Below are 284,770 nucleotides of genomic sequence, written 5' to 3'. Positions count from 1 at the left end.
AATCTGAGAAGGGAAAGGATGGGAAAGGACAGCAGAAAAACCAAGGGCCGGGCAGGCTGGCTGCTGTGGTTGACCTTGGGCAAGGGTGCAACAGAGCATAACCTTAGTGAGTCTGCAGCAGAATATAAATGGAATCCCTAGTTCCGGCCCCAGATCTGTGGGTCGCCAGCTATGACCTTGGACGGTCCACTTACCGTTCTAGGGCTCAGATTCCTCATCGACAAAAGAAAGGAGTTGGCCTGGGTGATCTCTTGTAGTTTTAATATGTTACCATTTTTTTTGGTTTTGTTTGTTTGTTTGTTTTATGCAGTACGCGGGCCTCTCACTGCTGTGGCCTCTCCCGTTGCAAAGCACAGGATCCGGACGCGCAGGCCCAGCGGCCATGGCTCACGGGCCCAGCCACTCTGTGGCATGTGGGATCTTCCCGGACCGGGGCACGAACCCGCGTCCCCTGCATCGGCAGGCGGACTCTCAACCACTGCGCCACCAGGGAAGCCCCATGTTACCATTTTTTAATCCAATTCTTGACTGGCAAGTTTGACAAAAATAGAAAAATATATCCCCTGCATCCCCAGGACCCCTCAAGCCCCCCTTTCTGTAACCCAAGAACACCCCAGATGAGCAGTGTTCCTCTGGTGCTTAGCACATAACATCATGGGTGTTGGACTGCATTCCTCCCACCTACGCTGACCCAGAGAGAAGCCCCCTGAAACAATCTTTGTGGATTTAGGCAGTGGTCTTCCTCTCCCTCTGATGGACCATTACCATATGTGATAGCATCAGCCACAGTATGGTGCTGGCCAGCGGTCTCTCCTGGACACCACAACAGCAAATCAAAGTAGCACGCCATAGTCCAGGGGCCACTGGACAAAAGCGTTATTTAGTCACCACGTTTCAGGTAATAGTCAGTGAAAGGTGAACTAAGAGGCACGAGGCTTCAGCAGAAAAAAAAAAAAAAAAAGAAAGCACTTCGGGAATAAGAAGAAAGAGATGCTGGAGTTGAAATGAATTGTGTCTTATGTGACCTTAAATATCACTTTTCCTTGTCTCGCCTGGAGCAAAAGGGATGCGATATCCACCTCCGGACAGATGACTGTAGTGAGCAACAGACAAAGCATTTGAGGCTGCCAGACCTGGCTTGAAAGCCCAGCTCTGTCCCTTACCAGCTCTGGGGCCCTGAGCAAGCCTCTTCATCCCTCCAAGACTCAGCCTCCTTATTGTAAAAACAGTGGAAACAGTATCTGCCTTACAGGGTTATTATGGAAGTTTAAAAAGATCATGTACAATTATGACCTATGATTGCTAAAACCACCGGAGTGAAAGAACTGAGGCGGGGGCGGGGGCGGTGGGGCGGTGGGGAGACATGCCACAACCTTCCAGAAGCACCCTGCAGCTTACGTGCTAATTACAAAGGAAAATAGCATCTCCAGTCTCCAGGCAAACGCCGCCCCAGCTGGCCGAGTGATCGTAGCATCACCAATGACAGGACAAACTGACATTGTACAACCCCTGATGGGACGAACTGAGAAGCACACAGCATCATTTGTGCAATTATTCTTGCCAACAATATTTACCCCGAATCTTTCCCTGAGGAAATATCAAACAAATCTAAAATTGAGGGACATTTTGCAAAATAACTAGCTTGGCCTCCTGACAATGAAAGAAGAAAAGGGGCTGAGAAACTGTTCTACATTAAAGGAAACTAACAAAGTATGAAAAATAAATGCAATGGGCCATCCTTGGTTAAATGCTGGAAGGAAAGAAGGAAGAAAAGAAGGAAGGGAGGGAGGGAGGGAGGGAGGGAGGGTTGTTATTAGGAAAATTGGGAACATTTGAATAATGACTACATAATAGATAATGGAATTGTTTTAGTGTTAAATTTCCTTGGTGTGAAGGTTATATTTTTATTTATTTATTTTTGGCTGTGTTGGGTCTTTGTTGCTGCGCGTGGGCTTTTTCTAGTTGCAGTGAGATGGGGCTACTCTTTGTTGCGGTGCGTGGGCTTCTCATTACGGTGGCTTCTCTTTGTTGTGGAGCACGGGCTCTAGGAGCGCAGGCCTCAGTAGTTGTGGCTCACGGGCTCAATAGTTGTGGCTCATGGGCTCAATAGTTGTGGCTCATGGGCTTAGTTGCTCCACGGCATGTGGGATCTTCCTGGACCAGGGCTCGAACCTGTGTCTCCTGCACTGGCAGGTGGATTCTTAACCACTGTGCCACCAGGGAAGTCCCATGAAGGTTATATTTTAGTTATGTAGAAGAATGCCCTTGTTCTGAGGAAATATATGCTGGTATATTTAGGATGGAAGAGTCATGATGTCTGCATGTAACTCTGAAATGGTTCAAATATATATATATAGAGAGAGAGAGAAATAAAGCAAAAATGTGAAACAAAGTATAAGAAACTAGGTGTAAGAAATAAAGCAATTAGTGAAACTCAGTGTTTCATTATATATTCTTACTACGTTGTGTAGATTTGAAATTTTTTCAAAATAAAGATTTTGGAGAAAGAATAACACATATATAGTCCTCGGCACTTAATAAGAGGTCCATAAATAGTAAATCTGATATGCTGGTGATGATTATATCTTGATTTGATGGAAACTATTAAAATCTAACAATGCCTATTTTATGCCCACATCTCAGTTCCTGACTTGCCCCGTGAGATGGCTTAGCCCCTAGGCCATTGGGAGCTTCAGTTTTTCCATCCATAAAGCAGGAGAGACATCAGATCCATATGTGGAATACCAACAAGAAATGGGATGCTGAGAGAGAGGATGGTAAAGATCAGACATATAATGAAGCAATCAAATTCCTCTCAGGGGCTGGGATAAATCCGTCCACATTACTGCAGTCATGAGGATGACACTCTCTGATTGTTCATATGAACTCTGTCCTGGTTTATTTTTCTCTTCACACTCTGATGAAATTATTGTCTCTTTGTGCTTTTTGAATGTCCTAGGAAACTTAAAAGGGGAAAAGGAATGCCTGTTTTAGAAGGTTGAGGAGGCGGCAGGCCCTGTCGGGTGGATAATGCAATTCTGCAAACGCTGATTGAGTACCTTCCTCTGTGTCAGGCACTAGGTGCAGAGAGCAAGAAGACCCTTTCTTGTCCCTGCTTGAAGGGTTCATACCCTATCAAAGGAAAACACACGTAATCAAGAAACCAGACAAGCCACATGAACTCTTTATTAAACGTTATGACATGTAAAATATAGTAGGGCTATTATAAGTAGGCATTTAATAAATCATTGGTGAACAAAAGAATAGCTGAGCGGATGGATGGATGGGTGGGTGTGTGGGTGGATGGATGGGTGGATGGATAAATGGATGGATGGATGGATGGATGGATGGATAAATGGATGGATGGATGGATGGGCAAGCAGAAAAAGGAATGGAGAAGTGAGTCATGAATAACTCTCAACATAGGCAAAGTAGAAATGCCCCCAGGAAGTGCTCCCTTAAGGAAGTGTCTACACCAAAGCTGCCAGTGGCTGGTTTTGGTTCCTGGAAGCCTGGCACAAACAAAATAGCTTTCCAACGCCTGGAATCGTTGAGAAAATATAAACGCGTAAAGAAAGCCAAAGCTTAGATATGCAGCAATTGAAAACAATACCTGAGGAAGACAGCTTATACTCACTGCCATATTTTAATTTTGTCCTAATCTTATCTTTTCTTAAGAACTGTAAACCCTAGATTACAATTAAGGCATACCGTAATAGTTAAACTGTTGTTTTAATGACGAGTTTTCCTTTTAGAAAAAGCAAAATAAGGCTTCCCTGGTGGTGCAGTGGCTAAGAATCCGCCTGCCAATGCAGGGGACACGGGTTCAAGCCCTGGTCCGGGAAGATCCCACATGCCACAGAGCAACTAAGCCCATGCGCCACAAGTACTGAGCCTACGCTTTAGAACCCGCGAGCCGCAACTACTGCGCCCACATGCTGCAACTACTGAAGCCCACGTGCCTAGAGCCCGTGCTCCACAAGAGAAGCCACCGCAATTAGAAGCCCGCGCACCACAACGAAGAGTAGCCTCCGCTCACCGCAACTAGAGAAAGCCCGCAGCACAGCCAAAAATAAAATAAATAAATAAATTTTTTAAAAAAAAGAAAAAACAAAATAATATGGCAGAATCGTGCTCTTCATCTCTTACCCCTTCTCCATCACACAAAACTAGAGTAAATTTATTCATCTTCCCTCTACATTCCCTCCAGCTGGTAGGGACACACTGCAATTGTGGGCACAATCTAAGAAGAATTGCCAGGCTTCTGGAGAATGTCATGCTAATCCACCCAGAATAAATGACAGCAAAAGACAACAAAAGGCTTATTTTACTGGGAAGTTGTACAGTGGACCAGCGAATCATGGTGATTCTGGAATCAGACCTCGGGCAACTTCTTTAATCTTTCTAAGCCTCAATTTCCTAATCTCTAAAATGGGGACAGTAAGAGTATCTATCTCATAAAGTTGTTTAGAGATTAAAATGAAAAATGATATAAACCAATCAGTACACTGTGTCTCATAGGAAGCCCCCAGTGAATATTAGGTATCACCAAGAGATGAAATAAAAGAAAAACCAATAATTGGGAAATACAGAGTATTCATCTGAACCGGTCCTGGCTTGGTCATTCACTGGATGACCTTGAGCAAATCAACACCACTCTGGGTCTCAGTGTCTTCACCTATAAAATAATTTTCATGAGCTCCAAGGTCCCTTCCATTCTAAGATTTGTTACTGTTAGAACAAGAGCGCAGAGAGAAAAAGAAGTGAGCGTGGTTCTCTCTCCCATTGCAGTCTGTCTCCACGTGGCCAAATTGGTGGGAAGGCTTGGAGGTACCTGATGGCAGAAAAGGTAAGTCCCACGAGATTTGGAGACCCTGAGAGAAATCATGGGGCCTCTCTGGATCCACCTGGATCCAACTATGTTTCTGGTTCCACTTAAAGATACTTCTTCCCCTCCAATGGCTGACACAGTTGGCTACCTATTCAACAGCCATCTTCTCCTTCTTCCTTGATCTCTGACAAAGTGAAAATAGGCCTTGGAGTGAAGCATGATGGGTTTAAACCAACAGCTCTCAGGGGGAAGTGGTGATGGCCGCATAACACTGTGAGCGTATTTATACCACAGAACTGTACACTTAAAAATGGTTAAGATGGTAAATTTTATGTTGTGTGTATTTTAACACAGCTTTAAAATGGGGGGAAGGCATAAGTTTGGAAAGAAGAAAATAAAACTTGCCCTATTACATATGACATGATTTTCTATGTAGAGAATTCCAATAAAATCTACAAAAAACTCCTAGAACTAGTATGTTGGGCAATGTTGCAAGATACACAATAAACACACAAAAATCAATTATGTCAATACTAGCAACCAAAATTAAAAATACATTACCGGGCTTCCCTGGTGGCGCAGTGGTTGAGAGTCCGCCTGCCGATGCAGGGGACACGGGTTCGTGCCCCGGTCCGGGAGAATCCCACATGCCGCGGAGCAGCTGGGCCCATGAGCCATGGCCGCTGAGCCTGCGCGTCCGGAGCCTGTGCTCCGCAACGGCAGAGGCCACAGCAGTGAAAGGCCCGCGTACTGCAAAAAAACAAACAAACATTACCATTTATAATCACTCAAGAAGAGGGAAACACAACATGTACAGGTCTTGTATGCTGAAAGCTACAAAACACTGTTGAAAGAAATCAAAGATCTAAATAAAGGAAGAGACATACTGTGTGCATAGTCTGGAAGACTCAACATAGGAAAGATGTCAATTTTCCCTCTGACTTATATATAGGGTTAACACAGGTCTTACCAAAATTCCAACAAATGTTTATAGCTATAGACAAGATAATTTTTTAATTTATATGGAAAGGAAAGGACATAGAATAGTTAAAACAACGTGTGACATGGAAGGATAAAGTGGGAAGAATCAGTCCACTCAATTTCAACACATTGTATCGTAATACATCCCTTTGGTAAACAACACTGGATGGTCTTGGTGGAGGGAGAGACACAGGGAACACCGGAACAGAATAGAGAATCCAGAAACATGGAACAGAATAGAGGACCCAGAAACAAACGTGTGCAAATATGCCCAAGTGATTTTTGACAGATGTACAAAAGCAGTTCAATGAAGGAAAGATAGACATTTTAAGAAACGGTGCTGGGGCAATAGGATGTTTACAGGAAAAGAAAAAAAAAAGGTCCTTGTCCTAAGTCCTACACACAGCGTACAAAAATTAACTCGAAATGTTATTACATACTTCAATGTAAAACTATAAACCTTTTAGAAAATAGCACAGAGAAAATCTTTGGGATCTAGAATTAGGCAAAGAGTTCTTAGACTTGACACCAAAAGCACAATCCATGAAAGAAAACTTGATAAACTAGACTTCATCAAAATTTAACACTTTTGCTCTGTAGAAGACCCTGTTAAGAGGATGGAAAAACAACCCACAAACAGGGAGAAAATATTTGCAAACCACATATCTGACAAAGGACTAGTATCTAAAATACATAAGAACTCTTAAAACTCAACATCAAAAAACAATCCTATTAGAAAACCGGCAAAAGATACAGAGAAACATTTCAACAGAGACGCTCTACAGATGGCAAATAAGGAAATGAAAAGACACTGAACGTCACTGGCGATTAGGGAAATGCAAATTTACATCACATTATGATGTCATACGCACTGACCAGAATGACCACAATAAGAAATAGTGGCAACATTAAACACGGCTGAGGATGTAGAGAAACGATGACTCACACGTGGCTGGTGGCCATATCAAACGGTACAGCCACTCAGGAAAACAGTCTGACAGTTTTTCAAAAGAACTGAATATGCAATTATCACCTGACCCAGGAACTGCTCTCTTGGTATTTATCCCAGAGAAATGAAAACTTGTAATCACACGAGAAACCTATACACAACTCTTCCTAGCAGCTTTCGCCCCAATAGCCCCAAACTGGAAGCAACACAGGTGCCGTCCAGTGAATGAATGCTGACAAATTCATGCCAGGAATACTACTCAGCGATAAAGAACTACTGATACTTGCAACAATTTGGATGAATCTCCAGAGAATTATGCTGAGTGAAACAAACAAACAAAAAGCCTAGAAGTCTACACACCGTGTGAGTCCATTTACATAGCTTTCTTGAAATGACAAAATTGCAGAAATGAAGAATGAATTAGCGGTTGCCGAGGGGAAAGGCGGGGGTGTAGTGGACGGAGGGATGTAGGCATGGCCATAAAAGGGTAACAGCAGAGATCCCTTGTGATGAGATGCTCCACATCTTGAATGTATCACTGTCCGTATCCTCCATGTCCTGCTTGTGATACTGCCTATAGCTTTGCAAGATGTTACCACGGGGGAAACTGGGTAAAGGGGGTGTGGAATCTCTCTGTGTTTTTTTGTTTTTTTGTTTTGTTTTGTTTTTTTGTTTTTTACATCTTTATTGGAGTATAATTGCTTTACAATGATGTGTTAGTTTCTGCTTTATAACAAAGTGAATCAGTTATACATATACATATGTTCCCATATCTCTTCCCTCTTGCGTCTCCCTCCCTCCCACCCTCCCTTCTCTGCGTTTTTCTTACAACTGCATGCGAATCGACAATGAGCTCAAAATAAAAAGTTTAATTTTTAAAAATTGCGCCAGGGTGCGATCGACAGATCTGTCGAGCCAGGAAGCCCAGAGCCATGTGGTGGGTGTTGGAAACAGAGACTAGAGCAGGCCCCGCAGATGCATAAGAGGGAAAAAGCCAACAGCCCCATGGGGGATCAAGACAAACACACACTGATATTCCACTTGCAGGAACAAGAAAGGAAAAGAACTGCCGTACGGGTGGACTCACAGAAGAAACCGCTTTCAGCCTGAATCCCTCTGAAGCCAGAGGAACGTCCAAACAGCAAGTCCCCACCCTTGGCCGAGACACGTGTGCCCCTCTGACACAGACTTGGAGATCTGCTCCATTCACACCGAGTCAGCACTCTGGGACATGTGTTTGCAATCGGAGGCTTCCTGTGAGGTTCGCAGGCCCTGCATCACATGTCTTCCGGGATCTCCGTGGTTTGGCCAGCCCAGCCTGCAGTTGGACTGAATTTCTGGCTGAGCATAAACAGGGGTCTAAAGGTCAGTTCTCCAGCCAGCAGGCTGAGCTGTGGGCCTTGGGGTGCAGAGGGGAGATGCTCTCAACGGATTTCCTCGGAGGAAGATCATTTATCTGTGTTCCCCTCATGTCAGAGAAGGAAAGCTCCACAGTACTGTCCCACTGCTCCCCTCCTGCCTCTGCTGGGGAGCCAGAGGGTGTGGCACAGAGCCTCCTGCCCCGTTCCCACCCCACCCCCCACGTCTTCCTCTCCAGCCTGGTGGGAAACGCTGGCAGGCAGACCACACACCGATGCCTCGCCCCTCCCCACGGCTGCCACCCCCGCTCACCCTGGCTTCTGCACAGGTCATTTTTGCACAAGTCACACCCAGAGGAGCAATTCTTTTCCTAATGTGCTTCTTAGGCATTTCAAGGGATTCCATGAGCCATCCTCTCAAAAATCATGTTCTAAGGTATTAGGGTGATCGATATCCCATTTAATCTGCCCTTACTGCTCTCGGCCTATTTTACAGATGGGATAATGGAGACCTGGAGAAGCTCATTCTTTCTTACTTAACCCTAACATCCTTTCAACAATTTCTCCTCCCCCTGTCTGCATCAGGAAACAAAAATCAGAGCTAGGTGAGAACACTTCCAGGAATTCCCTGGTGGTCCAGTGCTTAGGACTCCAAGCTTTCACCGCTGAGGGCCCGGCGTTCAATCCCTGGTCGGGAGCTCAAATTCCACAAGCCGTGTGGCGTGGCCCAAAATAAATAAATAAATAGGTGAGAACACTTCCTTAAGCTGTAAGCACACGCTCCGCCTCCGTCCGGCTTTGGGGCAGAATCCTGAGCCCCCTTCCCCCATCCAAGGTCTCCAAGAGGCTGTCCCCAAAGGCAAAGGAAAGTGGCCGACGAATTTGCCAGCAGCTCTTCTGCAATCATCCTTTGTCATGTGTGGCCTCTGGAAACAAATCGTCAGCCAGCCAGGGAGAGCATGAGTGTCCTCCATGCGCACATGGAAATTTCTCAAGGCCTATGCTTTTGTTCAATAGGGGGTGAGGTGGGCACAGAGGAGAAAAGTGAGAAAAAGGACAAGGAAAGCTGCCCAAATGACTAAGAAACTTGGTGCCAGGACAGTTTTCAGACTCTGAGGTCCTGGCTCTCAGTTCCCAGGATCAAACATGGTGTCCTGGTGGGTTACAGGTCAGGGTCCCCCGAAGCAGGGGGCCAGGGGCCAGGGTGTAGCTGCAGAGCTGCTGATCCGCCCTGCGGCTAAGCCACGAAGTCCACGTACACAGCAGGAAAAGCAGTGAAGCAGGTCAGGTACGGGGCAGAGTGCGGTCAACTGGGAGGCCCCCGAGTGGGCTTCCAGTGTGTGCATTACATGCTCTGCAATTCTTTGTCCTCCTTCCTAAGATAGAGATATTAACACCCATCTCAGGAGGTGAATGTGAGGAGTGAACTTTAGGAATGTGTTTTGCCATAAATAACAGCCCAACAACCACGCCTAAAAGAATTAGGAGTTTGTTGTTCTCACATAAATCTAGAGGTAGATATTCCAGGGCTCAGACACCTGTTCAATTCTCATCGATTCTAAGACCCCCTTTTCTTTTTTTATTTTTTTCACTTTTTAACGTCTTGGGAATCTGGATGCGCTTTACAAACAAGTTGGGTTTTCATTAGCACCACTTATCTTTCCTAATGGCACTTAAATAAAGCTGTGTCTTACAATATTGATTGTATTTCAGTGAAAGACAATGTGTTCTCAGGAGCGAAACTCTTACCCTGGGGCATTCATCCTCTTGCCTTGCCTCATGGTTGCGAGATGGCTGCCACACCTTCGACCAACACATCCAGGTTACAGACAGGAGGAAAAGAGATGTGGGAAGAAAATTAAAGGTTTTCTCTTCTGGAAACTTTGTGTTTTTAGTTAGGAAGCGATGCTTTCTCCAGCAAATGTCCACTTTTATATGGTTGGCCAGAACTATGTCGCTCAGAAGGTGAGTTTTAGGTTCCCAGGCTCTATAAAAGGAGCAGGCACGGGAGGAAGAAGGTGGTTGGTCGCTGAGTGGGTCAACCTATGATGTCTACCCCAGGAGGTAAAACAACAAGCCCAGTCTCTAGCATGTAGTAGAAGCTCCCCAAACAGCAGCTCTTTACCTCCACACACAAACAAAAATGCAAAAGTTCTGTGTTGGGGATGAGGGAGGCCAGCCCACCAAACAACCTCACTTCTTGGAACACAACCAACACTCTCTAGGAATGCAAATGAGCTTTGCTCAGGAAAGAGTGATACACAAGCGGTTCTGCAGAACCATCTCTGCAGGCTTACACACCGCTAGTTTCTGGTGCAAAATAAATAAACAAGCTGTTTTGCTTTTCTCACGGATGATTTTTTGGGGTTTCCTTCACTGAGTGAAGCCCTTTTCCCGCCCTCCTTCTTGGGTAGTCTGAGCCCGGCAGCCCCTCCCAGCTTCAGCGGGAACAAGCTGGGCTGGCCTGTATCCCAAGCATCTGGGCCATCCCGTGCACGGGATCAGCCTTCTCAGATAACCGGAAAAGAGCCGATCTCCCTTCAGTTTCTCACAGAGCAACTAACGTAATCCTCTCGCAAATCTGCCAGCAGGGTATAAGCATTCCTAGTTGCCAAAACTACAGCTCAGATAAGTTAAGAAAATGTTTGGAGTCATCAGCTGGGAAGCAAGGAGCTGAGACGCAAACCTGGTCTGTCTGGCGCCCCTCCCCTCCCCCTCCCTCCTCGGTGCTGCCTGCTGTTTACCTCTCAGTTTTAGGCCAGAAAATTCAACATCAGGAGCCCGTGGAAAGGGGAGGTGTTGCAGCTGCAGGGACCCCCAGGACCCCGAGACCTCCGCTCCTCTGCCTGTGCTGGGCGGGTAGCAGGCTGGAGTCACAGAGACGGCCGGAGGTCAGCTGATGCAGTTCCGTCCCGAGGCCCTGAGGACTTCAGAAGAAACTGGGCGGTACTCAGGCCACAGCCTCTGGCCACTTGCCTCTTCCAGCACGGTCTTCTAGCTCTCAGACGGCCTCTCCCCCTCAGGCACAGGCCGGGCTGAGAAGCTGCCCCCAGCAAGTCTCCCAGGTGGACTTCCATTCGTTCATTTCACAGATATTTCTAGAGCGAGGACCACGGGCCTGGCAGTGTTCTGACGGCTGGAAATGCAACAAACAAGAGTTAATGACCCCATTCTCGCAGAGCTTCTGTTCTCTTGGGGCAGACAGAGATGTTATGCAGAGTGGCCAGGGCTGCACTTTAGAACTGGGGTCCGGGAAGAGATCTCCTAGGGGGTGACACTCAAGCCGAGACCGGAATGGTGAGCAGGAAGCAGCGCGCGAAGATCTGGAGGAAGAACGGCCCCGGCAGAAGACACAACGGGCGCAAGGCCTTGAGTGGGGAGAGGGTTTGGCTGTGCCAGGGAAGAAAGGAGGTCGCTGGGGCCTGATTCAGAGAGAGAGGAAAGCGACCAGGTGGGACAGGAGGCCAAGGGCAGGTCCCGTAGGGCCCCGCGGCCAGGGAGGGGAACTTTGCTTTTGTTCTCAATACAATGAGAGGTCACTGGAGGGTTCGCATGTGAGTGCCAGAGTGGAGTGCCGTGCTCTCACTTCAGCTTTGAAAAGATCATCCTGGATGCCAGGGAAAGAGCAGAGAAGGGGCGAGAATAAAAAGAGGCAGCTGAGTCGTCAAGCAGTGACAGCAGTCCTCAGGGCATATCCTCATTAAGCCGTGAACCTGGGGTTTTCACAAGGTACCCCAACTCCAGGGGTGCCCGTCACCTAATCGAAATATGGACAGCATCCTGGTTGCTTTAGTCCCTTAAGATTCTGAAAGACTCTTATGACCCTGACATAGTCATGTCAAAGGGACAAAATAAAAACCCCTTTAGCACCATTTTTCTACAGGAAAGTAAGACAAGCCACAAATCACTATATCTAGGACTGGATCATTAATTATGCAATGAAGTAAATAGGAGGAACCGTAAAATCTAAACTAATCTTATGCCTTTAATTAACTCATATCCATTGGAAAATATATTAATCCCTTGGTTATCCGCCCCAGCACTTAGGAGAAGAATCATGGATGATCCAACAAATTACTTCCGCAACTGTAATTGGTTTAAACATGCACCCGATGATAAGTACTCACAGAGACACGCTGTAGCTGCTCCACGGGCAATGGCACTTCGGTTCCCATCATTGTCCAAACTGAATCATGAATGTTCAAAAAAAAACGGGTGGGAATGTAAATTGATGCAGCCACTATGGAGAACAGTATGGAGGTTCCTTAAAAAACTACAAATAGAACTACCATACGACCCAGCAATCCCAGTACCGGGCATATACCCTGAGGAAACCAGAATTCAAAAAGAGTCACGTACCACAGTGTTCACTGCAGCTCTATTTACAATAGCCCGGAGATGGAAATAACCTAAGTGTCCATCATCGGATGAATGGATAAAGAAGATGTGGCACATATATACAATGGAATATTACTCAGCCATAAAAAGAAACGAAATTGAGCTATTTGTAATGAGGTGGATGGACCTAGAGTCTGTCATACAGAGTGAAGTAAGTCAGAAAGAGAAAGACAAATACTGTATGCTAACACATATATATGGAATTTACGAAAAAAAATGTTATGAAGAACCTAGGGGTAAGACAGGAATAAAGACACAGACCTACTAGAGAATGGACTTGAGGATATGGGGAGGGGGAAGGGTAAGCTGTGACAAAGCGAGAGAGAGGCATGGACATATATACACTACCAAACGTAAGGTAGATGGCTAGTGGGAAGCAGCCGCATAGCACAGGGAGATCAACTCGGTGCTTTGAGAATGCCTGGAAGGGTGGGAAAGGGAGGGTGGGAGGGAGGGAGGGAGACGCAAGAGGGAAGAGATATGGGAACATATGTATATGTATAACTGATTCACTTTGTTGTAAAGCAGAAACTAACACACCATTATAAAGCAATTATACTCCAATAAAGATGTTAAAAAAAAAAACAAAACACAAACGTTTGTTCATTCTCTCATCAAATATATGTTGAGAGCCTGCTGTACGTACTCCAGGCACTGCTGGGCCCTGGAGCAAACAAACAACCGGTATGTCCCCGGCCTTTGTGGACAGACATTAAACAAAAAAAATACACAAATAAATAGTTAACATTTGTAACAAGGCCTATAAGGGAAAAGAACAGAGAAGATAATGGGGGAGTGTGCCTCCTTTAGACTGTAAGGGTCAGGGAATGCATCCCTGCTGGACCTTTAAGATGGCCAAGGGCCACCAGGGCCGTTACACCCTTCCATTGCTCCCCGACCTCATTCCTCATTCTCCCCTCTCTCTCCCTTGCTCCCTCTCTCTCTTCAAACAAATATCTGCCCAGGAATTCACTCTCTTACCCCGTTATTCCTCCCCGCCAACCCCACGCCCCCCAAGCTCCGTGACCGCCGTGCAAGCAGATAACCCTTGGAGCCAGCACTTCACATCAAGGTGTTCTCGGAGGGACAGCAGTGAGCGGTGGCTTGAAGCAAGATCTTAGTTCCCTGCCCAGGAACTGAACCTGGGCAGCCTGGATGAAAACCAGGAATCCTAACTGCTAGTCTACCAGGGGCTAGAGGCTAGAAGCAAAGTTCCCCTGGCTCTTGCCCCATTGAAAACTGCATTTCTCAAGGAGGCAAAAGCTGTAAAACCAGGTACAAAGTTTATTATTAGAGACACAGCACAACAAGTGGGAGAACTCACAGGGAAACGGTTTATTTAAGACAGAAGCAAGGCAGCGATACACACCGGGAGAAAAAGGGCGTGGGCATCCCCCCCTAGCAAGGAGGAGCGCAGTAAAGAGGTGGTTAAATCATTTATACAGGGCAGTTCTTCCAGGTCTTTGTTTACCTTTGGTCAATTATCTCATTTCTTTCCCACATCTGACCTGTCCTAGGGCCCTCCCCTATATGCATGCACAACTTTTTGCCACGATGGATTCCAGCCCACAAGCCTGTAGGAGGTTTGACAACACTTATTATGGGGTGGCGCCCCTCCCTTTTTGACCCCTGAGTAGCCTTCCTGTGTACGTGCAGTTGGGGAGGTCTCCTTTAACTCAGGAGTGGTTATCTTATCTCTTTATTCCAGCAGAGCTCAGCTCCTGCCATTAACTTTGTCCTTGGACTGTCTGGGTGAGAACAAAGCTTCAGTTTACCCCTCTCAACAAACTCCAGCTGCTCTGCCCAGGGGCTCATCTAGCTCCTACCTCAAAGGAAGCCCGGAACTCCTCGGTCTGGTTCTCGCAGGGTCTCACTCTGTTCATGACCTCTGGGTGTTGCGGCCTCTTTCCAGAAGTCTCAGGACCCCCATCTGTCAAGCAGAAGGAAACACACAGCCCCCAGAGTCCCTGGCTGAGCCCCCAGGATTGACTCCGCTGCCCAGAAGGCCTTGGAGGCCCACTGTAGGCTGGCAGACAGATTCCCACACCAGCCTGGGATCTGAGCAGCAGACAGCATCACAGAAAAGCCCTAACTCCTGCCAGGTCCTCCAGAGGCCCCCAGCCTCAGGCAGGGCCAGACCCCATGCACAGGCTCCCCCACTCTCCCTCCCTGCCCTGGGAAGGAGACATCTTTGCAAAGCCTGCCCGCTAGCCCCATGGTGCTCCCTGCAAGGCTTCAGAAACAAACACTTAAGACGAGGTGAGGAAAGTGGAGAACTTCCACGAGTGAAGAAAGGGCGCAGATTTTCTTTCTAGACGCTGTGTCTGACGTGAAGCCGGATGTCAGGAAGTCGCTCACCACACCTGGCTGCTCATTGGCCGACCTCCCCGTCATCTCCAGCCTCTTCATTAGCACAAACCCAGCATCCGGGTGAGGTCTCCAGACCCGGGCCAGCTCCTGGCACGGCTAGAAGGGGAGGAGGTCACCTCCTTGCCGTGCCCTGTTCTCGGTCTCTGGGCAGGCTCTGCCACCTCTTAGAGCAGAATTAGGGCATGGCCACGGACGGTGGCCCACGGAGGGGCGGTGGGGCAGGGGAAGTCTCTGGACCTGGACAGCGGGAAAGAGTAGGAGACCCACACGTGACCTCCAGGAGGGAGGGCTTTCTGACCTGGGTTCCCGCTGCTGTTCTACCAAGAACGGACTGTGTGACATCTCATCCCCTCCAGGTCTCAGGCCCCTGATGGTGAGTGGGGTTGAACTAGATGACCTCGAAGCCATCTTCCAGCTCTAGGATTTGTAAATTCTTGATGAGTGCTAATTCCTAAACGCGTGCTCATCACATATGTGCTACGTAGGAAACAGGGCTGGGAGGGAGACTGGGGTATTCCTGTTTGATGGGGGGATGGGGCACTTGGTGAGTGATAACGGAGAGCTGGACACACCCCCGGCGGGGGGCGGGGGCTTCTGTGGACTTCGGCACAGCCGTGAAGGCTCCAGGGCTATGCGTGCAGCTTGGGGCTGCGGCGGGGACAGCTGGAACTCACCGCATCACATGAGTGAATCCAGCATACTTAAGAGCCACTGCCCACAGCAGCCCGGATTTGGGAAATGGACGCTAACCACGTTTTAGACGAGGCCCAAATCATGATGCATGCTATCAGCAGAGCCTCTTGATTGTTTCATAATTTATCCCGCAGGTATTAAGGTCTGTTACTGTCCGGCACTGTGCTAAGAGCTAGAGAAATAAAGATGAATGGAACCCAGTCCTCTCCCTGGGGCGTCCTAAGCTAGAGCACCCATTAGTCCAAATGGTACCTTTTACACAAATTAGGAAAAGGGACCCCCCTGCACCCAACCAGGCCGATGCAGCCCGTTGGCACACAGTCTGACTAGTGGGCCGAGTAGAGCCGGCCGCTGGTCTCTGTTGGTGTTTATTGGAACATAAGAAAAGGTAACATGTGAAATACACAAGAGTTCACATTCAGAGCAGCAAACTGGTATTAAAGGCGACCAAGTGACAAATAGAGTGGGAGCTATTATAGTCCCTGAGGGACCCAGTTATACCATGGCAGTGACCACATTGTAATTATTCTCGACTTGTTTAATGTGTTTTTAGTATTTTAATGCCTTGCAGTGTGTCACACACACACAAAGGTTGGAAGCCACCAGTCTAGTGGAAAAGAGGTGTAAAGAAAAGAATGCCAGCTTCCTGGCTCAGTTCTTACTGGAGACCTCAGATCAAGAGGACGCGACACGCAGTTCTACCCAGAGAGGCCAAGGAGGGCTTCGTAAAGGAGGTGAGCACACAGACAACCTTGAAGACCGAGAAGGAGCTTCCCAAGCAGACCGGGTGGGGAGCGCCTTGCGCAAAGGTGTGAAGAAAGAACAAGTTTGGGGAACGACCTGCCTGCACGCTGTGACACGGCTGGAGGGGTAAGTATGAGTAAGCGGGGCGCAAGAGGTGGGGAGAAGCAGCTCACAAAAGAACACTAACGGTGTTAGTTCTCCTTCCCCAGTTGAGCCTCCCCACCCCGCAGGAAAGGTAAGATTAGTGTGAAGATACAGGTGATGGCGCTTTCTGTGGGGTCCAGGCGACGCCACAGTCCTGCATCTTTAACTCGAGTGGAAAATGCATAACACCCGCTGAGGAATTTGCAGAAATATCAAGGGCCAGACCCTGCCAAATAGAAGCCTATCTTCAGAATCGGTGACACAGAATGAAAATGCAGGGAGTGGGGAGCTTTTGTTCGAAACATTAAGAATTTCAAGACGGCATCAGCAGAGCAGTAAATGAGGGGTGAGCCCTTTCTAAGCGGGGGGCCGTATGTGACTACCCAGGGTGCGCACCCAGAAAGCCAGACCTGTAGCCGAGGGAGGCCAGGAGGCCTTATTAGAGCACTTTCATCTTTAGTGGAATTGGATTTATTTCTCTGGGTAAGAGAGGAAGATGAGGTGGGGTGGGGTGGAGGGGGAGAGAGAGTGTGGAGAGAGACTGGGAGGCCAAATCAAGGCACTGAAAATCCTTTTTTGACTTGGAGGCAACCTAAATGTCCATCAGCAGATGAATGGCTAAAGAAGATGTGGTACGTATATACAATGGAATATTACTCAGCCATAAAAAAGAATGAAATAATGCCTTTTGCAGCAACATGGATGGACCTAGAGATTATCATACTAAGTGAAGTAAGTCAGAAAGAGAAAGACAAATACCATGTGATATCACGTATATGTGGAATATAAAATATGACACAAATGAACTTATCTACGAAACAGAAACAGACTCACATAGAGAACAGACTTGGGATTGCCAAGGGGGATAGGGGTGGGGGAGGGATGGACTGGGAGTTTGGGATTAGCAGATGCAAACTATCAATATTATTTAGAGAATGGATAAACAGTAAGGTCCTACTGGAGAGCACAGGGAACTATATATTCAGTATCCTGTGATAAACCAGAATGGAAAAGAATATGAAAAAGAACGCACATATATGTATAACTGAATCACTTTGCTGTACTGCAGAAATTAACACAGCATGGTAAATCAAACTATACTTCAATAAAATAAATTTTTTTTAAATAATCCTTTTTTTAGCTGAACTTTCAAACTTTTGTCCTCAAAGTATCCCTAGAAGCAAGACGGAGCTGGGGTAGAATAACCCTCACAACCACCAAGTCTGTTCAAGGGTTCCTGTGTCAGTGAAAAATGCGTGCCTATATTGCATTCTTCTTAATGATATATCAGTGTTTATTTTACTATGAAAAATCTTATTAGTAAGATAACTGGTTATGAGCCCAATACACCCCAAAAATGACATCTGGCGATGGAATCAAGATGTCAGATAGACTAGTTACCAGCTTCTACATCACTTACTCAAAGTCTCATGACATAACAGAAATGATATTTTAAAAAAGAAATAGACCTATAATGTGGCTGGGAATCAAGGAAGGCTGCTAACTGTAGACTAGAAATATTGAGGATGTTAAAAAAAAATGATAGAGTTGGACTGATCAAGAAATAAGAAGAAAAGCAAACCGAAAAAACACCAGAGCAGGATAACCTACTCAAGGTGAGAATAGTTCCGAAGCTCAGAGGAATCAAATCCAGCAGGGGGAGGAGCCTGGGACCCTCCATCAGGCCTGTCCCCTCCCAGTCCTGGCCACACAGGGAGCATATGCGATACTCCCCCAGGGTAAAGCTGTTGGGCACTGCTCTCTAAAGGGGAGTTCTGACTCAATGAATCCTGTGAGCAGGGCCAACAGGCAGAGTAGGACCTCAGGTAACCTGGGCTCCCGAGAGGGAGAGAGATTCCCTCTCATCAGGGCTGCTCCCCACAGAGCCCCGCTGCATAGCCCCTCCCCGCAGTCACTGGGGAGGGCAGAGAATTTGGAATCCCAGAACTGGGACTTCTGTGGGGTTGTAAAAAAGCACCGTGATTAGATATCACTTCCTGCGTAAGAGCTAGTTTTTAGACCTTGCTGTGATCTTCCCGTGGCTAGGTTAACTGATCAATTTAGAAACGTTGCATGAATATTTGAAAAGAATGTAGAATCTTATGTATATACAAAAGCCAGACCTGTAGCCGAGGGAGGCCAGGAGGCCTTATTAGAGCACTTTCATCTTTATTGGAATTGGATTTATTTCTCTGGGTAAGAGAGGAAGATGAGTTGGGGGGGAGAGATGGGGAGAGAGAATGTGGACAGAGACTGGGAGGCCAAATCAAGGCACTCAAAATCCTTTTTTGACTTGGAAGCAACCTAAATGTCCATTGGCAGGTGAATGGCTAAAGAAGATGTGGTACGTATATACAATGGAATACTACTCAGCCATAAAGAAAAGAATGAAATTTTGCCATTGGCAGCATCGTGGATGGACTTGCAGGGCATTATGCTAAGAGAAATAAGTCAGACAGAGAAAGACAAATACTGTATGAGATCACTTATATGTGGAATCTAAAAAATACAACAAACTAGTGAACACAGCACAAAAAAAAGGCAGACTCACAGATGTAGAGAACAAACTAGTGGTTACCAGTGGGGAGAGGGAAGGGGGGAGGGGCAAGATAGGAGTAGGGGATTAAGAGGTACAAACTATTAGGCACAGAATAAGCTACAGGGAGATATTGCACAGCACTGGGAACATAGCCAATATTTTATAGTAACTATAAATGGAGTATAACCTTTAAAAATTGTGGATCACGATATCATACACCTATAACTTATATAATATTATACGTCAACTGTACTTCCATTTTAAAAATTTTCAATTAAAAAAAGAATGTAAAATTTCTAAGTCAAAATATCACCTTTATCTGTTTATTAGTAATCTATTAATTACTTATTAATTATATTATTCAAATCCCCTTCAGTGCTGTCCAATAGAAATGCAATGTGAGTCACACATGTTATTTCAATGTTTCCAGCATTCATGTTAAAATAAATAAAGAGAACTGGTGAGATTAATTTTAATAGATTTTATTTAACCCGATATATCTAAAATATGATCTTTTCAACATGTAATCAATATTTGAAAATATTCCCAAGACATCTTACCAGATTTTTTGTACCAAGCCTTAGAAATCCGACATGTGCTTTATACTTACAGCACATCTCAGTTTAAGGGCTCAACAGCTCAGTGGTTATTGACTACACTATGTGGCTAGGGGCAACTGAATTGGACAATGCAAGTAATTAAATCCTTGGTTATTTTTTGTCTACTTGAGCTGTCATTTTTGCTTTATACATTTTGAAACCATGCACAAAGATTTATGAGTGGACAAGAACAAAACAAAACAAAAACCCTCTTCTCGGACCATTAATTCTTTTGGCTTTGAATTCCATTCTATCTGGTGTTGATACTGGCACACCTGTTTCCTGGGGCTAGTGTTTCCTTGGTTAATAATCTTTCCCATTCCTTCACTTTGCAACTTTCTGTGCCTTATATTTTTGTATCCCTTTTAAACAACATATAACTGAACTTTGTTTTGTTACCCAGTATGAGAGTTGTGACATTTTAATGGAGACTTTGACCAAATCACATAAATTTTGAGCACTGATATGTGTGGACTTATTTTGTCCATATACTTGTACTTTCTATTTACTGTGCTTTCTTGTTTCTTTTCTTTTTTGCATTTCTTACTTTTATTGGATTAATCAGGTTTTAGGTGTTATGTTTCCTTTTTTTTTCTTTTAACAGTTTACAGTTTATGTATCCTATTTCTATTCTTTTTTTTTAACCTCTAATTTTTCTTCAGTAGAAGAAAGCGGACCGTTTTATTTCCAATGCTGTGTGATTGTCAGCTAACTACTTTATCTCGCCCTTTTTTGTTGTTGTTATCTTTAATTTTAACTAATGTCAAGTTACATAGATATTTTCTCCTTGTGAAAAACAAAAACGTTATAGATTTGGTCAAATTCCTCATTGATTACATCCCCAATCCCAGTCCCCTCTCAAGAAGTAATGACTAGGACTTCCCTGGTGGCACAGTGGTTAAGAATCCGCCTGATGATGCAGGGGACACGGGTCTGAGCCCTGGTCCGAGAAGATCCCACATGCCGTAGAGCAACTCAGCCCGTGCACCACAACTACTGAGCCTGTGCTCTAGAGCCCGCGAGCCACAACTACTGAGCCTGTGAGCCACAACTACTGAGCCCGCGTGCCTAGAGCCCGTGCTCCGCAACAAGAGAAACCACCACAAGGAGAAGCCCGCACACCACAATGAAGAGTAGCCCCCGTTCACCGCAACTAGAGAAAGCCTGCATGCAGCAATGAAGACCCAATGCGGCCATAAATAAATTAATTTAATTAAAAAAAAGAAGTAATTACTATACTTATACTAAGTTTAAAAGATATCCTTCCAACTTTTTCCATGCATTATATTATATATACATATATATATCCATAAAAATTGCGTTTTCTGCGATTCCATTTCTAGAAATTTATCATGAAGAAATAACTGAATAAGTAGGCCAAACTATATGTGAAAAAATGCTTCATAAGCACACTGTGAATTTTTTAAATTAAAAACATTCTAAATATTCACCCATAGAAGATTGGTGAATAATATAACATATATAGATGTTATAATTTTGAAAATATTAAAAACCTTTTCCCAAAAGGTAAATCTTTTTTTTTTTTTTTCCGTTACGTGGGCCTCTCACCGTTGTGGCCTCTCCCGTTGCGGAGCACAGGCTCCGGATGCGCAGGCTCAGCGGCCATGGCTCACGGGCCCAGCCGCTCCGCGGCACGTGGGATCTTCCCGGACCGGGGCACGAACCCGTGTCCCCTGCATCGGCAGGCGGACTCCCAACCACTGCGCCACCAGGGAAGCCCCAAAAAGGTAAATCTTAAATAACATAAATGCTCCAGGAATATCTGCCATGTTTATCCAAAGGCTTCCCCTCCTCCCTGGCATATGACCTTTGAGCCTGGGAGAGCCTATGCCCCAGTTATAAAAGCAAGCTCCGAGCACTTCCAAAGTAACAGGAGAGAGGATTAGCATCGCGTGCCATGCATACGAAAAAATTCCAGTTGTAAAGAGTCAGTGTCATTCTGCACGTCGCTGGTACATTTGCTCAGCTGTCTGTCCTTATGTTTTCTGAACCCTAGGTGTGTTTTTCTATGTTTTGCCTTAATATTCTTCTGGGAAAGAAGCAGGTTGTAAAGCCCTTCGTGAAGAATGCCAAGAGCATGGCAAGCAGTCTAAGCAGTGCTTCTGACACTGTTAATGAACATCAGTAATTATTTCAAGCACTAATTAGCACAACTAATGTTCGTGGTGCCATTGGAAGTGTGCCTCGCAACAGCTGAAAAACTCCTACTCCTGCTGGGACGTCTCTGTCGTGGGAATAATCCCTGAGATTGTGAGGTTTGGTGCCACAGTCATTTCGTTACCACCTCCTAAGAAGCACCAGGAATTGGTGCAAAAAGGAGTAGCTTGGTCATCAAGCTCCCAGTGAAACGCAGGCTGAAGTCAAGCTGATCCAAACTGATCAATATTTAACATCGTGTCCTTCGCCAGGCCTCCTGGAAGAGGGAAAGATGCTGACCAGAGGCTCCTTTTCTCTATTTGTCATATGAAGAAACCGAGACCAGCCCCCATGCTCAGAGGGTAGCAATAGTCTTAAGATGAGTTTCTCCTCATTTTAAAGATGGGGAGACCGGCTGAGTCACACAAGCCATAGGATGCACACGTGGAGGGCAGTGCCTTTTACCTGGGTGGGTCCACCTGCAGGAATGTGGCTGTTCTTCCTGAGAAGGGAACTCAACAGAGTCTATACAAAGAGGTCTCATCGGGGCCGCATCAGGATGACGGCTTAACAAGCAGGAATGTCAGGAAGCAGGAGCAGAGGTTGTCAAGGGAAGCTTCATGTCCTTGCAACCCTCCTGGGTACTAACTGCAAACTGTTTTGGAAGACAGGCTTGTACTTAGAGGATGGAGAAATCCAAGTTTTACATTTCCTGACCTGTGATGGCTCACGGTCCAACCTGACCGCTAAGCTGATGCGCTGAACGTCCTGGGGATGGGGATGCCGACTGTGTGTGTGTGTGTGGAGTGTGTGTGTAACCATCCACCCAAAACAAAGGTGTTTTCTGTGACTCCATCTCTAGGAGTGGACATAGATACCGTCGCCAGGAATTCAGGATTATCAGGTCCCGTGCTGGCATGAAGGGCGCCCCACAACATCTACCCTGTGCCTCCAAACAATGGGTGATGGTCAGTTGAGATCTAAGGGAAGAAGTCTAAATGTTATTATTATTTTTTACATTTCTAAAGGAGTCTCTGTGAGTCCCATCCCTCCAGCATCCATGATGCATCTTTCTCTGATGTAAGCCAGCAAATGGTGCTAGAATACAGACTGGAGGCAGGGGCTGCCTGTCCCCAGCCAGGGGCAGCAGATGTGCCACAGGCCTGATGAGAAGCACAGGTCTCCTAGTCCGGGACTAAAACTCCTCCTTCACTGTAGCTTCCTGTTGGGGATTTCACCGGCCCCTCCGTTTTTTGTTTGTTTTTTCCCCAAATGAAGGAGGACTCTTCCCATTTTGCAGACGAGGAACTGAGGCCGAGACCCAGAAGCCAAGCCCAGGCGTTTGTGACTCGGTCAGTGCTCAGAGCTGGGGCGGGGGTGGGGAAACTATGATAGTGTGGATCCTGACAATGAGATCTGTCCTCTGAATTATCAGCTCAGCCTTTGGAGGAGCCAGTGTGACCAGGAAACCATGGCCTTCCTCACGAGAACACGGGAGGAGGATGGGAATGGAATATGTCCAACTCACAGCTCACTTCCCTCGCCTCACCCAGGGGATCCAAGCCAACCCCCAGTTCCTTTCCCACAGATGCCGGATCCTCACCAGCCAACGTCTCCAAGTGTGAAATAAAATGGAACAGATCAGGATCTTGTTAGTGGAGCAGCTCTTGGGATGGAGAGGGGGCAGAAAGTCCATTCTTTCACAGAAGGTGCGGACGACACAAAGACCAAACTCTGGAAGTCTGGGGTTTCACATCCGTGAGGTCTGACATGGGAACACTGGCCATGCATTGCTATTGAACCTTTGCAACGTGTAAGTGCAACAGAAGGACCAAATTTTTTATTTCAACAAGTTAATTAACCTAAACTTAAATTTTAAAACTGATCACTCAGTGTGGTTACTGGAAAACATAAGTATGTATAGAGCAACTTAGGTTTATAAATCTACTTCTTCAATCATAAATGTTATGAAATCCAGGCACTTCCAACGTAGAGGCAGCATCTGAATTCAGATATGCTGTGCGTGTAAAATACGCACCAGAGTCTGAAGACTTAGTTTGAAGAAAATGTAAAACATCTCTTTAATAACTTTTTATATTGATTCATGTTGAAACAATCACATTTTTAGATATATTGTGTTAAATAAGATGTATCATTAGAAGTCATTTCACCTGTTTCTTTTTATACATTTTTTTAACGGGGCTACTGGGAAATTTTAAATTGCATATCACATTTCCATGGGTTCGCTACTCTCGATGTTAATGTCACCAGGGATAGTGCTGGAGAGCGGACATCCTGGCTCAGAGGTTCATTTGTCACTGGCCCTCTCCTATTGCTAAAGGTCCCTCCGGAGTATTTTGCCCTCTCCCTCCTAACTACGGTTTCAACAACACTGACTTTCGTGAACATGCACTTCCCCTCATCCTCACCCCACCGACGGCCTCTTCTCCCACTCAGGCCTCCTCCACCCTTCTCTCCTCTACCCCTTAGAAAACCATCTTCTACAACCCGTTTCTCAGGCTTTTCCTTTAACACCACCTTCTCCGGCACATCTGTGACTTGAAACTGCTTCATCAGAGGTTGAGGTCCTCCCCAGAGGTCCAGGTCCTCCCCAGAGGTCTCACGGAGGGGCCTTCACATTCTGTGCTGCTCTGGCCTCTCTCCCACCACAGGCTCGGCCTTCACCCTGAATGCGGTGCTGGGGGTTCATGGCCTCTTCTCTACCCCCAACCCACCTTTCCTTTGTTCAGCCCCCTTTCTCACTGACCCTCTGTCTCAGTTTGGATTTCTGGGAAACAGACCACGCACGGAGACGGAGAGCCGGGCGTCAATGGGAGGGACTCTTAGGGACAATGCCTGTAAGAAAGCAAGAGATGAGGGCTTCCCTGGTGGTGCAGTGGTTAAGAATCCGCCTGCCAATGCAGGAGACACGGGTTCAAGCCCTGGTCCGGGAAGATCCCACATGCCACAGAGCAACTAAGCCCGTGCACCACAACTACTGAGCCTGCACTCTACAGGCCACGAGCCACAACTACTGAAGCCTGCACGCCTAGAGCCTGTGCTCTGCAACAAGAGAAGCTACCGCAATGAGAAGCCTGTGCACCGCAACAAAGAGTAGCCCCCGCTCGCCGCAAATAGAGAAAGCCCGCACGCAGCAAAGAAGACCCAACGCAGCCAAAAATAAATAAAATAAATACATTTTTAAAATTCTATTAAAAAAAAAACAACAGAGATGGGACTTCCCTGGTGGTCCAGTGGTAAAGAGTCCACCACTGGACTTACAGTGTGGGGGACGCAGGTTCAATCCCTGGTCTGGGAACTAAGATCCCACATGCCGCGGGGCAGCTGGGCCCTCGCGCCACAACTGCTGAGCTCGCATGCCTCAACTAGAGCCCACGCGCCACAGCTACAGAGACCATGCGCCCTGGAGCCTGCGCGCCACAACTACAGAGAGAAAACCCACATATCACAACTAGAGAGAGGCCCGCATGTCACAAAGAAAGACCCCGCATGCCGCAACTAAGACCCAATACAGCCAAAACTAAATAGAATAAATAAATAAATAATCTTTAAAAAAAAAAGTGAGAGAAATGGGACGGCAGAGACTGAAATTGAGCTGGACGCAGTTTCCCCAGAAGCTGATCCCTCAGGAAACTCCGGAGCTGGGATGGCCCTTCAGAGGCCTCTGGAGCAGAAGTAAATCACCCAATCGGATCCGGATGCCCCCAAGGAGGGGGGACCCGGCTCATCCTGCCCCCACTGAAGGGACCCTCTCAGAAGCCCCTGAGGAGCGCCTCATCGCCGAGTCTAGCCCCGTTTCCTTGGGCGCCCTCCTCTTCAGCACCCCTGGAGCTGGGCCCCTGCAGGACCTGCCCTCTCCTCCGTGATGTGGCACCAGGCACTGCACAGACCCCCGCCAACCGGGGCAGTTTCTTTCACCCACCCTTCCCCTGCTTAGACCGGGTTCTGCCCTCAGTCCGGCCTGCCCTGCCTGGTCTACACTCGTCCTTCATCTCAGCTTCTCCGTGCTCCTGTTGTCTCCCTCTCCCCCAGCGGCCCGAAGGCCTCCTTCCTGAGCCCCTCACCCCAAGCAGCTCTGTAGACCCGCCTCTGCTGCCTCTTCCCCAGTCACCCCCCATTTCAGTGCTTCCTCCCCAGGGACTATAGCCGTCACCTCCCTCAGAGGCCCCCATCCCACGTCCCCTCTGTCCCCCTTTCACAGCCCGAGGTGCGGGGAGGATGGCTGTCAGCCCTGGACCAACAGCCTGGTAAATGGGTAACGGCGCTCTCTGTGCTCAAATTTGAAAAGACCACGGTTGGGTAAGCTCAAGCCTCTGCTGCTTTGGCAAGTAACAGGAACCGTGAGGCCCCACCGGTTGGATCCAGTTCAGGCAGCTTTGCTCCTGCTCTGGGCCAGGGCGGGACAGATGGGCTGTGTCGACTCTTGCTTTTTTCTCCAGTCCGGGAGGGGACCTTGACTCCCAGAGCCCAGAAAATGGAAAGCTGACGGCCCACAGGACTCTCAGAAGGACAGGGCTGGGATGGGGTCTTCCTTGTGTACGTGGGTCTGGGGGGAAGCAGGGAGGAAGGGGAGGCTCTTTGTGATCACACGGGCCGGTCTTTAGAGTCCCCGCACACCCCCACGGCCAGCTTCCCCCACTACCCTGAGGGGTTTCACGCCCCACTAGGGGCCCACTTTGGGGGACAGGGAGACCTCCGGGAGGCCCGGGTAGGGTGTCTGCAAGCCGCCCGACTTCCATCCATCCACCCATCCATCCATCCATCCATCCCCCACCCCCCTCGCAGGGACCCTGGGGCCACTGCACAGCTGCCCTGACTCGGACTGGATTCGCTTCGTGCGCTCCGAACGGGAGAAAGGCCAACCCCTAACAAAGACGGGCGGCCGGCGGGGCGGTGGGAGAAGGAGCCCGGGTATTGGAGGGGCCGGGGGTGGGCGCTCAGGAGGCGGGGCGCGGCCGCAGGAAGTGCAGAGCGAGCGCGGGGCTGAGCACGGCTGCGGTCCTCACCCGCTGGCCCTGCAGCCCCGCCCCGGCGCCGGCGGCCTTCGCTGCGGAGCCCGCGACCGGTGAGTGCGGGCGGGGGCCCGGCGGCCGCTCGGGACTCCCGCGGGAGGGGCTGGGAGTTGCGTGGCCGAGCGCGGCCCGGCGGGCCCGGGCAGCCGACTCCCGGGAGGATGGGGGCAGGATGGGGCGAGCACGCACCGCTGGCTGCCGTGTTCCCATCCGCCCTCCGGAGACTGCCGTCTGCACTTAGTGTCTCGGGAGGGAGCTCGGGACCTCAGTGCGCGTCTGTCCCTCCTCCAAACGTCATTCTCTTTGTCCACCCGGACTTCTGGTGGCTCTTATGCACGGGCCCGAGGTGACAGGCCCAGAGCCATCCTAACTAGAATGGGTACAGCCCTTGGTTCCGTACCCCCGGCAAGGCCTTGCCCGGTGTTGGCAGCTGGCGTGTCTCCTGTGCGAGCACAGGATCGTTCTCGGTGGGTCCGTCTGCCTGCCAGGGTGGTCCACAAGTTTCACGGGCCCATCTGTGCATTTGGGGGAACCCGGCTCTGCAGGCCCTGTCACCTGTGTGTCCTCCCTGTGCCTGCAGCTGGCTGGCTTGGTATGGAAGGACAGAAGGTGTGGAAGGTTCTAGGTGTATTGTTTTCACCAGCTGTACGTTCACACACATGACTTGGCTGGAAATATGAAAGGGGCATCTCGAGCAGGGTTTCAGTTGCCAAGGGTGCGGGGGTGAGTTCTGGCCGTCTCAGCACATGGGCACCCACTGTGGGGCAGGGTGGCGTGGAGAGAAAAGGGAGCTCCTGGAAAAACCCCAAGTGCACCCTAGGGCCTAGGGTAGGTGGACGTGTGGGGAGAGACCTGGGTGGTATTCGGCCGGAGCGGGTGGTCTGTGGTTAGCTGTGGGCAGCTGGATTAGAGGTGGAGTTGGAGACCTGGGTTTGAACCAGAACTTGGTGGAGGGTCACCACGGCAGTAGCGTGTTCCCTGCGCCTGTCCCCCTGGGACTCAGTTGCTTCGTGTGCAAAATGGGACTAATGACTGCTGTCCTGCCCACCTCGGGAGGTGTCTGGAGGCTCAAGTTAGCTAAGCAAAGTGCTTTGACAGCGGGGAGGCTCCAGGGACAAAGGGTGAAGGCCAGGCCCACGGGCGCGCCGATCGGGCTTTGGGGAATGCCTCGGGGGCCAGGTTTGTGGGCTGCAGCAGGAGCTGTCTTCACGCCGCTCCCTAGAATATTACAGAGATAGGAGTGTCTGCCCGGTGCCAGGCCTCAATCTCTTGGAGTGTGAGGTATTCGCAGGCCTGCCTGGTGCTGTCCCTTTGGTGTGGATGCTTCCACAGCACAAGAGGACAGCCGGCTTGGCAGGTCTTCAAATCATAGCCCTGGAGCAGCTTAGCTGTGCAGAGACCCTCCTCCAGGTGGGCTGGGACCTTCACACCCACCGGCTGGCTTTTCTCTGCTTATCACCACCACCAGAAGCAGTCAGGCCACAGTTCAGGCCAGGGAGATGGCAGAGGAGGGAGCTCTCTGTCCCTGATCACCAGCCTCAGGGTTCCATCTTCTGGTCACAGGGCATCCTCTAGAACCAGCGCTGTACCTGCCGAGGAGGGCAGGGAGGGTGTCAGGAGTCCTCACAGCCCCAGACACTGGGATGTGGTTGTGGTTTGTCACCCCTGGGTGTCACCTGTCACCAAGGCTTCTTGGCCCGTAGTAACTGCTTAGTAAAGAAGCCCTGGAAACCCGGGTTCAGTGCAGCTCGGCTTCCTACCCGCTGTGTGACCTGGGGAAAGTCCCCTCACCTCTCTGGGTCTGTTTCCTCGTTGGTCAGAATCAGCATCTTTCCAGATTGTAGTTCTGGTCTCAGCTCACATTTCACGTCCTCAGAGAGGAGGTGACCCTCTATCCAAAGTGGCCACCTCCCGGCCTCAGTCACATTGCCCTGATCTGTCTCCTTCCTAGCAGTCTCCGCACCATCTGAACCGCTCTCAGCTGCGTCCAGCCACACTGAGAGCTTTGCCGAGGAGGGACCTCCTGTTACCTGCTGGCTCACCGCACCTGGAACCTAGCAGGTGCTCCGGAGAAGCTGTGTCAGCGGGTGAGTAACTCAATAAGGGAGATGGATGCGCGTCTTTCACATTGTGCTCCTGGGAGCTTGTGAGGGGGGAGCGGGCCCATAGGCAGGGCCCTGGGCTCTGCACACCCCAGCTCGGGACTGATGTGAGTTAGAGGCTGGCTTCCATATAGGACTTCCCTTGAAGAAAGGGCCCTCCCATTAAAATAAAACTAGAAAACCATTGCATCCGAAGACGATGGGGCCTTTTCAACTCCAAGTTGAAATAACAGTACTGGGACGGGGAGTAACGCATCCCCAGCCATCTGGGGATGACCAGAGGCTGTGGTTCAGACACGCAGAGCTGTCATCCCATCAACCGTCACTGCTTGGCCGTGGAATTCATGATATGGTTGCTTTTTTGCAACTGGTTTAATTTCCTGAGCTTTGGGTCAAGATTAACGTGAAGAGGATTCTGCATCAAGGGGTGTGCGGGGTTCTGGACCAGAAGGAAGCCGTGGACATCACAGAGTGCATAGGAGACACGCTGATACTGGAGAGCTGCCTGTGCGGGGTTCCCGTCTGCCATCATCCTCCCTTGGGTGTGTCCCAGGCAGACTGCCCAGATGCACGTGTCTCTCCCCAGTAGTTTGCTCAGCCTGGTTTTTCTCAAGTAGTTGGTAGTGGAGGACGCCCTTCTCTCTGAGTGACTCCTGAGCCTGGAGAGCCAGGTGGATGGCATGCCATGCCCTATATTGAAGCAGCCACGGAAAACATCCCTCCTTTGTCGCTTCTTGTCAATTCATTTGTGAATGGCGGGGTGACTCCCCTGCCCGGCGCTGTGCCCAGGTTTGGGGCACAGAATACAGTTCATCACCACCTTTGCTAAACCCCAAGGGCTGGGCGTCAGTAGTTCACCCAAGGACGGGAAAGGGGGTTGAGTTGTTTGTGGGGTTGTTTTAGGTGGCTGGTTGAGGAGAGAGACAGGGGAGAAGTGGACAGAAGGGACTGAGTGCAGGACACAGCCCTCTGCTAATTCCTCTGACGGTTGACCTTGCTTCTTGTACGCATCCCTGCTGGGCTGACGCTTGTGCGTTCCTGGGTCCAGAAGCTTTAACCTTCCAAGAGGGCACAGGCAGAGGGCAGAGCCAATAGAGGTGGTGGAGGGGGAAGAGGGGTTCGGGGTCGGGGGGTCAATATTCTCACGTTCCCTGTGTGCCACAGGCCTGAGAATTATAAAGACCCAGCCCTGACCTCCGAGCATCCAGCTGTGAAGGAGATGAAACTTACTCCCCGGAGGAGAGGCGAGAACAGCTGAGTGCAGACTGCAGCGGGGGGTGGGGGTGGGGGTATCACCCAGGCCACAGCTGGAGCTCAGAGAAGGGTCGGGAAAGTGCCAGGGGGCAGAGAGCCCGGGGCGGTCAGCTGTCCAGCCTGGAATCTGGACTCTGCCTTCTCCTGAGCGCCTTCCGTGATCTTTCCTGCTCTGTAAGCGGAGGAGACGGTCTCTAGGTCATAGCCTGGCTTCAGGTCCCCGAGGCTTCCCCCCACAGGCCAGCCCCTTCCCTTACCTCCTCTGGGTGCCCTTCCAACTGGGCCATTCCCCTCCCCACCTGGCTGTGAGAGGAGCTGGCTGTATTCCAGAACTTCTCCCATCCGTGCTCACTGCCCCCCTCCTCGGGGGCTATGCACATGGCCCTTCTTAAAAGCTTAAGGATCTTTGCTGTCAAATACCAAGAATTCAAGACTTGAGGATGTTACAGAGGTTGAGGAAACATTACGGGAAGTTGCTCGGCTGGGTCCCCGATCTGCTGAGATCACGAGTAGGGTACTCAGACCCTCTCCAGTGGTAATGTGTGTTGGCGGAGGGAGGTAACCCAAAGTGGTTCTCACCTTGTCCTGACCTATGGATTCTTCCTCTTGTTTTTAAACACGGACCCCATGTTTTGAAAGTTTTTTATCAGCCAAATTTCAACGTAAATGAAAATTTGTTTCTCCATCTGAAAAAATTATTCAGAGCCACAAAACTGAAAGGGATTCACTCTCCAGTGCCCACCTTTCTGGTTTGTATCATTTACATTTTTTCAGAATCAGCTTATGTTATTTACTAACAGATTCTAGTGTGTTTAAAAGGCTCAGAAGAGAAAAAAGACAAAGGACAGGAGTGAGCTGTTTGTGTCAGTTTGCCTGAGGTCTGGAACTGATTGCAAAATTTTAATAAAAAAGCATTACCTATCCTGGTTGACCGTGTAGAGTGGTAGCTGAACTCTGAAGCATTTTTGACAGGTAAAAGCCCAAGTTTCATGAAATATCGTAAAGAGATTTCCCTCTCAGAAGCCCCTTTACTAGACACGTACGAGGGTTCTGACGTTTGGAAAACAATGTCCCATACCCGGGTTTCAGAATGATATACCTCACCCCTACTGGAGGGTGGAAATTGACTTTCTTTTCCTGGCAACCAGCACGAAGCTGGGCGAGCAGTAGGGGTTCAGTAAATGTCCACTGGGCGGATATTTCAGAAGCACTCCTCAGCCATGCCTAAGTCTGTGCCTGAAAGAGAAATCCCTACGCCTGCGCCCTTAACTCAAAAAGCAGGGAAAAGGGCCTATAGGTCCTAAAATACAAAGCTTTTTCCTTTCTTCCATGGCCTCTTTATTGACTTGTCATGATGTGTTTTTTTTAACTTGCTTTTTAATGACATTGTAAGTAAAGAAAAATTAAAATTTTGAATGACTTGCATGAATTTTACATTCGCCTTTATATTGTGCAACGCCTGTTTTAAATGTAAATAGATGCGCATTTCACTCATGCGTTGAATCACCAAAAGGACACGATTCCTATTTCACAGCTCGTATGTGCACGTGTATTTTGTTCCTACCAGGACAGTAGACATGGGGCACGAAACTAACTCAGGTGTTTTTGTTTCACTTCTTGATACACACACATTCCATCAATACACACCACCTTTGGCCTAGTGGTAAAGGAGGAACAGAAGGGAAAAGGAAAAGTCTGTCCTTCTTTTCCTCCTGTGTCATCATTTTCAGTGTAAGTGGGTGAGTAATGCAGGAGGTAGCAGAAATCGGGAAAGACAGGCTATCCCAGGATGGCCCTTGGTTGTTGGCGTTTCTCAGAATGCACAGCTTTCTGTCGGCTTTGATTCAAGCTCTGGTTCCAGCAGGGAGCCTGGCCTCCCGGGCTGCTCTGTCGTGGATGTGACTCCTTACCTGTACTCTCTCTGAGGTTTTCTGAACCCCGCGCATCAAGGATGCCCTGGGATTCTGTGCTCCTGGGGCATCAGGAACACCAGGTCAAATGCGGCATCAAGGAACAGTGGGTCCATATACTGTGTGTATCTCCCCAGCTCACATTCATGCCCACCGTCCCATGAGACTTCACTTACAAAACACAAGTTCAAAGATAAATTATTAAGAATTCTGAGATGGGGCTTCCCTGGTGGCGCAGTGGTTGGGAGTCCGCCTGCCGATGCAGGGGACGCGGGTTCGTGCCCCGGTCCGGGAGGATCCCACGTGCCGCGGAGCAGCTTGGCCCGTGAGCCATGGCCGCTGGGCCTGCGCGTCTGGAGCCTGTGCTCCGCAATGGGAGAGGCCCGCGTACCGCAAAAATAAAAAAAAAAAAGAATTCTGAGATGAAACAGCCGAGCATTAAACCAGGCACGGGGCCCTGTGAGGCTAGACTTGTTTTTGGCCCAGGAAGCCAGCGAGGACCCTCATGTGGGTCACAGTTGTGGACGGTGGCCCCGTTAGGGCAGAACTAATCCTTTAAACAAGTGGGCTGGTTAAGTGCTCTCGGATCCCTGTTAGTGATTTATATCTTTGGAAAATGCTGGGGGCTGCCGTTTCCTTTCCAGGCCTCCACCCTCCTGCTTCAAATCATTTACATTTTTTAAAAGTCAGCTTAGGTCATTCACTAACAGGTTCTAGGGGTTTTTAAAGGTTCAGAAGAAAAGAACAAAGGAAAGGAGTAGAGGTGGGTGTTGTCCATTTCGTCTGAGGTCTGGAACAGATTGGAAAGCACAAAGCCTCTAGGAGTTCTGAGGCCCGTTTAGAGACGCTCACCAGCTGCTCCGGGTACGATTATTTTTATGCCCAAACTGAGCAGATAGGTTGGGACAGAGGAGGGAGTGGCCTAGTGACCAGGGACCCAGGACGCTCAGGGTTGGAGAGGAGGGGGAGGGGGAGAAGGGGCCACGTGCAGGTGCCACGTGACTCCACAGTTTGGAGTGGGTTTTGCACACACAGAGGCTTAGGGAAGCCAGGAATTTTATTCCAGAAGAAAGAAACTCCTCTGTCTGTGGGCAGAGAGGGTGAGACAGGAAGTTAGAACTGGGAGCCCTGGGAGAGAATGAAATACTCAGAAAGCAGTTTGCACTTTCTGAGAGCTCTGAGCACGTCGCTGAGAGCTTTTAAGTTGCTGGAAACCGAAAGTTCCAAGCAAGTTCTAGGAAGCAGGTACTGGTACCGTGAGCTGGAGGAGGGTGGAAGGAAGCCCACCCGCACCCCTTTTATTAACATCTTTTTTGGAGTATCATTGCTTTACAGTGGTGTGTTAGTTTCTGCTGTATAACAAAGTGAATCAGCTGTACATACACATATATCCCCATATCCCCTCCCTTTTGCGTCTCCCTGCCTCCCACCCTCCCTATCCCACCCCTCTAGGGGGTCACAAAGCACCGAGCTGATCTCCCTGTGCTGTGCGGCTGCTTCCCACTAGCTGTCTGTTTTACATTTGGTAGTGTGTATATGTCCATGCCACTCTCGCACTTCGTCCCAGCTTCCCCTTCCCCCTCCCCATGTCCTCAAGTCCATTCTCTACGTCTGCATCTTTATTCCTGTCCTGCCTCTACCACCCTCCCTCCCTTTTTAACGTAGAAAGGAAAACTGGGTTAGAAAGAAACAGTGATGATAACAAGTAAAAGATTAGCGGGAGAAACCATGTTTACATCATACCTTTAGTTCCTTTGAATCGGTCTGCCTTCTGCCTTGGTTTTAATTTACTGTATGATTAATGCTGATTGTGAGTTGCTGTTTCCGTCATTAGGTTTAATAATTGCATAACGCGCTGTCCTCCGGGGCTCTGCAAACTGTTTTTGGATGACCTGCAAGCTGAGGATGACTTTTACCTTTTTTTTTTTTTTTTTTTTTGCGGTATGCAGGCCTCTCACTGTCGTGGCCTCTCCCGTTGCGGAGCACAGGCTCCGGACGCGCAGGTTCAGCGGCCATGGCCCACGGGCGCAGCCGCTCCACGGCATGTGGGATCCTCCCGGACCGGGGCACGAACCCGAGTCCCCTGCATCGGCAGGCGGACTCCCAACCACTGCGCCACCAGGGAAGCCCTGATTTTTACCTTTTTAAAGGGCTGAAACAACCAACAAAGAAGAACATACAGCAGAGGCCAGAGGCCCGCAAAGCCTGAAATATTTGAACTGGTCCCGTGCAAAAAACGGTTTGCTGGGCCATAGCCATCAGCCCCAGGCTGTGATCATGGACAGCTCAGCGCACCCAGGGCTCTGGATGTGGGCACCGTGGCTGGAGGGAAACTTAGCCTCTGAACCAGGGTCTCTGGGCTGCACCCCTCTGAGATCCCCACCGAGTTCACCTGGGGTGAAGCCTCGGAATGGGGTTTTTTTACATTCCTTGGCGGGAGGGGTGGGGAGGGTGTCCTAGTGCAGCTAAGGTTGAACATCACTGCCCTAAGGCAGTAATTCTCAAAGCGAGGTCTTCGACCTGCAGTGTCTGCAGTGTCAACATCCCCCAGCTGGTTAGAAATGCAAAATTCTGGACCTCACCTGACCTGCCCACTCAGGAACCCTTGGGGGGAGGTGGGGAGCAAACTGCGTTTTAACCAGCCCCCCAGGGGATTCTGATGCACCTCAAGTTTGAGACCACTGCCCTTCGGCTTGGCCTTTCAAACCTAAACCTTCCTGTTTGCAGGTGAACGTCAGGGATGGTTAGGTGGAGAAGGCAAGACAGGAGGAAGCCAGCAGGAGGGGATAGCGAGGCCTCGAAGGTTATTTCAAGGCTGGACATAACTGTGGTTGTTATTTTATACACAACCAAGGCCCTGGGAGGTGAAATGGTTGCAGGAAGCAGAGCTTGGGACTAGAATAACACTACCACCTACAACAGTCATGTTATCCTTAACAAATACCATAAATAGCAATTTTAGCTTTGGGCTCTATTTTCCGTTACTACATATATGATTGTCTTTTAGTACATTAACTTACAGAAGGTACCCATTTGGTAAATGCAGGGATTTAAGCACACTTCTGAACTATCTTGAAATCATTTAAATAAACATTATACACGCCTGGGAAGTCGGAAGGCTGTATTGCTGACCATCACCTCATAACTGAGGGTGAATTCTGTTCTCCCAACCACTCCCTCAAGGGAAGGCAGATCCCCCCAGGATACTTCGCCCCAACTGCTGGCCCTCCAACAATGTAGCCCATGGGGCATTTATAAAAATGTCACAGGGATTAGAACCTACTGATGTCCTGCTATGTGCCAGGCACTGTGTGAGGTTTTAACATACATTATCTCCTACAATCATCGCAGTGCTCTTATCCCCATTTTATAGTTGTGAATGTTGAGGCACAGAGAGGTTAAAGACTTTCCCCAAATCCCGCAGCTAACAAACCCGGGGATGTCTGGCCTCAAGATCGGTGGAAGCGGAGGGGAAGCTTGCCCACAATCAGGCATGATGTGGCATTTCAGTAAATCTAAGCTGGTGAGCCTGTGAACATGTAAAGCAGTTATTCCCAGTTCTCCCAAGCCTTGCCCAGTGTCCTGGGTGTCCTTGGAAGGGTGTGAGTCCACCCAAAGGCTGAATTGCCGATGTGCCATCTTAGAAAGAATTCAAGGACCAGAGGCACACGAGCATCCAGAGATAAAGATTCCATCTGGGTTGTCAAAAATGCAGTTGCTCCCCACAGAGCTGGCTGGGTTCTTAAATTCCTCCTTCCTCGTTTGGAAAATTAGCAGCTAAATTGATAGACAGATTTTACATATTACATACTATCATCGCTATCAGTAGTAACAAGGCATCCTTTTAGAGTTTTCGCGTCTCCAGGGCACTATACGCTCCTTAGCTCCTGCTGTCCTGGTGTTGGTGGCCTTGGTTATGACCAGAGGCAGCAAGAGCTCAGAGATCATGACCGTGGGGCAGCGCTGTGAGTCTGCAGCTCCCCACAACCCTCAAACTAGGACTGAGGACCAGAGATACGGGTTTGAGTCCCAGCTCTTACCTGGTGAGAGTGGAGAAACGGCCTCCACCCTCTGGGCCTCCCTGGCCAACACGTGAGGGTGAACTGGTGTCTAAGAAGTCTCTTCTCCACCTTCTAGACCTGGGACATGCAGGCAGCTTTCCAAACCTTGGGAACAATGGGTAGTGATGCTTCTGGTGATGATGTAATTGGTACCCGATTAGGGAGCCGATGTGGGCAATAGCTAGGATGTTCTGATGCCAAGTCCGTTTCTATAACATCCTCCCTCTGGAACTCATGGAACTACAGTTCTTTTTTTGAAAGAATTAGGGTAACAGTGCGGGGGTTCCTGGTTAGTTGCCATGTGAGTACATTATTTCCTTGCCCAGAAAGGTCAAGTATCTCTAAAAAGACAAGTTTCTGTATGCTTGGCTCTCCTGCAGGGGGAAGATTCTAATACTTTCCAAGGTGGGGGGAGGTTTCTAAGTCCGTAAAAAATATGTTTTCACAGACCTGGGATGAAGAAACATGGCTTATTTATCAGGGAGCTTAGCAGCTTCCAAACTGTCTTTGATAAATTACATCATCTCCTGGACTTAAGACCTAGCAGATTTACATCCAAGACCCAAAGTGAAAATTGGAGTTTAGTATTGGATGCATGAACGCCCTCTCCCGCAGCCTTGCACACACACGCACATAGATACACCATCCGTGTGTCTGGCAGAAAGCAAGTTGAAGCGGGGTCTGGATACCCTGGGACACCTGGCTTCCTCCCCAGCTTGGCCTCTGCTGCATCCTTGCGGCCAACGGGGTCTCTGAGCCTGTGTCTAAGACACAGCCCGTCCCGTAGGAGTTCATAGTTCAGGTCTTATCTGTACCTACCCAAAGAAGGAACCTTAACCTTTTTGTGGAGCAAAGTCATAAACCCCTTTGGGGATGTGCTAAAACCTATGGGACCCCAGCACGTAAATAGTAACATTTTTCCATACAGTTTCAGGGGCCTCCACGTTATAGCTCCTTGGAAGGAATGGTCTTTCAGGCTTACTTCTCAGCCACAGTGTCCTGCTCCAGAGACAAGACAGGCACTGTTTTGAAAGCAAATGAGAAATTGTACCAATCATCTCTGGGAACAGAGATGAGTTTTTGTGTCATTTGGGCTTTTTTTTTTTTTTTTTAATTTCCCGATTCCTGGAAAGGAGTGTCTGTGCCTTTCTGACTCCCAGGAGCAGGTTGTGAATGTCCGTAAGCCAAAGTCACGTGCACCGTGATAATAGGCTTCTACAGGGTCCCCCTGCCCGCCAGAGCATCCCCCCTGCAGCCTGGCTAGTCCCTTAGAGCCACAAAGCCTTCAGACCGCCATCGATCGTCCCCTCGATGGAGGCACTGCTGCTGCTGGTGTGATGGGGGGGAGGGGCAAGCTGCGCTTCACCCACACTTCCTGGCCTTCACGGTCACTCTCTCGGAGGTCCGCACCCTCTTACCCCTGGAGGGCGGAGGGGGAGACTGGCCCAGGTACTTGGGTGACCTACCCAAGGTCACACAGCTGGTACGGGTGACGTTAATTTTCCCTCCGTGTATGTGAAAGCCCAAACCAAACATCAGAGAACCATGCTGGGGGCGGGGGTAGCACTGTCATCAGGGCATCCATGTCAGGGGACTTGGGTCCCCGAGTCAAGCCTGGTGGCAAGTCCTTGTTGAGTCTGAGGGCTGGGACCATTGTTAATGGGCCCCGATTGTTTCCTGCAGCATCTGGACCGGTGGTCCCCAACCTTTTTGGCACCAGGGACTGGTTTCATGGAAGGCAGTTTTTCCATGGCCGGGTGGGGGTCGGGGGGCTGGTGGATGGTTCAGGCGGTGATGCGAGCGGTGGGGAGTAGCAGGTGGACGGTTCAGGCGGTGATGCGAGCGGTGGGGAGTGGCAGGTAGACGGTTCAGGCGGTGATGCGAGCGGTGGGGAGCGGCAGGTGGACAGTTCAGGTGGTGATGCGAGCGGTGGGGAGCAGCAGGTGACGCTTCGCTCGCCCGCCCGCCCGCCGCTCACCTCCCGCTGTGCGGCCCGGTTCCTAACAGGCCACAGCCCCGGGGGGGGTTGAGGACCCCTGCTCTAGACTGCGAGGAGCGTGTCTTACCCCCTTCCCTGCTCAATACCCACAACGGAGGAAGTGCACCCTGGTCTCTAAGAACAGCATCACCCCCAGTTCCTCTAGCTCCATTGTGAGCCCCGAATCCAAGCTTGGGAGGCCGACAGGCCCAGACTGTCCCCCGCTTCTGCCAGGCTCACTGGAGGGCTGTGGGTGGGTTCCCTCCACTCTCAGGGTCATGTTCACCCAGCCCTTCCAACCTTCTATGATTTCTACAAGGCACTAGCACCTGGGTGTCGGCTGGACCACCAATGGGTGGATGGCGGAGTGATGGGAAGACCTGCTTCCGATGCTTCCAGCCTAACCCTGTGCCAGAGGGGCTGGAGCAGAACCGCCTGGCTGGCATCTCTGGCCACCGCCTCCTCTGGGCCTGTGTGTGGTTGGCAGCCTTTTTGCCCAGCCCTGGTCACATGGCCTCAGCCCCCAAGGTCCCGGTGCAGCTTCCAAAGACCCAGCCCAGGCTCAGGCTCCCTGGCTGAGTCCAGGGCCTGGACAGTGTGAGTCAGATGCACTGGGAGCCACCTTGGGGGGAGAGAAGGGGCCAGTCCTCCTGACCCGGGGTCCCCAGGCCCAAGCCGAGGGCACAGAGCAGAGCAGAGCAGAAGCCTCCTGGCGGAGATGCTCTCACCATCAGCTGGGAGCTGGGCACGAATCAGCGAAGCCTGATGCCACGGCCAAAACTGGAGAGCAGCCCACATAGTGAACCGACCCAGCAGGCCCCAAACTAGGACGTGCTCCTGGGGGGCCCGGCACTAGGAGCCTGGGCAGGACAACCTGCCACGCTGTCTGGGAGACGGGGGAGCAGCACAGGGAGTGGATGAGGGGGTGGATTTGTATTTCAGACTGGCTGGCGTGCCCTCCAGTCTGAAACTAGGGACGCTAAAAGCACTGGCCTCTTTGTCCTGCTGAGAGCTGCTCACCCACTGGCCTTATTATATATCTGTGCAAGTGACCTAAGATGGTGACAGTGGTAAAGTTTATGTTATGTGTATTTTGCCACAATAAAAAAAGAAAGAGAAAAAGTAGGGTGGGGTTGAGGCCAACAGGGTCCATCACAAGCCGAACCATCTATCAAGTGAAAGACTTCTCAGATGATCTCGGAGGTCACTTTCAGTTCTAAAAGTATCTTCTGGGTCTATGATATAGATTCCTGGGATTTAGACCTCCCCCGCCAGCTCTCCCCTGGCTCATCTGACCATGGACAGTGCAGGGTGGCTATGGAGTTAAAGAATAAAGAAGCTCACGCCTGCATGGTCTCAGAGAGCACTAGAGCGGGTTTCTTTGTGGTTCGGGCTTTGGGGGAGTGGGGAGGGGAGACAGTGATCAAGTGAGCTTGAATGGGGAAGGGGCTTAACACACCCCTTCTGCCAGAGAAGCTGCAGTTTATCTGTTTTATATGTTGAGGTTCTACCAGAAAATTTACTTAAAAGAATGTCCTGTTAGAACACCAGCGTCCTCATTGTGTAGATAAAGACACTGAGGCACACAGAGGGGCAGTGACCTGCCCAAAGTGCTGGTGCATAGCAAGGGACACCCTGAATTAGATCCCCTGGGCCCTGCCCTCCCCCATCTGCCGATGCCTCTGTAAACACCACACCGCGTCCATTAGCAGACATTCCTAGCATCTCTCTCTGCGAATCACGGGAAGGGAGGACAGCCCTCGGCGCCTGTCCCTCGCCTGGGGTCCAGGACACACGTTTTCCCCAACCCAATCCCCCTCGTGCTGAGCACCAGCCTTCCCTGGGGGTCATGGCCAAGCAGCCCCCCGCCCCTGCACAGGGCCTCACGCGTGTGTCTCCACGTGGGTGTTGAAAAGAGCAGCTCTTTCTCGGTGGAAAGCTTAATCCATTCATTCAAAAAGATCAGGGAAATTATAATATAGATCCATCTCTGAGTGTGGGAAAAATTATAGACTGTGTTCTTCACTATAATTAAGCTGGTTTTAGTGGGAGCAGTAAGTACCTCTGACAGCAGTGCATTGTTCTTTTTAAAGGTACTTTTGAGACCCAGTGTATCAGAATTAAAACCCTGCGGCCTCCGTTCAGAGCGGCGGTGATTTTCCTTGGTGGGTTTAGGGTCTCACCTCTCAGCCTCAGCCTCCGCTGCCCCCCAGCCTGGTCCACCTGTGCGGGCCGTGGTGGCTGCAGAAGGACTGGGTGAGGACGTGAGGCTTCAGACCTTGGTGGTGAAGAGAAGGGGATCTGGCGATAATTTGATTCAGGGGAACATGGGAGACCTGGGAGGGAGTATGCATAGCGATGTGGTCTAGTTTGGGAATCGTACACCTGAGATTGCATCCTGGCTCTGTGTGTGTCCGATCAAGGAAGAATTTGCGGCCCCTAGAGGTGGACTTGGAACAGAATTTTTTTCTTCTTTTTCAATGGGATGTCATACAGAGAAGAGTGTGACCCCTAGGATACAATTCAGTTAGAGGCAAGGCTGAATGGGCATATCAGACACCTCACAGGACAGTGGCTTAAAGAACAAAATGTGTTTTTCTCTCTTGGAACGGTCCAGGGTAGGCAGGCTGTCCTGCTCCACGAGGTCCTGCAGGGATCTTCTGTTTCAACCATCCCCAAGTGCAGTGTGTGGTCCCCAGACCAGCAGAATCAGCATCCCCTGGAGGCTTGTTGGAAAAGCAAATGACCAGGGTGGGGCCCCGGGGGTGGGCCCAGAAACCTGTGTTTGTAAAAGCCTTCCAGGGGATTCTAATAGACTCTACAGTTAAAGAACCATTGCTCTGAGGGGCTGTCCTTGTCTGCGTAGTTGAAACTGGGTTTCAGGCACATCTGTGGCCCAGTTCTTGGGAGGGGGGAAGATGGTGGAGATGTGCAGGGGCAGTATTTTAAGGCTCAGGCTTGGACGTAGCATTTCTACTCACGTTCCTTTGCCAAAAACTACCACACAGCCAGATACAGCCACTTAGACGGTTGGGAAATGTAGCCACTGGCTCAGTGATCACGAAACCAGCTCCAACTCCATGATAATGGAAGGAGGGGAGGACAGCTTTTGGTCGGACACGAGCCGTCTTGACTACCTGGTGAATCAAACTAAAGTAAGTTTCAATGCACCTCTCCTCCTCTAGAAAAACTAGGAAACTGTGACTACAGGTCACAGTTTAGTGTGTATGTTTAAAAGGATCCATGGGGTGGGGAGTTGTCAGGTGTACCAGCCCCCAAATGTCTTCCCACCATCACTGCCCACCCTCACGGGGCTTGGGCAGCCCAACCCTGAGACACCCACCCCACCTGCCCACCCACTCTATATTGTGCTTCCCAGTCCCTGCTTGGCAACTTACAGTAAAAGTCAGGGTTTCACCCAGCTGGTCCCTTGAGAAGGAGGGCACCCAGGCTTGGCAGGGAAGGATGGGTGGTAAGGAGCCTGGTTTACTGGAAGGGAGAGAGAGAAGGCAGGTAAGCAGCTTGTTAAGTGAGCAGCCGTGCACGCCTGCTCGGGCCCAGGGCAGCCGCTCATGGGGACTCTGATGTGTGCGGCTCCCCTGGAAGTTGGGTGAAGCTCTGTCTACGTCTCACCCCCACGTCCCACCCTCTGCTGAGTCCCAGCAGCCCGGGCTCTGGGGACTTCCTGCTGCCACGGTTCCTTGCCTTACAGATCCTGAGCTCGCCCTGAATGGGCCACCTCTGAACCTCCATCCTTGCTATGCAAGGCTTCTCGGGAGGTGTGTCCATGCTCCGAGGACCAAACTTGGACAGGAAAGTCAACTCTGGATGGAGGCGACTTCTCTTCTCCCCTCTAAGCCTATGGAAAGCTCAGACCTGAGGGGCCCTGACCTTGACATCCCTGACACCACGACCTGATTTTTCGGTGTGCCAGGGGAGCCTCAGCCTCCTTGTTTATAAAATAGAGGTGATAGCACTGGCTTTGCTGAGCCGTTGAGACAGTTTAAGACCTGGCGCCAGTGAGGGGCCCACCGCTATTCACTGGCCGAAGTTACAGGGGGCTGGGCTTTGGGGACTGCCGGCCAGAATCTGGGTGAGGCGCCGGGGCTGGAGCTGGCTTCTCTGTGCTGTCAAACGTCTTGTCTCCATGAGTGGAAAGCATACGTTTCTGGTGCAGAGCAGAACGACCTGCCTCCCTCAGGTCTGGGATTTGTTTATTTAATGAGCTACTTTCAGACCCAGCGCGTGCACACGCCACCGCGATGCTGAGCCTTCTGTAGGAGGAGGGGGAGGAAGCCAGTGTGTTTTTCGGCCCTGAGATCCCACTGGGGCGGCCCTTAGGGGCTGTGGGCTTTCCCAGCCTCAGCTGGAGCCAGCACAGGGCGCATGGGGGTCGGAGAAGGGGCTGATGCTCGTTCATTTTCAAAGCCTGTGGTTTCTTCTGAGGTCGGGCTTCTCTAGGGAGCACCTGTATGTCCAGGTGTTTCCCCCCAGTGGAACTGTCCTGGTCCCATTTGTGCCTCATTTGTATTATTTTCAGAAGGGTTTTTCTACTTTGATGTACCATGGACATAGGTCTGTGTTTCTCACCTGGGGCTGGCCTTGAAAGATGAGGGGAAAAAGAGGGTGGCATGGAGAGGACAGAGAAGGTCTGTGGGTGGCTTGGGCAGGACGTCCCAGGAGGCCTGTTGGGAGGTGCTGAGCCTGTGCTGAACCATCCACGCGAAACGTCCTCCACACTCGCATGCATCGGGCCGTAGAAAGGATGGTGTAAGTTTTGCTTCTCTCCTTTTCATCACCTCTGACCCAGGTGTCCTGGGGAACTTGTGAGAAATATTTCTATAACTCTTAGAGCGTGCAGGGGCTTTTTTACATGGCTCTTTGGTGCATATGTTCATCCATTCATTCATTCCTTCCCTATCCCATGACACCCTCAGGTCAGGTGCCGAGGGGGCATGCTTAGGATACAGGCTGACTCAGGTCTTAGCAAATGCTGTGGTTAAGGGAAACACCTTATGCTTCTCAGTAGGGTTGGTGACCCTGAGTGTCGGAGCATGTGGGCTGGAGAAACCTATAGTGTGTGGAGGGGATCGGGGCAGAAAGAGTCAGGGACTCGAGAAATACTGAATACTGTTGACACCCAATTTAAGATAGTGGTGAAGAGCCAGGACTGAATGAACATCCAAACCGGGATTTTTTTTTTTTTTGAGGTACGCGGGCCCCTCACTGCTGTGGCCTCTCCCGTTGCGGAGCACAGGCTCCGGACGCGCAGGCTCAGCGGCCATGGCTCACGGACCCAGCCGCTCTGCGTCATGTGGGATCTTCCCAGACCGGGGCACGAACCTGTGTCCCCTGCATTGGCAGGCGGACTCTCAACCACTGCGCCACCAGGGAAGCCCCGGGATATTTTTTTAAGTGAAAAGGCCCCTGCAAATAATCATGCCAAGACAATAGGTGTGAACCGGGGCTGTCCAGAGAAACTGGCATTGGGTGGGCAAAGTGGAGCATATGGTCCCCCTGAGAAGAGCCCACTTTGAAGCCAGTCTGCATGACTCTGAATCCCACCCCCTCCTTACTGAAAGCCTGGCCCAGGCAGGCTCTATAACCTTTGTCTCCCTTTCCTCATCTGTCACGTGGGGTGATGCTCGTGGCTGCTCATGGGGTTACGAGGAGAATTAAAAGAGGGGACCCTTCCAAAGGGCTTAGGACCATACCTGACATGTGGTACATGATCAATAAGTATTGGCCCTTGTTATTTGTAGGCACACGATCATACACATGGAGCCTCAGGTGATGCAGAAATTACGTGACAGCAGTAAGTCCTGCAATGGAGTTGCAACTTTACCCATCTCAGTAAGGGAGATAGAGTCATTGCAGTTTTATAGATAAGAAAAACTGAGGCCCAAAGTCACAGAGCAACTTAGGAAACAGAAATGGGACAAGAACCCAAGAACTGGATGCCAAGCCCAGTCCTCCTTAAATCCTGCATAGGGGCAGAGGGGTTATGAGAAGGGAGGGAATGGGTAGGGGCGACATCCTTCACTCTCTGGGCTTAATGACCTCATTAGCCCTGCTTTGATGGCAGAGGGCTAGCCATGCTATCCCATGGAGCCCCACCCACAGGCCCCCTAGGCAGCAGCCCTCCCCTGGAGCCCCTTCTCCCACCCCACAGAGGATGTTTCTTTCACAGCATCTTGCCGTGTTGAGAACTGAGATGAGGTGCTTAATGTTCACCAAAACCCTTTCCTTTTTCCCCCTTCCTTTTTTTCCCAGTAGGAATATATGTTTTAACGACATAATTAACAAAACTGGAGAGTATACACTCTTTTCAACACACATGGAACATTCACTGAAAGAAACGATTTTCTGGGCCATAAAGCAAGTCTCAACAAATTTCAAAGGACTGAAGTTATACAGAGCATATTCTCCAGCCACAGTAGAATAAGCCAGAAATCAACAAGAAAAACACAGCTAAAACATTCTCCAGATGTTTGAAACATCAAGCAACATACATATAATCTTGGATCAAAAAAGAAACTGCAGTGAGGATTAGAAAATACTTTGAAATGAATAGTGAAAATATGACAAATTAAAATGTGCAGAAAGCAGCCAAAGCAGTACTCAGGGGGAAATACATAGCCTTAAAATGCATGTATTCACTTTGAAAAAGATCATCAAGCTATACACTTAAGACCTCTGTGCTTTACTATATACTTATTAAGCTTCAATATTAAAAATTTAGAAAAATAGGAAATCATCCGATTTAACAAATTCACACTAAAATACAACAAATGAATGATAACATTCATCTATTTCTACCTTTTAAGAAAAAGGTATAGAAAAAATGATTTTTGCCGCACTTTCAAGTGAAATGCCAGTACAAACTGGAAAATTTCCGATGACCAATGTAGGAGAGTTTAGAAGACTTTCAAGTGAAACTTAGACCAACCCATCTAGCAGAAGGTTATACAAAAATTGCATTTTAGAGACACATTTGGGTGAAACAGAACTTAGAAAGGGAGGTGTTGATGAATGATAAAAAGAAAGAGAAGACTAGGAAAAATAATGTCCAAATATATGTTTTACAGTTTTATACTTAAACATGGTAAATAGACACCTACATGGTGTCAACTGCACTGTCTCTAGGGTAGCCCTTGGTAAAGGTCCCCTGCAGCTCTCAGTTGCCTTCTGATGTATAATCTCAAATTGATTTCCCTGTGATTCTATAGAGGGTATAATTCTTTACCATTCTTACCTTGCCTTCTTCCACAACTGGTTAGTTGATAGGTTCTCATGATTTTGAGGCTAATCTCAAGATTAGCCTTAGTTAAATATTATTAATATTTGTATCCACCCTTCTTTTAAAATGACTATCCTGTCTGAACCAATCTACTTTTTTAAAGTAAGGTCTTGATCTCCTGCAGTTGAATTTTTCCTGGTCACCTGGGGACCAGGTCTCCTGTCATGGCCATCTAAGTGGAGTCCACGAGTAGGCAAGTGGGCTTAGATACAGAGGCTTTGAGACTGTATCCCCAACGATCGGATACATGGCCTCTGGCTGATGTATTCTATAGAGTTACCCACACCTTGTTCTTCATTCAAGGACCTCTTGGGGGTTGGTTGTAATAATGCCTTTACCCTGGCACGGCACTGAGGCTGTAAAAACCAGCAGTACACACGGTTCTTGCAAATTCTTCAGCCCATTTGATCCTCACAACCAACCTGCAAGGGAGGCAAAGTTGGACCAGCATCAGCTCCATTTCACAGAGGAGGAAGCTGAGGCCCAGAGATCCTGTGACTTGCCCAGGGTCACGCTGCTGTAGGTGACAGCTGGTATTCACACCAGGATCTTCTGACCCACTGACTGGAACTGTTTTTGTTTGTTCACTCATTCTTTTCATAAGCACTGGGGAAGCCCTCATTTCATGGGTCAGACTGAGATTTTTATAAAAGGACCCAGGAAAAACAGCAGAGGGTGATACTCGCCTACAGGCAGAACTTCCAAAGACTCTGTGTATGTATAAATGTAGAGAGTCAGAAGGCAGCGAAACCACCTGCCTCAGGTTCTGAACACAGCCCTGACTAATTCACTGAATGCACGTTGGCACCTGCAAATGAAGCAAAAAATAGTCCCGTACTTAGGAAAACATGAGTCTCTGGGGATAAAGACTAAGAGTTCTTGGTGCTGAGGGATTTTTTAATTTTTTTTTTTTTTTTTGCGGTATGCGGGCCTCTCACTGCTGTGGCCTCTCCCGTTGCGGAGCACAGGCTCCGGACGGGCAGGCTCAGCGGCCATGGCTCACGGGCCCAGCCGCTCCGCGGCATGTGGGATCTTCCCGGACCGGGGCACGAACCCGCATTCCCTGCATCGGCAGGCGGACTCTCAACCACTGCGCCACCAGGGAAGCCCCTCAAAATCCTATTGGTGGCCATGGAGACAGAAGGCCAGCTCCCTGTCCTGCCACTAGTCTGCAGTGTGACTTTGGCCCCAGTGTGTCACCCCTACCCCACCCCCAGAGCCCCGCTTGCTCAGGGCCGAGCCAGGGATGCTTCCCCATCAGCTGTCCCATTCAGAGGCCCGAGGAAGCCTCACTTCTCTGACCCCTGCAGAGGGACTCTCCACCCACCAGGAATAGAGTCTCAGGCACTTGGAAATTAAACAGAGGGGCAGGAGGGTAAAGAAGGGGCACACATGCGGGGATTGCAACCAGGGTTCACTTGAAGCCTAAATTCAGTTACAGCTTAAACCATTTGGACTGTTTTTTCCTGTCCACCTCTTTGACCATCACACAGGCCTGGCTTCTTGTTGACCAAGAACCCAGAGGAGGAAAGTGACACTTATTTAACTGAGGGGGAGGGTGGAGCTAGTTTTCCCACAGCAAATATACTGGCTTTGTTTTTATTTTAGAAACACCAAGCTCCCCCCTCCACCCCTGAGTATGGGGCAGTCCGCCCTCAGGGAATGAAGAGGCAGGGCACCCGCAGCCTGAGCTTGTGCTAACCGGAGCAGGCAGAGAATAAGAGGTTGGTGAGAGCCCAGGAGTAGAGAGCGTTTGGGGAGGGGGGAGGGAAAAGTCACACCAAGTGCGGCCAACAGGACTGACCCCTGGCCCCTGACCAGACTTTCTAGGCTTTTCTGCAGCCGCAGTGTCCAGCCTCTGCTCATGCTGTCCCCCTCTGGCTGAGCAGCCTCCCCATGCAGAAACCCTGCCTGTCCTCAAGGACCAGGTTTAATGCCCCCCACTCCGCCCCCATCGCAATCTGGCAGGATCCATGTGCCACTTCCTCTGGGCCACTGGCAGGGTCTGGAGGTTATATGTGTGCCTGCGCCCCAGCCCCATGGCTGCTGTCAGCTCCTTAAGGGCGAACTCCAGGGGTTCTAAGTACAGCTCCTGGCACACGGTGGGGACTCGATGCGTGTCTGTTGAATGAGCAAAGGATGCAGCTGGCCCAGGGGCCGACAGAGCCTCGTATCTATACGGTCAGGTCCCAGGCACCCGCCTGCCCTCTGCTGCCCTCCCCCAGCGCCCAGCGTGGTCCACTCTGCTCTGGTCTCTCCCTCTGGCTGAGCCCTGCCCTGCCCACCAGGACTTTGGCACATCCGGCCAGCCGACGGGGTTCTGCCTACGTGTCCCTCATCTTCTCTGCACTTAGAGACTCATCCTCTCTGGGGGAGAGTGGGGTGGCAAGAAGCCGTAGAAGAGACGATGCCCCCCAGGTCTCAGGGCCCATAATTTTACATATCCGGCCTGACGCGGTCCCCAGATCCGTCCTTCACCATCAAGGCATTTGAGGCAGGCTTTCTGAGATGTCCTACAGCACAGGCCCCCAGGCCTGCTGGCTCTCCCTGAATCCCAGCTTTGTTCTGCAGTCAGAGCTTTGGCCTGGAGACCCGGCGCCCTGAGGCTGCATCACCAGGCTGTCCGGGAGATCTTTGTCCTAAATGTGGACTTTGTGTGAGAGGGTGCACCCACCCTGGGGCTCCGCCCCACCCGCTCAGTTACGTCTGTTCAGATGCAAAGGGTAATTACAGGGTATTACACGGCGCAGACCATGGACTTGGAGAACTGGAAGGGGCTTTGGAGATCACCGACTCGGAGTGTGGTCCCCAGACCAGTGGCAGCATCTGGGAGTCGGGTGACCACCCCCCTACTTCACTCCGGGTGGTCCAGGTTCAGCCCTGAAAGTCCAGCGTTCCGAGCAATCCCTCAGTCCTGGGCAAATCACATAGCTGGTCGTCCTGCCCGGGAGTCTGTTCTCCAGGGTCCCACCCCAGTCCTGATGAATCGGACACCCTGGGCTGAGCTGTCCCTGTCGACCAGCCCTCCAGATTCTGATGCTCCTGAGAACGGCTGCCCCGCCCCACAGATGGGAAAACAGACACCCAGGGGAGGGGAGCTGCTTGCCTGAGCCTGGGAGACAGTGAAGGGACAGAGCCAGGAAGTGTCCAAAGTCAATCAGCCTGTTCGCAGCACAAAAAGGTACTAATAAGGACCTAGATAAACTGCTGTGGTCAGTGGGCAAGGTTCCAGATTCAGGGGCGGGCCCAGGAAGGGGCGGGCGGGGGCGGGGGGCAGCAGGCCAGTTACAAGGCCAAAGAAGAGACGTCCTTGGCTGAAATGGGGCTCATGACACTCCTCAGAGCTCAGGGAAAATGGTCCTGGAGGGTGATCCGAAGCCCTGGTTCCTCCAGTCCCTTGGTGGGGGAGATGGAGGGGGGGAGAGGTAAGGCCAGTCAGGCAGCTTGGGTTCACTTTCCCCTCTCCAGGGGCTGCCGTGGCCATTCCCTCCCTCCTACCCTCACCCCCCGTCCCCCCACCCCTGCTCATAATCACAGGGAAGGGCTGAGGAAAACTGGGGTGAAAGAAGGGCCAGGGGAGGAGAATACATGAGGACGGCTGCCTGCCAGGCCCCATCTGGAACCACTTGGGAGAAACGGGCTTTTCTGCTCCCCCCACCTTCAGCCGGTCCACCCATCCCCAGTCACTAGGCAGGAGGGTTTAGTGGTGGCTGGGAATCTTTCCCAGTGAAATGAGCATGCAAATCTCCCTTCTTTACAATGCAAAGACACTTCTCAACCTCAACTAGGCCTTCTAGCTGCTTCCCTCGCCTTCTCATTTGAAAATATCTACCTTGGGTCTCCAGTCCCCCCCCCCCCCCGCCCCCACTCCTGGATTCCTGACCCGAGTCACCCTCCGCTGATGCTGCTCTGGGAAAGGTGAGCCCTGCCACGTTCTGTGATTGGCTCTCTCAGCAGCACGTGGTGCTGTGGCCGACCCCACACTCGCCTGTTCTCCTCCGGCCCGCTCCCACGCGCATCCGTCTCCCCAAGGCTGATGAGGTCTTTCCTGCTTCTCCTCCTAGATGTACACATGGCCTGCCTGTGCATGTCTGTCCCCTGCTCTCCATCCCGCTGCCCCGGGCCTGGTTCAGACCCCCCGTCCCCTTCTTGGACATCAGCACCAACTGTACCAACTGCTTAACTGGTCCCCAAGCACCCAGTTGGCCCCAGCCCTGTTCTGCCCCTGCCAGGGAACTCTTTCTGAAATGCAGGTCTCATCAAGGGACTGCCTTGCTGCGTGCTTTCCTGTGGTTCTCGTCACTTTAGGACATGAGTCCAACTTCTGGGGCTTAGCTGCTCAAGATCTGACCCCTACCTACCTGTACACTTCTCACCCCTCCATTTTAAAACCTGCATCAGTTGGCCCCAAAGTGGAGACAGACTATCTACTTAGAATTCCTCTTCCTAATTATTTTCATCTTAAAAAAAAAAGCAAAATTAAGCTTTTTGATTAATTTGATGATGTTTACCATATAGATCTATAATAGTACATGAATAAAATTTATAAATAAATATACATATTTATGGGGTGTGCTCAAAACATTTTAGTGATGGAGTGTAAAGTTAAAAGAGCTTGTGGCCACTGCCCAACATCACCACCCGTCTTACTGCCCCATCCTCAGTGCCCCTGCTCGCGTGCTCTGGCAGACCTTTGTACCCACCACTCCATCTACCACATGAGGGTGAAGTTAGCTATGGGTAATAGAATATTCAACCATGTACCTTAAAGAAGCTACACGTTTTTTTGTTCTCTCATATAAACTAAGCAGCCCATGGATGGTGCGGCAGCTCCAAAATCATCTGAGATCCAGGCTCTTTGAACTTATTGCTCTACACTTTTCAAATCATGCTTTCCAGCTCATGCCTCAAAATGGCTGCTGGAGCTCCAGCCATTACATCAGCATTCCAACCGACTAGAAGAAGGAAGGGGTGAAGAGGGACTTGCCTCTCCTCACTTTAAGGATATTTCTGATTATTAGAGACAGAGAATGACATTTACTAATGATAAAGAGATGGACCCACCAGGATGATATCACAACTCCAAATCTATATGTACTACATAAAATAGCTGCAAGATATATGCAGCAAAAATGAACAGAGTTACCCAACAGTAGAGCACAGGGAACTATACTCCGTATCTTGTAATAGCCTGTAATGGAAAAGAATCTGAAAAAGAATATATATATAACGGAATCACTTTGCTGTACACCTGAAACTAACACAACATTGTAAATCAACTGTATTTCAATAAAAAAATTTTTAAAAGAAAAAAATGAACAGTTCAAGGATGGACATACAAATTCATGGTCCTAGTGGGAGTCTGATATACTTTTTTCAAGAGACAGTAGAACAAGCAGACATGAAATCAGCGAGGATGTAGCTGTGAAAAGTGCAGTTACCAAATTTAACCTAATTGACGCCCATAGAACTCTGCTCCCTACAGTGACAGGATTCACCTTCTCAAACGCACACGAAACATACACCCAAAAATGATACCTTAAGTTGCATACACTGCTTCTGCTTCCGTGCCTTTTGCGAGCAGTTAATCCTGACTGTACCCAGTAGGAAGAGAGGCTGGGAAGTGTCGTCTGCTCCAGGGGGCCAAGTACCCAACTAAAATGGGGGATTCTTGTCCTAATCTAGAGGGGAGAACAGGTATTAAGGAAATCAGCAACCTCGGTCCTCCTTGCTCCCTCCCCCGGCCAGCTCTGGTCCTGAGAGCACTGCATGGTGGGTAAGAGCTTGGGCTGAGTCAGAAGCTCCTTGTTCTGTTCAGGCTTTGCCACGTACTTGCTCTGTGACTTGGACACCTTATTTAACCTGTCGGAGCTTCAGTTTCCTTATCTTGCAAAAGGAATGGGAATAACCCTACTTCATAGGGCTGTTGGGAAGCTGGAACAAGATCGCCCGCCCGTGTAAAGCACTTAATCCTGGGCTTGGCACGTAATAAGTGCTCAGTAAGTTAGCTGCACAGAGAAATTAAGTAACTTGCCCAAGGTCACACAGCCGGGAAATGACAAGGCTGGGTTTCACATCCAGGCATCTGGCTCCAAGCTGGTTCTGACACTTCTTTGGGGGCCTCTGCCAGCCCTAGCATAGGGCCCCATGTATGGTAGGGTCCTGTGTAAGGAGCACAGAACAGGGGGTTAGGCAACCATTAGCCATGTGACTTGAGAGAGGTCATTTGAAAATGAGTCTTAACTCAGACATGTATTAATTTCCTCATTCCTTCTGCAGAAGGTTGGATTAAGTGAGTCCAGAGGTTTTTGCTGACCCTGACATTCCACAGCACCGTGGGCTTCTGTCTTCTCTACCCCTCAGGGCCGAAACTTTACCATTAGAAATATGTTTCTTTTGTTAAATCCTGTCATCTGCCTGAACTCTTTTAAAAATACAGTTTCCTTCAGAGGGTCCTGACCCCTTGGTCTGCAGGTCTAGAGAAGGTTCTGGTGCATGAGTCCAGTGGGCCCCGGCTGGGAGGGGAGGGCCAGGCAAAGGGAGAAGAGAATGCAGACAGGAGGGGCTGGGCCCCAAACAGACGGTCAGTTTACCAATGGCCCTGGTGGCCCAGAGGGTCCCTCGTCAGGACCTCGTGCACAGTGACCTGCACAATGACCGTGTAATAGCTCCCGGTCCAGTCGCCTGGCTGACCCCATCTAGCACCACTTTTTACACTTTTTTATAGGGCTTCCTTTTTTCTCCTTCTGTATTTTTTCCACCACCCTACCTCTCAGACTAAATCGGAGAAAAATGGGTTTTGTCTTTTTTTACCAAGAAGACAAAGTCTTAAATTACCTTCTTCAAGGTCTGCAAATAGAAATCCCAAATAAGACAGCCACCTCTTCTTTTCTGTCTTCCTCTCGCCCTGTCTCAGGAGCCCATGAGCTTGAAATAAAACTCAGCACGGTGGCTCCAGGGGAAGTAATCTGGGCCCGGCCGGCACCAGCCGCGGAGAGGCGGGGCAGGGCAGTGGCGGGGGGGGCCCGAGCAGACACTGGTGGGAATGGAGGAGAGGGAGATGGAGGTGGGCAGAACCAAGGCCTGCTTGCTCTGGGTCTGGAATAAAAGAGGTCCCCCTAAAGGGGACGGTTCCTCAAGGAGCAGCTACGCTCTGAGTGTCAGAGCGTGTGTGTGTGGGAGCCCAGGGAATGAGAGAAGCCCGAGGAGAGATCTCGGAGGCTGCTTTGGGATTTAGATGCAAACAGGATCACCGGGCACATGAACCCCCATCTTCTCATCCCACTGACGCCACGGTTCCCAGAGAGCCCACCAGCGGGCATCGGGACAAGGGGAAGGAGCATGGTTCTGGGGCAAAGGCTAGGAATTTTAGGGCTGGCGCTCTGGGTTCTAACCCCTGCCACATGTAATATTAATAGCCAACAGTATAGAGCACTTACTCCGTGCCAGGGACTGTGGTCAACACCTCACGTAGATCATCCCATTTCATCTGCAAGACAACCCTGCCACGTGGGCATCATTATTCTCTCCAGTACAGAGGAGGGCACGAGGACGAGAGGTTACGTAACTACCCACATTCTCACATACCTTGTGACAGATCAGGGTTTAAACCCAGGGAGCCAGACTCCAGATCTTGTCATCCTACTGCCAAACCACTCGGTCTACCGACCTGCTTCCTCCTTTGGAAAGTCGAGGTGCTGGGGTGGCCTGGGGATCATCGAGGTCCTTTCCAGCACAGATGCTCTGGTTTGGGGCTCGTGCCTCACCTGCGCATGCAGAGGTCCTGTTCAAATGATACAGGATTCCACCGCAAGGCAGGCACGCCGAGTGTGTGTGTGTGTGTGTGTGTGTGTGTGTGTGTGCAGGACAGGTGAACTTGTGTCCTGCCACCCTGCTAAGACGGGGGGGGTAATAAGAACACAGTAGCAGAGTGCAGAGTCTGTAGGAAGACTTGCAGGTTAGTCCTGCATCAGAAGGGCCAAACCAAGATCCACAGCGCTAGAAAATTCTGCGTGGTTCACCTGCATTTTGTGTCCAATGACCTTGGCGTTTCTCTGCTCTTTGCTTGGGGCTGCACACCCCCAGTCTGAGAGTCCCCGGCCAGACAGGCTAGGATGCCCTTTGAAGGGAACCTCGCCTGGCTCTGGGCGGGCGAGGCCGCCTCTGTGGACCCCTGGTCACACGTGTGTCTTCTTTGCAGGCCCAGCAACCATGGCCCATTACAAGGTCGATCAGGACGACTGGCTGACCGTCTACTTGAAGTATTTACTCGCTGTCTTTAACTTCTTTTTCTGGGTAAGTGAACCCGGCACGTGCCACCCGCTTCTCCAGCACCGCGTGAGTCAAGCCGTCTTTGCTTTTTGTGAGTCATCGCTCTGGAGCTGATTTTTTCCAAATCAAAGACCACCCATGGGCTAATTCTGCTTACTTGAAAGCAAACGTGTACATCTGCTACTGAGGGGGAACCTAAGACTCGGCTTGCAGGTTGGCGTGGAGTCCGTACCGCACGGCAACCGGGCATCGCAATGAGCTTGCGTCCCGGCCTCAGTCCGCAAGGTCTGGCTCTCCCTCCCCTGCTAACTTGCGGCTCCAGTGCCTGGTGGGAAATATGACGGCCTCAAATAACTGCTTGTTTTCCTCCGAAGCCCATTTGCCTTTCATGATTCACATTCTCCAGGCCCAAGGCAGAGAAACATAAGTCCTGGGGGGCCCAGGGCTGCGTCTGTGCATCGGGAATGGTCTCTGTAGCGACTCCCCGCCGGGGAAACCACCCAGGCTAGGTTATCCAGGAAGAAAGGAGTCTGTCCACTTGAGGCAATTATCTGGATAATTGGTAGCAGAATACCACCAGGTCCCAAAAGAGCCAGACACTGGAATGTGTCTGGAGAGGCAGAAGGGGGCTAACGGTGCAGGCGTTGCCGTCAGCAGACAGGCTCTGCCGTAGGCAACTCACCTACGCTGGCTGAGCCTGTGTCTCCAGTTAAACGAAAGCTATTTGGCAATGACCAACCCGCTGTTTTGCCTAATATAACTTCCTTGTTCCCAACCCTTCTGCCTAGAAGTCTTTCGTTCTGTATGTGGTTCTCAGAGCTCCTTTGCATCCGCTAGATGGGATGCTGCCTGATTCAAATCGAGTTTTGTTCAAATCAACTTAACATTTTTAATGTGCCTCAGTTTATCTTTTATTTTTTTAATTAATTAATTTATTTATTTATGGCTGCGTTGGGTCTTCGTTGGTGCGTGCGGGCTTTCTCTAGTCGCGGCGAGCGTGGGTTACTCTTCATTGCGGTGCGTGGGCTTCTCATCGCGGTGGCTTCTCTTGCTGCGGAGCACGGGCTCTAGGTGCGTGGGCTTCAGTAGCTGTGGTTTGCGGGCTCAGTAGTCGTGGCTAGCGGGCTCTAGAGCTCAGGCTCAGTAGTTGTGGCGCACAGGTTTAGTTGCTCTGCGGCATGTGGGATCTTCCCGGACTGGGGCTCGAACCCATGTCCCCTGCATTGGCAGGTGGATTCTTAACCACTGCGACACCAGGGAAGTCCCTCAGCTTATCTGTTAGTAGTGTATTTCACAGACGCCCTGAAATGGTGTATGTGAAGCGCTTAATTCCGTCTCTGCACACAGAAGGCATTCAATAAATGCAGTCTTTTGGGTATATTAGCTGTAGAAGGCCCGAAAAAGCCAGCAGGTCAACCTGCTCGTAAGGCAGGGCTGAGTCTCCTTGTTGCCATGGCAAAGGATGCGCTCTCAGAAGCCTCTCAGAAAGGCGGAGGCAAAGCTGGGCTGTGTTTGCCTTTTCAGAGTCTTCCACTAAGATTAATGAAATTGCTTAATACTGGGAAGGATCATGGTATAGTAGTTAAGGATTGGTACCTACAGGAAGGCAAGGGTTTAGAAGCGTCTTGGAGAGGGGACACACAATGCCATCTATTCAGAAGTTAAACAATCTGCCGTTTGCTTAAATGCTTTTTGCAAAGTTCCCGAAACGAACAATGAACTTGTTTTATTTGCAACTTTTCTCTTCCTGGGCGAGCGTTTCCTGGAATAGGGAAGTTGTGTGGATGAAGACAGTGGAATAATAAAGCCACAGTGATATGATCAGGTCATTGTGTGGGCGTAGATAGTTTCGATTCTCAGAGAGAAATCCGGTGGGGTGTTTAAGATTCTCGCTGAGTGAGGATTTTTTAAAAAAATACAGTAAGTCCCTTACATACGAACGAGTTCCGTTCCGAGAGCGCATTCATAAGTCCAGTTTGTTCGTAAGTCCAACAGAGTTAGCCTAGGTGCCCAACACAGTCGGCTCTATAGTACTGTATTGTGGTAGGTTTATAACACTTTTCACACAAGTAATACATAAAAAACAAACACAGAAAATAAAGAAAACATTTTTAATCTTGCAGTACAGTACCTTGAAAAGTACAGTAGCACCAGTACAAGAGCTGGCACACAGGGGCTGCCATCGAGTGAACAGGCAGGAAGAGTTACTGACTAGAGGAGGGAGAGGAGGTGGGAGATGGTAGAGCTGAAGGGTCGTCAGCAACAGGAGACGGAGGAAGCTGCAGTGTCACTCACGCCTGACGTTGATGGCGCAGGTTCTGGTTCCTTTGCTGGAACCAGATGCACGTTTGCATCTTTGAAAGCTTGCACCTGGAAGGTTTGTATGTCGGGGACTTACTGTAATAAGTGTGCTTTTCCAGCTCATAAAGTCTTATGTATCCACTAATAATCGATAAAATACTAAAAACTATAAGTAAGGAAAAAAATGGCCCATATCTCAGGGCATTAGGCTCCTAGGGGGCTGTAACAAAGGAGCATCAATTGAGTTGTTTAAGACAACAGAAATTGATCGTCTCACAGCTCTGGAGGCCAAAGTCAAGTCCGAAACGAGTGTCAGTAGGGCCGTGCTCCCTCTGAGACTCTAGGTAGGACCTTCCTTGCCTCTTGCAAGCGCCTGGTGGGGGCAGGCCTCGTGGAGTCCTTGGCTTTCGACTGCATCTTTCCAGGCCCTGCCTCAGTCATCACGTGCTGTCCTTCCTGTGTGTCTCTGTCCTTACACAGCATTTTCTTCTTGTAAGGACCCACTCATACAGGATTAGGGCCCATCCTAATGACTGTACCCTAATTAATTACATCTGCAAAGATCCTATTTCCAAATAAGGTCACATTCACAGGTACTGGGGTTAGGACTTTAACAAATCTTCCTGGGGACACAGTTCAACCCATAATACTGTCTACCCAGAAATGACCACTGTGGACATCCCTTCTAGACTGTCCCCTGATCAGGACAACAGATGGTGGTGACCTGCATCGAGGGGGTGACAGCGAGCATCAGGTACTTGGGGAGAGCCAAGGGTTTTAGGAAGCAAAATTGACAAGATTTGGTCATTAATCGGATGCTGTCGAGAGGACAGAGGTGTCTAGGATACGTAAGTCCATCCCCGCAGCGGGAGCCCAGGAAGGCAAGCAGCGTGGGGTCAGATGGCGAGGTCAGACGTTGGCGTGGTGCGTTTGAGTTGCCAGGAGACCGTCTGAGCAGAGATGCCCAGTGAGAGAAGTCAGGTCAGGGGTCTGGGTCTCAGATGGGCATCGTCTCCACCCCCATGGTGGTTGCAGCCACCGGACTGGGTGAGAATCCCAGGGAGAGCATGGGGGCTGAGAATTCAGGCAAGAGAGAGATGCGGGAGTCCCAGATATCAGGGGTGCGTCCAGGGTCCGCAGTGTCCCCGTTTGCCCTGTCTAAACCAGGAGAGACCGGGGTTACGATGCCTAGCATCTGAGAGGTACTGCTGGATAATGACCTTCCGTGGATTATCCCCTGTGATCCGCAGGTCAACCCTGGTGGCTGTATCACTCTTACCCTCATGTTACAGACAGGGAGCAGGTACACCCAGTTCAGAATCCTGCCCAAGGTCTTGTCGTGGTGGTAAGGAAAGCTGGTGCTAACATCCAGGTACTCTGGTCAGTGGTAATGGAAAATCTATTCCATGGAATTTATTAAGCATGTGCTAAGTGCCAAGCCCTGTTGTGGATGCTTGGAATCCGTCCGTGGACAAAGCTCCCAGCATCCACGGAGCTTCTGTTGTAGGCCTTCCCTGGGCTGTGCGTCCACGCGCATCCTCCCAGCGCCCCGAGGCTGTGAGCGGCTCTGCGAGAGCCCTGTGTTACCAAGGTGGAAGCAGTCTGCCCGAAGCCCCAGAGCTGGGGGCCCCTCTCTCTGACCCCTAAGCCGGTGTGCCTGGCCGTCAGCTCTGACGTTACCTGCTGCCTCCAGCTCTGAGTCCTGCGTTTTCCCAGTGTCCCGGGTGCCGGGAAAACTTGGGCTCAAGTTCAGGCTCAAATTGGGACCCCATTGTCTATTTGCCGTGGAAGATTAGGTGCTGCGGACTGAACTGTGACCCATAGGGATTGAAGCCCTAACCCTCAATGTGACTGTATTTGGAGACAGGGCATTTAGAAGGTAATTAAGGTTAAATGAAGTCACAAGGGTGAGGTCCTAATCCGATGGGATTGGCCTTACAACTAGAGGAAGAGAGCTGTCTCTCTAAGCCTGCCCAGAGGAAAGGCCATGAGGACACAGTGAGGAGACAGCCGTCGTCTGTAAGCAAAGAAGGTCCTCACCAAAACTGAATCAGCCAGCACCTTATTTGGAGGACTTATAGCCTCCAGAACCGTGAGAAATAGAAATAAATTTCTGTTGTTTAAGCTCTGCTATGGCGTTTTATTAGGGCAACCTTGAGCAGACTAAAACATTAGGCAGATCACTTAATCTCACTGAGCTTCACGTTTTTCATACGTTAAACGGGAATATCAGTACCTGTAAGAATTAAAGATGAATATTTAGGAAAACATTTCGCACAGTGTCTGGCACACACCTACCTGGTGCTTAGCTGTTACGCATAGCTATGCTATTATGATTAGGCTAAGGGGCACACCTCATCTCTAACCGCTTCCTACGTCCATAGCTCTGGCTTGGCGGCTTTGGGGATCATGTGACCCATATAAGAAATTCATGGAAGCATAAGAATTGCTCACGTGAAGCATCGTTCACGAGGCTAAGCTTACCCTTACCGTGTGCAGCGCACTCAGATGCTTTCTCCTCTATAGCGTGGTGGTTTTGTTTTGTTTTGTTTTTTAGCACAGGTTACCACACACCGAGTTTAGCTCACAGCCCTAAATGGTTACATCCCAAAGTTTGAAACACCCGGAGCAGTGAGATGGGGGGAAACAGCACCCCCTCCACCCACAGGTGGGCAGGATTCAGGTGCCGGTCATGCAGTGCAAGGTCTTGGTGAGACTTTAAACCAAGTCTCCACCAGCTGCCACCATAGCACTGTGTGAGGGTTATAAACCACCTTACACTCCAAAATGATTCTACGAGCACTCTGTCATTATCTTCACTCCCATTCTGTAGATGATAGAACTTCAGCTGAGATGACTGGCAGAGTTCTAGGTCAAGTCTGGGTTTTCTGACTCTGCGTCTGCTGCCCTTCCCATCTCCATAGACCACTGACTCGTAACCACAGCCTTAGACCCACCACTCTGATGCCTACTTGGACTCCAAAATGTCTCCAGGAGTCAGGGTTGAACCTGGATTAGGACGTTTTGTTGGTGTGGACAGGTCAGACACACAGCGCATGCAGATTGTAAGCAGAACTGAAGCACAGCATCGCAATACACGTCCGCATCCTGTATCTAAGCTCTGCCCCACCTCTGGACCCTTACCCCCTGCTCAACCCACGCCTGCCCCCCATCCTTCACCATCGCCCTGCCCCTGACTCCCACTCCACCCCCACCATGCAGTTCGACTAATGCAGAGTTGAACATGACCATCTCACTGGGCAGGGGCGGCTCCCTTGGATACAGCTCTGGGTCAGGAACCAAAAATGCCAAAGCTTTCATGACCCTAAAATAGAAAGTGTGACCCAAGCTTCCTATGCAGCCGCCTAGGATATGCTTTACCTCCCCCTCCCATTTCCTACACGGGTCCCTACAGCTCCCATCACCCCTGCAATGTTGTTCTCTAATGTATTATTTTAATTAGCTCCTTGGCAGTGTTAATAATCAAAACTTTTCCAACCTCCCAGGAGCTACGCAGGCTGTGGGAGAGCCAGGGAAGCAGCGGCTCCCTTGCCTGGGGTTGCCTTGCCTCCGGAAGCTCTGTCCTGCCCGGGGCGCTGGCTGCAGTGTCAGCACCTCCCTCAGGGGCCAGTGGGGCTCAGACTCCAGGGGATCCCTGGGGTCCCTTAGGGGGACACGGACCAAGACAGGAGGCAGCGGTGATGGAGGACGCGCCCGACCAGGGCAGTGAAGTGGCTCGAGAGCATCCCTCCAGGGTCCCCGGGGAGGGCCTGGTAGGGAATAGCCTCTGCTCACCCCCCTGCCGAGGGGAGAAGCCTTCACTCTGTTCATCGTCATCCCACTGACGGTGGCCTCTGCCCACCTCCTGGGACAGATCATCTGAGGAAGGACAGCTGAGGGGCCCCGCGGCTGGCGTTTCTGCTGCGTCCCTTCCTAAGGTGCTGTGAAGTCGCAGGACCCCGTGGTGTCCGGGCATCCTGCCTCTCTGTGCTTCAGCTTCTGCTGGGGGACAGGCCCCTACTCGGGGGGAATGCACATCTGGTCTGCCCAGGGCCACGGTGGGGAGACCGGTCCAGGAGGAAGCCTGTGGTGACCACTCTGAGCCGTCGCCGCTGCAGCCCGGACACCCCTCAGCTTGCTTGGGAGTGTCCACAGCCCAGTGGGTGAAGAGGGCATGAAGTGGACGTCAGGTTTCTTGAGTTCTAGGCTCCCGGCCGGTCACGGGTCCTTGGAAAAGTCACTGTTCTCTGGGCCTCAGTTTCTTCATCCGGAATATAAAAGGGTTAGACCTGACTCTTTCCTCTGCCCCCTTCCTCTGTCCCTCCTGCTTCCGTGGGGAGTTCCGGGGCATCTGTCATACGTGGAGGGCTCTGCACAGATGCTAAGATGAGTGAGGTTCAACCAAGAATCTAGAGGGGGAGGCAGACGAAGTACCGAATGCAGCAAACACGCCGTGACGCCTGTAACTGCAGAAACCCGTGCGGGCAGGGACAAGTAGGGCGGACAGGCTGATTTGCTGCGAGGGGAGCGGGGACAGCGCCAGGCAGCATCGCTCCGGGTTCTGAGCTGCGTGTGGAAGAGAACAGGTGATGTGAGTCCCCCCCCAGCCCCGACCCTCAGTAAGTCCCGTGAGATGTGCCCGTGTGGTGAGGAGACTGGCCCTTGCTGTCCCTGCAAGACAGTGAGAAGTCCAGAGTGGCGACCACGGGGGTCCTGATCTGGGCCGTGGTGGTGCCGTTGATGAGACTTGGGGGGCGGGGGGCGCGGAGGACAGGGGTGGCTCTAACTGGGTGAACACTCATCCAGCCCCCGGTCCTTCCCAGTCTAGGTGGTGCTTGGCACCTGGAGGCCCCCAGCAAACACTTAGGGGAGTGGACTGCACCACCACCTGTGCGACCTCCGCCCCCTCCCCGTGCCACGGGTGCCCCGGCACTGCGGGCAGAGAGCACTCCTGCCCCGGGGTCCTCCCGTGTTGGGAGCCCCAGCATCCCGGGCCTGCTGCACCGGCCGGTCCCCTCCCCGACCCCAGCCCAGAAGCCATTCAGCAGCTGACGAGGAGAGGAAAACCCTGCGATGACTTTTGCACCCCGCCTGCTTTCCCCTGGGTCTGACAGGCAACTTTTTGGCCATGTTTCTTCTCTATAAATGGGCCGTTCCTAAAATTACACGGCCTGGGTGACCTGCCCGCCCCTCCCGGCCTGCCCGTGTCCTGGTTGGTAAGAAGGCCAGCTTCACCCTCTGCAGGGCTTTCTGCCTGATTGGCTACAGGCTATGGTTTTGAAAAATGTACTTAATATTCCAAAGAAATCCAACCCAGTTTCTGTAAGGAGCCAGATACTGTTGAATCAGCTCTATGCAAATAGCCGGTGCTCAGCAGGGTCATTTGGCTCCGGCCCCAGTCGGTCTTCCGCAGGGCCTCTTCCACCGCTCTTTCTGCTGACCCGGCATCTCTGAACTGCTTGACGAAAGCCACGAGCATCTTGCTGGAGGTGTATTGGCAGATGGTCGTGGGGACGTGTCACCCATGCGGAAGACCTCCGAGCTTGTCATCCGGCCATTTTACAGATGAAGAAACTGAGGCTTCCAGAGGCGAAATGTCTGCACAGTCACACACTTAGTCAGGGCCACGGCCAGGGCTGGGACCCAAGCCCACTGACCCCTTCCCTCCCAAGATGCCCTCTGGTGATCCGTGCCGACGTTGGGCAGCTTTGACTTCTCCTGTCCACAGGAAAGATCGTTTTCTAAAGAGCCAACCAGGTCCCAAGCAGGACACCCCCTGAAGGACTTGAAACTCTCTTGCCCCGGATGGCAAATCCCACTGGGTGTCCCCAGCAGACGCTATGTGACACCCCAGGGGAGGTCTGGGGGCCCCACTGACTCGGACTCGCCTCCTGATTTCTTCTGCACATCAGGACCAGTGTGAATTTGTTGCTTTCCAGACCTTAATCAGGACGGTGTGTCTGCCCAGACCCTCCCCTGTGGGCGAGGGCCCTGCTGCCACCCTGGCTGAGCTGCAGCCCTGCCTGCTTTGCAGATCCCAGCCGTTTCTGTGACCGGGACACGCTCCTCTCTTAGGGGGTCAGTGTGCTTATCCGTGGCTGCATTGCTCACAGCACCCCTCCCTTCCCTGGGAGCACATAGTTTCTTCCTTTCTTGCGTAATTTAACTTTCCTCCATTTGGACTGAAAATACTGCCCCTCGTCACCCCCCTTGTCCCCCAAAGCTCCTGTCAAAGCAAACACCCTGGGCTTCCCTGGTGGCGCAGTGGTTGAGAGTCCGCCTTCCGATGCAGGGGACGCAGGTTCGTGCCTCGGTCCGGGAGGATCCCACGTGCCGCGGAGCGGCTGGGCCCGTGAGCCATGGCCGCTGAGCCTGCGCGTCCGGAGACTGTGCTCCGCAATGGGAGAGGCCACAACAGTGAGAGGCCTGCGTACCGCAAAAAAAAAAAAAAGCAGACAGGGAAGTGGCGGGAGGGGCAGTCCTGAGCTGGGCCAAGGGTCTCCAGGCCACGGCCACAGGGGAGGATGTTCTTGGGACCCTGCTGGGGGAGGGGACAGGACTGACCCCTGTTGACTAGGAAACTACACGGTGGTTCTCAACTGGAACCACCTGGGAACTTAGTAAAGGATCCAGGCCTGATCCCACCCCCAGAAATCCAGTCACCTTGGTGATGTGCGGAGGTCTCTGGGTGGTGGTGCGGCCCGGCAGAGAAGCACTGCCTTAGAGGGTGCAAGGTGGGGGGGCCCCAGAGACGTCTACACCGGGGTCATTGTGAGATGCAAGATGAGGCCTCAGCCCCCGAAGCTGAGCGCATTATTTTACGTGGATGACGTTTCTCTGGGCAAAGCATCCCAAGCTTTTTATCAGATTCTCAGTGGGTTCCATGTCCCCCAGCAGATTAGGTGTCCCCAGTGCTGTCCACACGTACCCCTTTGGGTGGTTCCAGATCCGATGCTAAGCCTGTGGAGTTGACAAGCCTAATGGATGACGTGCCTATTTCTATAAAGACACTACACGCGTCAAAAGTTAGATCCACTCAGTGTGGTCACGTTGACTATTTCATGCTGCTCAGAATCTCTTCTTGGTACTACCACGTGCCTTTGATTAATAAAAAATGAGAAATGAACTATTACTTAATGCACTGTGTTTGATAGGCAGAAACCCTTCAAAACGTAAGACCCATGGGAAAAAGTAATCAAAGGGGCCCTTGGTGGGTATAGGTTGGGAACCACTGGCCTAACACGTCCACCTTGTTTGAGAGATGAAGAAACTGAGGCCCAGAGAGGTTAAGGGACCATCTTTAGGTCACACAGCCAGTTATGCGCAGTTGAGACCCTCTCTCAAGCCTCCCGGGCATGCTGTAGGGGCAGAAAGATTATGTGCAGAATATTTTGCTGGAAACCCTCACTTGACACAATCCTGTTGACCCAGACGGAGGAAATTCCTCACTGGTCCTGGAGGTTATGTGGCCAGAGGTAGCCCACGCTCCTGAGAATTAGAAAGCCTGTTGTAGTCCAGGATTTCATCCAGCCTAAGATACCATCACTTGTAAGATACACCATTGTTTTCTGTACCGCAAGGCAAGAGTGTGGCCAAGCGTGGTTGTAAGATGCCATCAACCATAAGATGTGTCTGTTTGGAGATGTTGAAACGGGAGAAAAAGTATGTGCCGTGGAATCAAAGGAGGTGGATCCCATTTGGAGCCGTGCGACGTCCTTCCACCTGGTTCCCTTACCCGCTAGAGGTGCTAAGGGGGATGAAACGCCCCTTAAAAGAAAACAGATGTATCTAAAAAGCAGGAGTGAGTAGGGGAGCTGGCCCAGCCCAGCGTGTGCGATCCCAGGACAGAGTCCCACACTGGCCCTCAGCAGACCTGGGTTTGCATCTCAATCTCGAAACTCTGGGTGGGTTTCTGGGGGGGCGGGGGGGGCGTGTGCAGGAGGGTGTCCTCTCGAGCACGTTCTATTCTCTCCAGCCTCCATTTCTTCATATGCAAAAGAGAAAACGCCTGCTCCCACCTGCCAGCCCTAAGCCTCCTGAACTACTGTGAAGCTCGAAGAGGCGCCTGGTGCAGCCTCGTTGCTAAGGAGCTTCCGTCTGCCCCGCTGAGGTCTGCGAACGGCAGGCGGGTTATACAGAGTCATCGGGGCAGTGGGACCAAGCCCACTGGGGCTGCCCACCTTCAGCCACACTCAGGACCCCCTGAGGGAGCAGCAGCCCCCATCTGAGAAGAACTCATCCTCAGATGAGGCAGGGAAGCTGGGGGCCAGACGGACATCTGCCTTCCCAGGAGCAGGTGGCAGATCTGGTCACAGGTGCCGGGGTCCTGCCCCCCAGCAAACCCTGGGCCGACACCCCTGCTGTTCACCATCTGGCACCTCGGGGTCACACACACACATACTTTGCCCAGGATCACAGCCACAGAAAGGGTCATTTAGCCTCACTGCAGAAGGAACAGGGCAGCTGTATTTCCCAGGGTCCCTTCCTGGGATCAGGGCCGAAAGGGATCAGACGGTCAGCAAAGAGGACACCTCCCCCCCGCTCAGTGTCCTGCCGTCCCAGAGCGACTCCAGCCTGTGGAGCGTGTGTCCCTTCCTTTGGGGGGGCAGCTCGGCTGAGCTGCAGACCCGGGCTCTGAGCTGGGGCTGGCCCTGCCCTGTGTCGCCCCACAGAGGCAGCCCTCGGGCAGCTCCCCTTCCTCTGTTGGCCTCGTCCTCTGTCTGTAGAGCAGAGATGAGAAGCCCAGTCGCGCTTCCCCCACAGGCGATGAGAAGGGGGCTTGTGAAAGTGGCCCGCCAGGGATGCAAGCCAGGGAGGAGCGCTCGGGGTTGGGGGCGGGGACGGCGGGAGGGGGTCCCCACAACTGGAGTGTCCCTGCCTCATGACGGGGACGCATGGGCATCGTGGTGGGAAGCATGGGACCGGGAGTCAGACCTGGACCCAAACTCTGTCCCTGCCTCTCCACTCGACCATGGGTAAGCCTCTGTTTCCCCATCTACAAAATGGGCAGCCAGACACTTCCCACAGGCTTCTCAAAGGACCAAATGAGATGATGCACGAGAAGGGCCTCGTAGGCGGTGGGTGCTCAGACCCGGTGTCCCGCAGATGGGGGGTGCCGCGGTCATGGCCGTGGGCGTCTGGACCCTGGTGGAGAAGAGCGGCTACCTCGGCGTCCTGGCCTCCAGCACCTTTGCCGCGTCCGCCTACATCCTCATCTTCGCGGGCACGCTCGTCATGGTGACCGGCTTCCTGGGCTTCAGTGCCGTCATCCGCGAGGACAGGAGCTGCCTCTCCGCGGTGAGTGTCTGCCCGGCCCTGCCCAGCGCCGTGGGCAGAGGGAGGGCCACCTGCCCCGGGCTTCTGAGAGCCTGGCCCCCTGACCAGGCTCCGCTCTGAGAGCCCCACCCAGTGACACTGGCCTTGGTCTTGGAGGCCTCGGGAAGGCTGCCATGGTCTCCAGGTGCTTGGGACCTAAGCCAGGAGGGCACCTTGGAGGTAGCGGCAGCACTGCTCCTCCCCTTTTTTCTCCTCCCCCCTCCCCCCCCTCCTCTTCCTCTGTCCAGATTTTATCATGGTGATTTTCAAAAACAGGCAAAAATGAAAAGAATGTTACAATGAAGCTCCAGGTCACCACGCACACTCACTACCACCATGTCAGAGCCAGTCCTGTCCGTCTGCGCCCTCCCCCGCTCCCCGCCCCACCCAAGACCCCAGATATCATGTCGCCTGTAAAAATTTCGGGGTGTACCTCAGAGACGTAAGGATCCTTTTTTTAGAAGAGGTAATGACAAGACCATTATCACACCTAAAAACAATTAACAGTCATTCCTTGATATCATGAAATAACCAGGCAATTCCAAATTTCCCCAATTGACCCATAAGCTGTTCTTTTTTTTTTTTTTTTTTTTTTTTGCAGTTTATTTGAATCAGAATCTAAATTTGTAAGGTCTGTGTATTAGAGTTGGTTGATTTGTCTCCCAAGTCACTTCTAGTCTCTAAGCTCCCCATCAATCTCTCTCTGTTTTTTTTTCTTGCAATTTACCTGTTGAAGGAACCAGGTCATTTGTGCTTTACTCTCTCCCAGTCTGGGCTTTCTGATGCCTTGCTGGTGATGTTCTCGTAATTGGGTGTAGAAGCTCGATCAGACTCAGGTGTGATTGTTTGGGCAGGTGTTTCATGGGTGAGGTGGGCAGCACAGGCTCCGTGTCGGATGCCCCCCTGGAAAGCTGAGAGGACACCTGCACCCCACCTCTGGCTCCAAGTGTCAGGAAAGGAAGGGCTGCACTCGAGGGGGCAGAAGCTGGAGTCCCACTCAGGACTCCCAGACCCTCCCTCCCTCCTGGGCACCTGTTGCCAGGGCAGGCTCCCTGGGGCCCGGGTGGCATCTCCCCCTTCATCTCCCCAGCGACAAGCCCAGTGCGGGCAGGGTAGGCTACAAAACATCTGGACTCAGAAAGGAAGGGCCGGGGCTGGAGTCAATCAGCCTGAGCCTGAAAAGGCTGCAGGAAGAAGCCTTGAGGGCTATGCCCTCCCTGCCCCGCTTCCCGTGCCCGTCACTGACGTGGCAGCCTCAGCCCCCCGCGTCTGACCAGAGAGAGGAGGGTCCGGAGGGGCCGAGCCCCGCCGCCTCTTGCGCCAGCCGTGACCTAGCTTTTCGCTCTGGAGGCAGCAGCACCTGCGCCCAGGCTCAGCGGGACAGCCCTCCCCTGCCTAGCAAAAGTCCTTAGCTCTGCTGAGGGTCGCCCAGAGCAGGGTGCGGGCCGCGTGGATGGTGGGGGGGTGAAGGCCCACGGGGACCAGCCACCAGAGCGTGGCTTTGACTTGAGCTGTCCTTCCAGCCGTGGGACAGGGGTGCCCTGAGCCAGCCTGTCCCTGCCAACCGTCCCCAACTCCTGAGTCCTGGTGAGCCTGCTGACACCCTTGATCGGACCCGTGTGAGCTGGATGAGGACACGAGACATGACTGAGGGACCGGGCCTGTGGTGTAGCTGGTGGTGAGGGGCAGAGAGGTCCAGCCCTCTGGGACTGAGGCTTACAGGGACCGGGGCTCCTGGGCCCAGAGAGAGCCCGTCCCCTGCATCATCCGTGACCCCCTTTGCCCTGCTCAGCCCTGGTCTTGCGGGAAGCAGGGCCTTCGCCTTGGCCTCTGGTCTCGGGCTGAGCCCTCTGGCCTGGGAGGCAAGCTGCCGGCCCTCCTTCCCACCCAGAGCCCTCCCTCTTGGTTCTAAAGGAGTCCTGTGGCCCGTGGTCCCCTGCAGCCTGGGAAACAGCCCCCTGCTTTCCACCGGGGTGCAATTATAACACAATGGGCTTGGATCACGGAGCGCCCCCTTCCTCTAAAAGCAGCCCTGCAGAGTCACAAGCGTCGTAACCTCTGTGTGCCAGGCCGTTCTAAATGCTCAGGCGTGTTAGTTCCTTTGATCCTCATGCCAGCCCCACGTTTTGGAGGCGAGGAAGGTGGGGTTAGAGAGGTTAAGCCATCAGGTCTGGGTCACACTGCTGGCGGGTGGCCGTCCCCGGGCCCCTGCTCCCACCCGCCGCTCAGCACAGCCTCTAGAAGGTGCCATTCACCCCCAGGTGAGAAAGCTGGCCTGGGAGACATGGGGCCAGCGAGGGCCGGGGCTGCCTTGTGATGCTACTCTGTTAGAATCACCTCCGCGTCACCTGGGGAGCCCAAGCGTGATGGAGGGAAGCCGAGCGGGACAGCGAGTGCAGAGACACCGTCTCCCGAGTCTGTGGACACCTGCGCAGAGCAGCTGCCCTCAGAAGTCTGGGGGTGCAAGAGTGACTCCTGCGGGGCCCAGCTAGGCCCCAGGGCAGGAGACGGGGTGGGGTGGAACCCTAGAAGCCCTTGCCCTCATTATAGTGCAGAAATAACTGTGCACGGTCAGAACTCATCCAGGCTAGAAGGGAACCCAAGGGCCATCGAGTCCAACACTCCATCCAAGGGGCTGCAGGACCCCGGGGAGAGTGGGGGTCACCCAGATGTTAATGGGGGCACTCAGCGTCAGTGGCCTTTTTGGAGGCTGTCAAACCATAAGCTCTTTTCCCCTTGGCGTCTCGGAGACCAGAGGAGAGCCGAGGGGTCTGTAATTGGCCGCTGTCTGCCTGCCCAGCCTCCCCTTCCTACACGATCCATCCGCGAGACATGTCGCGCCATCCAGGCCAAGCCATTATGAAAACACGTCTCCAGCCTCCGCAGTCGCAGCCTGACCGTCACTTGGCCTGGGGACCAGCCCTGTGCCCGGGGCCGGGCAGAGACCGTGCGAAGACTTAGGAAGCCCAGGGGCTCGGTCTGGCCTGTGGGCCGGGAGCACACCTCTTGCTCCAGGCTTCTGAACTTCAGAGGGTCAACAAACAGGTGGGCCTGCTTGTCTCCCTGGGCCTGGAGGCAGGGCTGGGGGGCGCAGGGGCTGCTGGACAGGCAGGTGTGAGATGCCGTCCTTCTTCCCAGCCCCACTTGACCCTCCTGCCCGCGTTCACTTCTATACCGCCCAGAACTGGTGAGTTCTCTGCCCCGACATCACTAACCAGACACATCAGAGAGGCGCCAACTTGAAAGTGAGGTCAGGAAAAAGTGCGTGTGTGGACACACACACACAGCCACCCACCGCCAGCAGCGTGGGGATGAGAGCTGACAGACAGCAAACCTCGAAGCCTCGCATCTTCTTCCTTTGCTTTTCCCCGCCCGACCCCTGAAAGAACCAAAGACAGACCAAGTCCAAGGACAGAGCACAGGTGAGGGGGCGGGTCCTGAGGAACCCACACCCTGGCCCATTGGCCTCTGAATTACTGAGCATTTGAATGTTTAAGCCAGGAAGACGGCTGGAAGACTTCTCTTGGGTTAACACAAAGTAGGAATTTTAAAACCCATGCTCCCATTTAGAGGCAAAAGGGATACTTAAGTCAGTCTAAAAGTGTTCTGTGGTTCCTGGAGCTTCTTCCTTCCTGGTCTCGTTTCTTTCTTCCCCCTTCGTGTCTAACTTCCTTTTGAAATCTTTAATCAGCTAAATGGACAAATGCAGTGAGGGTAGCTCTATACAAAGCTCTCCCTAAAGAGGAAAGGGGACGATGAAAGACCAGGCATCTGAATGATGGGCGTCCACCTTGGATTAGGAGGAGGGAGGGGCTTGACATCAAAAGTTCCCTGCGAGCTGCCTGGTGAGGGCGGTCCAGCTCCCTCGGGCCCCGGGGCCGGTGTCCGTCCTGGCCCGAGCCCCTCCCCCAGCACATCTGCAGCCCCTCAGACTCACTTTCTCAAGAAGCAAATGTTCATCGGAGACAGGAATAGCACATCTTCACCGGTGCTGAAATGATGACCAGCGCGGAGCCAGAAATCTGCAAGGGGGAAAGGGAACAGGGTTTAAATTATTCACACCAGATCTTCTTTTTTAGCCGAGGCTGCATGAGAGAGCCAGATAATTCAGGCCATCTCAGCCCAAGGCCGATGACCAGCACAGATGTCACCCTGATCCAAAGAAAGGGATATTTGTAGCGTTTGGAATATGGGCTCTGAACACTTCTGTATCTTCAGCCAAATGAAGATTGGGATAGATGGTTCAGGCTCCACTGGTCTTTGTCAGGGTTCTTTTCTATTTAGGGGATGGACTCAAAAGGAGGGAGTTGTAGAAACAGTTTCTGAAAATGAGGGGCCCCCAAGTTGCAACACTTCCATCAGATACGTCCAGACTTGGATAACCAAAGGAGGAAGGACTGCGGCTGAAAAGCAGTTCGTAGTGCATCCTGCCTGGCCTGCTCCGGGACCTCTGGGAAGTCACCCGGCCACCGTGGCATCCCCATCCCCATTCAGGGGTGAGGAGTGAGGAGGGGAACGAGGCAGTATTTTAGCTCTTAGGAAACGAGTCACCACATTATATAAAGATCGTAAAGTGTGGCTATAATTATCACTTGCATCACCATCACCAGCTCCTTTGAGAAGAAGCCTAAATAAACGGAGTTATTCTTAGGCCCGTGACTCCCAGGGTCCTCACAACTTGCTGGGACACTGTGTAGAGGCAGGGGATGCAGGTGGCGTGGAGGGTGCCCAGGTCCCCTCGCCCAGGCCTTGGACCGTGTCCTCCCCGGGCTGGTTCCTCACCCACATGTTACTTTGCCAGGGCCCTACCAGCCACCCAGCCGGCTGGTCACATCCTCGTCTGTTGGTGGTACTCTGGCCTTTGAGTCACTGCCCACGTGCGTCAAAGGAATGGGTCCTGCAGCCAAGGCCTGGGGAACCCCAGCTCCGCCCCATTGGAAGGAGAGGGCCTCTCCTCATCCGCTTGGCGTGGGCAGGAGGACCCTCACCAGGGTCCTGGGGAAGCAGGTACAGATAACCTCAAGAGCCGTCCTGGAGATGCTGCACGAGAGCCCCCGCGGTCACGCAGCCCGCTCTCCCAGCAGGCGCCTGGCGCACCTAGGCGGGAGAGGCCCTGGGCTGCACGCGGCTGCCTCATGGATGTGGCCCCTTCCTCTCAAGGCCCCGCAGATCCTTCCCCTCAGCCTCCTTCTCGCTGGCCTTACTTGGTTCAGGGGCTGCGCAGAAAGGGCTGCCAGGTGGCTGATGAGTGAAGCCCCCACCCTCTCCTCAGCCGCAGAGAAACAGACTTGCCTGAGGTCACGTGGCCCTCACCCCGGCTTGGTCCAGGCCCTTCCGCTGTCCCAGGCGGCATGGTCCCCTTTTCCTGGACACCTCCATCACAGGGAGTGGGCACGCACCTTCTCGTGACTCGGGGCCCATCGTTGGCATCCCAGGTGAAAAGGGAAGCAGGGAGGTGAGAATTGGGACAAGTTACCCAGCTGCCTGCCACCTGGTCCACTGGGAAGTGGAGGGCAGGCTGCAGGGCGCTGCGGGGTGCAGGGGTCGGCTGTGCACCAAGGAAGTGCTTCGGCTGGGTTGGAGATGAGTCTAACTCAGCTATGTGTGAGTGGGTGATCACCCCGCAGTGGGGGCCGAGCAGGTCTCGGAGCAGACTGACCTCGGAGAGGCAGCGTGTGTGTGGGTGCCTGTGTCTGTACGGTGCGTTGTAGGAGGGCAGGGATGGTTGGTAAACAGCATCTATTTGCGTCCCAAACCCCGGAGTTGATTGAGGGAGTATCCTCTACCTTTCCATCATTCGGCTTCCTGCTTCCTTTCCTCAGCAGAGTCTGGGTTTAACCACGTCCCCGTCACCTAGCTGGGCACAGTCAGGGCCCTGGTCACTGAGCCCTTCAGCGGAGGAGACCCTCAGAGCAGGAGATCTGGACAGATAGTCCTTCAACAAATATTTAGAGGCCCCGGTGTATGCAGACGTTTTTCCTTCCCAGTATCATTTCACTCCTTTTTACGTTAACGTTAAAACAGACCCTATGCCACAGGCACGCGCCCAGCAAGGAAGGCCTGGCGAGGGTTGGCAGCTGGGGAGAGCTGACCTGGAGAGGAGAGGCTCCCCTCCCGGCCCCCGTGTAGGCAGCTGGCAAGGTGGTTGAGAGCAGTATCGCCGCTCTACTCTGACGGGACCCCTGGAAGGACGTGGCTGGTGGGGGCAGGTGGGCACCTCCCCCGCTTTGCTTTGGCCCTGCAGAGCCGGCCTCAGCTCCTGTCCGCCAGCATGAGCCACGGGTGCAGGCAGGGGGCGGGACCCACCTTCCTTCCTATCAGTGAGGTCAGTGCGCGGGCTGATCCGAACCTCTCGGCGGTGGTAGCAGCGCATCACAGACTTGGGGCTGCAGGCCCCCTCCGCCACTGGGACCAGGACGGGAGTGGTGGCTGGACAGCTGTCTGGACATGCTGCTCTCATGTCGGGTCCCGGCACTGGCCTTGGGACACGGGGTGCCCTCTTCCATCTCACCGTACTTCACACGGAGGCTTTAGGGGTGCTTAGAATCAATGGAGCATAAGAGCAGGAAACAGAGCGATGTCATCTTTATTCTTAGTGAAGCTGATGGGAGTGTGTGGCTTTACACCTGTGTCCAGAAGCCTTAGCAACTCCAGCTCTGGGGAGACATGCGTACACGCCTACGAAGGGTATCACTCAACCCACCGTGTGGCGGCGAGCAGAGAATGTGGCATCCGGAGGACAGACTGGCCCCAGGGGGAGGGAGGGAGGCCCGCTAGCCAAGCAGATTGAAGTAGCCGTGAGTAAGGATGGGGGGAGAATCCGGGTGTCCTTCCAGATGTCCCTGCAGGGAGGCGGGAGGCCAGGACAGAGGAGGCTTGGTCCTGACTGCACAGACCGATGCAGCTGCGGCACCAAGACATTCTTCCCATCTTAGCCCCACATTTTATGCAGACGGCCCAGAGAGGGTGAGGGACTCCCCCAGGGTCACACAGCATCTTGTCCCAGAGGCCAGACTCCCAGGCCAGGGCGCCTTGTCTGACATCACTCTCTTCTCTGACCCGCACCCTTCAGGGCTCAAGACCCACCTTTTCCTGGGCTGCAGCAGATGTAACTGATCCCTGCCTGCTTGTAGGAGCAAATCTTCTACAAGGGGCGGTTTTTACAGCCAGCTACCTTCCGCCACCTCCTCCTCTCCAGTTTTGTGCAGCTCACGCTCCAAGTTACACTGATGGGCCTGCCTAATTCATCCGCCTCAACAAGCATTTCCAGCACATTCCAGACTTCCTGCCCTTCTGGGCACAAGGCAGGGCGGGCAGGGTGGGCAGGGGAGAGGACGCGAAAGGGACTAAAACCCCGTCTTGGCTTGGAGGCTAGTGGGGAATACGAGACACCTGTATGAAAGGACAGAGGACCGTGTGGGTGGTTGACATTCCCGTTTGGCTTGATCAGAGCCCCCGGCCTCTCTGAGCCCGCAGACTTTTCCTAACCTCCAGGCTCGGCAGAAACTCTACTCAGCCTCCCTTTCCCCCAGTAGCCAACTCTGTCCTAGAACGACCACTGCTGGGGACCCCGGCACCCATCCCACCCTTGGGTCCCTGCCACCTGCTTCGTGCTACCCCAGCCCTTTGCACAATCTCATCTGTGCCGGCGTGAGCACAGCTGCCCGCAGGCTATATGACATCTCTCCAGGGCCCGTGAGAAGTCAGCCCCAAGGAACACCCAGGCCTTTCAGGGGACTCGCAGGAGGCAGCAGTGGGTGACTTCCCCCCTCCCGAGCCCAAATCCATCAGGCGGTGGCATCCCCCAAGTCCCTAGGCCCCTTACGTCCAGGGGAGCCTGCTCCTCTGCCCCCAGCCAGGCGCTGCCATCCGCTGCGGGACCCTGCTCTCTCCGCCCACACAGCTGAACTCTTAGCAGTCCTAGCCTGAAATCCAGTGGATGCCTGGCTTTGGTTTGTGGTTCTGGAAATGTGTTCTCCTCCTGTGACCCCCACAGTATGACCTTGGGACCCCCAACATTTTGGCTCGGGCATTGGACGGCCTCAGCTGCATCCTCTAGATGTGTCCCTCGAAAGCCTCCTGCCTCCACACGGCCAATCTGCTCCCTCCTCTGCCCTCTCTCAACTGCCCCTCCCTCTGTGGACCGGCTCTCCTCTCCCCAGCCCGGTCGTCTTCTCCGCTCCCAGCCCCTTGGGCCAGCACACAATACTGTATTAGCATCAGACACGGGCCAGAGCACACCCTGGCATCCTTTAGAGCAGCCCAGAGCTGAAGTCGCCGTGGCTGGACGGCCTGGGCCGGGAGCCCTGGGCTGGGCCAGGAGGATAGAGGTCACCTTCATCCTTCCAGCAGTGACATCTTGTTACTGGAATGGCTCAAGGCTCCAAGGCTCTTTTCTGCACGAACGGGCGGGCAGCTGCGCCCTGAGCCCTGACAGCCTCCAGCCGGCGGTTAATTACCAGAAAATCACGCGCCCTGAGGTCACTGCCGTTTAAGCATCTGGCTCCGCCTTTTCCGGTCCGGCCTCTGGCTGCTCCGAGCTCCGGGACCCTCCCGCGGCTGTGATCAGCTCACACAGACAAGCCGGGGGCTGCAGGCTGGTCTTCTCCCCGTGACTCAGTCTCGGCTGCAGCCTGACTCTCCTGTCTCACTACCTCCCTGAGGGTAGGCCGGCTCCCGCCCCCCCCCCCAGCCCCGCCTGCTGGACACAGCCTGGTTTCCATCGCTAATCATGCAGAATGCAGAGCGGACAGAGGAGAAGAGCTTCGGCCAAGCTCCCTTCTTTGTGATAGAATCAATCCCGTGGAGAAATTCCGGAAGTCCAGTGGTATAAAGTTCTTAAAAGTTACCTCAAGGATGGCACCAGCTGGGCCAAGCTGTCTGGTCTTGTGGGCCCCAGAAACCATGTCTCGGCTTGGCCCCGTGCAGAGTAAATCCATCTGAAGACTCACCTTCTAATTAATCACCGTAATGTCACAATGAGGAATATTTCTGCATGCGTCCTGCAGAGCCTCTTATTAAAGAAAGTATCGGTTTGGTTCAGAGAGTCCTGTGCTGTTTCAGCTTCGTTTGGGATCTGTAGCTTTAGAAAATATCCAACTTTGCTTCCAGTTCAAACTGTTCCATTAGAGAATTAAAGGGGGGAAAAAAAACTTTGATAGGTGGTACAGGGGTGGGAGTGAATGTTTGGGTCCCGTTCTGTGCTTACCAGGCTGGTCCCTTCTGTGTCTGGGGTCCAGTCTGGTGTATTTCGAAGTGACGTGTCCTTGTGGAGGGCTCCGGGGGCAGAGGCTACAAGAGGTTTCTTTGGAATTCTCACTACTGGTTTCTATCCGACCCGGATTCCGGTGGTCGATTCTGGAAGGACTGGGGGTGGGGCTGTGAGGCCGGCTGCTCGCAAAGCTCAGAGGGGGCTTGAGGGTCAGGGGGGTGTTGGCGTGGGGTGGGCTCCTTTCGCCCCGCGGTACACAGGGGCAGGGCAGAGCAGGTGGTCACACGGGGATCAAAGCCTATACACTCCCAGGAGCGGGACAGGCGTGAGGCCCGTGAGTCAGACGGGAGTCAGAAAGAAGGGTGAGGGCCACAGGGTCGCAGTCAGGACCTCTTGGCTCCAGGAGGGCTTTGTGGAGGCCTTGACCAAGCTCACACTTGACGGCTGTCAGCTGCACAGCACAGACGTGCTCAGAGCAGTGAACACCGGGAGGGCCCGCAGAGACCAAGGTGCAGCCCTGTGTGCCCTCTCGGGGTGTAGCCCAGCTGTGTGGCCCCCAGACCCTCAGACGGTCAGGCCGGGCTGAGTAAAGCGATGGGGACAGACGTGGGCGTTAGAGCTGCGGCTGTGACCCCAGCACAGGCGTGAAGGCACAGGGCCCTTTGCTGGGGGCCGGGGAACCTGCCTGGCTGGTGCTGAGGGCTGGAGGCTGCACGGGGGCCAGAGAGAGACCCTCTTGGGCCTGGGTTTCCCCTCTGTCTCTTGTCCCCACCTGACACCCGGCATCCACCTAACCCTGCCCCCCAGCCATGCTGTGAGCTCAGCCAGCCCACCCATCAGCCATCAGGGTGATCCAGCGTGTGGGCACACAGCTCTGCAGCCAGAATCCCTGGGTTCAGTTCCAGACTCAACCATGTGCCGGCCACGTGGCCTCAGCCAGGCTGTAGCCTCTCCACACACGTGTGTGATGCTGGCGCCTGCAGAGCACTGTGACGAGGAGGGCCATGCAGGGAGCACCCAGGTGGATAAGGCACTGATTCTGCCCAGGAGGGCTGATTTGGGGCTTTCGGGAGTATTTCGGTGGAAGGGATGCTGTCCACTGCTCCCACTTGTAGAAGACCTGCCTTTCCTCTGTTCCTGAGAAGGCAGCACCCCCTGAGTTGGGTTATCACCTGCTAAGCCACAGGCCAGGAATTCTGGTGATCTCTTGGGAATGGTGGGCTCAGGGTCCAGTACGTCCAGACTTATACTGAAACATGATTTCTCCAAATTACTCACAGGGGATCTGAGAACTTTTTATTGACTTTTGTTCAATAATTCCAAACCCACACCAGACCGAGTTTAAAGGGGGTGGACTGTAGCTCCAGAACCTCTTCAGCCTTCCCAGAATCAACCGTTATCTACAGACTTCAACAGCCCACCTCTGCCCAGGGACCTGCCCAGGGACCCCAGGGCACAACCAGGCTAGCAGCTTTCTCTCTGCACCCCGGGTGCTAGCGTGCCCACAGCTGAAGCCTCGTAGGCCTCCCTGATCCTTCCTTGAGTCGGGGTGAGCAACTTCCTGCCCCAAAGTTGCCCTCCAAGGCAGGTACAGGGTAAAACCCCTCACCTGCTTCTGTCCGTGTTGTTTCAGGCTTCTCAGGAACCACAGAACCTTCCTGAGATCTTTTCTATTATGTCTCCAATAGTGCATATGGGCACATATGCAAATCAAGCCCCAGCATCCGCCTTAGAGCCTGAAGGTAAATGTGTCAGAGTTTCTCGGCGGCCTTGGCACTGGCCTTGACAGTTAGGCCAGATCGTCTTTGCCGCGGGGCCTGCCCTGTGACGGTGGGAGGCTTGGCCGTGTCCCCCCGGCCTGCACCCACTAGGTGCCGGTAGCACTCCTTCCCCGACTTACGACAACAAAAAATGGCTCCAGACATTGCCAGGCGTGCCCTGGGGTCAAAATCGTGCCAGGCGGAGAACCACTGGTATAAATTAAATGGAAGTAACAATTCCGCGCCACCCCCGGATCAGCAAAGGATTAAGCTGCTGCCCCCAGGCGTGGGCTGCGAGCTCCGGCCAGTCCCCCGTCTCACAGGCGCGCTTAGTAAGAAGCGCACTTGCAGACCTTAATCCAGGGCTGCTGTCCGAGCATCTAGACCCAGCGGGGCACCAGGCCCTGCGGAAGAGCCGGAGGATCCTGAGACAGGGTGCCTGTTCCCCAGAAGCGCATGGTCATCCTGGAGAGAGAGCACAGTAGCACCAGAAGCAGGCTCCTGGGAGCAGTGGGTGGAGTTACGTCCCTCACCCCGCGGAGGCCACGCCCACGCCCGGGGCTGCGGATGAGGGACGGAAGGCAGGCAGGGTGGGCCCCGGGTCTAGCCCAGGGGAGAAGGAGAAGAGCTGGAGTTCTTGTCGGGACACGAGGCGGATGAAGCGCTGCAGGCATGTGGCTGGGACCTGAGGGCGGGCTCGTGGAGGCCGTGGCTGAGCTGCGTGTGGAACTCCAGGCAGGGGGACAGGGCAGAGGCGCGGAGGTGGGGGGCTGGGCCTGCATTCAGACAGCCCCCTGCACCGTGGCGGGAGATGATTTGGCTGGACCCGGGGCGTCAGGGGAGGCTTGGTGGAGGGCAAGGCGGAGGGCAGAGGCGAGGCGTGTCAGAGCTCAGGGCGCCACATGGCAGAGCCCTCCAGCCCGGCCCCGGTGCCCAGGCTCCAGCCGGCCAGCTCCAGAAGCCATGCCTCCAGGATCCCGGTGCGGCAGGATCCCAGGGAGTGGGGACTGTCACCCCGAGCTATGATTCAGGGCCTCCCACGCGCAGGTGAGTCACACACCTGCAGCCCTCCTGCCGCTGGAGCTACTGCCTGGAACCAGTGCCTGTGCCCACCGATCACCCAGCCGTCCTGTCCCTGGCACCCGCCCTCCGTCCTGCGGAGCCCAGCTTAGCCCTGACCCCCCTCACAGAGGCATCTTTACTGCCGGCCGGAGCTCCTGGGTGGGAGGGGGCGTCACAGCCTCTCGAGACCGCCCTTCCCCTCCTGACGCCTCCGGCAGGTCGGGTAATCTGTTTGATGCCTGCTGACGCGTCAGAACAGTTTTGAGGGGCTGGCAGGTATTCATTTAGCCTGCCATCATGTCAGGATGTGGCTGGGTCGCCCTCCGTTCCCATCCACCCTCTTCCCCAGCCTGGCTTCGACAGCACCTGTGGCAGCAACGTCCCTGGAGCAGCGCGACACTGCCACGTCTCCAGGACCACCCTCCCACGTGACCCGCAACTAGAGGGGTGATGGAGAGGAGCCTCGGCCCCCGCTGCCCTCCCCCGGCGCGGCCGGCGTGGGCGTGCGGCGCGCACCCAGGAAGCCAGGGGAGCAACTGGCGGTCACTGCACGTAGGGAGGAGAGCGGCCTCGGTGCCGGGCGGGCAGGGCAAGTGGAGGGGCCGCCGTGTCAGAGGAGCTGCAGACCGGGCATGTGCCCCTGGTTGGGGGCGGACAGAGCTCGGGCACGCAGGCTCTCCTGGTGCAGCGCTGAGCCTGGGCTTGGAGGGAAGGGGACCACGGACCCCCACTGTGCTCTTGCCTCAGGCCCAGGTGATTAGGGCCAGCGGTCTCCACTCCTGCAGAGACTGGGAATACTTCCCCACATCCCCACTTCCCCACCACTGGCAGCTCTGATGCTGGGAGGGATGGGGCCCAGTAAGATGGGGGCGGGCACGGGATTCACTTAACTTGAAAGGAAGCCTGGCTCTTGGGTGGAAAGTTCCTTCTCTGTGCCAGCTCCCCCGTGGGCTGGGAGGTGTCCAGGCCAAGCCTGCAGACCCATGGACAGGCATCCCTCGGAACTGGCCCCACAATCCCCGCCCTGCCACTGTCTCCTTCCATCTGTATCCCCTCCTGCCCTCCTTCCTTTCCCTACCTGATAGGCCCTGAAGTTTCAGAGCTCGCCCCCAGGCTGAGCCTTCCCTGGAACCCAGTGATCCAGTGACCAGGGGCTGCGGCCCTGGCGTGCCCAGCCAGGTGGGCGGCCCTGGGGGGAAGGAGCACCAGTCAGTGCTCAGGGGGAGGGGCCGAGCGGCCCCAGAGGGCCTGCTTGCAGCCAACAGTACCTCCCTCCCCTTCCTCCCCTTCTTCCTCTCCCCCGCCCTCATCTCCATCCTCCCTCAGCTCCCTCTCCCTGTCCCCTCCCAGCCACGTGGGCCTGGCATGCACTTCCGACGCCTTGGCTCCTGTAAGAGCACCCCAGGACCAAGCAATGACACCAGGCGGGAGTGGGAGAGGGATGCAGGCCCATCCTCCTGCCGGTCACAGCCGGGTGCACAGCCTGGAAGCCAGCCAGCAGGGCTGTGACACATGTGCGGAGCGGTGGTGAGGGGAATTTAGAGCCCCTGCAGGGCTTTGAAGGGCTGTGCCTTTCCCAGGATCTGTGCTTTGCTGTTCCCCAGCCTTGGCTGCAGCTGCCCAGCCAGCATCAACACAGGCTAAGCCTCACCGGCTCTCCCCACTCCCTGAACTGCAGCACCCCCACCCCCGGAGCTCTCTGCACCCTCCAGGCTTCCCACGCTCTCCCCTCCACCTGGCATGTGCTTCCCACTTCCTTCACCTGGCATCTCATCCTTAGAGATGTCACTCAGATGCCACCTCCTCCAGGAAACCCTCTCTGACTGCCCTCCCCAACCTGGGGCCTCCTATAGTTTCTAGGGTCTGCCCCATAATAGCATTTATAACACAACGTTGTAGGCACTTATTTATCTGTCCCTTCCACCAATAACTGAGGCCAATAATTGCCTTACTTAACTATACCTGGCATACAGCAGGTGTTTAATAAACATTGGGTGGGTGGACGGATTAATGAACTGACAGCAGACCGGTGCATGAAGGGTGGAGGGGGGAACTCCAGGCCAGCAGCCGGGAGAGGCGGGTGTCCGGACCCCCGTCCAGGGCTGCTGGGAAGAGGAGAAAGAAGCTGTGAGTGATGGGAGCCCCCCTCAGCTTTGGGGAAGCATTTGTCAGAGGTCCTGAAGGGCCGGCTGCCTGTCCAGGCTTGACCCGGCCGTGCCCACCTTCTCTCCTCGCTCCTAGTATTTCTGCCTGTTGCTGGTGATCTTCCTTGTTGAGCTGGTGGCGGGGGTCCTGGCCCACGTGTACTACCAGAGGGTGAGTGAAGCGTCCTCCTCGTACTTTCCCCGTCGGCTCCCCCAGGAGGGACAGCACGGGGAGGGGTGCATGGGACTGGGGAGGCAGCGACATGCAGGTGGTCCTGGGCCTCGCCCGCCTGCCTTGGCCAAGGATGCCACGGTCAGGTCCCCTCCCACTGGGTGCTCAGTGACTCAAGGGTAATATTCGGCTGGTAGAGACAGATGACTGCACTGTCCTTTCACGCCAGCGCCCATACGACTGATGGATGTCCTCAAGATAACGATTGTAAATATTTTTAATATCACCTCAAAATGAAAATCAACAGATACAGCCCTCCATATTCAGGGGTTCCGGGTGCACAGATTCAACCAATCATAGATCAAACATATTTGGAAAAAAATTCCAGAAAGTTCTAAAAGGAAAAACTTGAATCTGCCAGTGCGCAACTTTTTGGGGGGGGGGGGCGGGGGTGGTGGGAGGGGGGCTGTGCTGCGTGGCTTGCGGGATCTTAGTTCCCCGCCCGACCAGGCATTGAACCCTGGCCCACGGCAGTGAAAGCACCGTGCACAACTATTGACGTAACGTTTACGCTGTATTTACAACTATTTACGCAGCGTTTACGTTGCATTAGGTGTTGTCAGTAATCTAGAGGTGACGTAAAGCATACGGAAGGATGCGCATGGGTTATATGCAAATACTGCGCCATCTTATTATATACAAGGGACTTGAGCATCCGCAGAAGATCAGTGCTAGTCCTGGAACCACCCCCCAGGTACCGAGGGACGACTGTATTTAAAGGCACCCAGTGCCTAGCCTCACCCGTGCCCCCACCAGCCTTGAGCTCTGGGGCCCCACCTGTCTCCCAGCTCAGCCCATCACGCTCCACCTAACGCAGGTCCCCAGCCTTCGCAGCACCATCTCTAGGGACCCTGCCTCCCACCCGGGATCCCAGTTCACTGTGTGGGAGACCTCGGCCATAGCAACATTCAAGTTCAAGGAGCTCTAGAGTAGTGGGGGCGGGTCCGTGGGTGGTTCTGCTGACGTACCTTTCCTCTCCACCCTCCTCAGCTGAGCGAGGAGCTGAGGCAGCACTTGACCCGGACCCTGGCCCAGAACTACAGGCAGCCCGGCGCTGCGGAGATCACAGCCTCCGTAGACCGTCTACAGCAGGACGTAAGCACCTGCCCTGCGGGCCTGAAGGCCACGCAGACATGGGTTCCCATCCTGACTCTGTCCCTTCCCGTCTGTGTGACCCTGGGTGGGTCACTCAGCTTCTCTGAGCCTCATAGGGCGTGGGAGCATTAACTACGCCCATAGGTAGAAGTCCCTCCCACCACGAAAGTACTTCCTGAATCCTGGTTCCTTCTTTCCTCCTCTTCTGCCCTCCCCTCTGGGTGCCTGGTGGGCAGGAAGCTGGCGGTACCAGGATTCGGCTGAGGCCCCAGAAGAGTGAACTGTGACAGGCAGAGGTATCTCAGCAGAGCCGCTGTAAGAATTTCCCAGTTGCAAGCCATCGGGCAGAACTAGGGGCACAGAAAAGCGGTCTCTCCTTTCCAAGAAGGGGCTCAACAGATCCCCGCAGTGAGGCCCACAGTCCTGCCAGAGGTTGGGGGGGGGCAAGTGGACCTCAGACCGATACGGCAGCCACTGGCCACACGTGGCTCCTTACACCTAAACGTAAACCTCAGGCCCTCGGTCACACTCACCACATCTCACTGCCCGGTGGCCACACGTGTCTAGTGGCCACCAAGGTGGACAGCACAGGTACAGGGCATTTCCACGTTCCAGAAAACTCTGTTGGATGGTGCAGCTTGGAATCTTGGGGGTTTCGTGTTGGAGAATTTGAGACAATGCTCCCCATCTGCCCTGGTGCCCCTGCTCCCTGCCACCCATGCCACCCTCACCCTGTGGGCTCTGTGCCATCCTGCGTCTGCAGTCCCACCCTGGGCCTGGGGCCGTGGCCTTTTTGCCGGGACCCCAGGCAAGTAGAGGGGGAAGAGGCTGGGGGACCCTGAGCTCTGGCTGTGTCTTAGTTCAGTAGGGGGAGGCACCTGCCCCGTTTCCCCAAGACTGGCCCAGCTCCCAGGGGCTCTCTTGTCCTCCAATGTAGTGGCGAAGGGCAGCCCTGTCCCCAAGGTGCACACACACCCGGCTGGGCAGCCCCGTCCAGCTCCGTCTGCACTTGGCAGGCCTCCCACATAGGAAGTGTGCTGGGTCGCTGCCCTGGGGCCTCTCTCAGGAAGCCCGACACTCCACAGGCCACCGCGGTCCAGGTGAGGCTGGGGGACCCTGACATGGAGAGCGGGGCCGGGGAGGCCAGCTGGGCTTGCCGGGGGGAGAGGACAGGAGGGCACAGTCTAAGCAGAGGGAGCCAGCTCTGCAGTGCTGCCCCACGGGCACCAGAGCACATGGACTCGGGTTCCCACACATGCCAGGAACACTTAGAACACCCTCACAGGGACCTGAGGGACACTGGGCCCGGCCTGCATCTTGGGCTTAAGGACACTGAACCCTGAGAGGCAGCGTCTGGGCTCCGGGCCGCACCACAGGCCTGTGTTCACGCACGTACGGTGACCACAGGGGGCCCCTCGCTAACTGCCTCCTCTGTACTGGGCTCGTGGCCAAGTGCTTTACGTGACCCGCTGCTTTCAGGCCTCACAGCAGCCCTCGTGGAGGTACCTGGCCATCCCCATGTTACCGGGGGCAAAACTGAAGCCAGGGGGGCTAAGCGACCTGTGCAGGCGGCACACGAGGACAGTCCCGCGGGATTCCCAGCACACGCCATGCTGTTCCCTGCTGTCCGTGCTGTTCCCTTCCGCCTGGTCCTCGGGCTCCACTGCTGCCCTACGGGGCCTCCTTGGCCCTTTGCCCACATGAGCACCTCTGTCCCTCCGACTAAGCGATAGTCAGTGACAAGCTTGGGAAAGCCAGGAGCTTCTTACTCCAGTTCAGGCCCAGGGCCTAGCTTCACTCTTGGCACACAGCAGGTGCCTAGTAAATGCTTGTTAACTGGGCTAAATGTACCTCCACCCCACACACCAGAGAGCCTCACAGCAGCCGTGTTCTGTGGCCCCTACAGGGACTTGGGTCTCAGTCCCCTAACTCGGGGTGCAGGAAATAAACCGTGTCCAGCTGTCCGGCTCCCCTGAGGCCCGGGCTGGTGCTCCCCACGCCCCAGAGCTGTGTTGAAGACCCTGGTCTTGTTCAGCACTCACGCCGGCCCCTCTGCTCGGCAATGAGCTGGCTGTGTGTGGCCTCTGGGACACCTCTGTGTCCTGCAGGTCTAGGGGATCTGAGGCTTCGAGGCCTGGATGGGGGGCATCTGAGCCTCTGGGAAGGCTGCGACCCTGTGCCGGTGGGGGGGTGTCCTACCTCCCTGGATGACCAGGAAAGCACCCCCTGGTGGTTTGGTGCTGCCCTGGGCCTGCATGCAGTGGTACACAGCCCCACTCCCTGGGGGACCTGCTGGCATCCATCCCCCCACATCTTCTCCCAGACGTTCCCCGCCCCAGGGACACCCAGCGCAATCTCCTTAAAGGACGTGGGTGAACAATAAAGGTGGTGATCGGTGTTCCTGCCACCGGCTCTCCACCCGCCCGAAGAGAAGGGCCCCGCAGAGCCAGCCTCCCGCTCAAAAGAGGGGAAGGGAAGAAATCTCGGAAGCAAAGAGGGATTGGATTAAGATCTGAAGACTGTCCTGCGGCCCCGTAAGCGAGGGGCTGGAGGGCCCCCGCCCCCCCCCCCCCCGGCGGGTCCTCACCTCCAGCCCCGTCTCTCGCTCCAGTTCAGGTGCTGCGGAAGCAACAGCTCGGCCGACTGGCAACACAGCACGTACATCCTGTCTCCAGAGGCCGAGGGCCGCCGGGTGCCCGACAGCTGCTGCAAGACCGTGGTGGCGCGCTGTGGCCGGCGGGCACACCCCTCCAACATCTACAAGGTGGAGGTAAGTGCCCGTCCTGCCGGGGCAGGCAGGCGGCCCGGAAAGGCTCGAGATGGGCCGGGTGGAGATCATACTCACTGGCCACGACACGGTGGTGGGCCTTCCAAGGTCTCCACGAAGCCTGGGGGTGGCAGCCACTCCTGGGAGATTCGGGGACATCGTGGCACGCCCCTGGGCCACCTGAGAAGCCCACGGGCACTTGAAAGGCTGGACCCGGCCCTTTAAGTGTCTGGCCTTCCTGAGCTGGGTGGGCGTAGCCCCCCAGCCAGCCCTCCCTCCCCATCCTCACACACTTCTGGGCCAAGGGGTGTGTGACCTGCCTTACTACCTTCCAGGGAGGCTGCATCACCAAGCTGGAGCAGTTCCTGGCCGACCACCTGCTGCTCATGGGGGCGGTGGGCATCGGGGTGGCCTGCCTGCAGGTGAGCTGGAGCAGGGATTCGGGTGCGGGGGGCAGTGTCTGGAACTCTAAGCCCTCTCTCGCTAGCTGAGGTTGCAGATCCTGTCCCTCTGCCCACCCTTGCCCTGCCTGCCCCCTCCTCCCCCATCCCCTCCTCTTCCCTCTGCAGCCAAGAAAACATGAAGGAAAATACCTGGGCCTTGGGGCCACCTTGAACTTGTCAGGCACAGAGACCTGGGAGGAGTGGTGTGGGCTCAGGTATGTGCATGCACTCTGTGTGTGCACGCGGGGGTGTGTGTGCACAGCCTGCTGTGGTCTGAGTGGGTCCATGGGTGTGTCTGCATGCACCTGGGTGTACGTGGTCGGGGCCGGATGCACATATGTGTTTAGGCGGGCTGTGCATATGTGTATATTCTCATGCATGGACACGCGCTCATTCCTTTGTGTGTGCGCGTGTGTGTGATGCACGTGTGCGTGCCCCTGGAGGTATGTACACCCAGCTCTGTGCTCTGAGGATGAGCGATGCCTTTTGCTCCGTTTCACCACTCCACACCCGTCCCCCGGCCACCACCCAGGAGTCTAGTTGCGGGCACAGCCTCCGTTCCTCATTTGCAAAAAGGAGCTGATGGGTGACTAGAGGGGATGGGCATCGTGCACATACATCACTCAGCTCATCGCTGAGCAGACAGCAGACACTCAGAAAATGGTACCCACCACCGTTTCATCGTTTCTACGTGGGCACAGCGTCTCTCAAAAGAGCCGAGTTGTCTCCTGCCCCCCTCACCCGCACTCAGGTGCAGGCACAGCGAGCCGGGGGCGGCAGGTGGGGGGCACTCACACGGCCCTTTCGCACCGCCCAGGCAGGCCTTCCGCTCGGTGCGCTGACCCCCGGGGGGCCGCAAGCCGGAGCCGGGGGAGGGATGCTCTGCACTGCGGCTCCTACTCTGCCGAGCTTCCCGGACACCTGTTGCCGACTTCAGGTGTTGGGGGCGTGCTCTGCGGACGCTGACCGGACCAGGGCCGCACTCTCCGTCCGTTTCCTCCTGACCTCTGTTCTCAAAAGTGTGAAGCTGAAGATGAAGCAGTGAGGCCAAGGGCAGGGAGCGGGCTGACCGCTGAGCCTGAGGTCAGGGTGGGACATGTCCAGCTGTAGGAGTAACGCTGAGGAGGCCGGGTCACCAGGTCGAGGGCAGGTGCCCGCAGTCCCCCGTTGATCCCCACCAAGGGCGGTTCATCCTCCACAGCGCCCTGCGGGACTGTGCTCATGCCCGGGAGAGAGTGTCACCGGGCCACCGCTGGGTCCCCATCCCTGGCCCATTTCCTCCGTCCGTTCCGCTGCGGCGGCCGAGCCTCGGGGCTCCAGCGCCCCCTGCCGGCTGGCTCTGGAGCTACCATCCAGCCTCGAGGAGGGGCTCAAACCAGGCCAGCCCCCCGGGCTGCCATCCTCCACCAGGCACCTAGCACCTTCCCCACACCCGCCCAGCCTGGCGCTTCGGAGACCCCCCCCCAGGCCCTGGAGATACAAGGCCAAGATGTCATGCCCCCCTGTCCTCAGGAACAGGGGGAAGTCTTGCCTGGAGTCAGAGGGCCCCCGTGGTAGACGGAGCCCCCGCTTCTGTGTGACCTGGGGGAGCCACCCTCCCTCCTGAGCCTCAGTTTCTTTACCTGTGAAATGGAGGCGTCTGATGTCTGCAAGCCTGTTTTAAGCAGCAGCGACCTCTCATCCCGGAAGTCTTGCACAGGAGCCGTTATTCAACATGAAGCCAGAGCTGATCCGACGGAGGAGTCGGGAGATGAGCCTGGCGTGAGAGCCCTCAGGAAGCATTTGGCCCCCCACGATCTTCCGACTTTCTGGGAAGGCTGCCGCCTCAGTGAGACGGAGGTGCTGCCGCTTCTTGGGACGTTAGGTAGATGTCTCACGAATACTCTGAAGACCAAGCAGGAAGCAACGACAAACGACGAACGTAGCAAACCTGATTCCAGCCAGACGTCGCGTGTGCCTCCAGGGCGCATGGACCAGGCAGGCACTGGTCTGCCTGCAGAGATGCTGGCAGGCTGGATGGCCAGGATGCGAGAGAGGGACGGGCCTCCTGGAGCCTCTGAGGGCTGCACGTTGAGGTCACCTGGCAAGCTTTAAAACGCCCCGGGCCTGGGCTGCACCCCCAGAACAATTAAATAACGCCATCTGGGGCTGGCAGCCGGGCAGCTGTGTGCTTGCAAAGCTCCCTGGTGGGTCCAGCTTGCAGCCAGGAGGAGAAACGTGAGAAGGAGCCCTGGGGGCCTGGAAGTCAGCAGTGGGAGGTATCAGGAGCTGGGGGACAGGACTGCACCCTCTCGGTCCTTAACCCCCAAGACAGTCCTGAGGGCGGGGCAGGGGCCGGAGGACAGACAGAAACAGGAAGGGGAATTTACAGGGAGCCCGACTGGAGAACTTTCAAAGAACTGGAGCCAGCCAGCAGCGTCCCTGAAGAGTGCAAAGCGCTCCTGGCTGTAGGTTGGGACAGCGGTTGGGGGCTGGTGGGGACACTGAAGGACAGAGGTCCCGCACCTGCCAGGCTGTGCACCTGTCGCTTTCAGCAAGAGCTGGCAGGACCCCTCCACCCTCCCGTCTTGTGTGACTCCATACACTGGATTTCCAGACCCGCAAGGTGCCCCAAATCGTACGCTTGTAGTCCGGGAAAAACTCGAAGATTCTCTAGGCGGGTGTGTCAACCCTGGACACGCAGTAGAATCAGGTTTAAAAACTACCACTGCTCAGGCCCCATCCCCACACATCCTGACTGTTGGTCTGGGGTGAGACCTGCGCACTGGTGTTTTTTAAATCCCTCCAGGTGATTCACGTGTGTGCTCGGGGCTGAGAACACGGCCCCACCTATTCACGTACATCTGGGGCACCAGGCCAGGACCCAGCTGCACCCTCACGTCCCCTTCTGTGGGTGCGCTTTGGAGGCTGTCCACGCTGAGGTCACTTTGGAAGCTAATTGTCAGCGTATTCTGGCCAGGAAGCTTCTATCTAAAAAGGACATAGTGGCTCAGCCCCTTTTCCGACCATCCTCTTCACACACAGAATCCGGGAGCCTCCCTCTCAGGGGCAGGATGGGCAGAGGAGGGGGAGGGCGAGCACTCTTTGTCAGCTTTGTAACGGGAACTGCTGTGTGCCAGGCGCCCTGCCCAGTGCCAGGCCACACCAGCCAGCAGCACGTGGTCCCCTCTCCTAGGGGCTCTCACTCAAGGGGAGGAGACACACAGAACACAGGAGCCACGCACAGTCACAGTGTGAGCCCTGGGGTTTGGGGAGCACATAGGAGGCCTGAACCATCATGGGCAGTCAGGGAAGGCTTCCTGGAGGAAGTGATATATAATTAAGCCTTGAAGGAGTTTGACAGAAGCAGAAGGGGGAAGCATGCCAGGGTGAGGGGACTACATGTGCAAAGCCCTGGCTGGCTGGGGGGTGGGGGAGGTTTGTCCTGAGGGCCCTGGGGAGCCTCTCAAAGGCTCAGGGTGCAGAAGGGGCTGGGTGCCGTGGTGTTGGTCTTATACTGAGTTTCAAAGAATCTCACTGGGAAGGCTCTGGACCTGTGAACGGTCTGGATGTTTTCCTATTGATAGAGGGGAACTTGGGGCTCAGAGGTTATGACTGAACCCAAGGTCACAGAGCCCCAGATAGAAGCTAACCCACTCCCACCCTGACATTCCCACAACGTAGGATGGAAACCTGAGCCCAGAAACCTACAGGACAGCGAGATTGGGGTCTGTAGGTCATTTAAAGGGGAACTGAAAGATCTTATTGGAAAGGCTTCTTGGACCTCCCTGGCCCATTCTTGATGCTTGTAATGACAGCCGGCTGCCGTCCCAAAAACCTCACAAGAGGCTAAAAGCATGCCGGCCTCCGTGTTAAAAAGCCTGCACGCGGCAAACACTGCCTCCAGGCAGGCTGCCAGGAGAGGGCACCTCTCACCCGTGCCCGGCTGAGCCCAGCAGCCTGTCCAGCCCACCCTCTGCCATCTCCTGCTCCTGCAGCCCCCTTGGCCTGTGTGTTCCCTGCTCACAGCCGTCTGTGCTGAGTCCCCCATGTCCTCTGTCAGGAACGGGACACTGGGGGGTCCCTCAGGGACTGGATAGTTTGGGCCCGTTCCCCATCTGCACGCATCAGGGTGGTGTGTGTGCGCGTCCGTGCGTGCGTGCGTGTGTGAATGTGTGTGCACATCCTCGGCCCCTCTGCATGCATCAAAGTGGTGTGTGTGCACGTGTGTGTTTGTATACACGTGTGTGTACATGTGCCCACGTGTCGATGAGCACATCGTCTGCCCCTCTGCATGCATCAGGCTGGGGTGTGTGTGTGTGTGTGTGTGTTTGGACACGCGCTGACGTCCACCTCGCCGTGCCTTCCCCGGGGGCACCCTGGGGACACATGTCATGTACGGAGTGCGCGTGCTGGACGCTCAGCCCTCCGGGCCCTCCCCGGCGTGAGAGGTGTGCCGTAGGGGACGCAGCCACGCGTCTGTGCTGGTCCAGCTGCCCCCATCTGTCCTCCCCCTGACAAGATGATCCCCCAGGACAAGTCATCAAACCATGAGGTGGGACAGGGCAGAGGGCCTGCACGCCACCTGGCTGGAATGACTGTGACCGCCACCCACTTAAAGCCAGCGGGAGATGAGATAACCTCTTAAGCCACCTTTGAGCCCATGGCTCTGAATCCCAGAGGTGGATTAGCGCTGCTCTTAGCACCAAGTCTGAAAGCTGAAAGCTGTGTTCCCAGGGGGTGAAACTCCCGCGGGGGGACGGAGGGGAGGGAGGAAGGGGGCACAGAAGGGCTCGACCTCTGCTCCCTCCTTGAGTCTCTCAAAGAGAAACTAGGGTCTGCCAGCCCCACGTCGTCCTCATGAGCCTGTCCTCCTCCACGTGCAGCCGGAGGTACCCTGGAAAGATGAGGTCAGCAGCAGCCGCGGGGAAAGGTGGGGTACTGCTTCCTCTATTTGGGAAACCCACCTGGACCCCTGTCCCTGTCCAGTGGACCCCTGTCCACATGGGCTGCCCTCCCAGTGTCCCCTCCTGCGGACCAGGAGCCGGAAGCCAGCGGCGCCATCTTCATCAGGGCCACCGTCCCAGCCCTGGGCCTCCTTGGTCTGACACGGCCTCACCTCCGCGTTCTCAGTGCATCCTCGCGCGTGAGGGAGGAGAGGAAGAGGAAGAAGCAAACAAAGAACAGGTTGGGGAGCAAAGGTCCTCATCTTCTGCGTTTAGAGATGGGCAAGTGAGACGTGGGAGGCGACTGCCCAGCACTGCCCGGCTCCGGGCAGCTCGGAGATGGGACAGAGGGGCTGGCAGGCAGGCTCCCCGGGCCTGGGGCTGGTGCCGTGTCCCGAGCTGATTTACAAGATGAGCTGGTGACGGTCCTGGGTGCTCCACTGAGGGCTTCAGTTTAGCCTCCTGCACGTCAGCCAGAGAATCGACTCCGGGGCCTTGTTTTTCTCTGGTAACTGAGAGCATCAAGATGTAGACAGACTTTCCTCAGGAAAGACGGCTTCAGCCAGCAACGAGGGAGTGGCGGTGTCACCGTTCGGAATCTAATAAAACCAGGCCATCTCCAGAGAAGATCTGGGACCACAGAGCCGCCGTGTGGACGGGAAGCTGGTTCGACGTGCAGGCCCTCACCCAGGCCACAGAATTGCAGTCTGCAGCTAACAAGGTCCCCGGGGATCCGTGACCATTCAAGTGTGAGAAATACCGCTCTTGGGTGTGGTTCTCAAAGTGGTCCCCACCTCCACCCCCAGCATCACGTGGGAGCTTGTTAGAAATGCAGAGTCCCAGGCCCCTGATCAGGTCCCCAGGGGGCACTTGGGGTGGGAAGCCCAGCTCCAGGGCACCCTTGGCCGGCACACTGGCGGGCTCTGATTGCTCTGTCCCTCTGCTCTTTCCACCCGGCAGATCTGCGGAATGATTCTCACCTGCTGTTTGCACCGGAGGGTCCAGCTGCATTTATACTAACGGCCAACCTTGTCCCCGTCCCACTGCCCCTCGCAAGTTCAGGGGCCCAAATCCCATCGGCCAGGCCTGCGACGTCGGCATCAGCTGGCCTGGAAGCTCCCGGAAACAACCCCCACTCTGTGCCCAGCCCCTTGGGACCCACAAGTGCCTGAGACCATGGCTCCTGCAGCCCCCAGCCCGGGCCGGGGACCCTCAGCCCCCTCCCTGCACTTCTGTGGGCTCACCACCGGAACCCCCAGGCCGGGGACGGAGGCTGCTGGGAGACCACAGCCAGAGCCTCTCCAGGCATGGGCTCCTGAGAGCCGCAGGGGGCTGGGCTCAGGCTGTGCCCCCTCCCTGCTCCTGAACCCTGAACCAGGGCTAGAAAGCTTGGCCCCTCTGCGATGCTTACGTTGGGCCCCGTGACCCTCCCACCTGTGCTCAGCATCCTTCCTCGTGCCTCTGCTGGGTGCGCTTTTCTCCCCCCGGCCCGGGAAATGCATCGGGTGGGCAGGTAGGGTTGGCTCTGCCCCCAGAAGACCCAGCCTTCTGCCCACCACCACACCTTCTCACCTGGAAAGGAGTGTCGGGTGGCCCGGTTCCTTCCTGCAGGGCCGGGGTTGGGCGGCGCAGGCAGGGTGGAGCCGCCAGGGCCGGGAGCAGGGTCCTGCCTTGGGCCCCTCCCCTGGAGAGGTCCCCCTGGGGGGACCTTGGCCCCAAGCCCCGTCTCTAGCCATATGCCCCTCAGGAACGGTTTCCACCAGACTCTTTAAAACCATCTTCAGCTCTTAATGATGGGAGTAAAATCCTTCCTGATTAAACCAAATCACAGACCCTGCAAAGTTGGAGCCGCTGAGAAGGTGCAGCTCTGAGCAGAGGGGATGCTCTGCCCGGAACTTACTTTTCCTGGGCCCACACTCCCAGACCACCGGGCCGTCACCACATGGCCTGCAGGAGTCCCACTGCTTCCCAGAGAGAATATAGCCCTTTCCTTAGCTTGTCATACTGGGGGTGGATCAGGGAATTTTCAGGAAGAACTTTCCCAGATATGGAGGGAGAACTGAAAGAAAATCCTAGGAAGTGCAGAGCACAGGTGCTGGTAGTTTTCCAAAGAACACGCATCAACTCATGAGACCCCCATAGCCCATCCCCCTCCACGTGGCCGTTACGAGTGGGCAGAGATCCCCACGCCGGCCCTCGTGTCCAGGGTCCTGGATTCCCCTCCTACTTCCCACCGCCGTGATGCTGAGGCCAAGGCCAGGAAAGGTCACATGTCGCCTCCCCAGTCTCTTGCGGGCCCAGCTCAGTCCCTGGTGAAGGGTGTTTTCTTTCCCATTCGGGGGTCACTGCTGTCCCCAACACAGCCCCAACTGTACCAAAACTTCACACTCCCCGCACAGGGGTTACCCACACGAGCAGAGGCCACAGCAGCCTCCCCGGGGCGGATCGCCTCTCCTGCCCTGGGATTCTCCAGGCGCTGTTAGAGGGCCCTGGGGTCACCGATGCCAGTTCATTAAAAGGGAGGCCAGCTTTCCAGCAATCCCAGATTGCACCAAAGCCAAAAACCATGGTGCTGCGATTATCTTTGCTGCCCTCCAACTTCCTGGGATTCGTGCATATAATCAAAAAATAACCATAAGTCCCAAGTTCTCTGCAGGGCTAGAGGCCAGGCTGACGTCACACTCTCCCGCCGGTACCGGGACCCCGGGCCACCTTACTCCAGAGTGGCAGCGTTTCTCCACGGGGACCAGTTCATTTGTCCCCGTCCCCAGATGCGGGGGGGGGGGCACTTTTCACCCCAAAGCAAAGCGACTTCCATCGTAATTCAGAGAAGCTGGGGGCCCCAGGTTGCCCAGTGTGAAGCCAGAAGGAAGTAAATGCTTCGTCTTTTGTGACAGGACACGCTCATTCTACTTCATTCACTCTTCTGTCTAGAAAACTTGCTTGAGGTGGGCGGGGCTGGGGTCCGTGGGAGCACCTGGGCCAGCTGGGCTTGGGTGGCCCCAAGACGGGGGTACGGGGTGGTGCGGGGGTCTGCAGGCTGGGCGCGAGCCCCTCGCCTGGTGTGAACCCGACAGTCCCGTTCACTGTGTGAGCCCTCCATCCACCAGGGATGTCCCCGGGGGGAGCCCACCTTGCAGGGGAGTCCACAGCCCTGCCCTCCTCCTGTATTACGCCCGCATCTTGGTCGAGATTATTCTCTGAACAACCACGGGGCCGCCCTCCGATGGCCTGGGTATCAGGCAGGGGCTGGACCCGGTCTAGGCACGTCTGAGCACATCTGTCTTGTTGGGCCGGCATGTCTGCTCACCTGCACCATCACCGTGAGCGTGAGTATGCACGTGTGTCCGCACAAACGCTCAAGTGTGCCCGGGGGGCCGGCACACCTGCAGGTCCCTCCCCGCTGCACACAAGCAGCGCTAGGGGTGGTGGGCACTGCTGTCTACACAGGCTGGCAGTCAGCGGGGCCCTGGTCAGGTGGGTGGGCAGCACAAAACCTTTGCGAAGCTGTCCACCTCGGTGCCCGCCGGCGGGCCCGTCGCCTGCCGCTCCGTGCCAGCTCCGAGGGCCAGGCTGTCAGGCTGCGGTGGGTGGGCTGCCGCGAGCTGGGCCCTGCTTCCCTCTGTCCCCCAGCTGAGAATGGACAGGCTGTCAGTGGGGACACAGGAAGCCCCGCTCCCGCTCTCCCCCTGCATCCATCACTGGCTGAAGATGACGCAGTGGCTGAAGATGGTGACGCAGTGACTGACGGCCGGCAGGGGGGCCTGGGGGAGCCTCTGGGTCAGGCCAGGGGGCGAAGAGGGCGGTCAGTAAAGCACGAACCCAGCCCTGTTCGTCAGCAAGGTCCAGACTCTGTCCTTGCACTTTGTCGTCAGCCAGGCCAGCCGGAGCCAAGAGGGCTAATGGTCCCATTGGCGCCGTTTCACGAGGTGGGAACGGTTTCCACCAGACACTTCAAAAGCTGTAAGTGTCCCTGAAAGTCCTTATCTGGTGTTTAGGGAACCCCAGGTTGGGGACCACAGATCAAATTTCACATGCTTTCCCTGAGTTGCCAACCAGTAAGTAAGAAGGCTGAGTCCTTTGGAACTGGGTCTGTTGACCCAGAGAAGATATCTATTGAGACTATGTTGGCCCTGCAGGAATTCAGTGCTGGGAGAGGGAGGCAAAAGACCAGGAGCTTCCTGAGGCCATAGACCAGTGAGATGGCCTCACCTGTACACACGCTGGATCAGCCTTGCTGCAGACGTTGGGCGAGGCTGGTTCCCTGAGCTCTGCAGCCACCCGAAGAAAAATCTCTGGGTGGTAGCAGGCTCTACCCACCAGACCCACAGAGCACACTGGGGCCTGGCTACACCAGTCCCCACTCTGCTCAGCATCAAGGGGCACTGAGGGCAGCTGGGCAGTGCTCAGGGGTGCCCCAGCTGCCGTCCAAGCGCCTCGAGAGGGAGAGCCCAGCAGCAGCTTCAACCGGAGAGCCTGGCCCGGGCACGCCCTGTGGAAGGTTGTTATCCTTTTTGTTAGTTTAAGGAGACACACTAGTCTGTCTCCATGGCTGCGTTACGCTCAGCGAAAACAGGATGGCTAAATCAATAGGCTCCACTCTTTGCCGAACACTTTAAGAAGGAACCATTGCAATGCCGATACGTTTGTGTCCAAAATGACATTGACTTAATCTGACATGTGTGGATTTGCTGAATGCTGCTACTGGACCAGCGGAGCATAACAAGCCCCCCGGGGCAGGGGGGGAAGCTTGCCCACTGAGCCCGCACATCTCCCGAGCTCTATCCTCCCTCCACACTCCATCCAGCTCCGCCCCCCAGATCACGCTCTTGCAACTCCAGTTTTCAGCCAGGGGGATGCTCTTCCTTGGGGTCCCACCTCTTGTTTGGGGACTCCTGAGGCCCCAGATTTGACCAGTTTCTTGCCAAGCACCTACTCTGGTTCAGAACAAGCTGGATGTCTTCTCTTTTTTTTAATTTATTTTTTAAAATTTATTTATTTTTGGCTGTGTTGTGTCTTTGTTGCTGCGCGCGGGTTTTCTCTAGTTCCGGCGAGCGGGGGCTACTCTTTGTTGCAGTGCGTGGGCTTCTCGTTGCGGTGGCTTCTCTTGTTGTGGAGCACGAACTCTAGGCGCACGGGCTTCAGTAGTTGCAGCACGTGGGCTCAGTAGTTGTGGCTTGTGGGCTCAGTAGTTGTGGCTCGCGGGCTCTAGGGTGCAGACTCAGTAGCTGTGGCCCACGGGCTTAGTTGCTCCGCGGCATGTGGGTTCTTCCCGGACCAGGGCTCAAACCCGTGTCCCCTGTATTGGCAGGCGGATTCCTAACCACTGTGCCACCAGGGAAGCCCTGGATGTTCCCCCATCCCGCTGGTAACTCCCTTCGTTCTCACGCTGTAGCCAGAGGCATGGCACCCAAGGGCAGAGCTGAGCCGGTCCCACGGGCTTCAAGCCTCTCAGCGGGCGCCCACTGCTCTTAGCTTAAAGTTCAAACTCACCCACCGGCTCACAGGCTGTGACCCCTGCCCAGCCAGGGCAGCTGCCTCTCACAGCACACCTGGAAGGAACCCAGCGCTCACAGTGCGGCCGGGATGCTCCAGGAGCAGACAGCACAGGGGCCAGATGGCATCGCCGTGGGGCACCCACGGGCTGGGGCAGGAGGAGTAAGAGCAGGATGGGCAGGGGCAGCGGCGCCACCCGCGCTCCTGTGACTTGGTTGGTCCTCAGCAGATGACAGAGGGTCACCTGCCCTCGGCCCCAAGGTCCCCCGGTAACTGTCCTTGGGGAGGCTCCCAGGGACCCCACTCCACTGGACCTTCAAGAGGGTCGCCTCAGACTCCTCAGTCCTCAGCGAACCCCCGGGGGCTTCGGGGCACAGCAGCCGTGGGAAGGGGTGCCAAGGTGGGTGCTCAGCACAATTCGTGCCAGCCTGGCCTCCCCCTGAGGAGGGGGGCAGATCTCGTGTGGAGGGGCTCAGGGAGACCCCGTGCTGTACCTACCCTTCCTTCCCGCCCAGCCCGTCCACCCCCCCCTCTCCTGTTCCTTGTCACTGTGACGATGACAGCAGAGGAAAACCCACGAGCCAGAACCCCAGCTGAGGGAGCTGGGAGCCTCCCGCTGCAGCTGGCCGGCAGATCAGGGCTCTCGTGGCTCCAATGCCACCCTCCATCCCCGCCGACCATCTCTTGCTGATGGGTGCTTCCTGCCCTCTCAAGGCCGTCCCAGGGCCACCCTCAGCGGGTGCGGCCCAGACTAAGTCACACGGTGAGGTCCCCTCAGTCCTGGGAGAGACGCCAGGCCCACACGAACCCCAGGAACCTCGCAGGGACCGGGGAGAGGCTGTACCTAAAGCTGACAGCCCCGCCCCACTGGGGGCCTCTGATAACTTGTTCCTGGCCCCGCCCTCACACACTTACAGGACCCCAGAACTGGCCATCTGTGGCGGGTAGCAGACACTGAGGTGGGAGCTGGCCTCTCGTGCGGCCAGGCTGCCGGGACAGGCCCCTGACCCCTGAGGCCCCTCCCCACCCAGCAGATCTGTAGCCTGGGCCCGAGGAGGTGGGGAGAGGTCCTTGCTGTGGGCTGTGCGTGGACAAGGCAGGCTGGTCCCTCACAGCAACACCTCGTGAAAAAGCCACAGTCGTGGCTCAGTGGACACAAACACCACAAAGAGACAGCCTGCGTGTGCTTTTGACACGTTATCAGTTTTTATTTAAAAACATGCTAAAAACATGGCGTTCCGTAAGCCAGGACCAGGAGGAAGGAAGCGCACAGATACGGCATCGCAAGCAGAAAAGTGCATTGAAACCAGCACGCGCACCCCCCCGCTCGGCCATGCTGCCCCAGCGGGCAGCGTGTGGGCACAAGCCCCAGGCCTGGCCCTCGAGGGGCCCGGTCAGCGTGGCGAGGCAAGGACACGGCCTGGACTTGGCCTCGTGGCGGGGGAGCGGGGGGATGGGAGAACAGGAACGCAAGAGGCCGGCCCTGAAGGGCCGAGGGGCGGGAGAACCTCAGGCACCCGGATCCCGCTCCATCCTGGCTGGGTCGCGGCTGTTAGCACCTCCACCAGCGGTGGGCAGGGGCCGGAGAGGTGGGGACATCCTTTCCATCCACCTGGACCACTCTTTGGCCACCAAAGCAAGGACAGACGGCCATCTGGTCCAAGTCAAACCAGAACACCTGCATGAGGGCCTGGGGTGGGTCAGCAACCTTTCCAGGGTGAGAGGCCACGACGCAGGCCCACGCTGGAGGGGAGAGAGGAGAGGGCCTCCAGCGGGGGAACAGGCGTCAGCACCTGCTGGGGTCCCCAAGGGCCGTGCTCAGCCCTGCTGGCTCACCTCCCTTGCGAGACGGCTGCAGAGAGAGGCCGAGTGGAGACAGGCACTCCCCTGACGTCTGCAGGACCTTGGCCTTGGGAGTCAACTCCGTAAACCGCCTGCATCAGACCCCACTGAGCTAACTGTGACCTTGGCAGGGGAGTCGCCAAGGAGGGGTTTCCCTCAGGTAGTGCTGCCCTGGAGAGCAGGGTCGGGAGAAACCGAGCAGGTGCTGGGCCCCATCACTGACATCACACGGCGCGGTGGGGACCGCTCTGCACGATGGGCGAGGGCCTGGAAGGAGCCCCCCCGCCCCCGTGCGCGGACTCGGCCGAATGACGGAACAGCCAAGCACAGGGTCAGGCGAGAAGGCAGTTTGGGGAACTGTGGGCAAGGCTCTGTGGACAGACGGACGGGGCAGGGGCTGGCGGGAGGAGGGGGCCGGAGGACGCCCCTTGAAGCCCCAGAAACATAAGATGCCAGCGAGGCCATACACCACCAAGGTGCTAGGCTTTTGCTGATTTCAACAAAAATTTTATATTGCACTGATAGGCGTGAACAACCCCCCCCCAAGGTAAACCCATCATGCAGCAGTGCCACCGTGCCACTCGAATGCTTGTTTGTGGAGGGTCCCTCGTGGCGGAATGGTGGTGCGTCCTCTCTGGGCTCTGCAGACCTGGGCTCCCGGGAAGGCAGGGCCAGAGGGCGGGGAAGGCCCGTCCCCTGTGGCCTCCACCCACGGCCCTGCCCACAGGCTTTCCCGTGAGCACCCCACTCCCGTCTCAGGAGGTGGCCTCTGCTCTGCCCAACTCGCTGAGAGCACCCTACCCTCTGCTGTCCCGCACCCAGAAGCTCGACGCCTGAGCACACCAAAAGCTCTGTACTGGTCCCAACCGTCTTGTACTTAAGGGAGAAGGGGGCTGCTGGCTGGGTGGCCAGGTCTCAGCTCTCGGAACAGACAGGAGGAGGCTGGGGAGGAGACAGGGCCCCCCGGGAGGTCAGGGCACCCGTCCAAACAGTGCAGAGCAAAGGCAGCGCCCAGGTGAGGCCCACCTGGGGAAGTACAAGCTGGTGGGGAAACCTTTCCAACCTCAGCCACGTGGACTCTTGACTTATTTTTTTAACTGCACAACTTGCTTAGACCAGCGTGAACCCTAGTCGGGGCACCCCGCTGCAGTCGGATGCCCCTCAGCTGTCCATCTCCAGGCCCTGACTCAGGCTGCTTTGTCCTGGGGCTACCGTAACAGGATCCCGTCTGGCCTCTCTTGGGTCTCGGTACTCTTCCTTGGGGTCGCAGAGGACGTGAGCATCAGTCACCTCAGCATCAATGAACCCCAGGGAAGGAGATGAGGGTCCTGGGACCCGGGTGGACATCTCTCCCTCCCTCCCAGCAGGGAGTCAGCAGCCGGGTGACTCTGGCTGGACCGATCACGGCTCCGCCCTCCCCTCTGGTGGTCGTGGGTCCTCTGCCGCTGTCTGAGCAGCTCCACGGAAGGACCGCTTCCCCTTCCAGAAGCAATGTGAGAGAGTAAGCAGCGTCTGAACTAGAGAGGTATTTGTCCAAGAGTTTCTAGCAGGAATGTCTGTGAAATAACGTGTTTGCAGAACCTGTCGCGGGAATGCCCGCAGGGGTGGAAGGGGAGCCTCCCGGGCCCACAGAGGGCAGGAGGGAGGAAGGAGGGAAAAGGAGCTGCTCATCAGTGACGCATAAGGACCCACGACCGCTCGACCTCGTTCCCAAGCAAAGCACCCGCAGACCCCAGAGGACCCCCGGCCCAGGCCTCTCACGCGGCCTGGGCCTCGGCAAACGCTGCACCCTGCAGGCCTCACCCCCACACGGCCTCCTGTGCCTCCGTCTCCCCTGCCCCTCCCAGGCCCCCTGCTCCCCCACCCTCAGTGCATACTGGCGAGAGCCTCCTGAGTGTGCACAGCGGTCTGTCCTGACAGAAACCGGGCGGACACGCCCTGTCCCTGCCTGTCCCCACCCTCAGAAAGAAAATCAAACCGTTACAGAAATCAACGCAGTAAAAAGTTATAAATCAGAAAGCTAACCCTAAACTTATCCAAGAGATAGTATTCCTGAATAATCGTAATCAGAGTAAAATAAAATAGAAAAGTTACACTATAAGGTATAAAAAGCCTGGGCGAGATGTTTCCAGGGGCCCGGCCGGGAGACGGTCAGCCCCGCCCGCGTCTGCGCACCCGCTCTCCGGGTGGCCAGGGGCACCGGGGCCTCCGCTGCGCAGTCTCTCCACTGGGAGGGAGCCCTGCGCCTCCCGCCCCACGCCACGCAGGGACAAAGTGTCAGCGGAGGAAGGACAGGGCAGAAGCGCACTGGTGCCGGGGGGCTCCCAGAGCACACCCCCCGCCCACCCTGTCTTCTTTGGCAAATACACAGGAATCCGGGCACCCCGGCACCCTGAGGTCTCTGCACCTCGTCCTCCCTGGCCTCCGCCCGCCGAGAAGGCTGCAGCGGGCAGCGGGGAAGGCGGGCCGGGGCGGCGGGCGCAGGGGTCAGCAGTCTGGAGGGTGCGGGCAGGCGACACAAGCTGAAGGCCTCTTCCCTGGCGCAGTGTCCACGGGGCCGGGGCGTTCGGCCGGCCTGCTCAGGCATCGTATTTTTTCCCAGTCCGGTGGATGTGCTGGAAGAGGGTCATGGAGAAGGCCATGCCCAGAATCTGAAAGACACGGGGAAGGCCTCAGATGGGGGCCACGGGCACCCAGAGCGCATGAGGCAGCCCCCTGCAGGATGCAGGTGCTGGCGGAGTGAGGACGATGCAGAAAAGGGGGGGCCGCACGTGGGGACCTCAGCCGCTCGGACTGTCTGTGCGGGACGTCACCGAGCTTCGAGGCCCAGAAACCTGCTGTTTCAGAGCGCTGCGGTGAGGGCAGGACCTGACCCTAAGTGGCAGCCGACGGGGAGCTGGGGGCATGGGGGTAGCGGCAGGACGTTGACAGCCCCCCGCCTCACTTCCGCGGGGTCCTGGGGTACACGGCGTGGCGTCTGACCGCTGCTCCGCTGGGAGGACGTTACCACTCATCTGGGTCTCCTCAGCCCCCCGATCCCGAGCGGAGCAGAACGTGCAGGAAGCCAGCCTGCGGCCTCCCGGGCACCGGCACTCGCTGCGAATCGCGCGGCCAAGGACACCGTACTTCCCGCGGCACTCACACTCAAGGTCTGCCCGTGACCTTGGAGACCGAGGGGCCCAGCCTGGCCCCGGCGTCCTGGTCCAGGCCGGGCTGCAGGCAGCCCCGAGCCGAGCCCCACTCTCGGCACCGGAGAGACCCTTGCTCCTGTGAGCCCGTCTTCCGTCAGAGCCCTGAGCAGGGACAGTGGCTTGTCTGCTAAGCTTGGAGGCTCGCAGATGACCAGACATGGTCCGGCCCGCGGGGTTTAGGGAAGAAAGGGGACCTCGTGCAGGAGCTCATCTCCCCGTGGACGGACCAGTCAGGGTCAGGTGGTCACCAAGGGTAGGAGTTACACACAAGTGGGCAAGGGGGAGCCCATAATGCTCCCCCAGAAAGGCCAGGGGCTCCTGCTTTCACCACGTCAGCCTTCTCTTCAAGGAGGGAGCCGGGGGCCCCTGCGAGTCCCCCTCCGTCACCCACGCTGGGCCTTGCACAGCACGGCCGCCCGCAAAACGCTGGCTGAGGGCAGCGAGCCCTTCCCGAGCACCTCCCCCGTGCGACGTGTCGGGTATTAAACTCACATACGCTAAGAAGCGGCCCATGATCACGCCCACTACACGGATGTGTAAACGAAGGCACAGCGGCTAAGCCACTTGCCAGGTCGCACGTATCCCACGGGACGGGGCAGACCCCGCGGAGGCCGCCTGTAGGCCTTGCTCACAGCTGATGCCTGAGGACTCACCGCCGTTCAGTTCAGTCACAGGGTAAACGTCCCCGTGCTGTGGGGACAGGCATGTCACAGGCAAACCCATGGGGGCTTCCTGCGGTGCCAGCACAGGCCCAAGGCTCAGAGGGATGTGACGATGACACGGCAGCGCCCTGCAGGCTCGCACAAGCCCCGGGGGCGCAGCCCGGGCGGGGAGGGGCAGAGCCCCCGTCGGTCCTCTCTCCCTCGGGCTTTGGGGCTGGGCTGCGCGAGGCTGGACGGCCCCCTTACCTGCACGATCAGGATGCACATCCCCACCGTGCCGAGCACGTGTTTATTGTCATCAAACCACATCTTCACCTTCTCGTAGCAGCCCTGGGGAGCGAGGACCACACAGCTTCAGGCGCTGGCGTGACCCTCTCTGCGCCTCTGCCCCTGCCCCCGGCCCCGGTCCTCTTGCCTTCGAGCATCTCCCCCAGGGGTTCCGCCTACAAGGCCCCGCCGCACAGGCCCAGACCCCATTCCCCCCCGCCCTCCGACGCCCCCAGATGTGGGCCCAGATCCCCCGCTGCCCACCTGCCTTCTGGCTTCAGGCCTGTGCATCCCCGCCCGTCCCACATTAAGCCACCTCCTTGGTGGCCCGGGCCACCGTCCCCAGGCTGTCCACCGCACGGACCCCTGGGGTGGGGTGGGGGTGCAGCCTTACCGTCCTCCACACGGGGGCGCTGCTGTTGCGCCCACAGCCCTGGGAGTTCTCCATGCAGCAGCGGTCGGGAACCGTGTTCTCCCCCAGCACCGGGTACCAGTCTGTGTAGTCGGTGACACCACAGCACCGCATCTGCAGGGGGAGGGGCCCAGGGTCAGACGGGCCACACCCGGCGTCCCCGTTGGGCTTCCCCTGTCACCCGGCCCCTAGGGGAGCTGGTGCATGGAGTTCAGCCTTCTCGTCCCTTCTTTGGGCCTCAGCCGGCCCAGGGGAGGAAGTGATCGCTCCTTCCTGGAGGCTGGATGGGGAGAAGGCAATGTCGCCTGCCCTCTGAGCTGGGCGCTGGGCGCTGGGCAGGCCGCTCAGCCCTCCGCTCGCCCACCAGCCCCCTGGCTCTTGGCTCTGTGGATCGCCCCAAGCTGGCTGTAGCACCCTGCCCCCTCGCGCTGTGCTAACTCGTTTCCTCTTAGAACAGAACCTCTTGAGTCATGACAAGGGAGGCAACCCTGCTGCTAAAATAAGTTGTCGTTTGTGCCAAAGCTTCAGAAAGGAAGGGCTTGGACGAGGTGCCCTCTCGATCATCCGTCCTTCCCAGCTCCCTGGGCCCCGCAGCTGCAGGCCACGTCCAGGCCCTGCTTGCCGTCCTCCCCGACCCCCTCACCCCTCTGCCGCTGCCACACGGTGTCTGACCCAGAAGGCCAGGGTGCCCAACCGGGTCTCAGAGTCTGAGGCCAGGCCCCGCCCCCCCGCCCAGCACGACCCCGCACCTCGGCCTGAATGATGTTCCAGGCGTTCTTAAGCCCCACGTTGTTCTCCGAGTTGTACAGCAGCAGGCCTTCCTTCAGGTCCTTCCTGGCATTCTCGTTCACCTGGCAGGTGAGGGCAGACTCAGGTCGGGCGAGAGCAGGAGGCCGCCCCGCTCCCCAGCTCTCCCAGGTCGGCCAGGACAGCTGGCCACAGCTCTCCCGGGCGGGGGAGGCCCGCCAGGGGCCAGGCGGTGACCCTGGAGAGCCAAGCTCTTCGGGCCAGAGCTGTGACACAGAGGCGGGGACAGCCCAAGCCCCTCAGCTGCCCTGGTCCCAGGACCAGCCCCGCACAGGTCACCCTGCCTCCAGGCCACGACACCCCGCAACGCTGCCCCTGTCGGGACACACCCTGGGAACCGCAGGGTGCGGATCAGCCATCCCAAGCATGGGCCCACCTCTGCTTTGTCTGTGAAGTTGGAAAATAACCTCTACCTCTGGGATTGTGAGAGCTAAAGGAAAGGACTCCTATAAAGAGCTGAGAACAAGGCTGGCCCGCAGGGATCTCACAGTATTATTCGTGCCTCCTTTTCAGAGATGCAAAGGAACTACTGTTACAAATCCTAAGAGTGCCTCTCCCTCTCAGCGTGGCCTGGGCGCCTCCTTCAGGACCCAAGGAGAAGATGGTAACACGGTTCTGGGTACAACGCACCCAAAGGGCCCACCGAGCCCGAAGCCCACGCTTGGCCAATCGTTCCTGGTGGTCCCAGAAGAAGTTCCCCAACTTTGCAGGGAACCGTCCAGCCTGGCGGGGTCGTCAGGGGTCCCCGCTCCACCCTCCTGAACCCCCGGGGCAGCCTGGGAGCAGCTGTCTGTCCCCAAAGGTCTCTGGATGTGGAATCACAGCTGCCTCCACTGTGAGCCCTACGCACTGTCACCTGGAAGGTTCCCCTGTGTTACCAATAGGTTACCCTCCTATCACCCAGCCCAGGCACCTAGTGAGCTCTGCATCCCTTCCCCACAGCTGTGTTTGAATACTCCCAGTGAAGGGGAGCTCTCTGTGCCAGAGGCCGTCCGTGGCATCCCGTGGTCATTAGTGGACTCCACTTCCTAAGACTACACTAGGTAATGAGCCCCCCACCAAAACCTCTCCTCCGGGCACTTCTTAGCTCTCCTCTCCTCACAAGTATGAACTGTCACTGCTTTTCCTCCGGCTTCCCAGACCCAACCCCAGGAGCAAGGAAGTTCCATACGCCCCCTCCCCTCCTGGAAGGCTTACCTTGTCCGTGTAGACAAAGAAGAGGATAATTAAGATCAGCTCCGCCAGTAGCGTGATCAACAAGACGATGAAAAACTGCAAAGAGAAGGTGCAGGCGTGGGCACGTGGCAGCGGTCCCGGCCGGGGCCGGGGTGCAAACGCGGTGGCCGGGGACAGGTAACACCTAGACAGCACTTCCCAGGTACGGGAGAGGCCACGGCTCCTGAGGACTCCCCGATGGGGAGGGCAGGGAGAGGAGGCAGACGCCAGTCAAGGAGTGGGAGGGGCACCTAGGGCAGGGGCAGCCAATCATGAGGAAGAGGGGTGGGGTCAGGCAAAGACCATTCTAGGAGCTACTTCTCCGGGCTCAGGCTGGGCACCCAGGGGGCTCAGGGGCTCAAATGCAGGGCGATCCAGAGTTCAGAGGGCTGGGGGGTCTGGGGTCCAACTTACACTCAGAAGGAGGCACCTGTTCTCCTTGATGGCGCCCAGGCAGCCGAGGAAGCCCGTCACCATGACGATGGTGCCTATGGCAATGACGAGGTTGGCTGCAGACAGCGATGGGAAGCTGGGGGAGAAGGTGGCGAAATTGCCTTGGGACACGGAGAGCCAAACGCCCACTCCAAGCAGTCCACAGCCACAGAGCTGGAGAGAGAGGGAGGCCTGTTAGCCCGGCACTGCCCTGGTATCCGTCTCCACAAGACTCAAAGGACTGCGCGTCCCTCCACGGCCCCCACTTGCCCCGGCCCCAACCGTGAGACACGGACAGGGCGCAGCGGGTGGTGTGACCTGCGCAAAGCCCCCAGCCTCTCTGCGTCAAACGGGATGGCACCAGCTTCTCGAAGCTCAGAGGGTCACGTCAATGAGGACAAATTAAACAAGGCGCAGGGAAAGCACATAACAAGTACGGAAGGTCCTAGCTGCACGTGCGTGGCCATGGGGGTCCCACTCAGCAGAGGAGGGCCTGGCGCTCCGGAAGGAGCCGGGGAGGGGCTACATGGTCATGGAAGCAAGTGAGGGGTTTCGGAGGGAACCGCCGAGCCAGTTTCTCAGAGCCAGACCCTGCGGTGACTGGGTCCCGCTGCCCTGACCGGAAGGGCCACCTGTCCACGGTCCTCAGGAGCTGGAAGAACACATTTCACGCATATGGAAACAGGAAGGGGCTCCCTGGCCTGGCTGAGGGGCTGGCCGACGTGCAGGGCACGGGTCCGCCATGACCTCACCATCCATCCCAGGGAGCAGCAGCTGCCCCGGCTGGAACCCACTCCGCTCCACGGCACCCCTGGGGCTGCGATGCCTGCAGCTGCAGTTTCCCATTCCCCGGGCTGCAGGTCTCCACAGCAGCCTTGTTTTACACTCCGTAAGCTGACACCCCCCCGCTCCCTCCAGGGGCTCAAGGATGTCTGCGGGGTCTCGGGAGCTAGTCAGTCGGTCGACAGGTATTTACCGAGAACCTACAGCACAGAGGAGCCACAGCCACGTTAGGGACCTGCCTTCCCAGGGCCTCGGCTCGGACCAGACGGGAGCCAGGGGAGGGCAGCATCCACCCCAGGCCGTATGCACGGGGGCCAAGTAAGTGGCACAGAGTTCAGGGGGCAGGGGGAGGGGGCAGCCCCTCAGGCACGTGCACGGGGCAGGTGGGGAATGAGACACTACCACTCCCCTTCTGGACCGTTGTGAGTCTTGGAAAGAAAGAAGGTCCGTGAAGAAGGTGACCAGGGCCAGGCGTCGGCCTCTGGGAGACAGGTCCCGAGCCGGGCGCCGTGCTGCGGCCCCCAGGATACAAGCCCGTCTCTGCTCTTGAGCTGCCCCCACTCTGGGGAGCGGACACGTGGCAGCGAGGGCCAGGCGGCCACACGCAGGCGGACAGCGGGAAGGCCAGGCACCGGCAGAGGCTGCCCAGGAGACGACTTCCTCTCTCATCTGCTCCACGAACCGGAATGGAGCTCCTACTCGTTAAAGCCGGGCCCTGCTCTAAGCACGGGGCAACGGTGGCAACGGCGCCGGCAGAGACCCGTCCTGGGGAAGAGGGGACACACAAGCAAGCACACGACAGGCTTCCAGGTGCCGTGAAGAAAAACAGTCAGGATGAGAGGGAGTGCGGGGGCAGGGGGCAGGGAAGGCCCCTCGGGAAGGTGGCACTTGAGGAGGAACCCACAAGAGGGGTAAATAAGCACACAAATAAGCGGGGGAAGAATGTTCTAGAGGAAACAGCAGTGCAAAGCCCTGGGTGGGGGGAGCCTGGCCAGCCGGGGACCAGAGGTGACAGAGTGACAGTGGTGGGGGACCGGCGGGTGGGACCTCGCAGGCATCGGGAACGAAAATGGTGGTGTTCTTGATGGGATGGGAAGCCCGGGAGCAGGACAGGGATGTGATCTGTGGTTTCAGTAGGTCACTCTGGCTGCTGTGTGGAGAATAGGGCATCGGAGGGCAAAGTGCGATGGGCGAGCCATCAGGACGCCACTGCCGTGACCGGGGGACCGGGCGGGGCTGGAGGGACCTCCAGCGGGAGGCTGTGCAGGAGTGCCGAGAGACGGTCCAATTCGAGATGTATTTGGAAGGGCTTGCTCGGCTTCGACGCATGAGTAGGATCTTGATAAATGAGGAGACGGAAAGGCAGTCCAGACGGCGCATGCCGAAAGAAGCGGGGCTGTTCCCGCGCGTCACTAAACTGGAGACAGCTCCCAGGGCTGCAGAGATGGAGCCGGCCGAGCGGAGCAGCTGCTGGGGGCCCCACGCCGTGGACAGCCGCCCTCGCCCCGTGCCCTGCGGCAGCCCTGCTGGAACGGGGCCGAGTCCGCGGTGTGGGCACACCAGGCCCAGAGCGGCCCCCCACCCAACGGGGCATCCACCCAGCTCAGCCAGGGACTGGGTGCCACCCACACCCGCAACCACCAGGTGGCGCCCCAAGCCGGGTCAGAGCTCTGGGTTTGCAGGGAGGCTCAGAGACTTATCCAACCTGTCACTGACTCTGCTCAATCCGGTCATTTTCTGTGCCGCCGGCTCAATTTTTCTTTCATTAATCACACCATGGAAATTCATGCTCTCCATGCTGAAGATTTATGGCTCTAAAAGCCAGACCCTGGAATGAAAAAGAGGAGACCCCGGGCTTCCCTGGTGGCACAGTGGGTAAGAGCCCGCCTGCCGATGCAGGGGACATGGGTTCGTGCCCCGGTCCGGGAAGATCCCACATGCCGCGGAGCGGCTGGGCCCGTGAGCCATGGCCGCTGATACTGCGCGTCCAGAGCCTGTGCTCCGCAACGGGAGAGGCCACAACAGTGAGAGGCCTGCGTACCGCAAAAAAAAAAGAAAAAGAGGAGACCCCGCTGCTGCCAGGTCACTTGCTACAGGCTAGGTCGCTCGCTACAGGTAGGGAGCCTGGCCTTGGGACCCTGGAGCCGCAGGACGCCCTCCCACCCTGCGCTGGAGACACCGGGCCCCTCGGGACCATCCCCGGGCCCGGGAAAGTCCTCAGGGTACTCGCACCACTTTATATAAGGGACCTCAGCATCCACGGATACCAAGGGACGACTGTCCGGCTCCCTCCCAGCAGCTGGTTCCCACCGGGAGTGGGCCCGGGAGGGTCCCCTTGTGCCTCCCCTCCCCGTGTGCCTCGTGGACAGGGGCCCCCACGTGGGAAATCCCAACAGCTCAGAACCTCCAGGAGCCAGTCACCTCGGTGACTTCAGGCTCCCCAACCTCTGACCTGCTGTGCCAGCTCCCCACAGCCCGCCGGGGAGGATGAGCTGCTCCCCACACCTCTGCTTCCCTCTCACTTCCTGTCTGAGGTCACCCTGCCCCGGGTAAGTCTCAGGTAAGGCCTGCCGCGGACAGCAGGGCAGCCTCCACCAGCAGCCTGGACCCAAGTCCCGCACCTTCCTCTCAGAGCCACACACGCGTCCCCGTCCCCAAAAGGCCACTGCTGAATGAATGAGGCCCTGCAGGCAACGAGAGGCCGTGCTCACCCCACATCCTCGGCCTCCTGCTGAGATGCAGGGACCCTCTGCTCCCGTCTCTGACCCCAAACCAGCAGAGCCCCCAGACCCTAAGTTCACAGACTAGGACATCACACTGCCAGGCCCAGCCCGGGACCTGGCTTCCCGGCATTTGACGCAGAGCCCCGGCGCCACCCCCGCTGAGCCCCCGACGGGTGAGAGGCGCCAGGCCGCTGCCTCAGCCCCAAGCCCAGGTCCCGGCCACGCGCCCCTGCCTTCCTCTGGCCTCCGTTTTTCAGCCCAGCCTGCAAAGACCTGCCTGGATCCTTTCCCTAAAATGCCTCCTTCATTACGCTGCTCCCGTGTGACCCTAAGGTTCTTTCCCTCTCTGCGGCCCAAAGCCCTTTAAGATGTGGCATCTGGACTAGAGAATTTCCCAGCTCAGCCAAGCCTGAGACATGCTGTTCTCACCCCAGTCCGGTGGTCCCACCAGAGCAACTTTACTCCCAGGGGACATCCGGCAATGTCAAGTCTTTTCTGTTGTCACAACTTGGGGCGAGGGTGCTACTGGCACCTGAGTGGGCAGAGGCCAGGGACGCTGCTAACTGTCCTACAGGGCACAGGGCAGCCCTCACGCAACAAAGAGACATCTGGCCCCAAATGCCAATAGAGATTGAGAACCGCTGCCCTAGCCCCCTGCCCAAGCCAGGTGTCCACCCCCCAGCTACCAACTCACAGAGAAGACAGACACCCGAGGAAGAACTGGTGTGTCCCTCCAGGGTGGGGTGCGTCCTAGCTCTGAGAGGGACACGCACGGGAGGAGGACAGCGCTGGTGAGGGCCGGAGAGGGCAGGTAGGAGGCTGATGTCTCGTGGGGGGGCAATGGCAGCAGACAGGGTTTGCTGGGCGGGAGGGCAAGAGGACAGGAAGTCACCTCTGAAGCCACAGAAGGGGCAGGGAGGGCGAGGGAGGGATGGGAGGGACAGGGGGAAACCACCCCACACGGGGGGGTGGGGGGGTGCCCGGCACAGGAAGGAGGCGGGGCCTGCAGGGGCACAGCCAGAGCTCAGCGCTGGAGAGCTCAGCTGGTGGCATTCGGGAAAACTGGCTTCCCAAAGCAGAGGGTTGTCTCAGACACAACCAGCTAGATTCAAGCCCCCCGGCAGGAAGAAACCCGGGGGCGAGGCGGGGTGACTCAAGCACCAGGACCCAGCCAACCGACCGACCCAAAGGCACCAGCCACCCTGCTGCAGTCCGGGCCTGGCTGGCACTCCTCTCTAAGCAGAGGCAGGCCCAGGGGCCACCCTGACCACCGAGCCTCCCTGCCCCTTGCCCCTCCCCCAACCAAGGGCACTTCCAAGTATTTTCCACTCGGGCTCCAAATGAACCCCCATCCAAAGGTGAGCAAACCCTTGGCATTTGTCCGTTCCCTGCTCTCTACAGGGACCAGGACCTGGTCTGTATTGTCCGTTACTAAATCCCCAGGGCCTGGAACAGCGCCTCCCCTTGGCAATGCCCATGGGTCTCCCTCCTCCAGGCTCTCTCTTCAGAAGGGAGAAGGTGCAGGACCCTTCAGGGTCTCAGCATCTTCCTCGTCACCCTGGGCCCATCCAACAGACGCACAGCATGCAGACTGAGGCCCGCAGGCTATGGCCTCGTTTATCAAGTCTGCTGTAATTAGCCAACACCCCCATGGCATTTCCCCATCTTCAGCTGCAAGCACACTGATCTGTGGTTTTAATACATGTTCCTGCCGTGTGTCCTTATGTATTTTTCACACAGCACCCCAGTTCTCCGGGAGGGAAACCATAACCTCCCCTGAACAAACCTCCCCCCCGAGCTTCCTCCCTCACTTGCTTAGAGCCAAAGGGCAGCCACTGCCTGTGTCCCCCACAGCTGCCACCATCTCCCCAACGTGTAGGGAGGCCCTCCCTGGGGTGACCTCCTGTTCCAGGGCTGGACATCCCTACCTGGCCCTCTGTGTAGACGCGCTGCCCATCTCCACAGAAACACCAATGCTCCCAGGCCAGGTTCATGTCTCAGCCCCTTCTCTACCACCGTGGGGCCCAGAACATGCCTGGATACTGCAGAAATATTTGTTCCATGGATGGATGGATGGAGGGATGGGTGGAGGGAAGGATGGAGGGAGGGAGGGAGGGAGGGAGGGATGGAGAGATGGAGGGAGGGAGGGAGGGATGGAGAGATGGAGGGAGGGAGGGATGCATGGATGGATGGAGGGATGGAGAGATGGAGGGAGGGATGCATGGATGGATGGAGGGATGGAGAGATGGAGGGAGGGATGGATGGAGGGAGGGATGGAGAGATGGAGGGAGGGAGGGAGAGATGGAGGGAGGGATGGATGGAGGGAGGGATGGAGGGAGGGATGGATGGAGAGATGGAGGGAGGGATGGAGGGATGGATGGAGGGAGGTATGGATGGAGGGAGGGAGGGAGGTAGGGAGGGAGGGGTGGGAGGGGTTGGGAACAGGACCATAGCCAGACACACAAACCCACCTGAAAAAGAAGGCCCCCTTTGCACCCTCTTCACCACCCCCGTGCCAAGTTCCCCCGCAACTACCCTGTAGCCCCTGTTCGCCTATTTAAGTCGCCTTCTCTACCTGCCCCATGCCCTCAGAGCTCAGCACACCCTCCGGCTACTTTCATCCCCGAGGCCTCTGTGTCTCTGCAGCGCCCCTGCCCCCCACGCTCTCTTTGCTTTGCAGGAGCCCCTCAAATCCTTGGCCTCAGCATGCCCCCGTGTTCTCTATGAGTCAGGGCCAAGTGCAACGTTTAACAGCATTTAATAAATTAGTGGATGTGGAGAATAAAACAGCAAACAGAAACGACTATAATTTCACAGCCAGTGCGTTGGCTGGTAACGATCCTGCCTGGCCCTGGGAGAAGCCGGCTGCTAGGAACTTCATCACGCGGAGAAGGGGGAAAGGTGTCAGCGCGAGGACTGAGGGGGCGGCTACCTCATGTTTCAGCCACCCTTGCCTCTTGGCGGGGAGGTGGGCTGCAGCTCATTCAATGTCACGGCCATAAAGGGAGATGGGGGCCTCCGGACAGTGCTTCCAATTCCACACAGAAGGGACAACGTCACAGGGACACCTTTGCCAAAGCCACCCAGAGACAGAAGGACCAGGGCACGGAGAGGGGTGGGCGCCCGTGAGAGGGCTCCTCTGTGCCTGGCCCCAGGGGTCCAGCCTCCGCTTGAGCACCCCAGGGTCCCGGTGCTCACCAGCCAATAACACACTCTGTTTCTTTTTTGCACAGCTCTAATTGGTCAAGAATTCTTCCTTATTAACTCAGGAATCCGCTTCCCCAGGGCTAACGTGCGTCAGTCCTAGTTTTGCCCGCGAAGCCCACCGAGATCCAGTGTGGCAGGACCTGAGGTTCTTGAAGGCCTGTATCTAACAAAATCCTTTCCCAACCTTCTCCTGGCCCATAAAAGGGCTTTTAGGGCTCTCACCTCTGAGTCACCCTCCACTACCAAAAGTTAGGTTCCAGCTCCAGAGGGACCAGCGCAGAGTACAAGACACCACTCTCCCCTCCCGCACTCTGAGCTCTATACCTCTAGTAATCCAGCCTGTGCCACCCCTGGCTTGGCTGGGAGCCACAGCACAGGTGTGGTTCACACTGAGCTTGCGCATGACTCAAAGCCAAACAGCATGGTTCCTCGGCCATTCTATTTTTAACCCCACACTTTCTCTCTCAAAGCCTCCAATTTCTTCACAAATTCACAGCCTCCAATATCACCAGCTTGCAGAGGTGATAGGGAGATCACACCCATATTTCCGAGCCGAATTTTCCTCCGAATAAACACGACATAAAGCATTCGCATATCTAAAACCCAGTTACATTTTGATTATTGCACAATGTGGTTATTTGTCTGTCTAAGATGGTTCTAGGGGAGAGCGTTTAAATGCGGCCAAACTTCGGGGATGCTGTATTTGGGAGCTGTTGAGTCTCTGACGTCAACAAAGCTCTTAAGTTACATGCTTCCCGAGCCCACTTCTCTCCAGCGAGCTTTGCAGGGACATCGGGAACATGGGAACCGCGCCCCCAATTCACTGGCATACCCTATCAGTTGAGAGGGACTCCTGCTACAATACCTCTTGCTATCTAAGACTCTTAAAAGTGCTGGGGATGAAAGAGCTGAGACGGGGGGAGACCCCTCTTGAGACCCTGAGGCCAGCCCTTCCTCCCTCCAGTCAGTTAGGGTCCTGGGTAGGGGTAAATGCAGGTACCGCAGCCTTGGCCCCAAGCTGGCTGCACAAAGGGCCTGGCATCCTCTGACCCCACTGGAGGCAAGGGAGGAGACTGGCTTTGCTGAAGCACTGCCCACCTGTTTGGGCTTCCTGGCCTGGCCTCAGTATGGAGGGCACCTGCCCTGCCTAGGGGGCTCACACCAGCCAAGGCATCTGTGGGACTGCAGGGTGGCAAGCCCTGTGTCTGTCCCTGGGCCTCAAAGGCCAGGGCAGGGGTGCCAACAGCAGGCCCAGTCTACAAGACAGCTGATGCCCAGGGAGCAAAGGGCAAGGACTAGAGCTGGGGAAGGGGGTCTACCTTGGGCTCTCCCAACACGGCCCCTTTAAAACTCTGGACTTCCACACCGTTCCTGTCTGGGAGAAAGGCTTGCAGGGCAACAGGGCTCACCTCCCCTACCTGCACCTGCACCCCAGTTCCCAGGCCATCTGGGCTCCTCAAATCGGACAGCGGGGCCCAAATCGACCTTCTCGGGTGCCAGCCACGGCACCTCAGTCTCGGACTGACCACAGGCCTGCTCACTCGGTGGGGAGATGGAAAGAAAAGGAGGTGGAAAGCAGCTCAGAGCCCCCAAGGGGGCCCAAGGAACAGGCCCAGATGGACCACAGACTGATGTGTGGTCAGGACGCCAAGGAGCAGCGGGTGCTACAAAGCCCCTGCCAGCCTTGTAAAGGGGGCGTGACCACTCACCAGTCTGTCCACACTGACCCAGGCTAAGTGGCGGCCCTTCCAGGGCGGGCCCACCAGGCTGGCAGAGCTGCACGTGCTTCCTGTTCAAGCTGGGGTGGGGTGGGGTGGCTGCAGGGGAGAAGGGACACGAGGGGAGCATTGTAACCCAGGGTTCCCAAGCTCGCTCCACGAGGATGGAGCCCCTGGATGGCGGGGTTCTGCTCCCCTCGGGAGAGCACACAGCTGTTTTCCACCCCTGCTCTATAAAGGAGAGGAGATGAGCTAAAACAGCAGGGGGCAGGCTCGGGAAGAGCTTCTCAGATGGAGGAGACGGTTGTCCTGGCTCCACTGGACGCTTCTGTTCCCTGAGCCAGTGGGAGGACTGCCCTTCGCTGGGAGAGTCGGGGAAGGTGACCCCAAACTCCAGAACTTGTCAGCACTCAACAGGACACAGCTTGGAGCCTCGGGCCACCCAAGACCAGCAACTCTTGGGCAGGTGCTAGTGCAAGAATGGGTGCCCTGTGCTGGGGCAGGGGTATGCACGGAGCCCTCATCACCTGCACCCCAAGCGCCACGGCTCTGGAGCCGGGAAGGAGCCGCGGGGAGACAGCCTGGACCACAGCAAGAGGCACTGTCGGAACTCCCAAGGTCATGGTAAGCTGGGAGGGAAAAGCGCCAAGGACTCAGAATACTTGTCAGAGGAGTCTGGAGAAAGGATTTTCCCACCACAGGCACATGTTTTCCCTTCCTGCATTTGTTTTATTTTGTGCATCTGGGGAGAAAGGCACTCTTGACGGCATCGAAGCACAGAATAATACATGAAGCTGGGGCTGCCTTGGGAGTCAGGGATGGGTTTCAGAAACCTATCTTCAAGGTTCATGTTGAAACTGGGGCCACCTGGGCTTCCCTGAGAAAGCAGAACCGTCCACAGCCCGCATCTCTGGACATGGAGCCCCAGGGGACAGTAATGGTCCAGCCGCCTTTCTGGGACGTCTCTCCGCTGAAAGACTGAGGGAGAAAAAAACACCTCCCCAGGACTCGGGGACACAGAGGATGGATAGGTTTATGCCTGCCGAGCCCTTTGTGTTCCTCGGAATATAAATATGGTACAAGGTACTGTGCTATTATTCAGACTCCTTGGAAAATGCAGGGGATACCTTGAATTCACATCACATCTTTCTGGCAAAGAGCTCAAATGATCTGGGAGACTATAACTCACCCTGCAGAATGGGGAGGGCATGGGGATCATTCTCCCTGTTTGAGGAAAGGTGCCCCCAGCCCCCCTAGAGAGGAAGAAGAGTCACGCCATGAAAATACGTCCACTTCTGGGTGCCTCTCATTCGTCAGGGCTGCCTCCATTCAGCCTGTCACAGAACGGAGGCCCTTTAATAATGTAAAGGGCACAGTCTTCCCTGGCTTGAGCTCAGCAAATAACACTCCCTGATTACGTGTGTAGATATCGGGAAGGATCGTGGTGGACAACCAGCTCCAGCTCTGGCCCCAGGACAGCCGCCCACGCACACTTCGGCTATAAGCCTCGGACGTGGCCAACATGATTGGTCCTCTCTCCAGGGATGCTCTGCCCAGAGCCGGATTATTCATACTGCCAGCCGGGAGCCGTGTCCACCCACATCGGGATTTGACATTTCTGACACGTTCTGTGGGGGACACAGGCTGGTTAAGTTCAGGTTCCTCTACCAGAGATGGTCTCTGCACCAACTTTACGTGTCAGCCTGAGGCCCCTTCCTCGCCCCGGCCCTGGGCCGACTCTGTCATCTGGCAGAATGGGAGACCCTGGCCCACCTTCTACTCCTTGATGTGCCCACTGCCATTCAGGTCACTCGCTGAAAGCAGCCGGGCCACGGCCTGGCAGGCGAGCGCGCCCAAGGTCACGGAGCTCATTCAGGGAGGAGCTTCATGCCTTGCCCTCACCCACCCGGCGCCTTCCCTGTCTTCACTACCCCCCCGAAGCTGTGTTGCCAGGGACCCCAACCATGTGCCCGTGGTTCTGAGTGCTTTGCCCCATCTGCCTCACTTAATCCTCCCAACCCAATGGTGGGGACAGGGGGAGGTCATTCGTCCTCCCGTTCTACACCTGGAAGGGTGAGGGCACAGAGAGGTTAGGTGGTGAAGGAACCCAGGTAATCTGCCTCTGGAAACCATGTTCTGACCCACCAGACCCCACTGCTTAGACCTAGGGCGTCCCAAATACATCAGAAAGGAGTCCCTGGACATGTCCATGCTTGGAGAGGGGAAGGCCAGCCGCTGCGTACAGCGTGCCTGGGACCCACCTGTAGACTAAGAGGGTGGGGAAAAATGCAGGGATGGTGACAGTGATGGTGGTGACGATGACAATGATGATGCTAAGAACACTGATGAGGAAGCTAGCGTCTACTGACCGCTAATCCACGCCAGGAACTGTATCAACCCCTTTCCACAAAAACCAGACAAGGTATCTACAAACAGTAAAAGCCGGAGAGGGTGTGGAGAAAAGGGAACCCTCCTACACTGTTGGTGGGAATGTAAATCAGTGCAGCCACTATGGAGAACAGTATGGAGGTTCCTTAAAAAACTAAAAATAGAATTACCATATGACCCAGCAATCCACTCCTGGGCATATACCCGGAGAAAACCATAATTCCAAAAGACACATGCACCCCAATGTTCACTGCAGCTCTATTTACAAGAGCCAGGACACGGAAGCAAGCTAAACGCCCATCAACAGATGAATGGATAAAGAAGATGTGGTACGTATATACAATGGAATATTACTCAGACATAAAAAGGAATGAAATAGTGCCATTTGCAGAGATGTGGATAGACCCAGAGACTGTCATACAGAGTGAAGTAAGTCAGAAAGAGAAAAACAAATATCGTATAATATCGCTTATATGTGGAATCTAGAAAAATGGTACAGATGAACTTATTTGCAAAGCAGAAATAGAGACACAGATGTAGAGAACAAACTTATGGATACTAAGGTGGGATAAACTGGGAGATTGGGATTGATATATACACACTATTGATACTATGTATAAAATAGACAACTAATGAGAACCTACTGCAGAGCACAGGGAACTCCACTCAGTGCTCTGTGTGACCTAAATGGGAAGGAAATCTAAAAAAGAGGGGATCTACATATATATACTCGTATAACTGATTTCACTTTGCTGTACAGTAGAAACTAACACAACATTGTAAAGCAACTATACTACAATAAAAAAAATTTTAATAATTAAAAAAAAACAGACAAGGTAGTTCCTACTGTTTCCCCCAACTTTGCAAATGAGAAAACCAAGGATCAGAGGTTAAGTATCTCATCTGAGCTGGATTTTAATCCAGTCTGATGCGACTCCAATCCTTTGACTGAAGCCTCTCTATGCCTCAGACAAACAAACAAACAAACAAAAACCCCAAACTTCATTTTATTAACATTCTCCACCGTAGCCCAGTCTGAGTCAAGGGAGGCGGGGAGAAGTGCAGGGGTCCGGGACACAAGGGTGGCGAGCCACAGCAGGCGCATCTGGAAGGAGCGGCAGGTGGTCTGTCCTGCGTGCCGGCTGGGCGGGTAGAGGTGAGGACCAATTGTTAGGGGTGCCCCCCGCAGGGAGGGGTGCACGGAGTGCACATGTGTTGGGGGCAGACGTCCAGCCAACCTGCACTGCCCACTTTGCTGATTTCACCAGAGCTGCGAAAATTGTTGGCCATACCTCTGCATGAAGAAGCAAGAAGGAACAAAATAAAATACTTTGGGGCTCGGTGGACCTTCTTACTGTGCCTCTATTTCCACAACCAGAGGAGCTGGTGGAAACGATTCCCCGCCCTCCCACCCCCGTGCTGCGTTTTTCTGGAGGGGGCTTTCACACGCGCCACCCCACACGCTCCCCACAGACCCCTGGACTCACCACCCCACGTTACAGATGAGGCCGCTGCAGCTCGCGGGGGCCCAGGCCCCATCTTTCGAAGGCCCATCCCCGCCCGGCGTGGTCAGCAGCCTCATGGGGACATCCACTTCTGACCCACCAGGAAACGGAGCTTCAGAGGAACGCTCAGAAGTGACTCGGAGAACTTCCTGTCTTTAGAAAGGAGCGACAGGGAGGCCCGACCCCCACTCCTGACGCCCCTCAGCCCAGTCCCTCCGCAGGGGCCTCAGTACCTGCCCTGAGCCGGGCACCCTGCTGACCACGGCCACCCAGGAGCAGGACACCCAGCTGGACCAGCAAGACCAGCCAGACAGGCAGCCACGATGCGGAAGAGCACAGGGCCAGTGGGAGGTCTGGGTCGGGGCTACAGACGGCTTTGGCCTTGGTTCAAGCTCACGGAGCCCTCATGTGCCAGCGGGGGGGGGGCGGGAATCTCAGAAAACGACTTTCCGGGGCCTGTTTTAACGGGGAGCTCATGGTTCCTGCCACACAGAGTTGTAGTTGGAACTGAATGAGACGCACGAAAATAAACTTCCCCGCGTGGCGCCTTTACAAAGCTATAAACAGGGTCATTATTAGCACTTATGGCCTGCGGTCCTCATTCATCCTGACTGCTAAGACCCGGCAGAGCGGCTGTTAGCCAGGGTTCCCGCCGAGGCGGCAGCCCCGCGCCCCCAGCTCCCAGCCCCCAGCCCCGCGGGGCCCCCCCACCCATCCAGGCCGCCGCACAGTCAGGCCAGATGCGCGTCCCTCACTCTGTCGCCCCACCCTCCCTTCCCCAGCCACCCATCTCCCGGAGGCAGCTCGCTTTCCCGATTGGTGAGCGTGCTTTCTTTTGGCAGGGAGCTGCTGCCGTCTGTGCTCTGGACCGTAAAACAAGTTTTCATCAATAAATTAAGATAAGCGGAAAGCCAGCTCGAGAGGAGGTGGGCGGAGGCAGGCAGGCAGGCGGCGGCGGGCGGGAAGTGGCTCTGTGACCCAGAAGGGGTCGGAGTGAATCCAAAGCAGGACTGGGCTCTCTGCCTCCTGTCCTTGGATCCCAAGGGCCCCCTTCCACCGGGCTCCTGGCGACGGGAGGCTCGGGAAGTCCCCCGCCTCCCTCCAGCCCCTTCCATCCTCCGGCAGGTGAGCAAGCGGCAGTGACAGGTAGAGTCAGGTTCTCAGCAATGCTCTGAGCCAAAATAATGATCGCGATCGCTGCGTCAGACGAGCTAAATCTAATCAGACACGTGCCGCCCAATCACTGACACTCAGACCGAGCCCTGAAAATAAAACGTGTTTGGCCAGAGCCTCCCCACTCCTCAGCGGGAGCCCTCGGGTCCCTCACTGCACCTTCCACACCACCGTCTCCATGCCTGTCTCACAGCACCCCACCCACCCAAGAAACCTTCCTCTTCCCCCTTTGCACCATTCTCAGTCCCACCCAGGGCCCTCGGGTCCCCGCTGACACCCACCTCCTCCTCCAGGCTGGCCAGCCCCGCCCTGACCCCCACCTAACACTCTGCAGTGGCTCTGACCGTCTGACCACTCACCAGCCTTGGACCCTTCTCCCACCCGCCAGCGCTGCCCTGGCCGGTGATGCTCCAGCGCAATGGCCGCCCGGGGCGGGGCGGGGTGCCTCCCCTCATACCTCTCTGTGTGCATCCCTGGCATCAAGCTGAGCGTTGGGCCAGGTATGGCAGGAGCAAGCACAGGGAGGGAGGAGTGCGGGGACGTGGAAGCAAGGCGAGTGCCCAGCTCCGCAACAGAGCGCCTCCCTAGCCCTGGCGCCATGACACCGAAACAGGCCAGAGCATATGGCAGGAGAAGGGCCATCTGTCCATCCAGCACCACACGCGGGGAGGCGCGCCATCACGTATGTTCAGGACCTAACGGACAGGTGAGCCCTCGGGCAGAGCGGCAGGGTGAACCCCAAACGGCACAGCGAACTGGCCACGCGCCACCAGCGGCTGCAACCACCGGCAAGCCCCTCCCTCCTCTGAGCCTCGGCCCCCACCTTCCAGAGAAAAGGCCGAACCTCACAATATCCCAACGCCTCCAGCCCTGAGGTCCTGGGCTCTCACCTCTGCTCTCCCCTCAGCCTGGCTGAGCAACAAGGAAGATGGCTACATCCACTGTTCAGGTGAGGAGGTGACGTCTCTGAGGTTGAATGATCTGCCCCGGAGCTGGGAGGCTGGAACGCACCCCCTGCCTCCCCAGGGTGAGCCCCTGTCCCTCGGGGAAGACAGCAGGAAGGAAAAGTGTCAGCACTGCACCGGACCTGAGAAGTGCTGTGTGACTTACCGCCCCCGTGACCCAAATCCCCCAGGTAAGGAGACGGATGCTTGGAGTTGAGACTTGCTCAGGGCCCCAAGGTCAAGGGCCCAGGCTGACGCCAAGACAGGAACTGACCACTTCAACATACACACACAGCAGGAGGGGCTGGCAGGGCTTCAGGCCATAACGACGTGAAATCAAGACGGCTAATTATACCCCACCCTGGATGTACACTAGAATCGATCACTTCTGAGTCCAGGCACTTCCCAAAAGCGGAAGTAGAGGAGTGTGAGTTCTTTGACCAAGTCCAGGCAGCGGGGAGGCCTCCCTCCAAGCAGATCCCAAATGGCTCTCCCTCTCTCCTCCCAGCCCCCTCTTCTGCAGCGCGCGCACGCATACACACACACACACAGGCGCGCGCGCATGCATACACACACACACAGGCGCGCGCGCACGCAAGAGCGGGCGCACAAACGCTCCCCGCATCAAGACCTGGAGGGGAAAGGATGCCGCTTCATAAACGGCAAACAGAAAAATAACTTAGATGTTGACATGTGAGATGGTAGGAGCCGAGCACAAAGTTCAATGAACGGAACAGAAACATATTGACAACAGCAAAAGGAAACAATTACCACGCATTTTCATACGAGATCCCATCCCCAGGAATAAATGTGCTCTGGCTTTTGCTTATTCGACAGAAAAAAACGAGCAGTAGCCGGAGAGGGATGAGGACCCAGCATAATGCAGACGCTTGCATTTTGTGGCTCCACGTTTCCCCGAAGCTCTCAAAAGAGTGTTTTTTGAGATGCAGGCTGACCCGGGAGTCAGAAGAAATAATATTGTAAGTGGAGAGACTTTAGGGTGCTGACTCCAGGGCACCCACTAAACAGACACCGTCAAATCACCACGGAGAGGGGCCGCTCCCGTCCACTTGGCAGGTTTGCATCTCGGGAAGTAGACGTTACCAAAAAGAAAAAAAAAAAAAAAGATTTTCCTTGGAGATGGAAGCTTCCAGGTTCATGGCACCAGCCGCTCAGGGGAGCCAGAGCCTGGCTTCATCTCAGGAAAACTCTGACTTCTTTTGCACAAGAAAACCTAAGGCAGTCCTACAGAAAGCGGGTCACCAAGGCCCAGAAAGGCGGGGACGAGTGCTGGGGAAGGGGCACGACAGGCCTGCAGAACTATGTGTCGTCCGCCTGTGGGCCTGATGCTATGGACACTGGACACACAGGACTTGGGGGAGGACCCTGCCGCCTGCATCAGGATGGGGGTCACACTGACCGTGCAGGTACCACACTGCCTCTCGGGTCGCAAAGGGCCCGGGGCCCTTTGCTTGCCCTGACCGTCAGTATTTCATCTCCGTGGTGTCGTATGCTCTCTGAATGACGTCTTCTGAATCAGGGTGTCTGTCCCAGTCTCTGGAAAACATGCCCCTCCACCCGTGTCCCCATCTCTTCCTCCACCCAGGAATCAAAACTTGGATCTGGGGCCAGCAGTTAAGAGCACAGGCTCTGGAGTGAACGCCTGGGTTCTGAATCCCAGCTCTGCCGCTTCCCCAATGTAGCCTCATGCCAGTTGACCACTGTGACTCTGATTCCTCATCTGTAAAATGGGGATAATAATGCTAACTCCCCCAAAATACATGTAGTACCTACAAGGTTTGTTGTGGAGATTAAAAAGGAGAAAACTGGGCTTCCCTGGTGGCGCAGTGGTTGAGAGTCCGCCTGCCGATGCAGGGGACACGGGTTCGTGTCCCGGTCCGGGAAGATCCCACATGCCGCGGAGCAGCTGGGCCCGTGAGCCATGGCTGCTGAGCCTGCGCGTCCGGAGCCTGTGCTCTGCAACGGGAGAGGCCACAACAGTGAGAGGCCCGTGTACCCACCCCCAAAAAAGGAGAAAACTTCTAAAGCCCTGAGAACAAGAACACGGCGTAATATCATAAACGATGGGCACCACCGCTGTTACCCTTCTGCACCTCGCCCATTCCAAATCCTCCAGCCACACCCCTGCAATTCTCCTGCATCCACCTGGTCCTCTCCACGCCCACGGCCCAGGTCCTGGTCTCATCCCTTCGGCCAGAGCACTGAGAAGCAGCCCTGTTGGTCACCCCACCTCCCCCCGCCGTCACCACCGCCATCTGAACACTCCACCTGGGGTACATCACGCCTCATCTTCCAGGCCCCGGAGGGCTCCTGCAGCCTGCAGGATGCGGCTGAAGCTTCTCAGCACGGCGTCCATTTGAGACCTCCTGCAGGCTCATCTTTTCATTATTAGCCTGCCAGTATCCCCACAGTCCAGGGCACTGGTCCCTCTGTGATGCACCCCAAGCCTTTGCCTGCGTGCCTCCCTGCCGGCTCTTCCCCACCAGCCGTGCCCCTCCTGCGCCCCAACCAGTCAGCAGTGCCATCCTTCCCGTGAAGGGCCCATGAGCTCCACCCTCCCCATGCCCCCTCTGTGCGCTAGAAGCACCTCCCACTTCCCTCCCAGCACCCAACACCCTTCGCCCTACAAGGTTCATTCCTTGTTGGTTTTGCCTAAGTCGACTCTCATTTGGCATCTCCTACAGTGCCTCGCATATAGTAGGCTCCCAAGAGGTATTTTTCAAGTTTTCACAAAAGCAAGCTCCCTGCAGCATGGGACTGAGACGGTACAACTGTGCAGCCCCCAGCTGGTCCCCTGGGGGAAAGGGTACCTGCCCTTACACTGTCAAAGACCACGAGGGTCAAGCCTTTCCATGAATACCAAGTATACGCAAACCCCTCGGTGGCACAGAAATGCTGTTGTATCTGATGCAGCCGCATCCCCATCCCCGCTTCCTCTGTGTGACTCAGTCATGCCGTCAACTTGCTTCGTTTCCAAAGGCCATTATTAAGCACACACTACGTCAGGAACCACGCCCCGCAGAGCTGGGCCCCCCACAGGCTCTCAGAGTGTCCTGAGGGACTGCTCCACCTGACTACTGCCAGGCAGAAGTGAGCGGCCCCTCCCTGGGCTCAGACTTGCGCACCCACTTGCCGACCGTGACCTCCCCTCGGACACCTTACAGGCAACTCAAGCTTAACAGGGTCACACGGGAAGCTTGATGCGCAAGCCACGGGGAACCCGTCACCAGCAACTCCTGCCGGTTCTACCTCCGATTTTTGACCCCAGCCCACCCATCTCTCCCCGACTCCACTGCTACCCCAGCCTCCTCCTTGAACTTCTGTGATCATTTTCTGTTTTCCCAGCTGCCACCCCTGCCCCTCCACTCCTCACTCTCCATAGAGCAGCACATTTCCAGAGCTTCCCCTCATATGTAGAACAAATCCCAAATCCCCCCGCGCGTTCTCCGGGACCCTGCACGATCCAGCCTCTGCCTTGCCCACCTCCTCCGTGCCCTGGTCCCGTTCACCGGCCTCTGCTAGCTCCCAGGCACACCATGTTATTCCGCACTCGGGTGTCCCTTGTCCAGAATGTTCTTCCTTAGAGACTCGTGGTTTCATTCTTCTCCTTTAAGCTTCCTTTGCTCCCCATCTTGTATGAAAACCTATTATGACTTTAAGTGTTTATTTACTCTTGTCCATCTTCCCTGCTAGAATGTGAGCTCCATGAGGTCAGAGATCCCTGACTTGTCCCTTGTGTGTCCCTCGGGTGCCAGGTTCATGGTAAAGGCTCAATGAATCTCTGTGGAGGGAGGAACAGAGAGAGGGGGGAGACCAGGACTTGGGAACCTCCTGTCCTGGGGAACGTACGCCTTCAGCATACGTGGAGTAAACTTCTCGGGCGTCACCGAGAGCCTGGGAGTGGCAGAAGGGTGGTTGAGCTCAGCACAGAGAAAATGCTGCAGGATGTGAAAAGCTCTGGTGAAAAAGAACAAGAAGGAGCACAGGCTATGAAGTTCATGGACTCGAGGGAGTTCAATTCCCTGCCCCTGCTGTGCAACGTTAGAAAAGCAACTTGACCTCTCTGGGCCTTAATTCCTCATTTACAAGACGGAGACAACACCACCAAACTCACAAGGTTGCATAAGCACGGTGCCTGGTACAGAGTGATGCTCACAGAAAAAAGTCTTTTTTTCCAAGGATGCTGGGGGCTCAGGCCACACACTCTTTCTAATTAAATGAGGTCGTCCTCCTGCTTCCCGGATGCCGGGCTGCCTGGTGTCACCACCACTCATGTATCAGCCACCACATCTCAGGGTCTCACCTAAGGGACGAGGGGCAGTGAGGGGGGACAGGGTGAAGCTGGGCATATACACCATGCTGTCTGCCAAGATCACGGACACGCGGGCACGTGCATTCAATTCCAGTGAATCTCTGTTGGGCGTCAGCAAGGAACGTCTCCTCCCAACCAAGCCATCATTTTTGACCGTGGCTTTGGGACAAGACCCTGGGAGCAGGTACAGTGGTGGGGTTGGGCGGGGGGCGGGGACATGGCATGGTGCTGTTCAATACCACTTGGTTCTAGGGTCACCCCCAGCTCCTTGCAGCCTTGATGGGAGGGGGAGACGAGAAAAAGAACCAGCTCACCTGACGTCTTGGTATCAAATGCCAAAGGGCAGCTCCAAACCCAGGGAAGGGGGGGAAGGCTCCCTCTGCCCTTAGCCGCTCCGTGAAGGAGACAAGCCACACGGCCCAGGCCAGAGATGCTCACAGTGGAGTCCCTCCTTCAGAAGTCAAGGGCCTGTGCTCTCCTCCCCCATCCCAGCGGACAGGACACCAGGGAGATTTCGAGCCCCAGAATATACCCATGGATGGGAGGACACGTCCCAGGCCCATAGCACTCAGACCCAAAACGAATCTTGCCAAGGCTCTCCTTTGCTGAACCCCCAAAGCCCGTGGGCTGGACCACCAGGGTGCAGATTCAGCCCGGGACAGAGCAAGCCTGCCTGCAGGGGGCTCAACCCTCAGCTAGCCAGCAGCACACCAGCACCCCTCTCCTCCCTGCCCTGCGAGGAGCCCACGCCCCCCGGCCTGGCGGTCAAGTTCCTCAGGAGCCGGCCGCGGCTCCCCGCCCAGCGTGCCTGCTGGGAACCATCTGACTCTGGCAAAACGGAGAGGCCAGCTTCGTCATCATCCAAATAGCCCCTGTTCGTGAAAGGAGGGCCCTCCTTCTCCTAGCTCACCCCGAAGGGCAGCTAAGGGCTCCTCCCACAGGGCATGGTTCTCTGGCAAAGAGCATGAAGAATCCGAGGGATGAAGGCCTGTCCTCTCCACGTCTGTGCCCCTGCGGCATCAGCGCTCTGCGCGAAGTTCCCGACTCGGCACACGAAGCGGCCAGTTAGAAGATGTCGCCCCAGGTGGAAGGGACATGTGGGGGACGACAGAGGTGGGAGGTTCCAGAATCCCCACTGAGATGCTGGCGAGAGGGGGGCTGGGGCCACAGCAGAGGGGCCCGGAGAGCTTGTTGGGGATAATCTGTTCCCGTGGCGCCTCTGCAGGCTTCGGCTGGGTGAGCTGAGATGGAACAAGCAGCGAGCGCCGTTGTTCTCGGACGCCTTGGCTATGACGGGAGTGAGCGCAGAGCGACAGTGGCCATAAAGCAGAGGACGGCCCATGGGGGGTGCGGCACTCCACGGGGACCAGTTTCACGGTCCTGGAAAGAGGAGGTTCCGAGAAGCTCAGAAGCACGGCCCATCCACAGCAGCAGGAGATGGAGTGGGACCCCCAGCCCCAGGAGGAAGGGGTCAGGCTGGAGGAGAAATCCAGGCTGGAAGCGGCACTTGCAGGGGAAGCAGTGCACGCCTCCCACGAGGCTGGCGGCCGAGAACTGCCCACCCGCCGCCCCCCACAGACCCCGGAGGGGCAGGCAGGCTACAAACCTACCCTCCCTCTGCAAAAGGGTGAGGGTTAACGCCTGCAGCAGACGGGGAGGGAGCAGGAAAACCCCAAAGCCTAGAACTGTAGTGGGAGAGCTTCCTGCTCCAATGCGAGGCATTGGAAAGTGGGTCCTAACACATCAGGCCGTGGGGGGAGGTGACAGGACCAGGAGGGGGAACCCCTGACCTTCAGTGGTGCTACCCACTCACCCCGATACTCAGCAAGGCAGGTCCCTGGGCCTGAGCTACTTCCCAGGGGGAAGTGCACCGTCTCTGTGCCACAGGGCTGCCCCAGGACATCCTCCCATGGGACGGCCTCGTCAGAAAGACAGTCACACAGCAGAGTCCGCTTTGCACTTTAGGCACCGGCCCTCCCCTGGATGGACCCTCTTGAAGTCCAGCTCCACGACGGCTCGGGCTCTGCTTTGGACAATGTGGAGTCGTCACAACTTTGGGGGTCTTCTGCAGTCCCCCCAAAAGAGTTAACCTGGCCTCAAACCTGGCGCGTTAACCTGGCGCCGCTGTGGAGCTTATCTGACCTCCTGAAGGGATTAGCACCCAGCTCAAGAAATGCCAATCAGCCAACAGGGCCAAATTTGACCTCAGCCATCCTCCCACCCTCGCCAGGGCACTCTCAAAATCGGCGATTACGCTAGAGGCAGCTCTCACCACAGCCTGTCATCTGCTATTTATAACCCGCTCACCTTCTGGGAGGAACCAGACACCTCCCGTCACAGCGAGGCATCGAGGGACTCGGCCGCCGCCGGGCCGATGCTGCCCGGGACCCTGCAGGAGGCACTCCTCCCAGGTTCCGAGCGGCCCTGCTCTGTCTTCTCTGCTGCACGGACCGAGTGCACCTCTGCCACTTCCTTGTGCAGACTCCAGGCTGAGCACCAGATGCGGCTCTCCCCAGCTCACCGCCCAGGCCCCTCCAGCTGCTGGCTCCCCCAGGGGCCCCTCCCTCTTCCTCATCCCTTCATCATTCTGTGGTCCATCCAGACGGTGGAACAGTATTCTGTGCTGAACAGAAATGAGCCATCACGCCATGAAAAGACATGGACGCACATTACTAAGTGAAAGAAACCCACCTGAAAAGGCAACACACTGTAGGATTCCAACGATATAACATATACCAAAAAAGGCAAAACGATGGAGACAGAACACTAATCACTGGTAGAGCCCGGAGGATCTTTAGGGCAGTGAAAATACCCTGTATGATACTATACTGGTGGGAACAGATCCTTATACATTTGCCAAATCCATAGGATGTACACCACCAAGAGTGAAGCCTCACGTAAACTACAGACTTTGGGTGACCATGACTTGTCGATGTAGGTTCATCCTTGGTAACCAGTGTTGCATCTGGTGGGGATGTTGATAATGGGGGAGGCTGTCCATGTGTGGGGCGTATGGGACATCTCCTGTACCTTCCTCTCAATTTTGTTGTAAACCTAAAAGTGCTCTTAAGGAAAAAAAAAAAAAAAACTCTTTTAAAGAAAAAAAATGGTAGGTGACAGCAAACAGCCCTACAAGGATGTAACTAGCAAAAGAAAGGCTCTTCCACTCAAGGACGCTAACAAAAGCAGGTGCCTGTCCCTCAGAGACACGAAGGGGGTCCAGCTTTGTTCCCATAAAGGAGAGGCCTGAACCACAGGCTCATCTCCGGACCTGAGAGATGCCAACCCTTCCCAGCACTGCCATACGGTCGAGAGTCCGTTTACTTGTTTGCACAAGGACTTCATCTAAAAGATGCTGCTTCATTCTAAGGGTCACACAAAGAGAAAGGCTCTCTGGCTTCTGGGCTACAGGTGAGATGTCCCAAGAAGTCCTTTCTGAAAGCCAGGCATTCTTCTACCGCTGAAGGTGGTAGGAATCCTGCTGGCAGCTCCACGCCACTAAAACAGGCCCCCCTGCCATCCTCCCTATACGGGTCACAGTGGCCACATCCCTTTGGGGTGGCACAGGGACAATCTCTCAAGTACGGTGGCAAAGGGCTGAGTGGGGAGAAAGTGCTAGAGAAAAGTTTAATAATAGCTGGGTTGGGCACGGCCCGTTTCCTTTTTCAGCTCCCTGGCGGACTGCTCCCATTACGCGATGTGGCTGTGGGCAGAGCCCGTCAGCTGCTGCTGAGACTCAAACCCAGGTCAGCCCAGGGGCCACGTCTCCTCAGGCCACCCCGGTGAAGGGTCCACATGCCGCAGTCAGATGAGGGCCACACACACACTTGCAGGGCTCACCTAGCGCAGCTTCGCTATATAAAGCCTGGAGCTGGCGGGACAGACAGGGCCAGGCCGCGAGCCTCAAGGTTGACCATCCTGCACCCACCAGCCCTGCAGCCCAGCCATGCGCCCTGCTCCCCATTGCCCCTCTTGACCACAGACTGCTATTCTGGGCTCTGGGGGGCAAAGGGGAGCTGGTGACCGCAGCAGGAAGCCCACATGGCGGGCAGGCTGGCGTCAGAGCAGCTCTCCCGGCAATGGGGCATCTGCTGCCCTCTGTCCAGCCTCTCCCGTCCCCTGGAAACCAACAAATAAATACACCCGACAGTCAACACACGTGTGCACGGAGCATCCACCCTGCGCGGCAGCTACAGACCACAGAGGGAAGTGTCCACGGGAAAATGTGTGCTACGTGCTTGTCGCCATTGATGAGCTATTAATGGAAACCGATTCGGAATCAATATTAAAAGGACAGGATTAGGGGACGGCATGCCTGAAAACATAGCGCTTAGCAACATGTGGTCCATCTGTGACTCATCTTCCATATCCGTGAAATGGGTTTACGAATAGTACCTCCTTCGGAGCTGTCATGAAGCTAAAATAAGTTCAAGTACAAAAAGCACCTGAAACAGTGCCTGGTACTGAGTAAGTGTTCTACAGGCGCTGGACAGTGCCACCACCATCATCAGGATGGACAAGACAGACCCAAGTCCTTCACCTTAGTCCTCTTTATGGAGAAATGCCCTGAGCACTGGTCTGGGGCCTGGAACTCGGGCCCAGGCTGGGTTAGGAGGCGCCTGCGAACCTGACCCAGGGGCAGCCCAAGCCAAGCACCAATGTCCAATTCTCCATGGGCCTGCAGACGGTTCTCCCCGCAGCCTCTAAAACGGGAACCACCACTCCTGCATTTAGGCCTCCAATCTGGGGAGGTGGGGAAGCGAGGGGTGAGGGCAAGGAAGACGGCCCTCAAGCCCGGAAAAGGTCTGGAGAAGAAGCTTGAGACCCTGAAGGCAGCCAGCCCCTGGCCCAACAGAGGAGGGGCCCCCGCCCAGCCGGTGTTTCCAAGTTCACCGTCACTGCCACCACGCAGGGAGTGGGGCCTGTGCACTAGGCTCTGGGCCGGGCGTTCCAGACCCACTGTTCCATGTAACCTCACACCAGTCCAAGAAGGTGGGCACTGTTGTCTGAGACTAAGCAGCAGGGCCAGGCTGAGTGCCCAGCTCTGTCTGCCTCCACGGCCCTTACCCCACTCCCCTGCTGGGTGTCAGAATCACCGGGAAGGACTTTGGCATTGCAGCTGCCCAGGCCCCCACACCAGACCTGCTGAGCATCAGAATCTCCGGAGCTGTAACCAGCCAGCTTCCCAGCCAGGAGTGGGCTCCGATGGGCGGAGGCCCAGGGGACAGAAATATCCCCAGGGAGGGGCTTCCCTGGTGGCACAGTGGTTAAGAATCCGCCTGCCAATGCAGGGGACATGGGTTCGAGCCCTGGTCCGGGAAGATCCCACATGCTGCAGAGCAACAATGCCCGTGGGCCACAACTACTGAGCCTGCACTCTAGAGCCCGTGAGCCACAACTACTGAGCCCACGCGCCACAACTACTGAAGCCCGCGTGCCTAGAGCCTGTGCTCCGCAACTAGAGAAGCCACCGCAATGAGAAGCCTGCGCACCGCAACGAAGAGTAGCCCCCACTCACTGCAACTAGAGAAAGCCTGTGCGCAGCAACGAAGACCCAACACAGCCAAAAATAAATAAATAAATGAATTTATTTTGTAAAAAAAAGAAAGAAATATCCCCAGGGACATGCTGTCCCTTGAGGCCAGACATGCTGTGACCCCTCCCCACATCCCCTGGAGAATGAACACCCTGTCACCACCACCCTGGCATCCCACCCCCTAAGGCAGGGCTCCTGGGGGCAGTAACCAGACTCCATCCGATCCCTGCCTGGCACGCTGTGGACCCTGATGGGGAGGGACTAGTTTTCCACCGAAGCTGGTCCTGGGCCGATCGGCATCACGGCAGGTACCTTCTGTCTGTGATGGGGCTCTGGGAAGCTCACAGCAGCGGCCACTGCAGTGGCCGAGCCATTCAGCACTGACTTGCAGCACGCACCTGCCCTACAGACCATCATCTTGGTGCATGTCCACTACACCTATGAGGTGGACATCATCATCACCCCTTTACCGATGAGAAACCGAGGCTCAGAGAGGTTGAGGAACTTGCCCTGTGAGAGGCTCGGCAAGCCAGACCCAGAATCCAGGATGTGAAGCACAGGCCACGTTGGGTCCTTCACGAGGTGCTGGTTATTATTTCATTCACTGGGCCGCCAGCAGCCTTCTAAGGAGCTGAACAGCCTTTGCTGCCTGTTTCCATCATCTCTTTATTTGGTTTTCTTGGAAACGTGTGTCTACTTAGAGAGGCTTTGCGTGGTGGGGAGACTGACTTTGGCAAATGAAGCGGGAGGACAGGGGTCGGCAGGTCCCAGAGGAGCTCATAACAATTCTCTGAGGTCACGGGAACGCTTTGAGAGGCAGGGCAGAGCCACGTGGGTCCCCATTTTCCAGGTGGCAAGGAAAACAGGGTGGCCAAGCCGCCTGCTCAAACACGGCGCCAGCACCACCGAGGGAGGGAGGACGGAAAAAGCAGACTCCCGCTGCCGGCCCGGGGCTCACCCACCGTGTAATCGTGCAAACCCTCTTCTAGATGGCCCTGAAACAGCCCCGCCTCCCACCCCCGTGTCCTCCCCCCAGGACACGTGTCCATGGGCCCAAGGAGGGAAAAGCAACCAGCCCCCAGCAGCCCCGCGAGGGAAGGGAAGGGTCCCAGGCTCAGCGCAAGAGGCACTTCTCACTGCTCCCTCCAGTTTAAAATAGGCCTTGAGGACGCCTGCCAAGACCCAGTGCGCTCCTGGCAAACAGGAGGGTTATATTTCTGGCTGTGCACCATGAAACACCAGGGAAGGCTTCCCAAACCAACAGCTGACTCGGGCTGTGATGACAAGACGATCCTGAGAGTTGGCTGGGGCCCAGCCAGCAGAGGCTCCCCGAGTGTGTCCAGCGGGGGGGTCATCCCCACCCGAGCTCTGGGAGCAGGGCGGCGGCTATATAAGGGAGCCCAGGGGGCGGGGAGTCCTCTGGCCCCGGCAGCAGCTCACACTCACGCGGGCCTGTGCACACCTGCCGCGGATAAACATTCCTGCGTGCCATTCCCTGGCCTGGAATGGGCTTCCCCATCCCGCTGCCATCACCATCCCCTCTCACCTGCTCCCGGAAGCCTAGCCAGAGGCTCTGCCTCCCTCCACGCTGCCCATGAGGAACGGGTGGGAACTAGAGGGGGCGGGGGGCAGGGGAGGGGGGAGCGGGGAGGGGAGGGGGGGAGCGGGGAGGTGCGCAGCTGCAGGTTTGAAGTACGGGCAGCCCTGCCGTGGCTCACGGTGTCTGGACTTATCCCACGAGGCTCTGGAGGGCAGAGCGGGGACCAGGGTCGGAACCTACAGGTGAAAAACGATCTGACAGCCTCACTCACCCAGAGACCCGGAGCTCACCAACACGGCAGCTGCCACTAGAAGTCTGGGACCAGACCCCACGGCCACCTGCCAGGAGCCTCTGCTTTGGTGCAGGGGCTGTCCCACGAGCTACTGGGGTCCCAGCCACTCTGCAGGAAGTCCCGGGAGCAGGGTCCTCCTTCCAGGGGGCACCCAAGCCTGGGCAGAGTGGCTGCCCGGTTCCCAGGGTCAGCCAGCTAGGGCTGACGGTCAAAGTGGGAGGCCCCAGGCAGCCCAGGGTAGGAGGGCTGGGAACCCACTGTCCTGTGTCCTTCTATCCCTTTAAACCCAAGGCATCCTTGGCAACAAAAGTCTCTCCTCCCACATACACACCTGGAGACTCATCAAAGGTGAGCAGGGGTTAGCTCAGCATGGCAGCACGATGAAGCTAAAACTTTAATTTACGCTACTTTTCTACCTCTCTGTTCTTTCCAATACTCTCCAAGGACCACATACGAATTTTATCATCAGCAATAAACTTTTTTTAGAGAAGAACCCGCTTCCTTCTCCCCTCAGACACCCCATCAGTAGCGAAGATGGACCACCTGGAAAACGCTATCCTCCTCTTTCCCGTACCCTCTGGCACATTCACACACACCAGGGGAGAGTGTCACATGCAAGTGGATCTCGTTTCTAGGGCAACTCATTGCTGGGAAGGTCACAGCACTCGACTTCCCTGCTTTTCAGGTGCTAGACGCCTGTGTGACAGCAGACGTACCCAGCAGGTGCACGCGGGGTGCGACTTTCCTTCCTGTTGCGGAAGTGGCCTCTGCTGTCCCCAAGGCTCCCTCACCACCTCCGAAGACAGCCTTGGATCTTTTTTTTTTTTTTTTTGCGGTACGCGGGCCTCTCACTGTTGTGGCCTCTCCCGTTGCGGAGCACAGGCTCCGGACGCGCAGGCTCAGCGGCCATGGCTCACGGGCCCAGCCGCTCCGCGGCACGTGGGATCCTCCTGGACCGGGGCACGAACCCGTGTCCCCTGCATCGGCAGGCGGACTCTCAATCACTGCACCACCAGGGAAGCCCCGGCCTTGGATCTTTAATATGCCTGCAACCTCTTTAAGAAACCCAGGCTGGCATGAAGCCCCAAAACAGGAGATCTTCAGAGCTCTAATCTCGGGCTGGGATGGTGCCACCCACGCCCATCCCCGTGGTGACTCCCAAAACATAGGGGGGAAGGAAAATGAGGAAGAAAGGGAGCTGACCAAGAAGGGGAGGCCACAAGGAGATGAGAGAGTGCCTGGGCCAGAGCACGGTGCCACCAAGTCCACCTCGGTCCGCCTGCGACCCCTCCCGGCCCCGAGCCCCCTCCTCCCAGCAGGTCATGCCCATCATTGCCACTAACCTGGCCGTCCCCAAGCCTGGCACCCGTGATTAGCACAGGAGGCCAGGAGCCCAGCTCTGCATGCCTCCGGCACTCCGTCACAGCACCAGGAAAGGCTCTCCTGTCACAGACACGATGCAGTGAGCCAGCAGGCCTGGGACGGGCTGTATCTGCGGCCGCTGCTCAGCTGACCTCAGCATGGGCGGCTGGGCCTGGAGTGGGAGTAGAGACGGGGCTTCTCGTGGTGTGTCTGTGCAGCGGGGACGTGTCCTGTGCATGCCAGCTGTGGGAGGATCTGGGGAGGGGGTGGCCCTACTCCAAGGGGGAGACTCGTCCCCACATAAACACACCAGATAGACAGGAAGCAAGTGAGAACTTGAGACATGAGGGGAGATTCCTAAGAAGCTGAGACCTCCTCATTCTGGAAAAACAAAGTCGAGGGGGATTAGACCAGAGTTTGCAAAATCACGAAGGACAACGAGAAAGCAGCACAACAGATCAGTCCAACAGAGCCCGAGACAGAACAGCTCAGAGAACCTCCCGATGACAGAACCACAGGGGGCCGTTCAGGAGGCAGGGGTGTTGGGGGGCGTGGCCCTCACCGACGGCCAGCCCTGTGGCCAACACGGGTGGTGGTCACGTGCCTCGTCAACAGGTGTGGGTGAGCAGAAAGCACGCAAGGTCTGCTGTCAGATCCCAGCTCCGTCACTCACTCGGAGGCTTTGAGTAAATAACACACCTCACTGGGCCATTCCTTTATTTGTAAAACACAGATTAGGATATCCCCCGTGCAGGAACGACATGAGGACTAAAGCAAGTAACACGTGAACCCCGAGGACAGGGCCTGGTGTAAGGGAGGCGCACCAGGTGTCCCTCACGAGGGTCCGCGTTCACCGCGGGGGTGACTCAGACGTGGTTTGCCCACAGGCATGTCGGACGTGCATTTGGGAAGTGAGATGTAACCCAGCTGTGGCTCAGTCCTTCCATGCCTGAGCTGTATCATCCAAAAAGTGGACGAACTCTTCCACTTTGCAGGCCGATTGCTTGTAAAGACGCCCTGCAAACTACAAAGGCACCTGATACACCTGAGATGCTGTGATCAGAGCTCGTAGCTGAAACCAAGAGGCTGGACAGGTTTGCCAAGGGCGAGAGAGGAGGAGAAGAGAGGGGGAAGGACCAGAGGTGTCACTTCCAAGGCCATCAGCTCAAGGCTAGAAGCAGCCATGGAGAAAGCAGAGAAGCAGAAGGACAGACCAGGAGAGCACGCCACCTCCAAAGTCAAAGGCAGAGAGCGGTGCCTTCAGAGAGGAGCTGCACGGAGTCCTCTGCAGCGCACACTCTCACCCCAGGCTGCCAGCCCGGCCGACACCGCCCGGCGTCCCACAGGGATGACTCCTCTTCCTCTCCCCGAAGAGGAGGACAGTTTCAAAGGTAAGGAAGTAACTACTGCAGAAGTAACCAGGGGCTGTGAGCATCCCTGTGCTGGGGACTCATCAAAGTCCCCGGGGGCAGACATGGCCAGGAAGGAGGCATTCAGGAGCCATTTGCGCCCTGATGAAAATGAAGAGCCTGTTAGGGACTCCCCTGGTCCAGCGGTTAGGACTCGGGGCTTTCACTGCCGAGGGTGCAGGTCGGGGAACTAAGATCCCGCAAGCAGCACGGCGCAGGCTAAATAAATAAATAAATAAATAAAAAATTTTTAAAAACGAAGAGCCTGTTGCTCTGACATGCAGAGGTTGAGCAGATCCAGGGGAGACGGGCAGGAAGACAGGCCGACCATCGTGAGACCAAGAGGCAGTCTTCTAAGCCGTCCCCCTCCGGGCCCCACCACGCCTGCCCACTGGCACGTGCTCCAGTGCACACCGCCCTGTTCTGGCGGGGTCGGAGGGTGGGGGGAGCCCATCAGTAGGAAGAGCCCAGAGGGAGAGCAGTGGAGGGGGCCAGGGCAGACACCAGCACAGTGGGGCAGAGGCGGAAGCTGGCCACGGCCGCTCAGCGGGTGCCCTCTGGGGTGTCTCTCTGTGGGCAGAACACGCAGCCCCCCCAAGGGCTCTTCCCCAGCCTGCCTGCCCTGGGGAGGCTCCCAGACCTCGCTGTCATTTTGGCCTGACACCTCTCAGGCCTTCCTGTGCTTTGTCCTGCTCTGCAGACAGAGACCCCAAAGCAGGAAGGCCTGCCAAGGGCTTCTGTGCCGTCCCCCGGCTCCACGCGGGCCACACTCCGGCATCACAGACGCCTGGCGACCACAACTCCTTTTTTTTCCAGGCCAGCAAATTCCATCAGCCATAGCCAGAGTCAGCAAACCTCCTCTCCGACTCTGCCCTGAGCACATTTCACGGATCGCTGTCAAGCCACTTCTGCTGTAACTTTGATGGCTCCTGCCAGGCCTCGGAGAGGCTCACGGGCATCCCAAGACACTTTCCCTACGACCTCACGGCTTCAACACGGTACGTTTACAATCAACTTCCATGAGTCCAGCATGCAAGACACTCCTCCTCTCTGCCCTGGACAAACCCACAGCCTGTCCACCCACCCCTTCCTTCCATCCACCTGGGACCGCGCTCTACCCTCAGTCCAGGAGCTATAAACACACCACAGACTGGAGACTGCCCGCACTTCACCCAGGCCTCCACTGCCCACTGACCGTGCTCGGCCTCCCTGTGCCCCTAGGAGCAGAGCCCCACTCACCGCCAGCCCAGCGCCGCCTTTGTGAGCCTCCCTGAGGGCTGGGCTGCCAGGACGGCCGGGTGGCGCACGGAGGGGGAGCTGGGAGAGTCGCCAGGGCTGCTCTGAACAGCCACCAACAGGGCTTTGCTCAACCCTGCCCGGAACAAGGCCATTATTAGGCCCAGGAATTGGAGGGTGGTAGTCCAGAAGGACGCGGGTGCCGTGACCAAGATAACACGAGTCTGGAACGATTGGGCTACTGTTCCCTGGCGCCGAGAAAGGCACGGGCTTGGAATCGCAAACTTCTCAGGTGGGAAATTCTGCCAGATGTCCATCTGCCTTTCGTCTCCCCTGCAGGGCGCATCCTCGGAGTAAACGGGGCTCAAGCCCTTCTGCCAGAAGAGCTGCAGTCCCCCTGCCCCAAGGGCCCTAGGGAGGGAGGCACTGGAGCTGGGAGGAGGAGGGGACGTCAGGGCAGGGTGAGCAGTCCTGGCCCTCCCTGGACTTTGAGGAGGCTGCCCAGGTCTGCCCAGCAGGGACTGCAGCCCACGACCCGGGTGACCTCCCCCCATCACAGGAGTGCACCCACAGACACAGAACTGCCCGTGCCAGCTGCACGCCACGGTCCCATCCCCTGCACCATGAGCAAAGGATGTTTGGGGGTTGGGAGAAGCAGCCTAGGCCTCCATCACCCCTTACGACTGTTCCAGGAGCGCAGGTTCCACCAACACAGCACAAGAAAGAAACGTGGAGAGGACAGGCGACAGCCAGCCCTTCCTTCCCGGTTACAGGTGGTCCACGGTCACCGGGCCTCACCTTACTCCCTTCGCCGGGCCTCACCTTACTCCCTTCGCCTCCCACACAGCTAGGCTCCCGCTCTACGTGCTTCCCTCCTTAGGGACATTCAAAAGAGGTTTGAGAGAAAGAAAACTGGAAAGCGTTTCTCTCTCTTGGCAAGAGTCCACCTTGCCTCCCCGTTTTCAGGGTGGAGCAGCTTTGAGAACATCCGTCTGTCTTTGCTGCACCTCTGGGCGCCTCCCTCTGGCAGTGTCCCGAGGACGAGAAACGGGCCTGGCACCTTCCGGGGCTGTCCCGCTGGCTGGCAGGTGCGAGAAACGTGCCTTGGTCCAGGCACCTGCTCGCTGGCTTGGCCGCCCCGGGATGGTCCGGTCAGAGCGGTGCCGAGTTCCAGAACCGGGCGCTGCCAGCGAAAGGCAGAGGAGCAGAGCCTGCCCGGCTGGAGGGGGACTCGGGGAGGTCTGTTCTGCCTCCATCCCAGGAACTCACACCCAGGTGAGCTGGGCTGCTGTGCACAGACCTGTCTTCTCCAGAAGCCTGGATGCCCATGCAGTTGGGAAGCGAAGGCCCAGGGAGGGGGAGGCCTGGTCCCAGGAGTGTGGCCGGATGCCGAGAGACAGAGCTGGGTCGGCTGACCTCAGGAGGGGGAAGGGAGGAAGAGCCCAGCCACACACACAGGGAGAAGGTTCCAGAGCCTTCTCTGCTGCCCAACAGCAAGATTTGGCTCCTGCTACCCCTTTCTCCTCCATTACCCAAGCTCTCACACCCATGACTAAAGAGCCCATCAGCCAGATGGTCCCCTTCAGGGAGCAGCTGGGGGCTCACCGTCTGGTGGGACCGATGCTGTGTGCCTGCTGCGCCGGCGACAGCAGGGCTGGCGCGGCACGAGAGCAGGGTCTCCCAAAGTGGACGTCGCCAGGTGTTTATGACCGACCAGCCAGGCCTGGCCAGCAAGGCTTCGGCTCCCAGGAGGGCAGAACCAGAAGGCATGCGGGGACAGCGGGGCCCCAGGACAGCCGACGAGGGTAGCTCAATCACAGAAGGCTTCCCAGAGGCAGCGGTCTTGAGCTCAGTCACCTCCTGCCGCCCTGCCGCCCATTAGAGGCCACGGGGCCTGAGAGCCTGTATCAGAGGAGACAGGAAATCAGTGGGGCCTTCGTGTCCCTCCTCAGCCAGGCCTGGGCAAGGTGGCCAAGGGGAGGGAGTGGAGGAGGGTGGCAGAGGCAGGGCCTGAAGCCTGCTGCTCCCCTCACTGCTGTGCCCCCCCACCCCCGGCTGGCTGTGACCCAGTGCGGCGCTAAGCGGCTTAGCCAAGGGCCCTATCTCCTCAGCTCAGGACTGGCGTCTAAGGATGTGGGAGCAGGGTGGCCTCAGCCAAACAGAGCCGGTGCGACCATCAGTGAAGCCAAGCTGGTCCCTCAGCTCCTCTGAGCCTCCTAAAGAAGGACAAGGGCAGCCCTGCCTCCTGGTTGTGACGGGGATTCGGTGGGGCCAGCTCCGTGCCTGGCCCACAGGAGACCTCCACGCAGGGGCCCGTGACAGTGGCGTGGAAGCACCGCGGGTTAGACCAGCAGAAAACGAGGTGCAGAGCTCAGCCACTATGCAGTAACTTAGGCAGGAAAAAGGTGGAAAAACTCATGGAAAACTAGAGCATCCCTAGGACAGGCTTGAGGGATGACTCGGTATTGGGTGATCTTCTCTACTTTGGGTTTTAAGGCCCATCCTGAGCCCTCATCCTCCGGCACACCGGTCCACCCACAGCCCAGCGCCCTCTGGCTGACTCGGAGGTGGGGCCTGGAGCCCAGGGACTCTCTGCCCCCTGCACTGTTCCCGCCATGTTCCCGCCATGGTCCCGCCTCTAAGGACACCCTCCCACTGCCCCAGGAACGCGGGCAGGGTTCAGGGAGCAGCCACCGCGGAGGGACACGGGATGCCCAGCTGTCAGTGTTGCTGGATATTCCAGGAGGGAAGAAGCAGCGCAAAGGACCAGCGCAGAAGATCACACGTACACTCAACGAGGGCCCCCGTGCCCTTGTGGCACCTTCAGGGTGACCAGGGCACCCCCGCCGCAGCCTGCCCCTCAACCCTGCTGACCACTAGAGCCCCTTGTTTGTCCTGTGCCGTCAGCTGAGCACAGAGAAGGGCAGGGACAGCCCCGTCCTTGGGACCTGGTGGGCAAAGGAGGAGAAGACACCTGGCCGTCCAGGCTCCGCCCAGAGCTGACCGTGGGAGCCGAGCAGCCATGTCCCCGTTCTGGGGGCTGGGAATGCATGGTGCAGGGGGTGGGCAGGGGGCTCAGCGCAGAGGGGCAGGGGGGCGGCAACCCCGGAGTGCCAGGCCCCCAGACAGGAGGCACACCCAGGCCTCGGGCCTCGGCCACACCCACCCCAACCAGGCCACGGGGAAGAGCCCCTCCCAGGCTGCCCCCCACCCTGGCTCAGGGCTGGGTAAGAGGGGCTCTTGATGGGGCCCCTCCCTGCCTGCTCCCAAGCGGTCCCATCCCCAGGGGACCAAGGAGGCCTGAGAGGGAGACCCCTGAAGCTGGCCTGGGGACACCAGAGGGGCAGGGAGGCAAGAGGGCAGGACAGCAAAACGCTCTCTCCCTGGATCAGGGCTACTCCCTGCCCAGAGGAAGAGGGAGGTGTCTGGGTCTAGAATGGAGAGCCCCTCCTGCCCCAGGCACAGCCCCCAGCCTGCCAGGGCCCCGACCCAGCAGCTGTGCGGTGGCCACGGTGAGGAGGGGGCAGGGGACGGGACTCTGCCCTCCACAGCCCGGCCTGCAGCATTCCATTCTATCCTGAGCGGGTGACACAGCAGGGCCCCAGGCTGGCAGTGCCAACTGCCTCCCAGCCCTGCTGAGCGCACTGGCCGGGCCAGCCCTTCCACGCGGGCCAGGGCCGGGCGAGACCACTGGTGTAAGGTCAGAGCCCCGGCGCCCGGCCTCCCACCTACAAGGAAGAAACCCAGGCCCTGATGGCGCAGTGGTTAAGAATCCGCCTGCCAATGGAGGGGACACGGGTTCGAGCCCTGGTCCAGGAAGATCCCACACGCTGCAGAGCAACTAAGCCCGTGCGCCGCAACTACTGAGCCTGCGCTCCAGAGCCCACGAGCCACAACTACTGAGCCCGCGAGCCACAAGTACTGAGCCCGCGTGCCACAACTACTGAAGCCTGCACGCCTAGAGCCCGTGCTCCGCAACAAGAGCAGCCACCGCAATGAGACGCCCGTTCACTGCAACGAAGACCCAACACAGCCAAAAAATTTAAAAAAAAAATTAGTTAAAAATTAATTAATTAAAAAAAATTAAAAAAAAAATTGTTCAAAACTCACGCAGCCCACTTCTCCTGAGCCACTTCCTTGGTTCGCCTTTTTGGGATGTCCCTCCTGTCATACGCAGTCATACACGTATGCATACATATGTTTTAAATTTAGGAACTTACTGTGTACACACCGCGGTAAACTATTTTTTCTCTCTTAAAATTATACGGTAGTGGTAGTTACGTGACTGCCTGTATTTGTCAAAACTCAGAACTGCACAGCAAAAAGAGTAAATTTTACTCTTGTATGTAAAGTAGACTCTATTGCCAACATTTTCCCCCACGTCATGTAATAATTTCCCAAACTCACTCACCCACAGACATATCGCACGTTATTTAACGCTTCCCCTCCTGGAGGACATGCAAGTTGCTCTTAATTCTCCTCTGTTACAAACTGCTCTTTGGTGAGCACCCTGACAGATAACACACTGGACAGCACTTCAGGTTATTTTCTCAGGATGGATTCTTGCAAGGGCCACCCCAGGTCAGAGGACAAGGCCGTTTTTAGGGCTCTCGATACCCTGTGCAAAGTTGTTTAGTGCGAAGGTTGTGACACTGTTTCCTTCCCCCCCAGAGCTGTATCAGAGGACTCCATCGTCTTGGCAATTAACAGCTTAAAAATCTGCGCACGTTGTGAGGCTAGAAGACAGCACACTATTATCGTCATAACTTGGGTTACTTTCATTACTAGTAATGTTACGCATTCCTTCTCATGTTTATTGATCACTGATATTTCTTCTTACACAAATCTAGTTACCACAACAGCTGGCAAGCCACAACTCTCAAACGTCTGCGCCATTATAGTGTTATTGTTATAATATGTCGAATACACATGAACCCACAGGAGTTAATAGTATGCTCGTGTTTAATAGAGCAGCACAGCGCTTTGGCATGGGGTATTGTGAGGAGCACCAGATTTGAATCCTGGCAGCCCTGGGCTTACACCCTCACGTATCAGCTGTGTGTTGGTGGGGAAGTTACTTAACCTCTCTTAGACTCAGTTTCACCTGCCGTGGAATTAATTATAAAATGGAACGACAGTAACTACATTGCAGGGCCCCCATGAGAACCAGGTGAGGCACTCAGTGTAGGGCCACACCCCTGTGGAGCTCAACAAGAAGCAACAATGACCACACGGATGCTACCAAATGGCTGCTAGGCAAAGCCCCGGTCCTGAGAGGTGGGAGGAAGGAGGGGGACTGCATTGCTATGACATCATCGTGGGAATGGACTCCATGACCCTGGCTTTCCTCCCCAGGAGACAAGAAAAGAGCTCAGAGTCACCATAAGCTTCAAAAGGCGGCAGGATGTGAAACAGGTAAGCTCTCTCCTGCCGAGGGGGTTCCAGCCCCGGTGTGGAGGGTTCAGTCCTCTGGGACAGAGCAGCAGGCAGGAGACATGCCTGGGGAGGGGGGCCTCAACCGCCTGCCAGGGGAAAGGCCAGGGCTGTGGTGGAGACCGGGGCTGGCTCCAGCCACAGCTGCTGAGAGAGGAAAATCATCAAAGTAACCCCAAAACACGGCCTCTCCCTTCCCTTCTCGAAGGGCTGGCAGTGGGCTCCTAAGATCCAGGGACGAATCGTTGAGCCCCCGTCTGACTCCAGCCCTGCCCTACCCTGCAGTGACTGTGTTGAAACCGCCACTCAGGGCACAGCAGCGGCTACCTAACCCTCTCTGGGGAACCAGGAGAAAACGCAGCAGGAAACTCCCTGGGGATGACAGTGCCCCTGGCACAGCGCAGCCCGCACGCCCAGGGCCAGTGGCCCAAGTTGGCCAGCAGCTGAGCACTAACTGGTCCACCCAGTGCTCCACTAGGGACGGGGGTTTGAAGCGGTAGCAATCTTCGCCCCATCTCCTGAGCGGGCAAATGAGGGCATTCGACTTGGCCCAGAGCAGGGGGAAGGGACAGCTGTCTTTGGGGTCTAATAGACCCAGGAGTCCCCCTCCCAGCCAGGGCCCTCCCACGAGACATGGCAGGGTTGACACAGTTTTCTGGGGAAGAGGACTTCGGGGAGTTGGGCTTTGCTGCCAGCTCAGAAGAGGCCAGCCCCGTCGTAACTCCATGACATTCACGAAGGGCACCGTGGGAACAAACAAAAGCCACAAACCACATTCAGCACAAGGCAGGCTGGCCCCTGGCAGCTTCAGACTCTGCTCAACCCAACATCTCCAGTGGGGCCGGCGGGGACTCTGCTCGGGGCCCAGGGAAGGCATGTGTCACGCCGGCCAGATCGAGGGAGCAAAGCCAGTTGAGAACAGCAAAGGACACAGAGTCAGGACTAGGGGCCAGGGCTCAGCTCAGCGGCCTGGAACCATCAACCTCTGGCCTGGGTCTCTCTGACCCTCCATTCCTTACCTGTAAAGTGCAAATAACGCATCCTCTCTACAGGAGAGGTAAAAGTGCTGTGTGACCTGCAAGCAGCATGCAGAAACGAGGGAATATTCTAGTCTTCCTCTGGAGGACGAGAGGGGAAGGGAGGGGACGGGAGGTGGGAAGGCAGAGGAGGTAGGAGGAAGCATCCCCAAAGAGGCTGAGATTCTGAAATGCAACCTGCTGGCTTTCCAGGCAAGCCCTCCATCATCACAGGGACGCTGACCTGCAGCCAACGTACGCCGAGCTCATAAACGTGATGAAGAAGCTGTTTGCAAAATTCATACAGTGGGATGAGCTACAGATGCTGGCGGGGGTGCCCTCCACAGCAGGAACAGCTGGCCGTGTGGACTCAGGGCCGCTGCAGGGGAGCCCGAGGGCCATGCCGACCTGCCCTCTCTGCGACTGGGGACAGGGAGACCCTGAGCCATAAAACAGCCATTCGTTCCAGAGACATCAATCAATCAGGTTTTCAATTTCAGCCCCACCAGGAGGGCAGGCCAGACCCAGAGAGAGAGGAGTGGGCTGAGCCTGCCTTGCAGGGGACCAGCCCTGGAGTGTCCTTGGTGAGGGAGGAGAAAGAGTCAGCAGATCTGAGGTCTCTCCCTGGTATGAGGAGATGCGGTGGGAAACACAGGGACCGGAGCCTTCTCTGCCGCTCACGGCCCCGCACAGCCTGTAGGTCACGTTCGCCCAAGTGGCATCGGCCCACCTGCCTTTGCCAGCGAGCCGCCAGGAGACAGGTCCAGGACCGGGCGTGTCATCAGCTCCCAGCAGGGCAGCCCACATAGGATGCTCTAATAACGCGACAAAGGGGACAACACTGATCAGGATAATACACCGAGCTCGTGGCCCCAGGTCAAGATGCCCTTCCCCCTCCTGGCCACACTCTGCCCCTGCTTCAGCGGCCCCTCCGCTCCAGGAAGCCCCCCTGCTGAGTCACCCACAGCACATCACATCTGAGGGAGCAGCCCCTCCGCAGTGCAGCGCACATGCCTCGGCGGCTGCTCCCGTTACACCCACACCCCCGTGCGTGCCCTGAGGCTGTGGGATGGCCAGGTGCCCCCTCTGCATGCCCATCTGCATGACAGTTCTCAGGTGTCCTCCGCCGTCCCAGGGACGCAGAGGGCACCCCAAGACGACGTCCACGACTGGGCCTGGGCCCTCAGAACTTCCACAAACCCGCGGAACGAGCTGAGTCCCGTGCATCATTACCCGCCCTACGCCTCCTGCTGAGCTCGGAGGAGAGTCATCAGGCTGCCACCAAAAATACGACAACGCCTGCGCTCTCAGAGGGCTCGCGACGAAGGTGGGGAGCACAGACCAAGCTTACCAGTCTCTATCCCCACCCCTATTCTTTCCGGTCCCCAGAAAGCCCCAGCTAATCTCTCAGGAATACCACAGGCCGTGTCAGACTCGGATCCAGCCAACCGCGTGCCAGATGCTCTTCACGTGTCATCTCATTTACCGAGAGGAACAGCACGGCGGTGGTGGAGAGCACAGGCGCCCACCGGGTGCCAACCGGCCCTGCGACCACCAGCTGTGCAACCTGGGCAAGTTACCTAACCTCTCTGATCTGCAGCTGCCCCTCCATAAAACGGAGGTCCACACCACCTCTTTCTCGGGGGTGTTGCTGAAATGATATCTGTAATGTGTTGACACTCTTGGAAAGCACTCAGTAAACGGTCATTAGTGTCACATGACTGCATCAAGCCCTCAAGGTAAGTATCACTGTCTTCTCGCTACCACACAGGAGGTGAAGCTCAGAGACGTCAGGCAACTGGTTCAGAGTCACACAGCTGCTGCTAAGGAGACAGAGATGGGGGTTGGAGCCCAGGTCTTCTGACCTTAGGGGCACTGTTCTTGCGACTGCGGGGGGCTTGCAGAGGACGTAAAAGGATAGAGGCGGCAGGGTGTGCCCTCAACCCTGGGGAAGCCTCAAGTCACGCGGACCAAGGAGCTGTGGGACCCTGGGTCAGATGACTGCCCCCCTCCTCGACGTCAGCAGCTCCCCAGGAATCTGGAAGATGAGGCATGGCCTTAGCAAGTCTCTGTTTGAGAGGACTGGCTGGTGTCCCCAAATTAAATGCTGTTGCAGCAGCGAGGCCAACCCCCGCCCCCAAAGCTAATCGGACTGGCACCTGCTCTCCCCACGCAGGCAAACCAGGAAGGTGCCACTGGCTGGAAGCAGCCGGCAGGCCTCACACGCTCTAGCGCGATGGGAAAGCAACCATTTGCGACGTTCTGGCTGCAGTGCAAGCCCAGCTTGCAGGGGAACCACCTTCTCCATCGGCAAATAACCAGCAGTCACCAAGGCTGGCAGAGAGGATCCGTGGGCACTGTTCAAATCATAGCCCACTCGATGGGGAAACACACACGTGCCCATCACAGCCAGTCTTCCATCCACTGAGATCCGGTTACATCAGACGTGAGGGGAGCAGGCACCTTCCCAAACGTCATCTCCTTTGGTCTCCTTGGCCACCCTGGGGAAGGACATGCTTCTGCCCCATTTTACAGATGAGGGACCTAAGAAAACATTAGGCAATTTTTCCAACGTCATACAAACAGGAAAATGCTCGATGCAAACCCCACGCCTTGGGGCTCCCGGCCAGGGTTCTCTCTGGTGCAGCCACTGGCTGTTTGCCCTCTCATTCATCCATTCATTCATTCACCCTCCACTCATCCCTTCATTCACTCACTACATTTTTTCCCTAAACAGCTGTAGTTCACTGCCCTCTGGGTCGCTTGCCTCCTGCTGCCCCCGAGAAAGCCTGGGAGACCAGGACAGCATTTTTCTTTCCTGCAGAACTGCCAGGAGAGCACCTCTCCAGGCCCTCCCAGCAGAGTGGACACGGTGACCAGCAGCGGATCCTAGAGCACAGCCCATGCCACACTCCTGCCCGGAATGCAGCCCTGGCCTAGAATTGCCCCTCCGCTGCACAATGAAGCTAAAATCCTCGTAGAAAACGTCTGAACCACCCAGGAATACGGTTCTGGGAATGTTCTTTTTGGAGGGGACACGCGGTTAGGAATGGGAAGGACAAAGTAGCCTGTCCCCCAGCTCACATGCAGGGGCACGTGGCTGGCGTGGACCCAGCCAATTAAGTAGTCAGTTAACGACAGTACTGAGTGGCCTCTACCAGGCCTGGGGCCCCAGGGGGCACTGTGGAGGACGAACACAGGCCCTGCCCTCAAGGGGCTGACGGTCTGGTTGAGGGGAAGAGACACATCTGGAAAGAGAACTGTCTGGGCAGGCAGGAAGCACCGCATCTCGGCTACCGCACAGACCCTAAATGCTGCCAAGAAATTCAGAGGAAGGCAAGGTACCTGCTCCGGGAAGGAGAGATCTCATCCCGACTGTGGGATGTGGGGCAGATGTGGCCAGACTTAAATCCGGGATGCGTACCACGGCTAACACAAAAGCCTGCCTTTTGGTCCTTCCTTCCCTGATCTTAGCTAAATATTCATCTTTTTTATAGGCACACGGCAGAGGCTCCAGGGCGGGAAAGCAGGGCAGTAAATTAGATCTGTGAGCGCATCTCAGCCCCAGATGCATGCTCACACCCTCCACTCATCCCTCCTCTGCCGTGAGGTGGCCCCACCGCTCTCCACAGCCCGCGTGGGCTCAGGCCTGGGGCTGGCCGCTCAGCTTGAGAATCTCCCCCCGCGGAGACCTGGCTGCTCCCCGGGCCAGTCAGAGGAAACCACACACCGGCCCCGGCCAGGCCAGGAGCACGGCTCTTCTCGCTCTGAGATCTGATGTATTTCTCAAAAGATGAAACCGCCCTTGCCCCACGGCCCAGCAATTCCACCCTGGGAAATGCCCTGGAGGGACGAGATGGTCCAGACGCCCACAGAGGCTTTGTCCAGGACAGGCAAAAATGGGCAACGAAGGGCAGATGCGTGCACTGTGCTCACACAATGAAAGATTATGAAGTAGGGAAGTGAGTGAACCACAGCTACAAACGTGACATGGATGAACGTCAGAGAAACGCAAACTACGCAAAGCTACACGGAGCACACGCCACTGCATGTGGCTCAAAGCAGGCACGGCTCCAGAGCGCACAGTTGAGGGCCATGTATGAGCGGCAGCATCGCAAAACCAAGGGGAAAGAGGGACAGAACACAACCAGGAGAGGGGCCCCTCTGCCGGAGGAGGCCGGGGTGCACAGGGATGGCCACAAGCAACGTGCTGGGGAGGGCCCAGCCTTAGGGTGGGCGGTGGGTTCAGTGGGGTCCCTTCTATTATCCTTGATACCTTGCACGTATCTTCCGTACCTATCAAATACTACTTAATGAAACAATTTAAGGTGCTTGCTAAATTAATTATCAATAATCAGTAATTAGGCATGACTGAGGGGGCTGAAGCACTCCATGAGGACAATCTGCTGAGGGTTATTGGAAGAGACTGAAAGGGATGAGGCGGTTGTGCCGTCGGGGGAAGAGCTCACCCCTGGCCCAGCCAGCGAGCTTGGGGTGCCCCGCCCCACTCCTGGCCCCTCCCCCCTGCCCCCCTCATGCTCTGCAGCAAGGGGAAGGCAGCTAACAAGCCTGAGAAGGGGCAGGGGTGCGTAGACCGGGGAGGACAGGACGGGCGGGACCCTGGAGAAGGGCAAGCACAAGCCTTCTGTGCAGCTCCGGGGGACAGACGAGGGCCCACGAGAAGGAACTTCCCACAGTTAAGCACCCCCAGCGGAGCGGGCAGCCCAGGAGGCGTGAGTAGCCACTTCAGATGGCCACCTGGAGAAGCAGGAGCTTGGTGGCCTCAGCTGAGAGGGGAGAGGGCCGGCGCCGCACTAGGGCACATGGACCAAACACCAGCCACAGGACCGGGGGCGCAGGGGCTGGACGTGTCGGCATCACCCGGGCACTTATTAACCAAACCGAACCCCAATCCCCGCTCCTGTCCCGGGGTGGGAACTACAAGCTTCCCACTGACTTTGATGCACAGCCAGGCTCAAACCGCCAGATTTAACGTCCTCTGAGTGTTCTCTGAGTTCAAGATTCCGGGCACCAATGGCAGGGAGAGGAGGTGGGAGAGGGAACACATGAGGGCAGGGGACGGGCTTCGGGTTCCCAGGGCTCTGAAGACCCAGCCTAGATCCTGTTAGCCAAGTTCTCACCCCACTTCCTCTCCCTCATCTCCTATTGAAAAAAACTTAAAGTGGCTTCATATCCTCTGCTTATCGGAAGGATTTAAAAGTAAATAAATAAGTAAAGCTCACAGTAAAAGAGAAACGAGCTGACCAAGGAAGCTGGAACTCGGGAGAGAAAATGTTGTGGGAGGAGACTGCACGCATTTCCCAGGATTTGATTTGCTGTCACGTGTGCCGTGGCGGGGGGGGGGGGGGCGTACCTGTTGACACAGGGAACCCTGGTAGCTGGGAAGCCTGTGCCTGCCTCACTTCCAAAGCTCACCTTCCTCTGTCCCATAACAACTGTACCAAAAAGAAGATCCAGGGGTGCACCCCACGACAGGACAGAAGCGACTTCGGGAGAAGCAGGGGCTGAGGTCCCGGTTCCCTGCAGGGGCACATGCAACTGGGCAGCTGCACCCGAGACGCGCAAGATGCTCCCAGGGAGAAGGGAGAAGCTACCCTGGCTGACCCGGCCGTCGGAGAGCCAGCCCCGGGCTCAGGGAGCTCGCAGCACCGGGCGGAGCGGCCGACACTGGCTGGGCCTGCCTGCAAGAGCGGGTGAAAAGATGGGAGGAAAGCGAAAGGCCCTGCCCAGAGCCAACGAGAAACCTGACCCGGGAGCTCATCTGAAGCTGCCGCCCGCCCACGGCCTGGAGCAAACCCCATCCAGGCTCCAAAGCCAACATGTGTTGCCCTGGCACCCAGGCCGGCCAATTCCACGTGAATTTCCACCCGCCCCGCCCCTGCCAGCTCCACTCTTTGCTGACCTCCTTAGGGTGGGCCTAGCACGGGCACAGGCAGGGCAGGTCGTCATGCGTGGATCTAGAGAGCTCCCCCCAAGCCTTTGCCCACAGCACCTCTCCCTGGGGAAGTGGGGCGAGGCCAGGGTCCTAGTCCCGGCCAAGGCCAGCGCGAGGCCCGGCCTGGGAGCGCCATCCTGAGTCCCCATCTCAGAGCCCGCTGGTGTCCGCAGTCGGGGCAGCAGAACCGGGATCTTCCACCTGAAGGGACCCGGAGGGTGAGTGCACCGACAGGAATCCCAAGGTCCAGATGGGGGAGGTGCCCGGCCCTGGTCAAGGAGCCGGGGGACCTGGGACATTCCTGCCCCTCTACCCCCGCCTGCCTCTCTCATGGCTGCACCTGCTATCCCCCTGCCTCCTGCAGGATAAGAGGGCAGAGAGAGAAAGAATGTGTGGCATTCTTGGCAAGAAGTTAAAATCACTTTTAAAAGCCCACAATCCTTGCACACCCAGGCGCGCACTCTCTTGACCAAGCACTGTCCCCAGTGTGTGGCGTCCTTCCCTCCCGGGCAGCAGGCTGATGTATGTCATGCTGGGCCCTGAGAGCAGCCAGCCCCCCTGCCCACCCCATCACTCCAGGCGGGGAGGGCTGCACAGAGATCCTACTGGCTGGGGCTCCAGACGGGGGTCAGGGAAGCCCCATGGCATCCTTAAGGGGTCTCCAGGGTGACTGAGGATTGGACAAGCCTCCAACAAATCGGCACTTCCTCAGGGAGCAGAGGACCAGGGGCAGCGGCTGACCGGGGAGCTCGGGACACGGGGGGAGAGTTGGGAACAGCCAGGAGGACATGCCCCCGCTGGTCCCCAAAGGAGCCGGGAAAACCCCTGGGGTGTGAGGCAGTCTCCAAGGGCTGAGAAACCTCTGTTCCACCCTTATTTTAGAAGGCTATGCCCCACAGTGTTGAAGAACATTCAGTAGGCACCACCTGTTTGCAGAGGTGGGTGCAAAGTGAGTGCTTTACTCATCTCTGGAAACGCTCAGTCCCAGGGCAGGGAGGGCAAGTCCCCGGTGGGCACTGCTCTGCAACAGAGGAGACCGCCTGGTCGGTGGAGGGACAAGGGCTCGGGGTGGGGATGGGGGGACATGGTGAGACAAGGATGGGGAGAAAAATGCTGGGGCCCAGGACCAGGCACCAGGGAAGACATTTGCTTTCCCACCTGAAGCAGATGTCTTCTGGAACCGACCCTGCCTCCTGACCTTCACGCCCCTTCATCCCCTCGGATAATCCATGATGCCCACCACCTCTGCCCAGGTCCCAGGCAGCTCCAAGCACAGCCCAGGGAGGCTCGGGCAATCTGGGGGGCAGGTGGGGTGGCTTCTGTAAGGGGATGCAGGGCCCCAAGGGGAGTGCTGGGATGTGTGGGAGGGGTGGGAAATGTGGGGAATGAGCTGAAAGGACAGGAGACCCTTGTCTCCCGCTCAGTGACCACGAGAGGCAAGCTCGTGCTGCCCACACAGCAGCAGGTTCCTGAAATGTCTTCGCAGTAGAGGCTGGGGCAGCAGTGCCCGCCTGCCCGCCAGGAAGGAGGCTGCTGGCCGGACCTGTGAGGCCGCAAGGGGCTCCATCTGCATTCAGCCCAGGTGGTACCTGGCAGGACAGCGATGCCAGCACAGGCCCACTTCCCCTCTCTCTCGAGTTCAGCAAAACCCAGCAGGGAGACAGCCCACAGCTCCACCTCTGGGCAATCCCCCAAAGCGCCCACCCCCATCCAGCACAGCGCACCGGGCTTTCGGTCTGGCAGCAGCCCTCCCTGCGTAGACAGGTCCTGGTGAGAGGCCCTTGCCAGCAAGCTCCAGGCGGGAACGCTGCAGAGGCACTGTGGTCAGAAGTCAGGAGAAAGTATATAATCAGCAGAGAGGAAGCAGGGGGCGCCCGGGGGATTTGTCGGGAGAAGGCGAGGCAGGAGGCCAAGAGAAGAGCAAAACAACGCAAGGTGCCTCCCCGTCCCGAGGCTCAGAGTCTACAGACAGAGGAGAGGGGAGAAAGGTCCAAGGCAGGGCATCACCATGCTGGTTCCGCCGGCTGCCCCTTGCTGGGAGGGCTGGCACACATCCCTGGCCCCCACCGCCCCCTGGGTCTGAACTGGGACCGACTCCTGCCGCCTGAAGACGACGCCCGGTGTCGTGGGCTGACGTGCCCACCCACACCCTAATCCCTGGAACCTGTGAGTGTGACCTTATATGCCTGTGTGATTAAGTTAAGGGTCTCTTGGATTACCCCTAAATGCCATGACGAGTGCCCTTATAAGAGAGAGGCAGACACACAGAGCAGAGTGTGACCAAAGGTGGGTGCAGAGATGGGAGTGAAGGGGCCAGCAGCCGAGGAGCGCTGGCAGCCACCAGGATCTGGAAGAGGCAGGAAGGATCCTCCTCCAGAGCCTCCGGAGGGAGCACGGCCCTGCCGACACCTTGGTGTTGGACTTCTGACCGCCAGAACTATGGAGAATACATTCCTGTTATTTAAGCCACCAAATTCGTGGTGATTTGTTAGAGCAGCCACTGGAAACGAAACAGCCTAGAAGTGAGCTGCAGTGAATCTCCACCGAGAAACCTGCTTGGGCATCAGCTCGTGCCCCGGGCTGGGGACAGGGCGTTGCTCTGCTGACAGCCAGAGCTGGTGCTGGGACAGAACCGCACCCTTCCGGGCCTGCTGCCGATGGGGGGCCCGGAGGGTTGGGGTGAGAGCTTGGCCTCTGGAACCCATCTGCTTGGGCAGTACCTTTGTGACCTTGCTAGCCAACCTCTCCGAGCTTCAGTCTCATGATGGGTAAAATGAGATCACGTTGGTACTGTGTCCCAAGGTGATGGTGAGGAGAGAATTCTTTTTTTAAATTTTTATCTTATCCTGGAGTCTAGTTGATTTACAATATTGTGTTAGTTTCAGGTGTACAGGTGCACAGTGATTCAGTTATACGTATACATGTATCTATTATTTTTCAGACTCTCTTCCCATATAGACTATTTCAGAATACTGAGTATTCCCTGTGCTCTACAGCAGGTCCTTGCTGGTTACCTATTTTATATATAGTAGTGTGTTCATGCTATCGCTCCCCCGCACCTTTCCCCTTTGGTGACCGTAACTGTGTTTTCTAAGTCTGGGAGTCTGTTTCTGCTGCTCATTTTTTTATGGCTGAGTAACATTCCATTGTATATATGCACCACATCTGCTTTATCCATTCATCTGTTGATGGACACTTAGGTTGTTTCCATGTTTTGGCTATCGTAAATAGAGACGCAATGAACACTGGGGTGCACGTATCTTTTCAAAGTATGGTTTTCTCCAGATATACGTCCAGGAGTGGGATTGCTGGGTGATATGGTAACTCTATTTTTCGTTTTTTAAGGAACCTCCATACTGCTCTCCATAGTGGCTGCACCAACCTACTTTCCCACCAACAGCGTAGGAGGGGTCCTTTAGGAGAAAATTTTTAAACGCACATAAAGCATTTAGTGCAGTGCCTGGCACATAGTAATTGCTCAACAAATATTAGCTGCTGTTGTTGTGCCCTTGAAGGGGCCGTGGGGAGCAGACTAGAAATGTTCATGAAAGCGCTGGCGAAACAGCGCGGCATCACACAGGTGTCAGTGGTCCTTAGTCACTATAACTCACAGAAGTCAAGATTTTCGTCACCCCAGCCCACGTGAGGGGGACCGATCACCCCTGTTTATGAAGCATCTCCCCACCTCCCCTTACAAGGACCCCAAGGGCACCAGGCCCCCCACCTCACACAGGTCTGAGCAGGGAGGGCCCTGCCCAGCGGAGCAAAGGGGCGATCAGAGCAGCCATGCGAGGGGGCGAGGAGGGGACCTGGGGTAGTTGCACAGTCTCTCACCACACCCTTCCTCCCTGCCTACCAGAAACAGCTCTGTCCCTCCGGGCATCTGACCTTGGTGGCTGACGGAGTCCAGGGGTGTACAGGCCACGGAACCACCCACAAGATGGGCTGCCCAGAGCTCCCCACAGAGGCCAGCCCTCGTCAGGAGGCCGCAGCAGCTCTCTGAAGCCTGTGCCAGCAGCACCAACAAGCCGGACTGCACAACCCTGGGGGACACACTCAGGCCCCGAGAAAACCGGGGACATGTGGGGCAGACAGCTCCTAAGGCTGCTCTGGGGCTCTCGGTCTCCCTGTGCTGGTTGAAATTACTGCTGGCTTCAGCTCTTGCATTTAATTCTTCACCACTAAACACTTGTTTGGATTTGCCCACTGAGATGCTTGTCGCTGGTGCACGGACAGAAGATGCTACAGGACTCGGTGCGTCCACAGGCAGAGGCATGGGGACAAGGGCTCCATTCTGGCCTCCGCGCCCCGCTCCAGACATGCCTGGTAAGCACTTGGGTCTCCCGTCTGCACCTCAGTATCTCACTAAGCAATGGGCTCAGGCCCTCTCTGCCGTCAAGGCTATTGCATGGAAAGGACTCGGGTCACGTGTGAGGAAGAAGCCCTGAAATCTGAACACCCCTGGGGAGGCCTGAACTCTCCATCCCTAGGAAAAGAGTTAGCGTTCCACCCAGAGGGAAAGAGACCAGACGGCCCCTAGGATCCTCACGGCCGGAGGATTTGGGGACGGGCCCTCCTAAGGCTGCTGAGATGTCATCTGGCCCTTCCGGAGCTGAACATCCCCTAGGAAATATTCCAGCCAGTCTTCTTGAACTTGTGGGCCAATTAGGAATGTTTCTCCTTTCAAAGCCCCAAAACCAAGAATGGAAGGTTATCTTCTCTGGTCTTGAAAGAAGCTTCTCCCACTATGTGCAATTCTGAGAATAAGAAATAACCTTCCGGGTTTCCCTGGTGGCACAGTGGTTGAGAGTCCGCCTGCCGATGCAGGGGACACGGGTTCGAGCCCTGGTCTGGGAAGATCCCACACGCCGCAGAGCAACTAGGCCCGTGAGCCACAACTACTGAGCCTGTGCGTCTGGAGCCTGTGCTCCGCAACGAGAGGCCACGACAGTGAGAGGCCCTCGCACCGCAATGAAGAGCGGCCCCCGCTTGCCACAACTAGAGAAAGCCCTCGCACAGAAACGAAGACCCAACACAGCCAAAAAGAAAAAGAAAAAGAAGGCTCAACATTAAAAAAAGAAAGAAAGAAAGAACCTTCCTTTCCAGCCCTGCCCTCCCCCTCCCCTGCTCCCCTCATCACACACGCACTCCCCAGCTCCAGCGCTCAGCCAGGGCAACCTCCCGGGCCTCCATCTCCCCAGTCTCCACTCTGTCCCCCCCGCAATTCTGACGGGTGGAGAGACGGCAGAACAGAGGCCCTGACCCCTCTCCCACCTCGTGCCAGGCCTGGGCACTCTGTCCCCACGCAATCCTGACCGGTGGGAGAGACGACAGAACAGTGGCCCCGACCCCTCTCCCACCTCGTGCCAGGCCTGGGCACTCTGTCCCCACACAATCCTGACCGGTGGGAGAGATGGCAGAACAGTGGCCCTGACACCTCTCCCACCTCGTGTCAGGCCTGGGACGTTGATGGGCCCTGTGAGCTCGACTGTGGTCAGAAGAAAGGCAAAACGGTCTCCAAGTAGGTCCCAGCTTGGTCCAGCAAGCAGAGTGAGCGCAAAAGAACGGTCCCTCTGGGTCCTCCTGGCACAAGCCCGTTCTTCCAGCTAAGAAAGACCCCGCCCAGCTTTCTTGGGAATCAGCCTGGAGGCTCGGGGCTACGGGGTGGCCATGGTCATGCCCCTCTGATGAGCATGATCTATTTGGAAAGAATCCCTTCTGCTCCCCAGGCTAAGCCAATGACTCTGCCTCTTCTTCCTGTTAGTGTGGCGGGGTGAGCTGCTTTCCCACCTTTTTAGGCTCCGGAAGCAAGCATGAGTCAGGCAGTGTGCAGGGATGCATTGCTCATCTTCCCGTGAGGATGCGACATCGGGCCAGCATCCCACGGGGAACTGCCTGCTTGCAGCTGCCTGCGAACTGCCCCCGAGTAGCACCAGCGTGCACGTGGCTCCTGCTGTGCTCGGACACCCGCCCCCCCAAGAGCCCTGTGCCTCCCACCCGGCCCTGGGCATGAAGCCTCCCCACCACCGTGCCCCCTTCCGTGGCAGGTGCAGAAACTGTTACCGGCCTCACTGCTGGGCTCCTGGTGGACAGGCCTGCAGGCTGGGGGCAGGCGGAGGGACACCAGGAGGCAAAGCCCTGCCTGGCCTGAAGCCCCTCACCTCCGCTCACTGTGGGCGCAGAAGAAAGCCTTCCCCAGGCCCTGGCTTCAGGCGTGCGCACAGCTTCTGTGTTCACCCCATCACAGCTCTTAGCGTGCCGGGATGATATGGAGCCCATCTCTTCACCAGAACGGAGCTCTCTGAGCAGGGGGCTGTGCCCCACCAGAGCCCCTCTGTGCCCTGCCCAGAGCCAGGTCAAAGGTAACGCTCCCGGTGCAGTGGCCGAGTGATGGTCTGACCACCTCATGGGGACGGGCACCGGCCCCCATGGCCACCTGGTCACCCCAACCCTCGCTCTGCTCCCCCTCCCCGGGGGGCTGATCCATCTGAGGCAGACCTGCTTTCCCCCAGCAAGAAGTACGCAACTGCGGCAGCCGAGCTGACAGAACTGGGGGATCTGTCAGGGGCCTGCACTGGCGTCAAAGCAGACCTGACAGCTGTCGTTCCCCCAGCCCGGCAAGCGGTCAGCCTGGCGCAATGCGTGCGTCTGGGAGCCTCGCCGAGACGCGGGCAACTCAGGGTCCTCGCTCGCGGGGGTCCTGCCCCCGGGCTCAGCCTCCCCAGAGACGGGGTCCAGGGCCCGCTTCTCCCAGCTGGGGCTGCCACGTGTGGGAAACGGCCCTGATGGGAGCAGGCCTGGCCTTCCAGCCTGACCTCTGCCACCAAATCACCGTGATTTGCTGGCAGAGTCCTCTCCTATGTGGGGTCCCTCCTGTATAAAAAGAGAGGGTCCATCCTGTATAAAATGAGAGGGCCGGACCCCTTGTGTCCCTCCCCCCAACAACCTGCAGATCCCCGAGGGCCCTCAACTCCACTGCAGCGGCCGGGGAAGGTGCCGGCAGGCCATGCAGCACATAGCACAATCCCCGGGGGGCTGCGCTGCTCTCCAACGAAAGCCTTACTGTCCCGTTTATGAGTCGGCAAGGCCTCCGTGCTCCCAGTGATGACATGCTGCCTGCCACCTTCCATACAGAGAGACGGGGCCAGCCGCTCACGTCCAGCCTAGGGAGGATTTGAAGCAGCAGGGAGTCTGGTTAGATGGAGGCCTATCCGGTCCCGCCTTTTTTTTTTTTCGGAGACCTTTAACATCAGTTAGTATGGGTCCCACCTAGAGAAGCACAGACCCATCTGAAGTCAGAGAAATGGACCAGATGGCAGTTCTTAGCCCTGGTAACACGTGTATGTGAATCCCTGGCCCGGGGGGGCAGGCAGGGGGCTTTTAACATCCAGATGCCCAGGACACACCCCAGACCAATTAAAGCAGGATTTCGAAGGATGGAGCCCAGCATCAGGATTTTGTCTTAAATCTACTTGCGACCCCACTGTGCAGAGAAGAGTGACAGCTGTCCTGCTGCCTGGCCGCCTGTCGGCCCTGGGTTGATTGCTCTCCTAACAGTCTCCTGCTGCTGCTGCCTCCAGTTCACGCTCCAGCGTCCAGACACCTGGACTCCCATGCCCTGCCCAGCACTTACACCAGAGGGTGAGCAGCGAGGAAACGGGGGAGCTGATGACAGGAACTGCTGGGGATGGGCAGGACGCACGAGGATGGCCTGGCCTCAGGGGTACTGCTTTTACTCTAAGGCAAGAGGGACACACACACGTGGGTGTGCACACAGACACGCACACACGGGCACTCACACAGAGCACCACACTCTGAGGCTCTCAGGGCCGTCACACCAGGCCCAAAGTGTCCACGACAGCAAACCACACTTCAAAAGCCAGGGGTCTGGAACAGGCAGTGAAACAAACTCGGTCTGGCCCGACACCTCCAAGGGACGTCAACATGATGGTTCCTAGCCCGATTCCTGACAAATCCATTTGAGACACATCTCTGTCCAGGGCTGGCTGTGCCAGGGAGGCCTTGGTGGAGAGCTGTGTTCCAATTAGCCGGGGAAAGGGCGTGCAATTTCACTGTAATTGGTCGTGTTTGTTCCAAGGATGACGACTACGGCACATTTCTCATGTTAATGTCATCAAGCTACCCGTGTACTGCAATTACTCCACATTGATTTTAAAGCCGACTTAGCACAATAGCGGCTTCTAATTTGTAAGCAAAACCGAGGTGGCATAAATCAAACTGTTAGAGATAACGCCACAGCGCATGCTAATGCAGAGTTAATAGACGGGCCAGGAAGGGCCAACCCTGCCCGGGGCCGGGCCTCCCTGCCCACGCTCCACCCATGTGTCCACGTTGGCCTCCACGTGCATTTCCGGTGGCGGTTCTCCGAATCTGGATGGTCAGAGCTGTGATGAAACCCACAGTGTAGGACAAAACCCGCAGTGAGGAGGAGAGGTCCCTCATGAGGCCTGGGGGATGATTTAAGAAGAGAGCTATAGGGCTTCCCTGGTGGCGCGGTGGTTAAGAATCCGCCTGCCGATGCAGGGGACACGGCTTTGAGCCATGGTCCAGGAAGATCCCACATGCCGCGGAGCAACTAAGCCCGTGCGCCACAACTACTGAGCCTGCGCTCTACAGCCCACGAGCCACAACTACTGAAGCCCGCGCGCCTAGAGCCCGTGCTCCGCAACAAGAGAAGCCACCACAATGAGAAGCCCGCGCACCGCAATGAAGAGTAGCCCCGGCTCACCGCAACTAGAGAAAGCCCGCGTGCAGCAACGAAGACCCAACACAGCCAAAAATAAATAAATAACTACATTTAAAAAAAAAAAGAAGAAGAGAGCTATAAATCGTGGGAGAACAAGGACCCGGAGGCCAGCACCGGTGAACCAGAGTCTCTGGTCCTCAATTGCCAATTACTATTTCCTGAGGGCCCACCGGAGAAAGGGCCCTGGACTCGGCACGCTCTTGGCAGGAACACAGGTGACAGAGCCAGAACACGAAGTGGGCCATAAATCAAACAAGGCCCCACACAAGCTGATCAGGATCACCTCTGGGCGGCACCAGGCTCGGGAAAGGCTGCCAAGAGCCAAGACCCCTGTGACTCATCCAGACGTGGCTCCACGGTGCTGGGAGGGCCTGTTAACCTGGCAAGGGGAAGGCCCAGGCCGGTAGGCATGTGCTGGACCTGGCTCCCTTCCCTATGCCGCCGTCACAGGCCAACCCAGCAGGGCCCCCGAGCCCGCCAGCTGCGGCCGTTCCTGACTCCGGAAGTACCAGTTCCGTCCAAGGCCAAGCAAGCTTCACCTGGGCCGGAGCCAGCACCCTGTGTGCAGGAAGTGGGGATCCCGTTCGCACCTCCTCTTCCCAGGGCTGTGCCCTGCCCCCTGCATCCCAGTGGGGCACAGCCCAGAGCTCTGTCTGGGGCAGCCTAGAAGTTCGATAGCCGTTTATTGGAAGAACTGTCAGGAGAAGATGGCAAAGGGCCCTGGGCAGCTCTAAGGAAACAGAGCACCGGAGACGCTGCTGCTTTCTTTCCAACACACTCTCATTCGGTGTGTGATGTCCTTAAACAACGCGTTTTACCACGTCCGAAGGAAAGCTTCGCGTGTATAGGTAGAACACAGGGGAGTTTTAGGGCAGTGAAGCTATTCTGTATCATACTGTAACAGTGGATACCTTTCACGGTACAGCTGTCAGACCTACAGAATGTACAACAACAAGGGTGAACTCCAGTGTAAATGATGGACTTTGGGTGATAAAGGTGTGTCAAAATAAGTTCATTGATTGTAATAAGTGTACTGCCCTGGTACACTGATGGGGGGGACTTCATAGGGTTGGGGGCAGAAGGTATGTGAGAACTCTCTTTAACCTTCTACCCAGTTTTGCTGCGAACCTAAAACTGCTCTAAACAATGTCTAAATGTCCATCGACAGAGGAATGAATGGATAAAGATGTGGTACATATATACAATGGAATATTACTCAACCGTAAAAAGGAACGAAATTGGGTTATTTGTAGAGACATGGATGGACCTGGAGACTGTCATACAGAGTGAAGTAAGTCAGAAAGAGAAAAACAAATATCGTTTAATATCGCTTATATGTGGAATGTAGAAAAATGGTACAGATGAACCTATTTGCAAAGGAGAAATAGAGACACAGACGTAGAGAACAAATGGACACCAAGGGGGGAAAGTGGGGGAGTGGGATGAATTGGGAGATTGGGATCGACAGATATATACTATTGATACTATATATAAAATAGATAACTAATGAGAACCGACTGTATAGCACAGGGAACTCTACTCAATGTTCTGTGGTGACCTAAATGGGAAGGAAATCCAAAAAAGAGGGGATATACGTATACATACAGCTGATTCATTTGCTGTACAACAGAAACGAACACAACATTGTAAAGCAACTATACTCCAATAAAAATTTTAAAGGAAATGTAATAATAAGTGCATTGAATGGTCTAGTGATAATGTTATTAAATTAAATTTTATCAAAACTAAAAAAAAAAGGGATGTCCCTGGTGGCACAGTGGTTAAGACTCCGTGCTCCCAATGCAGGGGGTCTGGGTTCGATCCCTGGTCAGGGAACTAGATCCCACCTGCATGCCACAACTAAGGAGCCCGCCTGCTGTAACTAAGGCCCGGCGCAACCAAATAAATAAGTATTTTTTAAAAAACTAAAAAAAAAAGGGAAAGCTTCGATCAGTTGCTCAGGCTTCTTTAATATTTCCCTTTAATACAAAACAATGTCTCCGGGTGTCCAGGCAGTCTGGTCATGACGAGACAAGGTCTGTGTCTCATCCCTGCATAAGTAGGTGTTTGAATGAAGGCGTGAATGAACGAATGAACGAGGGAAGGAGGAGTAATGGATGGGGTGAGAGACCTAGCGAGTGGTCCTGATGAGAGGCCTTCCCCCGACCCCAAGGCCTGCCACCAGGGAGCCCTGGGAAGCCCCACCTGTGCTCTCAGTGAAGCAGCCCCATGACCCGTGTTGTCTCCCCTCCTCCCACCAACAGCCAGCAAACTTGCAAAAGGTCAGCCCGCTGACCAGTCCCAGGGCTCTCCTGTCCCAGAGCCATAAAAGGCAACTTGAAATATCTCTCTGCATCTTCGGAAAAAAGCAACAGGTGAAGGATGGCTCCAGAGTCGGGAGCCACAGGCAAAGGCCAGCATGTTCCTTATCCAAGATCTATGATGAGCACGGCCTGTCCTCTGAAGGACAAAACCCTTCCCACCTGGGCCCCTCCGCCAGCAGCCTGGTGTGCTCGTCCCCAGGGGGCAGGGAGTGGTCCCACATCACAGGGAGGCAGTGACCCCACAGGCCAGGACAGCGGGGCTATGTCAGTCCCAGGAAAACGCCAGCATCAGGTCCCTCCACAGACTGCCCCCACACTCCCCACTCCCAGCAAACGGCCAGGTTCAGCCTGACCACCTCTGCCTGCTCCAAAGAGGCACCTCTGCCCACATCTGCTGAGCTGCTCTGTGCCGTGCACAAGCCGCCGGGCCCAGCCCCTGAGCGCCCACCAGGAGGGTACGCGGCGGTGGGACTTGCCGCCTGTCGGCCAGGGGCTGCCCGCCCACCCAGACCCCTGGAGGGGATCCGGGAAGAGGCCCAGGGTCTTGCCAGCCCTGAGAGCTTCACGCTAAGTCACATGCCCTGGTCCGTCACCAGCCTGGAACAGTAAAGGGCAACACAGTGGTCAGGAGCATGGAAGGCTCTGGAATCAGCCAGACAAGGTTCAACACAGGTGGGTGCTCAGACCAGGGTCCAGCGTGGTGGGAGCTCCCAGAAGTGACAGCTGCTGTGGGTACCTCGAATTCGTCCCTGCCACCTCCCCCTTCTGGGCCATAATCCTAGACCCCAGAGCAAGATGTACAAACCAGCCTCTATAGCCTTAAGAGGGGTCTCCGTTTAAGAGGCTGCCGGCCTGGCTGCTCCTTTGCTCCCGGCCCGGCAGAAGTCAGGACGTCTCTCCCGACGCCCGCCTCCGGGAGCTCAGTCCTGGTCAGGCGCTCAGCCCAGCTCAGGGCCTGAGGCTGAGCAAACAGAGCGGCTCCTCATCAGAGACAACAAAATAGCGACAACCAACCACGCAGCAGCTCCGTTCCTCATGCGGTGCCAAGACACCCCCTGCAGACCCAGCCGACAGCCCCCGGGTCGGCCGAGCGGCACTGCCGTCGTCCACAGAGGAACAGCGTCAGCCTGGAGAGGCCGAGCCGCCTCGCTGGATCACAGCGTCTGACCCTGAGCCCACGCTGGGGCCACCACCACGGCCGCCAGTGGGAGGGGAAACCCCTCATCTCCAGCACATCCCTCTCCGTTTGGGGCCTTCGCTTCACAACCACACAACTCGGACAGTCAGCACAGCGGCTGCCAGGCTGGCTGAGTGGCCCTGACAGCCAACACGTCCACCGTGGCGCCGGTGCCTCCGGCCCCTCCTTGGGGTCCCACCTCCACTCCAGTGCACGGGCTGCCCGAGGTAAAGGAAGACAAGGAAGGCCAGGTTGTTTTTTTGATGACCCAGATCCAGCCACCCGCGTTTGTTACTGGCAGCGGAGAGCGAGCGCCGCTGAGCACAGGCAGCTGGTGACGAAGACGTGTTCACCACCGCGCAGAGGAAGGGTCAGCAGACGCGGCCCCCAGCGATCCTACCTGCGGGCTTGGCCCGCGTCTGCCCCGCCCACCGGATGGCCCCTGCCACCAGCCCCGTCCCCCGCCCCACCCTGGCTGGCCCGGGCCTGCTCCGTCCTGCCCTTCTTCCCTTTCCTCTCCTTCTCCTCCCTTCCCAGGCCCTGCTCTCCTCTTTCGCTCGGTCTCTGCTGAGACCCTCGGTGGGGCGCCCAGTCTCCCCACAGACAGGCTTCAGCCCCGCCGTCAAAGCCAGGTGGGCAAGCCGCTGCCCATCCCAGACCCTCCCCTGCCCACCCAGGTCCCAGCTGCTCCGGCTGATGCAGGCCCCAGGGCCTCCTCCCGGCCCTCCTCTCAAGAGCTCAGAGAGGTTTCAACTTCAGTTTAAACACTGAGTCCCTGGAGAGCATCCTAAAAGCCCAGAACCCCACCTTCGATTTCCTCCGCCTCTCAGAGCCCTGGGCGGCTGGACTCACTCCTCACCTGGCCTCGTCCTCCCGCCCTGAAGGAGCTGGGGGAGGGGTGGGAGGCACAGAATGACGCCCCTCATCCAGCTGGAGAGAGCGCCAAAGCAAAGCCTAGAGTTAAGGAGGGCCCAGCTGGGGAAGGTGGCCGAGAACAGCGACCGGGCCCCCCAAACCAGTTCTGAACATACGCTCCCCACGTCAGCCAGCTGCCCACACACACCCCACCTGGACCCAACACGGCTGAGCGCTCTTCAGACAGTGTTTCGGTTACTCCCGAGCCGTTTGACAGATGAGGAGGGCAGGTTCGTATAAACGGGTGGCGGTGATGCCAGGAATCAAACCCACCTGTGTGTCTCTGAAGCCGGTGCCCTTCTCACCACGGTACCTTTTACCTCCACCTGGGCAGCTAGGGAGGCCTGGAAGGAGGGGAGGGGGATAAGTGGGTGTCGGCGGCAGGCGAGAAAGGTGGGCACAGGGATGCGAGCAGGAGACAGCTGAGGCCAGAACAAGTCCCCCTCTGTGTGTTCTGACTTTTCTCCCCACCCCCAATTCCCTGGGGCAAGGGAAAGGGAGAGAAAAGTGTCTGCACGGGCGCGTGAGGTCTGGAGCGGCGGTCACCCTTCACCCCTCCCAAAGACCAGGCCACCCACCCAAATGGGGCTCCTCGCCGCTGCCTCGGTGATGCGGGAGACACCAGAGAAATGGGCGCTGGATGTGGTGGGGTCACTGCCTTCTCCATCACCGGGAATGCAAGACCTAAGTCGTCCCCAAGCTGGGCAGTGGTCTTCTCCATCAGGGGACCCAAGATGCCTTCCCAGAAGGCTCCAGGTCTGCCTTCATCTTGGTCCTGGAATTCCAGGTCAGGGGTGGCACCAGGGGAGCGTGGAGGCTCACCTCCCAATACCTCCTAATATCCAGGTGATAAGAACCCAGAGGGAGGGCTTCCCTGGTGGCGCAGTGGTTGAGAGTCCGCCTGCCGATGCAGGGGACACGGGTTCGTGCCCCGGTCCGGGAAGATCCCACATGCTGCGGAGCGGCTGGGCCCGTGAGCCATGGCCGCTGAGCCTGCGCGTCCAGAGCCTGTGCTCCGCAACGGGAGAGGCCACAACAGTGAATAGCTCGTGTACCGCAAAAAAAAAAAAAAACCCAGAGGGAGAAAGGCACGAATAGAAGTTTGGCAACACCAGACAGAGAAAGACACAGAAAAATAACTCCAGCAAGTTAAACGGCAAGGCAAGAGGATGCCCTCTGCCCCTTCCCCTTCCTCCCTAGCCCTTCCTCCAACCCTGGTTCAGAGGCGCATTCTGGCAGCCTAGCCACTCCCCAGGACAGTGGGCCCTTGGGGTAGCGGCCTGGCCTGGAATTTCACAAGGATCCAGAATGATCCTCAGAGCCCCCTGAAGCAAGGGGCCATGGGTGTCTGTCTGAAGGCTGGAGGTCAGGGCCTTGGCAAAGGAGGTCCACGTTCCCCCAGGACGCCCGCAGCTCCCTGGAGAGACCGGCCCACAGTGGACTTCAGTGGAAGCAGGCAAGGGGCAGCAGCTGACCCCTCAGGGACCCACCCACCCTGGAAGCCAGGCCACCTCCTGACCCACCTAATACACTCGGGTTCCGTGCCTACTCGGGTATGGTGCCAGTGGCTCCAGCGCAGCCAGGCGGGCTTCATTTATTCCCGGTGTGGCCTGGACCCCTGACATAACACCTCCCCTACAACTCAGCCTCCCTAAAAGCAAAATAAGGCCTTTGACGCTCTAAGGGGAAGACGTGCTTCGGGTGCCTCCAAGACACTACAAAACGGGGAGGACGAGCTTGGAGAAGCTGCCCCCTGCCCCGCCCCACCCCCAGACCCACCTGCCCTGGTGTGAGTGCCCGGGGTGGGAGGGAAAGGGTCCTGGTCCCCTCACGTGGGTCCACAGCGATGTGGGCGATCATCCTGCCCCCGAAACCTACCTCCACAATCCACGGTTGAAGCACAAGCCAGTGGCTCTGTCCAGCAGAGGACAGAAGCCCGGGTTGCACATCCCCAAGGGGCAGTTAAAGCCAAGAAGCAAATGCACCCAAACTCCCGCCAGTCCCAGTGCAGACTCAGGGCCGCCAGAAAAGGGCCTGCCCGCGAGGCTCCTCCAGCACAGAGCCGGGCGGGCGGGGCCCGAACAGCAGCCCTGGGTCACAGGGTCCATGCTCTGTGATCCTGGGACACACAGGGTATCCCACTGTGCTCTTAGGACCCCTGACAGCAGCCAGGAGCCTGAACCAGCGTGACAGAGCAGCTCTCTCTGGTGCTTGCAGCTGCTCCCAGTCCGGCCCACCTTCTCCCCTCTGACCCAGCGCAGAGCCTCGGGGAGGTCGGAGGGGGCTCCCGCCCGACACCCCACTTCGCGGGCAGCCTCGAGCGGGCTCTGCTGAGGTGTCAGCCTCCGTGGGCACCTGGGCAGGCGGCCTGCGGGAACCAGGACCACACAGCGAGGCTGCCTGGAAGGTGAAATGCCTCAGGGAACACCCACTGCGGGCCTTCGGGCCCACCCTGAAATGGAAACAAGGACACAGCACCACGGGAAGTTACAGAAAGAACATGACAGTCATCCCAGTTTACATCAGCATCTCCCTTTACAGACTTCAGAGACCTTCCCAAACACCTCAGTGTGTCCTCTGGACAACTCTCCCCGGCTGGCCAGCCAAGAGTTAAGGTTTATCCCCATCTTGCAGATGAGAAGCTGAAGTCCCCGCAGGAAAGCCAAGGCAGGGCCGCGAGGGGAACCCGCACTCCCGTCAAGGCTCTTTCCACGCGAGCCCGCAGCCCTCATGACAAAGTCGGAAGGACAGAGGAGGGGCTGAGAGGAAGGGGAGACGCAGCCAGCGGTGGTGGACGGCGGGAAGTGAAACTGCATGTGTCCTTTCCAGTGGGGGAGCGGGACAGTCCCTGTGTTCACAAGGAAGGGACAGCATCACAGCCTGGAGCCATGAGTTGGGGGGGGTGATGTTTGTTTGTTTGTTTTCTCAAAGGCAGCGGCTGCAAGTACAGCTGGACGGGGAGGTGCCGGGGCTATGGAAGCGGGCAGAGGGAGAGACGGAGGCTGGAGGCGGAGGCCTGGAGGAGCAGGGGCTGGGGAAGCACGAGGGAAAGAAAGCCCTTCCTAGTGCTGGCGGGTGCAGTTGGAACAGTCGTCTTTAAGGCGTCTTTCTAACAACAGGAAGGGAGCCTCACAGCGCGCTGGGTGTCAAACGCGGCACTGGGGGCGCTGAATAAAGCAGCCCGCCCCTCGTTACCTGCTTGGTGGTGACAGCCCTCCCAGGCAGGGAAGCGGGGGCTGCTGTGGCTGAATGCCTAGCCAGACTCCCATCTCTTCCTGCCCTCGGGTGGGCCATGGAATCCAGAGCCCCTGTGCCTGGGCCCAGCTCGCGGCCGGGAGACCCGAGGCAGAGCAGAACCTGGGGCAGTTTGATGAGGCTCAGAGAGCAAGTTCCAGCACAGGGAGGACACACCCAGTCCTGCCTGATGGGTCCCCCCTCACTCTGGCCTCAGTTTCCCCACTTGTGAGACGTAAAGAACTCCATCCCTGGTCCCTCACTCCACCCAAGAGGAAGAGGAAGATAAAGCATCTCAAGAATCCCCAACTCTTTGAAAACACGAAGGGAGCAAAAGAAATGAATAAAAATCACAGGACGTCACAGCCCGAAGGGGTCTTCGAGGTGAGCTGGTCCAAGTCTACCATTGTGCAGATGTGGAAACTTAGGCCCAGAGAGGGGAAGTAACTTGTCCAGGGTCACACAGCCAGTTAGCAACTGCTGGGGCTAGAACCCAGGGCTCTGTGACCACACGCTGCTCTTTCCCACTCTCCCACCTGGATCCCAGGTGCAACATGAAGAGTTAACTGGTGCATGTCTTACATGAAAAGCGGAACTCGGCACTTCTGTTGTAGAACGGGGAGGAAATGTAGGTTTGATGGCTGGGCCCACTAGGATCTCGCAGGCTGCTGGAGGGGCTGCCCCGCCCTGCCCACCCAACCGCAGTAAGATGTGAGGAGCCTCCATCCACGAGGGAGGTGAGAATCCTGTCAATCCTCCCACAGCTTTCAGCTCAACGTGCGCTTTCCACACAGACACCCCTCCTTCCATCAGGCAGGCTGAGAAAGGGGCAGGCAGAGGGGGGCTCGAGGCGGAGGGGAGGGGGCGGGCCTGCACCGCTCTCTTCGGCTGCCATAAATGGTAACGAATCAAGCACCTTGTGCACTCAGCTCTTCTGACTGCATCCACGTTCCTTCCCCCGGCCCCCCTGAGGGTCCCCAGGCCTCAGGGCCCAGTCAGGACTCGTGTCCTAAATGACTCAGACGTCAAAGATCTCTTGCCCAGGGCCCAGGCTCATCGGCCTGACAAGCTGTCACTAGCTCCTGCCCACAGGCGGGGAGCACGGTTGGGCCTGGGAACACACATGACCGCCCCCAAAGAGAACCCTGGGGCCGCCGCTCCAGCACAGAAGGCTCGGGAAGGTTCCCCCAGCAGCCGCCCTTTCCTTAGAGGCCCCTGCAAAGGGGCATTGGGGTCTGTGGGCCAGGCCACATTCACCTGTTCTCCAAACCTGCCACCTGCAGTCTCTACCGTCCACTGGCTGCCATGGACTGTGCCAGGGAGCAAGTCCTTGCCCATCACACTCTGCTCCAAGCCCTACGCATTAGCCTCTTCTCCGTCTTCCACACCACCTTCTTTTTTTTTTTGCAGTATACGAGCCTCTCACTGCTGTGGCCTCTCCCGTTGCGGAGCACAGGCTCCGGACACGCAGGCTCAGCGGCCATGGCTCACGGGCCCAGCCGCTCCGCGGCATGTGGGATCTTCCCGGACCGGGGCACGAACCCGCGTCCCCTGCATCAGCAGGCGGACTCTCAACCACTGCGCCACCAGGGAAGCCCCATACCACCTTCTTTCTCCTGCCCCCTCGTCCTCCATGCTCCCCCCGCCCCCTCTCATCCAGAACCTTCTCGTGACTGTCCTCCTGCCCTGCCTTCTCCCCAGCAGTACACCTCCCATCCTCCGGGTCCTGGAGCCCTGTCCTTTCTGGCCCTCATCTACTCCCTGAGACCTGCTTTCTCCGTCAAGCTGCTGTGCTCAGAAGACAGACGGCAGAGGCTGGACACGGACACGCTGACACCACCCGCCAGGGTCAGGAGAGCACCCAGCTCCGTCCCCAGACACGGCAGGCACTCAACGCAGGGTCCCCTCCCCCATGAGGGGTGCCCGCAGGCAGGCACCCTGTGGAGGACCTCCTCCTCCTCCATGCTCCCCTCCTTCCCAGGGTCCTGCTCCAGGTTTGCACCCTGCTGGCTCGGGCCCCCCTTATCACGTGCCTCCCCCCCCTCCAGGCCAGCCTGAGGGTTAGCGAACCAGGGCCCATCACTGAGGACACATTTTGGGGAATCCAGGGACTCAGCATCGAGGAAGGTCAGGACAACCCAGGGCAGGGCTAAAGGAACAGCACGGCCCGGCAGGCACACCCCAGAGCATCGGCTGGCCGGGCCTCTGCCCGGTGGTGGTCACCGGGGAGGGGTGTGGAAAGGGGCTGACTGGCTAGGATCCAGGAGTGTGCTTTGCTGGGAGATGCCCCGAAGAGTGGCCTGCCTCTGGGGAACCCAGAACACCTACCCCTGAGCGACTCACACACACCTGGATGGCACAGCCAGGCGCTGGGCACACAGAGGAGCACCCAGGCTGCCCATCTCACCAGCAGAGGCAGTTGGCGTGGCCATGTGAACAGAACCAGGGCCGCTGGACGGGGCAGCAGCTGCTCCACCGCCCTGGGTCTCGCTTCCCCACCTGCTCCCGCCCTCTCTCTCCAGGAAGTGGGGCAGGTACATCTCAGGGGATGAGCAAATCCCAGCAGCAGCAGCATCTGGCATTGGGGGGCAAACACTTCATCCACCATTTTGCCCTCCCCTTCATTTGGTATCAGCACCCGTTTTTCTTGAGGATATTCTCCTCCTCCCCAATGCAGATGGCCCTGTCCCGCCAAGCAGGGTGCTCTGCTCACCCCTGCCCAAGGGCTGGGCTCGTGACTGGCCAGACTCCCTCCCAGATCTTGAGTCTCTTGGATCTCAAACAGTGAGATCCACGGGCCAAAGCGGCAGGAGCTGACGCATCCTGACCGGAGTCCACGGGGTCAAGCTCACCATCGTCCCGGTACGGGACCCCCAGAGCACCCTGGTCCCTGGCCCATGTGTGGCCTGCGGCTCAGCCTTCCCTCCTAGCCTGTGCGCTCACCTGGTATCTTTCATAGATACTGAAAGACCCACGGAGAGAAAAACAGGGGTGCGGGTACCCAGAGAAGGGAAAAGAAAGCTGGGCCAGCAAAAATAAGAGGCGTCTGCTCAAGTGATTTGCCCCCAGATGCCAACTGACACTGCTGGGAACTGCTCACAGACAGAGAGATAAACGGAGAGATACATTCTGTGCTTCTGAGTTAGCCCTGCCTGGTGTGTGGTGCTTGCAATCTGGGAGCCTCAGCTTGTACAGAATCCATCTAGAACGTGAGATGCTTAGATGAAGACACGAGCTTATACCCAAGGTCACACACACTTGGAGGGAATCTCTCTAAAATATACATGTTCATATATGTATAAATATATATGCACATACTTACTACAAATGTGTTTTGACTGCTTATATAGTCACATGGCATACACACACGTTTGTACATAAATACCGCATTAGGTTTGTATACACATGTGCACACATATATGCATACATAACTGTGTATGTGTGCGTATGGGGGGAAGCTCTGAGAACGTACAATTTGGGTACCTTGGGGAAGATGCAAGCGCAGAGCCAGCCCAGTGGAACACGAGGACATTTTAAAAACCCTCAGGGGAACCTCCCTGGCAGTCCGGTGTTTAAGACTCCACACTTCCACTGCCGGGGGCGTGGGTTCGATCCCTGCTCCGGGAACCGCATGCCATGCAGTGGGGCCATTGTAAAAACCCTCAGGAACTTGCCCCGCCCTCTGTGCTATCACAGCATCTTCACACAGAGACAGACACACACCGGCTGCCCCCTGCCCCCACCCCTTCTGCTTCTACTCTGGACCACAGGGTCCTGCGCTCTGAGACTTCTGAAAGGGCCTTCCCTGCCCGGGGGGAGGACAGCAGCTGGAGGGAGACACGCACACCCCTGCCTGACTCAAGCACGGGCCACGTGGAGCCCCTGGACAGGCACCAGGGACCGAGCGGTGTTTCGTTTTGGGGTTCCCTCAGCTCCTCTTCTCCCAGAGGAGACTCTAACCCTACTTTCCCTCTTTCACTGTTCCTTTCATAGCCGCCGCCCCGTCATCCCTCACACCAGAGCCACCCGTGGCAAAGGATGAAGGATCAAAAGTCTGCACTCAGCGGAAAACGCATAAGACCCTCACGGAGAACATTAGAGGCCTAATACGTGGAGTAAACCACGTCCGTGAACAGAAATGCACGTTGAGAATACAATTTATATTCATGAATGCAAACACAAAGATGGCGATTCTCCCCAAGTTGATCAAGAGATTCAATGAAAGGACAATGAAAATACCACCAGGGCTGGGGGGTGGGGTTGATGGATTGATTTTTGGTGAAACTAGACAAACTGATTCCAAAACTTACACAAAAGAACAAAGGGCCGAGAACAGCCCAAGCATTCTTGAAAAGCATGAGATGAACGGACTTGCCCTACCACTTATGGAGACTTGTTATAAAGTGGCTGTAATTCAGACACTGTAGCACAGGGAAAGGTGCAAGGTACCCACCGGTGGGGGAGAAGGGGCCTGGCCAGCTGGGGGCGCTCAAACAGCTGATGTTACAAGGGGAGAGAGGAGTCGGAGCCCTGCTCACATCGCACGCAGATATACATTCCAGAGCGACGAAGCGCTTAAATATGAAAAGTAAAGCCTTCAGAAATAAATACAGGGACTCGTCTTTGATCATGCATTCATTCATTCACACCCTCATGAATATGAGCGTCTATTATGTTGTGACAAAAGCACTGTCCTATTACCAGGGACATAAAGATGTCCCTGAGATGTTATGTCAAATAATACATAAAAAGTACCATCTCACAAAGAAAAGAGACTGATAAGTTTGACTACATTAATTTAAAGAATTTGTTTATCAAAAGACCTCTGAAGAAAGTGAAAAGACAAGCTACAAACTGGAAGCTGTCAAGTGTGTTTGTGGTACACTTGGACAATGGATGAGTATCCAGAACAGAGATAAAACTCCTAAAGATTAGGAAGAAAAAGCAAACAACTCTACAGGAAAATGGACGAAAACATCAAGCGGCATTCACAGAAGAGAAAAGAATGGCTGGTAAACCTATGAAAAGGGGTTGACTAATAATCAGAGAAATGCAAATTTAAAACATAACACAGCATTTTACACCCACCGTATTGGAGAATGCCCCAAGCTTTCCATTTTCAATTGCCATTGCACTGGGGGAAATGTCAACTGATGTTTCCAGTTTGGAAAATAATCTGTCATTCTCCAATAAAGTGGAAATGCAAGTATTCTAAAACTCATCAATGCCAATCCTTGCTGTTTCCTAAAGCAGCTCTCCACGTGTGGTCCACGGACTGGCTCAACGCTGAGGAACTTTATAGCAATTTGACATGGCCAGAACATTCAAGTGCATGATCAACAAGCTCGGGGATGCAGTGGGGTCACCTCTGGCTGGAGCTGGGTACCGGTCACGCACAGCAGAGCCCTGTCCAAAGACTGAAAGGAAGGAGCTGCTCCTCCAGAGACACGTTCAGAAGCGAGGCCCTAGAGACGCTCTGGCATATGTGCACCAGGAGGCTTATTCAAGAACGTCTCCAGAAGCATGTTTGCAAAGAAGGAAATAACCCAAATGTCATCACCAGAAGAATACACTGCTGCACACACACATAACGGAATCCCATGGAGCAGCAAAAATAAACGTACTATCATCACACATATCAACACGGATGAATCAATAAACGGAACGCTGAATTCCAAAACTTCAGAATGCTTCCAACTACCAAAAGCTTAAAAACAAGCCAAGCCAAACGATGTGGTGTTTAAGGATGCACCGTAAAGAAATACACTGAACACAAAACGTAAGGAGAATGGTTCTCTCTAGGCAGGATGCTGGGGCGGGACCAGGGAGGGCCACACAGAGGCTTCGCAGGTGCAGATGACGTTTCACTCCTTAAACCACATGGTGGGCACATGTTCGTTATATACATCTTTATATGAATTTAAATATGATATATTCTGCTATTTGAAAAAAGTTTTAAGCGACCATTTTTCTGGTTAGTAAAGTGACCTGGAGGCCCTAGTTGCCTGTCTTTTGTCAGCTCAGGTCACAGCCAAGCTGCCCAGCAGAGCCCAACCTGGAGTGTGCGCCGTGACCTGCTCTTGGAGCGCCCAGGGCAGAGGACCATGGGACTCTGCCATGTGACCACAGGCCCAGCCGGCCCGATTCATGGCACCAGGAACAAAGGGAGGCAGGGGAGGGCGTGGCCCAACTGAGAAGAGTGCAGTGTGGCAGGGCAGCTGCAGGCCCCAGCGTCCGAGACCCCGGCCCTCCCTCACTGCCTTCCACCCCATCTTCCGTTCCCACAGAGCCGCCTCCCCATTTCTACCACGTATCCCTGAGACCAGAGGACATGGTACTCACCCCAGCCTAACAAGACATCTGGAGCTCCGTCCAGGCTCCAAAGCCCCGCCCAGCACTGTCACGCCAGCCCTGGGCACCTGACTCACTGTGGGGGGCTCCCTGGGGGTCCATGCTGTCACTGCAACCACTGGCCACTGAGTCCGGCGTTCCAGCATCCTGCTAAGAAGTGGACCTGTGTCATGCACACACCGCCTCACCTGGGCCCCTGGCAACAGCCCTGCAGGGCAGGGGATACTGTCACACGTGAGGAAGCCCAGGCACCGGGAGGGGTAGGAATGCTTCACAACGCAGGCCTCATTCCTGCGCGCTCCGAGTCAGTAGGTCGTAGGTCAAGGGGCACGGTGGCCTCTGCCCGTGTACACAGCTGCCTGGGTGATTCGAACCTACACCCTAGGGAAGAGCCCCGGAACGGATGGGAAGCTCCCTGAAGGCAGTCACCCCCGCACCAGCCACCTAACCCGGCCTCCTGCGTGGTAGTGAGCTGCCCACACTCGGAAGAGGATTTGAAACCCTGTGGCCTTCCCTTCCAGGGCCTTCCTGCAGCCTCTCAGGAGGCCTGCCAGGGCCCGAGGGAGGAGACGGCAGAACCCATCCAAATGGAAGCACAGACCAACCACGTTAAAAGAGAGTTCAGGCCCCCTGAGGTCCTGGGGCTGGGGGAGGAAGAGCTCCACCTTGAGCTGCTCACCCCTCCACGCGCCACTTGTAATGTCCCTGCCCCAATGCCCCCCTCCCCCCCCGCCCCGACTCCTGCTGGCAAATTAGCTTTCAAACGTGAGCAGCGACAAAGCTGGCTCAGAAGACTTAACTCTGCCCGGTGGGTTTGCCTCCGCCTCAGAGCTTGCTAATTGCAACTACGGAAGCAGGTACATGGCAGCCGAAGGGGAGCGGCCGGGCGTCTCCGTAAGCTGCATCAGCGACAGCGACAGCTTGCAGCCCGAGCGGCACCGCAAGACCTGTCTCAGGGGTCACCGCCCGAAAAGCAAAGCATCCCGTTCTGCAGAGCCCCGGTGACAAACCTAACGGCATCCCCAGCACCTTGTCCTCGGAACACAGGCCGAACTCACCAGGAAGCCGCCCTCGGCTGGCACCACCAGGCTGATACCGCCCTTTGTTTCCCTATGTTCGGCTCATTGCACACATGCAGGAGGCTCAGTCTGGATCACCCTTCTCCCCGGCCCGGAAGCCCATCCTCATCTATCCAGCAAACTCCTATCCATCCTTCCAAGTCCAGCTGTCACTGTCATCTCTGTTAAGCAGTATTAATTACTCTACTTAGAAGCTCGACTGAGCACTTACTGCCCGAAGTGTCACTACCTGTTTATGCACCTGACTGCTCCCAGGGACCTGGCTAACAGCAGGTGCTCGATAAACGCACCTAGCGCACACTAGCCACAGAGCACCCACTCAGCCCTTTCCGTAAGAAGAAACAGAAAAGACACAACTCACGAATTCTTTTTTCCAAACTCAGATGCTCCTAAAAGAAACAGGCTGTTTTTCCTCCCCTTTATTTCTGATGGACGCAAACATTTTAGAGGGAGCGAGACAGCCATCACACGGCGTGGGGGAAGGGAAGGACAGGTCAAGTCAGGCCCCCAGGACGGACGCTGAGTCCAGGCCTGCCGCCGCCCCGGCCCAGGGTGCTGCGGAGGGGGAGGGGGAGGGGCGCTCCGTGTTCTGGTGCCTGGGGGAGGACGGGCCAGGTGACCTCTCCATCCACGACTTCCTGGCCCGGGAAAGCTGATCTGCCCCGTGCGAGCCCAGTCAGCCGGTCCTCAGCGCTGCAGGCTCCTGCGCACGCAGCGGGCATTCAGGAAATACTTGTGGCATGAGTGAAGCGGCTCGATTGGGACCCTACGGCCCAGTGAGGCCCACAGCCCGCCGCCAAGTTCAGCCAAGGGCAGCCAGGCACACGGAGGCAGGGGAGGGGGAGGCCCCATCCTCCGCGGAGGCCGGGGGAGGAGGCCCGTGGCTTTTTCTGTGCTCCTCAGGACAGCGGGAGGGGGGGCAGGCCTGCGGCCCCTTCCCCACAGGGGTGACAGCACTCCCCTCGTTTCAGCGGAACTCTCTCTTCCCTGCCCTCCTCCTCCCCACCCCCTCTTGACTGACACCAATGCTGGCTCTGACATGATTTAAAAATAGATATCAAGACAAGGAAGTTTAATTTTTAATGCTTTGGAAAGGAAGCGAACACAGAGCCGGCATTCCCTCACGGCCACATTCCCGGGTCTCGGGGCATCAGCCCCCCTCCCCGAGCAGAGCCAGGCCTGACCCACCCCAAGGATCAGGCCCCACGTGTAGCCGCCCTCTGGGAGACGGCCGGAGCCTTTGGGAAGCCTCTACATACGCGGCTCTTGCTGCCCAGCTTGGCCTGTATCTCCTGTTGGGACTCTGTTCTGACCCCTCAGCCCACTCACGACTTCCGTTCCCAGACAGAAGGCAGCCCACAGACTCAGGACACCCCAGGCCGCCCAGCCCGGATTGTACCAGACCCTATCCTGGGCTTCACGGACACAGGGCAGCTACAGCATCCACTGGCGGCCAAGCCAGTACCAAACGCGTGCCTCCAAGGTGGCTGGAGAGCCGTGACCAAGCTGCCCGCACCCAGAGGCAGAGTGAGTGGCCCGAGAGGGGCCAGGCCGCGAATGCCTGGCCCCACGTAGGGGAAGTTAATCAGGGTGCCCGCCTGACACCCGGTGCACGCAGCCCTGCGCCAGCCCTTCTCCTGCCCCAGCAGGCACCCTGAACGCTGCCTCCTTGGCTAATTGGCCTTTCTTAAGAGACCGATCCACAAGGAATAGACTTCCAGGTGAGGCCAGAATGTCACTGCTCTGCCAGCCATGATTTAAAGTGATGGGACAGCTCTCCTGGTGAACATGCAGAGTGACCGTTATTCTGAGTGGTAATTACACTAGCCACGCCAGCCCTGCTCCCAACCACTGCCCCCATCAGATAGGAGCCCAACTTGGGTTGGGAGGAGGTGGGATGGGATCACGATTTGCCGTCCCGAGATAGGGACAAAGGCCCCCAGCACTCAGAGCTTGCCCCGATACTCAGAGTTGAAAGCTCTGAGCCTTTTGTGCCCTCCTGGAGGGGCTTAGCTTCGCTTAATCTCTGCCTGGAGTATTCCACCAGATGGTCCCGGGAGGACTGAGAGATGGGGCTGAGACGAGGAGAGATAGCTGGGGCGGCTGGATTGTTGGTGGACAGGCCCCTCAGCATGGGGAAACTTCTGTGCCAGCTCATTTCGCACCCACCTGGAAAGCCAGCATTCTCTTTGAGGATCCGGGTGGGGCGTGCACGGGCACAGAGGAGGTGGGCCTCATTCAGACAGGCTGACCTCTACCCCACCGTCTATGTCAGGCCCTCAGAAATGCTGCCCTGGGCGCCAACCTGGCTAGTACCAGCTGGCTCTAGGCAGCAGTGCCAGGGGCAGACCTGGATGCCGTCCCCTCCCCCCCACAGGCGCCCAGCAGCCTGCAAGGCACCTGCCCTTTCCTTCCTCGGAAGGAGGAGGGGTGGGGGAGGCCAGCGCACAGCTCCGCCTCCATCCTGCCCCCGGTGATGTCACCCGGGCCCCCGCCAACACCAATACCCTAGAAGCTCCACCCAGTGGCAAGGAGCCAGGCCCGCTCAGGCCTGCGAGGGGCTGCAGTGTGAGACAGCTGCACCTCTCCTGGCAGCGGGACTCCTCCCAGCGGGCTCCCGGGAGGCAGGCGGTGTGGCCACAGCGGTGGGTTTGGAGAACGACCAGGTAGGCTTCAGGATCTATGGGGAGATCTCAATCTATTGATTACAGGCCTCAGGTTCAACTCTAATGCCTCAGAAAAGCCTCCTTTTGGGCTCTGAGCCATGACACTAGAAAGTCATGGCTACATAATTCCTAACAATTGCTCTGGGTCCCAGAGGGCTTGGCGCTGACCCTCCTCGCACCCACCCTCTCACTCACGTCTGTCCTTGCCTCCCTGGTGCCCTGGGAAGCAGCAGGGGTCTCCAGAGGTCCTGCCTCACCAACACCACCACCCGCCTTCGCTCCTTCTCTTCCGAGTTGGCTCTTCCCTCCACTGCTCCTTCTATTTCAGGCCCAAGCACCTCCCGCAGGAAGCCTTTGCTGGACTGGGGTACAGGGACGCGCAAGCCCAAGTCCTGGCTACACCTGCTCGTCTACCTGCCAAGAAACGCAGTGGCCAACACTCACACACACAAGCATCCGTTTCTCTTCTGCTGCATTTTCCATCTCTCCTAAGGTCTAGGCCTTATTTCATCATCCCATACGCTACAAGCATGAAAGAACTGGGTCTTTGAGACTCAAAATTTTTCCCAGCTCATAGCATGTTGTGGGAATTCTGAAAATATTACGTAGCCAGCAAAGTCAGAGGCTAGAAGAAATCGAGTCCTTGCCGGGTAAGAGAGAGGGGGGTAGGCACTTTCTTATTAGGAAGAGTAAGTTCTCTCACTATAACCAAAAAGGAAGGCCATTCCACTGACCGGTTCATTATCCACCGGAAGAGAGAAAGTCGCTCGTCACCCCACAGCTAAGGCGCCAGGACAGCCTTCATCACTGGCAAGTTTGAGAACTAACTTCTCTTTCCTGTCAGGTGGGATTGGGAATCCCTACCACATGTGTGGGTTTACTGCGCTGACCCTCCCTTCATTCACTCACAAACACACAACCAGTGCCTTCCATGTGCAGGGCGCAGACCACAGCACTAGCTAGCGCGTGGGGAGGTCCCCAAACGCCCGGAGAAAAAAAAAGGCGGCACACGCAGTTATACCTACTCTGGCCAGCAGGGGGCGGGGTGGGGGCGGGGAGGAGCGCGTCTGAGTGGGAGGTACTGGCCAGGGCACCGAGCATCCCAGGAGGGTCTTTCTAGTAAGAGTGGGGCGAGGCAGAAAGGCAGAAAGGTAGGCGGAGACTGTGAACAAGGACAGAGGGGGAAGCCGTGCACAATGAATGGGCAGCATTCATGGAAATCCGCAGGCCCCAGACAAACACACACCAGTGCTTGGCTGACACGGACGCTGGCAAACGAGCCAGAGGGCCAGGAGGACTTGTCCAGAGGCAGCCACAAGATCATTCTTGACATTCCAGTGGATCTGCCCCAATTTCCACAAAACCCTCACCACAGGACAGGTAACATCTTACCAGCAGTGGCCCAGACCCAGACCTGGGGAAATCCTACTCAAAAGATCTCAGACCAGGCTCCTCGGAAGAAAAGGGAAGGGGGCTCCCTCCCCAGAGAGAAGGTAAGGAGGCAGGACGTCCCATAACTAAGGAGGCGAGGCTGTGAGGGGGACCATCATGACCACCCCCCACATTGGACTGGAAAGGAAACCCAGTCCTTAGGGATAAAGTGATTTGCCCAAGGTCACACAAAGAGCTAATGCGGAGCCAAGGCCAGAGCCCCGTCTTCCTCCAGCCCAGACCTGAGCTCTCCCCTTCCCAGGGAAAAGTCACCCACCCATACACACCCATGAACGTTTTTCAGTTAAAGTGGGTCAGTTCACACAAGCACTGAACGCCCAAGCACGCCGCACGCAGCCCCCCCGCACTGGGTGACTCTCCTGCCCCCATGCTCCTCCTGGACCATGGGCAGTGGACAGCCTCCACAGGGGAGGAGGACAGCCCTAGGGCAGGGCCAAACATCTGTGCTGACTGCGTCTGGGCTCCAGAGAAGAAAGGCAGAGGCAGAAGTTGGGATGACGGAAGAGTTAGATACGCATTTAAGAAGTTTTCCAATTCGCCTAGTATTTCTCGTGCACAGGGGCACACAGGGGCAGAATAACAGGGGACTGAGCACAGTTCCGAGCTGCCCCACCCACCGGCACCTTCTCTGGAACCTCCTCTCTCACCAGGGATGGGGCACTCCCTTTGTCCCATGGCGGGAGCACATGGCCAGCCCGCTCCCTGCCCAGAGTCCACTGCAATCCCTCAAGAGCAGCTGCCGCCACCCGACGGCAGCATCCCTCCCACACCCTCCCTCTCCACACAAGCCCTACCTCGGGGGCAGAGCTGCAGGCCAGCGAGCGGGGCCCCTCGGCCTGGGATAGGGGCTCCTTCTCCTTTTCCTGGGATTCACTGAAAGGATCAGGAGGGCGTGACCTCTGCCACTCCCCCCATCTCACGCCCATAAAGTGCCGCAGGCTGTGTTCGTGCATGTTCAGGAGGAATACAAGAAGAAACTCGGAAAACCGTCCGCACTTCTGCTTGAATTCAACTCAAGGTCACAGCTGCTAAAAATTCCGACACCACACCTATTTCTACACATTACCCAGTTGGGGGCACGGGTTTCTTACAGGGGGAGAAGGTGGCGGCAAACTTCAGCAGCCTCCCAGGAGTAGAACAAGTCTCTCCTGGAAGACAGGCAAGTTGCAGCCTCCATTCAGCCACCAAGGAGAGAGAAGGGAAGAGAAAGATGAATGAAAGTGGGGGCGGGGGGGGCGGGGGCCGGGGGAACGGTTTTTTAAAACCCACTTACCGCTGTGCAGAGAGCAGAGCAATGCAGCTCTGAAGGGGAAGAGGGTATCGTGCTTAAGCAAAGAAGAGAGGAGACCAAGGAGAGATACTGGGAAGGACTTACCCAGAATATCAGATTGAAGAGGAACATCGTGTACTTCAAGCAGCAGAGGCAGCCTCTGGCCATGTTGCACTTCTTAAATTCTAGGAGGAGAACAAAGGACAGGTCCAGGTAAAACACCACGTACTTGCTGCCTTTGGGCGCATTGTACTTGTCGGTCTTCACGCCAGCCTCGGCGCGGCTCTGGCCGCGGGAGCCCGCGGTGCCGTAGAAGGCGCCGGCCGTGAAGCCGCGGCCGAACGGGCGGCCCGAGGTGGACGGCTTGGCAAAGTCCGAGTCCTTGCTGTCCAAAGATGGACTCCGGTGGATCGAAGAATCCTCGCTACTCGACTTCTCCATGCTCGCGTCGCTCCCGGGGGGCGCGGGGGGCGGGGGGCATCGCTCCCGAAGTGGCACGGAGGGGGCGCCCGAGTCGGGCGCGGGCTGCGGGCGGGTCGGAGGAGCCTCGCACGCCGTCGCTCAGTCCCGGGGCGCACTGCCGGCCGGACCCCGCGCTGGGGGTGCCGGCGCCCCGCTTCTCGCCGGCCGGCCCGGGAGGGCTCTGCGGCGCGGCGCGGCGCGGCTCCACGCGCGCTCCCCGGGTACCGGCTGGCCTGCGTAACTTAGAGTCTTTGGGGAGGCAGCGATTTGCTTGCTCGTTCCCGAGCGTCGGCTCGCCTCCCGGGCGCACCGCAGCTCCACGCGAGGCACCCGGGCGCCCGGCTCCGGGCTCCCCGGCACCCCTCTCCCCGTCCCAGCCAGGCCCGGCCCGGTCACTTTGCGGGCGCCCGCCTCCTCTCGCCCCGCGACTTCGCGGAGCTGCCCCCGGCCTTGGGCTGCCCGACCGCGCGGCGGGCAGTGCCGAGGGATCCGCCGCAGCTTCAACCGCTGGGCTACCCCTGCGAAATCCCGGCCCGACTCCCGACTCCGAAATCTCCGGAGCCCCCTCCCCGGCCCTCGGCCCCGCCCCCTGGTTTGCATTCGGCCAATGAACGCGAGGACTGCGGGGGGCAGCCTCCCTCCCGGATGACACCACAGCTTTAATGGGATTAGCGTTCTGCCTGGTGCCTACACCAGTGCGCCGCGAGCCTCGCTAAATGTCAAGGGCTCCGGAGCCCGGGTGAACCAGAACCTTCATCGCAAGGTGCTGCCTCTTTCCGGGGAGAGAAGGGGGCGGGAGGGGAGGGGAATGTCTGGGGGTACCACGACCCAAGGAAACCTCCCCAGAGGAAAGTGCTGGGGAAGACTGGAGGGGAAAGAAGCGCGGCCGCTGTCCAGCTGGCCGCCGCCCCCTGTGCCCACGGGGCCTGTCCGACCCGGGCACAAGGTCTGCCGGCTACACACACACAGGCGCGCGTGTCTGCACACGTGGGTCAGGCTAGGGCGCACGGGGAGCTGAGACCGCAGGGGAGGCGCGAGGTGTGGGAAAGGCCCTCGCGACCCGCGCCGCCCGCCCCGCCCCCTCCGCGCACGCGCGCACGCGGCTCCGGAGGCTCCTGCAGCTGCGCAAGCCCCCCCCAACTCCTGACCTGCGTTCCGGTGGGAACCCCCCACCCGGCTGAGAAGAGTAGGTGGCCCAGGTAAGGTCCTGCCTTGCCCCGCGAATCCTGCCTTGCCAAGGGTGGTGTCGGAGTGCGCTGGGATACCGGCGCTCCGGCAGGGCTGGTCAGGGCACAGCACCAAGAATGCTCTCGCTAGGAGCTTGGGGGCATCCAGAAGGAGCCCTTCATCCTACCATGAAACACCACCTGCGCAGAGGTCTGCGCTGCCCAGTTGGCAAATAAAGAAGACCAGAAGACAGGTGGGGGGCGGCACCTCTGCCACCAGCAAGAGGGTGCTGAGAGCCCCAGAGCAGGGCCACGTCTCCCCTGGCCCTGCATCCCACACCTAACAGCGCGCTCGGCCGCCGGGAGGCGCTGGGCAGAGCGGCTGGATGGTGTGAGTGTGAAAATGTCCTCCCGGGATCCCATCAGACGTTTACTCCACACCTGCTCTGTGCTGAGCGCACCAGGCCCTGGGGAAACAGGTATGAGGTGTGCTGCTCCCTGGCCTTCAGATTCAGATACACAAGATCTAGCCAGGAAGACAGAAGGACATTAATCACCAAGGCCATGGGCAGGAACAGAGCTACCACATCCGCTCTGGCCGAGGGGGACACTCATTCCGACCAGACCCTTGTCACAGACCTTCTGCGGGGACCAGACCCTTGTCGCAGATCTTCTGCGGGGACCAGACCCTTGTCGCAGACCTTCTGCGGGGCCCTAAGCTGCTGAGCCTGCACCTCAGGGCCGGAGGCAGGCCTGCATGCCAGGGGTGCGGGCGCTCTTTCTGAGGGCAGCTCAGCTTCTTTAAAAGGACCAACAGCGGCGCTACTAGTCTGAGCCGCTTCCCCACTCAGATGGCAGCCCAGCAACGAAAGCCAGTGTGTGTCACAGACACGGCACCTTGCTGTCTCCTGGCTGGGCACAGCGGTCCCGTGGGTGCTGTGCACACGTGAGGGGCAGATGTCCGGCTGGCTCCTGGCAGACCCCATGGCCACCCGGCTGGAATGCCTCTTGTCCTCCTCGGCCTGGACCGGCTCCTGAGGGCTCGCGGCTGCCGCATCACCCCTCTGATGCGGGAGAGACCACACCAGCCGGACTGAGAGTCAGGGTACCTGTTCTTCACCCTGAGCTCGGTCTGAGGTCTGTGATCAGGGCTACGTGGTCCGCCTTTGTGAGGTGCTATCTCCTCCTCTTTAAAATGGGGTTCACAGAGCCCAGCCCCAGAGGAGTCGGCCTGTGTGAGAGCCGTCTGAGGCCCCTAAGAGCTGAGCCAGTACCAGGGGCTGTCACTACTAGTCTCCGACGTGGACTTGGAGTCAGCCCGCACCTCCCAGGCTGGCCCCCACTCCCCACCCCGCCCTCTCCTTTCTTTTCATCTCTCTCTTCTCGCCAGCTCACACCTTGTTCCGTGAGAACAGCCTCCCCACTGTCCTCGATCGTTCCACCCTCATTTCTGACTATACGTGGATTTGTGCCAATAGCTATTTCCTCAGCAGCTGAAGCCCTGGGGGGCCGGGGGTGCAGGACAACAGGCAGGTAGGAGAGGAAGAGGGGCCGCCCAGTGTAAGCGCTCTGCTCTGCTCCCTCCTGGCCACGCTCATCAAAAGGGCACTGAGGTCCCACTCCCATGAGGGCTCGCTCCCAGCTTAGTCAATGATCAGAAGCATAAGAGCAACTCCTATTTGCAAGTCCCCAGTGTATCCCAGGCACCAAGCATCACCCGCAGTAACTCACAGAATCCTCAGGGCAGCCCCACAAGATAGGTATGGTTATTATTCCCATTTTACAGATAAGGAAACTGTGATTTCAAAGCCCATGTTCTTTACTCTCTTGGGCTCTAAACCTAGTTCCTGCCCTTGGAAATCTGCCAGTCTAACAGACAGAATCTAAAAGCACAACAGGGAGCCTGATGAGGTCATTAGCAGAAGGAGCTGAGTAAGGGGCAAAGGGGAGAGGGGTGGTCAGGGCAGTGCCGCTGGACTGGTGGTCAGCAAAGGGGAGTCCCCCAGGAGATGGCCCTACATTATCGTATAGCGGGCTGGAAGAAGGAAGGGTGAGGGGAGAAGGTAGTTTGCAAGACAGGAACTGAATCCCCAATAGGAGGCAGCTCAGGCAAAGCCAGGAGACCAGCCACGGGCAAGCAGTTTCAGCCAGAACGTCGTCCTCCGCTGCCACCATGAAGAGACCACTCATGCGTCACAGACAGCTCATCGTGGCGGGACAATGAGCGGGGGCACCGGGAGAGACAGAGGTGAGTGAGACATGGCCGTGGCCCCAAGGGGCTCGAGATGCAGTGAACAGACCATCCCTGGAGAAGCCCACAGCAGAATGACAGAGCGCACACGTGCCACGACAGGACAGCACGGAGCTGGAGTTTGGCCTCCCCTTGGAGAAGGGCTGGCTGGAGCGGGCGTGGCAGGGACAGAGGAGGGGGGAGAGCACGGCTAGGGGAACTTCGGAGGCAGTGAGGAGACGGGGCCTGGGGGGCCACAGTGAGCTACCTGTGAGGCCTCGAGTGACACTAGGAGTCTGAGCTTCATCCCGGGGCTTCCCAAGCAGTGGGACACGTGACAGAATCAGGGCCCTAGGAAGCCAGGCCTGGCAGCAGGGTGGAGAGGCAAGGTCAGCTGCTGTGCTGCCTCAATTTCTTAGACTTTGGGCGCAGAAGGAACCATCAGAGAGAGAAGGTGATGTGAGACACCATCTCTCCCCCGTGATGGTCCTCATCTACTCGCCGGGCTCAGGGGAGCCGGAAGGTACAGACTGCCCTTGAGGATCTCAGAGCATGTGAACAAGGCAGAGCTGCCTTTTTCTTTCCTTTTTTTTCTTTAGACAACAAAAAAGTAAGCAGGTACAGAATTCCCAGAGGGGAGGAGGAGACACGAATATGTGAAATCAACATGCAGCATCTCTGCCTGGCAGCTGGGGAGATGCTGCATGTTGCAGCTTCAGAGTAATGCCAAGCTCTTGGCCTCTCCCTGCGTCTCTCAGGCCTTTGGGCTCTCGCTAACCTGCACACAGGTGACGGGCCACACAGATCCCCTTCCGGTCCCACACTGAGTATCTCTGTATCTGACAACATGTGTAGCTCGTGAGGCATCCTGGACCTCCGAGGCTCAGGCAGGGCGGGCCCACCAGAATTCAGGTGAGACAGAGGGGCACTCGCCATCCAGAGGGGCCACCATTGCAGAAGGAAGCCTTATTCACCTCAGCTTAATTCTTAAACTCCCAAATTGGGATCCTCTTCAGCAATATAGAAAATGCTTTGATTGCTAAGCAAACCATTTACCGATGGTGCCAAAAGGGAACAAGGATGGACGATGGACGAATATAGATAAAGAAGACGTGGTGTATATATGATGGAACACGACTCAGCCACGAAATAGACAAAACCCTGCCATTAGTGACAACATGGATGGACCTCACGGGTTAAGTGAAATAAGTCAGACAGAGAAAGACAAATACCGTATGATTTCACTCATATGTCAGATATTAAATACATAAACAAGCCAAACCAAACCAAACCAAATACGTGGATACAGAGAACAGAGCAGTGGTTATCAGAGGGGGAGGGAGGCAGCTGTAGGGTGATGGCTGGAAACCACACCCTTGGTGGTGAGCATGCTGTAGAGTATACAAAAGTCAAGATACGATGTTGTACACGTGAAACCTATATGATGTTATAGACCAATGTCACCTCAATAAATTTTAAAAAGAAAGAGGGCAGGGGGAGAAGGATGGAGCGGTGCCTAACGGGCCACACCCCAGGATGTTGGCATGAAGGTTCACTCTGCAGGGGGAGATAAGGAGGGTCTGGGGCAGGGGGCAGGGGTGGGCCTCCAATTTGCCCGTGGAAATTAAACAGCTCCAGGGCCACGAGTCACCAGACTTGGCCAGGATTCACGAAGAACGGTGATGATAGTAAAAGGGCTGGGGTAGAAAGGAACTAAAGGTCATTGGGTTTGTTATTTGTTTAGTTTCTGAGACCAGTAAGGAAAACAAACAAAGAACTGGGTTTGGCTGCAGTGGAAGGGGTGCCCTTAGAAGGAGGGATGTATTGCTCAGGACCTTCTACCAAGGGCGGCACCTCCTTCCCTGCGAAGAGGTTTGCCCCTCCTCCTTCAGGCCCCCAGATCTTCGTCCAGACATATTAGTTTGTCCACCTGCCCCTGCTCTAGTCACTGGGCTTCTCAAAGGAGGCAGGGGCTGTGTCTTAACCATTTCCTCAGCCCTGGTGCCTGCCCCTGTGACCACCTCAGTCAGGGCAGGTGGAGGGCCAGGAAGCCCACCAGGCCTAGGCCCTGAGTTCTCCCCACGGATCACCCGGGGGCCCAGGTTCACTAACCAGAGGGAGGGACCCAAACCAGAGGTGTATGGGGCCACTCCTGGGAAGCAGGCTATCGAGGGCATCGGGACCTGGTGTGAGGACCATGTGGTCAGCTGCCGCTCACAGCCACGTCCCCAGCATGTGGTCCAGCCTGAGACGGATGGACAAACGGACAGACAGGTAAACACACAAACTTACTGAGCAGAGAGGAAGAGTCGGAAAAGGTAGGAGGTGGGAAAAGGAGAGGACAGAACCCCTCCAGGCCCTCCCCGCCCTGGGCAGCCAACCTGGTGGAGTCACCCACGTCCAGCCCCGAGTCCCCGGTGGGCCCATGCAGACTCCCTCATTCCATCACATCTCCAGGCCCAAGAGGTGGTGGCCACTCCTGCCTCCGGAGGGAGCACGCCCGTGAAGAGACCTCAGCTTTGTGTCCACACCCCTGAGGGACGGGTGGGCACGCACGTCAGAGCACAAGCTGCTGATACTGCGGACGCTTAGCTGAGCTCCAAGGAATCGCAGTCACAGCTCCAGACCAGCCGTACCACTCCTGACCCGCTCTCAGGGAGGCTTCCGGATCGAGGAACCAGGTGAGGTGAGGAGGGTCCATCCCAAAGCCAACCCACTCGGCACACTCCGCCTGCCCCTAACTGTGGGCCAGAGGGGCCCAGGTCTGGGAGAAGGGACAGCATATGCTCAGACGCCTGCAGTGACTGCCGTCCGTACCCACGACCCGCCCCGACCACAGAGAACAATGTCCTGCAAACTCCGGGCTTTGGGACTGGACGGATCTGTGTCCAGATCCCACCTGCAGTGAGCTACCCACGTGCCGGGTGACCTGGAATGACCCCCTGCCTGCTCTGTATCCCAGTTTCCCCAACCGTGAGATGGAGATGATAATACACACCTCCCGAGCAGTGTGCAGAAAGACAGAGACTGGAGGTTAGGGATGTGATGCACAAAGTACAGTGTTGGACACAGAGTGTTCAGTGAATTGAGGCACGGTCATCACCACCAACAAGCGTTATTATAGTAAATACGGCCCCAGTGCCCATCTCATCTCAGGGTGATGGAACAGAGCAAGACACAAGACAACACGCAACTGATGCCAAGTGTCCTGTGGCTCAAATTCTGAGGGCAAGTGCTGGCAGGTCCTCCTTCGGGAGCCCTCCTCCCCTCTGCCAACACTCCTGCATTCGCCACCCCATCTGTTCCAGGGCCATCCACATGCTGACGACACCTAAAGGTTTACCTGCGCCTGACCTGTCTTCTGAGCCCCAAGCACGCACACCCAAACCCTGCTTGGCATCCCCACGCGGCTGTCTCGCAGCAGCTCCCGTTTCCCGTGCCCCAGAGGGACTGACCTTGCCCGTGCCCTGCTCCCCTGGCAGCAACCCCCTCCTCAATAAACGGCCTAAACACCCACCCCATTGCTCATGCCAGAGACCCAAGATTCATCCTGACTCCCCGTGGTCACGGGCCCCCACCTCCTCTCAAACACAAATCCCACCCAATGAGCTTCCTTCTCCTCACCGGCTCACGGCCACGGCCCTGGTCCAGCTCCTGCAGCATCTCGGCCAGGGCTCTCCTTCCCGCCCCCGCCTGAGGCCCATCTTCTCACTCACACTTCTCTCTTACCGCCCTCAGTGGCTTCCATTCTGCTGAGATTATGGTCATGTGTATGTGTGTGTCTGTGTGCGTGCGTGCGTGCATGCATGTGTGTGTGTGTGTGTGTGTGTGTGTGTGTGGTATTGGCTGTTCTACTTTTCTATTACAATCCAAATTCCTTAAGCCACCCTGGAGGTCTGGAAGGACTGGCCCCTGCCCACCTCTCCAGCCCACTGTGCTCCAACCAGTGAACCTGCGGAGCTTGCCCTCCTCGGAGCCTTTGCCCATGCTGTTCCCTCTGCCTGGAATGCTCTTCCTCGACCCACCACCTGACGTACTTCTTCTCACCCCTGAGTTCTTGTGAGTGCTTCACAACAGCCTCTTCTGGTTTTGTGGCTCCCCTCCCACCCCGTCTAAATTAAAGCCTAAATTCTCAGAGCTCCATTTCTCTTGCAGCACTTGTCCGTTTGGAAGCACATGCTTACTTGAATGACAGTTTGCTGTCTGGCTCTCCTACCGGACCATAAACCCCAGGGCAGCAGGGGCTGAACCCAGGACAATGTGTGACCAGCAGCGGGACCAGAGAATGCTGGGTGAACAAGAGAGGAGGAGCTCAAAGGAGGGGGAGCACGAGGGCTGGGATGGCAGCACCGCCAAAGAAGGGCTTCCTGGGTCGCCTGAGGGACAAAGCCTCAGGACGCCAATTACCTCCACCTCCTCGACTACAGAACAGGAAGTTTCTACTGGTTGCTTCTCTAAGGCCCCTTCCAGCCCTGAAATTCCCACCCAGTGAAATGGGACCTACCTTGTTTCTTGGGAGATGGGCAGGGCCGATCAGGGCAGCAGAAGGAAGAGCATCCTGATGGGAAAAGGCTGGGCGAAGCCAGAGGGAGACGAGTGCCCAGGACGTCTGGGGAGGACACGTCCACACACCCAGCTAAAGTGAGGTTTCGCGGCAAGTGGACCGGGAAGGGAGGCGGGGGTGAAGCACAAATGACCCTGGATGCCAGGTGCTCTCCCACCCCCGCCCTTACCTGGCTAACCTCCCACCAGAACAGACCTCCCACGTCCGCCTCGCCCCCAGCCGTGGCACTCGCTGCTTCCTCTGCCTGGACCTCCCTCCCCGCACCCTGACTGCCAGCGTCCACAGCCCGGCTCGGGCCTCTGCTTGGAGCACCAAGGCACCTGAGTCCGTCCCACCATGGAGCTACCTGCTCGCCAACATCCTGGCCCCAGACTGTGAGCCCCTTCAGGGCAAGGGCTGCGTCCATCATCTTTGTATCCCAGCCCTTGGCTCAGGGCCAGTGCCCAGCGCACAGGAGCTGTGAGATCACCACCGAACACACGCGTGCAGACAGCGGGCCTCGTGGGAGCCTCGAGCAAGGTGACAGCCACTCTTCAGGAGAATGGGCCTTGCCTTTGGGAGGGGAGTGAGGGCTGCCACGCCTCCTATTTGAGCAGGTTTACAGGATGCAGGGTGCAGGCTGGGGGCCCACCCAGGGAGCAGCACCCCCTGGGCTCACAGGCCCTTTTTTCCAGGGAAGACCCAAATGAGCCCCACCTTTCACCCCAAACCCAATCAGCCTCCCTGTCAGATGCCCCAGAAGGGCCTGCTGTGTGCGGTGGGCACACACCGCGCCATCCACGCCATCAGCTCCCGGATGCCCAGGAGCAATGAAGCACCATGATTAGCGCTTATCAAGGAGGGCAGGCAGCTTGCGGAGAATGAGATAAGGCCCGGCAGTGGGCCCAGGGAAGTGTAATGAAGCCCGAAGGTAACTGTCATGCACCAGTGGAATTTCCTGACCCAGCAAATCTAGTATTCCTCAGCCAGTCCATAGAGGGCACTGACCGCCGGCTGGGACAGCGCTCTCTGACACAGTGGCCAGCCTGTGCGAGCAGCCCATGCGGCTGGGGCCCTCCCACCGATTCAGGAGCTGCTGCCTCTTCCTGCCTCTTCACTGAGGCTGGAACCACTGCAGGGAGAACAGCAGGCACATAGCATTTGTAGATGCTCCAAAGAAGACGGACAAGAACAGTGGCCGGGACCCCGTCTGCTCTGAAGCCATGGGGGAGGGGAGGTTGCACACGGCCCCCCCGCCCCCCAGCAGAAGGGAACGAGAGGCGTGGGGATGAGTGGTGGGCGCATCTCTGTTGGGTAGAACTGGGCTGTCTGAGGACTCGGCGGTCTCAGTGCACGAAGCCTTGGGGTCTCGGAAGCACTGGCCACTCTGTAAAGTGAGGCTCCCTCCCCTGTGCCCACTCAGGCTGCCCCGCGTCCAGGAGGCTGCCATTCAGGCTGCCGCCTACTGAGGGGCCTCAGAGGAGCGTCTGGGCCACCCCAGACCTGAAGGTAGTCTGCTGTTGGTACCGAAACTCTTAGGAAAGTTCTTTCCACAGTGTCTCTCCGGTTGCTCTAGCAGAGGGTCGTTGCTGGTGGAACCCGCTCACACACGATGGGGACCCAGCCTTGCTCAAAACCTCCCAGGATGCAGGCGGCACACACAACCCTGAAAGCAGAGGCTCCTGCTGGCCCAGTTCTCCCTCCCAGGGTCCCTGCTTCCAGTCCCCTCCACAATTAACCTTGCCACCGGCTGCCACATAACTATTCTGAGACAGAGCCCTGGGGGTGCCACGCTGCCCCTCTCGCCAGCTGAAAACCTTCCCTGGCTCCCCAGGGATTTGACACAAGTACTCAAGTGTGGGGTCGTGACCTCCGGCGCTGTGCTCTGTCAGTCCTGACCTGTGCCCTAGCTCCCACCACGTGGAGCTCCCCACTTCTCTGCCTCCGTCTGGGGCTCTGTGCCGCCCTCCACCGCTGCCACCCAGCCACCTCTGCCTTCAGTGGATGCTTTGAGGCGTGTCTCAGATGCCACGTCCTCCACGAAGGACCCCCCAAACTGAGAGGCCTTCTTCTTGTCCCTAACCCACCTCTCTTCGGGGCGCTGATTTCACTCTGCCCTGTATCAAGGTTGTTTGCATGTCTTCCTACGGGAAGCCCCTGAGGGGATGAACCCACCGAGTTTCCTCTCGCAGGATCCGTGGTGGACACATAAAAAATCTGAACGGCCATTAACTGAACCCTCACGCAGTGCACACGGCCCCCAAGCCTCCCTGCCTCCCCTGTGTGTACACACCTCACGCAGTGCACACGGCCCCCAAGCCTCCCTGCCTCCCCTGTGTGTACACACCTCACGCAGTGCACACGGCCCCCAAGCCTCCCTGCCTCCCCTGTGTGTACGCGCCTCACGCAGTGCACACGGCCCCCAAGCCTCCCTGCCTCCCCTGTGTGTACTCGCCTCACGCAGTGCACACGGCCCCCAAGCCTCCCTGCCTCCCCTGTGTGTACTCGCCTCACGCAGTGCACACGGCCCCCAAGCCTCCCTGCCTCCCCTGTGTGTACGCACCTCACGCAGTGCACACGGCCCCCAAGCCTCCCTGCCTCCCCTGTGTGTACGCACCTCACACAGTGCACACGGCCCCCAAGCCTCCCTGCCTCCCCTGTGTGTACTCACCTCGGCTCATGCACTGGACGCCCCCCAACACCGCCCTCAGCCTTGCCGATGGGCGCGCATCTTGCCAGATCCCCACGATTTGTCCTCGCCCTGGAGGCCCCCTCTAGGGTCACCGGCCAGTCTCGGTCCCCTCCTGAACCCTGGGGGGCTCAGATGTCCAGCCTGGAGCTCAGAGAATGTGGCTGGGCTCCGCGAGGCCTGACGCATCTGGGTGACTGCGTGTCACTCATCCCCCAAGCTCCGGCCCCAGGGGGTGCTTCCATATCCCATTCGGGCTGGGCGCCAGGGCACACCTGCTCTCCCCCTCCCCCACACCGTGGCCGGAGGAAATGCCAGCCTCGGCCGGGCGGGACGACACAGCGGGATCAGGCCCTGACCACCGACGCCGCCCCTCCTCGCCTCACCCGGCATCCCTCCATGGGTGCCCGCTCGTCCTAACAGCAGCACAGGGCGCACGCTCAGACTGCAGGGAATCAGGCCCAGGCCCAGCTCTGACACTTGCCACCTGTGTGACCCGGACCAGAGACGCACAGCTCTTGGAGCAGCGTGCACGTTTTTTGAATGAATGAACAAAGGAGTGAGCTATTTCCATTTCCTCGTCTGCAGAGTGGGGTTAGGGAGGACTCTGGGGAGCAGAGAGGCACTGCTGGGAAAGGGCTTTACCAGGTGGGCCGTCTATACCTCAGAACCTTCCATCTACACACACACAACAAGCCAGCACATTCAAGGGTTCCATACAAAGACCAAGGACACAGACAATCATTACCAGTCAATAAGACTCCCCAAGTACCCATTGTGGGCCGCCCTGGGCTCGCCGCTGTGGCTGTGACCGAGCAGCTCGCGTCCACGCAGGGGAAGAGCCGAAAACTGAAAAGGCAGCTCGAGCACGAGCCAGAGTGGGTGGTGTGAACCGAGGGCAGGGAGGCCTGGCCTATCCGGGAAGGCTTCTTGGAGGAAGTGGGAGCGTGTTGGGCTGTCACCCCCACTGGAGGCAGGTGGAGGAGGGGCCCCAGGTGCTGCACGTCGAGTGCAAAGGCGTGATCACGGGGACTCAGCTGGTTCTCACCACACGCGTGTGTGATACACAAGCAGGGCAGTCATCCCAGTCATACACGAGGAGACTAGGCCCGAAGAGCAGAGGGCTCTTCTAAGCTAGTTAGTGGCGGAGCTGGGGCTCGTCACTCCGAACAGAGCCCTCTCCTTACGCCTAGGTTCTGCCCGGGCCTGGTGCTGGACCCTGCTCTTATGCACAGAGGCACAAAGCCGTCCCACACACACAGAGGGAGCAAAGGGAAGGAAAGAAGTGGGGTGCGAGGGCCCTCAGGACCACGCGTCCAGGAACAAAAGAGAAGCACCCCGTCACCGGCCCATGGGCGTGCTTCGGAAATCCGAGGGAACACGCCAGCATCACCCCACGTCACCCCCCAGCCAACACGTCCGCTGCACTCCGACCTCGTAGAGCCTGAACGCTGGTGTGGGTGCCAATGAAAGCAGGCAGAGGCCCCGCCCCCCAAAACCCCAGCCCAGGGAGAGTGGGGATGACAACCAGGGGTGGGCTGTCCACGTTTATCAGCCAGCTCTCCGGGGAAGAGCCGTGACTCGTCGTGCTCGCCACTTTCCACAGTGCAAATACTCCCACCGTGGCCAGTTTCTAGCTCCTGATGGCAAATTTCCCGATTCTTTACTAACAGGCTCTTGACCGCCAGCACGAGCAGCCTCCGGCCAACCACTGCATCGGCCCAGCTCCCTCGGTCCAGGAGAAACTCCAAGGCAAGGAGAAGAACCCAGCACCCTGCTCGTCCTCCCAGGAGAAGTCGCACGTTGGGGGTGGGGACAGGAATGGAGGCTGGACACGTCATGGGGAGGGTCTCCCGGGGTCCCCCACAGGTGGCCTAATAACCAGAGAAAGACCGCTGACATTAGCTCCCGTACAATGTAAGTCAGGCCAGGTCCCTGCTCTTCTCAAAACCCTCGAGCGGGGGACTTCCTGGCGGTCCCGTGGTTAGGATCCCACGCTTCCATTGCAGGGGGCACGGGTTTGATCCCTGGTCAGGGAACTAAGATCCCGCATGCTGTGCGGCCAAAAAATAAAAAAACAAAACCCTATAATGGCCCTCAAAGCTCTCGCAGCATTTTCACCGTTGACACACACACGTCCACCCCACTCATCCCTCCACTCCGGCCACTCGGTCCTTCCTGCCGTTTCTCACGTGGGAGCATTTACGCCGGCTTCTCCCTCCTCTGGGTCACCCCTGCCCCAGGTGTCTGCTCTGCCAGCTCTCACTCCTTCACAGCTCCACCCAAAGCCACCTCCTCAAGGGCTGCCCCACTGAACTCTGTACCTCCCCCAGTGCACCCAGTGTCAGCCAGCTCCGCTCTTTCCACAGCACTTAACCCCAGTGTACGGTGTAATTTGCTTTTTTATTCATTGATTGTTTAGGATCTCTCTTCTTCACCAGAACTAAGCTTCATGAGGGCAGCGTTTTGGCTGTGTTTCCGTAGCCAAGAACAGCTCTACACGTGGTCATTAGTCAGGAAATACTTGTTGAGTGAAGGAAAGCCCAGAGGAGGCTTCTGCCCAACCCAACAGGAGGCAGCTGGGGAGCGAGGGGCCCAGTGGTCAGTGCCCGCCCGGCTGGGACTCCAGGTGCCCGTGACCTGGCACCCCACCTCTGCGTCTCATTTTCTCTTCTCATTTAGGCTGTATGGGACCCTACATGGCTAAAGGATGCCGGGTCTGAAGCCCTCTGACTCTACAGCAGGAGGCCCCAAGGTCAGGTTCGAGGCCTTCCCTTAAAAGGTCTTGGGAAAGACAAGCTCTTCGCGTCCCCTCTGCACCAGCCACACCTGAGCCCCCAGCCACACCGCCCCCTGTCCCCCAGCCCTGAGATCGGGAGAAACTCCCAAAGAGCACTGTCCACCCCTGGGTCAGGGCCACTGGTGCCCCAACTCCAGGCAGCTGCCCATCACGCCCCGCGGGCGCCCCACATGCAAAGCGGCCAGCTCACCCAGCTATTTTAAGCCCTGCGGGCCCAGCTGCAGCTCGTCACCACAGCGGGCTGGTGGCCCAGGGTGCAGGCAGGAGCAGCCAGCTCACAGAGGAGCACTGACCTGGGGAGCTCCGAAGGGGGCCGGTCATCCTTTGTGACCGCAGCACTCCTAGGAGGGACCAGAAACTCCCGTCCACGCCCTCAGATCCACCAGCCATGGGAAAGTGAGTCAAGGGCTGCCCTGGCACGCCCAGATTCCACTGCCGAATGTGACCCCTGAGTTTCCACATCAGAATGAGTCCTGGTCCCGCCCTGCCTACCCCCAGACATTCCAACCACGCTGGAGCTCCCACTGCACCCACCCTCCGGGGCCTGACAACTCGAGACAGACCACGATGTGGACAGAAGACCTGGGAACGGCTCACTCACTGGGCTCCCAGCCTTTTCCCCTCTCGGTCTCCCCAGCGACTGTGCACAGTGCTGGCTCACAGCTACGCTCAACAAACCCTTGTTGACCAAATGGTTGTTTCTAAATGTGTTCTGAACCACATGTGACGGAAGCGGTAGAGGGACAACTCAGTCTCAAGGGCTGTTATCAGTATCAACACTACTACGGACATTTCTGCTGACCCCACTGGGCACCAGACCTGAGGATAGAGACCACAGAACCAAGGAGTCAAGAGAGTTCAGTGACAGAACAGGAGCGCCCCAAGCTGCAGCCCTTTCCGGGAGGGCTGCCACCCCCAACTCCGGGGGGACGGTTACACTGTGTTCTCCAGGAAGACGGTTCCCTGAAGTCGTGCGACGCGGACGCCCTCCTCCAACCCACCCTCCTCCGTAGGACCTCCACCAACCAGGAGCTGCCTGGAGAAGCAACGCACAGAACAGAAACCCTGGGTGTGAGCTATTCCCACCGCCAGCCTCCTGCCATTCCCACCGCCAGCCTCCTGCCGCAGGACATCAGCAAGCCCAGGGCAGACAGGTCACACGTGCCTGAGGCTCCCAGTCACATCCTATGGCTCTAATTGCTCCGTTTAAGCACCATCAGCACCCCGGGGAAGAGGGAAGGAGATCCAGAAGGTGCTGTAATTAGGGAGCTCTGCGGACCTATCCCCTCGCTCCCCGTCTACCTCGAGAGGGAACCTGCCACCCACACCTTAAAGAAACAGACCCACCACCTGCATTAGGGGGAGGAAGCGGGGAAATTCCTTGAACTTCCCTGTTGGAGGAAGATCCCAGAAGTTGAGAGTCTTCAGAGACCATTCAGTCCACTCTCCTCCCTTCCCCTCCCCTGGCTTCCATCATTCCAGACTCTGCTGAACATTTCTATTATAACTGTAAAAGCAATGACAGCAGCCTGCGTTTATAGAAAAAAAAAAAAAAAAAAAGGTACATTGTTGAAAGGGATTTCACACAAGTGACTCTCCCCAAAGTAGGTGCAGAGAGCATCATATGGAAAATGAGATGACCTGCACCAAGGCCTTCACACCGCCATCCAGTCCCATGCTCCCGCAGCGAGCCGCCCAGGCCCCCACTTCGGAGTCCTCAGGCGTCGGGTACCAAAGTCAGAATTTCTGAAGCCAGGGCTACGATGACCTCCTCTGTTACTGACCCCCCTCCCCGCCTTGAGAAAGTGGTTCACTGGATCCACTACCCAAGCAGCAACTCAAGTCCCACCACCTCTAGGAAATCTTCCAAAACCAGAGGATCTGGGGGGTATGAGACCCCCCCGCCCCGCCCTGTTTGGTGCGTCTCCTGAAGAGACATCTGCACACGATCACCAAAGTGGCGCTGAGACATTTCAGTCCGTAATCTGAAGTCACACCAGCTGGGGAGGCACCCTGGCCAAAATCTCCCCCTCCAGCAGGGACAGATCTGCCAAAACCACTCAGTCAGCCGGAGCCCATCCTCACAGACATGCCTAATGCAGGGGGATGGGGGGGACAGAACAATAGGATGAAGTCACTGCAGGGCTGCCCCTCCCCTTCGTGCTGTAGAGTCAATGCTACGGGTTCTGCCTTTGTTCACCCTCAGACAGGCCCTCACCCCGACACAGCTGCACAGCACAGACACCCAGGGCTCCCTGCACCCCCCTAGAGATGGCTTTCGATCCGCCCTCCACCCACCCTGACCCTGAACCCACCACCCTGTCCCAGCCTCGGGGAGGCCTGCGGGCCTGGCTCAGCTCTCTCCAGCTGCCCCAGTTCCAGGCTTCCATTAGCCTCCCCCCTCCAGCCTGGGGGCTCCTCGGGCCTATGGCCCAGTTACAATCCCCCTTCTCAAGGCCCCCCCGCCCCGCCGCCCCCATCACGTGGTCTCGCTGACTCAGCCCGAGCAGCCGCGTGGTCTGATCACATCTTGGCCAGCGGACTTTTGGCCTCGGGAGAGCAGAGCACAGTCGGATTCTCGCCATGTCCCCTCAGAGCTTCCACCATGTCCCAGTCCCGAGCCAGGGACCCCATGAGCACCTGTCGAATGAATGAACGATGTCTGGAAATCTGGCCCAGCTGGCTCTCCTGGTGGCATCTCGTGTCAACAGAAAAATGGGGAAGGAGAGGGAAGAAAAGCCCAGGGAGAGAGAGAAAAGGAAAGGAAAGAGGAGAGCTCGCCTACAGGCCAAGACCAAGGCCATCGCTCGGGGTGTGTGGGGGCGGGGGGCGGCCACAGGCCCAGGGAGCTTAGCAGGCACTCAGACACTCCCTAACCCCCCAGGGCCCCGTCAGGAACCAGAACTGGCCAATTAGCAGCTTCCTCCTTCCATCGGCAGGGCATCTCCCAAGCAGAGAGCCTGTCTGATCTGGGTGAATTAACTGAGCAATTAACTTCCCTAATCTGCTGCCTCGGGGCCCACCTTTCAGAAAGGACAGCGGCGCAGGGGCCTGCAGGGGGCAGGACAGAGCACCTGCCCTTCAAGATCCCACCGCCTTGTCCACCAGCCCCGCAGTGCCAGGAACTCCAGCCTGCCTACGCCACATCACACACAGCCCCAAGACTTCACCGTCCGCAGGGCCTCCACGACACGCACACGCGTGCACACACACTGGCTGTGGTAACCTCTCCACCAGCCAGGGTGCTGGTTGTGGCCTCCGTCTGGAGCCTGGGAGTCTGTGGGGTCCAGAAAGGAGCAGGGGAGAACAGGCGCAAGGAAGCCCAGAAGGCAGGACTGCGGGGCGGGTTTGGGGGGGCAGAGCGGGTGGCAGGAAGGGCACACAGGGTGGGGGGATCAGATGACCCAGGCTTGAGTCCCGTCTCTCAGGGCCTGTGTGACTCTGGGCGAGCCACTTAACGCCTCGAGGTGCCTGCAGTCTGCCTGTCTGCAAAATGGACACAGAGCCTACCTCCCCCGAGGGCTTCCTGAGGATCCAGGGAGCCCAGAAGAGTTACTCGCTTACCTCCAATCTCCTCCCCTCTGCAGAAACCCCCTGGGGAGACCCCCGCACAGACAGCCTTCACCCGCTGCTTGAACACTGTCACCAGGCAGCTGTTCCCTAATTGAGACCCACCTGCCCACCTCTAACTTCTACCTGGGCGGCTTGGCCATGGAATCAGCCTGGTGACAGGAGCTCTGCCCCTTCACATGTCACTCACTGCTCCATGAATCATGAGTACAGTACGTGCACGGAGCCCATGCGTGACGTACACACCGTGCCTGATTTAGTGCCCAGCATGTGCTGCACTTGATAAAGAGTAGATGGTATTTCTTTTCATTAGCAGCATCGTCATTACCCTGGCTCAAAGATTTAGTTCTTCCCTCTGGAGCGGTAAAGCGGAGGCCGAATTCCTCTCCCAGGTGCCAGCCTGTCACACGTAGGGAGACAGTGTCAAGTCGCTCGAGCCTCTCTCTCCAAGCAACACACCCCCTTCTCAGCAGCCTGCAGGGCTTTGCCACCCGGCCCAACTCGCCTTCCTGCCCTCCCTGAAACGCAGTGCCCTGAACTGCTACGTCTGAGCCCCTGGCACGTAGTAGGGGCACGGAATCGTTTGGTGACCAAGCACTGGATGGATGAGCTGGCCACTCTGCTCCATGGAATCTGAACATTGCAAGTGGCAACAGGCTGGCTGGCTGTGGACGCTCCATCCCCACCAGTGCAGCCTGGCACCACCTCCCTTCACACTGTGACCATCGGAGACAGAGCCCTGAGCGGCACCGGGGCCTGCCCGCTGTCTGACCTCAAGCGCTTCAAACCAAAGCTCCCCGATCAAAATTCCTGCCTCTTCTACATCTAAGTAACCCAAGTAAGGACTTGAGCTACAGGGGCAACTGTAGACATCTGCCCCCTATCCTTCATCTTGTTTGTTTTTCTCCATCCTTACAGACACTAGTGATTTAAAGCCCCAGTTCTAACGTCCAGTATATTGGTAAATTCTCTCAACGTTCAGAAGATCACAGAATTTTTGCCCTGGAATGCACGTAAGAGATGGTCAAATTCAATGCCTTCCATATCCACATGAGGAAACTGAGGCCCAGAAAAGTGATGTAACTTGTCCGAGGACACCTGTAATTTTGTGGCAAAACTGAGATGTGAGCCCTGGATCCTTCCTCTCAGCCCACATCACTAAGAGTGATGCTATAGCACTTTGGAGAGCTTGCCTTGTGCCAGGATGTTATTATCTGTTTTCTCCAATCCTCATTACGACCCTGCAAGATAAACACTGCTTCCCCATTTGACGGATGAGAGAGCTCAGGTCCTGGACCACACAGACCAGGAGCATGTGGCCAAAGAAGGAAGAGAGGCTGCTCCATCCTACCCCAGATGCACCCCCCACCCGCCCCCGCCTCCCAACGTCACTGAGCATTGGAGCATCTCCAGCCAGACGTCCAACAGAAACGCGAACCCACAGATCTAAATCTAAATTCGTTATCTTCTCTCTCCAACACCTACCTGTTCCTCCCTTGGTATTTTCTACTGTTAATAGCATCACCACCAATGTGGTCACTTAAACTAGAAACCGAGAGAGAGATTCCTCAGACTCTATTACTTTACCTCTTCACCCCACAGATGCAAGCCAGCTCCCAGGGCCTCGAACCCATCCATCTTCCTCTCCTTCATCCCCTTGGCAAGGCTCCTCAACCTCATCCTCCTTCCGAAACCTACACGAGACTATCACCAACACCTCTGCCTGGTTTCTCTCTCCCCATCTCCATCTCCTGAGCACTTTTCACGTTTGTCCTCACAATCATCTTTCTAAAATAAGCTGATCTTACGTTGCCCCAACTTAAAAACTTGGCTGGTTCTATTCCAAATTTCTTTGAAGAGCAGACCAGCTCCTTCAGCACAACCTGGCAGACCTTCCACTTGAACTCCTATGCATCCTGCAAGACCCAACTCAAACCCCATCTGCTCCTCGTCTGGCCCCTGCCCTCCCGACCTCCCTAAGTCAGTCGTTATGACTCAGCCTCTGCGAATGCCTCTGCTCTTCACTGTGTTTCCTCAGCAGGTCTCTCCCCTCTCTTTTGGAGGTGAGCTCCTTGAGGGCAGGAAGGTGGCATTTCTGAATCCCCAGCTCCAACTCACGGATATGCTCATTTACTCATTTGCTAATTTACTCCACCTTGAAAACGCTCAATGAAAACGGTTGAGTAAACTAGCAAATTCATAAAGCAGGGCTCTGTTTATAATTTTATTATAAAAAATAATCTTCTGTTCAATAAAAACCTGTGTCTTGAGTTAAGATCAAATTTATTTCAGAAACATGATGTTAAAATACTGACTGACAAGGGTCCTTGTAAAAATGCACGAAATTCAAGCTTCCTGGTTGTCAGGCACTCACTTTGGAGGCATCAGTGACAATAAAGAGTAGAAAAATCCAATTTTGAGAAATAAAGAATCTGAGCTATAACAGGATTAATAGATGTGTGACTATGACCCAAATGAATTAATTTGCTAATTGTTTCCATTTGCTGTCATCTGTAGGAACTCCCAGATTAGCGCTTTTCATACTGTGGGTTGGTCATTTCTCATTCGTGGGTTATAAAATCAGTTTAGTGGGTCAGGAAGAGTATTTTTTAAAAATTAAAACAAAACAGAAAATACCAGAATGTATCTCACACAGCAGTTTTGCGAAACATTTTTTTCAGGGTTAGCATGCACGTATATATACACACACACATGCACACACTGAGTCATAAAGTTTGAGAAACACAGCCCTGGATCTCTCAAGGTGACATGTGTGGCCCACGAGAGTCTCAGAACATGGGCCAGCTGCCCATGAGAATATGTACTTTCTAGGCACGGAATTCAGAGCGAGTTACTTTCTGCAGGGGGCCACCCCAACTGCGGGAAGTACACTTGGATTCACCCTCCAAGATGGAAATGTGCTTAAAAAGGATGCCAACAAGTTACATGTACCGTGAGAAGAGAGTCTTATCCTAGGGAAAACGCGTCCCTGAGTCATGGGATCCAGCAACATCACGTGCTGGACAGAACCCTGGCTGGGAAAGTGGGCGCAGGACGCTGGCCCACAAAACAGGAGATCAGTGCCCACGTCACAGTGAAGCAAAACCTCAAACGGACCATGGATAATATGGACTCTTTATTCGTGTGTTCCTCTCTTGATTGCTGAAACAAATCAAAGTTGGTTTAAAAAATGCATGAAGTTAGCTCAGCACAGAATTATACCTTCCTAACCCATTAAACTAGAGAAAACCAATTCTGAACCGAGCCAATATTTTATCTGCTACAAAATCTACTCAGCTGTCTGCCTCATGTGGCTGAAGGAAACACCACCTCCCGCTGGGTCCCCAAAACAGAGGGAGAACATCGGCCCTCGTGCATCCGAAGGCTCTTTGCTGAGGACAGTGGGCTAGGGTCTTGTTTCACTTAAGGCAGGATGCGAGGAATGGTCTTGAAACACAAGGGGAAGCCTCCAGAAGAGAGCTGTTAAGGACAGGGACAGGTGACCGGAGCAGGTGCTCACCACCACCCTGGGCAGGCTGAACCCCACCCCACCTGGAGCCCGGCTGGGCCACGTCGTGTCGGGCATGTAATGCAATGCACCCGGCATGGGATCAGCCCCGTCCCTTCCTTCCTAGATGACTTTGGGAGGTGCCTTCCTGTCTGCGGCATCCCTGGTTCCAGGATGAGGAGCGATGGTGACCATGGCGTTGCCACCAACAATGGGCCCTCCGCCTGGGCCCCACGGCCTATTTCCAGCCCCCGATGGTTCCCGTCTAATGCCAACATCAACTGAGGAATCCAGGGCATCCCGGGCCCAGCATTGTTCAAATCACACATTCCTCTGCTTAAAAAGCTACTGAATAACTCTCATTCCTCCACCTCCCAGGAGAAACCACATCAGAGGACAAGCAACCAGATCCCTGTGTGTGATGGGAACAAAGGGAGACGGCCACAGGGTGTCCCCTGCCCATCAGCTCCCCGGCAGCAGGTGCAGACCTGCCCAGAAAGCTCACCCTCCCCTTCCAACAGAGCACCTGCCAGAGCCCCTGACCACGGAGCCCCTGCCTCGGAGCCCCAGACCACGGAGCCCCTGTCTCGGAGCCCCTTCCCACAGAGCCCCTGCCATGGAGCCCTTGCCTTGGAGCCCCTGACCACAGAGCCCCTGCCTCAGAGCCCCTTCCCACAGAGACCCTGCCACGGAGCCCCTGGCCACGGAGACCCTGCCTTGGAGCCCCTGTCTCAGAGCCCCAGACCACAGAGCCCCTTACCACAGAGCCCCTGCCACGGAGACCCTTCCCACAGAGCCCATGCCACAGAACCCCTGCCTCAGAGCCCCACACCACAGAGCCCCTTCTCACAGAGCCCCTGCCACATAGCCCCTGACCACGAAGCCCCTGACCTTGGAGCCCCTGACCTCGGAGCCCCTGACCTCGGAGCCCCTGCCACAGAGCCCCTGCCCGCGGGCCTAGCCCACCTCCAGTCACAGCAGCCAAGAGCAGCTGTGAGCAGCCTGGGTCCCACCTGTCTCCTCGGTCCGGACATGCTGCCTCTGAAGTGTCCGTGCCTCTACACCACCTATCTATCTCCCTGGCTCTTTGTGAAAACCGCAGCGGAAGCCTCGGAGAAGGGAAGAAGATCGCCGGCTGTTACCAAAAGCCTCACTCTCAGGCTCTGGGTTCAGCACTCGGGTGAGAAACCTCCCGATCCCTATGGGTCACCAGATGGAGACAGAAATGCAAATGGAGGGAAAAGACCACAAGAAATATTACGCTGAGCACTGCAGGGAGGGAAGAGGAAAGGAGGGGAGGAAGGGAAACGGGCAGAAACAAAGAACGATGGAGTCTGCCGTGGGGAGAGGATGACACTGCCCTGTGACCTGGGGCACGAGGTGAAGACCCCGCTGTCTTAACCCGCTCGCAGAGGTCAAGCACAACGCGAGACTTGCTTGCGGCCCACGAGGAGCCCGCCATCTGACGGGAGGCCAGTCAGCGGGCCGGACCCCTTCCCGGGGCAGAGCTCGCAGAGCCCCACACCCCAGGCAGCACCCGCACCATCCTTCCCACCACCCACGTAACCAAACGGTGAGGTGGGTCCTGTGTGTGAGTAACTTCTGCTATGAGGAATTTCACTACTTTGTTTCTTGGCTGTTAAGAAACACTTGGAACACGAAAAGTCACGGAAATACAAATTGAAACAGCCAAGCTATCGCCGTTCACCCCCCAGGTTAGTAAAATATATGCATCCGGTTAAGCAAGGCCGTCCGGTGTGGGCCAGAGTGGGGTGCACCTCCTCGGTCCCTCCCAGCCTCGCGTGCCCCTCCTCCCCAGGGCCCTCTCCGGGAGGCGGCCGGGCATCCTCCGAACGCTCAGGCCCGCTCATCTCACTCACCTGCTGAAACACTTCAATGGCTACGATTTTAAGGCGTGTTTGAAGAACAGCCCTGGTGGGTACCTTGGGGCAGACTGGACAGGACTCAGTAGGACCTAGAACACACACAATTCATGGCCAAGTAGGGGAGGGTGGGCCGGGGTGTGATGAAAAGATGGGACCCGGGGTACATTTTCCTTGGGATTTTCCCTGACAGTGACCTGACACCCTCTCGCCTGTGACCAGGCCCCAGAAAGGGGTCCAAGTCACTGGATGAAAAGGAAGGAAGCCCTAGTGGTGGTGAAGCTGTTTAGTCAACGGCTTAGTCTCCTTTTAACTAACTTTTCAATTGTGACCAGGCCAAGGGACAAAATACTTTAGTCAAGCAGCAGACACTGACAGAGCATCCTCTGACCCGTGGGGGGCTAGCAAGGAGGAGTGGAGCGTTACCTGGTTGGGGCTGTCCACTGGCCACGCTTACACGCACGCCCTCCCTTGGCCACGCTCGGGTTTCTCCGTGAAGCCCGCCTCCCCGATCCCAGGCAAAACCGGACCTTCTCTTCTACACTCGGAGCCCTGGACTAAAGCTCGCTCTGCCTGCCACTCTGCGAGTCTCAGTGCTCAGACGGGGAGGAGGGGCAGCGGGGAGGGTTCCTGTCCATCCTGGGATCCCAGAACCTAGCACAGCGCCTGGCCCCTAACAGGGGAAAATGAGCGAACGAATGCATGAATGACCCATCGAACAGACGCACGGCCGGCAGAGAACGTCCACAGAGGTGGGGTAGACAGATCCAAAGCCCTGAGAAGGCGGGGCTATAGGCAGCGGGGGTTCCAAGCAGGCAGGGAGCAGGCACGGGGCCAAGCAGAGTGCCGGGCGTCAGCGTGGGTCTGGTTAAGATGCAGTGTGCAGAGTCCCAGAAATCAATGCTCATTTTTAAAACACTGCTGCCTGGAGCCACCCTCCCTGCCTGATTCCAGGCTCGGGTGTTAAGTATCTTTCTATTTATAAAGCGACTCCCCAGAGCGGTGCAATGCAGGTCCCACAGCGGCCACAGGGTGGGGCAACCTGGGCCGAAGGAGAAACTGAGGCCTAAGAACAAGACGCCGGGAATGCCCTGCGGGTTCCAGCCCGAGAAAGGCTCCCCCGACCCCAAGCCCCTCACCAGCTGGAAGGCGCTGCCCTTCCCTGGGGCCTCCACGACCACTGCCAGGTAGGCCGGGCCTTCCAGAGTGAGTTCTCTGAGCGCTGGGGACAGAGCCCAAGGGGACATGAGCACGGGAGCCTGGGTTCCTGAGTCCAGGCTGCTGAACTTGCTGCACCCCATCACACACCTTCCCCGGGGCGGCCATGCTGCAGCTCAAGGGGCGGCTTCTGGTTCCTTGTCTGTCTCTCCAGGCCCGACACCTCCAGGGGCCTGGACACCCGAGGCCTTCATGCTCGAGGCCAAGGAGGAGCGCCCAACGCCTCCCACGCCGCCCTCGGGGCATCTTCAGGCTGAGGACTGTCCTGCTCCCCGGGTCCCAGTGCCTGGCTCCTAAGTCCCTCAGGACCAGCACATCACAGAGGACACACTCCACTCGGCAGGGTGAACCCACAGAGCCCTCGAGAAGTCAGAGGCTGGTCCCACACCGCACATCACACGGGGCACAAAGCTGCGAGCAGGGCCTTGTGAGCACTCCCGGCCGCCTGCTCAGCAAATAAGGAAAGATGAGGGGCCAGGCGGGGGACGCTCGAGACCCGGCAGCGTGTGCACCCCCAAATCAGGAGGCTCCTGAGGTCCCGCTCAGGTTGACAACACGGCCTCACAGCACTGTGCGCTGGGCCTGTCACCAGGCACCTGGGGAAGGCCCTTGTGGAGGCACGCAAGACACATGCTCTGTGTCTCTAACACAAAACTAGGGAGGTTAGAACTGGAAGGCAACCTAGAAATCACTCGGGTGTGTGCCCTCTTTACACCGGAAAAAAATGAGCTTCCAGAGGGAAGAATGAATGAATCCAGAGTCATCCAGCAAGGCAGTAACAGAAGCAACACAAACCCCAGGGCTCTTGATTCCATGGTCAGGCCTCTCCGCCAGGGACACCTGGGCCGACCCAGCGGTGAGTCGCACCTGCCGGCCTAGCAGAGGGGGAGGAAGGGCATCCCCGTCCCAGGGGGAGCTGACGGCACAGGCGAGACCCAGAGGCTGGACAAAGGTGACGGGATCACGGCGGGACAAGAAGAGCAGGAGGGCAGGGCTGCAGCCTGTGGGAGCCTCGAGGGCAGGGCTGCAGCCCCACTCAGAGCCCGCGAGGCCGCGCAGAGCCTGGCTCTGCCCCAAGGATGACCGGCAACCACTGCAGTGAATCCACCCGGGCACGGTGCACATTCCCCCGGCGGCAGGCACAGGCACCGAGGCCCGCAGGCATGGCCGCCCCGGAGCTCGGTGAAGACGGCTTGAGTGGGGCTGGATAGGAAGCTACTCTAGGGTTCAGGCTGGAGCCCCTGAGCATCTTCACTGGGACAGGGGGATGGAGAGACAGAGTGAGGAAGGAGATCACAGAATGTGGATGCAGCGTTCGGGAGAAAAACTGAGAAAGACTCCCAAACGACTAGCAGGGGAGGTGGGGTGGGCAGGGCCGCCCTGCCGGAGACTACCCCTCTCCGCTGATAGATTCCCCTGCCTCTGGTTAGTCTCCTCTGGTGCCTACACGCCTACGGCAGCTCCGTGCTCCCCGTGGCCTCAATCAATACCTGCAGGCAGACGTTGATTACAAGGCAAGCGCGACTCCGACGATGATGAAATCCAGGCTAAGTGACAGTGCTGATGGATCTGGCGCCAGAGAGGGTCACACAAAGCGGCCCATCCCACCACCTAACCCATCACCCATCTCACTCTTCATGTGTCCCGTCGATGGCTCCTGACCAGGAGCGCCCCAGCAGGGGCCCAGGAAGGTGAGAGGAAACACCCAAGACTAGCCCCCTGCAATGCTGACTGTGCGCTAGGGCGGGACTCACGAGCTGCTTTTAAATTCCCAGGTGACGCAGACGCTCGCCCCAGACTAAGAACCACCAACTATTAACCCCCTCGTTTTAGAGATAAGCAGGCCTGCAGAGCTAAGCAGTGGTGCACGGCTTTGAATAGAGAACGGCCACGGTCCCATCTGTGCTGGCTTCCCAGGGCCACCCGCAGAGCTGGGCAGGAAGGCAGAGCTGCGGCACCTGCATCCCTCCTTCCACAGCAGTGTGCTGAGAGCAGGTGGGGATGGGGGAGCTGTGATGGATGGGTCCTGCTTTGCCGGCTGCTGCCAGAGGGCCAGGGAGGAAGAGGAGAAATGAAAAGCAGCCCGGAGATTTTTTCCCTGTGATTTGTGCCGGCCAAGATGTTCTGTAGCAATATTTATCCAGAGGCTCTGTCCCACTTTCATTTATTATCCAGCTTAGCCTGAGTTATCACAACCAGGACAGACCTGTAAACTAGCTACCTGACACCATCGGGACCGTGAAGCGTATTTTAAAATCTCAAGGAGCAGCTTCCACTCTCCATGGAAGTTTAAAGGAATAGATGCACTCCTCACCCTCTGGGGACTGCGGCCATTCTCAAAGCAGACACAGGAGCCCCGTCCCTCAGCCACCTCTCCAAGCGCTGCACCATCCACGCCCCTCCACATCCCAGCAACCAGTGCAGACCACCCTCTGCCACTGCCCCTTGTCCAGCCCGTAAGGCACACCTTCTAAAAGCCCAGATCATCTCCAGGGTCGAATTTTAATCATCCATCAACAGCAATCCATTAAAACATTTGCCAGTAAAGGAATGAAAAACGGGGGCTTCCCTGGCGGCGCAGTGGTTGGGAATCCTCCTGCCAATGCAGGGGACACGGGTTCGAGCCCTGGTCTGGGGAGATCCCACATGCCGCAGAGCAACTAAGCCCGTGCATCACAGCTACTGAGCCTGCGCTCTGGAGCCCACAAGCCACAACTACTGAAGCCCGCGCACCTGGAGTCCGTGCTCCGCGGCAGGAGAGGCCACTGCAATGAGAAGCCCACGCACCCGCTTGCCACAACTAGAGAAAGCCCGCATGCAGCGGCAAAGACCCAATGCAGTCAAAAATAAATAATTTCTTTTTTAAAAAAAGGAATGGAAAATGAATTTATTGAGCATCTTCTGTTACACACCAGGGCTCTGTTGGGCAAAGGGGCTGGGGTATAAGACCAGGTCCTCAATCATCTTACCTACCAGATCTACCCATACAGAACACAGGGCCGGATAACTAACCATTCAGGAAAGACAGGCGTCTGCCAGGGGGAGGGGACAGGACAGCAGGGAGGCCAGAATATCCAGGGCAAGGGACCCTCAGGGATTGGCGCTGGCATCAAGGAAAACATGACAAGAGGGTGGACAGTAATTTCCAAACTGACAGCAGTTTCTAAAGATCACAGATTAGTCATGCAATCTAGTTACTAGGTTTGTGGCATCGCACAAAACCAGAAGGAAAAAAACACCAAGAAATCCCTGCCCTCATATGGCTTTTATTCTTATTTGAGGGCAAGGGGGTGACAAAGAAAGACAATTAAGAAAGAACTAAAAAATACATGTCTGATAAGCTAAGTAGAAAATAAAGAGGGATGGGGCAGACCATGAATGTACGGGGTGCGGGGTGGGCAGCTATTTTAAATAATGATCAGGGAAGGTCTCCGTGGTACCTTTGAGCAAGGGCAGCAGTAGGGAGACACCTTGGGAAGTTTTATCAAAATCCAAGCAAGAGATGATGGATGTTGGCTCAGATCAGGGCCATAGCAGTGGAGGGAGTAAGGAAAGCTGGATCCTGGTGCTGTAAGGAGGAAATAGGGTAGGGAAGCCAAGGGGGCTGTCAACACATTAAGATGTCTATCAGTCACCTAAGCAGAGAGGCGAACCCACAACTTTACGAGCCGGAGAACTTTAGAAACAGGAGACACTTCACAGAGGACAATCTGAGAGTCCTCGCCCAACAGGTAGTGACATGCTGGTGGCCCAGGAAGCCTCCCCTGCAGCCCTCCCAGCAGGGGCCGTGGCCATGCTGGCCCCTCTGCTCCACGCTGGGGTCCATGTCAGCATCCCCAGCATTGCTGCTTGGCTCACCGGAGAGGTCTGGTCTCTGCACCCGCCTCATTCTACAGGTGAGCTACTCTGAGGCTGGTAGAGCCAAGTGATGGGGCCTAGGCCACCCCCGCCAGCAGCAGAGGCCGCCTGGGTGAGCCCTTCTCTATGCCGCCCACGTCCACAAACTAGATTCTGTTTCCAGGTATGTGATTTTGATGACAAGGGGAAGACCTCTGCTTCTAGAAGTTTTCTCATAAAGTTGCTTTTGAATTCTGATTTCTTTCCTACGAACATACATTACATGCAAAATCCACGCTCCCTGATATCTGGAGGCGAACTGGACACAGACAGGCAGGTCTGACACAAGAACATAGGTTATTGGTATGAAATTAGCACAATTGCAATGTCTGTCTCCACAGAAAGGAAGGAGAATACTGGGCCCTGGCCTGGACCGGTGTGCCTGTGTCAAAAGGCTCTGGAATATTCTCAGCAAATGCCACAGACGAGATGGATGGGAGAGAAATTCAGATTTAAGTGACATTTATTGAGCACCTTCTATTTCCAGGCTGTTCTATGGCTTCACTCAATCCTCACAGCGACCCTGTAAGACAGGTATGATGATTCCCAGATGAAGGAAGCGGAACGTAGACAGGTAAGGGACAGGCTCAAGGTCACAGCAGCCAGAAAATGACAGACGGGGGATTCAGGACGCCTCACCCCCCCCCACGACACTCTCCTAAATCAGAGCCCTCCCACTGCTACACAGCTCCCCAAAAGGAGGGCAGAAGGGCCCCCCACGCAGGCCCAAGGGGATGGCTCCATCTGACTCGGGGAGCCGGGGTCTGGGCTCCCTGCATTCTTCACCTCCTCCGCCCCCAGGTGGCATCTTGCAGGACCGTTACTTCTGCCACCGTGATGCCTGACACAGTCTTCTTCCCTCCTCCAAATACTGTTCAAAGCTGCCCCTTTGTCAAGGGCTCCAGGCTCACCGCCGTGCTCCAGCCCCTCCAGTGAGCTCGGGGACTTGGGAGGACCTCACCAACACCCAGCTCTGAACTGCCTGACCTCGGCCCGAGGATCCACAGCCCTTCCAGCTGCAACTGCTCACGACCCCATCAATACCTAGATACCTACGGCCTGAGTGTAACGACAACAGCACTTGTTATCAGCAGTGACGTCACAGGACTTCTGCACTGCACTTCTCCCAGGCTGTCACATGGCTAACACACATGGTCCTTCTCACGACCCTGGGTGGTAGGAGGGCAGGCATGCATATCATCATTTGACGTGTGCGGAAACTAAAACGTAGGGGCCAGGGGACCTTTCCAAGGACACCAAACTAATTAATATCTGAACCAGATCTAGAAATCAGAGCTGCTCATTTCGAGGCCAGAGGTCTTTCGGCCAGACCCTACGCACTCCCTCTCTCTGCCCCGACGCCCTGGAGTTGAGTCCTCCCCGTGCCTCCACCACGTCCTCAGAGAGCCCCAGGGCCAATATGCCTTCCCGACAGACCATCCCAAACCCCCGGAACAGACGGAGCGCCTTCTGCTCCCTATGGGGAGGGCAGAGCGCTTTACAGAGAGAACGCAGCGCGGGTGAAGGGCCTGCGCCCCTGTCCGACGCTCCAACAGGCATGAGACCCATGAGTGGGTGACAGGGCAGCCAGCGTCCGCTGACTAGCCTCCGTGGAGAGTACTGTCACCGGATCTGGGCCGAGGAGGGAATGACGGAAGACGCAGGTACCCACCCCTCGTGTTCCTGGCTCCATTTAATGCCACATGAGATCACCCCCTTGAATTTCTCCTACCTTCCTCCTGAGTCAGGTCCAAACCTGAGCTTATACATCCGCACGCCAGTCCGGTGCCAGCCAGAGAGGGGGCGGGCGGGTGGCCACGCACCACCTCCCATCCAGTCATTTGCTCCTCGGGTGCTTTGCTGATGGCGGGGGCGGTGGGGGGAGGTTGCCTTGGCTTCCCGAGGGACGGGGGGCCTGGGAGGGGAGCTGAGATTCACCCAATCCTCCCCACCCACACCCTGTTCTTCCCCGATCCCTCCAACCTCTCTGGAGACATCTGTCCACAGAGAGACGGGATGCACACGTCATGAGTGAGTAATAATGCTTCCCAGACGGAAAGAGACTGGGAGGCAGGGGGATGGGCGGGGGTGGGGAAGAGGCAGGAAGTGGGTACACGCCTCTGCCGGGACCCCCCCCCTTCTCGTTACTCTCACACCTGGTCCTGCACGCATTACTAGTGTCCACACACCCTGCTCTTCATGCTACACGCTGGGCAACTTCGGGGGGGTCGGGGGTTTGCCCACCCAGTGCCCCCGAGCACTTGGCGCCCCCAGAGCACCTGGCGCGCATGCACTGGGGACGCACGCGTGCTGCCCCCCCCTCTTGGTTTTGAAGTGAAGGAGGCATAAAGAAGAAGGGCCAGAGAGGCAAGTTCACGAAGGCCTTATCAACCAGAAGGTTTGAAGCATGTGGAAGGAGTTGGTGTAGCAGAGAGAGACGAGATTTTTCTGATGATAAAGAAGAGAGGACAGTTTTTGCTGAGGACAGTTGCAGGGCCCCTCGCAGGGAGCTGAGCTAAAAGGTGTGTGGCATCTGAGCTTCTACAGTAAGTTTTGGTGCATTATTTCTGACAGATGGCTGCCCCGGGGCTGCTCTTCCCCTGTAGCCTGGGGGCTGCCCAGGGCCCTACACGGGGAATCACCCCGGCCGCGCCTTCATCAACAAAGACCTGCAGCCGATGCCGACTTTACTCCCTCCCAGGGCATCTGCCCACAGCCTGACCCTGCAGAATCAGGCCTAGAGCTCCCAAAGGAGCCAGAGGATGGGCCCAGCAAGCACACTGCCCCAGACAGGGACTCTGCAGGTCCAGCGTAAGGTATTCCCAGCCCCTGTGCCAGCCAAGGACCCTGGAGGAGACCCACCGCCTTGGCCCCTGCATTCCAGGTGAAGGTCCACATCTGTCGCCCACAGCTCCCAGCTCCTGCCATCCCAAGCTTGCAGAGGGACCACGGGGGGCTGTGCTCACAGCGCTTAGCCAGCAGCTGGCAGAGCAAGAGCCGCATCTGAGAGGCCTGTACACACCTTGAATCCAGCCCAACCTGGTCTCCGTAACCCACACCCCCGCAGCACCCCCCCATCGTGCCTCTCCAGCTGAACCTTGAGTCTATGCCGTCCCCTGTCTTCACCGAGCATTATCCTTACCACCAAAGGGGAGGCAGGTGCCAAAGGACAGAAGCCACAGCCCTGGCCTCAAGGCACTTGCAGCCGTTTCTATTCTAAACTTGGAGCTCTATGTTTACTTATCATCCCTGAAATATGTCTTCTTCTCTCTGGGTCCTCCTTGGCTGGCAGAGGGTAACTTCCTTGATGATGGAAGAGCTAAAAACCCCAGTTTGTGCTCAAAACCCCATTTCTAGGGCTCAGTGTCACCGGTCATCAGAGAAATCAAATAAAAGCCTCAGTGAGATACCACTACACACCCACCAGAAGGCTAAAACAGGAACAACAGAGAACATCACACGCTGGCACAGACACGGGCCCTCCAGAACCCTCACACACCACTGCTGCGAGCAAAGGTCGAAACCACCACTTTGGAAAAGTGGTCACGTCTACAGAATTGGAATTTACCCATATTCCACGTCCCAGCAGTTCCGATCTTTGCTATAAACCAATAGAAACGGGTTTCAATGAAAAGAAGATGCATAGAAGTACGACTTAAAAATAACCAAAATCCAGAGGGAAAATGTTGACGAAAAGGAGTCAGACACAAAGGAGCACATACTGTACGATCCCAGCGACGCCAAGTTCAAAACTATTCTGTGCTATCAGATGTCAGGAGAGCGGTTACACTGACCAGGGTAGTGGCTGGAGGGGCAGAAAGGGGGCTCGGGAGGGCTAGTAATGTTCGGTTTCTTGATCTGGGCTCTGGTCACTTTATAAAGGTCCTCTGAATGCTACCTCTTTGTATATGTAAGTTATACTTCAATAAGAAGTTAGGAATTTTCCCATTTCTCTCCACTTATGCAGCCCTGCAGCCCTTTCATATTGGAAGGACAAAGCTGCTCATGGAAAAGGAATCGCTGATCGTGTGCGAGCACATGTAATAACCTAGTGTTTTTCCATCTCCAAAATGAAGGCTGTGAGATGATCTCTAAGGAACCCTCCAGCTCTAGACAGTATGATGCTTTGATCCTATTCTTAGTAAAAAAAAAACCTCATTAATCAGTAATAAGAAATCATTCTCAAATTAATGAAAAGTAAAAAATATGCAACATTTGTTTAAAGACGACAGGGTGACGGCTTTCAAGAACTAAGCATATTACAAATTAAAATGTCCACTAAATTGAAGTTAATGAAAAAAATGGCAATATACATTAGACTTAACACTACTTGAATATTATTAAAATTATGTGTCTTGCTCACGTGAGATCCTTATTTCAACCATTTTAATCGAGAGGAGGCATGAATGCCAAATGACTGCATCTGCTGTAAGACAAGTGACCAAATCAGAGCGTCCTGAGGGTAACCAGGTGCAGACATCACTGACTCCCAAGCCCGGCCCTTCACTTCCTGGCGTGAGACCCTCCCGCACCTGGGAGAAGCCAAGCCCGGTCTGAGCCCCGAGCTGACCCCCTCCTTGAGGACCGTCCTCTGCATCAGGCTGCCTTCAAACACGGATTACTTGGGAGACTTAAGACGCCCCCGGGAGCTGGACAGCACCAGTGATGGTCACAGAGTCACGCAGGCAGCAGGACGGGGATTCAAGGCATCCTCATAAATAAAACCTCTGCACGATGGCCAATCTCCCGGGCACCTCGCAAGTACACGAACAGATCCACGAAGGTCCGCAGCCTCGAGAGCTTCCGCCCGAGGCTCCTCCCCACCTCCGCCGCCTGCACAACCACAGCACTGCAGGTCCCTCCCCCCAGGGCCTCGGTGTCTCCCTCGGCACGATGGGGGACACCCGCTCTGTGCCCCTCGCCCTGCTTTGCAGACACAGGAACTGATGCGCTTGGAATGTTTCTGGGCTCCCTCAGCACCCAAGGGAGCAGGGGGAACACAGCTCAAAGGAAGTCACTTCCTGGGGCCACGATGAGACTCAGAGGGCAGGTCTGCCCAGGGAATTACACCTGGAGGAAGTCCCCTGAACAGAGGGCGGGTGGGCCTGGACCCCCAGCCAACGCACCATGGTCAGCTCTCCTTCCCCACCAGCCGAGGGTGAACCACGGGATGGGGGCCAAGTACTTAACTCACGGGGTTCAGCTCCTCTGCCAAGATCTAACCACACTGAGGACCCGGCCTGAAGACCTTCAGTCCATCAGAAGGAAGGGCAGCTGGGCTGGGGCTCCCTTCCCCCGGCCCTGGAGCGGCCGGCGAACTCCCCCTCCTCTGGGCTCCACCACCTGTCTCTGGACCAAATTCGGATCACAGAGAGGCATTTCCTGAGCTCTGCAAGCCTGCTGACCCCGGAGGTTAATCCGACCCCTCCACGGCCAGGCCGCGTGGTGACGAGGGCCCCCTCGCCAGGTAAGGGAACCGCGGAATACTAGCGTTTCAGGGACCTGAGGCATCGCTGTGTTCCAAATCCAAGAAACTCTGCTTGTGTGTCAAGTCGACTCTTCATTACCGAGTGCCCACTATTTGTTTATGGGACAAACGTGCATGAAACACCCACTGTGTGCAAGGAACGGTGTGGCTTCCTACCCAACCGACATCCCAGGCATGGGAGCCCGCCTGACCCTGCCACTACCCCTTCTCTCTGCAGACCTGGGCCTGAAGACAGAGCTAAAAACAGCTCCCAGGATTGTTGTGAGACTCAAACCTGGAAATCCACGTGAAAGGACGTCCCTTAGGAAACAGAAAGCCCGTCAGCACCGAGGGTCAGATTGCTCCCTCCCTCCCTTTTCTCTCTTAGGGACAAGGTGCCCATCCAGCCCGGCGTCCCTAAGGCCCTCCTCAGCTCAGCGCCCCAAGGGGCTTCTCCATCCCTGCTGCGGCCTCTTGCCCCACTCACCCCACCTTCCAGGTGAGGACTGTGGGGGGAGGCGGGGTTCCCACAAAGAGGAGAGAACAGAGAGGGCAGCCCCATCGACGGGAGGGAGGAGGCCTGCAGCAGCAGGTAAGTTCCTAACATCCAAGGCAGCAGCTCACTCGGAGGTTTTCTGTATCCTCCAGGGCAGAGCAAGGATTATCACTGATGTGTTATCTGCTCCAATGCTTCCTGCCAGGAGTCAAGTACAATACCTCAGTAATGCGGCCCCCGGATGGTCTCCACACAGAGATATGTAAATTACACACAGTGGACGGCGCGACACACACACGCACGCACGCACGCATGCCGCCGTCTGTCTCCCACAAATCCTTCCTCCTCCAGGATGTGAGGCCCGGGAAAATCCTCGGGGCAGCATGAATCCACAGGCAGGACAGGAGCCTGGGGGGCAAGGCCCAGCCCCGGTAACCCGAGGCCCAGGCACTGTGACTTGAGCGGACTGTTGAGTGGCAAAGTCTGCAAAACCCCGCACTGGGTGTGGCGGAAAGGGAATGAGCGGACACGCGGGAAAATACAGAATGAGAAAGCACGGCCCCCACGCCACGCCCTGTGTTCCACTTCCGGGGTGAAGACGTACACGCAAATATTTTACCACAGGACAGAGTGTGGCAAGTGGCAAAACAGAGGTAGAAACATAAAGAAGGGAAGGCTCAGAAGTGAAGAGATCATCATATTCAACAAGGGGGCAAGAAGGGGTGGCAGGGCTTTATGGACAAGATCTTTAACCCGGACCCTGAACAGAGACGCCAAAGGACGATGGGGAAGGAGGGAGAGGATAGCTTGCGATCCAGGTGTTAAAGCACGCGTTCACCCATCTGCTCATCCAACAACTGTCTGTAGCACCAGGCAGCTCGCCGTGCCACAGACACGAGGTGAGCAGGACAAACGAGCCCGGGAGGGGTCTGCGTGACCCCAGCAGGGACCATGGAAGAGGATGGGAAGAGCCTGGGAAAGAGAGTTGGGGGTCTGCTGGAGAGATTCGCCTCCCCGTCCCAGTCTGTCAACAGTGGGAGGAAGGAGAAGCCCTGAGCCCCCTGAGGGCCCCACTGCCCTCCACCCAGCAGGCTGCCCAGTACCTGGCCGTCTGGCCCAGCTCTCATGGTGGGGGAGATGGAGCTTTGAGCCTTGGCCCAGGAGGCCTGGGGAGAAAAGGGGGACACATAGCCTAGAGTCTGGTATAACCATAACTTGTCTCACTAACTCCCCTTAAATCCACCCGGGGGACCTATTAGAGCTGCTGAAAAAAGTGTTGAGGGGGAAGAAAATGGTCCTTGCCTGGCCTGAATGCAGAGTTGGATTAAAGGAGCCAAAGAGCTGAAAATGCCCTCTTTCTTTTTTTCACCAAACATCCATCACCTCTGGTCTCAGTTGTCACTGTCATCTCCTCCCCAGCTTGAGGACAGGCCTGCCAGGGTCCCATCACCTGGACTCCGGTAGAAGCAAGCTGATGACTCCTCTGCTGTTGGTTCCAGTGGGTCTCATGAGGCAAGGACAACCTTGCTATGATGGCAGCCCCCAGCCTCCACCATCACAGAATCAATGATTTAGCACCCAGCTGTGCACAACAGTATTCTGGAAGTTGTTAAGAGCAAGTTAAACACACATAGAATGATAAAACCTCAACACAAAAGACTGTCCAGGACTTCCCCGGCGGTCCAGTGGTTAAGACTCTGTGCTTCCAATGCAGGGGGCGCGGGTTCAATCCCTGGTCGGGGAACTAGGATCCTGCATGCCACGTGGCACAGCCAAAAAAAAAAAGATTGTCCAGCAGGGGCTGGAGGCTGCATGTGGGTGCTGGTGCCCAGAGCATTTTCCCTGGGCCGGTCTCCACACTCCCCAGATGGCAGGCTGCTCCAAATGAACCTTAAGATCCCATCCATTTCAACAAACTGTGCTGGACATCCACAAACCCACACACACACAAAATGAAGCTGGACCCCTACCTCACACCACATACAAAAGCTAACTCAAAAGGCATCATGGCTATGCATGGAAGAGCTAAAACCATAAAAGTCTTAGAAGAAAACATAGGCGTAAACCTTGGGTTAGGCAATGGTTTCTTAGATATGACACCAAAAGCAAAAGTAATACAAGAACAATTAGATAACCTGGGCTTCATCAATGTTATAAACTTTTATGATGCAGGTGACATCACCAAGAAAATGAAAATGAAAAGACAACCCTTAGAATATGAGAAAATATTTGCAGATCATATATCTGATAAGTGGATATATATAAAGGACTCCTACAGCTCAGTAATTAAAAGACAACTCATTTTAAAAATAGACAGTATATTAATAGATATTTCTATACAAATGGCAAATAAGTACATGAACAGATGCTCAACATTATTAGTCCTCAGAGAAATGCAAACCAAAACCACAATGAGATACCCTTTCACACCCACTAGGACGGCTACAAAAAGACAATAACAAGCGTTGACAACAGCGTGGAGAAACTAGAATCCTCTATGTACCGCTGGTGGGAATGTAAAATGGTGCAGCCACTGTGGATAACAGTATGGTGGTTCCGCAAAAAAGTTAGACCTAGAGTTACCACATGACCCAGCAATTCCTCTCCAAGGTATATAACCGCGAGAAATGATAACATGTCCTCACAGGAGCTTGCACACAAATGTTCACTGTGGCATTATTCATAACAGCCAAAGAAATGGAATGGCCCAAACATCCATTGAGTGATGAATGGATAAACGAAATGGGGCATGCCCGGCATACCCGTACAATGAAACTTTGTTGAGCGATAAAGAGGAATGGAGCACTGCAACGTGGATGAGCCCTGAACCATCATGCTAACCAAAAGAAGCCAGTCACAAAAGACCCCACTTATGAGAAGCGTCCAGAATAGACAAGTCCATAGAGACAGAACATCGATTAGTGGTCACCCAGGGCTGGGGGTGGAGTAAGGGCTGGGGAGAAATAAGGATGATGATGGGTATGGGCGCTCTTTAGGGGGTGATAAAATGCTCAAAAATAGATAGTGGTCATGGTTAAACAACTGTGAACATACTAAACCACTGAGCTGTACATGAAACGGTTGGATTACTTTGTTCGTGCAGCAATAACCAAGTACTACAGGCTGGGTGGCTTAAACAACAGAAATGTATTTTCTCCTGATTCTGGAGCCTAGAAATCCAAGACCAAGGTGGTGGCAGGTTCGGGTTCGTTCTGAGGCCCCTCTCCTTGGCTTGTAGATGGCCGTCTTCTCCCTGTCTTCACATGGTCCTTCCTCTGTGTGTGTCTGTGTCCCGATCGCCTTTCAAAGGACGCCAGCAGTACTGGCTCATGGCCTCCTTAAACTTAGTTACCTCTTTAAAGATCCTATTTCCAAATACGGTCACATTTTGAGGTCCAAGAGGCTAGGACTTTGACATATGAACTTGGAAGGGCCACAGCGCAGTCCAAAACAATGGGAGAATTTTATGGTACGTGAATTGTATCTCAATAGAAGTATCTTTAAAAATCCCACCACAAAGCCTAGAGACCGGCTAATCCAACCCCTTGTTTTACAAATGGGGAACTGGGTCCCAGAGACGGGGAGCTACTTGCCCTGAATCCCAGCTGGTCAGAGGTCGAGCGGGCAACAGAACACACGGCTCCTGCCCCAAGTCTAGGGCTCGTTCCACCAAACCCTCCTGCCGTCCTAGCCTCCGGGACTCGTAAATTGAACAACGATGGGGAAAGTACGAAGACTTTAAACTTAAAAAGAAAAATGCCCAAGAAGTTAGATCATGTGCAGTCAAGGAGTAAACACGCTCCACGGCTGTGGGAAAAGGGGACAGACAGCAAAGCTCCGAGGAGGCCCTGGAAGAGACTTGCGGAGTCCATGAGTGAGTTCGACATTCATTCCATGTCTGTTGTGTGCCAGGTGAAATAGGGGCATGTTCCTGAGAAAGAGGTCGTTTCCAGAAGAGTTGGCACTTCAGCTAATCCTTGAAACATGGCCCTGATTCCATGGGGCTGAGGGCTTTACCAGCCAAAGGAACTGCGTGACCAAAGGCAGGTAATTTCCAGACCTGCTCAGGAAACAGCCAACTGGCCAGAGCGGTGGAAGCGTGTGCTTTGTACCAGGAGCAGCGGGGACACCCAGCAAAGGTATGCTGAGGTCAGCTTCCGGACAGCCCTGCACGCTATGCTCAGAAGCACAGACCTGAGCTGGTGACAGAGCTGCGGAAGGTTCTGGGGCAGGGGTGGGACATCACCTGAGCCGGGCTAGGGGAAGGGGGCTCACCCACGGCCAGAGGACGGCTGGGGCCCGCCTCACTAGCCCTTGCATGAGGCATTCACAGGATGGGGGAGGAGGGTTAGAAGAGAGCCGAAGGAAAGACCCAAGGGGAGCCAGAACTGGGACGCTCCTGCTTCTAGGGGCGCTCTCAGATTTATCTTAATTAAACTCAGGAAAGCAAGAAGTTGAGGGGACTCTCTGCAGGCACTGAAAAGCCGCCAACTCCTGGAGCCTGTGTTGTGATCCGGTGCTGACAGCCCTTCATCTTTTCCATTTCTTTTATTTTTTTACGAGGTAAAGGGAGGGGAGGGGAAGGGGAGAGAGACACAATGGAGTTGCTTGGTGAACAAAAGCCCCGGTACGTTTCTGTTCATCGTTTTCATCCGGGTGCGCTGCTCTGTCAGCACCCTATAATCAGAGCCAAGCAGGGACACAGCCCGTAACTTACAATTCAGGCATCAAGGCAGCCTGGACGGCACGGGGCCTGCCTGCCAACGTCTACCAAGCCTCCATCTCATCAGGGATGGGGAAGGAAGGGCCGGGGACTCAGAGAACCGGAGGACACAGCGTAAGAGGTCGGAAGACCTTGGTTCAAGTCCTGGCTGCTCCCTCACCAGCTCTGCAACCTTGAGAAGACAAGACCTCTCCAGGCCTCCACTTCTTGGTCCACACCAATGACATTTGCAACTACTATTAGTTATTCAGAGTCTACTCTGTGCCAGGGGCAAGTTTAGGTGTTTAGCCTCTACAAAACACCCTATGAGGGAAGTATTAGTCTCCTCATTTCACAGATGGAGAAACGGAGGCCCAAAGGTTAAATCGTTAATCAAGGTCAGAAAACTAGTCGACCAGCTTCAAAACCCACATTCTTAAACTATACCACACTAATGTGAATTGAGTGGAAATAACCCTGCTCTCTCCCCTCCCTCACCTGCTTGCTGTGAGGTTCAGTGGGGAGAACTCGCACCAATACGGCAGCGTATAGCCTTTATCAGCACCATCAGCCTTCAGTATCCGCAGGACTCAGTCAACTGCGAGCCAAAAATATCCAAGAAAGAACTCCAGAAAGTTCCAAAAAGCAAAACTTGAATTTGCCGTACGCCGGCAATGATTTACATAACATTGACATTGTGTCAAGCGTTATAAGTAACCTAGAGCTGATTTAAAGTATGTGGGGAAAAAAGTATACGGGAAGATGTGCATGGGTTATATGCAAATACTACGCCACTTTGTATAAGGGACTGGAGCATCTGCAGATTTTGGTATCTCTGGGGGTCCTGGAACCCATCCAGCAATCAGCTACACCCCCCTCAACTGGGGCTCCAGAAAGCTCTCCCAGCTAGTCCAGCCCTCACTCCACTGCTGACCCATGGTCACGTCCTCGTCATGCTCTTGGTCCCTGGATTCCACGGAACTCTTAGAAGCAAAGCCCATCTCAGCCCGATTCCAAACTCCAGGGGTCTGTCCTCTCCGGAAATGGCGGGCATCTCCATCAGCACCCACTCCTGACCACTGTCCCCGACCCCGTCCTGGGGGGCATCATGTGAGAGGGTGCAGAGTCCCGGCACAGTGCCAAGCACTGGGTCCACAGCAGGCTCTGGGCCCAGCCACCAACTCCACAGCCTGACTCTCGTCCTCCTGGGGGTCACCCCCGACAGAGGAGCACCCAGACACATCGAGAGCTCCCGACACAGTGGGAAGGACACCGACCTGCTATTAATACAGGAAAACTGGACCTGACACTGTCGGTGATCTGAAACCTCCCAGCTGAGGGAAGCTTTGTTTTTTCAATAAATGATGAATAACACAGGGTGTTTATTTCCCCAGCAAGTCGTATTTCTTAAGTATCACTAGGCTCGTACGTCAGGGCTGTCATCTGGGGAAAGCAGGGACGATGCGGCGTCTTCAAGCCCTTCTTCCTGAGGAGTTCAAAGCACCTCACGCAGAACCCCCTCTGTGGTCCCTGAGGCTCTCAGCAGGGCTGGGGCCAGCAATCTGCCTGCAGAGAACGCCCGCTGACAAGTCCTCCCTGCCCAGCTGGGAAATGCAGGGGCGGGGGGTCACCCAGAATCCACATGGTCCGATCCCCAGTGCCCACTCTGAGGCCGACCAGGGGCCTGGAAGTGAAGATGTGGTCTCTTGCTCAAGACAGACAGACAGACAGACAGACAGACATCTCCGTCTCATCACACACCAGACAGTGTACAGAGAATACGTCCTTCAAGACAGCTCGGTTAGTTCTAACCCCAGGAGTGGCCTCCTCAGGACGACCGCCTACCCCCTCAGGACAGGACTGTCGTCCCCGCCGGGCACTTTCAGAACGGCGTGTCTCTGTCTCACGCGTGTCACCGATCACAAGATGCTTCCTGTGTTGTGTTCTGTGTGCAAGTTGCTGCCCTCCCCATGATTTGTGGTCATGTTATAGCTTTATGCTCCTGGTACCCCTGCAAGGTGCCCAGTGTAACAAATGGTCCAGATACAACACAGAAAGCAGGGGCCACAAACCAGCACCCTAACCGCAGATACATTCCGTTCCATCTGCATCATGTTTTAAATACTTTAAACTAGTTGCCAACAGATAAAACTCAGGAGGTTTTACCCCCAAATCAGGGGTTCGAGCTTCCCTTGGAGAATGGAGGCTCTAGCAATACCAGGCTATTTCTGGTGTGGCAGCAGTCGGCAGGCCCTGAACAGCAGGTGCATCCTCAAACGGGGCGTGGCCTGTCTCACGCACCTGAGTCTGCAGCTCTGTGTCCAGTTCGGTTGACGCAACGGAAGGTGCACTGTGCTCGCTTCAGACCATGAGCTCCCTGAGGGTGAGCCCTGGATCTACTTCTCTTGCTGTGAATGGGGTCAGGTGAGGCAGTGCCCTTACGGATCAAACAGTTAAACATACACAGTGGAAACCTACGCACCCTGGCCAGTGGCTCCAACAACAGGCCTTTAAAACAGGGACTGTGCCTCCTAACTCACCGCCCGAGGCCACACACTTAGACGAAGATCTGAGTCCTGTGGCTGCCCTCGGGCACCTGACTTCGGGTTGGCACTTCACAACCCAGAACGAGCTCTCCCATCACTCTAGGAAAGAGCGCCTGGCTGCGTGACTCATCCTGAGAAAATAATACAAAAGGGGGAGAAAGAAAGGGAGAAGGAGAGACAGAGAGAAGAAAGACAGAGAGGAAGGAAGGACACACACAGACACACACACACATGGACACACGTACAATATTAATATACCTATGCATATTAATGCAGTTTTATTTAGAACTAGTATTAATGCATTATTATTTAGACCAGTTAAAACCTGAACAAACTAAATTTCCAACAATGGAAAAATTGATAAAAACTCAATGACTACTATGTAGCCATTTAAAAGTCTAATTGTGATGATTACGTAGCTTGTGGGAGAATATTAAAGCAAACAGAATGCAAAAGTCTACCTGCAGGGGCTTCCCTGGTGGCGCAGTGGTTGAGAGTCCGCCTGCCGATGCAGGGGACACGGGTTCGTGCCCCGGTCCGGGAAGATCCCACGTGCCGCCGAGCGGCTGGGCCCATGAGCCATGGCCGCTGAACCTGCGCGTCCGGAGCCTGTGCTCCGCAACGGGAGAGGCCACGACAGTGAGAGGCCTGCGTACGGCAAAAAAAAAAAAAAAAGTCTACCTGCATTATGACTATAACCACATAAAAATTATGTTTGCAAGGAAGTACAGACTGAGGGCATCGTGGAAAATGGAAAGCTGATTTGTCGTGGTGGCGGGTCTGTGAGGCCCTTTTTTTCGCTATTCCTTTGATTCATACTCTTTCTTCCTGCACAGCATTATTTCCGTAAGTATTTTTTTAATACCCAGCCCGGTCCTATCCCCAAATTAAGTGCATGCAACTCAACCAGACAGCGATGAGGTGAGGCAGGCACGGCTCCTTTGCCCGCGAGTCCCTCTGCGGGGTTCAGGTACCAGGTCCAGGTGCGCATAGCTGGGGGCTTCAAAGGAGGCTCCCCCCAACCGCCCCTACACACTGTAAAGGGGAGTTCAGCTCTCCTGGCCCAGCAGACACCTCGGGGCCCGCCCTTTGTGTGGCTGGCCCTCTGCTGCTCTGTCATCTGGTCAGTGGCTTCAGGGTCTGTCTCTGATGCCACATGAGGAAAGGAGAAGCCCTGGGGCCTCCAGGCAGGACGTGGCCACGCCAGCGACCTGTCCGTCAGTCACTCTTTTCTTTCCAATACACATTTCATCCTGTCCCTCTCTGGAGACTCAGGAACCAGGTCTAGGGAGGGGGCTGCTTGTCAGAGGACGGGAGACATCCAAGCACCTTCTAGAAGGTGGGGCTAACATGGCAACAGGCCAGACACTCCGGGGAGCCGCCAGGCGAGGGCAGGGCTGAGGGTCCAGCCGCGTGGACACCAGAAGAGCTGACCCCACAGTGGCCCGGGGGGCGGGTGCTGCGGGCTGGAGTGGCAGCTGCTTCATTGTTTGTTAACTGTGACAGAGAGCCGGGGCCTCGGAAAACAGAGACATTTCCTTACATGCACGGTCCAAACGATCACACTCCCCAGGGAGAGATTTCCTGCTCTGAATTCCCCATGGGACTGAGAGCTGGAGAAGAAAAAAGCCTCCCCAGCTGAGCCGGGCCCCAAATCACACCCCACATCCAGCAGGGCGTCCCATGTGCAGGGAAATTCACTGAAACTCGATTCTCGGGCTTTTACTTCTCAATTCCTGAGACTGGCTTCATTTAAATTAAAAAGAAGAAGAAAGAAAAAAAAAAGGAAAGGAAAGAAGGAAGGAAGGGAGGAGGGAGGGGAGGAGGGAGGGGCGGAAGGAGACTTCCCTCACTGCCGCCCTATCCTGTCCAGCACCTGGGGTTGGCGGGGCAAGTCCCCAGGGATGGGGCCACAGTCCCGACAAGCGAGGGTGAGAAAAGGGCAGCCAGCTGGTCAGGTCATTGAGCCCACGGACGGGCACTGGCAACCCTGGTGCCTGCCCAGCTGGTGACATCTGCCCGGAGGGGAGGTGGTGAGGATGGACTGGAGAGGCCCGGAGGACCAAATGCGAGGCTGGTGGCAGGCGGCCGGCCCCTTCTGTAAGCAATCCCCCATGGGGTTATTTCCAGGCACTTTTTCCTGTGAGAAAAGAATGGGAGGAATGCAGCCCAGCCGTTACCCAAATCCACCCTCCTTGGCTCCGCGCCCGTGACGTACAGAGGGGGCCCCCAGCGCCCGTAGTCAGCAAATCCGTTTCAGAAACTCCAACTGGCAGCAGAGACCAGGCACATAGGCAACGCCAGCTGAGGGCGTCCCGGAGGGAAACGCGGGCCACGCCGAGAGGGGCCAGGAACACTCCTGGACGCTTATAGCTCCTCGGGGACCTGAGCTCCAGGAAATGCTAGCAATTGCAATCCAACTGTGTCCCTGGCCAGAGGAGCTGACTGGAGACTGAGACTGTGCACAGGCAGGAAGAACTTCATTGGGAAAAAATGTTGACCGAGTTTAATGTGAGCGGAAGGACAAAGGCTTGGATGGAGGAGCCTTCCTGAGAAACGAGGCACCGAGCGCTCCAGCAATTTGCACGGGGCTGTGCAGGGAGTATTGGGTTCAAAGGCCCGGGCCGGGGGCTGGACTCCCCTGGGCAGGGCCAGGCCCAGGGCGAGGAAGGGGTGGCAGGTGCTCCCCTGCAGTGCCTGAACTTGGCACCCTGAACCCCGCCCTGCAGTGGGAACTTGCTCCAGGCCACCCCCACCCACCCACCCACCCCCCCGCTAGAAGGAGGGCTCAGAAAACTGAGGCCAAAAAAATACAGTGTCCTCACTCAAGAGACCAAATAAAATGGTGGAGAAGAAACCCCAGCATCTCCTGAGCCCCTGGCATGGACCAAGCACACGGCCCCTCTAGGTCTAAGAACCTGCAGTAGGTGGGTACATCATTCTCATACTACAGGCAAGAACCTGCGAGTCCTGGAGATGGACCCTTGGCGCGTGGCTGGAACCAAGCCCAACGCCTCGTCTGCATGCATCTCCAGGGTCCAGAGAGACCACAGTCCACCTGGGGCTGCATGATGCAGTTTCTCCTAAAGGAAACCTGGCCCACTCCAGACGCCACCTTCAACAACCAGCGTGTAGGCGAGCTCACTGGGCGGCCTCAATCAAGCCCCTTGGTCCCTGGGGGCCTCAGAACAGGGGCGACCGAGGTCCCTTCCTGTTCAATAGGTGCAGGAAGGGTGGGTTTGCCCCTAACTCTGGCCAAGAACCCAACCAGACTAAGGGAGCTCCATCGGATTCTGCTGCATCTCTCTGCCCAGAGCCTCTGGCACATGGCAGACACTGGGGCAGTGTCGGCGGGCCGAGTGGATGGCTCCGTGAATGGACGCATGAAGAAGTGTCCTGAAAGTCAGGCCCGCTTCGGAAGGAAGCACTGGGAATATCTGTTCACCAGACTTCTCCCCAAAGGCTAAAGAGTTGGACCTTCCCAAACCTCACTTTGCATTGAGATCATCTGGAAAGCTTGTCAAAATACAGATTCCTGCCCCACTGACGAGTGTCAGACCCAGAAGCTCTGGGCTGGGGGCCCAGGAGTCTGAATTATTCAAAAGGTCTCCAGATGTCTCTAACTCAAGGCCAGGTCTAGAATCACTGACGTATATTACTTGGCTAACACCCATTCGGTCCTGTGCTGGGACCAGATGAAGGTAAGAAATCAAAACAAAATAAGTGACTCTCTCCTAGAGGCTTTTTTCCAAAGAGCTCAAATCGTTTTATGCCAAGATGCTGTTACCTGTTGGAATGAAACAGGGTGGCAATTCTTCTCCCCATTCTGTAGGTTGGCAAACTGAGGTCTGCCCAAGAAAGAGTACTAAGTCTGCTTTTCACCGCTGCCTTTAGCTCCTGAAGAAGGCAGGGTATTAGACCTATATTAGGGTATTAGGAACTCAGCTAAATTTCATAAAAAAGAGAGGGCTTCCCTGGTGGCGCAGTGGTTGAGAGTCCGCCTGCCGATGCAGGGGACACGGGTTCGTGCCCCGGTCCGGGAAGATCCCACATGCCACGGAGCGGCTGGGCCTGTGAGCCATGGCTGCTGAGTCTGCGCGTCCGGAGCCTGTGCTCCGCAACGGGAGAGGCCACAGCAGTAAGAGGCCCGCGCACCGCAAAAAAAAAAAAAAAAAAAGAGACCAAGGCCAGGCACATGTTTGGCTGCTGCAGGAGGTGCTGACGTCAGGAATGACACCTCTCCTCCTCCTGCCCACATGTGGAGGACAAAGCACACTTGTTTCTTGATGGCTCACACACCCCAAACACAGAGTCCCACCAACGTCAAACCGTGAGGCCAGAAGGAAGGAGACCTGCCCCCTTCATCGCAGGCGTGCGCCCATCTCCCCGTCCCGGAGGTGATGGGGTCACTCACTGATTCATTCACGAAGATGACAGCGAAGTAAGAAGTGCTGAGCGCGGCACGAGAGCTGGGAAGCCTCGAGTCTCCATGGGCGTGAAGCAAGAACTAACTTTTCCTATTCTTTTCAATTAAAGAGTGGCCCTGCTGGAGCGGTGAAAGCTGAGCCACCCACAGCCCGCAGCTTACCCAGGAGTGGAGTGGGCGGGGGGGGGGGGGGGGGCGGATACCCTCCCAGGTCCCTCCGTCCCTCCCTCAGCAGCTGGAGACACTGCTCAGAGGCAGGGGCAGAGTCGCCTCGGCCGGACACGCCCAAGAGGCCCCCTCTTCCCCCAGCCCTGGATGAGATTGATGGAGCTGAAGCAGCTGCAGCAGTGCGGGGGGCAGGGGGGAACAGCAGCTGGACAGAGGGAGGGCCTTCCCCCCTGCCTGGGCAGAGTCCAGCCGGAGCTGGAGAGAGAGGAGAGAGACGGGCCTCGTCCAGGAGCAGAACGAGGGCCTTCGGCCCCCTCCCACCGTGAACCCTCCCCCACCATCCAGGTGGGTAGCTGTCCCCAGATCCCCCAGGAGCAGAGCTGCTCAGCAGTGGGGTCGCACACCCAGGGCCCTGGGTCAGGCGGCCCACGCTGCCCCAGCCGTGCTCCCTACAAACCTACCGCACGCCCCACCCGCGTGGGACATGAGGCCCCACCTCCACTGGCTACCCCACAGGCCACCGTGCCGCAGGAGGACGCCCGGGTCCTACCCCACCCAGCACACGGAGGGCGACACGATGACCCAGGGCACGGAGGGCTGGTCTGACGATCAGTGGACGGGGGTTCTGTCATAAACGAAGCATATGACTCCTGACAGACTTGGGGTCCATCTCGGTTCCACCAAAAACCTTCGTGACTCTGATTCCTGGTCGTCTGTCTGCAAAATGAGGATGATATTATCTACTCTATAGGGTGGTCCTTAGATGGAAAGGAACCATATCGTGGCCCATGACAGGCACCTCACATATGCTGGGCCTCACTTTCCACATGGGCGAAAGGAGCAGGCTAGACTTGATGGTCTATGGGTCTCCTCCAGCTCCTATGAAACCCACTCAGCCCTTTGCCCAATAACCCTGGGAGGTATCTCCTTCGTCCCTTTCCTCTAAAGAGAACGGCTGCTCAGAATACCTTCCCTAGTCCTGCGGTGTCTCCCAGATAAATGGGGCCTTTGAGAGGTTTCCCCTCCAAGCCCCCCTTCAGACCCTACAACTCAATCTCCACAGGTGCGCACATCAGACTCCCAAGGGCCACCCATCATCTGACAAGCTGCCCCCCACATGTAAGCCACCCACACAGCTCAGGGACTTCTTACCAAGAGCACATCACCCGCCCCCACACATGTAAGCCACCCACACAGCTCAGGGACTTCTTACCAAGAGCACCTCACCCGCCCCCCACACATGTAAGCCACCCACACAGCTCAGGGACTTCTTACCAAGAGCACCTCACCCGCCCCCCCACACATGTAAGCCATCCACACAGCTCAGGGACTTCTTACCAAGAGCACCTCACCCGCCCCCACACACATGTAAGCCATCCACAGGGCTCAGGGACTTCTTACCAAGAGCACATCACCCGCTCACAGCACATCTCACACACCAAAGGTGACCCCACAGGGGGTGGCAACATTGCAAGTGGAAACTGGTGGTGTACCGCCGTCCTGTCCAACATGGTGGCCACGAGCAACATGTGGCCACTTGAATTTAAATTTCAGCTACTTAAAACTAAATAAACGTACAAATTCAGTTCCTCGGGTGCACCAGCCACATTTCAAATGCTCAGCAGCCGCGTGTAACCGGTGAGCATGCCCTGGGCAAAGCACTGGTCTAGAAGATGTTCTCCCCTCCGGGGCAGAACAGGCCCCAGGTGGCTCAGACTGAACCTGAAGGAAACAGGGAGCGCGAGGGAGGGCAAGCCTAGAGGGAGAGGGGCCGTTTCCCACTGCTTCGGTTGGAGACACCACCAGGATGGGGTTGCAACAGACCCACCAACTCGGCAAGGGTCTCCCTGGCCCCGGCACCCGGCAATGGGCAGCTGTTACCCACGCTTCATTTGGGAGATGCACGGGATGCCTGTCATTCTCTCCAGGCCCTGGCGGACTCCTGGCCTTCCTAGCTCAAGATCTGCACCTTGTCCCAGAGCAGAGGCGCCCTCCTGCCATCGTCCTGCTGCCCAGCTTCAGCTGAAGAATGGCCTGCAGAGGACTGGGGCCCCTCTGCTTCCACCCCAGACTCAAAAATATCTGGCTGCAAACCCAAAGGGAGGAGAAGGAAGGGGCAAAAGCTAGTTTTAATCAAGCACCTACTATACCCAAGGTACCACCGAGATACTTTCACTTGCATTTTCCCATTTGATCCCCCAAAACTGCTGCAAGGTAATCGTTGGTAAACCCATTTTCCAGATGAGGAAGCTGAGGCTCAGAGAAGGTAAGCAACTCATGAGAGTTTGTAAGGGTCACAGTCTGAACACAAACCCAGAGTGTCTGACTCCAAAGCCTATGAGTTATTACCCTTCAGAGGTTATGGGGTCCATGACAACAGATGCAGGAGGAGGGGGCCCCGCCACTCTCCTCCCCCAGGGAAGTCCCCAGACACATAAGCACGAAGGTCAAGACCTAGGGTTTCTTGAGTTTCTGGCCTGAGAGAGCCCAGAATCTCTGGAAGGTCTTGGCTTTGGAGAGATGAAGAAAGCCATAGAGCAGGACAAGGAAGGGGGAGGAGGAGAGTGGGGGGAACAGAAAAGTAAAGTCAGGAAGAGAGGCAGGGCATATAGAGGCATCTGAAATTATGCCCAGTGTCACTGTTTCTGTGACTGTTTGTCTAATGACTATCTTCCTCAGTTAGACCTCAGGTCCTGAGAGCAATGGCCTCACCTTGTTCACAGCTGTATTCCCAGCACTAGCACAGAGGCTGGCACACAGTAGGTGCTCAGTAAGTACCTGCAGGAAAGACAGATGGGTGGATGGAATGATAAACAGAATGTCCAGGGACTACAGAGAGAGAAAAGTCCTCTTTTCTGCCTTTTCAGAGGCCACTTCCTCCAAGAAGTCCTCCTGACTGCCGGGCCAGCTCAGCTCTGAGGGCTGAGACTTCGGGTGGGGAGGAGCCGTCCTCCTCTATCCTGGGCCGTGTCCGCCCCTCTGCATCAGCCCCAACCCTGCCACCACTCTCTGGGGGCAGAGACCTCAAAGATCATCTGGTCCACTGTTCCCATGTTACGGATGAGGAGACTGAGACCCAAGCAGGGGAACTGTCCTGCCCGGGGGCACAGCTTCTAAGTAGAGAAAGTTCCTCGTGCCCATGCCAGCAGGAGCTTGATAACAGAAGCACACGCTAAGCCCCGAGGGCCTGCAGCTCCCAGGCCTGGCGCCTGCGGCCCATCTGTCTCTCCAGCCTGCCAAGAGGCCTTCCTTCCCCTTGTGCCAGTGTGGATGACACCTACCGCAGGTGACTTCAGAACATTGCACCATGGGGAGGTGTTGCTGGCCGTAGCACCAGGCCTTTAATTTCCGATTGCCCAGCCTGACACCCCTAATGTCCAAGCCCTCTCTGCTCTGAGCCCCATGTGGTCATACATCACTTTGGCTGGTGCCAGCCATGCCTCCCCCCAGCCATCTGGACACAAAAATGAGGAAAGAGCAGGACAGGATGATCTTGGCAGAGAGGACAGATGGGAAGCTAAAGACACCTGGTCCCTACCCTTCCTAACCTCGCTATACACGTGCCCCGGGGCTGTGGGGTGGTGGGCGTGGTTCTCTTTTCCCAGGACTCAGTTTCCCCATAAGCAGTGGGGAATCTTCAGCCCCAACCTCAGCAAGATGTGTTGAGATGGGAGTTCCCCTACCCCCAGATGTAAAGAAGGAGAAAATCCAAGACAAACCCGAGTCGGGCACCTTCCGGCTGCGTTCGCTCTCAATCAAGATCAGTGAGTCAAAAGAAGTTCACGTAAAAAGGTAAGTTCCCAAATGAGACAGTGCCAGGTGAAGGCCCCAGGGCAAGGGCACGGTTAGGGGAGACGCCGCACGACTGAAAGACGGGTGTGACCTCAAGCAAGAGACAGGGGTTGCTGAGCCCAGTGTGAGCGGGGTCCGTCCTGCAGGTCCTTGCTGTCCACGCAGTGAACACACACGCCATCCGCCCCGGCAGCCCAGGGCCACTGCCGTGCACTGCGCCCACGCCGGGGACGGGGAGTAAAGGCGCCTTCGGGGTGAACTTGACGTGAGGAAACAAGGAGGAACATTTCCCGGGAGGTGACCTTGAGCTACATGAGGAAGCAAAGGAAGACAAGACAGACTTTAGGTCAAAGTAGACGCTAAGAAACACAATTTGACAGTCAGACTCTCCTTGTAACATAAATGCTCTGGGTACAGGGGGAAAGGACAAGTACCATCACCAGATATTGTTCAAAATCCAAACACCTTGGGTCTTAATGTAGCCAAAACACAAACTGCACTGAAGAGGGCGCCCTGACTGTGGCCGACGCGCTGAGGAAACCTCCGCTTTTTACCTGGGTGACAGGGGCCACCCAGGGGTGGGAGAGGAGGACCAAGCAAGGAGCCATCCACATCTCAGCAGAGGCTGGAAAGCAACACCCACCGGAAATGCCGCTGCATGAGTGCCCGAGGCTGGCACAACCAAGCACCACGAACTGGTGGCTTCAAACATCAGATGTGTATCGACTCACGTCCTGGAGGCTGGAAGTCTGAATCAAGGCACGAGCAGGGCTGTGATCCCTCTGAGGGCTCTGGGGAACATCCTTCCGTGCCCCTGCATGATTCCAGGTGGCTGCGGGCAGCCCTCAGCTCCTGAGCGTGCGGCAGCCTCACGCCTACCCCGTTGTCACGTGGTGCTCTCCCTATATTTCTATATCCAAATTTCCCTCTTCTCATCCTTCTTTCTCGTCCTTCTTATAAGGATGTCATCATCAGATTGGGGCCCACCCTAATCCAATATGACCTCATCGTAACATGACTCCACATGCAAAGACCCTATTTCTGAACAAGGTCACGTTCACAGGTTAGGGTAGACACGCATTTGGGGGGAGGCACTAATCAACAGAGATGCTTGTCGCAGTGGAGAGACATTACCTGGAGACATTACTTAACAGTCTTGAGTTCTAACCCCAAATCCACCTCTGACTAGGCAGGTCATCTCAGCGGGAATGCCAACCCTCTCAAAGACTCTGTCCTCGAGGGGAGAATTTGGATGTGATTCCCCAGGTTCCTTCCAGCCCCCAAACTGCCAAGTTAAAAGCAAATGAAAATCCATACAAACTCATGATTTTTAAAATCAGACACAAATAAACCTAGCTATGTATGTACATAGATTTCCCAGCTATGCTCCCTCTAAGGACTTAGAAGCAGTGATACTCCACTAGCAACAAACACACTCAGTGCCTAGATCTTGGTCTCTAAACACCATTCTCCAGCAAGGGACCCAGAGCTCCTGAGACAAGTGATTGATTCCAGGGCTGAGACAGGAAAAATATAACATGAGTCTGGAGTATCTTGTGGTGCCGGAAAGTAAGAAAATGCTCAAAAAACAAAGATGAGGGCCTCGCAAAAGGGCACAGGAGCCAACCTGCAAGAGCTTCCAGAGGAGCAGTTTCAGCAACAAAACAATGGTGTCAAATTATAACTCTAATCCACAGGATAGAATACGTATCCGTGACCTCTATTATATAACACACATCCATGCACTTATTATATATTATATGTTTTATAAAATAAAATTTGTGACTCTCATGATAAAAATTACTAAGTAAGTAAGCAAATGAAGGAAGGAAGGAAGGAAGGAGAGGGCCAGCTCTTCCTTCCAAGGGAATCCCAATTAACAAATGTAGAGGAAATGAGGGAAACAGAAAATGACCATTAGGCAAACACCACAATAATAACTACTGCAGGAAAGAACCACCGATGGATGCTAAAATTAGTGAGTAAATGTTTGAGGGGGACTTCCCTGGTGGCACAGTGGTTAAGAATCCGCCTGCCAATGCAGGGAACACGGGTTCGAGCCCTGGTCCAGGAAGATCCCACATGCCGCGGAGCCACTAAGCCCGTGCGCCACAACTACTGAGCCTGCGCTCTTGAGCCCGCGAGCCACAGCTACTGCAGCCTGCACGGCTAGAGCCTGTGCTCTGCAGCAAAGAGAAGCCACCGCGTGCACCGCAACAAAGAGTAGCCCCCGCTCACCGCAACTAGAGAAAGCTCGCGCACAGCAGCGAAGACCGAACGCAGCCGAAAAAATAAATTTATTTTAAAAAGAAAAAAAAGTTTGAAGGAAAACAGGATATTTGTATAGTCTCAGAGTACCCCCGCACAAGACATCTATTCATTACCAAGAGAAAAAGAGTAACTTCATAGAGGAGATACCCGGCCAGCATCACCTTCTCCAAGCACTGAGGCTGACATACTGATGCCATTTACCCCGTGACACAAGCGCCGAGGACGCAGCACCATATCTGTGGCATCCTTGCCAAAAATGCATAACTTCACCCCAATCACAAAGAAATGCTGGCATCCTCCGAAGTGACTGATTTGTCCTCCTCAGCACTGCCAAGGCCACAAAAGGCAAAGAAAAACCAGGGAATCTTCACAGGTTGGAGGAACCTAAAGAGACAGGACAACTAAATGCAAGGTGGGGGCTTGGAACAGAAAAAGGACGCTAGTGGGAAAATCCAAAGAAAGCCTGCAGCTGAGTTAATAACACCATACCAATCTGAATTTCTCGGTTTCCACAGTACACTACGGTTACGTAAGATATTTACAACAACCAAAAAAGAAAAAGGGTGTTGGTGTGTGCGTAGGCCACACACGTACGCGCTCCAGGGCACACGGGTGCAGTAGTGCCAGCAAGTGTGCAGGGGTGGGGGGAGGGGAAGGAGGGGGAGGGAGGGAAAACAGGCTCCTGCTGTTTGAGGCACCGTGCTGAGCATGGGGTCTGATTCACACAAAAGGATTACTAGATTACATTCTTTACTGCAGGCAGCTGTCCCTGTCAAACAAATAATCATCGCCTTACACTTATATATCACCTTTCACCCTGCAGCCCTCTCCTAGGCAAGGACCAGCCTGGGGACCCACTCAGCCCTGCCCAGGGAAGGGGGGAAGGGAGAAGTGGGGGAGGGGGCCAGCCCACCCAGAGGAGCCCAACCTGAACCCCACCTGGCTTCCAAGAAACGGGGGTCGGGACCCCCGTCAGAGAAGAAGGGAAACTCAGCTGTTAAGAGGAGAGGACGGTGTGGGCGGGAGGGTGGGTGGGATGCTCCATGAAAGGGTGGGCAAGGGACAGAGCAGCAGGTGGCAGGCTCCCGAGAAGGGCACGCGGCTGAGCAGTGTCAACCCAGGGGCAGGGGGCGGAGCGGTCACCAGCCCTCAGCCTCCAGGACGCGTGTGCCGTCGGGCACGCCCTCATCCGCGAAGCACGTCTATGACGGGATCCTGGAAGCAGCCACCCGCGTTAAGCACTTAGCATGACCTCTGACACCGCATCTTGCTATTCACCTGCCAGTCACGTGGCCAGGGCCAGAGCAAGGGCCAGATGGAGAAAGTGGGTGTCAGGCGTGGTGGGAAATACGGGGGGAACCGCTGGTCCCAAGGAGAGAGGCCATGAGTCCCCCAAGTGGCTGACTGCCACAAGCCCCTGCGGAGCAGCAGGGGCGGGGCCCCTGGGTCCGAGCTGCTGGGCAGGTGACTTGTTCGCGTGCGGGGCTGTTCCTCCGAGAGCTGCCCTGTAAGGTCCGCAGAGCAGGCCTGGGCCAGGCTGGAGAGGAAGAGGGGAGTGTGAAGGGTGGGCCCCCAACTCAGAGAGACACCTTCAGACCGGGGGCCTGTGTCTCCCAAGCACCTAAAACACGTACACACGGGAAAGTCAGGTCAGAACATCTGCCGGGCAGGCCAAGGGCAGGAGAGGGGACCGGAGGAAACGCCATGGGTACCTGGGGAGGGCGAGGTCACAAAGGCTTCCTCGAAGAAGCAGGGCTCCCATTGGACCCTGAAAGATGTGTGGGACCCCAAGGAGTCGAGACGGGGCAGGAGAAGGGGAGACTGGCACAGACACCAGAACAGGCACAGCACGCTCCCCGGGCAGGCAGGGCATCCGTCACCACCGTGGTGGAGGGCCGGGTGGGCTGGGAAAGCCATTTGAAAAGGGCCAGGGCGGGGGCTCTGAGCTAAGCCCCCCTGTGAGCCCCCTCAGCGTGGGCACGGCTGCCTTTGCGTTGAGAGAGCTGGAGAAGCTGGGCCAGGGAAGCTTTTGGCACCAAGGAGCAAGTTTTCAGGGGACACGTCGAGAGAGTTTCAAAACTTTCTCATGACACAGGATACTTGTGAGCTGCCGGAGTCTGGGGAAGCCTGGGCCATCCTGTGTAACACAAAACCCAGATGTCGCCTTTGGCAAGGAACCCAGGACCCCTTGGTCCCCATCAACGGAGTCACATGGGCCCCCTCGGCCTCCCGCACAGCATCCCAAACCCCCCGGCCTCTCCTATGAAGCCCGAGCCCCCCAGGGCCCTCTCCCCAGCGCTTCCCTTTGGCCTTCTCCAGCCTGAAACTCCCTCAGTCCTTACCAACACACATCCAAATTTCCTTCTTGTCTCCTGAATAAAACCTCAAATTTCTCTTCCGCTCTTCCACGAAGCACCTCCAAACTTCCACAGGCCCACACGACTAAACCCATTGTTCCCTCTGTCCTTTCCAGGAACCCAGTATTTCCTTGTGTCGTCACCCATGAAACCTCAAGGCGGTCATCCTCCCTCCCACCCACCCCGACCCCAAACTATCCCCACATCCTCCCAGTACAAACCCCACACTACCTGCTAACTTCCCACGCCTACAACCTTCCTCATTCAAATTCCCCCCAGAAATCCTGAACTTTCCTTGAGTCTTCATCATCAAACCCCAAACTTTTCTCAACTTCCCATACCAAGTCTAAATCTGCAGCTTCTCCCAAGAAACCCCCGAAGTTTCCTTCTCGGGACTCTTTGGTGGGTTGGGATGCCGAGGGCGGCGCTTCTCAGCCAATTGGTGGCAAATGCCAGGCCTTTTATTTCCAGTCCATCCTGGGTCCACGGGTGGTCCTGCTCTGAGGGACAATTCTGCTTTTCACCCCGGGTGAACTGCCTGGAGATTCGAGCAGCGTCCCAACTGGCCGATACCCTGTTCAAAGAGACAAGTCCTTCAGCTTCAACTAAAAGTCCCAAAGAGTTTGCATGCTTCCAGCCACGAGAATCCAAGACTCACCTCGCGCTTCCCTAGGAAACACCACACTACCCTGAGGCGTCACGGCCAGTCAAATCACTGCAAACACTGCTAAATGCTGACTTTCCATGTCTGTACCCACCTCGTCATCATGAGCGCTGGCCCATGGGCCACACTTTAAGTAGCCTAAACCCTCTTAGACTGTCCAGTGACTGCCCTGAGATGCCCTTCCATGGCCCAACAAGTCACTTCCCCAGGTACGGATAACCAAGAGGCAGGTGGTGCAGAGGCCCACGGGACCAGCTAGAAGCTACGGTCCCCTTGCTTCTGGGGGATGTGGGCAGAACGGTCTGAGCCCCGGGGGGTCGGCTGCGAGGCTGGAGATTCACCCCCTGCAGATGGAGAGCAAATCCACCTGGGGCTGTGCCAGGGCCCCCAAGACTGCAGACCCTGTCGAGGATGTCAAGGGGGGCAGGCCAGAGAGAGTCCCACTGGACCCAGGTTGTCCCACTACCAAAGCCAGGCCCCTGGGGAGGAAGCCCCTCCTCAGCAGGATGGCTGAGCAGAGGAGGGAAGGTGTGAACAGAGAAGGGAAATCTAATTACAACTGGTTCCTGCCCAGCCACCTGCTAGAAACCAAGACTTGGATGGAAGGATGCCTGACAACAACACAGCCTAAGAGTCTCTCCACTGCCAACGTAGGGAGGGAAGGACCAGCTGAGCCTCCTCTGCCCTGAGCCCCCAAGAAAGGGACTCGTGGAGCTGAAACCCGAGCAGATGCCAAGGGGCAGCGGGAGGCGATGGGCCCCGGGGAGGGCGGGGCCCAAATGCACGTGTGCATGGGGGACGGGCGCAGAGGCCCCAGGGAGGGCTGAGGGCCTGCAGGGCTGGTGGATCCGGGGCCAGCAGCCGAGGGCAACGCGAAGCAAAGGGAAGGAGGCAGATGGAGCAAAGCCGAAGGAGAAGCCAGGAGGGGCGAGCCCAGGGAGGTGCCCACGGGAGCGCAGCGCAGGCTCTAAGCCGCGGGCTCTGCCTTCCAGCCCATCCACCCCTAGACTGGCTCCTGCCTCTAAGCCCCGAGACTGCAGGAGGCGCTGAGCGGGAACCAGCCACGGATCAAAGCTGCCTTCCCTTCTAGGCCCTGCACCTCCGCCCCGGGGCAGGGCCTGGTCTTCCTCGACCCTGACAGGGGTGCCAGCCTCCCAGGCTCCTGCCACACCAGCCCACGCGCCCCACGTGGAAGGGGTGGCCCGGGGCGGCAGCAGTACGGGAAATTCACTCTATCAAGCCCGCACGCTCAGGACAGAGTCTGCACTCCAGAGGGGGAAGGGCGGGCACTGCCCCCCGCAACGCTGCAGATGGCAGGTGTACCCAGAGAGGGGGAGGGCCGAACCCACGTCACACAGCAGTGGGGGAAGCCAGGCCCCAGACACCTGACGCCCAGCTGCACGCTCTCCCCACTCCCAGCACTGCCTTCCTCTGGGCCCCAGTTCAAGGAAACCAGTCGGCCCTGTCTCTAGAGCATCAAGGGGGTGGGATGGGAAGCAAGGGGCAAATCAAGTCCCCTAAAGAACTGAATGCAGAAATCCGTGTGACAGGGGGTGGAATTACTTCCCCTGGAAAAAATTAATACAAGGCCCTCCCTTAGCAGACCCCAGGGGTACTTGGCTGGAAGCTGACATAATGTGGAGAGGCGAGCGCCACCCACCCCAGCAAGCCGCTGCCAGGAGCACAACAGGGAGGCTGCAGCTGGAGCCGGGGGCCCGGAGAGGTCATGCCAAGCAGGAGGCTGGAGCCCAAGACACAGTCCTCGGCGGGCGTCTGGCTGGGAAGCAGAAGCCTCTGGTCTGGCAATCTGGGAGGCAGTGCTCCCTCGGGGCCCAAATTCAGGCATCAAGGGAGCTGTGTCTCCTGGCAGAACCCGCTGGGTGTGAAGCCAGGTGGGAGGGGGGAGGCAGAGCTCTGGAGAGAGGGACAGTCGGGACAGCGCCTCAGATCCTCCCGGGAGGAGCGGTGGGGCCCCCGGCAGCCCGGGGCAGGGGCCTATCTCCCCATCCGCGCCCATCACTCAGCTGCTGCCGTTCTGACAAAGCCGACCTGGCCATGACGGGCCCTGCACCCACACCCGCACCCGCACCCGGAGAGGCTGAGGACCAGGATGGCGAGAAGACCCAACCTGGAGACGGGAAAAGACGAGGAGCCCAGGAGCGGCCCCCACTGTGGCCCCGAGCTCGGCAGGTGCTGCACCAGGGAGGGTCCAACTGGAAAGGGGGTCCCAGCAAGGCCCCCGGCTTCAGATGAGCTCAGAGCAATGCCGACAGCTCGCAAGGCCAACCGGAAGCTGATTCCAGCACAAGAACACCCCCACCTGGCCCAGGCCTTCATGGCACGACGGCCAGTTGAGGTTCCGGCAGCTCCACAATGCAAAGTGGGAGTTGGGGCAGCGTCCCAGACCAGCCTGCCCTCCACCCCGCCCCCTGCTCGGGGTACATGATGGGGGGATGCTGGGAGGAGGGGGCAGGGCACAGCAGCCAGGCAGCCACCGCCCCATCTCATCTGCCCTCTCCCTCCTCCGGTCCCTGTTCCTTTAGAGGCTGGGCTGCCAAGGCACCTGCACACCCTTCCCTCTCAGAGGGGTGCCGGCTGGTACTGTAAAGTTACAGCACAGGGGTTCTAACAGTCACCCTGATCCCGGACGGAGTGAGTGCTTCTCCCAACCCCACCAACCTCCCCCCACCACCAGCATACAAACTGCTTCACTCCCAAGAGAGAGGCAACACGGTGTGGGCAGAAACAGAAAAGGCCCCCGGCCTTGGAAGCTACCGTGCGGGGCCAGTATCCTGCCCCTGAAGTGTGGGACACACCTTTCCTTTCTCTGGGCCTCAGCCTCTCGCCTGTGAAAGGGGGCCGTCCCCAACACAGGGTCACTGGGAAGACCGAGGGGGGCCATGGGAGAGAAGAAGAACCCGTAAACTGCAGGGCGTACTGCTGAGCGATGTGCAAGGTGGACGGCCACCATCAGTGGCATGTGACTCACACCAGAGCCAGCCTCGGAGTCACGGTCTGGCCCAAACGCCCGCACACTGCCAGCCGCCTGTGAGGAAAGGGCTCTGGCCGGGAGAAGGGGAGCAATCCCCGCTCCAGGAGCGCTTTGTATGGACCACTGTTCATGTGGCACATGTCCTGGCCTGTGCTGTGTCCCCACCATCATCACCACCGCATCCATCCATGTGAGCACAGGTGCCACGCCAGGAACTCCGCCAGGAGCAGGTGGACTCCCTCAGGGACACTGGGTCTCAGTTTCTGGTCCCTCTAAGGCACTAACCCTCAGCCTGGGACATAGGGTAAGACCTTCTCAGTAGCAGGAGCAGTGCTGAAAGAGCCTGGGTCACACTGAGGGCTCCTGAAAAGCCACCTCTAAGCACAGGACTGTCCAAGCTGATACAGTCCCTTCTCAAGGACGTTTGCGGGAGAGTCGGACGCTAGGCTTCATCCCAGCCTTTCCTCACACCCATCCCGGAACCAGTGAGACCTGGAATTTGAGAGTCCCTGTGCCATCCAAGAAGCGACGCTGATCCAGCCCAGAGCAAAGGGTTTGACCTAAAATCCACGCGGAAGAGAAATTGACAAGTTTCCTGCTGCCATCTAGTGGCCGACACAAATAAGAGCACGCAACGAGCCAGAAGGCCTCCAGCAGGCCTCGGTGACCAGTGGTCAGCCTTGCCTGCCTGGACCAGAGTGAGCGACCAGCTATGTGAGGCAGAACCTAGCAGAAAGGACTGGGGAAGGAGTAGGGTTCACTCATCCAATCCAGCTATTGGTCGCATCCACAGAGCTGCATGGCCAAACCACATCTCAGAGCCCCAAATGCTTCTCGCCTTCCCTCTTGGAAGATGCGGGGCCCCAAACCTGCCAGGCCAAGCCCCAGGGCCACTATCCCTAGATCTCCCTCCAACCCTCCAAAAGGCCCATCTGTCTGCTGGCCTTTCCATGAGACTCCTGCCACGGGGGACCCTCCACCACGAAGCAGCAACCCTGAACAGAGGCGGGCAGGCCCTCCCACATACTGGGCTGGGTGTTCCCGTCGGATGGGCAGAGCACCAGACAGAATCAGGAGACCTGGGCTCCAGCCTCAACTGGCCCCTAACTGGCTGCATGACGCTCCTGGCAGGCTTCTTCCTTCCCCATCTGTATCATGAAGGATCAGTTCTTGGGTCCCTTTCAGGGCAAAAAACTCTATGACACTAATTCACACTAACGTGTCAATGACCAGTAACAGCCATAACTGTGACTGTTCCCACGAGACCCTCACTCTGAGAGGGGGAAGCCTCAGCCTGCCACCCGTTCATTCATACGTGACCGCCGCCCACGCACTGGGGCTGGGATCACTATTTTTAGCTCTGCGACCTGCTTAGCTCTGCTCTGGCCACAGGCAGGAAGGCCGAGGAGGGAGGTCAAGGGCCGATGCTGAGCTGACACAGGCAAAGCGGAGGAAGGAAAGCGGTCCCCGAGCCTGACACACAGCAGGGACCGACAGCCAAACCCTCCCACCGCACCTTACGCAGGCCCCGTTTCAGGACTCACCCCTCACTACAAGCTAGGAGTTGACTGTTTTATAATTGGTGAAACTGGGGCTCAAGGAGGTTCAGTAACCTATACTCACCCAAAGGGACACAGGCAGTAAGTGTGGAGCCAGGACTGGCCCCAGGCAGCTGTCTGGCTCTGACTCTGTGCACCAGTGGCCGACATATGTGGCAGGTCCCTGTCCTGCCCTCGGTCCATCTATTTTCAGGGTGTCTGCCTCCCAACATCCTCCACCTCCTCACGCAAGGTTTTCCTTCCCTCTTATCCTCATTCAAGTCCCACCTGGGGAGGAAAAATCCACCTGCTGTCCACCTCTTAAGAAGCATCATTCTAGGGGCTTCCCTGGTGGCACAGTGGTTGAGAGTCCGCCTGCCGATGCAGGGGACACAGGTTTGTGCCCCGTTCCGGGAAGATCCCACATGCCGCGGAGCGGCTAGGCCCGTGAGCCGTGGCCGCTGAGCCTGTGCGTCCAGAGCCTGTGCTCCGCAACGGGAGGGGCCACAGCAGTGAGAGGCCCGTGTACCACAAAAAAAAAAAAAAAAAAAGAAGCATCATTCTAGAGAACATCCGAACCCATTTTGTTTGATACACTCAGCCTAATGGTGTTATTTATTTTGGAGCTGCCCTTAGATGAGAAAAATGAATGCACCGGGATGAAAGGCCTGGAAGGATCCAGAACCCACAGCAAGTTTTACCTGCAGTCTCCCCCGGGAAGGGCACTGGGGGAGGGGAGGGGTATGGAGGCGGGGTCTCTCACATTTACTCTATTACTTTGATGTTATTTTATTTTTTGCAGCAACCTAATTTTCATATAATAATCGAGTCATCATTTTAAAGTAAACACCGTACGCGGACAGATCCATCGCATACGACCACACCCTGCCCTTGCAAGGAAAGTGGCCGGCGAGGCAGGCCGGGTCTCACCAGCCGGGGCCTGGGAGCAGGAAGTGAGCCCAGTCTTTTTCCAGGATGGGTGGGGTCTCTCACTCAGAGGCAGATGCTGGAGTGGTTTCTGGAGCACAGAGACGAACTCTCTGCCCCCCCAAATACCCTATCCATCTGCTCGTTCATGCCTGAAATTCCATCCCTGAGGAGCAGTCTTTGATTCCTCGGTCAGAAATAGGCCTGAAACCGTAAACCCACCCCGGAGACGCAAAACGGCGCCTTCAAGTCACACTTGGAGGGAGCGAGGTTACCGGACTTGAGGAAGCAAGGCTCTCCTACGAGGCTCTCAGAATAATCCTGCGGACGAGACGGGGACACTGAGGTTGGAGGTGATTAGTCGCTGCCCGCAGGTGAGACGGAGCATTTCTGGGCCCGCCTGTCCTCACCCTGACCAGGCGGGAAGAGAGAGCCGGCGGGCCAGGAGTGGGAAGCACAAGGCTGAAACAGCTGTGACCACCTGGGAGGAAAGGGTCAGAATCTGAGGAGCCCCAGGAGCCAGAGCAAAGGATGGCGCCGTCCAGAGGACACCGGGGAGAGAAAGCAGCGGATCTGGAAAGAGTGAAGTGGGCTCACCACACCAGGTGCGTCCCAGCCCAGCTGGAGGCCCGCCCTGGGATCTAAGCATTTTGAACAGGGCCTAGACAAATGAGGCCACGGTTCGAAAACCATGAATAGAATGGTGGAAGACCTGAGAACTGGGTCAAGAGAAAGTGGGACTGTTAAAACCAAAGGAGAAAGTTCGATGTCACTTGTCATCAGGAAAATGCAAATCGAAAGCACAACGAACTACCGCCTCACATCCACTAGGACGGTCAGAATTTTTTTTTTTTAATGTAAAATAACAGGTGTTGGCAAGGATGTGGGGAAATTGGAGCCCTCATACATTGCTGGTGGGGATATAAAATGGTGCAGCCTCTATGGAATAGAGTTTGGCAGTTCCTCAAAATGTTAAACATAGAATTACCATATGATCCAGCAATTCCACTCCTAGGTATATACCCAAAGGAATGGAAAGCAGGTGTCCAAACAAAAACTGTGCACGTATGTTCATAGCAGCTCTATTCACAATAGTCAAAAGGTGGAAACAACCCAAATGTCCATCAACAGATGAACGGATAAACGGATAAACAAAATATATACATACCACGGAATATTATTTAAGCCATAAAAAGGAATGAAATACTGATACATGCTACCACGTGGATGAACCTTGAAAATATTATGCTAAGTACTGAAATAAGCCAGACACAAAAGGCCATATACTATATGATTTTATTTATACAAAATGTCCAGAATGGGCAAATCCATAGACAGAAATCAGATTAGTGGTTGCCAGGGGCTGGGTTTTGGGGGGACAGGCGGTGATGCCTAAGGGGTACAGGGTGTCTATTGGAGGGCAATGAAAAAGTCGAGGGACTAGGTAGGGGTGATGGTTGCACGATGATGTGAATGTCCTTAATGCCAATGAACTGTACACTTCAAAACGGTTAAAATGGCAAATTTTATGTTATGTGTATTTTACTGCAATTTTTTAAAAAAGGTTTAAAAACTGGAGAGGACTTTGGGAGGGACAGGATACCTGATATCAAATACCCAAGGGCCTGTGCAGAAGTGGTCATAAGGCTTGCTCTGTGGGTTCCCAGAGTCAGGCCCCTCAGGACGTCCACCTCCGACAGGGGCTCACATTCCCTGCACATTCACCACACACCAGGCCCACGGCTTCACCAGCACCCGACGTTACCGTCATCCCCATTTCCAGGTGGACAAACTGAGGCCCCCAGCCTCACAGTGAGTGGGGAGCGGGGCATCTGTGCTGTTGGCCACCAACGCAGAGAGTGTACTGTAGCTCCACAGAGTCCAGCCTTAATCAAGCACCACTGTCCCCTTCTCGTGTGTGACCTTTGGCCATTTACTCAGCCTGGCTGTGCCTCAGTTTCCTGCCCTGTGAAAACTGGCATAACACCATCACCAGGCTCCAAGCCTGTTGGGTCGAGGAAGTGAGACCAGGAATGTGCCTGGCGGCTCCTGGCACAGGGGACTCCATACAATTGAGCTCCTTTTTCCCCCCAAAGTGGAAAAAATTACAAAGATAGAGGGAACTATGTCAGCAGAGAGAGAGCTCCGGGTCAGAGGAGGTGAGGAAAAGCAAAGGTACCACTCAGCCAGGACACGTATCAGACGGGGACGGGCCCAGATGCCCTTGAGGCTTCCACCCCTGAACCCTGGCAGGGCTACAGTGTGAGACCCTCCCCAGAGTGGGCTCCGCCAGAGGAGAGAAGGGGACAATTCAAGGACGCAGGGATCTTGGGGGGATCGGGGCTGCCCCAAAAAGAAAAGGTGGAGAGAAACGAATGGCTGGGAACAGCAAAAATAAAGTTTGCCAATAAAAATAGCAGTAACTTACTCTCTTAGAGCACCCACGCGTGTGCCAGACGCTACGCTAAGCGACTCGCGCAGGTTGTCTCGCTGGGGCCCCCACCTCTGCAGGCAGACGCTCTCAGTATCTCGTCTCATCGATGAGGACGCTGATGCTCGGGTCAAGAAGCGTGCTCAAGGTCACACAGGTGCCGCCGAGCCACGGGCCAGTCCTGAGAGCCGGGCCAGAGAGGCCCGTCACCTGGCCGGAGGGGTGACCGCCTTTGGACGCCACGTGCCGGCTCCTGCCCTCTGCTTTCAAGAAGAAGTCCTCCAGAGTCGAAAATCAGCAAGGAGCCCAGAACCTTCTCCCCGCCTCCCCACGGCCAGAAAGCTGAAGCCAGAAGCTGATGTAAGAAGGAATTGTGAGAGGAGGCTGTAAATATTTAAGGCATTTTTGTTAAGGAGAGGAAAAATAAAAAGAGGAACTTCTGTTTTCACCAGCTCCATCAGCTTTAGGAGAACACAGGCTGAATCACGTGGCTGCCGAGCGCTCAGCACCCACCGTGGGTGCCCAGCAGGACTCAGGCTCCCCAGGCGGGCCACAGGCCCACAGCTGACGTGCTCCTCGGCGGCCTGGGGAAGTGAGCCTCCGGCCGCCACAGCAGCACATCCTGCAGGAGCCCAAGAGTTGGTGTGGTGCCCAAGGCCTCCCCTCATGTCCGAGTCCACCCCGAGGACCAGCGGCCCCGCAGGAAAGAGGCTGAGGGGAAGGTATCCAAGACGACCAGGAACCACCTGAGTGGAGGAGGAGGCGGGTGTGGGGAGACAGTTAGGGACCAGCAGAAAGTGGGCTCCCGCTCTACCTGGTTCTGCACAGTCCCCCCCTCCGACCTTTGGGATGCCGGTCCACAGCGGGGGACCCATCCATCTCAGCCTAAAGCCACCTCTCGAGGAAACTGAAGACAAAAGAGGCAAATTCTGAAAGGGGTGTTGAGATCATACTGTTTTCTTAAGCTAACATTTAAGGGCTTAGAACGCATCAGAGATGGTGCTAAGCCCTCACCGTGGATTATCTCGTTTAACTTTCCTAACAGCCCTACGAGGCAGATACCCCATTGTCACCACTTCGGCGTGGACAAGCTGCATGCCGAAGGGTAAAGTGACATATCAGTGAGGCTGGAATCAGGATGCAGCCATGCTGTCTGACCTCAGAGCCCACACTCTAAACCACGAGCCTCTACCACTTCCTAAATCAGACTCCCAGGCCCATTCAACCTAGTTCCCGGCCTCAGAGCATGTCCAGGCTGACGAGGGAAAAGGATAAACGGATCCAATGCACAGGAAAATGACCTGTGACTATATGTGCACCCATCGTTTCAACGGTACCATGTGTGCATGTGTGAGCATGTGTGTGTGTGTGAGCATGTGTGTATGTGAGCATGTGTGTGTGTGAGCATGTGCGAGCCTGCATGCACATGCACTGGAGAACCACTGGAATGACTGGGAAGGGGGATGGTGGGAATTTAATGTTAAAATATGATGATGCCCAGTAACCAAAAGGTGGAAACAACCCAAATGTCCATCAGCAGATTAACTGGATACACAAAATGTGGTCTATCCAGACAACAGAATATATTATTCAGCCACAAAAGCAAAGGAAGTTCTGACACACACTAAGACAAGGATGAACCTTGAGGACATGATGCTAAGTGACAAAGCCAGTCACAAAAGGACAAATACAATGATTCCACTTATGTGAGGTTCCTAGAGGAGTCATAGCCATAGAAACAGAAAGTGGAAAGGTGCTACCAGGGGCTGGGGGGAGGGATGCAGGGAAGGCATCCAAGAAGACCAGGGACCTCCCGAACGCAGGGGACAGTTAGGGACCAGCAGTAAGCGGGCTCCCACTCTGCCCTGCTCTGCACGGTTTCCCCCTCTGACCCTTGGGACTCCAATCCACAGCGGGACTGGAGGGGGAGTTAGTGTTTAAGGGGTACAGAGCTCCAGTTTTGAATGATGAGAAAGTTCTAGAAATGGCTAGTGGTGAAGGTTGCACAAGAATGTGGAGGTACTAAATGCCACCGGTGAAGGTAAATTTTATGGGTCAACTCGATTGGCCGTGAGGTGCCCTGATTAAACCCTATTTCTGCATGAGGGTGTTTTGAATGAGATTATCAGGTGAACTGGTGGACTTGGTAAAGCAGACGGTCCTCCCCGATGTGGATGGGCATCACCCAACCCACTGAGGGTCTGAATAGGACAAAACGCGGAGGAAGGAGGGATTCGCCCCTCTTTTTTTGCCTCAATATTTGAGCTGGGCCATCCCATCTCATCTTCTCCTGTCCAGGATTTACACCACCGGCTCCCTTGGTTCTCAGGCCTTTGGACTCGGACCGAATTTCACCACCTGGGTCTCCAGCTTGCAGATGGCAGATGGTGGGACCTCTCAGCCCCCATAATCACGTGAACCAACTACTTGTAATAAATAAATATATATGTCATATATAGACATAAGTCACCATGCTGGTGGGCCAGGATCTGAATCTCTCTGATCCAAAATCTACTTTCTTAACTGCTACAGGAGACCATCCTCTTTGTACACCTGAATACAAGTTCACAGGAAGTCGCATTGTTGAGAGCAAATGTTGCCGTGAAGGCCAGTATTTATCCAAACAACATGGGTGGGGCCTTAAGTGCCACGTGATATGCCTCGTCCCGATCAATATCCACAAAACACAAACACAAAGGTTGCTCTGAGTCAGGATCACAGGTGTCACAGGTGTTCTCTGGGCTCGCGTGGGGGTCAGTTTCAATCATATCATCCACCACAAAACGTTGTCAGAACTGCAACCTTCCCCCTCTCAACTCCTGTGTGCAACGGGGCTGGACCGCTACTACCTAACAGGCCGTGGCAATGCAGCATCATTTTAAATTGGGCTTTCAGAGGCCGCTTAAGGCAGGAGCAGAAAATTCTTCTATCTGACAAAGCCCATCTAAACTACAGAGAAGAAAAATCAATTCAGATCGCGTGAGTGGAAAGGAACTTCAATTAGGGTTTTCTTCTAGAGGGAGAAGTAGAAAATGCCTCCTTGTCAGGGTGCTCAGGAAATGCGACTGATAAAAATAATACATATTTTAAAAATCATTCTTCAGTTATAAATTTATGGCCAATTAAGGGAGAAAACTGGAGGGGCAGAGTGTGACCGAGAAGGAAGGAAGAGGGACCCAGGGTAGAGGCCCCGCCCTCGGGGCCCATCGCTGTACTCGGGAAACTGCTGGAGATCTTGGGTCACAGGGCAGGTGAGTCCTATCCATGCAATACGCACCCCACAGTCCCCAGACACTCAAGACTTTTTTATTGTTGTTACTGTTGGTCACTAAAGAAATTTTAGAAATCACAGAAGAACATAAAACAGAAAATAAAAATCACTAATAATCACTATCATTATTAGCATTTGGGGTATATTTCCTCTTGTCTTTTTTCTTCACACTGCAAAAAAATTGGAATTTAGAGTATATACACTTTTACATCTTACAGTATTTGCTTGATATTTTTCCATAAACATGATCTAGAATCATTATATATAATTTTTGAAGACATGATTTTTTTAAAGGCTATACAGTTTGCTGTCCTATAACCGTATCAAAATTTACATAACTAATCATCTATTGTTGGGCATTTGGTATGTTTCCAATTTTTAACTATTGTAAGTAATGTTACAGTGAAGATATATATGTATATACACATATGTATCTATGTCTGTACATATATACATATATATGACTAGTTCCTTAGTATAAATTCTAAGGAACAGGGACTTCCCTGGTGGCGCAGTGGTTAAGAATCCACCTGCCAATGCAGGGGACATGGGTTCGAACCCTGGTCCGGGAAGATCCCACATGCCGCGGAGCAACTAAGCCCATGCGCCACAGCTACTGAGCCTGCACTCTAGAGCCCGGGAGCCACAACTACTGAAGCCCACATGCCTAGAGCCCATGCTCCGCAACAAGAGAAGCCACCGCGATGAGAAGCCCGTGCACCGCAACGAAGAGTAGTCCCCACTCGCCGCAACTGGAGAAAGTCCGCTCGCAGCAGTGAAGACCCAACGCAGCCAAAAACAAATAGATAGATAGATAGATAAATAAATTTATATTTAAAAAAATTCTAAGGAACAGAACTACTGAGTAAGAGAGAATGAATATTTCTCAGGCTACTGATACCAATTTACAAATGACTACTAAAAATAATTCTAAGCAACACTGCCTTTTTGCAACTCTAGACATAAATGGCACTTATATCTCAGTGTTTTCTACGTGGACCAGTTTCAATCGTGCTGACAGCTGAATCAGTCCTATGGGCCAGGAGTGTCCCACTTTGGTTTTGAAGTGTCTCATCTGCTACTTGCTCATATGCCAGCTGAAATGTGGTTCCAGATCACTCCGGCAGCCCCACCGTTAGCACCAATCACACTGTGTGTCTCGCATCCGAATTGGGTGCTAACATGTCTGCTCCTCCACTCTGCTGTAAACTCCAGGAACAGGGCCCTGCTTACCTCTGAATTTTTGGGGGGGGCCGCACCTCGCGACTTGCAGGATCTTAGTTCCCCGACCAGGGGCTGAACCCACCCCCTTGGCAGTGAAAGTGCCAAGTCCTAACCAGTGGACCGCCAGGGAAGTGTCACCACCTTTGCATCCTCCCTGCAGAGCTCCCTTCAAATGTTCTATCAATGGTTCTCAGGCTGTTCTTTCACATCCCTCCCTAGGAAGTCATACGTCACAGCACTTTCACGTGAGGAGGATCTGAGGTCTTGGGCAAGCCCCTTACCCTCTGGTGCCTCGGATGCCTCATTTGTAAAACAGGGGTAATGATACCTCCCTCAGAGAGTCACTGGAAGGATTAAGTTGGATAAGTAATGAAAAGTGCTACTAAGCAAGCATGACAGGAACCTAAAAAACACTCAAAAAAACGATAGCTTTCGTTTTAAAAAAAATCGTAATACACAATAACAAACCCACCAAAAAATTGCTTAATCCTCTACCCACTGGAGGAGATTAAAGAATCCTACAGCTGTCTTTCTCATCTGAAGCTCATCCAGGTCCTGGATGCCTGGGTAGAGACTCAGGACCCCAGGGACTACACCAAACCCACAGAACCTCAAACCAAGGGTGAAGGAGGTCTGGCAAAGCTGGACTTGGAAAGGCAGGCGGGCAGCTGGTCAGCACAGAGCCACAGAAGCTCTGCACCAGCTGTGCACAAAGAAGAAGGGAGGACAAGCTACTGGGAAACCAAAGAGCAACAGCCTAAGGCCACCCCAAGCCGGACAGGACCCTGGGACACCAAGAGCCAGCAGGGCAACGGTTCCCTCCCAAGTTGGAGCCTGGAAGCCGGCGACCGGCACAGGGCCGCTCCCTAGCTGACCCTGACAAATTTGCTATTGTCCATTGAGGGCGGTGGGAGTTGAGTCACCGCAGCATTGTCCGACCGCTCTATCAGGAGGAAACAGCTGGACAGACCGACACCAAGTGCAGGAAACCTCCACCTCCACCAGGGCTCCCCTCGGGGGCCCCGCCCTGCTTGGGAGGCCCAGCATCCTGCCTGCCTGTCCCCCCACCCCACCCCAGGGACCCCTGGCCAATCCTCATGCACCCACAGCCTGAGCAGACATCTCTATTTCCACCCCCCTTGCCTGGGGCAAAATACAAGCTCTTTGTGTGGCATTTTGGCAACGCTTGTGGGGGGGGTGGGGGGCGAGCGGGGAGGTGGGTCTCCCAGGTTCAACCTGCCAGTAAACAGAAAGCAAGGTGCAGGCAGACAGGCAGTAGACAAACAACAATCACGTGAATCTGACAAGGACACACCCTGTGGCAGGGAGATGGCTTTTCTCCGGACTGAAATGTGAGCAAGCGGACACCAGCTCACTACCACAGCCCAGGACACGGCTGGAGACAAACGTCCCAGCAAAGGGGAATTCTTGCCAACTTCCTCATCTAGAGGCCTGGCCGGGGGGCTTCTAGGCTCCAGCAGAGGAGCCCAGAATCCCTGCCGGGTTTGGAAATAGCTGGGAAAAGCAGCTGGGTGGTTCAGGGTTGACAGTCAGAGAGCCAAGCCTACATCCTGCCCCTCACACTGCGTAGCTGTTGACCTAAGGTGTGAGTTACAGCACGTCCTTAAAGCAAGGTTTGCAAACTCAAACCTGCAGAGGCAGGTAGGACGTGTAAATGAGCAGCTCTGGCCAGACACACAGGCACGTCCCCTGCTGTGTCAAGACTGGGGGGCGGCGGGGGGGAGGGACGGAGGGCTCGGGAATGCACAGGTCCCACCCAAAGGTGATGCCTGACACTCAAGCAGCCAGGGGTTGCCCCCTGGCTGGTGTGGGCTCCAGGCAACTAGTCCTCCTCTAATCTCTAAAAAGCCAGAAATCTCTAAGATTGTGAAATCTCTTCACTGTTTAAACGCTGGCTCTAACAAACAACAACATCAACGGGGCAAACAAAATACATCTGCGGCCCGGATGTGACCCAGGCGCCAGACTGTAACCTTGGCTCCAACGTTAGCATGTGTAAAGTGGAGGCAAGAGCCCGGCGTGGGGAGGACCAGATGGGGTTAGGCGTGACCCCTGCCCCGTGACCCCCAGAAAGCACCTGACAAATAGCGGTTGTCAAGCATCCAGAGCTGGAAAGGCCTCCAGGAAGAACCACCCCAATCTGCTCAGTCTCCTAAAGAGGAAACCTCCAGAGGCCCTGGGGCCGAGCCAAGATCCACAAACACACCAGCGGCAAGAGCCGGGCTGGACCCCGACGCTCGGGCTCTCGCCTACGTCCCACAGACCCCAGCAGCCTCTCCCGGCTCCACTCGGTTTGTCCCAGGTGTCTCCATAACTGTCCCTCACGGGTGTGGCCACACCAACTGTGATGGGCAGCTCCCCCCAGGTAAGCACGCTGTGCACTCAGCCTCACGCAGGTCAGGGGCCCGGTCACTGTGACCCGACCAGGTGACCGGTGGCCATGCTGCTTCCCCTCCCCTGCACTCCCGCTCACACTGAGTGGGCTCCGCGGGCTGGCCCCGTGCCAGGCGCTGCCCCTGACCCACCCCAGCCCGAGCTGGGGGGTAAGGGAGGAGGGCACCAAAGAATGGGGTGCCGTCAGCAGGTAGAAAGGCTGAGGCTCAGGTGAGGCCTAAGCACAGAGGAAGGCAGGCCAGAGGCCAGGAGCATGTCCGGGGCCAGAGCTGGGGCCGGGGCAATGGGAGGAGAGAGGACAAGTGGATGGCGTGGGTGCCTGGGCTCTGGACCAGCTGGGTTTCTGCCACACCAGGGCACTAACTGGGCAGCTTGTAACCAGCCAGCTTTAACTAGCCGGGTCCCAAAGCACTTGCTGTGTTCGCTGAGGTGAACCAGGGTTGCATCCTGTCCCCGGGCCCTGGGGGTATCCTGTCTGAAGTTGAAAACTTCCCGGCCCTGATGTCCAGGGGAATGGTCCTGGACCATCTCCACGGCACACACGGGAGCTTTCCAACCATCAGCAGCAGAGAAGCACACCTTAGCCTTAAAGAGGCAGTGGGGAAGGAGAGCGGAGGGGCCTGGGCTCCGGGCTTCCTAACAGAGGTTCCAAAGAGGGGAACTGGGAGGGCTGAGGGGAGCTGAGGGGCCACCCGGGACAGACGCCTCACGTGGCAGCCAGCACCAGGCCGTGCCCTTTGGAGGCTCCCCGACTCCCTGCATCTTCCCAGCTGGGAACCCCACATTCACCTCCCCAAGGGTCCCGGAAAATCATAACAAAGCCCAAGGTCATCCGCACCTTGCAGCTCAGTCTCTCTCACCTGCTGCGGCTCCCTCTTCTCTCCAAGTCTCAGGGGGCAGGGAGAGAGGGCGGGGAGGCAGGGGACTTGTGGTTAAACACCAGCCAGCGAGGTGAGGGGTGGGAGGGGCGGCAGAAAAGAGAGCACACAAACATCACGTGTTGAGAGATTTCACAACGACGGTCCAGAAAGTCAGAGAGATTTGGGAACTCCACCTCTGGCTTTCCCCACCTGGAAAGAACACAGACTTTGGAATCCCCCAGATGGGCATTTAAATCCCTTCTCTGGCATATTCCACTGTGTGACCTCGGGGTGGGGGAGGCTCATGAGCCCCTCGGAGCCTTGTTTTCCTCATTTCACACAGCAGCTGCCCGGTGCACGAAGGGAAAGCAGTGACCCTCCTCCTGACAGCAAACCCTCCTCCACCCCTTTGTAAGCATCCTGAGGGCAAAAAGCATAGTCCGGTCTGGGGTCAGAGAATGAGCACCTTTGTGCTCACTGAGAACATTCGTCCGTGACCAACTTTCTCAACATCTCACCTGCTCCAGTGTGGACGAGACCACCGAGTCTGCTCACAGCACCGCACAGAGGGCGCTCAGCTCCACTTCCAGACCACGCGGACCCCCGAGGCTCGGCCCTGGGCCCCCAGCCCTCCCACACCGTCAACCAAGATTCTGTCCTCCTAACCGCTTGCCTCGCTTACTAAATGCCACCTGATACCGTTCACACCATGGAGGTGCTGGCACAAGGAAAGGGAGGGGTAAACGTCTTCCCACAGGTTACAGATGAGGAAACGGGGGCAAGGAAACCAGATTGTCTGCTGCCACCTGGCAATCGGACCAAGGCTGGCTCTCACCGCGATGGCAGGACGGGGGAGTGAGTGGGCACTAAGGAACCTGAGGGCAAACGCGGTGGGGTTGAGCTGAGGCCAAAGTTTTCCCATATTTGTCAATAAATACAGATGATGGGCCCTGTGCTATCAAAAAAAAAAAAAAAAAGGAGGGATCAGGTAATACCATAGGAAAGGCCGGCGAGCATCCTCATTGCCGCCCCTAACAGCTGCAGTGCTTTCCACCCACCTGGCAGGTTCTAGACGCTTGACCTGTGTTAACTCACTTAATGTTTATAAAAACCTTGTGAAGCGGGTCCTTTATTATCCCATTTTACAGAAGAGAAAAGGTCTTAAAGAGCCTGCCCAAGGTCGCACGACTGGGGAGGGGCAGCCAGGGTGTGAACCAGGATGCACACAGCCCTAACCATCTCCTGTGGTACCTCTCAGCACACAGGCCCACCCCACTAACCGCCCAAGCCCTGAGCTGCCCCACTGGCAGCCGGCCCGCAGGCCCCGGGGTTCCTGTACCTGCAGCAGCTGCCCCCAGGCTGCTCCCTCCAGCGGCAGGAGCCGGGACTCATACCTGCAGCATGGGCTCCCCTGCTGCCTCTGCTTCCAGGCAGGGATGAGACCCAGGAGAAGCCAGGGGCCAGGATGCTACCCGGATATTCTGTTCCCACTGACTCAGAATCCCAGGAGAACAGACAGACGGGGGAATTTCTGAATGAGTAACTAACCACAGAAGAATACAGTTACGTCATTCAGCCAGGAACATAGTTAGGGATGGGCTTTCAAACAACCAGGCCCGGGGAGTGGGAAATGCTGCCTCATTGCTGCCGCCCAGGGCAGAGCTGGGCCACTTGTGGGTTTCCAGACACTCCTGATTACAGAACTGCAAGGTCTGTACCCCCATGGGCAGCAGCAGAGGGACTGATGGACACATGTGGATTCCTCCCACCAAGAGAAGAGAGACGCCTTAGAATACAAAAATCAGACGGACAAATGATGGAGCGCTGATTCCTCTCCCTTCCCGTGTTGTTTTTGCTGAACTGCTTTTATCATTGGGCTTTGATCACCATCTCCCTCCAGCAGCTTACAAAACCAAGCCCAAGAAGTGTATCAATGGCTCTGCCCCGTTAGGACAGACGTGGTGATAGGAGAGGCGACAGTGGGGAAAGCTCAAACTCCCCAATCACAAACCCTTTGGGCAGAGCGAGCTGCCCTGTGACACCCATCAGGGAGCCAGATGCTGTAGGTGGCTAGGGCTGCCTTCCTGGACGGAGCTTGGAAAGCGGGAGGGGGAGACCGGGCAGGCTTTGGCTGGAATTTTATTTTTTCCATAATTTATAATGAAGTTATCTTTCCTGCTCGAGCACTTCCTCCCATAAAACCGTCCTCCCGGGAAAGGTGAAGATCTGTCACCCTCTAGGCTTACAATTCATTCTGGCACTGAGTGTGTGGATCTCCAACTGGGAAGGCTCGGGCCAGGCCAGGAAACAACAAACAGCTGGGATGCAGCCAAAGGCGGCCACGGGGCGGTGGGGTCTAGGGATGGAGTTATCGGCGGGACAGCTGGTAGAACTGGAGAGGGGACGGAGGGTAGCTGTCGTCCGATGCTCCCGCGTTGCCACGAGGACGAGGCGGCAGGCTCGTCCTCGGCTCTGCCGGCAGAGGCATGGCCATAGCACGGCTCCAGAAAGGCAGGGATGAAGACCAGACTGTCCAGCTGTGGGCTGGGATGAGGGGTACTCATCCCTGTCCCAGCAGAGGCTGGAATCCACCAGACCGGAGCCCAGTGCAAGGCGTGAGTGGGGAGGATGACATGTGAGGACCCTCCCTCCTCTGAGCATCCCTGTGGTTACCTGGCAACAACCGTGCACCCTGAGGAGCTGCGTGGCCTCAGGAAGGGCAGGTTCTGTTTCCCGGGTTTTATTATTACCATTTATTAAGTGCCTGGGATTATGCTCTGCACTGCACGTGTGTCGCCCTGTTTAATCTCCACCATAACCCTGAAGACAGATGCTATGCCTGCCACACAGTAGGTGCCCAGTAAATATCTACTGAATGAATGATGAATGAGTGAATCCTTTTCCCCAACGAGAAAACTGGAGCCTAAAGAGGATAAGCATCTTGTCAAGGGTCCAGCAGCCGGGCAGCAGCAGAGCTGTCAGTGAAGCCTGGCTGAGCCCCCAGGGTCTGCATCCTGAGCCACTGCACTGTTCCCTGCGGCCACTGCCTCGGTCTTCAGAGACCCTTAAAGAGTTGGTAGCTGTGACCAAATGTGACAAGTGCATCACTAAGAGGCATCAGGTTTTGTTTCCCAAATACGCTCTAACAAGCATGCATTGCTTTTACAGAAGAAAATAACAAAACTTATCAAAATGTTCCTGTTCAGCCCACAATCTCACAACCAAAGGTGGTGTGTCCATTTAAGAACTAGTTGGCCAGTCAAAAAGAAAGTTAAAAAAATGTTCAAAAAATGCAAATAAAGAGTTGTCTGCGAGGACGGGGGAAACTGGAATGCCCGTACATGGCTGGTGGGAGTGTAAATTGGTGCAGCTGCTTTGGAAAACAGTCTTGTGGTTCCTTAAGACGTTCAGCATTTAGTCACCATGTGATCCAGCAATTCTACTCCTAGGTGTTTTCCCAAGAGAAATGAAAACATGTCCACACACACACAAAATTGTATATGCATGTTCATAGCAGCATTGTTCATAACTATCAAGAGTGGAAACAACCCACATGTCTGTCGACTGATGACAGATAAGGACAATCAAAATGTGGTACATCCGTGCACAGAATATGATTCGGCCTCAAAAAGGAATAAAATTCTGATACGTGCCATCACGTGGATGAACCTTGAAAATACCACGCTAAGTGAAAGAAGCTAGTTACAAAAGACCACATAGAGTACGATTCCATTTCTATGAAATGTCCAGAATAGGCAACTCTGTAGAGACAAAAAGTACATTAATGATTGGCTAGGGCTGGGGAGTGGGTAGAAACTGGGGGGAAGAGGAGAGATGCTAATGGGTACAGAGTTTATTCTGGGGGTGTTAAAATGTTCTAAGATTGATGGTGATGATGGTCACAGGATTGAGAATCTGCTGAAAGCCACTGAACCGTACACTTTAAATGGGTGAATTTTATGGTAGTGAATTATGTGTCAATAAAGCTGGGGTTTTAAAATATTTATGTATTTATTTCGCTGCACTGGGTCTTAGTTGTGGGACGCGGGATCTTTAGTTCTGGCATGTGGGATCTTTTAGTTGCGGCATGAGGGATCTAGTTCCCTGACCAGAGATCAGACCCGAGCCTCCTGCACTGGGAGCATGGAGTCTTACCCACTGGACCACCAGGGAAGTCCCTAAAGCTGTTCTTTTAAAAAAAAAGAACCAGTTGCCCATCTTCCTTAATTTTAACAGATTACAAGGAATCTGATAAGGGGTAGAGATCATGACGTTAACTGACGGAAGGCCACAGCTCGCAATCTCACTACCTCTTGCCCATGGCCAAGATTTCATTCAGTCATTCAACAAACATCGATCATTCAGTCATTCAACAAACATCTACTGAGAACCTACTATACGCCATGCATCAGGCTACATCTGAGGTCAATAAACTGCAGCCCACAGGCTGAATCCAGCCTTCGCCTGTTTTTGTACAGCCTGCAAACCAAGAACAACTATAGCGTTTTTATGAGGTTGGAAAAAAATCAAACGCCAGATAATATTTCCCAACAGGTAGAAATTATATGAAATTCAAATTTCAGTGTCCATAAATAAATTTTATTAGAACGCAGCCACTCTCACTGATGTTCGTGTAGTCTCTGGCCACTTCAGAGCTAAAGGGCAGAGGTGAGCAGCTGCAGCAAAGACCTGATGGTCTGCAGAGCCTAAAATATTTACAATCAGGTCCTTTACAGACAATATTTACCAGCCCCTGCGCTAGATGCTGGAGATTTAGGGGAGAGAAGAGAGGAGCAGTCACGGTCAGGGCCTCTGTTCTTGTCTGTCCATGGCCCCAACAGCCAGACAGCCGGGCTCTGAGGACCACACACTGAGTGTGTGCGGTGAGCACAGAACAAGGGGGCCAACCAGGCCTGCTGCAGGCAGGCTTTCCTGGGAAGGACTGGCCTCTGAGACCAAGAGGAGCAGGAGAAGTGGCGTGTGCAAGGCCCTGGGGCAGGGGCACGCAGCCCACTGAGGGTCCAGACGAAGGCCGCTAAGGCTGGGCGCCGAGTGGAGGGCAGGGCCTGCAGGCGGCACCAGAGTCTGTGCTCCACGAGGTCCATCTCCTCCCGCCCCTTCTCCCCTCCCCGCTCCTCCTCTCCCCTCTCTCCCTCTGGCGCCTCTTCCTTTCTCCCCCTCCTTGTCCCCTCATGCCCCAGGCATTCCCTAAGCCGTTACCTGGCTTAGCTTTCTCCATGGCACTTAACTCTACCTGCTACACATGCATTTGCTTGTTCACCAACCAGTTCTTACACTAGAATCCGAGCTTTATGAGGACAGGAACTTTGTTGTTTTTTTTTTCACTGCTGTATTTCCAGCACCATGACCTGACTTAGAGTCGGCTCTCATATAAATATTTGCAGAATAAATGCAAACTCAAAACACTTAAAGAAAATTTAAGGGCTAAAGGTCCTTGATTTGCAACCTTGGGCAAGTTATTTCTTTATGGCTCAGTCTCCTGATCTGTAAAATAAAAATAATAAAGGTATCTACTTCACGGTAAATAAGGTAATGCACATAAATGTTGATTATTACTGCTATTATCGTCCTCTTGTGTTACTTGTCTATTTTGTGTCACATGTTAAAGGGAGAGTTTTTAAAACCTATCTCATTTAATTCTTATATAAGCCCCATGAGATAGCTTTTATTACAAATTCCCTCTGGACAGATGAGGAAACTAAAGCTCTAAGAGACTAGGTCAGCGGTCCAAGGTCACACAGTAAGCCACAGAATTAATATTCAAACTAGCACCATTGGGCTTCCAGGGCTATGCCCCTTCCTCTATACCCAGCTGCAAAGTGAAAATGCCCGAGGGGGCTGGGGAAAGGGAGCCGGCATGTCCTGGAGCAGCTGGGGAGCCCTCATGAAGGAAGCACCCTGTTCTGAAGAACTAAAAGGACGCACATGAGCAGAAGAGTGGGTGAAAGTCATTCTAGGTCAAAAAACAGAAAAGGCGGTGGGGGCAGTTCTTTTCGACAAGAAGCGTACACTGTCCGCTGTCGTAATACAAACAGGAGAGGACAATGGTGGACTCACAGGGCTGGCACTTGGGTGAAACCTTAGATGCATCTGGTCGGACCGCTTGTTTCACAGAATGAGAAACAAAGGCGCGGTGAGTTGGGGACGCTGTGAAAGCTGTGCCCACGCTGACACTTCACCCTTATTCCTACTCGTCTCCTTCCCTTCAAAAATCACAGGAGTACACGCTCACTACAGCCGGAGAAACACTCCAAACAAGAAAAGTGTTCCCTGTGTCCCCACCACCAGCCACAGCTATGTCAGTTTCACATCCAACAGGCTCAGGGCCACAGTGATCAGCTCGCATCTCAGAACAGAAGGGAACCTGCGTGCACTGTGCTTCTGTTTCCACTTCTGTTACCAAGTCTGTCTGCAGTTCGTCCATTTGCTCACTCATTCACCCAGCCGGCGATTACTGAGGGTCTCACACAGACCCGGCCCAGTTCCAGTTACTGGGATTCTGCAATGGACACACACGATAAAATAATCTTTCATTCCTTCCCCACGAAGGCTGAAGACACTGGTTTGTTAAAAACAAGTGGGGGCGGGACTTCCCTGGTGGCGCAGTGGTTAAGAATCCGCCTGCCAATGTAGGGGACACGGGTTCAAGCCCTGGTCTGGGAAGATCCCACATGCCACGGAGCAGCTAAGCCCATGCACCACAACTATTGAGCCTGCGCTCTAGAGCCCGCAAGCCACGACTACTGAGCCCGCGTGCCACAACTACTGGGCTCGTGAGCCACAACTACTGAAGCCCACGCGTCTAAAGCCCATGCTCTGCAACAAGAGAAGCCACCGCAGTGAGAAGCCCACGCACCGCAAGGAAGAGTAGCTCCCACTTGCCGCAACTAGAGAAAGCCCACGCGCAGCAACGAAGACCCAATGCAACAAAAAATAAATAAATAAACAAACAAACAAACCAGGAGGCCTGATTAAAAGTCTGCTTTAGGAGACCTCCCTGGCAGTCCAGTAGTTAGGACTTTGCGCTTCTACTGCAGGGGGCACGGGCTTGATCCCTGGTCAGGGAACTAAGATCCCACAAGCTGCGCAACATGGCCAAAAAAAAAGTCTGCTTTAGAAAGAGCTCCCCCTGCCCAGATCTCCTCTCCCACACCATCTGGCAGGTGACCGTGGCCGTGCCGCCCCACCCCGGGGGGGTATTCTTTGCAGGGGCAAAGGCAGAAGGTCTGTGGACTGGGGACACCCAGCACAAGGCATTACGTTGAAAACAGGGGATTCAGCTGAAGCACAGAAGGCCGAGATCCCTGCCCTCTTTCCATTAGTTCCCAGGTAGGTTAGAAGATTCTTCTCTAGGGAACCTAACAGCTCAGGAGAAAATACCAAAGATGTTAACTTATTGGGTTCCTAAATGAAACAGGCCAACCAGGTCACCCTACGTGAGGCCCAGAGTCCACAGGATGCTCCTGCCACAGACACACACACAGACACACACACACACACACACACAGATGTGCACGCACACACGCACATACACGCACACATACACACATGTATACACACGTATATACACGCACACACGTGCGTATGCACACAGATGCACGCATACATACACATGCGTGCACACAGATACACATACACATGTGCGCGCACACATGCATGCACACCTTAATGCCCCATTAAGGTACGCATACACATACATACACACACATACACACACACACACCTTAATGCCCCACACACATGTAACCAGACTACAAGGATCACCAGACTTCAGGAGAAAGCCTGTCACAGGAAAGACAGAGAAAAAGCACACACACACTTTATAAGAAATGGTGAGGAAAAACCCTCCCATTTAGTTTTTTTTTTTTTTTTTTGCGTTACGCGGGCCTCTCACTGTTGTGGCCTCTCCCGTTGTGGAGCAGAGGCTCCGGACGCGCAGGCTCAGCGGCCACGGCTCACGGGCCCAGCCGCTCCGCGGCACGTGGGATCTTCCCGGACCGGGGCACGAACCCACGTCCCCTGCATCGGCAGGCGGACTCCCAACCACTGCGCCACCAGGGAAGCCCCTCCCATTTAGTTTTAATGAATAAAAGTATCATTAATAGCCTCAGAGAAGTAAGAGGCGATGCCAATCCATGAAAACAAAACAAGATGCTATAAAAACAAAAAATGTATATTTAGAAAATATAAGAACTCTTAGACATTAAAAATACACTAATTAACATGAAACCCTCAACAGAAGCCTAGAAGATAAAGCTGAAGAAATCTCCCAGGCTTCCCTGGTGGTGCAGTGGTTAAGAATCCACCTGCCAAGGCAGGGGACACGGGTTCGATCCCTGGTCTGGGAAGATCCCACAAGCCATGGAGCAACAATGCCCATGGGCTACAACTACTGAGCCCACGTGCCACAGCTACTGAAGCCCACATGCCTAGAGCCCATGCTCCGCAGCAAAAGAAGCCCCACAATGAGAAGCCCACGCATACTCTTGTAACGAAGAGTAGCCCCCACTCGCCGCAACTAGAGAAAGCCCGCGCACAGCAACAAAGACACAATGCAGCCAAAAAGCAAAAAAAGCAATCTCCCAGATTTTGCAGGGGTTGGGGGGAGTGCAAGTAAGGAGAAAGAGAAAGACAATAAAATTGTAAGACTAATCCAGGAGATTCAATATCCAAATTCTAGGAGCTCCAGAGGAAAGAAGAGAGAAAACGAAAGGAGCAAATCAATGAAGTCATTCAAGAAAATTTCTCAGCACTAAATAATGCGTGTTTCAAGACACAGGTTCCAAGGAGCCCTGGATGGAAACATATCCACACTGAGTCGTGTTACTTCTGAAGTTTCAGAACAGCAGCCAAAGCGGAGACTTTTACACGCAGAACACTAGAGATTCCAGAGAGAAAAACTGTGTTACCTGCCAAAGATTAAAACTGGAACATTAGACAGTAACCTTGGAACTTAAGCAATGCTTTGCACACAAAAAAGATCCCTAGCCTAGAACCCTACAGCAAGCCACAGTATCAGTAACACGCGAGCGTGGAAGGAATATTTTTTCAGATCCGTGAGGCCAACGAAGGTTCACAGGGCACCTCCTGTGCAGCGCATGCATTTACCTTGCGGTGCATGTACTGGATTACCACCGGCCTGTCCCCTAGACTAGAGCCCAGAGGCTGTCTTATTCCTCCCCGTAGCCTCAGCACAAGATGTTATGGGGTTACCCAAGAAAGGGGGAGGTGGGGGGCACTTAGCGAAGGGAAGCGACCCTAAACAGAATCCTTGGGGATAAGGACCCACAGCACCATGCTGTCCAGGCAGCAAGAACACAAGCCAGGGCTGGGGACCCGTCACAACCCATCAACTTGCTGGCCACAGACAAGAGTTCTAGCTGGCAGGTGAAACTCAAGCCAGGAATGAACAAATCCATGCGCAAGTAGCGCTGGTGATGTTACCAGATATCTGGGTTTGTTTTAATCAGCTTTTCTGGAACAAGGAGATATATGAGTCGATGAGATACAACCAATCTGAGCATGAAGAATGGGGACAGTGAGGCAGAAGCCTGGCTCCAGGTGTGACCTAAGGGTCCCTGGAGCAGTCTGGCAGCCCCACAGGGCACAGGCCACCAGGACACCAGTGTCTGAAACACAAAGGGGAAGCTGGACCTTACAACAAGCACACGGAAGCCCCGGAGGGAGGGCACCTGGGCCTGGGGGCTGCCCTGGGCCAAGGAGGCCCTCTCTCCTCACCCCTGCCCGTGAAAGCCAGAGCTCGGAGGCTCAGAAAGATCCATGCCCAGAGACTGGGAACGGAGGCCCAGCCACCTGGCTGGTCAGCCAAGCCAGCTGGGAATCCAAGCCCCGTCTCCAGGCCCCTCCCACCCCTTCAGTCCTGCCTGGCCAAGCGCAGGTTCTCACGAGGATGTTCCCTTGCTGGATTTCCAGTTGGGAAGAAGCCGCCATGGAGGAGCCGCAGCCTGGCACCTGCTCCAGGCGGCTTTTGGGAGAGGCCCCCTCCCCCATGCCCGCCCCGAAGGAGGCGCCGGAGCCTCAGTGGATTCCCACGGCCCCTTGACGATTTCCTGCTCTGCAGCAGTGGTGGCTCTGAAATAGAAATAAAGTCAGGGGCCTGCCTGCTTGGCTTCTGAGGCTGGTAACCCGCTGGGATCTGAGCAGCCAACAAGGAGCCTTTCCTTCCTGAAACAGCCCCAGCCCCGAAAGGGCGCTGAACAGGGCGCCCTCCTCCCAGCCCCACCGAGGTCTGGCTCTGCCAAAGGCGTACGTTCAAGGTGGGGGACTGGGGGGTGCATGCAGGGGGCCCGGCCGAGGGGCCGTCTCCTCCCCTTCCAGAGGCTCCCCTCTTCCCACGGCCAGTCCCCTCCTGGCTGGTTCTACAGGGCCTGTTACTCATCACAGACACAGCACCTCCCAGCTGAGGCATCCCCTCTGTCTCTCCAAGGTGAACTCGAGGCACGAGTGGAGAAGGCGAAGGGCTGGGGCTGTGAGGATCCGCTGCTGTCACAAACTCTCCTGCCAGATCACCTGCAGCTGAGGTCCAGCCGCTGACGTGCACTGTGGGCAAGCATGTGAGCAGGCATGCAGGCGCGTACAGAGCACGAGTGTGAACCAGCACGTGAGTAAGCCGTGTGCAAGCATGTGCGTGCATGCCCCGTGTGAGTGTGCATGCGGGGGAGGGTGCAGACAGTGAGTGTGTGAGAACAGGAGACGTGCGTGCACGGGGACCTGTGCAGAGAGCGGGCCCCGAGTCCCCGAGGCGCCGCTAGGTAAGGGCAGGGCGTCCCACCCCAGCCCCCCTCCCCCAGGTTCAGACACCGAAGTGCAGGGTAAACGCAAAAGGAGCGGCCTTCCCCCAGTCCAGAAGCCCCCGTTTCCCACCAGCTCACCTATGCCCTCGCCCCTCCTCGAGGCCAGCTGCACCTGGCCTGGGCCTCTGGGTTCCCTCTTCTGCTCCCACACCAGCTTTACTCTGACCCCGATTTTCCACCCTGCAGCATATTTTTTAAAAAACAAGGAAAAATCCCCCTCGCTTCCTTCAGGAGCAATAAATAAGAGGATTACGGAAGTGATATTCTGAAAGTGATCTGAACTACTCAGAAGACAAGAGATGGATAAAATACAGGGCATTTTGGCCCAGATTCACTCAGAAAGAGAGGGAGGGTCTGCCTCCAGGGAGGGGGGACCATCTGCAGTGGCCGCCCGCCAGCCTCGGGCTGAGCCCTGATCGGTAGCAGAAAGCCCAGGTCTCTAAGTCACAGGGCTTATCTAACATGCCAAACACAAGATACGGGGTCCTTGCGGGCCCAGAGAGGCTGCTGTCTAGAGTCGGGGCACAGACTCCACTCCCCAAGCTGCCTTCCCTCATCTAGAAGCAATCTGTCCCACCCTCCAGCAAACACTGAGGTAAAGGGGAGAGCCTGCCCCACACCGCTGCTGGCTGGCCAGCTGAACAGCTGAGAGCGGCCAGAGAACAGGCACAGGGCAGCCTGACCCTGACCCCAGACGCCTGTGCCATCACCCTAAGCAATCTGTCCCTTCGCCCCTGAAAACCGGACAACAGTCGAGAGCACAAGCTTTGGAATCAGGCTGTCCCCAGCTAGCAGCTGCTCCAGCAGCCGGCTCTTGGTTCCCTCCTAAGGAAGATGCAGGTAACGTCGGTCGTCGGAAGGATCCAATGGGATGTGCATGCCCGGGGTCTGCCTGGTGCCCAGCACACAACACGCACTTGATAGACAACAGTTACTGCTGTTCCTTCTGCTGCACACTGAGCTGGCTACACAACAGCCACCGCGGTCCTTCCGAAATGAAATGCAGGTCCGTCTCCTTGATCTAATTCCTCCAAAGGCGCCCACCTTGCCCACCATAAAAGCGACAGCCCTCAGAATGGCCCTCAAGCCCCTGTAGGGTCTGAGTCCTGTGACCTTTCCCTTGCTCCCTTCACTCAGCTGTACTGGGCTCCAACAAGCCTCACACGCTCCTGCCGCAGGGCCTTTGCACCTCCTGTTCTCTCGGCCCTGGGATGCACCTCCCCCAGATATCTCCAGGACTCACCCACCTCTTCTTCCCTCTCTGATGAAATGTCATCTCCTCAGGAACGCCTTTCCTAAGGACACTGTTTAACCCATAATACCCCGCCCCTTCCTCCCACCCCCTTCCCTATCTCACTCTGACCCATAACATTTGTCACTATAGATTTTAGTTATTTGTTTATTGTTTGTCTCCCCCTCCAAAATATAAGCTCTTGTGGTCATGGATTTTTCTTCACTCCTGCATCCCCAGAGCCTAAACAGTGCTGGCCCCCAAACATTTGCGGGATGAATGAGTCTCAGGACATTTAGGACAGCCCCACTCGGGGGTTGCCAGTCCTTTAAGGCTTAGTGGCCTCCTCTAGAAAAAAAACATGCTTGTTCTAGCCACTTCTCAAGGTCGTTGTCAGAAGGAAACGACAGGTAAGATGATTTCTGGGAATATTCTTTGGTGCTTTCACAGTGGGGCGCCCTATAGAAATGGAAGACCCCAAAATTATTTATCCAGCACCAACTGAATAATTACTTATTCAGTCCCGGGGTGGGGACCCTGAGTGCTAACAGGACACCACAGAGAGGGATTTACACAGACAGTCCTTGCCTCCAAGGACCAGTCTGAGGCCCTCAGACCTGTGGGCACGCCTGGTGCTGCTCACCACAGAATCCCTTGCACACGGCAGGTGCCCAGTAAATGCCTGGCAGAGCATAAATGAGAAAGTCCCACATGGATAACCACATAGAGAACAGAAAGATCACCCATACAAAAATCCTCAGTAAAATATTTGTTGACCTAAAGCAGCACGTAGACAACAGCTACCACAGATAAGACTGACAAAAATACTGAATATATTTTTATTATCTTCACAGCAGAGGCAAATGTGTTCCAAGGCAGAAGTCAGGAATTGATGCAAAAAGCCACGGGGAATGGAGAACAAATTCAGGAAACTTCTTTCTAGTGAGTGCATTTCAAGAATTAGGCCAAAATCCTGCAGATCATGACAGAATGCGCTCCATTGATATTAGCTGTGATTATGCCATTGCTTGTTTTTTTGTTTTTTGTTTTTTATATACCATTGCTTTTATTATGGTCTTGGCACCCTCCAATGGAACAAGCAGGAAACGAGACAGAACACTCAGGTTTCCCATCGAACAGTGAGAGGCCCAGGCGCACCACTTCCCGCTGAAGCACCTCTGGACTGCAGCGCGGCCCAGCCATGGGGGTGAAGGGACGACTCCATTCGGTCATCAAGGGCTCCTGAGTGCCTGCTTTGTGCCAGACACCATCTGGGCACTGGACAGACAGAACGCACACAGAGTGATGCACCTCCTCTCCCCGGGCCCCTTTTCCAGGGCGCACGGGCTTTGTGAGCCCGAATGCAGGCAGGTGCCAGCCCTCCAGGTACACCGGTCTCCAAAGAACGTTCCCTCTCCGTTAAGGGAGAAAGGATGCTCATTCACAAAGGGTTCTGAGCACTGGCTGAGGAAGAGGCCAAACCCACACTGCTCGGGCTGGTGAAAGCTGCTCTGGGGACCCGGCAGCCTTGGACACAAAAGAAAGTCCTGCAAACGGGCCATCCTCCAGCTCCCCGGAGAGCCACTGTTCCTCCCATCTCGCAAAGTAAGAAATGGAGCCTCCTGCAGGTCAAACTGGTCTGGAGGCCAAGGCTAAGAGGGCCAGAAAGTCCCCAGTTCAAGAGTGCTCCTTATGCCCATGGTGGTGCCTGGCTTGCCCGGTGGGGGAAGGGAGCAGTGCACCAGGAGAGAGGCTCCCGGAGCTCAGGCCTCTCACTCGGGGCACAGCCCAGCACTCGGCTGCCAGGAAGATCTCTCTTTCTTTCTTTTAAGAACTCTCTTTCTGCAAAGCCCTTGCCCCAGAGCCTGCCCAGCTGTGACCGCTTACAAGCGACCTGACCGGGCTCCTTCCATACAGAGGTGGGACAACAGCTTCGGGGAAGCAGGAGACAGGCCCTTGGCTTAGGACCCCTTCTGAGGTCCCCTCCCCTCCCCCAAAGCCACCGAGCCGCAGCCCCGCCCGTCCTTCCTGGGCTGCATCCTTAGAAAGGGGAAAAGGCAGGTGCTTGAGGATTCCCTTGAGAATCTGCCAGGACCACCGTTAAACAGGCCTCCCCAGCATCTTCAACCTGGGGGTGAACCCTCCCGGGCACTTCCAGTCCAGAGAGGAGAGGCCCCACGGAGGAAGAGACCCAAGACCCAGAGCAACAAGCCAACGAGCAGTCAAGAGTGGAGGTGCCTGTGCAGAGCCACGTTCACCAGCATGGGTAGGGCTGCAGCAAGGCCGCCAGGCTTCACTGTGCAGGAGGCTCACAGTCATCCTGCCTCAAAGGCACTGTGTGTCCAGACACAGGAGACAATGGGACGAGGCGCTGACACAGGGCCAGCCCGGATCAATGTGGTGCCAGGCAGGCTGAAGGGGGATGACGGGGCCCAGCACCGGCAGCGGGAGGCCACTTCTGCAGGGGCCCCAGACGAGGCCCGGCGATGGAGGCTGCAAGGAGTTTCACAAGAGTAGTAAGGAGCATGTTTCAGGTGTGTTTTCTGAACACGCTTGCACAGGTGCGTACATGCATGCGTGCGTGTGTGTGTGCGTGGGATGCAGAGTTGCGAGGGCGGATGAATCAGGGGCTCAAAAGGAGGAGTAACATTTAACCTCATTGAGTAGAAAAGTATCTTAGAGAGTATCTCGTGTAACACTGTACCTACTCTTCATCCCAAACAAAATCCCGGGTCACTATCAGTCTTTGCTTAAACCCCAGCAGTGATGGGGAGCTCACTACCTCCCAAGGTAGCCCGTTCCTCCTCTGCCGGATGGCTCCAGCTGTTAGGAAGTTCTTCCTGGAACTGGGCCCACGTCTGACCTCCCCGAATCCCCTCCCCCATGGGTCCTAGGCACCTGGGTATTTAGGCTTTGAAGCCACAGGACATGTTTAAACCCTCCCGTCCACATCAATCCTGCCCACGTCAGGAGGCCATTACTGTGCATCCCCTCCCTTCCCATAACACTCCATAAAAATAACTTCCAGACAAAAGGAACATTCCCAAACCCTTCACCCAGTCCCCATGTGGTGTAGTTTCCACCATCTTAGTCACCCTCCTCTGGATGAATTCAGAGTTGCCAGTATCCCAACCAGAATTAACAAAACCCAGATGCAGATGTGCTATAAGCTCCACAGAGCACAAAGTGTAAACCTCATACCCAGGGCAGCATTGTTTTTCTTAGCAACCACACGGCACAATTAGCTTATAGTTTCTTCCGATTTATTCATTTGGTCCGCAAACAGGAGCTGTCTCCTATGTGCCGGGCACTGGGCTAGGTACAAAGGATGTTAAGGGAAATACCATATCACCTTTGTGCTCAGGGAGACAGCCTGTGTGGAGAGATAAAAAAAAACAAACCAGATGAAACACGGGGGAAAGAACACACGGCTAATGGGGTCTTTCCCGTAGGAAGGCTGACTAGAGACACCTGCCCCAGAGGGTAACGATGCCCAAGGTGAGTGTTCCAATAATGCTAGCCTCAGATTACAGCCACGGTGAAGTGACAGGGACTGGCTTCACCCTTGCCCCTTAAACGACTAAAAAGCTGGACAGAAGGCACGAAACAGCTGCTTCAGACACTGGACAGCAGGCAGCACTAGACTGTAATCCGTGAGAGAAGGAAACACAAGAGGGAGTCCCATAATGGCCAAGCTTACTGCCCGGAGGCAGCACCCACACAGCAGCTGAGGACAAGGAACCCACACGGGGTCCAGTGGTCCCACCGAGTTGAGGAGACAGAAATTGGAGTTCATAGAGATAGAATTTTTAGGGCAGAACTTTGGAGAGAAGGGGACTGCACAGAGAGGGTGCTCTGGAGAAGAGTCTCCCGGCATCTCCAGCTGACCTACACAAGTGTAGGGTAAAACACCACAAGCCTGGGAACAGAACCAAGAGAAAGCAACGGGCCAGCCAATCTGCAGAGCTCACTCAGGGCCACATTCCCACCAATGAGAGCAGAAGAACTCACGACACACAAGGCACTGGGTAGAGTCCTCAGAGGGTGGTGCCTCAGTAGTGAAGCTACATTAGCCCTAGCCTGAAGGCTGAACGCACCCTAACAAAGCTTACAAGCAAGCCTCGGACATATTAAACCAATCCCAAGCAGTTCAGATGCATGCCAGAATAAAGTCCAATACTATTTGAAGGAATGTAACAAAATCCAGCAACGCTCCATTGACAACGTCTGGCATCCAATCAAAACTTAGCAGGCATTCACAGAAGTCGAAAAATATGAGCCATAACCAGGAGGAAAAGCAGTCAATAGGACAGACGCAAACATGACAGACGATGAAACCAGTAAACAAGGGTGAAAAGAAACAGTAATTGTATGTCCCATAAGCACAAGAATGCAGAGGAAAACATAAGCTTGGTGTGAAGAGAAGTGAAAGATATAAAAAAAGACTCGAATGGAACTTCTAGAGATGAAAAACCCCATATCTGAAATGAAAAATACACTGGATGGGACTTACTAACATTGGATTAGACACTGCAGAAGAAAAGGTAATTGTACTTGAAGATATTAACACTAGAAACTATCCAAGATGAAGCACAGAAAGAAAAAAGATGGAAAAACATTAATGGAGCTTCAGCAACCTACAGGACAATATCAAACAGTCTAATGTACACACAGTGGAAGTTCTAGAAAGAGAGGAGAGAGAAGGGGGAACAGAAAAATACTCGAAGAGGGAATTCCCTGGCAGTCCAGTGGTTAGGACTCTGGGCTTCCACCCAGGAGCCCAGGTTAGATCCCTGGTTGGGGAACTAAGATCCCGCAAGCCGTGCAGCACGGCCCAAAAAAAAAAAAAATTCTTGAAGAAATCATGGCTGACTGAGTTTTCAGATTTGGTAAAACAATGCTCATAAGAGAAAAAACCATGCAGGATAGGAGGGGAGTTCCAAGCCAGGCAGACAATGACAAGAACAATGGGAAATGAGAACCCGTGTGGAGGGCGTTACACAGACAAACGGGACATAGTGGCCCCAAGTGGGGAGCAGTGAGGCTGGACACTGCTCCAGGTCACTGCAGACTCTGCAAGCCTCACTCAGCCCCTCGGACCTCATCTTGTAGGCCAAGGGGCAACCACCTCAACCTGGACAAGGGCAACTATTTTCTTAAACCTAAAGTCTGACTTTGCACAAGCAGGAGGGTCCAGAGAACAAAAGAGAGGTTTGAGGCCCAGCTGTGACATCTGAGCCCTCAGCCTGTCCCCATGGGGATGACTCAGCTGAGATGTCCACCCTTGGACCCCCGCTTTGGAACAAAGAGCGGAGGCAACAAAAACATCCCACCCGTCTGAGAAGGGTCTTCCTCCCCGCGACTCCTGGAACCAGGTAACTCTCAAGCCAGAAGGGACTTGGGGATCACAGACTCCTCACTTAACACACGAAAAACCCAGAGAAGTGACGTGACTGACCCAGGGCCAGCCAGGTGTCCTGACTCCCCGGGGCTGCTCTTTCCAGTGACCACTCACCTGCTATGATCCCCACCGCCCTTCCAGCACCACGGACGGCTCCGGATGGCATCATGGGTCAGTGCACATCTACACGGGTCTCTACACACCCATGCCAGCTCCTCCAGGGCAGAGGCAGATGCCTGGCATCACTGTGCTCCTGACCTGCTACCGGATGGGTGCTCAGTACGCGCCCCCTTCACGCGCACTGAGCAAAAGGGTCTCTGGGCCTGACTCTGGGGAAGGGAGGGAGAGATGAGGCTCCCCAAGATGCAAGGCCAGAGCTGCCCCGAGCTGCCTAGGTCCGAGGGGGACAGAGAAACAGAGCAGAGAGATCAGAGAGAGGGCTGCACTGACCTGGCCAGTGGGTGTTACCAGGCGACCCCCGAGGGGCAGGGACGAGCTGGTGTGGGAGGTACACTCCTCTGGCTCCTTATCAGACTGGCCCCGAACCAGCCCTGAGCTCCCACCTGCTCCTGCCCGGAAGAGGAAACTGTCTGAAACCTTCCTCCTCTTCCTCTCCCCTTTCCAGCACCTCCTTCAGCCCCAGCCTTGCTGTGGGCTCTGGGCTGAGCGGCACCTCTTTACAGGGGTCACGAATGAGCAAATTCTTGAGCTATTCCTGGGGCCTCGATTTTTATCATCCTTCCATTCTGGTCAATTCTGAGAGGCCAACGGCCAGGAATGCCAGAGAGATCCGAGCCCGGCCCACCAAACCCAAAATAACCCCACACGTGCCTCTCTCAAGTCCTCAGGGATTTGGCCATTTTGGGTGCATGTTTTCCTACAAAGCTGCCCCCCTGGCCCTGTGAGGTTACCTCTGAGGCACCCCTGGGGGAGCTGAGGAAGGTGGGAGCAGGGGAGGGGAGGCGTGGGGGATAAGAGAGGCAGAATCCAGGCTTAGGATCTGCAAAGGCTGGCTCCAGCCTCCTCCACTCAACTGCCTGGAGCTCCTGGGAAAGCCAGCCTCAGTTTCCTCGTCGTGAAACCTCCAAGCGGCGGCCTCCTCTTGCCCACGACTTCCTGTCCGCCCCTTCGGGAAAGGCAGCGATAAGGCCCCCTCCCTGAACTGCAGACGCCTTAATAAGAAGCTCCTGGTTTGAGAGTCCTGCGCCCTCCCCAGAGACATCTCCCACCCCTGCAACTGTGAAGATGGGGCGGTTTTACATCAGGCAAGTGCTCCAAGTGTCCAGGGAAATGGGTAGGATGGGGGACACGTTTCTTTTCACGTCGCAAATGCAGTATTCATGCATTCAAAAACGATCGGCGTGCCCACCAAGTGTTGGACAATGAGAAAACAGGCAGAGCATCAGTGGAGGGGAAAATCCAGGCCTCTGCTCTCCAGCAGAAGTAGAGACAGAGATTGAGGCGAGTGGTCAGAAGTGCCCCTGCCTGGCAGAGAACCAATGCCCAGAGGCTGCGCAAGTCCTGAGTCGTCTGAGTCCTCTGGCTGCACGAACACTGCACTGCTCAGGCTGCAGGGCTGGCGGAGGGGGAGGCTGCAGGGGTCGGTGGAGACCGGCCCCCGGTCCCCTGCACCGCCGGGTTTAGGATGTGCAGCACCAAATGCTTTAGTTCCTGACATGAATCAGGAATGTTAAAAAGACTTGGTTTAAAACAACCACCATCATAAGATAGATATACCCTCTTAGGTATTTCTTTAAAGCTGTACCATCCCTCCAGTGAATGCCCTTGAGGATTTTTCGGCAATGAAAATGTAATTTTTGGCAAACTGAAGATTTAGCACTCTCTGGTGGGGGTCCCAAGGAGAAAGGGCCCACAGTCTAAGGAATCACCTCCCCTTTGCCCCAGAGTCAGGGTGGGGCTCACCTCCCCAGCCTAGCATCCTCCCTCACCCCGGCCCACAGACAGAGCATCAGGTCCCCCCACTTCACTCACAGGCACGGCACCATCAACCATCTGGATAAGCAGTGATGAAAGTGGATGATGAAACAGAGGTAACATCGCTTTTTATTCCAGATTAGGTGTGACTGTCAGGCATGAGGCTTCAGCTGGTCAGGCTGGCTTCTCCTCCAAGCCCTACATTGAGGGCTCTGGCTACAGCAATCCCATCCCTTCCTACTCGGCCTCCAGAGCCCATGCCCGGGTGCCATGGACGCTGCGGGGCCGAACCTCGGGGGGAAATGGGAGAACACGATGAAATTGAGAAGGCCTTTGGTAGCTTAGAACAGAAAAGGTGTGGGACTCATCTAAGCCAACATTGGCTGAAGCTCTTACCACACAGAGCACCAGGGCTCAAAGATGCCTCGGATCCTCACAGAGTCAGAGTGGCCAGTAGTGGGACTTCCCTGGCGGTCCAGTGGTTAAGACTCCACACTTCCAGGCTTCCCTGGTGGCGCAGTGGTTGAGAATCTGCCTGCCAATGCAGGGGACGCGAGTTCGAGCGCTGGTCCGGGAAGATCCCACATGCCACGGAGCAACGAAGCCCGTGTGCCACAACTACTGAGCCTGAGCTCTACAGCCCACGAGCCACAACTACTGAGCCTGTGTGTCACAACTACTGAAGCCCGGACGCCTAGAGCCCGTGCTCCACAACAAAGAGAAGCCACTGCAATGAGAAGCCCACGCGCCGCAACGAAGAGTAGCCCCCACTCACCACAACTAGAGAAAGCCTGCGTGCAGCAATGAAGACCCAACGCAGCCAAAAATACATAAATAAAATAAATAAATTTATACAAAAAAAAAAAAAAGACTCTGCGCTTCCACTGCAGGGGGCATGGGTTCGATTCCTGGTCGAGGAACTAAGATCCCGCATGCCAAAAAAAAAAATCTCCTGTTCCTTTCCTAGACTGTGTTTCTCCCCCAAGGAGTTAGACATAAAACGAAGTGGTCATTCACTTGCTGATGAAGTGATATGATAACTCTTGATGATATGGAAGTAAGAATTATCCTCGCAGCCACAGGGAACCAGAACTGGGGGGTGGAGGCATGGGCAGGGAAGTCAGGAGTCAGAGACAGGCCTCTTGGGTCTCCGCTGATGGACAGTTTACCTACCATCCGCCTCAAAGCAGCAAACGCTCAGTTGGCACAGGCTGAGGACCTCCATTTAGTTTTTCCAATTCCTTGGCCAAAAGGAGCGGCTGAGGTTTCTTGTCTTGCTTGTGATGCCAGGTTTCTCCGAGGTCTGCAGCGTCAGCTCTGCACGTTCTCCTCAACACTAAGCACCGGGATACATTAAGCCCGTGAGCTGATCAGATATCATGCACCCTGCCACGGTAGCACGACGCCGGCGCCCCCGGCACCCAGGGAAGCATCAGGGCAGCTGCAGCTGCTGGCTGCCTCCCATCCTCCAGTCCCCACCAAGCCCCGTCACTGAGCCGGGTCCATTCTCTCCCAGCACAGCCAAGGAGGAGAATGGCCAAGAGGCTGAGCTGTGCAGCGTGGACTGTTTCACAGTGAACCTTTCGGCCACAAAACATTTCTTTTCCAAGAGGGGCAGAGAGAAAATAAAACACCAAGGGGTTTTCAAATGCGAAAGCCCTCTCAGCCTTTGTTCTAGTTTGATGAATGCACAAACCACCAGGCAGTTGACAGGCAAAAGAACACGGGGCGGGCGTGTGAGGAAAGCGCAGTTCATCAAGGCCAGCCTGGGGGCTCCAGGGAGAGGGGAGTTTGATGGATGTGAGTCCCAGGGAGGACTTCTCCCCCAGCGGCTCCGTGGAAGCATCCTCCTTGAAACTGGAAGTGGCACTCCTTAATGACCCGGAGCTGGCTCTCCCCGCCCCAGTGTTTCCTCCTGTCTCTGTCATTTGAGGCATTTCCCAGGAAAGAAGAGCTACCACGCATGGCAGGTGATAAGAAAACTATACAAACGAATACGTCACAGGGAGTCAGAATGTTAAGTCCATCGTGAGTTGTCTGGGAAGTGAAGTCTGATCCTGCAGGCTGGGTCTTCTCACTCCACCTCTGAGGGTAGGAGGGGATGGGGAGAAAGGCTGGAACACAGGAGGTGCCCTGTTTGCTGGACAAATGAATGAATGAGTTCCCAGCAGAGGCCTGAGCCGAGTGACTGGCTGGCTTCACTCACTGACACACATTCTTCGGAGATGCCATGAAAATTAGCAGCAGGTACCGAGCAGCGGAGCTGCCAGCAGCTTCCAGAGGGCAGGCAGGCTCCCGCTCTGCTTCCACAGCCCGCGGGCCAGAGAAGCCGTCCATTATGAGGCCCGTACTCTAGCTCACTCTCACCTCCGGCCAGACAAGCCCCTCACACACATCCACACAGAATCCACCTGGAACGACACCTCTAAGCCAGCAGGAGGATGAAGCATCCCGCCTTGCCAGTTTCCCTGGGTGACCCATCCGGTCAGAGGGGGCTGAGAAGGGACCGAGCCTGGGCTGTCTTCCAAAGGTCTGTGGCGTCTAGCCCCCAACATTCTAATCCTCCTGCTTCTGGGCCCGTGCAGGGGCTGCACACCCCTGCCCTCCCACCGCTGCACACACTTGCCCTTGACGTGCCTTTGCCAGTCCTCCCATCAAGAGGCTGCGTCTTTGCCCCAGCCCTGGAGTTCCAGTGGGTGCGGTGACTTGCTCTGACCAAGCGGCAGGTGGATATACATTGTGAGACCTCAGAGCCTGCATCTCAAGGGGTCTTGGAGATTCTGTTTTCACTTAAAAGGCCAGTTCCCTTGAGAATGAGAAATCGTGTGGGGAAGAGAGGCCCAGCCAAGAGCCAACACCAGCCCAACACGTGCCCAAGGGGCTCCTGGACCATCCAGGCCCTGCAGAGCCACCAGGTGGCTGCCACCACGTTCACAAGCTCAGGTGATGGGACCAGCTGAGCCCCGCCCAGTGCTATGGGCACCGCTGTGGGAGGATGGCTAAAGAAGTTTCCAGTTAGTGTAACACAATGCTGTTTAGGGAAATTGATAAGATAATAGGTAGACAGCTGGATACTAGTCTATCATTAAAATACCTACAAGGAATATAAGTCAAAGTACTTACAGCGATTGTCCCTGAGGGGCAGGATTACAGGAGGCTCTCCTTTTCTACGAGTTCTGGAACGCTTGACGGTTATAAGGAGTTTGTATTATTTTTGCAACAACAACAAAAAAAAAGTACTTTAAAAAAATTCACCTTGGGGCTTCCCTGGTGGTACAGTGGTTGAGAGTCCGCCTGTCGATGCAGCGGACACGGGTTCGTGCCCCGGTCCGGGAAGATCCCACATGCCCCGGAGCGGCTGGGCCCGTGAGCCATGGCCGCTGAGCCTGCGCATCCGGAGCCTGTGCTCCGCAACAGGAGAGGCCACAACAGTGAGAGGCCCGCGTAACACACACACACACACAAAAAAATTGGATTCCGTGACAAGCTTATTTTTCCGAAAAATCCGTTTTCATCCTGTCATTCCCCTGTCCGGGGACCAACACCAGCTCCCCACTGCTAGTCTGCTGAGGTCAGTCTCCTCTGGGGGACATTTCAGGTACCCCAGAGTGAAGAGGCCCCGCCTTGACAGCTTGCTCCTCCCCCTTCCAGCCCAATCACCGGGCCACGCCCAGCTTGCCATCCACCCCTGCATCCCCGTCCCTCAAGGCCCAGCCCCATCTCCCCTGCGTTCCTCCGCCGGTCCTCAGAGAGCGGTCCACCCAACCCTGTCCTTGATGGGCCAGTGTCCTGTATTAGTCTCCCTGCACTGTGGGGAATGACTGCCCCTCATAGAAGACATTCACGGACACAGGCCAGCCAGCCACCACCAGCTCCAGCTTCTCAGTCTGCAGTAGGCGAGGGGCAGAGCCCAGACGGTGGTTCCACCCCGACTCCCTCTCTGCTGTCCACAGCCTGCATGGTGGGGGGTGGCCCTGGACTGGCACTTCCTCCCCACCCGGCCTATCTCAGAGGCAAGACAGTGGGAGCCCCTTTGCCATGGCTGCTAATGCAGAGTGACTCTGGCCTGGGGATGCTCCGAGAGATTCCCCTCCCCCCGCTCTGGTCCCACGTGCTGCATCCAGAGCTGAACTCTGGCTTCAAACCTACCTGCCTTCCTGGGGGACCCAACGCTCTTCCTCACGCAGGACTCTGCAATCTGCGTGTCTGGATTGTAAACAAAGCTGTATAGAATCTTCCAGGATGGGACGAGTAGAAAATTGCAAGCCCAGACCTCTACCTCACTTTCTCTAAAGCAACATGTGTCATTCTACGTGTGCCCATCCCCCCATTCCCACCCAGCCCGGCACGCTGCTCCTCTGAGCCCTTCTACAGGGTGGGGACTCGCTGGGGCAGGATGTACCCTCTCTGCCCCGCACGCCCCCGGGGCTTGCTGGAGAGCATCGGGCCGAAGCCTCAGCCTCCGCACTGGGGCAGGCGGCCAGGTTCTGTGTTCGTTTCACGCTCCCCTCCAAGGAGGGGGCATTCACGACACAGGTATATACTGACCCGTTGAAAGGGCTCAGGTGGGCCTCTTAGCTGAGAGAACAATGTGGGAGAACTCCCCCTTACACAAACTTGCTAGGACAAGCACACACATACTCACCGCCACACACACGCACTAGTGCATGGCCACACCCTGTTCCAACCTTGCTCTGAGCATCCCCAAGACCGCTCCCCTCATCTGTCTGTCCACTGTTCTCAGAGGCCCATTCCTACCCCTGGCCCTCTCCCTGACTCTGAACCTGACACCCTTTCCTCCCTGGGGGTGAGAGGAGCACAGGATGTGCTGGGATGCAGCACAGGTACTGGGCCGCCGCCCGCCAGGGCTCTAGAAGGCCGGCCCAGGCGGAGTGGGACGTTGTTCAGGTTTTACAATAATTTGCTCGCTCTAATTTTTCTTGTTCACCTGAGGAAGGGCATTTTTGGACTCCGCACAAAGGTGCTGTGAGGGTTGGCAGCGGCCCTGAGCTGCCAAGGCCAAGGCCAGGAACACGCCAAGATCCTACACAGGAGGCTGCGGGACCCTCGGCCTTCCTGCAGTGACAGCCAAGCCTCCCCAACAAGGGGGAGGTTCCAGGAGACTGGCTGAGCTGCCTGACTCTCCAGGCGCCCTGGATGGTCCTCCACCCCCATCCTTTCCTGTTTCCAGCACAAGGTCAGATATTTTAACAAATGTTGACGCTGGGTGTAGAAATGATCACGAGGCTCTTGGAAAGTAAGCAAGTATTCAAAGTGCAATAAATTTCCAGGCACTGGAAGGGGAGTGGGGAAGAAGGCAGAGCGGGGAGCGGGTGGTAAACTCAAAAGCACAGGTAGTATTAAACAACAGACACTCAAAAACCATCTACACGTGGCTGCCGAGTGGGGCCCAAAGTGCCGTGCTGACCGGTGAGCCCCCCCAGACATGTTCCTTCCGGCCGCCCCTTCCGGGAGCCCGGCCACTGCGGGCTGAGTTTGGGTTGTGTTTTTTGGTTCGAGGGGAGGGCGGGTGGAAGCTGGCCTCCACCAGGCAGATATTCTCATTTCACCAGGCTGGGGCTCTGACGGAAGCTGAAATTATGAACTCGTTGGGCTCGGGTCCAGCGATGGGGCCTCTCACTCCCAAGTGCGTGGGGCTGGGGCAGGAGGCAGGCAAAACGAAAGGGGCGGCAGAGACCCTGCCGCTAACCAGACCGGCGCGCATCTCTGTGGACAATCTCCACCCCCCCGCCCGGCTTCCATCAGGACCCAGATCACCTGTTCACTCATGAACCTCACCCCTCCCTCCTCCGTGCACCTCGAGGCCAGGGGCAGAGGAGGTTCTTGTGAGAGGAGGGCGGTGGGGAGGCCCCCAGACTGGAAGCGGAGACCCAGGCAGGCCTTCGTCCACTCAGAAACCACGTTCACCAGCGCGAGAAGGCATCTGAGCGATGGCGGGGAGGAGACCGGCCTGAAGAACCAACCAGCCCGTCACAGGGGACCTAACCAGGAGAGGTGGGACGAGAAGCTCCACCGGGAGCTGGTCACCATCCCACAGGCGCAAGCGCAGGACAAGAAACAGCCAAACCAAAGGCTGTGAAGGCCAAGGCCTTCGGAGAGGATAAACGTCCTGTCCGGAAAGGCCTTCGCGCAGGTCTCCCTCACTCTGCCTTCAAACAGACGCACAGGAGGGCAGTCGTCTGGCTAGAAAGGGCTGGTGACGCAGGTCCATCTGTCTCCTCCCTTGAGGCCCCCCAGGGCGGGCCCCGTGGGTCTCTGTGACGGGGTGGGACGTGCCATGAGCCGCGAGGACCCTCACCGACTTGTCCTCAAGTCCCTCCTCCCTGCCACCTGATTCTCAGCAGACTGGTTTCCCTCGTCCTGGCCTCGCGCCTGGCTGCACAGCCAGTCCTCCCATAGGCGGTGCCCCAAATCCCAGGGCAGCAAGATTGAAAGCAGACACCCCCTAAGCCCCGGGGGGAGGGGAAGACTTAAAATGGGAGCCCTGCATCCCAGCTGCAGCAGACTCCAGACTCCAGGAGGGATGGGAAGCAGATTCCTTGCCGCAGGTCTGCTGCGAAGGGCAGGGGCAGTGGGAATCAGATGGCCTGGGTGTGAGCCGCTGCTCTCCTGGCACTAAAGACGTGGTCTTAGGCAAGTCTCTGACCTGCACTCCACCTCAGCCGCTGCCACTGTGAAACGGGGGGAAATGATAGCTACCTCACAGGACTCTCATGAAAGCTAAATGAGAGTTAAATTAAGATTTAATACGATTTAAATTAAATTAGTTGTGGACATATGTAAAGAGTCTGAAACTGTGGCCAATGATGACAATGACAAATATGAATCCCGGCATCTGAGTATCATGTGCAAAGCACGGGCAGGCCAGCCACAGGTCCGCGGCCACTCCCGGGACTCCAATTAATCTCTGCTGGGGCTCAAAGAGGAGGGAATCTTTTGGCAAGAAAAGCTACCAGCCAGCACCCTCCTTCTCACCACACCACCCCACCACCACGCAGCTGGGTTCTTGGAAGGTAAGAGGTTTACAGATCACCCCCCAGGAGGAAGCCACAGGATAAAACACACATCAATTAAAACATTAAAAGACCCAGGTCTGGGCTTCCCTGGTGGCGCAGTGGTTAAGAATCTGCCTGCCAATGCAGGGGACAGGGGTTCGAGCCCTGGTCTGGGAAGATCCCACTTGCCGCGGAGCAACTGGGCCCATGAGCCACAACTACTGAGTCTGTGCTCTAGAGCCTGTGCTCCACAACGGGAGAGGCCGTGACAGTGAGAGGTCCGCACACCGCGATGAAGAGTGGCCCCTGCTCACCGCAACTGGAGAAAGCCCTCGCACAGAAACGAAGACCCAACACAGCCAAAAATAAATAAATAAATTTTAAAAGACCCAGGTCTGTACGCAGCACCCCCGGAACCTGAATCAGCACCATCCACACCAGCGACCTGGGTAGCTCCTGCCCAGCTCCAGCTCCGCAGGGGCCTCGACGCACAGGTGCTAGGAACGATGAACCTACCAGCAAGACCCCTGGAGCCTGCAGGAGCAGAGACGAGGACCCCCAGCGAGCATCCTGGCAGAGGGTGCCCACCACCGGAGGGCCAGGGGCATTCCTGCAGCAGCCAGGATAGAGGAACAGACACAGGTGGCATTGGTCTGATTCCCACAGATTCTTTTCTGGCCGGCTGGTGGGAGGAGACAGGAAGCAGGAAGTTACAGGCCTCTCCTGCTTCCCTAGGCTCCCTCCCTACAATAAGGGTGGTCAAGAAAGAAATTAAGAATACTGCCGGCCACCATTCAGAAACAGTGGGGAGGAGGGAAATCTCTCCCGGCTCCCAAAGCCCCATTTAAGGAGCTCATCAATTCAACGTCGAGAGCTGGGGCAGAGAGACAGCTAGAAAATGTCAACATCCCACTCTATCCTCCCTCCCCAAGCCACAGTGAAAGGGCAAGAGAGACTCTGGCTTTAGACAGTTTATAACACGTAGACTTTCAGAGGTCCCAGCACACAGAGGACCCAGACCAGCACTGACCTGTTTTCCTTGAATTTCCTGCGAACACCTTGGCTGCTGACAGATCAGAGAAGATCCCAGGATATTCCTGCAGGAAGATAAATGAAACATTAGGTCATCATTTCGCTGTGAAGCCACTCCAGGGTGAATTCTGTCCAGCAATGGCCACTCTTTGGGCTGCAGTCTCCCATTGAGAACCCAATCATTCAACAGCTGGAGAAGGCCAGAAAGGGCAAACGGATTCCAGCTGCTGTGCCAGTCCACTCAGCTGGTGGTGGGTGCTAAAGCATAATGACAGAGACCAAGCCCTGGCTCGATGGGAAAGACAGCCATGATCGACTAGTGATGTCTGCTACGGGTCATTCTAACAGTAAGAGTATCCGTGCCAGGTATTTGCCATCTCTGGGGTAGACCCTTGGCATCCAGGGATTTAACATTTGTAATTTTGACCACTCACAAGTGAGACAAAGTTTCAAGATATTTAAAAGTGTGTAACTTTACTGAGATGTGAGTTTGATTCATACAAATCAAAGGAATAGACAACTGAGGCTGAGGTAAAGGAACAGACAACTTTCTTGTTTCCATCTCTGCCACATCTAAAGTTACTCTTGAGGAGCAATAAAACCTTGGTGGGAAATGGCCATCAAGTGAGAGATAAAATTGTAGCAGAAGTTGAAAGGGTAGTTAATTTGGGGTGTGAAGATATATACAGGAAACATTTGGCTCTCTGCGGAAACATGACTCCAGAGACAGCCAGGCCAGTGTACAAATACTGCCGTGGATGCAAACTTGGGATTCTAGAAGGTGCAAGATTCAGTTGTGTTTTTTTTTGGGGGGGGGGGCAAATGGGCACTTTTTAAATTGTGATATAACTGGCATATCACATATTAGTTTCAACAGAAGGATTGGATATTTGTACATATTGCAAAATGATCACAACAAGTCTAGTTAACATCCATCACCACACAGTTACAAAATGTCTTTCTTGTGATGAGAACTTTTACAATCTGACATCTCAGCAACTTTTTTTTTTAATATATTTATTTTTGGCTGCATTGGGTCTCTGTTGCTGTGCACGGGCTTCCTCTAGTTGCAGCGAGCGGGGGCTGCTCTTCATCGCAGTGCGCCGGCTTCTCATTGCGGTGTCTTCTCTTGTTGCAGAGCACAGGCTCTAGGCACACAGGCTTCAGTAGTTGTGGCTCGTGGGCTCTAGAGCGCAGGGTCAGTAGCTGTGGCTCGCGGGCTTAGTTGTTCCACTGCATGCGGGATCTTCCCGGACCAGGGCTCGAACCCGTGTCCCCTGCATTGGCAGGTAGATTCTTAACCACTGTGCCACCGGGGAAGGCCTCAGCAACTTTCAATTTATAACACAGTCTGATTGTTAACTCCAGTCACCACGCTGTATGTTACGTCCCCATGACAAGATGCGTTTCTTGCGGGCTTCCCTGGTGGCGTAGTGGTTGAGAATCCGCCTGCCAATGCAGGGGACACAGGCTCGAGCCCTGGTCCAGGAAGATCCCACATGCTGCGGAGCAACTAAGCCCGTGCACTGCAGCTACTGAGCCTGCACTCTAGAGCCCACGAGCCACCAACTACTGAGCTCACGTGCCACAACTACTGAAGCCCGCGCGCCTAGAGCCCGTGCTCCACAACAAGAGAAGCCACCGCAATGAGAAGCCCGTGCAGCAACAAAGACCCAACACAGCCAAAAATCAATAAATTTTAAAAATAAAATTGTCAATTAAAAAAAAAAAAAAGATGCGTTTCTTGAGAACATCCGGGTCCACGCTGAGCCTATTCTGTGCCCCTCGGAGGTGAGCGAGGGGCCGAGGAGAACACGGGGGCAAAGAGAATCTATGCCCTGAGGGGCTTCCAATCTAGTTGGAGGAGCGATGATGCCGCCCTGAAAAGAGCAAATGGCCCTGCATCCTCACCATCACCCAGCCCAGAATCCCCTCCAGTCCCCCTGCATCGTTTCCTCTCCACCCCATCCCGTCAATCCATTGATGGTCTCAATCCTACTTCCAACATGTCTCAGGTTTGTTCCTCACAGCTGCCCAGCCACTCTCCCCACCATGATTTCCTCTCTTCACAGACCCCATACTCGCCCTCCACAGGCCTAGCCCTGTTTCTGCGACCCCTACTCAAAAACCGGCAAGGTTCCCAGGCCCCCCAAGGTTAACTGCAGTCCCCCCAGCACCAGCAGGCAGCGCATGGGAGACACTTAATTTCAATGCATGGATGGAGGAAATTCCTTGGCTGGACATTTGAAGCCACCCATAATATGGTCACTGTCTACCTGTCCAGCCTTTTGTCTCTCTGGTTCCTCCCACACAACCCACTCATTGGCCCGACTGAGCTATTCCAAACCCCAGCACTTTCTTAATGCCATTCCTCAGGCTGACCTTCCTTCCCTTCTGTAGAAATGCAAGCCACACTTCAAAGTTCGCCTCCAACACCACCTGCTGCACGAGGTGGTCCTCTAGCATCAGGGTGATTTATCCCCCTGTTTGAAACCACATTCTACTCTCATAAGCTATTCACCTTATATTTTTAATTGTCTTTTTTTTGGGGGGGAGGCCACACCACGTGGCATGCGGGATCTTAGTTCCCTGACCAGGGACCAAACCCGTGTGCCTTGCAGTGGAAGCGCAGATTCTTAACCAGTGGACCACCAGGGAAGTCCCTGAATTGTCATTTTTTGAAGCCCTTTCTTAACCCTTTACTGCGTTTTATGCCCCATGAAGACAAGGACATTTACCATTTTCATTTTTGCATCATCAGAACTCAGCACAGACTCTTGTACTAAGATATACATACGAAAGGATCTGGACCCCAGGCAGTGTAGAAAAGCCAGGAGAGATGAAGACATAAAATGCCAAAGGGGTTCCAAGGAAAAGGAGGTTCTTTGGGGATGGGTGGCCAGGGAAGGCTCCATGAAGGAGCTCAGACATGAGTAGGATCTTCAAAAGAGGGGAAGGAGGGAGTGGGGAGGAGCATTTCAGGACGGTGGAACAGTATGAACTAAGGGACAAGGAAGGAACGAGCGAAGCATGCTCGGAGATGAGTCTGGCTGGCACCGGGGGTCCCTGGGGGAAAGGTAGGGGGAGGTAAGGCTAGACAGGCCAGCCGAGATGGGTAAGGAGGATGTGCAGTGCCAGGCTAAGGCACCTGGATGAGATCCATTCCCTCAGTCCGTGGGATGCCCACCGCAGCAGGCCTGGGCCTTAATGGTAGAAGAAGTCCTATCCTCTCTTGTTAGTCTAGCCTCCTCAGCTAGGTTATAAATAACAGGCACCGTTGACTGAACACCTGCTGTGTCTGAGGCCCTAAGCTACGTGCTTCACATACATTATCTCACTGCTCCTTCCAACAGCCTTGAGAGCTCAGTATTGTTATCCTTGTTTTGCAAGCAGGAAGCGAAAGCTCAAAGAGGTGAAGGCCCTTGCCCAGGCCTCAGCTGCTCACTCTTTTTTTTTTTTTAAGTAATAAAAACTTTAATTAGCATTTATTATCTTCTAAAATCCATGGTTAGTTTCTTGCATATACTAACCAATTTAATCCTTATCTCTCTATAAAGTATGTACCACAATATGTACATTTTACAGTTTGGGAAATTGAGATGTAGAGAAGTAACTTAACCAAAGCCATCGTCTAATAAATGGTGAGATCAGAATCTAAAGGAAAGTATCCTGCTGTTTGCAACTCATGACCACTGCCTAGTCTCACCTGCTCACTCTTTTACTGAACAATACGGCCGGTGCTAGAGGGCCCGTGCCGGAGTTACATTCACAGAGATGACGACTGGCACTCTGGTCAGCTACCCAGACTCGCCTTACTCACTCCTCAAGGGCAACATTAATTAAGGACATAGTAGGAGCTTAATAAAGCACACTAAGTAGAATGGAGGTTGCCAGGGGCTGGGGGGGAGGGGGAAATGGGGAGTTGTTTAATGGGTGTACAGTTTCAGTTTTGCAGACGAAAAAATTCTGGAGATCTGTTGCAGAACAATGTGAATATACTTCATGCAACGGAACTATACATTTAAAAATGGTTACGATGGTCATTTGTGTCATGTGTTTCTTTGCCACAATTAAAAATAACAAATAGGAATTCCCTGTGGCGCAGTGGTTAAGAATCCACTTGCCAATGCAGGGGACACGGGTTCGAGCCCTGGTCCGGGAAGATCCCATATGCCGCAGAGCAACTAACCCCATGCACCACAACTACTGAGCCTGCGCTCTAGAGTCCATGAGCCACAACTACTGAGCCCGCGTGCCACAACTACTGAAACCTGTGCACCTAGAGTCCATGCTCTGCAACAAGAGAAGCCACCACAGTGAGAAGCCTGCGCCCCACAATGAAGAGTAGCCCCCGCCCGCCGCAACTAGAGAAAGCCCACACACAGTAACAAAGACCTAATGCAGCAAAAAATAAATAGATAAATTTATTTTTAAAAAATAACAAATAAATAAAGCACACTTATTAACTGACCGATTGGCTGCTGATAGCATTGTACACTGTTAAGATATCCAATGCTGGGCTTCCCTGGTGGCGCGGTGGTTGAGAGTCCGCCTGCCGATGCAGGGGACGCGGGTTCGTGCCCCGGTCCGGGAAGATCCCACATGCCGCGGAGCGGCTGGGCCCATGAGCCATGGCCGCTGAGCCTGCGCGTCCGGAGCCTGTGCTCCGCAACGGGAGAGGCCACAACACTGAGAGGCCCGCGTACTGCCAAAAAAAAAAAAAAAAAAAAAAAAGATATCCAATGCTGAAAGAGACTCTAGAAATTTTTTTTTTTTTTTTTTTTGCGGTACGCAGGCCTCTCACTGTTGTGGCCTCTCCCGCTGCGGAGCACAGGCTCTGGATGCGCAGGCTCAGCGGCCATGGCTCACGGGCCCAGCCGCTCCGCGGCATGTGGGATCTTCCCAGACCAGGGCACGAACCCGCGTCCCCTGCATCGGCAGGCAGACTCTCAACCACTGTGCCACCAGGGAAGCCCCTAGAAATATTTTAACCCAATAACCCTCCAAAACAGAGAGCTGGTGAGGGGAGGTAACTTGCCCAGGGTTAGGTGATGTTAGGACTAAGTTCGGAGCCTAGGTCTCCCAGGCTCAGCAGTAAAGAATGGCAGAGGCAGCTGGGCGTAGTAGAAAACACAGCATAAGAGGTCAGAAGCCATGGGTTCAAGTTCTGCTTCTTTTTTTTGTGGTACGTGGGCCTCTCACTGTTGTGGCCTCTCCCGTCGTGGAGCACAGGCTCCAGACGCGCAGGCTCAGTGGCCATGGCTCACGGGCCCAGCCGCTCCACAGCATGTGGGATCCTCCCAGACCGGGACACGAATCCGTGTCCCCTGCATCGGCAGGCGGACCCTCAACCACTGTGCCACCAGAGAAGCCCAAGTTCTGCTTCTTCCACTTATGAGTTCTGTGACCTCAGAGAAGTCATTTATTCTTTCTTAGCCTCACTTTCCTAAACTATACGGAGACAATTAAAAATAACACATGCTTTACAACATTATGTGTGAATCAAAGAAAATTATATACAGCTAATGTGCAGAGAAAGCACTTGGCCACCTACAAATTACTTTATTTATTTATTCTCTTTGGCTGCACAGCACAGCTTGTGGGACCTTAGTTCCCCCTCCAGGGATCCAACCCGCACCCTCAGCAATGAAAGCACGGAGTCATAGCCACTGGACCGCCGGGAAATCCCCTACAAATTACTTTATAAACACTAGTTACTGTTATTCATATTAACTATCACTTTATAGATTGAAAGATTAAAATCTGAATAAGTCAGACCAAAAAAAACTCCCTCTCCATTCTGGTCCACTCTCAGCCGTTCCAGGCCTTGCACACAGCAAGTCTTCAATGAGTAAGTGTAGGACTGAATTACCCTTCAAGTTTTACCCACCCCAACCCTCTTCCTTCCCTCACCCAACAAGCCACAGCTCAGCTGCAACAGCCCTGCCAGGACCAGGCGGAGGGTAGGAAGCCAGTGTGAACCTCTGCCTCCCTGGCTCCATTCCTTAGCTAAATATAAATGATTTGTCCAGTCCATCATTTGAAATTGTCCATAATACCTCTCCTCCCCTTCCCATTACTTAGGGTGACAAGCTGACTGCACATCTTTATAGCAGAACATACATACAAAACATTCTCTATGGCTATTTTCAGTAAAGAGAGGGAAGCTGGCTGGTATACAGGGATCAGAGCATGAGTCCTCAGTTTTCTCCACTAGTCCAGGAAAGCTTCCTGGAGGAGGATACCTGAGTCACCCCAGGGAAGGGGACAGCTGCCTGTCAGAAGGGCATCCTCACATAGTGAGTTTGGTTCTCGGAACCAAAGAAAGGTGAACTGCTGCGGTCTTATCCTTGTTTGGGGGATGGGGAGAAAAGATCTACCCAGCCCAGGGGATCCCATACTACCCCAGTGCTTCAAACCTCGCCAGACACTACAGGCATTTGGGAAAGAGGTTGAGAAGGGACCAGTATCTTTTTCAAAACCAGGCGATCCAAGACTCCAGTTCTGAAATACACGAGTACAAATACTGCTCTCAGTAAGAAGCCAGTTTCTTGTTTGGACTTTTTCTTTTTTTTTTAACCACAACAAAGTTTTTTAAAGTCCCAAACTTGGATGCACAGATGGACTACATCTCGGACCTCGGGGCGTGCCAAAGCCCTGTCACTCTGAGTACCGATCTGCCAGCGGTGGCGCAAGGAGTGGTCGGGGTTCCGGGGGGCTGCAGTTAGTATCCCAGCCCTGCCCGAGTCCCCGGCCCTGCCTGGGGGCGCTGTATGGACCTCCCCCAGCCGGTCCACTGGGTCACACAGTCAGAAACCCTTGACAGCTCCGGGGCTCCCCCTTTCTGCTGCATCCTACAGACCCCCATCCCTTCGCCTGGGATTCCGCCGTCCACTCCCGCAGCCGCATTTCCAAAAGGTCTTCCTCGAAACCTCTCCCCTTGCAGACTCCTCTTCGCCTAGCTACCGGGAGCCGCGCACACCGTCCCCTTCGGGCCTCCCGCCCCCTCACAGGGCGCTGACCCCACCCCTCCCTCAGCTCGCCCACTGCCGCCCCCCGACACCCCTCCCAGGGGCGCCCCGGGCCGCTCGCCCCTCCGGGGACCGGGTCGGGGGCTTGTGGGCCCGCCTCCAGCCGGCCGGGGCCCGTAACCCGGCACGCTCCCGAGCCTCCGGCTCGCGGCCCGCCGCCCCACCCGCCCCGGGCCGCACTCACCGAGCTCCCAGGAATGCGGGGTCCAGCTCTCTCGCGCTCGCGCGCCGCCGCCGCCACAGCAGCAGCCAGCGGAAACAGGGGGCGGGGCCTACCCTGGACCGCGAGGCCGCGGGGCGGGGCGAGGCCGCGGGGCGGGGCCGGACGAGGGGGCGGGGCCGGACGAGGGGGCGGGGCCGGCCCGGGAACTGGAAGGCCGCGGGGGCCCGATCCGCCGCGCGAGGGGTGGGGGCGGGGACTAAAGCCGGGAGCTGGCGTGGGCGCTGCGGGCGGGACAGCGGGTACGGAAGGGGTGTGCGAGGCTGAGCACGGGGACTGGGCCCGGGGGCCTCCAGCACCCCCTGGCCGGATCCCCAGCGTTGGAGCTGGAGGGACCCACGGGCAGGACAGGGCCGTGCTGGGCGCGGGCGTCCCGGGCCAGATGTGGCTGCCCTCCGGGAGTCTTCCTCCCTCCCCGCCGCCTGGATCGGCCGCTCCTCCCGGGCGCTGGTACGACCCCTGCCCCTGCCCCAGGGGCTAGAGCCGCAGCAGGACTAGAGTGTCTGGGGTGGTCAGGGCCTGGGAGTTCGCGCCTCTGCTCTCGGCGACCAGACACCGGCCCAAAGCCGTCCGGTCCCGGCCAGGGTCGCACGCAGCCTTGCCTCTGTGGCCTCTCGCCTGCCCGCACACCTAGGCAGGCCTTCCCTGGCTGTGCATTAGGGACCGCCTCCCCGGAGAGGCTATTGGAGGACCCGCTGTCCACCTCCCCAGGAGTAACAGCCTCCAAGTGCTGGTAAAGGGCACCGTGCGTCCGGAGGACCTGAACTGCAGTGGGACAAACTCAGGTTACGCGCCTCCCGCCCAGGGCTTCCTATAGGCCTTCCTTTCTGGGCCTGGACTCCCTTCCAAAGTGACCACTGCACAGCCACCTCTCCTCTGCTTCATTACTGTCATGCAAATGTGTCCTGTGCTTCCCACCTGCACCATCCTGCGCTAAGTACGATTGGAGACAAAGGTTTTTAACCTGACTGATCACCAGGGGCCCCTTGGCCTTTCCTAGCTGGATGGCGGTTTCTGCTCATCTCTTGGGCCCCCTCCTCTCATACACACACAATCTTGGTTTTGTCTATTAGGCTTAACCCAATAATCCACCCCCCCGACTCCTCTTTCTTTCCTTCCAACCCTTGTTCAATGCCCCCCATAAAGTCTTCCCAGGCTGACCCCTAAGCCCCATTCTCTCCAGTCACTGTGGAGCCATTACCACATGCAACTAACCCTGCCCAGCTTCCAGAAGAGGAAAGTGAGACCCAGAAAGGCGAAGGGATTTGCCTGTGATGTCCGCTGTGGGAGTCATCTTACTGTAAAAACACTGGGAGGCAGCCTCACGTGGTAGGACAGGGCTTTGGAGCCAGCCAGACCTGGGACTGAACTCTGGCTCTGCCTCTTATGGGCTGTGACCTCTCTAGGCCTCAGTTTCCTCACCTGTGAAATGGGGTTTCATAATACCAATCCCACAGGGTTGATGGGATGGCCAAGATGACTGAGGCAAAAGCACAACATTTGATGCATGGTGGGTGCAAACATTAGCCTCTCTCTGCCCTTTAATGGGAGATAAGCAAATCTGAAATAATAGGACAATGGAGCCTTAGGGTTGGAAGAAACCTTAAAAGAATCCCCTCAATAGAGTCACAGATGTAGAAAACAAACTTATGGTTACCAGGGGAAAAGGTGGGGGGAGAGGGATAAATTGGGAGATTGGGATTGACATATACACACTACTATATATAAAATAGATAATCAACAAGGACCTACTGGATAGCACAGGGAACTCTACTCAGTACTCTGTAATGACCTATATGGGAATAGAATCTAAAAAAGAGTGGATCTATGTAGATGTAAAACTGAATCACTTTGCTGTAGAACTGAAACTAACACAACACTGTAAATCAACTATATTTCAAGAAAATTTTTTAAAAAAGAAAAGAATCCCCTCAGCAATAACCCAGAAAGTGGCCACACAGCTCACCCTCCTTCAACACATCCAGAGCTGGAGGGCTTGTGCCTCTGAAGGGGTTTACAGCTGGGAGAAAAACCATAGAGGATAAGGAAATATTCAACATAGAGGAGGGCAAGGTGCCTCGAGGTCTGTGGGGCAGACACACTCCCACCGTGTCCACCGAGGACAAACTCAAACAAATGACCTGACAAGGAGGCAGGACACTCTTAGGGCAGAAAGACACCTGTGGGAGTTAAGACACCCCCCCCCCTAAGCACAATGTCGCAGTTTACTGTTCTGGGCTCCTTAGGAGTTTCTGTCCTGAGGATTCTGAAAATGATGAGGAAAACCCCCCATAGATGGGGTGTCCATGTCCAGGATCTTGAGGTACATCCCATGTACTCCTCTTGTCCTGGCACCGTTATTAATGGCCCCCCTTTCACTCTCAAAATACCTTGGTTTGGACAATAAATTACGTGTCACATTAACTCTGGACAAGGGCAGCACTCCAAAGAGCTTCTTCCAGCCCTGGACGTCAGCAATTCTTCTGGAATTTCTGGATCCCCAGATACTTCAAGAGATAGTGTGTTAGTTTATATCCCCTTGAAATCACCAAATCAAATCAAAAATGATAATAAGCAAAAAGTCAAGCTAAGGGACAGGCAGGACCTGCTGAATTGCGACCCCTAGTGGGGAGACTTCACACTGCTGCTGGCTGGGTTTGGGGGACACTCCATGTTTGGCCGTTGGTCTCTTCAAGTCAGCTGGTAAAGCAAAGAACAACAGCTAACATTCGCCAAGTGCTGTGTGCCGGGCACGGTAAGGCCTTCACGTGTTCTGATTCGTTGAATCCTCATAACAGCTCCATGATGTAGGGGCTGCCGTCATCCTTCCACTTTACAGAGGAGGAAAGTGAGGCTCAGAAGGGTTAGGTAATGTCTTCCAGGTCATTTAGCTAGGAAATGGGCACAGGACTGTCTCCTCATCCAGTTTCCATCAGCTAGATGCTAATTCAGAGGCATCTCCCATCTAAGATGACTTCAACCACCCCTCTGACATGGAGATGATACAAAGGGACAGTAAGAGGCAGAGTGTAGGGATTTCCCTGGCAGTCAGCGGTTAAGACTTCGCCTTCCAATGCAGGGGGTGCAGGTTCGATCCCTGGTCAGGGAGCTAAGAGCCCACATGCCTCGAGGCCAAAAAACCAAAACATAAAACAGAAGCAACATTGTAAAAAATTCAATAAAGACTTTAAAAAAAAAAAGGAAAGAGGCAGAGCGTACCGGGAGGTCTATTTCCACATCTACCAGGAAAGAGTGGTAGTTTCTGCATCTACCAGGGATTAAAATCAGGGCATTAAACCGGACAACAAGAAAATGTATAAACCATCCATTAAATGCACAGTGGAGCCGCTCATCTAAAGAAACACTTTCCAGCATGAAAAATGAAACAGCTCCATCCCTCCCCATCCCCTTCAACAACATTTGCGCATGAAATGTGAAGAGTGGTTACTGGTCACTGCAGCCTGCCAGCTGCCCCCAGAGGACCCAAACCCAAACCTCCCAAAGTTCTTACAGTGAGAAAGGAAGAAGTGACCAACGACTTTCTTCTGCTTCCTTTTCATGCTCTCTTGTAAAGGATGCAGATCATCCCCAGGGTACCTCCTTCCTTCAAACTTCTTTCTCTTCCAAAGCTAAAGTGAGGCAGGGGTGGCAGGGCTGAGGGAGCCCTACACCACAGGCGTCTTGTACAAGCCTTTGTTAGAAGGTTGCCAGGTGATGTTTGGGACATGCTTATTCTAAATGAAATATTCATCACTTATCTGAAATTTCATTGTTTATCTGAGTGTCCTGTATTTTTAACGGCTGAATCTGGCAACTCTACTTTGTTATTGATTGTTGCTGAAGCAGTTAGAAAACATAGACAGTCAGAGGTCTGCAAACTCCTTCTGTAAAGGGCCAGATACTAAATATTTTAGGCTTTGCAGGCCATACGGCCTCTGCTGCAAGTACCCAACTCTTCCACTGTAGTGCGAAACTCAGCCGTAGACAACACAGAGTGAGCGAGCATTTAGTGTCCCACTAAAGCTTTATTTACAAAAACAGGCCTCAGGCCATAGTTTGCCAACCCTTGGACCAAATTAGGGCCTTCAGACTCCGGGCTATCTTCAGATGTGTTGTAGGGGCGAGAGTGGCTTGTATCCGAGTTCTCAGGCATGAAAAACTGAAAGCGACTGACCAAAATCACTAGCGTAAAATAGACACATAACTCGGAGTGGGTGTGCACACAGGCATGTGTGACCCAAGGTGGGTCGGTGCCTGCAGAAAGCATGCACTTCTAGAGCAGGGTTGGTCTGGAGCTGCCTAGGTTCTACAAAGTCTCGGTCAGCCCCTGTGTGAAGAAGTGCAGCTTCTCTGCTGGAATTCCTGGTGGTCAGCACGCACTCTGTAAAGACAGAAAGGCACAGGCAACACTGTGAAATCAGACAGAAGGTACAGAGGCCAAGAAAAGCAGATCACCCCTGCGGAAGGCTTTCAGGTGAGCTAAAGCTCTTTGCATTTGCCCACCTGATGTGGCGTA

At 55.8% G+C, this 284,770-nt stretch overlaps 2 protein-coding genes across 3 annotated transcripts; one reads left to right on the top strand and one right to left on the bottom strand.

Moving 5' to 3' along the window:
• Window positions 1-53,273: 53,273 nt before the first annotated feature.
• On the top strand, window positions 53,274-91,816 carry TSPAN11 (tetraspanin 11). Its single transcript, XM_022577325.2, has 7 exons — window positions 53,274-53,696; window positions 65,079-65,270; window positions 79,563-79,637; window positions 80,688-80,792; window positions 83,404-83,562; window positions 83,895-83,981; window positions 89,888-91,816. Exons 1-7 carry the CDS (start codon window positions 53,439-53,441, stop codon window positions 89,945-89,947), a joined length of 936 nt encoding a protein of 311 aa, XP_022433033.2. The 5' UTR covers window positions 53,274-53,438; the 3' UTR covers window positions 89,948-91,816.
• A 6,288-nt stretch (window positions 91,817-98,104) lies between these two features.
• Window positions 98,105-280,298, bottom strand: TSPAN9 (tetraspanin 9). Of its 2 annotated transcripts, XM_022577315.3 has the most exons (9): window positions 280,219-280,298; window positions 273,002-273,068; window positions 175,146-175,225; window positions 103,234-103,425; window positions 102,802-102,876; window positions 101,547-101,648; window positions 100,780-100,911; window positions 100,365-100,448; window positions 98,107-98,916 (listed from the first exon to the last, which is right to left on the bottom strand). In XM_022577315.3, the coding sequence occupies exons 3-9, from the start codon at window positions 175,206-175,208 to the stop codon at window positions 98,845-98,847; spliced, it is 720 nt and encodes a 239-aa protein (XP_022433023.1). In that variant the 5' UTR covers window positions 175,209-175,225; window positions 273,002-273,068; window positions 280,219-280,298; the 3' UTR covers window positions 98,107-98,844. The 2 variants fall into 2 exon arrangements, with proteins under 2 accessions (XP_022433021.1, XP_022433023.1); XM_022577313.3 differs by lacking the exons at window positions 273,002-273,068; window positions 280,219-280,298 and having other exon boundaries at window positions 98,105-98,916; window positions 175,146-176,071.
• Window positions 280,299-284,770: the final 4,472 nt, after the last annotated feature.

The sequence above is a fragment of the Delphinapterus leucas genome, chromosome 11 (genome assembly GCF_059928025.1).
Source record: "Delphinapterus leucas isolate spDelLeu-1000000601 "Yukka" chromosome 11, BTC_Dleu_Yukka2, whole genome shotgun sequence".
Lineage (NCBI taxonomy): Eukaryota > Metazoa > Chordata > Mammalia > Artiodactyla > Monodontidae > Delphinapterus > Delphinapterus leucas.
This window is presented reverse-complemented; position numbering and strand designations above follow the sequence as displayed.

Coding starts and splice junctions, on each gene's coding strand:
- TSPAN11 (XM_022577325.2), top strand. CDS start 53,439: ATGACCTTGGCGTTTCTCTGCTCTTTGCTTGGGGCTGCACACCCCCAG. Junction 65,271..79,562: donor ACAGGAGCTGCCTCTCCGCG/GTGAGTGTCTGC, acceptor CCTCGCTCCTAG/TATTTCTGCCTGTTGCTGGT. Junction 80,793..83,403: donor TAGACCGTCTACAGCAGGAC/GTAAGCACCTGC, acceptor CTCTCGCTCCAG/TTCAGGTGCTGCGGAAGCAA.
- TSPAN9 (XM_022577313.3), bottom strand. CDS start 175,481: ATGGAGAAGTCGAGTAGCGAGGATTCTTCGATCCACCGGAGTCCATCT. Junction 102,877..103,233: donor ACAGGTGCCTCCTTCTGAGT/GTAAGTTGGACC, acceptor TTCTCTTTGCAG/TTTTTCATCGTCTTGTTGAT. Junction 98,917..100,364: donor TGTGCATCCTGATCGTGCAG/GTAAGGGGGCCG, acceptor CGTGTCTTTCAG/ATTCTGGGCATGGCCTTCTC.